The sequence below is a fragment of the Chroicocephalus ridibundus genome, chromosome 2 (genome assembly GCF_963924245.1).
Source record: "Chroicocephalus ridibundus chromosome 2, bChrRid1.1, whole genome shotgun sequence".
NCBI lineage: Eukaryota > Metazoa > Chordata > Aves > Charadriiformes > Laridae > Chroicocephalus > Chroicocephalus ridibundus.
This window is the reverse complement of record NC_086285.1, coordinates 118247104-118535461: the sequence shown is the minus strand read 5'-3', so window position 1 is coordinate 118535461 and position 288358 is coordinate 118247104. Positions and strand designations below refer to the sequence as shown.

The 288358-nt window shown below is 41.7% G+C and overlaps 6 protein-coding genes and 1 long non-coding RNA gene across 21 annotated transcripts in view; 4 read left to right on the top strand and 3 right to left on the bottom strand.

Annotated features, from left to right (window-relative positions):
- Positions 1–94123, bottom strand: part of LAMA3 (laminin subunit alpha 3) — a 128098-nt gene extending 33975 nt beyond the window's left edge. Inside the window, exons 1-44 of one of the 4 annotated variants that reach the window (XM_063326721.1) lie at positions 93851–94123; positions 87348–87500; positions 75136–75253; positions 74400–74518; positions 72679–72849; positions 69509–69606; positions 67921–68036; positions 63895–64013; positions 59787–59877; positions 58442–58573; positions 56549–56611; positions 55175–55216; positions 54906–55043; positions 53950–54084; positions 51194–51328; positions 49666–49803; positions 49100–49146; positions 48085–48184; positions 46793–46845; positions 46275–46380; positions 44157–44256; positions 43513–43669; positions 40403–40541; positions 38685–38827; positions 37138–37238; positions 36870–37023; positions 35336–35496; positions 33016–33124; positions 30450–30547; positions 28108–28273; positions 27579–27705; positions 27349–27488; positions 26854–26969; positions 26129–26340; positions 25110–25314; positions 22412–22556; positions 21481–21621; positions 16489–16653; positions 13473–13574; positions 12465–12548; positions 11272–11502; positions 7245–7358; positions 3032–3141; positions 1064–1144 (exon numbers count right to left, since the gene is read on the bottom strand). In XM_063326721.1, the coding sequence (XP_063182791.1) occupies positions 1064–1144; positions 3032–3141; positions 7245–7358; positions 11272–11502; positions 12465–12548; positions 13473–13574; positions 16489–16653; positions 21481–21621; positions 22412–22556; positions 25110–25314; positions 26129–26340; positions 26854–26969; positions 27349–27488; positions 27579–27705; positions 28108–28273; positions 30450–30547; positions 33016–33124; positions 35336–35496; positions 36870–37023; positions 37138–37238; positions 38685–38827; positions 40403–40541; positions 43513–43669; positions 44157–44256; positions 46275–46380; positions 46793–46845; positions 48085–48184; positions 49100–49146; positions 49666–49803; positions 51194–51328; positions 53950–54084; positions 54906–55043; positions 55175–55216; positions 56549–56611; positions 58442–58573; positions 59787–59877; positions 63895–64013; positions 67921–68036; positions 69509–69606; positions 72679–72849; positions 74400–74518; positions 75136–75253; positions 87348–87500; positions 93851–94108 (5633 nt within the window). In that variant the 5' untranslated portion in view covers positions 94109–94123. Of the gene's footprint in view, positions 1–1063; positions 1145–3031; positions 3142–7244; positions 7359–11271; positions 11503–12464; positions 12549–13472; positions 13575–16488; positions 16654–21480; positions 21622–22411; positions 22557–25109; positions 25315–26128; positions 26341–26853; positions 26970–27348; positions 27489–27578; positions 27706–28107; positions 28274–30449; positions 30548–33015; positions 33125–35335; positions 35497–36869; positions 37024–37137; positions 37239–38684; positions 38828–40077; positions 40211–40402; positions 40542–43512; positions 43670–44156; positions 44257–46274; positions 46381–46792; positions 46846–48084; positions 48185–49099; positions 49147–49665; positions 49804–51193; positions 51329–53949; positions 54085–54905; positions 55044–55174; positions 55217–56548; positions 56612–58441; positions 58574–59786; positions 59878–63894; positions 64014–67920; positions 68037–69508; positions 69607–72678; positions 72850–74399; positions 74519–75135; positions 75254–87347; positions 87501–93850 lie in introns of all 4 variants that reach the window. The other 3 variants (XM_063326723.1, XM_063326724.1, XM_063326725.1) reach the window with 3 other exon arrangements.
- Positions 94124–106999: 12876 nt separating this feature from the next.
- Positions 107000–138698, top strand: ANKRD29 (ankyrin repeat domain 29). 8 transcript variants are annotated; one of them, XM_063326713.1, is made up of 11 exons: positions 107055–107118; positions 111900–112023; positions 112460–112542; positions 114559–114657; positions 117022–117120; positions 122097–122195; positions 125136–125234; positions 130105–130203; positions 130666–130761; positions 131839–131937; positions 133816–138698. In XM_063326713.1, the coding sequence occupies exons 1-11, from the start codon at positions 107098–107100 to the stop codon at positions 133897–133899; spliced, it is 1002 nt and encodes a 333-aa protein (XP_063182783.1). In that variant the 5' UTR covers positions 107055–107097; the 3' UTR covers positions 133900–138698. The 8 variants fall into 8 exon arrangements, with proteins under 8 accessions (XP_063182785.1, XP_063182787.1, XP_063182783.1 ...); XM_063326720.1 differs by having other exon boundaries at positions 107068–107118; positions 112460–113175; XM_063326719.1 differs by having other exon boundaries at positions 107068–107118; positions 112460–113628.
- A 6337-nt stretch (positions 138699–145035) lies between these two features.
- On the top strand, positions 145036–173031 carry NPC1 (NPC intracellular cholesterol transporter 1). Its single transcript, XM_063326710.1, has 25 exons — positions 145036–145220; positions 152286–152408; positions 153597–153703; positions 154294–154469; positions 155382–155549; positions 156180–156429; positions 158340–158416; positions 159088–159458; positions 159840–160066; positions 160597–160697; positions 161700–161802; positions 162770–162959; positions 163364–163546; positions 164267–164381; positions 165097–165224; positions 165313–165453; positions 166044–166133; positions 166247–166437; positions 167220–167335; positions 167783–167912; positions 168305–168505; positions 169311–169542; positions 170669–170782; positions 171578–171740; positions 172391–173031. The coding sequence occupies exons 1-25, from the start codon at positions 145140–145142 to the stop codon at positions 172471–172473; spliced, it is 3861 nt and encodes a 1286-aa protein (XP_063182780.1). The 5' UTR covers positions 145036–145139; the 3' UTR covers positions 172474–173031.
- Positions 172949–195627, bottom strand: RMC1 (regulator of MON1-CCZ1). The gene is made up of 20 exons (XM_063326711.1): positions 195347–195627; positions 193014–193090; positions 188056–188140; positions 187618–187674; positions 186454–186540; positions 185112–185252; positions 183313–183416; positions 182762–182851; positions 182545–182650; positions 178164–178275; positions 177072–177116; positions 176581–176634; positions 176149–176277; positions 175719–175825; positions 174854–174973; positions 174665–174742; positions 174401–174505; positions 174247–174315; positions 173880–174105; positions 172949–173124 (listed from the first exon to the last, which is right to left on the bottom strand). The coding sequence occupies exons 1-20, from the start codon at positions 195536–195538 to the stop codon at positions 173045–173047; spliced, it is 2064 nt and encodes a 687-aa protein (XP_063182781.1). The 5' UTR covers positions 195539–195627; the 3' UTR covers positions 172949–173044.
- A 2156-nt stretch (positions 195628–197783) lies between these two features.
- On the bottom strand, positions 197784–209301 carry RIOK3 (RIO kinase 3). 2 transcript variants are annotated; one of them, XM_063326708.1, is made up of 13 exons: positions 209045–209301; positions 208038–208159; positions 207046–207191; positions 206825–206929; positions 206197–206306; positions 205391–205534; positions 204364–204491; positions 203021–203209; positions 202381–202540; positions 201293–201373; positions 201115–201204; positions 200631–200738; positions 197784–199114 (listed from the first exon to the last, which is right to left on the bottom strand). In XM_063326708.1, exons 1-13 carry the CDS (start codon positions 209108–209110, stop codon positions 199013–199015), a joined length of 1551 nt encoding a protein of 516 aa, XP_063182778.1. In that variant the 5' UTR covers positions 209111–209301; the 3' UTR covers positions 197784–199012. The 2 variants fall into 2 exon arrangements, with proteins under 2 accessions (XP_063182778.1, XP_063182779.1); XM_063326709.1 differs by having other exon boundaries at positions 203021–203206; positions 209045–209297.
- A 6057-nt stretch (positions 209302–215358) lies between these two features.
- TMEM241 (transmembrane protein 241) lies at positions 215359–273407 on the top strand. Of its 2 annotated transcripts, none has more exons than XM_063326707.1 (15): positions 215359–215502; positions 217864–217910; positions 220440–220517; positions 224899–224980; positions 228142–228219; positions 229634–229656; positions 231091–231142; positions 232319–232367; positions 234394–234439; positions 235438–235473; positions 242682–242716; positions 243982–244051; positions 246816–246909; positions 269169–269233; positions 272721–273407. In XM_063326707.1, the coding sequence occupies exons 1-15, from the start codon at positions 215431–215433 to the stop codon at positions 272779–272781; spliced, it is 888 nt and encodes a 295-aa protein (XP_063182777.1). In that variant the 5' UTR covers positions 215359–215430; the 3' UTR covers positions 272782–273407. The 2 variants fall into 2 exon arrangements, with proteins under 2 accessions (XP_063182777.1, XP_063182776.1); XM_063326706.1 differs by having other exon boundaries at positions 229631–229656.
- An 838-nt stretch (positions 273408–274245) lies between these two features.
- LOC134510751 (uncharacterized) lies at positions 274246–276973 on the top strand. 3 transcript variants are annotated; one of them, XR_010069717.1, is made up of 4 exons: positions 274272–275077; positions 275235–275354; positions 275514–275802; positions 276302–276973. It is a non-coding gene; the product is annotated as an uncharacterized LOC134510751 (long non-coding RNA). The 3 variants fall into 3 exon arrangements; XR_010069718.1 differs by having other exon boundaries at positions 274246–275077; positions 275182–275802; XR_010069716.1 differs by having other exon boundaries at positions 274254–275077; positions 275235–275802.
- Positions 276974–288358: the final 11385 nt, after the last annotated feature.

Below are 288358 nucleotides of genomic sequence, written 5' to 3'. Positions count from 1 at the left end.
ACCACACCATTCTGGTCTGTGATCCCACCAGAAAACATATTAAGGAGGATCATACTGTAAGCACATGTCGAGATTTCAAACAATGACGGCACTGAATGACATTATCACCCTTCTGCTCGGTGGTGCCTTCTCTTGCCATGTGTCAGCAAAGCAGTCTCTGTGAGTGACCTCTAAATATTTTATAGGTAAAATATATTGTCCAGACTGGCTACCTAATATTCCTAGAAGTCACTCTGTTGTAAGATCTATAGGGGTGGTAATGCGTGATCAAAGGGCCATGATGAGCAGCTGAGGTATGGCCAGGTCTGGAAGAGAAAATCTGCCTATAACCCACAGTTTAGATGTAACAGTCTTGAAGCATAAGACAATATGCTCCTGGAGGCACTGTCTTCAGGTGAGATATCATGACTTATGGGCCTCACGTTTCCAAACCAGAAAACACCACTCCATTACGCTTAAATCCTCCCTGGATTTGAAACTCAGTGAAATCGCTTCCTCTGCCTGCCTGAACATGCCATGATGTTCCTTTTGCACTTTGACAAACTGCTGCTATGTTCCAGCAAAAGAGATGGCTTCAGCCTTGCATTTGTACGCTGGAGCACATCAGAATGATTTGGGATGAAGGGAATGGTGTTAAACCTTACCTGGTTGCTGTTGGGTAACTAAGAACACTGAAGCAATATCAGGTACATTGTAGGAAACAGGAAAATGTTTTAAACTCAAAAAGGGACGAAGGAAGTGGGAGTCATTGTTACCAGAAAGAGTGTGGGACAAGGCAAGGCACAGGGCGCACAGGCAAAGAGGCTGACACTTCTCTTTTTGGTAAAAACTGTGTAGTCACTGAATAGTCTGTGGAGAACTGTTTACATTTCTTTAGGGAGTGCTGGGTTTAAGTCTAGAATTCCACTCTAGCACCACACCATAGCAGCTGTTCATATAAATAGATTCTCTTAAAGCATGTGCATACGATGCATATGCATACGTCCATATATTACCCAATACAGACATACCTCCTTTTATGGTGTCTCTCAAAACCCTTGGTCTTGAGAAACAAGTCACTTACCGTTCACAACGAAGTCCGGTATAGCCTTCTTTGCAGAGACACTGAATTTCTTCACCATTTGCCACACAGCCAGTTGCAAATCTTTGGGAAGAAGCAAAAATATTATTGTGAGCACATCATCAAATAGGTTTTACACTCTAGAGGCTAAGCTCAATTAAATGAATTTCAGATTAAAAAGCTTTTATACCACCAAATTACTTCTCAGCTAATTTAATTGCCTCTAGATAAATTGCTGTGACTAATTCTTTGAAGTTTCATGTTTTTCATCTAAATTCTTTCCTTAGACTAAAAAAATAATCATTTCCTGACCCTCTGGACTGAGTATAATTGTTCACTACCCAAAGGAATGCCTAAAATAAACCTTAATAATGATGATGTAAAATAAACCAAGTCTGGGTAGCTATTTTATCTTACTAGGCAAGAATCAATAGCCTGTGCTAGACAACATTTCCTCCTGTTTGGATAGCTTTTTTTTTTTTCATTTCTATAGATGGAAACATAAGAGAATATTTTTATGTAACTAATATTGTTTGGTTGGGGTTTTTTTAAGCAAGGCAGAATAGAGTTGTGCACCATTTGGGGGAGCTCTAGAGCGTATCTGGTTAACACAATGAACATTTTCATCTGCTCTTTCTAGCAGACTCATCTAGATTCAAATTTGTCTGGGAGAAAAAAACATATTTTGGCTGATGTTTGAGAAGGAGAAGGCAGGAGGTGAAGCAGGAGTAGGCGATGTTTGTTATTTCCATTTTTTAATCTATGAACAGTGGGATAAAGCAAGTCTGTGTATCAAAGACAGATGTCTGCACTAAGAATTAACGTATAATTTGACTGGGTGGAAAATTGTCAACTCCAATAATGCCAGGTGGGGTGAATTTCCTATGTCAGGAATGGTATTTACCACCCTAATGTGCAACTATGAAACTGCACAGGTTTATGGTCTCCCGAAGTATTTCAGCACTCTTAAAGCAAAAGATGACTAAAAATATGTTCAGACAGCCTCAGGCAAGCACCTGCAGAAGAGGCCAACGCTGTCAAAAACAGATCTATCAGAGAGTTCTCTGATAAATGAAAAACCTGTCTATAGTCTGCAAGTGTGAACCTCTTAAGGCTACTTGGTATTTGCTAATGCACCTGGCAAATACTGTGTGGTGCCTTTAGCAATTTATAGCTTAGTTTTTCTTAAAAAATATTTGTTTTTATTTAACGCATTTCACCTTTCAGAACTGACCAATGATGACAATGTGGCTAAACATACTATGCATTTAAAATGCAATATATGCCCAATTTTAAAAGCCTGGCAACCTTATTAAATCCAAGGAAATTTAATTTTTTCTAGCTCAGTATATTTGCACTTCAAATGAAGCTTCCACCTGATGAGCAACCATACTCTTTCAGAAATCTTGATACGTGCTTAAGAGCTTTAATGGTTTTATATTATTTTTGTATCATAATAAACTTTCTGAATTCATATAAAAGCCTTGTTTCGTTGTTCTCACTTATCTCCTAGCCAGAGTAATGGTGTTAAATGTCAGACTAAAGGTAATGTACACCTTGCATTTCAGTAAACAAGAAAGATTCTGGATATGCCCAGTAAAGGAAAAGACCTCCATCCTATATTTCTCACTACAAAGGAGTTACTGGTGGTTTTGTACGTAAACCCATTACAGCTGCCTGGGGCTCCCCCCCAGGTGATGAGCAGCGAGCCTTTGTGGTTCAGGAACTGAGTGAGAATTGGAATACTCAGATTATTAAAAAAGGCAATGCCGCGAGACAAAGCAACAAGTTACTGCTGGTCTAATGTGCATCAAATGGGTTTGATGCCCCACTATGGTGGGCAATATAAGAATACAAAAAAAAGATCATTATCTTCCTATGCTAGCAGGGTTTGGGGTTTGGGGTTTTTGTCTCTTTTTTTTTTTCCTTTTTCTCCACCCTTGCTTGACTTCTTACGGTCTTCTACTGTACCTGTTGGTATAGGGGCAAGGACACAGCCGGCAGGAACCTTTAGTGGCATCTCCAAAATAACCATCTTTACAGCGCTCACATTTCTCCCCCGCAGTATTATACTGACAGTTCTTCAAAAGGAAACAAGCAAGACAGTTAACAGTGCTTTGCCACTCAATATGGCTTTACAAAACAAATATAGCTAATTTACTCAGAGGACACGTTCTTTCCCTTCCACTTCATCAAGTATTTATTGCCAAACTACCCTAACAACCAGGATAGGTCGATTCCAGTCATTCTCTAATTGTAGAAAGTACAATTTGCTCACTATTGTGGAAAAGCAACGGGTAAATAGGCAGCATTAAACATATTTTTAAAGTCATTCAATCAGATGCATAGTTTGTTAAGGAACATTCTATTAATGCACTCTCTCTGTCTTGATATTTCAATTAAAAACCACTATGTTTAAATGGAACTTTAGATTTTGCATTTTAACACTAATTAGAAGGCAGATATCATTTAAAAGCATGCAATTAAATGAGCCCAAGTACATTCTTTAAAAAATCCCATGAAATTAATATAAAAAGTATTTCTCTTAGTAGATTCAGATCAGAATTTAATTTCATGTACTTTCTTGAGTGTATGTGTAATTTGCATTTACCTAGGGTAACTGGAATAAATAATGAAAAGCAAAGGCTAGGAAAACAATTGAAACTGATACAAATGAGACACTTTTTCCATGATAAAATTGTCGGGAACTAGATCTTATTTTAAAAACATATTCCTGGTGCTGTCTAACTGGCACACACATTTGGTTGGACTTGATGATCTGAAAGGCTTTTTCTAAGCCAAGTGATTCTTTGATTCTACACTTATACATTATGGGGAGAGGAAGAGCAAGTTGCTTTTGCGTTGCCTAAAGAGATGCTACATTAAAATAGAAGTTGTTCAAATACATTTTTGAGCAGCCATAAAAATTCCAAGTGACCAACACTCAAGAGGCATTAAAGCTCCCAAGTTCTAAAACTGTTCTCTTCAATGTGCAACAGACTGATCCCGTGTCCCACAGGGCTGAGGGTGTACTAAATAATAAAGTGAAAGATGGAAAAAGAAAGTGGGAAATTGGCTGCAAGCAGTCACTGAGCAGATTGTGCTCCCATTTCATGGACTTTGATGGCTTAGGGCTATGTTTGAAGGCCCTACTACCAAGTCTGGCAGCAGAGGGGCATTTTTCCCTACAAATGAGAAACAGTTCTGTCTCTCCCATCCCTACAAATGAGGAACTCCCACCTCCTCTTACATTCCATTCTCCTCCACATTTCTTCCCACACAGATTCCCTCAATCACATCGACAGCCCTTCCCTCAGCCTCTGCATGTAGTAACCCCTACTTTGTTTTCATTTTGGTTAAAGAACCAAATTTGCAGCTCACTTGAGAAAGCTTCTGGGAAAGAACAGGAAAAACTCCAGTTCACTTCATGGCCATTTAACTAGAAGAAGCTAAAGTAATATGAAGACACTATGTTTGTAAAAGGAAGCATTTTAAAAAGCAGCCTCTATAAAAGCTGGTGCATATACTCCTGCAAAAAGCTCATAGAAAATTCAGACTGTTTCTGAATAATTATTGTAAATTTTAAGAGTCCTGAAGAATAAATTGAACTGCAAAAAGTGTAAGAGAGAGGTATTTAAAAATATTTGTATTGGTTTCATCTTGGACCAACCTCTCCCCTCTCTCCCAAGGTTTATCTCCTGGCTTTTATTTTGCTCATTCTGTCTATAGAAAATGAAGCAATTCCGTAATTGCTGAAGCAAGTTTAAGATATTTTACATATGAATGTGCCATGCTGTTCCTCTAGCTACATGGCATAGAAGGACTAGAGAACGTAATCCTCTCAAGGCATGGTGGGATGAAGCCAGAGCAGCAAGTCCTTCATGGGTCTTCCTTCAAGTTTCACAGGGCCAGAGACACCCCTGGAGTCACAGCATCTCCAAACCACCAAGGTCTGGATGATGCAAACTCTGAAAGGAAAACTCGCACCCACATGGTACAAGGAAGCCAGAATAGAATGTGTCACGGCCTCAACAGAAACACCCAGGTATGTGGGGTTATGTGATGTGAAACAACATGTCATGGGATGAGCAACTCTCGGCACCATGCTGCTGCTGAGGGTACGTGCCTTTCAGGAGGAAGGGCAGGGACCGTGACGACACAAAGTCTGATTAGTGGCAGAGGGACGGCTTTTCCCTACACATGAGAACCAGTTCTTGTGTCTTCTCCATCTCCTCCTGCACTCCATTCTTCTCCAGTTTCAGCAGCACAGCACTGCACTCCTCTCCTTCCACCAGCAGGCAGCAGGATAGCTACTGCCTGAGCTGGGGAGGATTGCACTGCTGCCACAGAGGAGAGAGACAGCCTGGGATCATCCTCACAAAGCCTTCTCTGGAGGCTATCACTGGTCTCTTCTCCCAAGTAACATGTGATAGGACAAGAGGAAATGGATTCAAGTTGTACCAGGAGAGGTTTAGGGTGGATATTAGAAAAAAATTCTTCACCAAAAGGGTTATCAAGCATTGGAATAGGCTGCCCAGGGAAGTGGTTGAATCACCATCCCTAGAGGTATTTAAAAGACGGGTAGACGTGGTGCTTAAGGACATGGTTTTGGCAGCGTTAGGTTGATGGTTGGACTCAATGATCTTAAAGGTCTCTTCCAACCTAGACAATACTATGATGTTAGGTGAAGGCACTGGGGTCCAGTGCTCCAGGTGAGGAGCAGGAAGAAGGAGGCCAAGTGCACTTGCATCTAATCTTTGCACTTTGGATATGAAACTTGACGGCTCCACACTGGGAAGCCTCCTTGCCTTCTCTGCACCTCTGCAGGTCTTTGTCCCACGGCTCCTCTACAGAGAGACAAACTCACTCCTTATTAGGTGGAGGCTCATGATGGAAATACAGGCCCTCTGGGCTTCCATTTTTCACTGCATTATCCTGGATGACTTCGCTTGCCCTAAATTTTGTCCCAGGGCCAAGTGTTGATTTAGCTCTATCTATCTGAAAGTTAATCCATCTGTGAGAAGGAGGGGACAAAGAGAAACCTAATCACATACCTTCATGAGGTAAAAGTGAATTTTGCATAATTTTTTTTCCTTTATAATTTTCATCCAAAGTAAAACTTCCTCGTCTTTATAGCTCTGCTGCAGCGCTTTCCTGTCATGGCCTGCCCTGCCTCTCCAAAGCAGCAGCCTGTAAGTCATCCCCCAGAATATGCCGAATTGGTTTATAGTTTCCATTAAAGCAGGAGGGTTGGTTGAGACGAAGTCGGGGTTGCGGGGGGGGGGAATGACATAACACGCAGGAATGCACCGCAGGCAGAACGGATGCAGCACGAACAAGGAAGAAATAGCAGAGAAGACAGACCGTGAAAGAGGTTGGCAAGGTTCTTGTTTACACAGTAAGTGAAAAATTAGTGAAAAGTTCTTAAGCGGGAATATTTCAGAACGAACTGTTCAAAGAAGCGTCAGGGATATAAGCTGGAGAAGTGCAGTCGGCCAAATGTCACGCTTGCGTTGCTACGAGGGCTGATCCACCCCTGGGAGGCTGCTTTGGGTCTATTGTGGTGTGCCAGGGAGCAGAATCTGCCCCACTCTATCTGCTGTAGCAGCTGAAATTTTCTATTTTTTCTGATTTTCTAACTTTCTAATTTTCCTAACTTCTACCCCCTTTATCTCATCTTCTTTACTGCGGTATTTTTTAATCCATCTAGTTGTAAATTAAGTTTAGTGGACATTTACTGATGCTGATTAAACAAGCGATTCTGCAAAGGCTGTGCTATGCCTGAATGCGCTGCTTGTCAGCACTGGCAAACCCCAGTATATATGTAAAAAACTAAGGACTCCACATACCAAGATAAGACCCCATATTTATTATAGACAACTGCAAACACTTACATATGCACTAATTTGGTGACTTTTTGTACCATGTGCTAACAAAAATTACAGGGGAAAGAAGAAAACAAAACCAAGGACACAAATTATTCTTTATCACCCAGGGTTATGTTAAATGTACGTGTAAGTGTCTGCAATTTACGCTCATTAACAGATATGCAAGATATAAAGAATGAGGCAGGCAAGGATTATTTCTAGTTGTTTGGAATTTAACAATACTGTATATTCCATACTGCAGTAAGGTAAATGTTTTTTTTTTCCAATTCATTTCTTGAACATTAGTATTTACTTACGATACATTTTCCATCACCATCTTGACACCTATTGGAATTGCCATTGCAATTGCAGGGGACACAGCGTCCACTAAATAATCCTTTATGCTCACGATAAAATCCAAGGCCACATTCCTAGACAGTAAGCACAGAGAAAAAAAAAAAAAAAGTGAATTCTGGTGGAAATAAAGTTCTACAGGTCATGAGAAGGGTATTTTGAAATTGTTTGCCATTTTGTAGCAGAGGTGTACATTTCCTGGCAAGCTCTTCTAAGCCCATATGATTGTTTAAATAATAAGTGTTTTGATGCAGTGAATGGCACTGAAGAATGGAGATGAAGAAGTTTCATTCTAAGCATCTGAACCCTGTGCTCTACACTTTGTGGTAGTGGGGATTTCATCATTTTGACTCTAACCTCTGAGCAAAACGCATTTCCTGTGGCTATGTACAGAGGTGTACAATATGACTTTTAAACCACAGAAAAAGATTTCAATACAGATTCATACTACAGTCTCCTCAAAGAACAACATATGAAAATCTCACATATTAACTAGTGGTTATATGAAATCTTGATATTAATTTAACTACGGTGTATTCCTTGGAAGTACTTCTAATGAGATATCTTTTACATTAATTCATCATGACTTCCAAGTCTACCAGGAGCTATACGAAGCCACGCTTAGAGCGAGGTGATCTTACAAAACACACAGCACTCTTATTTCTAAGCACAGGCTTGTCCCAGAGACCCGGGAAGCATGAGAAGAATGTTCCACTATGGAGGGCACAGGACTGAAGCACGGCCTGTCAGATCAAAGTCAGGTTTAAATAGGGAGCTGAACCAGAGGAAGATTATGAACGAAGCAAGAGACATGAGGTTTGTTAGCCTACACCAAGAAGGTAGTAAACTAGTATGTTAAAACCAGGTTCTTGCTCAGCGTAGGAAGGGAAAGGACACAGGTAGGGAAAGTACAAGGAATTCTTCCTGGGGATGGAGCCTTTCTGTATACAGACCAATTCAAATATTCACGCCCACATTCTCTGCTTAGCAACCTCCTGGCACACCACCCACACCAAAAATGACCGGACATAAGTCTATCCCTTCTATTCCCTAGCTCCTTTTCACAAGTAACTAAGCTACTGTGGTGCAAGGAAGACCAGAGGCTGGATGGAAGTGTGGAGAAAGCTGTGCTCCCCACGAAACCAACACCTCCCAGGTTCCTGCCTCCAGCAATGTACTTCTGCACTGTGCCTATACCTCACCTGTACCTCACAGTTAGAAGCTGACCCCAATGACACTCAGAAAACAAGCGACAGTTGAACTTTAAAGCCATAAATCTTTTCTCATGGCAGTTGCGCCACTAAGACTGATGGGACTAATCTGAAGAGCAAAGGGTTTGCAGGATGATGTCTCAAATCATGTTCCAGTGCTTTGAGGCATAAGTATTTATGCAAGGGCAGGATTAACCATCGTTTATCAACGATGTAACTACCAGAGAAAAAAAATATTCACCTCTCCCAAAGCAGATCCCAGAAGGCATATTGAGTTATTGCTGTTTAAACAACAGTTGCTAGTGGCACCTTTGCCTTCTTTACATGTTGGATAAATGTAAAAAAAAAATACAAAAGGTACTCGGAATACTAATATCACCAACAGCTTTTAATACTGACTTCAGTGTGAGCAAGGACTGAATTTAGAATAGGCACTTGAAACCTTTCAGATACATTTTTAAAAGGGTAAATATGTTCCCTGAACAACAGGGAGCCAATATACACAGCTTCTGAATAAACCAGGGCCTGAAATACACTAAACAGCATGACTAAGTAAAATATAGGCTTTAATGCATATAAATTTTATTTACTGAGAGTCTCTTTTCGAAGAGCAAAATGAATCACTCATTTCAAAAATACATCCAAAAGCATTCAGCAAAAATCTATGGAGCTTTTTGTTTTTCTATTTATCCGGTCTTTAAAACAGCACATTTGGAGTATGTGAGAACTTTGTTTTCAAAGCAGCGTTCGTGATACTGAGAAACTGATTTCATGAGAAGATAAAGCTCCAGGCACTTCCAAGTGCTCAGGAGTTCAGGCTGATTGTTTTCAAGTAAACAGCAATTTAAAAAAAACTTCTTGTGTACGCTTTTGTTAGCAAAGTACTTTGAGACGTAAGATTAGCCACCTTATTACTTTCCTATTAAGTAATGTAGAATTCGTTATCAAATTAGTTCATATGGAAACAAAGAGAAAGAAGGAAGCAAGCGAGGAAGGGAAAACGAACAAATTACCTGTCTCTGGTAAAAATCCCTTTGAACTTGCTGCTGCTGCTGACTCCCCCCATGAAGGCGAGGATATGATAGCCTCTGTTGCATGTCTTGCGCTAAACAACGCCCCAGGGCTACTAACGTGACAACCAGCCATCCTACATTCCTCGGCCTCTGCGCTTGGGCCATCATTTCACTTCAGCTCCACCGCCAACATACGCTGCTATCCTTTTGGCGCTCGCCCGCTCTCTTATACTCTTCCCTTCTTCTCCGGCTTCTGACTCAGATTAATGAGGCTCTGTGCTGTGATGGGCCCCACCTTTAAACTTTATACGTGAGTCAAGTTGTACAGCACACATTACCGCTCCTGAGGTTAACAAGTAACCCCGTGGTTCCTGTAGCTCAATATATACCTAAGTTGGGGTGTGGCAGGCATCACCTCCTCCCCACCTAAGGCAGCCAGACAGGGCTAGGTGATTAGCGCAGTAAATCACTGCCTGAGTAATGCTGCATAAACATACAGGGCTTACGAATTACCCAGGCGAGTGTCTTGATCACTTCCTCTGGCTATGTATTTCCACCAGGTTATATGAGAAAAAGCAAAAAACCCAGCACCTTAGTTTATAAAGGCTGTACAGTGAAAAGCAACGGGATGGCGGTAGGAATTTCCGTCAACACTCATCAATCTGCCTGTGGCACAGAACATCAAATGTGTGAAAAAATACGTTTCTAGAAATATTTCTAAAATGGCATTTGACAGATGATGAAGAGCTGCCCTTAGCAGTCGATGTGCACATGAGACATAAGCCAACCGAAAGTGTTGTTTTATTCAGTTTCTCTGCAGCTGCTCTGGTCTAGATATTATTCTTTCATTCTCATTTCAAAAACATTTGCAAGGTTAGTACAGCAGTTGCTGCTTTATGGTAGTCCTTGACCTTTTCCTGAGAGAATAATTCCTCATATTTTGTGCACTTTGCACACCACTTACCTCTCCAGTACTTTATTTATATATATACTCCAGTATATATATATATACTCCAGTACCACACCACTTTATACTCCAGTACTCCAGCACCTTACTGCTGCCTTGGGTGCATACACATGGGAACGGTCAAGCTCTAAGCTAAGCAAAGTGACAACCAAAAGTAGTACAGCCACAGGAACAGCAGCAGGGACAGGATACACAGCCCTGGCTAGGATTTTGCCATTCTTCAGGTAAGAGTAATACTTTGCAATGCTTCTATTATCTTTCATAATAATACCTCCAAGCATTTTTTTTCAAATATTTTAACTTCGGCTTTCAAATATTTTCCTATAAAAACAGGAAAAGTGTTAGTCACTCCACGAAGATAGGAAAGTAACCAGAATTATCTAGGTTCAGGTTACTTCTCTTGGACCTTATCACACATTTCCCTGATAAAATAAGGAAACTAGTCCACGTGTAGGGTCTCACAGACTGTGATCAAGTCAACTCTGACCTTCTCTCCATTAAAGTAAGTATCAACCGAGATCATTCAGCCTCTCATAGGGCATCACAGAAGAATCCCTGACTATAGTGCCATACAAATGTAAAATGACATTTACAGTTCCGACAAAGCAATCATGAGTCGAATAACCCTACGTTGCTTCTTAGACAGTGAAAGCATTTGAGGCACTGAAAGCGCACATGCTTACAAGAAGCACGTTTAATTACTTTAATAACCAGCCTCTGTTCCTCTGACTAAACTAGTATGTATCGCTGTAGGCAAGACAGAAGATAATGGCACAGCATGGAGGCAAACGCTTCCTACCTGACATGAGTCACCCGCATACTCCGGAGGGCAGGAGCAGGTCTCCACACTGTGTGCAACGCTGCCGCTGCCTGCACTGGTGGCTTCCTCCAGCCCAACCTCTCCAAGGGTTAATCGCTGAGTCTCCGTGAAGTAGAGGCCTCTGATGTGTAAACCCTCCAGTCTAGACAGGATCATCATCAGTTCTTCCCTGGATACAGGGTCGTTGCTGCTGGCATGCCTGAAGTTTCCCTGCACGTGGAGGGTACAAAATGAGCGCAGCCCTCCAGCTTCTTAAGAAAGAGTGTCTGCAAAGAAGACAGGATGACAGAAAAGGGAGGAAAAACCCCATGGAACAGACTCCTCTGGTGCCAATTGCTGTGGGGCAAAATAGAGGTCAGGAAAATAAATATAATGAATGGAAACACAGGATAGGTGGAAAAAGGAATAATAAGCATAAAAAGGGACGTACCCTTTACTTTGCAAGGTACATACAGCTTTGAGGTATCGAAAAGTGATGAAGCATATAGATTCTTCTTCAGTCATCCAAGTTGCTTTGAGTATATCACCCACCAAACCACAAGAGGGTGGAGGAAAATGCTTTTATGTTTAAGAGTAAGTGAAGTCCTAGAAATCCAACCTTTGAGGGCTGCACTCACATGCTTTCTTACTGCTAATAGACACAGCATTACTGAAAATGGAATCTGACTTGAAGAAACATCTTTTTTGCCTATATATGAGAAAAAAGTAATTTACCTAGTTTGACCTTCTGAGGACAGATTTAAGGTAGGAATAATCCCTGCTAAATTCACCTGCCTGAATGTTGGACAACCATTCTCAACTAGGTAGCTAGACACCAAGGAAAACAGATAACAGTTCGTTCCATCCCTATTAAGTAGAGTCTGGGCCTGTGATGAATCGTTTTCCATTGATGCCTGATTCAGTATTACTCCACCAGCCCTGGAGGGAGTGCTAAGGGCTAAATTGGACAAGATGCCTAACTTAAAGGTTGCTAAAATTAGGTGTCATGTACGAGAACCTAGCTTCAATGTGGCAGTAAAGAGAGAAAAAGTAGTTTATATTTGAAGCCTACAGTATTTAAGCTTATATTCATTAACATTATCAAGTATTTGGTATTTCTGCAGATATTACCTGTGTAATTTTTGCGTGCCATGGGGAAGAAAAGGGAAGGCCATTCCATCTTCATTTCTTACCTCAACAAGCTGCACGCGGCCATAATATTGACGGTCAGGCAGTGGGTTGTTGGGATCCATATAAACAACTTTCATTTGCTGACCCTAGGTAAGAATGAGGATATAACATTGCCATTCCATTACTTTTGATGGTAAAGTGTTCAGATGCAGTAAAATTTGGTGAAGCACATCAGTCCTGTTCTTTGGGGGATAAAAACTAAGTAATACTAGGAAAAATACACAGCATGCACTGTGTTCTAGTGTCAGCAGGATTTTCACTGCTTTTGCCTATTAAAAACCTTGCTGTCAAATAAAACACCAGGAAAATTTAATTAATCCTGACCAATTTCCACAGGAATTAGTTATTACTTTTGAGTAAAAATGTGTTTGCGTTTTCAAACACTCTCCTTTGCATCCTGGTGCACAAATAACTCTAGATACTTTATGAGGCATGTTTCCCAGTAAGAATCCTAGAATCCTGAATTAGTATTTCTGATGGTCTGAAGAAACAAAACCACCCCCTCGGGAATTTCAACAAACAGTAAAAGATTTCAATTTTGGCCCTAAAGTGCTTAAATTAAAAACTGTTAACCTAAAATGCATTTTTACTTCAGTCCCTTGAAGCCTTACAATTACACTTAATTTTATGGTGAAGAAAATTCTCACAGAAAATGAGATTAATTACGCATGGCATCCAGGGCATATTTTACAGAGTCGAGGCCATACTTGTTGACAAGTGTGCAAGGCATTCATTAATATTTTTTCCACAGGTGCCTTTTACAGAGAAAATCACGTTTTATCTTTTTATTTGCTCTCAAGTCAGTTATGCTTAATAATATGTTACTTTGGCAACAGAGATAGGCATGTTGATGGCTTTGAGCAAAATGCAGTAAAATCACATAGAAATGTAGCAAGTTGCTATAAAAGTTAAGCACATTATAGGAGCAAAATTTGCCATAGCTGTCAGGTAACAGAAAAAGTCATGGTATTGGTATTGCTTGAAAGTAAAAATAATATTTTAGAACTTACTGTTAGCTGTATATCAGGTCTCTTATCCAGAAGAACCATGCCCTCGCTAGGTAAGCCAAAAGATTTCACTTGGTAACTTAGGAAGCCACCATACGAAGAAAGCTGTAACGAAATGCACAAGCCCAGAGATACTTTACCGCACTATTCCCTGATATTAATATAACTTTGTATTCAAGTCTGCCCCATCTCCCAGCACTGTGAATAATATATTTACTCTTTGTTCTCTAGACAAAATATGAAAATATGTGTTGCTTGGAAGAAATTACTTTCTATTTTGTTTACTTTGTGTATCTGGCATCACTTTTTGAGCAGTTACTGTGCTCTGGAAGGTTTCCTGCATTGGGATGGGTTTTTTCATACCCAGGGTCATGCTATCTGTGTCATGGAGAAATCACATGTTCACATGAAAATGTTCTTCCCCTGGCCCTACAAAACAGATTTGGCTCATCAAGAGCAGATGTCAGGGTGACAACGAAAGTGGTAATGAACCCCGTGAACAGCCATGGATAAAAAGGAGAAGTCAGGCTAAGCATCTTTAAAGGTGGCTTTCATAGGCCAGCCTTTTCTAAACTTACTACAAACACGAATCTAATCAGGAAATCTTTGCTCCGCTTTCTGGAGGACAGGACTTCTGCTGGTATCAGCTCTGTTTTCAGCAGACTGTTGCTGTAGGCTGAGCTGAAACCACACTTCTTCTGGCTCAGCTACGGGTGACCACAGGCCGCCTCAAACCCAACCAAATACATACGCTGCTGCCCAGAACAAAGACTTGGGCAAGTAAGTTTGAATCATCTGACAAACAGCTTCCCTGCTGACTCAGTTCAAAACATATTGAGCGTAAAGGAAGCTCCAGGCACAGCCTAGACAGTTTTTGTTCCAAGAAGAGCCTACAAGGAAGGTTTGTGGGTACTAGGTGAAATCAGGTGTTTTGCCACAGATGTACTACTTTCTTTTGCACCCTTTTCTGTTTGCCCTAATAGTTTATGCTTGGTTTTAACATAAGAGGAAAAACTGCTTTGTCAGGTTTTGGTGTTCTGCAGGAAAGCACCCGCCTTCGATCTACCCCTTGATGAATTACAAACAAAACACAGACATCTCAGTACTAAATTTGCTCCTTGGATCACAGGGCTGTAATTCATGCTATTATCTTTAGCCAACTGCATTTTCAAAAGCATCGTTTGGAATATTGGCTATATTTTGCCAACACAATCAAAACATCCCTGTATAAATAATTTATTTTTTTCAAAAAGATAAGAAAATTCAAATTAGAGCTTATTTCCTGTTTAACACACATTTTAGGACTGCACCATATGACAGGCTGTTATGTTACTGCTTTTTAAATGGATTTTTTTTAAAATGGAAAAATATTGGTGTTATAAACTACCCTCTATTCTATATGTACAACATTTATTTTCTAACATTGAGTGGTCTATTAAATAGAATGTTAACGTACAAAAGAGCAGAAAAAGGGGATGATGTGATCTGAATTTCTCAATGACTGTTAGTTTCTGCACTGCTACAGATTTTACACTTGATTCCCTTTCAATTTTGTACACAAAAGGGAGAGAGGAAAGAAAATATACTCTGCTAAATATTAATGTTCCAGTGAAACTACTTAAAAGGTTTAAGATAATGGAAAACGGTATCTATACCCTCATCATACTGAAAAATGTCTGGAGTGATCTTGTCCACATTTGCTGAAACAGGTGCTATCACTGGAAGTAGACCAAAACCTGACATTTTCAGATTACAATAACGTGAATAACTGGTAAATTTAGGAGCTTTTAAAACTGGCAGCAAGATAGCATTTTGGGGGGGAACTTTCACTACTGCAGTATTGCCTGTGCTAAAATATACACTTTGCACACAGTGTACAGTAAAAGCAGGTCCAAAAATAGAACTATTTTATTTACAGTGTTGTCACTGTAAATAAAAGCAAGTCCTGGCATGCCTCGTTAGATACTGTGACATGCAACATAAAGCTCATAGCACTGTTCTTAATAGCTGTGTTTAAAAAGGGTTATTTTGTTATGGCAACAACAAAAGTCCTTTTGGTTTAACACTATAGTAGACAACGTACGCTTTAACATGATTTTCTTTGGAAAATAATTTGTAGACATTGAAACAAGAACGTCTATAACATTAACAAAAAGCACCATAACTAAGCATGCTGTTCAACTGAAAGGTATTTACCTCTGAGCACAGGAGAGCAGGATGAAAAATACTGCTCTAGTCTTTAAAATGAGGATTAAGAGGAACTTGAAAAATTGTACCATCTTTAATGTGTCTAGCCCATTTGTCTTCCACTTGGGTGACAGGAGGATTGTGTCTAAAAAGCCTGTGTGTCCTACAACGGGCTAGCAACTACCGATACCTATGGAGTTCCAAACAGGGAGAACCTGGGGCTCCGGGCCTGCAAGCCATCACTAGCCAAGTCCCCCTGCTCTGAAATGCTGATAGGTACCAACTGCGAGCAAAAGACTGCTCCCCGTGCATCAGTAGAACGAGCAGCAAGCAGTTCAAAGAACACAATGGTTAGAAAAGCAGGTGCTGCTCTTCCCAAGCAACATACCGAAAGCAAAAGCTTGGGGTTTTTTTGCGTGCCACTAAGCACGTAATCACCTTTTATTCTTTTGGAAATCTGCCCAGGAGATACTCTAGGGAGTCTAAAGGATACTTGGGCACAAGTACTAAAGGATACTTGGGCTCTACATGTTCTGGGTGACAGAAAAGCATCTGAAGGTAGCAGCTACCTGAACCATAGCTCCTGACCATGCTGCTCACATAAAGACCTCCCTGTCACCAAGCAAGGTGATTAATTCTGTGTTATTGGTTATAATTTTAGCACTGTACTCAGAAGTAGAATGTTGTGATTCCTGGCATGACAGTCAAGAGAGATAAGAATCTTGTGAGGGAAGAAGAGAAACGTATCTAAAAGAACCAATAAGACTCTCTAGCAACGATGCTGTCAAAAAATGAATACGTCATTAAAACAGATGAGTTAGATGTCATTTACCTTCTCTCCCAGGTAAGATGGTGGTGCTTTCCAGTACAAACTATGCACTGAAGCAGGCAATTCTTGAACATCAGCCACTACGCTATTACTGACTGGATTGAAAGTGACTGGAATGTCAATATTTTCATCCACTGCCTCCAAGCGCCAGTTCCTCATGTCCACAAACTAATGAAAATACATAAAGGAAATAAAAGCTTGTCCTTTATTAAACTACCAGCACCAAGTAATGAGGATAAATTGTTCAGCCTCTATAATTCCCTTAGCATGAAATTCAACCCCTCCAGAGTCAGCCTAAAGTCTTTGTGCCATGGATGTTGCAAGGACCTCAAAAGAGAGTGTAAGCGAGACTTGGGATGCAGGCATTTGGTTTGTCACCCGCAAACTAAATTCTATTTTCAGTCACGTGAAGACATCATCCTTCTGGAGGTGACTAGGAATTGGTACACAAACCCAAGGATATAATTTGGAGGTTCTTTTTTAAGTCCATTTTCTAAGTCCATTGCAAAATCAAACCAAGGACACAAACCTAAAAGACAGTGGGGACCTGCTGTGGTAGGTTAACTGGGAGGGAGGGGAAACAGCACAACATTTTGCAGAGGCAGACAATGTAGCCTAATATTTTGGCTCTTTAATGCACATTTTATGTTCATGGCTGTTGTTTCCTGAAAGACCGTACATCCTGTTATTTGTTATTATGCTGGGGAAAATAAATCATAATGTGTATGTACCAAAATGGTACCCGTGCCCCTGGGGCACGGGTCAGGGATGTGTTGGACAAACTTCCGGCCCTAGTAAACTCCACTGACTATTACCCTCTCTTAGTATTTCAGGTGGGTAGTGATGAAGTGCGTAGAAGGAGCCCAAAATCGATTAAAAGAGATTTTAGAGCCTTGGGGCGGCGGCTTAAGGGATCAGGAACACAAGTTGTATTCTCCTCTATCCCTTCAGTGGCAATCATGAATGAGGAAATTAACAGGAAGAGGCAACAGGTCAACTCGTGGCTCCGGGACTGGTGTTATCGGCAGGGCTTTGGGTTTTTTGATCACAGGCTGCTATATGAGTCACCTGACCTGCCGGTGGCAGGTGGGACGCACCTGTCCCAGAAGGGGAAAAGAATTTGGGGGCAGGAGTTAGCAAGGCTCATTGACAGGGCTTTAAACTAGATATGAGGGGGGAAGGGGAGATAACTGGGCCTGTCAGGAATAAACCCAAGGGAGGCATGCCAGGGCTTGAAGGATGGTTGACTAGCGAGGACTCTCACTCTGCCATTTCATTTGAGAGAAGGGACAGACGTTTAGAAATCACGGAAGCACCTGAGAGGGGTCTGGTGGGAAATGGGGCCCACACTCACAAAAAGGTGCTGGAGTCACTGGCACATCTGAAGTGCATCTATACCAATGCATGCAGTATGTGCAACAAACAGGGGGAGCTTGTAGCCATGATGCACCAGGGAAACTATGGCATAATGGCTATCACAGAAACGTGGTGGGATGCCTCACATGACTGGAGTGCCACAATCGATGGCTACAAGCTCTTCAGGAGGGACAGACAGGAAAGGAGAGGCGGAGGAGTGGCCCTGTATATTAGAGAATGCTATGAGAGCTCGGAAATCAAGTATACTGATGATGGGGTGGAGAGTGTTTGGATTAGGTTAAGGGCCGATAAAGCCGATATCGCTGTGAGAGTCTGCTATAGACCTCCCAACCAAAGCAGTGAGGCGGATGAAGCTTTCTATAAGCAGCTGGGGGAAATCTCACGGTCACTTGCCATTGTTCTTGTGGGGAACTTTAACCTCCTGGGTATCTGCTGGGAATACAACACAGCAGAGAGGGAACAATCCAGGAGGTTCCTGGAATGTGTGGAAGATAACTTCCTCACACAGCTGGTAAGTGAGCTGACCAGGGTAGGTGCCCTCCTGGACCTCCTTCTTGTGAAGAGGGAAGAACTTGTCGGGGAAGTAAAGGTTGGAGGCCGTCTAGGGCACAGTGATCATGAGATGATTGATTGAATTTCTGATTCTTGGGGAAACAAGGAGAGGGGTTAGTAAAACTGTCACCTTAGACTTCCGGAGGGCAAATTTTGACCTGTTCAGAAGACTGCTTGACAAAATCCCTTGGGAGGCTGCCCTGAAGGATATAGGAGCCCAGGAAGGCTGGACATACTTCAAGAGAGAAGTCTTAAAGGCACAGGAGGAGGCTGTCCCCATGTGCCGAAAAACAAGTAGACGGGGAAGGAGACCGGCCTGGCTAAATAGGGACCTTTGGCTGGACCTCAAGAACAAAAGGAGAGTCTATGACCTCTGGAAGAGGGGGCAGGTCTCTCATGAAGAGTATAAGGATATAGTGAAGCTATGTAGGGCCGGCCTGGCTAAATAGGGACCTTTGGCTGGACCTCAAGAACAAAAGGAGAGTCTATGACCTCTGGAAGAGGGGGCAGGTCTCTCATGAAGAGTATAAGGATATAGTGAAGCTATGTAGGGAGAAAATTAGGAGAGCCAAAGCACAGCTAGAGCTCGACCTAGCTACAGCTGTTAAGGATAACAAAAAATGTTTCTATAAATTCATTAACAACAAAAGGAGGATTAGGGAAAATCTCCCTCCCTTATTGGATGCAGAGGGAAACATAGTCACAAAGGATGAGGAAAAGGTTGAGGCGCTCAACGCCTACTTTGCCTCAGTCTTTAGCAGTGGAACTAGCTGTTCCCTGGGCACCCAGCCTCATGAGCTAGGAGACAGGGAGGGGAAGCTGAATGAGGTCATCACAATTAAAGAGGAAGTGACCAGTGACCTGCTACGCCGCTTGGATGCACACAAGTCTATGGGACTGGATGGGTTACATCCAGGAGTACTGAAAGAGTTGGCAGACGTGCTTGCCAAGCCACTTTCCGTTATCTATCTGAAGTCATGGCTAACTGGGGAGGTCCCAATGGACTGGAGGGTAGCAAATGTAGTGCCCATCTACAAAAAAGGCAGAAAGGAGGATCTGGGAAACTATAGGCCTGTCAGTCTGACCTCGGTAGCAGGGAAGGTCATGGAGCAGATCATCTTGAGTGCCATTACAAGCCATATAATGGACAAGCAGGGGATCAGGCCTAGTCAGCATGGGTTTATGAAAGGCAGATCCTGCCTGACGAACCTGATCTCCTCCTATGACAAGATGACCCGATTCTTGGATGAGGGAAAGGCTGTGAACATTGTCTACCTAGACTTTCGAAAAGCATTTGACACTGTCCCCCATAGAATTCTCATGGAAAAACTGGCGGCTCATGGCGTGAATGAGCATACTATCTGCTGGATCAAGCACTGGCTGGATGGGCGGTCCCAAAGAGTGGTGGTCAATGGAGTTAAATCCAGGTGGTGGCCGGTCACAAGTGGTGTTCTGCAGGGCTCAGTGTTGGGACCATTTCTGTTTAACATCTCTATTGATGACCTTGATAAGGACATAGAGTGTATCATCAGCAAGTTCGCAGATGACACGAAGCTAAGCGGGAGTGTTGATCTACATGAGGATAGGAAGGCTCTACAGAGAGACTTGGACAGATTGGACCGATGGGCCAATGCTAATGGAATGTGCTTCAACAAGGCCAAGTGCCGGGTCCTGCACTTGGGCCACAACAACCCCATGCAGCGCTACAGGCTTGGGGAAGTGTGGCTGGAGAGCTGCCTGGCAGAAAAGGACCTGGGGGTTCTAATTGACAAGCGGCTGAACATGAGCCAGCAGTGTGCCCAGGGGGCCAAGAGGGCCAATGGCATCCTGGCTTGTATTAGAAATAGTGTGACCAGCAGAGGTAGGGAGGTGATTGTCCCCCTGTACTCAGCACTGGTGAGGCCACACCTTGAGTATTGTGTCCAGTTCTGGGCACCTCAATACAAGAGAGATATCGAGGTGCTGGAGCGAGTGCAGAGGAGGGCAACGAAGCTGGTGAAGGGCCTGGAGAATAAATCTTATGAGGAGCGACTGAAGGAGCTGGGACTGTTTAGTTTGAGGAAGAGGAGGCTGAGGGGAGACCTCATCACTCTCTACAACTACTTGAAAGGCCATTGTAGAGAGGTTGGTGCTGGTCTCTTCTCACAGGTAATTAGCGATAGAACAAGAGGGAATGGGTTCAGGCTGCTGCAGGGTAGGTTTAGGCTGGACATTAGGAAAAAATTCTTCACAGAAAGAGTGGTTAGACACTGGAATAGGCTGCCCAGGGAGGTGGTGGAGTCACCATCCCTGGATGTGTTTAAGAGTCGTTTAGATGTGGTGTTAAGGGATATGGTGTAAGGGAGAACTTTGTACAGTGGAGTTGATGGTTGGACTCGATGATCCCAAGGGTCTTTTCCAACCTAAATGATTCTATGATTCTATTCTATGAAAACAGTTCTGTGGTGGGTTGCCCTTGGCTGGCCAGACCAATAAAACTAAAAGATAGACATGTTTTCAAAAACAGTCTTTGGTGAGGACAAGTAATCACTAGAGGAAATTTTCCTAAAGCAAATATAAGTTTGCTACTGACTTCACTGAAGCCAGATTTTCACCCTTTGCTGGTAAACAGTAAAGTGCCACAATCTGGATTGCCTAAACCTAAACTTAGCTCTTCATCCATCATTCTAGGATGCTGCTTCTCTCTTTTCTTTCTCTTGCGTTGTTTCAGGCAGTTGTTGCTTTTTTTCAGTCTTTAGTCATCTTACCACTCGTTTATGCTACTAAAAGTCTGTCTTCTTTTTTCTCACACTTTGTGTCATGTCCTTTTTACAGGGAGGGAAGAAAGACAATTTTTACAATCTCTGTAGAACCTGTTGCACATTTCTGCTGAAAGGCACTTTCAGACTACACCTAAGTCTTAACAAGGCTGCACTAAATCTGCACTATTGCTTACGGAATACTTCTCATCTTTAGAAACTAATAAAATATATTTTCAATTTTGGAAGAAATATGGCATTTCCTTAATGGAATAAACGTAGGTTCACGATGGCAAAGAAAAAAAAACCAACAAACTATTGGATACACCTTGGTTCTACGACGATTTGTGCTGCGACAGTTGCTGGTTGCCCCAAAACAAAAGCAAGAGGTGCATCCCTTGGGATTAGAAGGGTCCAGATAAAAGGATCCTGGTCGGCAAGTATCACATTCTGCACCTTCAACATTCTCCTGTTAAGGCATAGTTGAAAGAAATCTCAGTGCTTTCCTTTTGGTCTTGGTGAGGCCCCCAAAACCTCCTGCACATAAAACAAATCTTCTGAAAGAATATTTATTTAAAAGTACGGAAACATGAATGAAAATGTGTGAATGTCTGGATACACCATATTCCACATGCAAATAAAACTGACTTCTTGGAGACTATCTTAGTTACAAGCTGCCTTTACAGTTTACAAAGTGAACCACTGAGTAATAAATATTAGTCAGAGACAGCTGGTAACTTCCCTGCCAAAACCCTCCCGCTGGCTTTTCCAAACCTACAATATAAAAGGTCACTTGTGAAAGTTCACATTTACCACATTTAATTATGCAGATCAGAACAAAAGAAGATTTCCTGGGTATAATGCTGTTGGTGTAACGTCAACTGACATAATATGGCTAAAAAAGGCATGGGACCTGGTTAACATCCAAAAGTCGAGATGCAGATGCATAAAGTGGACCCGTGCAGGGTACAGACTGCTCCAGTGAATCAACAGACGTCTACTCTGCAGCTCTGTAACATCCTGCAAAGCCTAAAACCACCTGTAAAACTGACAGATATTGAACTCAGTAAAAAATGACATTTAACTGCTACCGTGACCATCTGTGCACATACTGCAAGGTGTGGTGGTTTTGTACAGCTGCGTTTAATTCTTACTGAAAACCTAATGATAAACTCATTTCATTCACCCCATTAAATATGAAATAGGCAGTGATGTGCAAATGATGCTTGTGAATGCAGAAGTAATTTGATTTATCTGACCTTGCAGAGACAAATTCCTGTCTGGGGATCACACACATCTGGTTCTGTTCCATCTCTGTTACAGTTACACGGCACGCAGTTCGGGAAACCGTAAGTTCCGGGAGCACACCGATCACACTGCCGTCCTTTTATTCCTGGTTTGCATCTTTATCAACAAACAAACACAGAGGAGGGGGTCAACCGGGGAGGCAGGAATGGAGCGAGGAAGGGAAGATCAAAACAAAAGGCAGGTGGATCTTTGAAGTGATTGCATGGCAATGACACGACATTATGACTTCCACAGAGAAACAGCAGCAGGTTGGTATTGTTCTCACATTTGGATGGTGAGATGTTTTACATGGTCACGGAACTGATTAGGAATGGATTTGATTTTGAAGGATATAAATGCTTATGGTAGAATTAGACTTCTGCAGCTATTGAGTGCTTGCAGTGCAGAACTACTCTCTCTGTACACCAAGGTGTGAAACATGGATGTTGCACTCAGGTAAGAGGAGCTGGAAGAAGTTTTACAGCTGGAGGATGTGACTGGGCATTACTCAAGGCACTCACTAACAAAAAGGTGGAGAATCCCAGGCATTTGAATAATTATGGGGACTTGAGCCTGCCATAAGGCTTGGGTTAGTTTACAACTGCTCCCAAAGGATAAAATCCACTTTGCTCACAGTGAAGGCTTGAATGCCTTGAATTTGTTTAGGTGAAGTACAGCAAATGCAAAAACCAACATCAAACTATGAACAAGGCTTGAGATAAGAACATCCTTCTGTGGCAGCAGCTACTTCATCCTACCTTCACAACAAACTTGCACAGTCTGATAAAACTAGTGAAAATGTAGGTCCGATGATCCCTCTTCCTCCTGTCTATCCTGGTAAACTGCCCGTACCAGCCCAAAGCAGGTTTCAAGACAGTAAGGATCCACTGGTAAAGAACGTCTGCCATCACCACCAACCACATCTTTACATTTCAGTTGTGATAAGATAATTTTTAAAAGTCTCAGCAAGTTGGTGGAGTCTCCTGTGGCTCTCAGCAACAAAGTAATATGTGAACTATCACTATAAATTTAATGGAAATAAACAGTTAAAGTGTGCGGACAAGGCAGACTGCACTTTATGTAATGTATGAAAGCAATTACTCAATTCACCAAACAATGGGCGAGGTCTCTCAGAGTCTCTCTAAACACATCACCCCCACACAGAGATAACTGGAGCTGGATGGGGACTTTGAACTTCATGTAATCCACAGAAGGAAAAGTATTAACCCAAATGTAGTAGTTAGTTTGCTATATACTTCAGTGGTCAGTCCAAAAGCATTTGCTAAATGTCAAATTTTGATCATAACTTTTTACCAATAATCTGTCATTTCCTTGATATCTCCAATTAGGCTTCACATGAAAAATATCACCATTATAATCAGGCAACACAGCTTTTCACTGAAACAGAAAAACGTGGCTATTTCTGCAAAAATTATCCTCAATTTTACTTGAGTAGAAATGTGTTAAGCCCTTTCTTTGAAGCATTAGATTCTATTTGACTGAATTATTTACTTTATTTATTTTTGCATAGTATTTATTTTTATTTTATTTTGTATTGTATTGGGAAAAAGCAGCGACTACTCAGACTGAGAATGCACCAGGAGATACAGAACATGCTACATTTTAACCTCGAACCCCAACTTCTAAACACAAAAACAGGTTCCTGTTTTGATTTTGGGATAAGACAATTATTCACTTCATATGAAAAGGACAAACTTAGGAAAATAATTTAAATTTGGGAAATAATATGAGTATTCTCTGAAAATTAGCATTCTTTATCATATTTACAGACTTAATGGCAGAGCAGGAAGGACACATTTCTCTTTGTTAGGACTCCAACATAGCCAAACTAATCAAACTGGACCAATCCTGGCCTTACACAATCTACTGGTTATCAAGTGTTTGAACTTGCTATTTAAGGACTCGATCTCCCCAAGGAAATAACAGAAATGTTCAACTATACTAATATGACAGCATCTGAATTTAAGATCGTTCCCTACGGTTGTGGCTGTATGCTACACCTATTTTAGAGGATGTAAATAACAGAATAAACCTAAAGCATTTATTCTCATCTCAGCATGCTGAGTTACAGAAAAATAAGCATATGTCACCCAGAAGGCATAATTTTAAGGTCAATTATCACCTATGACTCTAACTGAACCATGTTTTCCATACACACAGCACCTATCATCGAAGTCTCTCAAAATTCATTGCAGAAATTCAAGCTTTACAGAACTTAAAAACATCGTTAGACTTAAAACCAGACAACAGACTGTGGAAGGTCAATTGCAAAGTTTTAAGAGTTTGGGAAATAACATACGCCATTACAAATGACGTACGCGTCCAGAAGTCAGGAGCTCCAATCTGAGGTCTGCTGCTGACATTGGATATGTCATATGAGCTGGACATAGATTTGGTGACTTACCATGAGTGGCCATGGCACACCACTGGCAAACAATGCAAACCCAGGAATCCCAAAACCCACGATTACTTACCTGCACTAAAACATTGCAGGTGTCCCTGAAACAGCTGAGTCCTCACCATCGCCAAGCGCTGCTTAAATCCCTACTCACCATCATCAAAGTTTCCCACATCCCCTCCAAATACCTGAAAAGAATGGTGAAGCGAACCACTCGCGCATTGCTTGTAACGCATGTAACCCAAACTTACTTGCATTGCCCGTTGTTTTTTTCACATTCTGGGCTTGCCACATTAATGACTCCTCTTTCTGAACAGTTGCAGCTCTCGCAGCCGGCAAGAGGGTGGTAGCTGAAGTGATGTTTCTCGCACACTTCACACTTCGGCTTCACAGTTCGCGGAGGGCAAATGCATTTACCGCTCATGTCATCACAAAGCCGCTGCCCGCAGTTGCATACTAGGTCAAAGAAAATGTTCTATGAATCAGTCACATCTCAACTTACCGTGACCAACTCCTATTGAAGTTGCGTATGAAACAAACACACACAACCTTTATATATAAAGGACATGAAAATTTTCTCTCTTTCACTAGTTTTAAGCCCAGGGTCATGGAAACCAACTATGTGACTGTAATAATAGCTTCAAAGAGTAGTTTTGGTGCCTTCTCTTTTCCACAGTTTGGCTGCTTAACTTCACCATGGGCATTATTAACCACTTCCCAAAACTACCAAGAATTAAACGATGAATAGTTTTGGTATTAAGGGCACTACTTTTACGAAGCAAATTTATAAACATCAGGTACAATATCTGGGAGGCAGCTGAGGACTGTTGGTGTAATCTATAAATCTGTTGATGTTATTAAAGATAACTCAGAATATGAGGAATTAAGAATGCCATGTCTCCAATTATCTATGGAAAATCTTGAGGGTGTAAACTGGGATACAACAATAAGCACTTGGAAACAATTTAGCAGGCAGTGCAGAAAAATCCATTTGACTGAAAGTGCGGCAATATGGATTTTAACCAGTTTAACTGTAAGCCTACTACACCTGATCAGACAACACATGCGTCAGCACACTTCACCATGAACTAAGTATGCTTTAAGGGAATGGAGTTACTTCTGCCTTAAACCAAATCTAAGATGGGTCAACCAGCCTCTCACAGGATCAAGCCCTGTAAAAAAAAGCGAGGCTGCGGTACCTGTGCAGTACAATCAGAGAACTAAACAAAAGGTTGGGTCAGGCGCTGAGTAAGTCCGAGCATGTACTTACACTTGCAGAATGGGAATCCATAGTAGCCAGTTTGGCATCGACTGCACTGACGACCGATGACATGGGGTCTGCAAACACACTGTCCTCCCAGGGGGCTGCAAGTAGGGCTCGTGGCACCAGTGCTATGGCAATTACATGGCAGGGCTCCGTTGTTGTAGAAAGCCACTAGTGACCTTACAGAGTCCTTACAGAAGGCCGGTGATGCTTCTGGGCTATTTAAATTGAAATATAAATGATGTAAGTGCTGGCACTTGGGAATTGCTACAAGCGTGCTTTTTGCTTCAGTCAATTAGGGTCCTGTCTTTCCAACTGTTCTCTGACGTAAGGATGGCATCAGTACACATGCAATTAAATTAGTGGTGAACAGCTTTGAACATGCAGGTAAGAGATTTTTTTCAAGAAAAGTGCGCATATTAGTCATATCAGTTCAGACATGCCAAGCAAAATACCAAATACCAAAGATGGAAATACCAAAGACAGAAAGATGACATAGATTTCCCTCTTTTGTACTGTGAGCAATAAAGCTCTACCTTTACATTTAATTTACAAAAGAAAGTCATGGGAAAATGACTCATGGAAATTTAATGGGCCAGACTAAGCCATGAAAAGCGTTTTAATGTAGCACAATGATGGGGATTTTATACATATGCCTTTAATATGGAGTAAAAGTAATATTAATTCCCAGCTTGCTGTCAACATTCAGTTTTTTAGAAAGCGATGCTTACTCAATATAAAAACTGTTTCCTCCACATTGGCTGATAAAATCAAATGACTTGTCCACTGTCTTTTTGTCAAGAATTTTGTAACTGTAGGTGTCTGCTGGAACAGCTAAGACATTTTCCTTAAAACAACAAGAAAGCTAAATTGTATATTTCAGAGAAAGGCAAAAAACACAAGCTAAGGCATTTATATACTTAAATGTTGCTTCATTATGCATTCTGGATTTTCTCAAAACCCGTAACATTTTAACTGACAAAAATAGAAAAATTTACTTATCTTCCCCCCAGAGTTGTGATGCTACAAGCAGTGTACAATAAAAACAGTGGATAGTATTTTAAAGATTTAAAATAAAACAGAAGCAGGGCACAAAATCCTAACCATCTGAAACACAAAATTAAAAGACAAATTCTTTCTTTTTGGCTTTTGTCTTTGCATCTATCTCTAAATGAATGGTGAAAGTGAGACTAGCATTTCCAAGTACATTTATGTAATAAACATACCAGAACCAGCATTCTTCCATCAGGTATCACCACTGTAACAGAGACCTCAGGTTCAGAAACGTCAAGCTCAATTTGGTTTTCTGCAATCACCTGATCCCGACAGCCAGAGGTATGAGGGCAGAATGAAGCATTGAAGGAACCTAGAATTAAAAACATAATTGTGCCAAAAAGTGCTCTGTGTGCCAAAACACTGAGAAAGAAAAGGGGGTAGATCAAATTCAGACGCTTACCTGACCAGACACGTCCCGCATCCACACGCACTTGGACGGTGAACACTGGGTGTGCTGGCTGATAAAAATGTACCACAAATACGTATCTGCCCAAGCGGGGCACTCTGCCACTCAAGGTAATCTGGTTCTGCAGAAACAAGAACAGCTCTGATACTACATTTGTTTCGTGAGATATTCTTGGGTTTATGAGCTGTGCTCTGTGCCACCTACCTGCAAGGGGCTTAGCATCTCTTGGGAAGTTAGCAATCTCTTCAAAGAGTATGGCATCACAAGGGCATGCTCCTGGCTGTTTGCATGCCAAGCATATCTAATGCTCTTCTGCAGGCTGTGAGACTATTGCCTAGTTTATTAAGACGCTGGCATTTTTGTTTCTCTTTCTGTCTATTATCTGGGTGGCTTACTCAGTCTGCAACATTTTTGATCATATCACATCATTCAGTTTTGATTCTCTTAAAGTGCTTCATCTACTCAACTTTACTAAGAACATACTTTGTGACTAAGGAAACAATATTTTCAAAATATGAGATACCTGTAATGGTGTCAAGGTGACTCCATGAACTGAGTCAGAAGGTAAAGGGGCACTGATTGGATCATAAAGTACGTTTCTCCGTACTTCAGAAATTTTCCCATCCTTGAACGCATCCAAAACCAAAGCCGCCGGTGGAGTCTCATACACTGAGGGAATGCATGTTGCACTAAACACAGAATTATATTAATTACCCTTGGGGCCAGGAGAATCCCTTAGGCATCATCAAAGAAAAAGCAAACATCTCACAAAAGTTAATATATTAGAATGTACTACAATTAATAATACAATGGTAACCACTGTTACTCTTTGTATTCTATGTAAATGATCAGAAAGTAAATGAAAACAAGAGGTGCGGATTTAACTTACAAAGGGGGAAAATGTACATTAACTGATTTTATTCACTCAAAATTTCAATAACATAATGAGTGTCAACAGAAAGAGTTTACTAAAGAAGATGAAACCTAAGGGAACCAAAAGTGTTCAAAAAAAACCCAGTTAAATAGATTTTAGTGAATCCAGTTAGTTACATTCACCAGAATCTGTACTAATATTGAATTCTCAGTTCTACAAATATTTATATAGGTGTATCCTTTACACATGCAAGTTTTCCCACTGAAGTCAAGGGGACTACTTAAGTACTTAGAAGTTAAGTATATACTCAAATATTTGTAGAATTGGAGTCAAAATAAATAACAGTGCTCCTTGAAAGCATCCTGATTCATTTACTGCTGTGTTTAATTATTTCTTCCTTGGTATATTTAATTCTGAAGAGCTCGATTGAGAGAAGTATTTTCCAAGACTGCAGAAGAAAATGTTTTGGGGGGTTTCCTGCTAGCATTTGTTCACTTCTTGTATGTACTCAACGGACAATGATTAATCCTTGCTCTAGACAGGCCCAGAACTGGAATGGCAAGTGTGTTTCAGGGCCGGGATTGAGACCCATTTGCCCGGTCTGTGTGGGAAGTCACATGCAGCATCCTGCATAATACCGTTAAACTGAGCCAAGACTCTGTATCTTTAAACTTGGTGAACACTAAGCACTTTCAGCAAAGCACAAAACCAAAGTGAAAGGTACAAATTTCTACATTAACTTTATTTTAAATCATGCCTTTCACCCAGCCTCTTTCCCTCATTTTACTCAGAATATAAATGTGCAGTAATGCAAAATACCTTTGATGCGAGGACAAGTATCTTCAGTCTTAGAAAGCTACTCTCAATTGTAATACTCTGAGCAGGAGAATTAAAGCTGTGATTCAATGCTATGCATGCTTGGAAGCCAAGTACAGTCACATGACTTTATCCAATTTATCATCCAGGTTTTTCTGCTTGCTATTTCAATTCAACCATTATATTAGAAGCTACTGTCTGGAAACCTATTAGACCTAATTACCAACACTTTCTGCCTCTGAAGTCTTGCAAATGACATTCACGTTTACTTTGAGGCCCTTCCCATCACCAGATCAGTAGGAAGAAAGCTTTAGGAGTAGCATCACGAGCGACATCCTGGGGAGTGCAGTGAACTGTGGGGCTCCCTAATTTGGAAGCTGCAGTGATAGTTCCTCTCTGTCCCAAAGAATAAAACATATGGAGAGGGAAAGACCTTCAACAGGATGGAGAAATTCCTCTGCAGAACCCCAAACTGACCACTTGGGAAGTCAAAGTTCAGGTTCAGATCTTTGCAGCAAGAGAAGAGCCATCAGCCTGGGTCAACCAAACTGTATATGAGTGCTCTAATTACTCGTCCTATACAAGTGCAATGGAGGAGAAGGATCACCTGGTGTTGCTGTGTGGGGTGAATGCTGAGGGCACACCTACCATACAGGCCCCAGCATGAGATGGACAAGGGAATGGCGTGTTTGTGAAGCTGGGGTTTACATGTTGAGTAGTTTGAGGCTGCCAAGCTGAGCTGGTGGCCTGAAAAGGCAGTCACATCCCCTACCTAATGACAAGTTGAAGACATTTTGGAACAGCTGAAGCAGTAATGCGCAGAATGAAACTCCAGAGGGAGTGGTAAGCATTTCAGGCCAACAAAGTAGTAATGTTTCTCCAGCTTTGACACCTATCATACTGGAGGATGTGTGAAAGATGCGTGTTGTCTAATGCATCAGCAGTCAGTAGTTGAGACAAGCCAGGAAGAGGCTAATATTAACAAAATCCTGTGCAAAAACTGGCTAGATTAACATTAATACTTCAGGTTTTTTTTACAAATACTACTTTGCAGAAGTGACCTACAAATCACCTGTGAGTCACTGAGCAAAGATTTATTCAAAAGAATTAAAATGCCACTTAGTCTGCCTTTCAAGGTCTTCAGAAAATACGAAGGATAAACCCAAGAAAGTTACCTTCCATCATGGGTACTCCTGTAAGCAGCTATGCACTGTACTTTAGGATCCACATATTCTGGAGAAAATTCTTCAGCTGATATAATACAAACCTTGTGCTGAAAAATAAGCACAAGGCACAATTAACAATTAATATCGTAAATAACAGGGCCAGGCCTGAACGGGAAGGATGAAGTCTAATTTTAGCACGAAGAAACCTGAACCCCAAGCATGTTCTGTTGTGGACTTCCCACAAGACTTTGGATCTCTTTACCTGCTTGCACCTGAATGCCTGAGTGTTGAATAGCATTTTTCTGTCCTTCTCAGGGGAATGTTGGCTGTTGAGAAGTTAAAATAAATTAAAACGTTAAGTATATGTATGGCCATGGGAATGACAGAAGACCAGCTCATGGGGTCAGAAGCTAGGCAAGGAGCGTACAGAGGTGGAGGGAAAAGCTCTCATCTGTGGTGTTAGAGACTTTTGGACCCTGGGAAACCTTCTGAAATGCAGGCACAAACACTTGCTCGCGCAAAGTCCATAGGAGTGAGTTTCAGTGACACCAGGATTTCTCCCAATAGATTAAGAACTCATTTTAACAGCCAACGAGACCTCATATGTTTGGTTTTTTTAAGTAAAACTAGACATGAGCAAATGAAGCTGTAGTTGTTCTTCTGTAGCCATGGTGGTAAGGACATAAGGGAAAGCTTGTGGGTAGGCACAAGTTTGCACTAATAAAGTACATTACCTGCACTTACAAAATACATAAGTGCAGGTTACAGAACTTGTGCGTGAACTGCTTGAAAAGGAGGTAAAAATGCCTGATAAGCATAAGCTAACTAGGATCATGTATTAACATAAATAAAAATTCCATAGGGAGAATTCATCAATGTACAAAGTGATTCAGTTTAGAAGCAGGCCCTAAGGCTTGTGGTTCAGCAGTAGTGAGCAGGGACTAGAAACCCTTTATAAGCTAGGAAGCAGAGTGCTACAAGTCTCTTTTCCTGGGCAAGCAAACATTGTGCCTGTCCCGCATGTAAGGACCTACAGGGCTCCAGCCCATTGTGGCAGAACAAGGGTAGACTCTGAAGCTTTGAACTGCACTTTATCAGCAGCTCAAATGTCAGTGCAGAACATGGTCTGGGTTTAGACAGCTCGTGTGCCTCAACGTGAGATAAAGACTATCAAGTTCTAAGAGCCGCTCTTGAAAGTCAACCTCAAGGACCCCAATTCCCCTTTATTTAGATGAGATTTCTGAACTCCAGCATTGGGGGCAGTTCCCCTTTGTCCCTCTGGTCTACATGACAGGGGGTCATACAAGGATTTTTAACGCCAGAGCTGCTGCCATACACCAGAAGCTCTTCTTTTCCCCCTTCTTCCTATCTTTTGCTAAGTGCAGTCTTTACATTTAACACAGGGAAATACTTCCTGTATCTCAGGAGAACATTGAAATTTATCTTGCAGCAAGCTGTTCAGGGAATGAAAACTAGAATTCCGAAATAAAAATACAGAGATTCTTAACACAAGAGACTTCCATGCATGGAGATACAGACTAATGGCAATGGTTTTAAACTAGAGCAGGGGAGGTTTAGATTAGACATTAGGAAGAAGTTCTTTACAATGAGGGTGGTGAGACACTGGAACAGGTTGCCCAGAGAGGTGGTGGAGGCCCCATCCCCGGAGACATTCAAGGCCAGGCTTGATGAGGCTCTGAGCAACCTGATCTAGTTGAAGATGTCCCCGCTTACTGCAGGGGGGTTGGACTAGATGACCTTTAAAGGTCCCTTCCAACCCAACACATTCTATGATTCTATGATTAATAATGTCAACGTCTTTTGGATATGGATCTTGTTAGCACAGCAATTGCTGCAGGGAGCTAACAGACAATTTAAAAGGTATTTGTTCACACTGAACACTGCATCATGAAATGAAGAAAGCATGTAGCAGTTGTTAATCCTAGTAGTTCCATGAAACTAAGCTATGTTTATAGCTGTGTTTCAACTCCACATTTTAACCATGTAACTCACCTTGTGCTTCTGAAACGGAAAACAGAAACGACACAAGAAAATTCAGTGTCCAGAAAAATGTATTCCTGGTGTGGCCAAAAGAGGGCAGTGAAGGCTTTTTATTCAAAGTATTTAAAAGTTATATGATTAATGAATGCATTTATTATCTGAAATGAATGCATTTATTACCTGAATTTTGTAAGAGACCCAGGAAACTCCCACATGGGTTTTGAGGATTTAAACAAAGTGAAAGATAAGGGGGGAAAAAAAAAAGAAAGACTGAGTATAAAAGCTACCAGAAGATTTTTCATGTTTGCATGTAGAGGAGAGAGAGGAACTGAAATAAAGCACAAGAGAGTTGGAAAATACAACTTGCCAAGAAAGGCAAATTTCTGTTTATCTTTGAAACTGATCAAGTTTGCTTCAGTATTCTCTGAGTATCTATAAAGAAACTTCCTCAAGCATCTAATATACATCTTTTCACATTATGACCATACAGCATGTGAACATAGGGAGAAAAGTATCTCTCTTTACCCACTCAGAGAACAAGTATTACAAAAGGGAAAAGAAAATGGAAACTTACCAGAAGAAAATTAATGGGTGATGCCTTAAGATGTATCTTCGTGTCTGCTAGAAGGTCATAGGCTGCAATGCGATTCCTGTCGTCAACTACAACGCTGCGACAAAGGAAACTGAGACAGAAAGCGGGATTAAAATTGAGCCTGGCATTGCCATGTTGTTTAGGCTATGGCCTAGCTCAGCTGCCTAGCTTTTGGCTAGCCTCACCACTGGTGCCTAGCCGTTGGGCTGGCTCATAAGTAACAGCTACCTTTGGCCACTGGTGAACATGCAGTACCCTCTCCAGTGAGGCAAAGGATGTACCAGGTACACAATACTGCTCGTCCTTTCTGGGTTGACCAACCCAGAGGCCAAACCTCCAGACTTCAGCTCAGATCTCCATTTGAGGTACTGATTTAAGTAGGATGTGGACAGCCAGATACGCGTACATGCTACCTGCAGAGGTTTCCAAGCTGTATAACATGGTGTGTAACTAATACTGGGTGCCTGGGCCATGGTCCTTGAGGTGCCAGCATGCACCAGCTGCTGCTTTGCACTACTGATACGCGCCACTGATGGCGTGGATCAGCAGCTCTCACCCACACGGTGGCAGCTGGGCAAGTCTTGATTTGAGGAAGCTATTCTGTCCTCAAAACAAGTGAAAAAATGCAGGTTTGCCTCTTACTGACTACCTTCAATTGGCTGCACATCTTTGGTAAAGACAAATACACACTAAGCAGAAGAGCCTTGCTAAAGCCGTTGAACTCTGCCTCATTCAGGTAGCATGACCTCTGCAACTTGCCAAAAGTCGCAGCAGTTCCCTTTTGCTAAAGAGAAGTCATTTAAGGCTCTAATTTCTTTTCTTTCTTCCGCACTTCTGCTCAGCTAGGCCGGTCAGTGTGTTGTGGGTGAGGAGCTGTGACCACCATACAACTGCTTCTCTATTTCTCCTCTACAAACCAGAGAATGTGGAAGTTTCACTCTTGTTTAGAGCACAGCTCAGAAATAAGGTCAGCTCAGGGCTAAGGACACTTAAGACTGGAGAAATATAGGTCCCTTATTTGTGATTCACTGTAAGCTTGCAATGTGTTTATTCTCTTACAATGTTTTATTGGGAATAATCAAGCTCACAGAGCTGTAAGAAGGCCTGGCACTATATATTCCCGATTCTACAAGTTACTCTTATTTGCATGTACCTCATTATGCCATTTCTTGATTTATTTTTTAACAGAAGAGACTTGCAGCTTCCCGCTTAGGCAAGATGACACAGCAACTTACTTGCTACGTGACCATTAGCTTCATGCAGAATGGCCGCAGAAGGGACTTACTGCATTGTTACATTAAAGTAGCAAAGGCTTTCTTTGTATTTTCACTAGCAAGTTCTCAGTGTATAATATGAACAAATAAGTATGTTCAAAATTAGCCTATAAAATGTGTTTGGGGAAAAAAAGCAATAAAATGGAAGATTTATAGCAAGTAGTTTGGGGGTTAAAGCGTTAGGTAACAGGCTAAAATAAGAGCTTTCCCCAGCAATAACCTGACAAGGTCACTGCTCCATAAAGCTCTGCTCTGTATCACAAACATGCTGATGAAAATGATTTGTCTTACTGGGCAATTTCGTCCCAAATATCTCTAAGCCTCCAATCTGCCAAACACTTGGTTCATGGGAAAAACGGATGCATGTCTGTAGTCCCCTGGCACCAGGTAAGCTCTCTCAAGGGTGCAAATATCTGCAGGACCACAATCCCAGTTTGAGTCATAAGCTGAAATGCTCAAGTGTTAAAGACAATCTCGCTCAGGACAGACAAAAATCTCTTGCGCAGAAACATCTGCAGTAACCTCAGCAGTCAACAAGGATAAAGAAGCATTCGGCTGAAGATCTTGCCTACAGCCTCACAGCCAGAGGGTGGCTACACTTCATGTTTCTGCTTCAGCAGCTCTTGTTAGGATCGCTCGGAATACTCTTGTAAAACTGGCCGCTACATTTTTTATAGCCAAAACCCTTGGACATAAAAGCTTTTAACTAAATAAAAACAGTACAGGCATCTGCAGCCAACAGTGATGCTCTGCCACTGGACATGGAGGTTAACAGTTTATAAGGATTTATGAACGCATACAAAAAAGTAACCCTTTGTATAGGAAAACAGTACACTGAAGCAGTAGCAATATGTAATGAGCTGACTGCACAGAGAGAATTAAAAAACTGTACAATACCCACAGAATCATGTACTTGCTTTTAAATCACCCTAAAATTCGAACAATCTACATGGTAAATTATGTATTAAAAAATAATTAATCCCAAATGCTTATTTAAACATGTAGTGATTACTTTTAGAATTTCTTACCTGTATTTACAACTGTATATTCTCACTCTGCCTTCAGTGACAGGTCCAGGGCTATGTATTATTACCTCGGCTGTGTATAACCGATCCTCTTCATTGGCATATTCAAAAATCAGAACATAGCGACCAACTTGGGGAACATTTATGGTCATCTGCAAATTGACCTAGGTCAAGTTCATTGAAAAAGAAAAAAGCCATTAGATTTTTCACTCCCTTTCTTGCAGGAAACTCCCTTTCCTGCCCTGTAAGACAACTGGTCTGCATTAGTCCAGGGCCAGTCCTGTACTGTCTCAGCAAGAGACATTCAGCAGAATAGAAGCAATGCTTATAAATATCACTTTGTCCACTCATAAGAGTCAACCGAGTTCAATAAGCAGCTGCCATTATAATAGTTCTAGGAAGGCTGTAAGATATGCCTGCAAAATTAGTATATTATTATTATTATTATCATCATCATCCCCAGTAGAAAGTATCAGTGAGGAAACTTTAATGATACTAAAACATTGTCACCTTCATCTCTATGCTATCTTTAATAACAAATAAAAATGTACTCTATTGCTCCACTGAAAAAGTCATTTCCAGGAACACAATTCCTACCATAGCAGTGCTGTATATTGATTCCCTACAAAAAGTTAATCTTCTCCAGCAAATAGGCAATGCCACTCTCTGAAGCATCAAGTTTTTCTTTTAGTTTTCCTGCATGAGTTGGTTAAAATAATATTTGATGGAAAATACTCTGAAGCAGTTGCATGGACAGTACTGTGGTTACAGAGGTTTTTGCTACAGTTAGCTATATCATTCTTTTCAAATTTAAACTAATTTTCTCAAGATTTCCTGAGGCTACGAACACTTAAACATGTAAATAATTCTGTCGACGGCCCTCTTGACTTCACTGCAATTACTCATACCAGTAAGTTTTGCACATGCATCAGGGCCTGTGGCATGTAAGTATTCTTGTTGCACTTGGTACTTTTCAAAGCAATAACCAAACACGGAAACAGAGGGCATAGTCATTTTAAATGTAATTATCATATGCTTGATAAAATACTTTATTTTTACCAAACACTCTTCTAGTATAATTTTTAATTTCACAAAGCGTGTTCCTCTTTCAATGGACCTACAGCAGTGGCATAATTGCTTCTGCTTGTATTTTAGTAAAGCAAATATTTTACATAAGTATAGCTATTTAAGAAACAAACAAACAAACAAAAGATAGAATGACATTATGTACACCACTTCTGCTGACAAGCCATTATGCCATTTCTGCTGTAATTAAACACTGTGCTGAACAAGCCAGAAGGCCGAAAGCAGAGGGATTTTTATTTACTAAAATACTTTTGTCAGATTTAAAGGTCCACTCTTGTCACAGTTATAAACCTGCCTACATTGATCCATTTACACAGTTCTGTATAAAATGTAGAACTTAACACAGAGTCTGTTTTAGGGATCCTGAGCTATAAATCTGCAACCGTTTTAGTCCGGTAGGTTTAGAGCCAACAGTGCAGATGGGAGTGCAATTAGCAGGCAGGAATCTGACCTCTCTTCCACTGATGTGGGACATCACTGGTTGATCAGGAGTTGGCTGTCGCACAGGTATTCTTCTGTATTCGCCCCCATGGCTGAAATACGTTGCCTCTGAACCAAGGACACAGGAAAATCTGCCCAGTGGCAGATGCTGATAGAGCAAGCAGCTTACACACACAAAAAAACCCCAAACAAAACACAGGATTATTATTGTTTTCAAGTGCAGCAGGATAATAATAAAATAATCCAAGGCTGGTTTATTCTGTATCTTATATACTGACTGCTCTGTTGAAGCGCGTCCCGAATAGGTGCAAGGCTCCGTAACTTGTATCTGCAAGATGGATGCTTCGTAGTAATCACTAGGTAACAGCACCATATAATCCTATGAGCAAAAATATAACAAATGCAAGGCCATGCAGAAAATTACAAAAGGAACATCTCTAGGCTTTCACAATGTAGCAACGAACAAAACCAACCACATAAACAAGTTTTATAGAAGGCATCTGCAAGACGTGGATTTTTTTTGTTGGTACATGGGCCAATAACATCAGAACGTGTCTCCCTAACTCTATTTATACCTTCATAGAGATGGGATGAAGGCAGCTGCCCTGTGAGCAGGGAAAGTGTCAAGCCACTCTCCTATCATGTGTTGTACAAGATGGTGCTCATGAAGGAGCCTCCCTACGGCTTAATATTGTTTCCAAGTGCAGCAGGAGAATAATAAAATCATTCAAGGCTGGTTCATTCCGTGGCATATATACTGACTGCTCTGTTGAAGCACTGAATAGGTGCAAGGCTCTGTAACCACACAGCCAGCTGGGTGCAGGTTTCACCCATGGGTGCAACCCACACGCACACAACTCAACTATGCGTGACTCCACGAGGCAGATTCACGTATCCCAGGTGACTTTATAAAAATATCCCACGTAATCCATTAAGCTGTGCTTCAAAATCTGGTATATTTTCTGCTCTGCCTTGCCTACTTAACATATTAGAGCTTACTTAGAATTGTGAGAACATGCTGGGCTAAGGTCACTAATAAATTCCTTTTCAAAGTTATTAGCAAAAAAAAACCTAAGCACAATAAGTACTGTCACTTTCAGCAAGAAATATGTTTGCAAGCTCTTTAGTACCAGTTTTTGTGGTATTCCATAAATTTAACTGAGCCCCGGGCTTAATGAATAAAGACACTGGCTACTCGTTAACCCTCTACAATATACATATGAATTTCAGTATGCTGTCTTTGGGATCATACAAGTTCAAGGTTTTTCATAAATGATCACCTCAAACAATTTGACTTTTTATAGCAATTTCTCAGAACTGCTGTCAGAAATTCTTTCAGTTTTTCAGTGAGTGAAAGAAGAGTAATGATGGGAGGATAAAAACATTTAGAAAATGAGCTGCTAGTCATGCAGCCCATCTCACAATACTTGTCTGAAGAATCTTTGTCAAGAAACTAAAGCCATGGCCATCTGTGGCTGAGCCAAGCTTTAGATACAACATCTGATATGTAAGAATTATGAATTTCTGTGAGCATTTATGCTCAACCAATTGCGCTGTATGTTAATATTAATTTATCCTTTGAAAGTACAGATTCCAGATAGACTTAAAGTCTGTAAGCACAAGAAAAATTAGAGCAAGTGAAAGTCAGAGAAGAAAAATTAAATAAGAGGCAGAACTGTAAATTTTCATAATGATATTCTGCTGCGGTACTCTTCTCACTAGTGCTGTATTTCAATTGCTTGCGGGGTTCTTCCCTGCAAACAACTCCAGAGCAATACAATCATGACAGCCTTCAAGCACTTGTTTTCCTCAATTGTTTTCTTACCAAGAGGACTTCCTCTGCCATTATACTGACAGTCCACGTGCCTGGAACCAGAGAGAAAGGCTCTGTGGCGCTTTTTCCTGGGATTGTGACAAAAGCTGGCTCCTTGCTGGGTGGGAAGACAAACTCTATGCTCTGAGCAGCCCCTGCCAGCAAAAAAAAAAAGAAAAAAAAATCAAGTAAAAAAATAAGGGACTGTGTAAAACGTCTGTACTTGCTTAGTGCACTGGACTGGTGATCTCATCAATGCTTTTCTGTCAATATGTATTAACAGTGTATTCAACCACGCGCAGGCAGCTACAGAGCTCTGCAGTGGTTGTTGTCTTTGTTCTTATTAGTCTTGAGCAAATTGGTTCAGAAAAGCAGAGCTCTGCCCCTGTAATGGCCAGTTTTGGGATTTGCTCACGTCTTCACTTTCCTCTTCTGTTATTTTCCATTCCACCTGTCTCGGCAATGACTCGCAGTATGTTCAGCTGACACAAGGCCTGTTCTCATGTGACTTTCAGCCAAGTATTTCAGATACTGGAGGGTCTCAGTAGCATCTAAAATGTTTCGCTACGGATAGTAACTGAAGGTAACTTCTGGGCAGAGGTGATATACAACAGAAACATAGCTGCAGTATGCTTTATCCAAAAGAAGTCGTGAGGATCAACTGTTATGAATATTAAAGGTTTCCTCTTTGAAGCCCCTCGACACAGACAAAAGCTGGCTCCCTGCCTCCCAGGTGATACAAGCCAGACCCGACCACAAACTGCTGCCACTGCTGAGTGGTATCTGCCAAGTCTTCAGTTTTGTTTCTTCCAAATTACTGAAAGGATCTATGACTAAACTCCATTAGCTCCCATCAATATGCTCAGGTTAGGCATAATAAGAGATAATTCTGTGTATAGGCTTGGTATGCCTCTACCATTCAGAGGACACGGAGTACTTATCTTTTATCAGGGCCCAAAAGGCATCACATGCTGTTGAGGTCTGTAATCAGAGCTAACTTGGTAGATTGGATTCATCATTAAATAAATGTTATTCATGGAATGAAGGCAGAAGTCACCTTTAAACTGAAATATTTAAGGCAACTAAACCAAAAAAAGTGCCGTTATCCCTTCTTTAAAAGCTTCATAGAACACACAGTTCACAGCTTCCAAGTGAAGAACTGAAAGCACTGAGGTTGGCAAACATTTCCAAAAACAAATGTTGATTACTACTGTAAGCAGGGGTTTCATGCAAACACAGCCACATCAATTACATGGCAAAACATATTAGGAAAAGCACAAAAGCACCGACACTGTTAAAAGTGATGCATTTTCAGCGACATTACAAATTTCACTTAGGTGCACCCTGAAAAGGCTCCTCTGATCTAACCTTCATCTGATGGGTTGTGCCGTTGAGTTGCACCTACCTGTTGCAGGCCGAGATTGACAAGCAGATATGCGGCCAGATAATGTTTCACCTCCAGGGTTAATATATCTCAGGATAATGCGAAATAAGGAGAGGTTTGATTTTTCCACATTCAAAGTTATCCTCACTTCGTTCTGAAAAATGGAAGTTAATACAACAAAACCAGCCGTAAAGTGCTGAACAGTGGAACAGTTAGAAGCCATGCAAGCACCGTACTAAAGTCCTACAAGAAAAACACACATGCAGACAAGTATATTCTGGAATGGCAATGCTGGTGTATGACAGAGGAAGACAGGCAAGCCTAGTGAGAAAATTAATTCACTTACAAGTATAATTAGTGCCAAAATGTTTTCCCTCAGCAATTGAGATCTTCCCTTTAGAGCTTTTTGAGCCCAGGCTGACATAGCGGAGGACTAGGTGGAAGAGCTTAGGGGAAGCCACAGTGACAGGCACAACCACCTCTGGCTGGGAAAAATAAAAAGAAAGGGAAAAAGGAGGAAAGGAAAGTATATTATTTGTTACTAGCACCCAGAGAAAGAAAAACCATTTGGCAAAGACAAACTCCATAACAGAAAAGAAAGGCTCGGGCAGCTTACAAAAGAATACGGAACAAAACCTCCTGTGAAATAAAACTCGTGTTGAGGAACAGCTTATTCAGAAAGACACAGAAAGGCTGAACTAACGTGTGTTGACGTTGCGCCTTGAAACATGTACAGTATATTACCATTACTCTCCCCTCCTGTGCCATAAATGAGACATATGTTGTCAAGGGCTGTCCATATCCCTGGCTTCCTGAGGAACATGCCGGAACCATTGATCCTAGTCTGAGATCACCCACAACGCTCTACAGCATGCAAACATCTCGTACCGTCACTGAAACTTCTGCTCCTCCACCAGATCCCGCAGTTTCTTAGAGATGTGATGCCATGGCTCTCTTTGCCCTGGGGCTGAACTGACACCTCCGGAGCCGCTTGTCGGCCCTGGATGGGCAGCGAGCCCGCAGGAGGCTGCATTCACACGGCCCCCACTACTCAGTTTGCAGAGCAACAGAATCGGCAGAGACATGTTCAAGGGTTGGTGGTGGATTAGGAAAAACTAGGATTGGTGCAACCGCAAGGGTGTGGCTTGTTTCTTTCCATCCTAAATCCTAAAGCTCCCCTCGTTATCCAACTCCCAGTTCACCCATCACAGTCCACGCGACGTGCCCTTCCAAGATGCTTGTGGTACGGTGACCTCCCCACCACTATGGTCCATTCTGCTTCCCCCAAAACACACAGGTTTTCTCAGGTCCATACATTTGAGAACAGAGCACCGAATCTCATTTTCTCTTATTGCTAAAAGCTACAATAAATGCAAGATTGGCAGCTCCCATATGCTGCTCTGAATGTATATTCCTCAGTTCTGTTGTCATCATCATCCCAGAGACCTCCACTTCCTTACCAGAAGTGCAAAGCAGAAAGCAAAGATAGACACACAACAGATGGCAGGGCTGAGAGATCTACAGAGACTAGATAGCTAAAATCTAGGTGACTGCAGAAGCACAGTGGACCAGGACTGAAAATACAGACAAGTAGGGGAAGGTTTTACAAGTATTTCCAAGTAACGGAGAAGGATGACTACTGAAGGATACTACATGGATAAGACAGGCACTGAAGGAACACTTGAAAAATAGATATGAACAAAAAATAAAAGGCAAAAGAAACATGCTTCGGGAGATTTATCAAAATGGTTTCTCAGCTTTAATGGAAAATCTAGAAGACACATTGAAGAGTGAGAAAGATGACATGTGAGGAATGAGAGAGGAAGAGACGTCGGTCCCTGGCTTCAAGCAAAGGCAGGGACTGGGGAGAAATTGTTCTTTGAGCTCTGTCACAAACTTGGGCAACTCTGGCCAGTGCTTTAAAATCCGAACCCAGCTGTGAGCTCCTCTATCTGTAATGAAACATCTGTGTTGGCAGCTTGACAGGACACCAGTCACCACCTCCACTGAGGTCACACACAGCTTACTTATTTCACCTCAAAAAATTTTAATTGTATTGAAATACTTTCTTTTCACAAAAAAATTGTTACGTTAGCCTTTTGTGTGGTAGAGATGGTAACACTATTTGTCTTCTACAAAATAAACGTCAGGACAATTATTTCAGGGTCTTGCAAGACACAGAAACACTATGTCAGATTTAGGAAAGTTCCTTAAGATGAAGAACGTGAGCCTATCTCAGCCATGCAAGGATCTAATTAAGGAGGGCCTGGAGCTGACAATTACTCACAGGAGTGAAAAGCTTCATCCAGGTAAGCAAAATAATGCACGATTTTAGCAAGATTAGAGACTAAGCCCTTTCACTACCTCTTTACAAAATGCCACTGGATATGAAATGCAAAAAGCAGCTAGAAAGTAAAGAAATCACTGCTGCTGGAGAGTTGCCTTCATTTGTGAATGTGGAGTAATTCTGAAGATCCAACAATATGAGCTCTGGGTTTAAAAAAACCCAAAAGAACAAAGGTGAAAGAGTGAAAAATGAAGAACAGAAAGGAAATCGCTCTGCTTGTGCAATGGTTACGTGCTTATGTCTCAGTCTACAGTGATCCATTAGTCCTTGGACAACTTACAGAGGCTGGACACAGCTATACCTGGGGACTAAAAATTTCTAATGAGCACCAGAGTACTACAGACAAGAGAGTACTACTTTTAAGAAGAGTGAGCATTTATTGCTCGAATCTACTGTTGTAAAATCCTGGTTCACTTCCTTCTCGCACAATTAAATTGTGGTGACTTTTTTCTTGTGGTTTATTTATTCCCTCTGCTGTTGTTTAGTTTCTTTATAGACTTTCATGAGAATAAAATAAATGCTGCCGATATGCTCCCACTCACGGCTTGTTTCACTGAATCACACATTTTCCTGTTTGCTGTAAATCTGAAGCTATCATTCCTAATGAAGTCGGCACCTTTCTCTTCCTCCCTCAATACAAGTTGCAAGTGTAACAAGGCTTCAGTGACAGCGCTGTGATGGTACCTGAAAATCTTATGGACACAGACTGCTGCTGAATTCCGTAATTCGAATTATTATTTAGCCAAGTATCAGTCTTCTTCTGTTTTTGCTGTCCTTGGCCTGACAAGAATTTCTGCACTTAGTATTATAGACTTTAAATCTGTTAGTTCTTTTCTTTAAACCTATTGCAAAACACATATTTCTCGACAAAAAAAAACCTCAAAGAACATCTCCGAAGAACACATATTTGCAGTAGCAACGACCAGCTTACAATAATATCAACACTCGCTAACCCAAACAGTAATACAGTGCCAAAGTTTGGATCAGTGAGATCCTGTCCTTTCTTCTGGTTTCTCCATGACCTTGCACACGCACAGCAGTACTGTAGAGACACACATACCATACACCTATGTTTTCACCCAAAAGCCTTGAGCGAAATACCGGCTTACTTGTATAGAGGACATCCGGGCATATCCTCTCCAACTGAAGCTAGGAAATTCCTGAGGATCATAGCCAAACCGAACTTCCCTTCCCTTGACAGTAGTACCGTCTTCAATCTCAAACTTCATGTGGTGCAGATCAGGGAAAAAATAGTTTTTTTCAGGCCTTTCAAGGAGAAAAAAAAAAGGCAAACCAAAGAATTATCAGTTGCTGTATGGCCTACATCTAAGAGCATAAAGCCGCGAAGAAGAGCATAAAGCAGTGGATGGGAGGTGACCTACTGATGACTGAGGAATCCTGGTAGCAGCTAATAAATTACAAGACAGCTGCTAAGATGGATGTAATGAGAATTCTCCTTCCAGAAGCTTTTACAGCTGTATGTTTTCCTATATAACTCTTGATAGATATATAGATACTTATGCAATACTATTGCAAAAAAGGTATTGGTTATTTAAGGAAACAAGTTAAAAAATCTTATTGAAATAACAGAAGAAAACTGCCCAGCAAAATGAATACCAGTACCTAATACATTTTACCAGCTTATTTATCAACAAATCCAGAACCGCCTGTGAAAGGATAGGAAGGGATTGATGGGCAGTTTTGAAAGAACTACGCTGAAGCACGAGCTACCAGTAGCTCCAGGCAGACTCACTCCCGACAGGTCGTCCCCACGACGTGCGCCCTGCACTGGCAGCCACCCGAGGGCTCGGCACACATCGGGCTGCGGGATCCTCCAACATCACACTGGCAGCCTGGCAGGCAAAGAGCAGAAGCCAAATATCCCATCAGGAAAAAAAAAAAAAAAAAAGTGATAAAAGTTATCAGAAAACACACCTCGCTTCCGCTAATTAAACACCATTAATGACTCGTTTCCTCCTTCCGGAGGCCGTCAGACTCCCCACCCCTCAGGCTCTTTCAAACACATGTTAACACACATGCATAAGCTGCAACTATTTCTGGCTTCCCGCGTTTGTGGTTGTTTTCTTTATTTCTCCTTGGAATGTGACAAAAGCCACTTTATAAAAAAAATCAAAAGTAATAAGCCATGCCACTTTACTAAATGCTGGACTACAGTTTTGCAGAACAGCCATTCAAGTGTTTTCAAATCCAAAGTCAGAATTTCTACAGCAATATCAGGATGAGTAATTACTTTTTTAGAAACAAACAAAAAAAGAAGACCTAACTTAAAAAAGTGTAAGATGTTAATTTTTCAGCATCTGGTACCACGACACTTAATTTATCTTATAAAAATTGCACACAGCAAGAAGACGTGTTTATGCAATAGCATATGCATATTTTTAACCAATATTGGATGACAATATTGAATGACTTTCTACAGGAGATAGGACTTGTGGCACAAACTAAATGACACTTCTAGTAATAAGGTGTAATATATCATACTAAGAACAAGTATGTCTAGGCTAAAAATTTCAAGCTGACTTGAAAGGTTGAAAGTTCCTAAACATGTATTTACATCATAGTGTAAAAGTGTCCTGTTTTCTGAGGCATGTTAAGCACCTGTAATCTCAAAATCAAGGATAATTAAAGTATTTGACAGCTTTGTGAAAACAGATCGCTTTCCTAAACATATTCCACCTAAACATGAGGAGGAACTTCTTTACTTGGAGGGTGGCAGAGCACTGGCACAGGCTGCCCAGAGAGGTGGTGGAGTCTCCAACTCCAGAGACATTCAAAACCCACCTGGACGCGTTCCTGTGCAACCTGCTCTGGGTGACCCTGCTCTGGCAGGGGGCTTGGACGAGATGATCTCCAGAGGTCCCCTCCAACCCCTGCCATTCTGTGATTCTATGATTCATTAGCTCCTTGGTTTGCACATTAGGCATGAAAGCTTTGTTTGATACTGTAGCCATTTTTTTTAACTTTGCACACATTAAATGATTGTAAGAAGAACTTCGATGCTTTAAAAATGAATCTCTCGCATCAACCCTGGACAGGTGTAAAGCACACTGAAGTCTGTGAAAGTGCTTTCAGTAATTTTAACAAACCTAAATCTACAGCGGGGGGACTGGGAGGGAAGGGAACTGTTGAAGTAGCCCTACACCCCTCAAAGTACGGGGCAAAGCAAGTCTCCTTCAGAAGAAGGACCACTTTCTCCACATCACAGATACATCTGGCTCTGCCTCAAAACACATCGAGCCCTGGGCTAAAGCAATGCATGCATATACCTGCAAAAAAAAAATAAAAAATCAAGATAGTATCTGTTGTAGTATTTTAAGTTCCCGTTGCAGCAGCAGACCTTAGAAAACTGCTAAGTGGAACAGAGAGCTACCACTCTTACAGGTAGTGCTTGCAGGAAAACCAACCATCCCTCGCCCCACAACTTGTGAGAAGGAGCGAGAGGAGGAATGATTCTCGGTTATCTTATTTGGTAAGATAACAGCTTTAGCATCCCCTCGTGCAACCTCACCGTGGGCTTTGACAGAGAAGCCTCAAGCAAATGGTGGTAAATGGGGCACCAGGGAAGACAAGGTGAAGCACAAGGAACTCCAAGAGGAACACCTTTCCTCAAGTGAGGGAGCCACAAACAGCTGGGAACCACAGTAATAACATCTGCCTTGCTCTTTCTCCCTTTGGAAGGCAGAGGAGGATTTACTTGGGTTAAAGGCAATTACAAGCAGTAGGGCAAAATGCTGTGCACATGAGTGATTCAACAAATACATCCACATTTTCAAAATACAACCTAGGGAATTCTAAAGACTTGCATGCGATGTGCAAATGTGCTCCTAGTGATGTCCTTTAATCATTTTACCTCGGCAGCCAAAATAATTCTTGTTTTCGAGAGCATAATAACCAGCTTCACAAGTGTCACAGGAATCTCCACAAACATTAGATTTGCAGTAACAATGCCCATTTTCCTGTGAAGAAAACAATTTCATCAAAAATGTTTCAGCATTTTTTTCAGAACTTAAATCTTTTGGTACTTTGAATTCCTCCTAATTCTAAAGAGGAAAAACATCCTAATCAATAAAAAATATTTTCTGGACATAACTTCTGTCACATATCATTGTCAATGAGCAGACTAGAAAATACATAAACTCAAGACAATGAAAAATTTGCAGTTTTATGCATCCCTAGGATGTACAAAATATACACATCCCTAGGATGTATAAATCTTCGGTATAAAATTGCTTCTTTGCTATATAAAACCAGCCCCTTTATGTGCAAAAGCATTAATCAGTACTAAGATGCCTACCTTACCAAGTGTTACAACAATCTGCCTTTATAAAAATCAATGTAATTAATGTCATTCTTTTAACTTCACTTTACCTGCTGACATTCTCCGACTCCACTTAGTGTTCCACTCACATCACACTGGCATGCTGCACAGATGAAAAAAAGACAATCTGCATTTTGTCTTTCCAAGATACTTTGCAGGCAAAAAACAACCCACCACCCTGAATCTGCAATTTTGAGTGATAGTGCCACAAGGTGAATATTACTCAGGAAGGTGCAGAATAGCAGACAGATACTGACACAAGGTGAGAAGAAAAAGCAAAGGAGAAAGAATGAGAACGTCCGTGTACGTGGGTTTACTTGTGTTTTAAAGGGTTCTAACTTGTGTTTAACAACAAGTCTTCAATCTGGATTTACAATTGTTTTCTTTCTTAGAAACATTCAGACAATTGATGCAAAACAGCCAGTTTTGCAGCCTGTGTCAGACAGTGTCTTCCAGCCTGACTGTCCCCTTCTATTCTGCAGTGCCACTTCGGGACCGGTTCAACTCTCCGTATGAAATATAAATGAAGCAAATATTGCAGGAAGGAGCTACGCTGACCTAGAGGTTTGGTGAAACCCAGTATTGACTCTGTGACTGAAGGCAGAGAAGATGAATTACGTGAAAGGTGCAGTAATTAATCATTGAGGAGATGTTTAGACTGCATAGTACTTAGAGATTTAGAGTCAAAGATGTAACGATATTGGTATCAGCTCTAAGGCTACTCATTCTATGTAGGTGGCTGTTGTGGTGGAACCTATTGGAAAGGAAATAGTTGGGGAAAAAATAAATTTAAAGATTTTTTATCTTTACCCTTTTTCATCTTTAAAATTATTATTCTTTGCCTGAAAAACACACACTTGCTGTTAGCAAAGATTGAAAATTGCAAATGTATTAAATAGACATAAACCATAACAGATTTGTCATGCCCTGAGGCCACAAGAAGGCTTCTCACTCCTTTACAAGCTAGGAGACGATAATAAATGAAAAAGCACCTTTTTCTCAAAACAATGAGACAAATTCTGGTTTCAGCGTTGAGGCAGGAATCCTGTCTCACTCCAGTAAAACTGCCATAGGGCTGTATGGAGTACACATCATTTTAAGTCAGAGCACATCTTGCTCCAGCACTAGCAACCACTCATGAAACTATGCTCTAATTTCTAAAAGTAACTGCTGGTATCACTGGTAATTTGATGTTAAAATTAAGTAGCATGAAAAAACAGGCTGCTAACAAGAGCTGTGAAAGTCACCGAGCACCAAAGATGGAGACAGCGAATAAAGATGACTTTCAGAAGAATTTAACACATTCCATAAGCCAAAGGAATATGCCATGAAGCCACCATACCTGTACATCCCTCAGGGTTTTCTTTGGCCAAGTTCCAGTACAATGGTTTGCATTTACTACAGGTGGGACCTTCAACGTGCTGAAGACATTGACAATAGCCCTAATGGCAGAAAGGAGCTAATATGGGTTCATCTGCTTCATAAAAAACATACTGGTCTTTAGTATTAAGAAAAACCTAATGTTATTAACAGCTAAGGCAGTTTATTGACATTTATAGATGCATGGAAACTGTGGCTGATTCAGACTTCTTACGTTTTTCTGTCTCATACTATCAGCATGGGATTGTTCCACCCTGTGTACTTTTTCCTTATCTAATTTATTCTAAATGTCCCAACAAATGTACTTTCCAGTTCTTTTATAGCCTTATTAGAACTGCTCTAAAGTACTAACCATTTTGCAAAAAGTTTAAAAACAAAATTACCTTTAAAAAAAACATTGATTTTTCATATTTACTCCTTCCTTTATTCATGGAAGACACACATAATTGTATACATGAGCCTACGTAGATACTTCTTTCATCTGTCAGACTTATCCTCTAGGTCTTCTTTGCTACACATTTAGCAATGACTGTGATTTCTGGTAATATGCTACTAATAATAACCGTCAGTGTATTAATAACAATAATAGTGGAATAGCAACAGTTACAAAGAGGTAATAATTTTTTCAAGAACAATTTGATGCTGAAATAGCCAGTTGCAACCCAGCACCGGACATGCATAGGTACATATGCACATCTGCATGTATATATTCGTGTTCTAGCATACCAAGATGACATAACAGTATACATATTCCATATATAAAAGATTTTTAAAAGAATACTTAACAGGTAACCGCACTGGTATGATCAAAGAACAAAACACAAAGTTTATTTCCACTCTTACTCTGCAAATAAACTCGTGCAATTCTTTCACAGTCTAAGAGCAGGCTTCAGGGCTTGAGCAATGAAGGGAATGTGTTCAGCAAGGGCACATGAATTATTAACAGGTATTGTTAGCTATGATGGTAGAATACTTACAGAATGAGAATCAACGCTACCCGAAGGGTCGCATTCACTGTTGACACCTTTATGAAATTAAAAAACAAACACATTGAAAGATCTTTTGAAAAAAGAGCTGTGGAATGTAGTAGTGCAGAAGTACAATGTAGCAGGTGTGAGGTTGAAAGGGCTTTTTAATATGGTCACCTTGTAGGAACTCAAACACTTTAAACTTCAAGACCAGCAGAAGCCTTTAATAATGATTTTTCAAATGTGTATTTAGCCTGGATTAGACTATTTGGTTTGGTATGCAATGTAAGTCACCTGGAAAAAATATAGCACTAACCTAGAGAACTGAGAGACGTTTTCTTAAAGTTCCTGTGCCACCATTTCAAAAAGGTTTTAATGTTATAGTTCACTTCGCGAAATAACCTACAGAATGACAAATAAGCTCATCTAATATGTGCTCCTGGCACATCCCTCCCTCCCTACGCTTCAGGGGGTTTCTATAAAACTTCGCAGGCAGCAGACTGCCCTGGAGAACCCTGCAATAAAAACGGGGGCAACCCCAATGAGCACGGAGGGTTTTCCCTCGGAAGTGTTACCTTCGCAGTAGGGGAAACTGTCGGCTGCAGAAAGGCATCTGTCGCACCGTCGCCCCGTGACGCCCGTTTGACACTGGCACTGCCCCGACACGGGCTCACAGGTGCCGTGCCGGGAACCGTCAGGAGAGCACCGACAAGCTACATAACAACAAACACAGACAGGGGCTGGGAGGGTTCACTCTGTAGGGATCAAGCAACAACTTCCCAAAACTTTAATACTGTAGAGGTTTTGAATACTATTTGTCTAGAGTGTTCTTCATTTTTCTTTCCAATAAATAGCTCCTATAACTCACAGGTTTCTCACCCCTACTTGGAACCTATGAGTTTGAGGTGACCTTTGCTGTCTTGACATTTCTCTGGTCTTGACAGAAACAAGTAGGATTATCTGGAACCGCAATAAATCCCTCTTCCTCAGCCTTTTTGTCCCATCCTCAGAGCAGGCTTTGTTTTGGCTTTCCACTTTCTTGATCTTCTAATGGCACAGAATGCACAGTGCAAATTCTGTAATTAGACCTGCACTTAAAAATATGATGGTGAAATATAGACTATAAAATTGTATGCCCATTACACCTCTAGATCTGAGGGCAGAGGAGGCCAGAAGCTTTGAAATATGACCATGCAACAGTCTTATTGTTTCAGATTCCCACGTAAGGTCTCAGCTGTGCAATGATTTACACACACAGGACAAATAAGAATAATGCCACTAAAAAGAACAATGCTGCTACAGCCCAGGGGACTAATTTTTGCTCAGATAGAGTCTCAGGGTGAAATGGCTAATGACAATTATCTTACTAAAGTAGTAGCCAGTCTCCTAAAGAGAGAGAACAAACCTGTAAGATTTTTTTTTGCTGTGGCTGTCGTGATTAGTAATAGCAGTATTCTGAGGATACATTCCTTCTTTAGCACTAATAATCTTTTGATTTCTAGGAAGGAGCAGTCTTGTTCACGATGATCAAGTAGCTTGCTGATTTTAATGAGAGCGCCTGCAGGTTTCCCTCTGCTTGATGTGAAAAACCTATACACACATTCTGGGCCCGATCAACTGATCCAACATGGGCAGGAAAAATTGTTGATACGATGGAAGATCTGCAGAGTCAAGCTGTTCTAGACTAGGATTTAGGGTGCAATGTTGGCACAGGTCAATAGCACACACCAATGCACGCACTTAAAAATTTACAGGACAGTGTGTCAAATATTAGAATCCCAAACCAGTTGAAACACAGATTATTTTCTTTAAGTTGAGCCAGAACTCATAAAGGTACATACCCACTGCCCAGCCTAAACTTTAGATTATGTATTTTAAAAGAGAGATACAACTGTGCCAAGGCCAAACACTGCCGTGGTCACATTAATCCCACCAGCACAGGATCAGTGACGATGTGCCAGGGAGGGCTACCAGAGTGAGTGCCTGCCAGGACGCCTGGCCACCGGCTGGATCTTCAGTGGTGTTGCTGCCAGCTTTGGATGGAACAAAACTATCATAGTGACACAGCTAACTCCAGGAAAAGGAAGAAAGGCTTTTACTCACGCAAACAGTTGGGATAGCTGTAATAACCCGGAGCGCACTGGTCACATCTATGTCCAGCATAGTTACTATGGCACAGACACTGACCCCGAGGACCACATGTGTTCTCCACTGAGCCAACAGCATCACAGTTACATTCTGCACCGAGAAAAAAAAAACAAAAAAACCACTATCCTGACAGATTCATGTCTAAACCAGCAGTTATTTGAACCAGAATTTGCCAAAAAAGTTACCTTTGAATGTAAAGCAATCATCAGGAAACCAGACTAACCATAATTTTGCCACCAACAATAAATGTCCTGAAATAGATGCTTATACTGTAATTGCCTCCTCAACCATTGATAATCAGGTTCTTACTGCAATTCTATAATGTGCACTTTAGAGATTTAGTTCGATGCCTTGCAAAATACATGTGTAAGGGACAGAAATCCATCTTACAATGGAAAGAACGTCACATGACAGAAGTACTTAACTTTAAATCTTTAAAAAATAACCTCCGAGGAAGAGCATCCACAAAGCTAGCCTAGGTCTAAGGGCTAACAAGAAGCTTATGAGTAATGATGCAGAAGCAAAAGTTCATGATGCACAAATAAATGATGCACAAGGTAAAAACTGCTGACATCTTCAATCCTACAAACTGGCAAGCGGTGCGTTGCAGGAATCTGCATGTAATACACAAGGCACAATGTCAGACTATAACAAAAACTATGGTCAGACTATACCAACAGACTTCTTTTGGAGTTACCACTATTTTAGGCTAACAGCTCTATCACAGATAAGATGTGCCATTTTACTGAAACAATGCTGGATGTTACACAGGGTACATGAATGGGAGCCCACCAGGGAATCCCAGGTGCCCCAGGTACAAGCCAAAGTGTTGCAGTTAATCACTTGCATTTTATGACTGACAGAAATGGCTGACTGACAGAAATATAAAACAAACACTGTATTTCTGTTCCAGGTTCGTGTTCCTGGTTCCCCCTTTCAGTTCCTCTTTCTGCTGCAGCCAAGGACATCTGACTTTGCTGTGTTTACTTCAAAGATGCCTGGAAAGGCGCAGGGCTTGGTAGGAAGTCAGTATAAGTGAAATACAAATACTGAAACTTCCAAAAACATCACTTACACTAGACTCCAGCCCCAGCTAAACATTATATTACATTCTCTTCTCATTTTAAAAACACTGATTTGTTTAAAGGCTTTATTTTGATATCACTCCTATCGAATAGAGCTTCTGTTGAGTTCAACAAGGCAAGACCAGAGAGATCAGTTCTACCTGCAGCAGCCAAAAAGTTGTAGATCTACGTCCTTTCTGAAGATGACAGCTCCAAACAGGAGTAGCAGGCTGGGCTGCTCACTTTCCACCACAGTTTGCAGTATGCTGCATTAGTTCGAGGTTAAACCCATGGCAGCTTATTTTATCAGAACAAGCTGTGAACTGCAGCAGTTCTGAGTAATCCCACTGACGGGGTTTTCAACTATTTTTATCCGTCTTTTACAACTTGTTTTTGCATGCTCTTCTAAGCTTTTATGTCTCTTTTCAGCTTTTGGTGTTAAAAGTTCAAACTTACTCAGTACGGGCTTGATTTGCTTTAAGATTGATACCTGATTCAGTTCGAAGAAAAATAAAATGGTTAGAGTTTTTTGAAACCACTGAACAGCGTGTACCAACGCAGAATCCTGATTTTATGTTTTTCATTAAAAAATGTTAATCTACTCCAGACCATAAAACACAGTCATGTGGTATTTCTCTATTCCACCCATTGTGTTTGGTAACACAACATAATATAACTTTGCAAGGGCATAAAGGATTCTGCTGTCTATTTATAGGACATAAACAAGTACGTAAGCCCAAAAGGAAGAGGACTGCTATTGCAAACAACCAAAAATAATGAGAGAAGAAAGTGAATCGTAACGTTCTACATAAATCTTGTTAAGCTGTATAGGAAAGTACATATCAGAATTCATCAATATCCTATATTCTTTCTCACTGTAAAATTCAGTCAGGGTTAAGGGTCTCTCCTTCACTCATTGCAAAGGCAGACGAAACCTAGGGGCCAGGTAGGACTTGATGGATTCCTCATACACACACAAAACCATAATGATATTCACGGTTACACTTCATCAGCGTTGATCAGTTTTCCTCTCTTGTAAAAGGCAGGCTAGTCCTTGGTGGCAGGTACACTGGTGAAACCCGATGGACCTCATTCATGTTTCATGATTACATGAACAGAGGTTGGCTCTGTGCCCATCGTGTGAACTTAAAACGAGTGAGAAATCCCTGTGAAGGGCAAAATGGGAGCTTCCCATTTTGAGATTTACAGAACACACATTTCACAAGGTACCAAACGAAGACCCTCTGCTGAAGTAGATTCGTGCTTCACAGCTCTGCTACACCAGTTCCTTAGCAATCAAGCATACTCTGGTGCTGCAGGTCTCCATGTGAAAACAGCTTTCAGGTCCTTTGGTTATTAGCAAGACAGCTGTGCTGACTGAGGCTGTATCAAACCATCTGACCGTGCCAAAAAAAAATGCCTGTGAGAAAACAGACTATATAATTCTTCCCTACTATGGAAACACGCCTGGAATTAGTGCTTGGAGAATGAGAACGTACGAGGATTTCACTGCAGAGAGCAAGAGTCCCTTGCCCATTTACTGCTCTGAACATTGCTTCTGCCACTGCAGAAACACTACCCGAAAAGCCCTCCAGTCTGCCTCTTTGGGGGCCTCTTCGATGCTGTGCATGTGAATGGCAGCCTTACCTTGACAGGCAGGGAACGAGTGGTGGCCAGGCTGGCAGCTGTCACACTGACGTCCAGCTACGCCGGAGCGACAAAGACACCTCCCGAGAAAATCGCAGACTTGGGGCTGGGTACCCGCCAAATTACATTCGCACACTGCAAACCACAAAAGACATTTCAGAGGCAGCCTCTGCACAGGCTCTATTCTTTTATCTGTCTTTAACTTAAAAAAAGAGCAACTCCCTGGTGCTCAACAGGACCAAAATCTTCCCATCAGAGTTATTTTGATTCATAATAGCTTTTATTCATTGCCCACATCTGTAATAAATCAGCATAGAGGGAGAAAGAGTAAAAGAATCTGGCTCAAAGTAACTACTGGGTTCAGTACCAGGGTTGCAGCACTACACGCAGCTTGTCCCCACTCAGAGTGGGATTTATCGATGCCAAGTGGTATGCCAACTACTGAAAGTAGTTCCATCCTTTTTTAAGACTAAAATGAAACAATTTATGGTTTTGATTTACGATCTCGGGTAGGAGGGGTTAATAAAATGCCTAAAAAGACAGTATGGTTAATGAAGTTTAAAAACAGTCAGTTTTCTAGTATTGATTAGAAAGGGCAGCTTGGTCCATAAAAGTGAGGTTGCAAATTCAAATTAAACATATTTTTTTTTAAAAAAACCAACAAGGATAAGTAACAGAAATGTTCCCAAAGGTATTCTAAGTTTCATCAACGTTACTAAATCCAACCCCAAGCTGGAGTCTGACAGCTGCATCACACAGTAGGCAGCAACCAAGGAAATAAGGGCATTTTTAGATAGAAATCTCTCCTCATCACATTTTTTTTTCTTCTTTGACTTCTATGAGTTTTGGGAGAGCCCCATATGAACACATTTCAGTGGCAAACAAACTTCATCCTTCAGTATAAAACTTGGGTCTGTATTTTGGATACGCTTGCCGAAAGGGAATGTTTGTCTCACCCTGGCAGAAGGGGTAGTGAAAATACCCAGCTGCACAGGTGTCACAGGAAAACCCCTGAAATCCAGTTCGACATCTGCACTGTCCGGTGTTTCCATCGCAGTCACCGCCCAGCACTCCTGCGCCGTGGCACTGGCACGCTGAAGAGCACATTTGTAAAGAAAACATTTGCGGTGTTACGGCCTTAAAGTTCCTATTTCGCTTGGAAGCCGAACGCTGGCATTTACACCGGAGCGCAGGCTCCAGGCATCAAAGAAACTATGGCACTTACGCAGACACTGGGGGCCAAAATACCCTGGTTTGCAGCCACCGTCTAGTTACAGGAGGAAAGGAAAAGAAAGAAAGGAACAAAGTTAGTGCATAAAATCACGCAGCTCCTCATACTTTTGCAGAGAAAAACAGAGCAGTGCTTAGCATTTATTACTCTTGAACCGAAAAAACTATTCGCATGACGCTTACACACAAATATCATTTTAAAAAAAATAAAATTCAATCGCGCTTAGTCTGCCAGCACAAATTTAAAACTTCTACAGACACAGAAGCTTCCACTTAGAGGCAGTTGCCTTTCGTATGCCTTCAGAGTCAGATGCTACTCATTGAAAATGTAAACAGCTCAAGATCTGTTTTCCTCTGTTTATAATTTTTCATTTTATCTTTGGAGTTTTCTTTCTTCTTCCTTTTAAAAATATGGAAGGGAAGGGGATATGCAACACAGCATACCCAGACGCCCACCAGGGCGATTATTTTGGATGCTGTACAAAGGAGATAAATGATACAGGAGACTGAGGCTTTGTGGGCTGTGATGGCAACTGCAGACATTTTCAAGAAAACAATTGGGACTTTTAAATACATATATGGATTTGTACTGTCTGCTTACATCTAAATGCCTGTTACATTCACAGAAGAAAACACTTTTTCATTTGCCAACATAAACTCCAGTTCTATTAAAGCTGATAGAAATAAAGGGGAAGAATGTTGATTATAGGATATGAAGAAGGTTTTGAGTTTTTTTAAAGCTATTCATCTCAAAGTGCATTACATATATGTATGTGATTAAGCACTAGTTGTGATGATGTCTCCCTTCTGCAGTATGATAATATATACTATAAAACATAAGGCCACTGAGGGAATCATTGTATGGATTTCAGGCAGCCTTGCAGTGGGCTAAACAAGAAATATGTAGCTCTCTTCAAAATCAAAGTCCTTCACTGCCGAGGGCGATGTACAATTTGCCAGGTGCAAGAGGACAGTCGAGAAGCAGAGGCCAGTTAGCGCAAAGAGATTTACAGCGCAAAGCAGCTGACAAGTTGTACATGTCAGAAAGTCTTGATGGATCTGTTCATAAGAGCACCAGACAAGATGGTCACCCTCTTCTGCAGATGTTTGCCGGAGGGTGGTCAAACTTATTTCGATCCATAACTCTTTCTGAAACTAGCCTACTAAACTGTTCAATACGAACATGACAATATGATGAACTTCTGCCAAGAACAAAGGCTCTCCAAAAGATAAATACCAACGGTGGCAAAATTACTACATAAATCTCCATGAAAGAGCAGGCACCACCGAAACAGTGAAAAACAGACACAGGGAGAAACAGTGAAATGGGGGCAGGGGGGTTTGGGGAGAAGAACCACCAATAACTTGCCAATTATGTCACCAGCCATTTCATCTCTTGGATTTGGAGAAGTAAAAGGATGTACAGGCATACCTTTAAAACAAAAGAAACAACGAAGCGTATTTGAAACAGACACACAGTTATTTCACTAAAAACCACGACAAACCATGAAGTCATCTCCTGTCAACACAGGGACCGCGATATTGACATGACTCTAGCAAGTGACCAACTTCAGCTCAGTTTCCTTTCAGTTAGGAACAGGAAAAGAAACATTTTAGTTTTGTTCTCCAATTCAGGTACAAATACCCCTTCTCAAAAGAACAAGCAGGAAAGGCCAGACACCATTTGGAAATGCTACCAGGTTGCTCCCCCGCTCCCCACCCTTTCATACAGAAAGCTTTCCCATGCTAGACGGTGTTATGAGAGCTACCCAGGGAGCTCCATATTTATTTCACATTCCCTGCTTCCAGCTGAAGGTCCATCTCCTGCCATGTGCCATCACCACTCGCTACCTGAACGGCCAGAATCCATGACACGTACATTACATCTTGGGAGCTTTTTATTTGAGAATCCTCCAGTTTAGGAATGGGAAAGACAACCCAACAAACTTTCCTCCAGTAAGATGGAACCCAAAGTTGACGTGCTACAAACATCAGTGTGACTTAGATCAAGGCCCACCTGAGCTGAACTTACTTAAAAATGTTGGATTACAAACAAGAAGATAAATGAGATATGATAATCTAGACTGCACTGTACAGAGAGGATTTATTCTATTCCAGCCATTGAATACAAAAAACATGCAATTTGTTTACAGCCTTTTTTTCCTTTGTTTTGTATTGATTTCCCTCTTTTTCCATTTTTATCATGGTACCTCTGTTTTAGTCAGACTTCACACCTTGCCCCAGGACAAAACCTATTTTATCAGCTGTCAGAAACACTTCTCCTGAGGGCACAACCTCTCGCAGGGATGCGTTTTTACAATCTGATCATGGAATCACAAGCTTTTATGAAGCGAACACAACCCTCATGTTATTTTTTTTCTCTGTTATTTTATATTTAATCTGTTTATGGGAAAAGCATTTAAGTGGCTGAATTCCCAACACCTAATTTTAATCTCTTTATTTTAATGTAAAAACCTAATTTCCAATTAATCAATAGCATTAGATAGCATTCTGTTACCATTTTCAATAATGCGAAGCACTCAGCATTTGTGCCAGGTAATTTTTTCTAATATGTTTATTTTCTCTGGATTTACAAACACTTTTCCTTCAACCACTTCTTCAAAAATCTGAAACAAACTGGAACATACTCCTTCGCCCACATATCTGCATCTACCCACAGTCCAGCAAAAATAAGAGAGCACGGCTAAGAGTCTTCTGCTCTGCCAGGAGGATCTTTCCAGCATTACCCAGGTGCTATTTTAGAATCATTTTTAATTATTTTTTAATCCACTGACAGCCCACACGCTTTGTTTATCAGGGATACAAGTTCCAAGTCCTAGGGGATGTCAAGGAGAGCACATAACCATTGTCTCCCCTCTCCCTCACTAAAGTTGTGTTCCACTTCCCAGTCCAAGGCATCTTTATACCTATAGAGCCTGAGACATGTTTAGACAATTTCTGCAGAGCTTTAGGACTGGAGTTCATGACTTACCGAGAGCCAGGCTGTAGCCTTGATGAAGATGTTTTAAATGAACTCAGAATTGTGAGAATGCAGCACAATCTCTTTGATTGTCAAGTAGCCATAGTTTTGTAAAATAAACCAGACTCTCTTCAGTATTACGACAATTGATTTATCAGAACGTGTGAACATGCGAAGCTGAAATGCCAGATGTTTTAACCAAGTCAAGTGTCATAAAAACGGCTAATTCTTTAATGCACTTTTAAAATACTGGAAAAGAGGCATTATTATTTGTATACTTACGGACACAAAATGGATAATCATAGAATCCATCAGCACAGTGTTCGCAGTTTTCTCCCTGGAAATTCCGCTTGCAGAAGCAGCGGCCAGACCCTTCCTCACAGCCCTCTGCATGCTCCGAGTTACAGCTGCAGACTAAGTAAATACCAGCAATTAGCAGCTTTTTGGAAAAGAATTAATTTGCCTTTTACAGCAGAGCACAATGGCATTAGAATAGTGTTTCATTTGAAGTTGTGAGTGACTCATTATTTAAAGAATTAACATTTGCATACACTTACATATTTTCCAAGTATTCTGCATCTCCAATTAATATTTATGCTGTCCCTTAGAGGTAAGACTTATATTATTTTCTTAGAGCATTTAATTTATTTTTTTTTAATTCAGAGAGCTGCGTGTTACTCCACAGCACTGTAGCAGCTGTCTTTTCCTTGGCTTCTGTTCATCTCTCTCCATGATCCAGAGTAAGCACCATGCTCCATCCACCTTCCCTTACGCACCACGTGCAACATTCTGGCAGCACCCCACGGCTCTGTTGACTTCCCATTCATTTCAATACCCAAATACAACAAACCGTAGCTTCTGCCTGCCTGTCACAACGCTCCTTCAGCCTGTTTGTAATTCAGCTCTTACCTATACTCAGTTCTTTTTAAAATGTTATATTAGTAATTATCCTATTGCATTATTTATTAGATGTTAGGTTCAGCATTGCATAAAGTAGGAGTAGAGATCCTCGTGACCTCTTGAGCTATAGAATAAAACTTTCAAGTGATCAAGAGCCAAGGGATACCTCATATATACATCAGAGAGCTAAGAGAAGCAAGGTCATGAGGGTAGGAGATGAGAGTGGCTTCCTAGAGGTCTTGGAACAGGCTGCCCAGGGAAGTGGTGGAATCATCATCCCTGGAGATATTTAAAAGACGAACAGACGTAGTACTTAGCGATACGCTTTAGTGATGGTTTTTGTCAGAGTTAGGTTGATGGTTGGATGAGATGATCTGGAAGGTCCCTTCCAATCTAGGCAATTCTATGATTCTATGGCACCTCACTGTGGGGTGTGTAGCAGCACCCCTGGCTTACATGATCCTGTCTCCTCAGCAGCCTTTTTTGACGTACTTCCTCCTATTATCCTACTGATGGACTGAAAGTTTAGGCTCCTATGACACATAAGTTGAGAAGAAAGGGTCTAAAAGGGTCTAAAGCAAAACAGAAAGACATTTGCAATTGTTCTCCAACATCTTTTGGCCACTCTTTGATTTTTCCTCCCCAAAAGATGCATCCCATGACCTCATTATAGCAAAAAAACCCCAAGCCACTACCATGAGAAGATACTTAATAGAAAAGGACTCACGTATACAGCCATCAGGAGCTCTCACTGGGATGCCATAAGGACGATAGTAACCTTTTGCACACTTCTCACAGTTAATACCAGCTGTGTTATGCTATACAAAATAGAACACAAGAAGAATATGAGAAAAAAGGGGAACTTGGAAGAATTAAGAAACAATAACATCCTTTACACTGTTTCTATGTACAACTGAAAAAGGATCAGCACAGGAAAAGAAGGGAATATGACTGCAATAAAGATTGCATTCATCATTTGCTGTTCTTTAACCACCTGTTCTCTACAGATTTCTGAATCACTGTATTCTCCATAAAGCAGCTGAATTTTATCTTTAAAGCATGATAAAAAAGAGCTATTTTAACCAAAAAGAAGTAAATCTAGGAAAAAAATTTCTGTTTTAACTATCACATGATATTTATCTCTTTTTATACTACTTTCTTATCATAACGTATACATTGTTCAGGCAACTGCATCGTTAATTTTTCTTCATACTATACATTACTTTTTTTAATACCCTATATAACAGCAACATCAGCAACATCAAAATAAACCAAAACCTGATCAGTCAGGTCATCACGAAACAGATCTTCCATCAGAAAAGCATACTTCTCTATAAACATGTGGCTTAGGCACACAGAAAAAAATCTGTAAGTAACTTGAACTGCAGGAAAAATATATAAAACTCCTGTGAATAGAGTCCTGAATGTATTTCAACTCGTGCAGCAAAGCACCCCTCTGGTGGGGGCGACATTCACCAGTTGAGTAAATCACAATGATGAGGTGTTCTGGTGGGTCTTGTGAATGGGGAACTGGAGATGGGAGAAAAGCTTTGCCTTGGAGCAATCAAAGCAGGAGCCTCCAGCTCCCGCTCACTGTTTAGTTCCTCCTTAGGGAGTGTTGCAATTCAGGGCTGAGCAGAGACCCAGCATTTAACAGAGGGACTGGTGGGGTGGTTCATGAGCAGGGCACCCAGGACACTGCTGGGGCTGCTGCTCGCCATTGGCGCTCTCAGTTTGCACAGTAGTTTTGGGTTCTGCTTCCAACTCTTGACAGGAGCCTCCTCTAGCACCTTCACATCTGAGCTACTGCTGGGAAAGGCTGGTGCTAGATCAGGGAGTGCGATGTTCACGTCATACAGCAGATGGAGACGCAGTGGTCCGTTGCAGCACTTAGCATGGCAGGACCACAGAGGAGCCCAGCATCTCAAAAATGTGTAGGGCTACTTGGAGATTGTGCAGTGATGGTCTTAACACATCACACGGCACATTCTTTGGAGACTACTGGTGCTAACGCCTGTGGCACATCAGAGGTCTCACCCCAGACAGAGCTCCTGGAGATGGATGCCACTGTCCAGCTCTGGGGCTGCAGAGCGTGCCGGGGCTTCTCCATGGGGCTGGGGCAGGCGATGAACCTGTGCAGGGCTTGTGGGTAAGAGGACAGAGCAGCACCGCTGATATTGTAGTAGGTGTCTGTTACAAACCACCTGAACAAGAAGGCAGATGACGCCTTCTTCAGGCAGCTAGAGAAAGCCTTGGTACTTGTGGATGACTTTAACCACCTCGATATCTGCCGAAAGACAACGCAGCTGGACACAAATAATCCAGAAGTTATTTCAAATGTACCAAAGAATTTCTGGAGGTAGAGGTTTATGAACCAGTTAGAGGAGATGCTCGGTTCAAACTGACACCCTCTAACAAGGAAGAACATGTGAAGGTTGAGGGCAGCTTTGGCTACAGTGACCCTGAGACTGTGGATTTTAAGATCCTGAAACAAGTAAGCAAGACAAATAGCAGGATTACAGTCCTGGGCTTCAGAAAAGCAGATTTTGGCTTGTTCAAGTATCTGCTTGGCAAGGTTCTGTGTGAAGCTGCCCTGGAGGGGAAAGTGGACCAGGAGAGCTAGTTGATTATGCAGATGTGCAGAAAGTCGAGTAAGTATGGCAGAAGGCCATACACAGATAAGTACAGAGCTCCTGATTGATCTCAAACTCAAAAGGTGAGTACACGGAAGGCCGAACCAGGAACAGCCTACTTGGTGGCAATACAAAGACATTGCCCGCACATGTAGGAGTGGAGTTAGGAAAGCCAAAACTTAGCTGGAGTTAAAACTAGCAAGGGAGGTGAAGTGCAAAAAGAAAGGTTTCTAGGAGTATATCAGCAGCAAAAGAAAAGCTAATGGGAGTATGGGCCCATTGCTCAGTGAGGAAGGAGATCCAGTGAATCATCTTAGAAGCCATTTCTAAACATATGAAGGGCAGGAAGGCGACTGGATGCATTCAACATAAATTTATTTAGGGCAAAGTATGCCTGATCAGCCTCACTGCTCTCTGTGCTAAGATGACTGATGCTGTCAGAGCCACCAAGACGGTGAGGGACAGCTGGGTCTCTTCATCATGAAGAAGAGAAGGGACAACTTACTGCTATCTACAACCACCTGATCAGAGGATACAAAGAGAATGGAGCCAGACTCTTCTCAGAGGTGCGCGGCAACAGGATGAGAGGCAACAGGCACAGATTGGAATGTGGAAAATTCCAATTAGATATTAGAAAAAAAAAAAATTATCATGAAGATGGTCAAACACTGAAACAGGTTGCCATGAGTGGTTGTGGCATCGCCATCCTCGGAGGTGTTCAAGGTTCGACTGAACAAGTCCCTGAGCAACCTGATCTAATTAGACCTGCTCTGAGCAGAGGGTTAGACTATATGATTTCCAGAGCTCCCTCATTATCAGACTCTAAAGAAACGGAATCTATCTTTGTATGCAACATTTCAATTCCGTCACTTCAGGCATCCATTCCTAATACTTTTTTCCCTGACACAAACAGAAAAAGTATATTAAAATCCATGTGTTTTGTCCATGAAAAAAAAAAAAAAGAAAAAAGCTATAATTAGATTTATGGTAAACTCATTTAATCCACCATAACTTCCCAAAATCAGATTACAAACAATTAATATCAGTCATATAACCAGGACTCATACATTTAGAATAATTTTGTTCTTTCTTTGTTCAATCCCGCTCAAAGCAGAGATAAGTCCAAGACTAGATCAAGTTGATCAGAGCCTTGTATGATCTTTCCTGATTAGCCAGAGCAGAACAAAAGTTACTCAGGATGAGAGACATTCTTTGTCTTTCCAAGAATGTATTATTCATTAATGACAGATACAGTGTAAAGTCTCTGACCTCCAAGTTTACATTTGTTGACTGAATCCAACCAAGCCTCTAAGACGGTTAAGGGGCTGGAGCACGTGGCATGTAAGGAGAAACTGAGGGAATGGCTTTGGTCGGCTTGGAGAAGAGATATTCAAGGTCGGTAAGGGTATCTAATAGCAGTTTTCCACTGCCTAAGAGGGGTTTACACTGAAGACAGAGCCAACTCTTCTCAGACATGCACAGTAAAAGGAGAAAAGCCAACTGTCACAAGTTGCAATTGGGGAAATTCCTACTGAACAGTAACAAAAATCTCTTTACTATGACAGTGATGAAGTGCCGTAAAAGATGACCCAGAGTCTGTGCAATCTCCATCCTCAGAAATTTTCAGAACTCAACTGGACGTTTCTCGGTGCAACCTGATGTAACTTCGCATCCAGCCTTGGTTTGAGTGGAGCATCAGTCTAGATGACTTCCAGAGGTCCCTTCTACGATTCTGTGCTTTTTTCAATACCTACAAGCTTCTTTCTTGTTAAAGCCTATGCCCTCCTTTACTCCTGCTGATGAGGGAAAGCCCTCTGTGTTTTGCTGCAGTAAGGAACCAGCTGGCCTGAGCTCGAATTTTATTTGGTTAATTTTACTTCCTTCTGCTAAGCAGGGAAATGTCAGTTTGTAATAACAGGAAAGGGAATTTTTTGCAGTTGATTTAATTGTTACATTGTGTGGCTGCATCACACAGGACCGAGCATAAATAACAATTTATGTATGTCTTTTATACAAGCAATGTTGTACAATGTAAATTATTTTCAGATACCTTTTTCCCTGCTTTGAGTACAAGTAACACCACCAGAGAAATGGAGCTATCTAGACTGCTCAGCCTCCAAACTATTGGTGTGGATACAGTCCCACTTCAGTAGCCCTTCTTCAAATGTCGTTTCTTTAAACTGACCAAAAGGACCTTTTTACCTGGCAGTTAATGCAGACTCCTCCACCTTCGTAACGCCCATGGATGTTCAAGCTTTCTTGACGCTGATCAACATCAGCATCATAGTAGCAATCAGTGGCATGTCCATGGCAATTGCAGGCTGAAAAAGTAATATTCCAAATCAGCTTGCTTTATCATGCTGGAATTCAGTAATGTAGCAGAGGTGAAAAGGAAGCTCAGAATTTTTTATGTACACATACAGTCAGGTATGTTGAAGTATGCTCAAATACATGTATTTACCTATCAACAACTGGATTTTCATACGAGAAGCATGATAAGATCATCTAGCTGTGAGGAAAACATGGAACTGTTAGGCTTATCAGAGGAGGCAACAGTTGTACTATCTCAAAACAATATATTTATGCACAAATTGCAGAACTAGGAAGCTCCAGAATAATGGTCTCAGCAGTTTTTAAAAATTACCAAGAACATGTCCAAATGTTTTTTGTATTTTTCCATGTCTAAAAATACATCTGGGCTGAAGCTGTGTACACTAAATCTTTATTTAAAACAAACAATTATAGATAAGATATACACATCAAAATAAAAAGACCTACACCAAGGAACTCTCATACTCAGCCATAGGTACAGATATACCAACAAATTTAGCTGTACCTTTACTCAGCTGCTGTCTTCTGAATGGATGTTTTAAGTAGAGGTTCATTCTAGAGAATTCTAGAAGTTAATTCTAGAGAATCACAATCCTGAGAATTGTGGATTCAAAAAGAAGTACGGTTTGAAGAAATATGGTATGGAGAACAATACTAACAACAATAATAATAATGTATTATTATCTAGAAAAGGATAGAATTAGGTGACTGAGATAACTCATTTCCCCGGTTTATGGTTGTTTACAGTCTCAGCTGTGCTAAGCTTTACTTTGGGTGGTGTGTGGTTAGCCCTTTTCCTTTATTTTCCCCTTCTGTTAAGCCAAAGAAAGGTAACAGCCAAACCCACAGTGGCTCTGAATCCATGTAGAAAAAAATCTACATACATGTTCTGCTATACTTTTAACTCCATCTAACAGATGTTAATAATGCAGTGATCAGAAGAGACTGAGAGAGAGATACCTGCAGGGTTTTGCTTGCAGGCACAAAAGCCTCACACATGCCTCCGTCTAGGGAGTTCACCTATTGATAATATCTGAGATACATCCACCGATATACCCCCTTGTGGCCTTGTACACACACCAGCTGGCTTCACTGATCTCCTTACATCAAGGTGGGAGACCTAAATCCTGAAAAGCCTTTGCTGGTTTACCTTTAGCAAAAAGGCCTAGCAACATAAATCCCAGAATCAGCCCAATGTTTGTGCCTTGCTTGCAGAAGAGAATTAACCTGAAAAAAATAGCTCCACACTTTGAATAGTTACTGCGAATAAAGTTTGAGTAAAGGGTGATGGATTTACCCAGAAAATAATTTATCTAATTTCCTAGAGATCAGTTATGCGTATCTCGTAATCTTTCCATCTAAGTTAAAATAAATCTCTTCCTGTTGATCATGTAAAGCTCTGACTGCCTCCACTGACATCTTCCAGAACTATAATATAAATCTGAGTAGGAACCAACCATAGTAGCAAGCAAACAGCATAAATCAAAAAGTAGGACCATGGTTTTGCCATAAACTCATCTTATGTCCTTTTTTTCCTGATCTGATCTTCTTTCCTTGCTGAAGCGGAACAACAGGAATTTTTTGAAGGAATGCAGGAAACAAAAAGGGGTTCCCTAAGCATCTGGGTGCTAGGTGAGCTTCTCATTACAGATGTTCCAGCAATTAAGGGAAGCCTTCCCAGGAAATTCCTGAAATTTAGACTTTATAAAGCTATGACTTCATGTTTAGGGAAATTCTCCCTTCATCTGGACCAGGGGATAAGATACTCTGGAAGGTAATGGGTTCCTGAAAGCACCTCAAAACAGAAGTTAAAGGCCCTGGACCTACTTTCTTCACGATGAGTAATCCTTCCAAACTCTATTCCAAGTAGCTGGCACAACTGGGAGCACAACTCAGAGACAACTGATTCTCCATGTCTTGTTGCATGATCATACAGACAAGACTGTGTCTTGATATCTCTGCTGTGTCTTTAGATCTGAAGAGCTTTGGACCAGGAAGCCTCTTCCTAGAAACTACCAACAACACAGCTGAGGTGGCGGCCTACCATCAAGTTCCCTTACGGTCTGCTGACAGGAACCAGACAGGCTGAGACAGGGTTCCCTGGCCAGGTTGTGATAGCCTGTGAAGGTCTTTGAGGATTTTATTTATATAATTCTTCCAGAAAATAAAACATTGCACAAATGAGATGCTGGTTCAAGATACTAAGTCAGAAAAGGAAAGAAGAGAACATGCAAAAAAAAATTTAAAAATTTACAAAGTAAGTAAAAGCTCCTTCCCTCTAGGGCCAAACGGTCTGCAAGCTACAGCTCACAAGTATGTCTTCTAATAGCAATGGGAAATTATTTGCTCTGATTATATTAATAGCATTTTCTCTCACGGGGGAGTAGAAACCCGTTGTACCTCACCAAGCATCTTCTTACCACTTTGGGCCATTTGCTGACCCACACGCTACTGGGAAACTCATAGCAAAAGGTTAGGCTTATCCCTACAAGCTCCCACCAACCTCTTTCAGTCAGTTTCTCTCCAGAGACCTCAGGCTTCTGGGAAGCTTAACGAGGTTGCTTTAATTCCTTCACTACTTGCTGCCAGGAAAAGAGGTCTGCACCTGGCAAATGCTCTCAACAAATCACCTCAAACTGCTAGGAGCAATCCATACTAAAAAGGGTATTTTTTTCAGAGGTAGTTAGAGACAAAGTTGTTTTGGCTCGGAATCTTGTAGATGATCTTCTATAAAGTCATTCTTTAAAAAAGCATGACATTATTTATGCTCTTTGTCTACCTCTGTCCTGGCAGAATACGTTTTCCTTTCAAAGAGGGGAATTTAAATGAGGTTTCAAATATTGTCCAAAAATTGTGTCCCAACATGCCTATCTCCTATCAAACACTTTAATCTTCTTCCCCCCGACCCAACGTTCAGTCTTAGTACTGCAGTTTTGATTAAACAAGCCATCTCTTTATTCCTCAAACTAATTATATAGGTAAATCTCTTTGGCTTTCAAAGATGGTTCCCCTGTTAACGGTTTGTACCCACTGGCTATGCTACACTCAGGAATGGCAGACAAGGAAAATAAATTAGGCCAAACACAAAGGAAACTCCAGGGTGCCAACACATTTGCTCAGAATAGGATGTGCACAGAGATGGGAACCCTGCCTGGGCCACACTCACTGGTTTCTGGCCGGAAGGATGCAAAACACCCCCATGTGACAGTACGTACCTCTCCACCAAAAGGGGGTCTTGTCTGTGTGGTTGTTTTCTTTAACAAAAGAATGAAACACAGGGGAGGTGGGAGAAAAGTCAATGGGCTTCTCCAGCTTGACTACGCAGTCTGTGGGGCTAACGCACTCCAAACAGGCATGGGATGAGGTGCAAGTGTGGAACTGGCAGGACTCCCCACCAGGAATGCCTTTGTGCCCACTTATGTACCGTCAGGGAGGGGGGACCATCAGCAGGAGAACGCAGGGCAGCTCAAGTGCCTGTAAGCAGTGGCAGCCTTGAGCAACCTCTCTACAATCTGAACACTAAAAGGCTGGATGACAGGGAGGCAAATTTTGGAGTTGTACAAGATGCCCATAGTCTCTGCTGTGCTAGTGGGGATCCGCAATCTGTCAGCAGACAGTTTGACCAGGGAGAGATGCTGTCTCAATCTACTACAAGAAGGCTTCCACTTTTCTCATGTAATATTCTCACACAAATGACAATTTTCATTGTTTAATAAGAGAGAAGAACATAAATAATATTCACTGCATCATCTGTTGCTTCTTACTGTATGGAAAGAATTTTCTCAGTGAAGAAAAAAGGTGTGTGTGCTAGTTATGCTTCACAAACACGTGTGCTATGGCTAATTCCCACCCACTTGTCAATGTCCCTTTTAACCTAGCATCTTCTAGGCTACTCACGTTCACATGGATTTGTGCTCCCAGCTGTTGCAGGTTGCCACTCTTTCTGATTATATCCAGGGCAGCAGCGATCACAGGTTTCCCCACAGGTGTTATGCTGACATTCACACTGAAACCTACAGAAAGGAAAGCCTCTTATTCTACTGAAGCTGGATTTAAATTCTTTTTTCTTAATTTTATTGCAGTCCAAGACTTAGGCATAGCCTGAAAAGGACAGGACATAAGCTTACATGTAAAGAGGTCAAACAGTAATACTAGAACATTTTGGAACTTTCCTGAAACTCTTCCTGATTGATTATTTTAATCATGGGATTATGAGTTTATTAGCATAAATTACTTATAGAGAACATTTATAATTGGATTCAACAGACTGGATTATGAAACTTTATTCTAGAATATTAAACCAAGATGATATATAACAGTTTAGGATGTATGCTATTTTAGCTTCATTCCAAGGCTCAAGCTTGTTGACCTACAGTAAATCAAAATATTTATCACCTTTATATGCACGCCTTCATCATTTTTTCATTATGTTTTGTTTACAATAATTTTATCGGTGTTTTTAATAAACCAAGATCATAACTTCATCTTGCTATTTTTAAAATAGTGCACACTATTCATCAAGAAATGTAGTTCATATTTATTTTGATTTAGCTGAGTAGTCTACTTAAAGGGCAGGGTCTCATTATGGGCTAGGTCTTACTATCATGCATAGTAAGTGAATCCCAGGATGAACAAAGAGACTTGAGACTGGAGAGGTCTTTTCCAATGTTCATCTTTTATCTGTGTACTATAATAACCAAGGGGCAAAGTAGTTTTCGAATATAACCATCTTATTCCTGTAAATTTCACATCTTCCAGATTTCACACCTTCTGTACTTAAATTTCTCCAGCACAGACATCTGGAAAAGAGGCACCCACCCGCCCACTTACTCTTTATTAAAACACAACTGAAAACATTGCATTGTCCTGATAAAAATTTGTTTCAATACCATTACGGGTAAGAGCGTGGTTTAAACCAAGCTTTTAAAATATTTTTTAGATAGCCTGATTATTCAGTTATTTCCCAACAGAAGATGAGATGAGGAGCCTGGTCTAATTCCTTGTAAAATCAAGATGGAGAATGTAAACTTCACAGGGAAAGGGAACAGTTCATTCAGTTTCTGGTTTTATTTTTTTCTAGTAATGACCGAAAGCCATTGGATCTTGGCTGAGCTCAGTTATAATGTTCAGTATTTCCAGGAAGTTCACTAACTTTGTTCTCGAGTTGGCTTTCTAATTCCTGCTATTGGAAGGCAACATCAACCTATGTTTTCCAGAAAGGACTAAGGACTTCTAAAAAATGCTTCAATCTGCCAAACTCTCATTTCAATTAATAAGCAAAATCTAAGTGAAGAATTTTTATTATTGTATTTCACATACAATAGCTCTTGATATGTTTTCCTGACAATCATTAGCAGATTCTAGGTTTTTTAATATAATGAAAAATCCCTGTAAGACTATATCCTTCTATAATAAAAAAGGTCATTTGATAACATTCATATTTGTTTTTCTCATATTAAATTAATGCTATGCTCAGTTTACTTACTGGTATTGGTTTTCAGCGCTCTTTGCATTACACACTTCAGCATGGCCATGGCAAACACATCGACCACCAATACTGATGTCCTTTATACTGTAGTAATACTAGGGAATAAGCACAAGAAGTACATATAGATCTTTCCTTACTTGTATTATGTCAGAAATATCAACATCAGATTGTTAAATCTTATCAGAATTGTAAAGCCATGCCTTTACAAAAGGCGAAAGTCAGGCAGCCGACGGTTAAACCTCTGTTGATGTCTATGTCTCAGTACAAGTACCAGCAAACCAAAGTCAATACCCATGGGGTGCCTGATAGCAACAGGCTTCTGCAGCTGACACCAAATGGATATTGCTGTAGCTCTCCGTTCCCCAGCAGCTAGACAGCTACCAGTACCCAAGCCCAAAGCCTGTTCAAAGCCAGCTTGAGGATGGAGATGTAATGTACTGTCAAAGCATTAATTTGTGAGACCTTGGTCTGGTCAACAAAGCAGACACGCTGGTGCGGGCAATGCGGTTTCCCCATTCAGTCAGACACGATCACTAAACATGAGATTGAAACAGACTGAAACCACCAGCTTGGTCAAAATCACTCATGACTCAAGCTGGATTTGAAATTGTGATCTGAAGTTGAAACACTTTATATCTCATCCTCATGCCTTGCAGGTATCAGGCAATAGAAGATAAAAATTTAATTGGTTCAACTCAGTGAAAATATCATTACTGCATACAGATCAATAGCAACTTCTGCATACATTTTTGTAGCTCAGAAATTGTTTCCTTGTCTCCTTAGAGCACCAGGCAGATCAGAGAGCTGGTTGTAAATCTTGGTCTCTATGTACCCCCAGAAAAAGTTAACGGGGCAGATTTAAAGCCACTGGAGGATGAAGAGAAAAAGGGTCAGAGCATTACACAGCTATGCCTCCTGTGGTCACTCTATTCACAATACAGCCCCGGTAAGTGGTGTATATAGCCTCTCTCAGTGGTGATCCTTTCCCTTTGCTCAGCACTGGTGAGGCCACATCTGGAGTGCTGTGTCCAGTTCTGAGCTCCCCAGTACAACAGAGAAATGGACATGCTGGAGAGAGTCCAACGAAGGGCACCGAAGATGATGAGGGACTGGAGCATCTCTCCTATGAGGAAAGGCTGTGAGAGCTGGGACTGCTCAACCTGGAGAAGAAAGGGCTCAGCAGGGAACTTAGGAATGTATGTAAATACCTGAAGAGAGCGCACGAGGAAGACAGAGCCAGGCTCTTGTCAGTGGTGCCCAGCAACACAACCAGTGACAGTGGGCACAAACTGAAACACAAGAGGTTCCCTCTGAACACCAGGAAACTCTTTTTCACTGTGAGGGTGACCGAGCACTGGCACACATTGCCCAGAGAGGTTGTGGAGTCTCCATCCTTGGAAATACTCAAAAGCTGACTGGACACAGTCCTGGCCAACTGGCTCTAGGCGGCCCTGCTTCAGCAGGAAGGGTTGGAGCAGATGACCTCCAGAGATCACTTCCAGCCTCAACCATTGTGTGATTCTGTGATTCATTTTGGTTGATATACACTCTCTGCTTTTATGTAGGGGGAGTTGGCTGGGCACAGACAAGATGCTTCCCCAAGGCAGAGGGCTTTTCCAACTAGCTCTCTTTGCTCTAGGCAAGTGAGGAACAGTAGGTGGGATATACAGACTAGGAAATACTTTTTGCCTTCTGAACCACCTCTATTGAAATATACACATTCATTTCTAATTGTGCATACCATTTTCATACTGTAAGTAAAACTTTCTAGTAAAAACTTCCAAGTAAAACTTTCAGTTTTTTCAGCACAGCTAGAAATGATCACTGTGACTTGCCAACATATTTGGTAGTGTTTTTTGATATAAGAGTCTTGACAACCCAGTCTATAGTTTCATACAGCTTTGCAGAGCTACACTTTACTACTAACAGTAATTGTACTGTCACTAGTTAGTAATAAATCAAATTAGTAATAGGCCAACACAATTAATAGGTCAAACTGCCACGCTTTAGACACAAAACATACTCTATATCATTCAACGTGTCATGAACTCAAACCACTAACCGGGGAAGCCAGGCAGTTACTTGGACAGGAGAACAGAACTGGTCTGGTTTTCATCTGTTTCTACAATAAGTTTAACACAAAGATTTTCCTTAATAATATTAACTCTTTTCTAGACTTGGAAGGTCCCTGCAATGAAAACTTGTGCTCTCTTTTAACAATTTAATAAAACACTCGATATTTTATTCATCTGTTTTACATCCCATGGCTATGATAACATCAGAAGTTTCTTACGCTAAAGCTGTGCTGCTTGCCAAGTAAACTAAATATTGCGTTTACATCTGCCTGTAAGCAACATCTTAAAATTTACTTAAGACAATAAAAGTACTTAACGGGAGTGCTATCAAGTAACTGGAATAGTTTTATATTTTTCAGTGCAGAAACCCTCACACACATTTGTGCAGTGCCTCACCCCAGGGTTTCCTCCAATTGTTACCGAATCTTCATTTTAAATTAAAAGGTTAAAAATAACAATAGAATATGAAGTTTGCAATCTCTCTAAGTATATGAATTTCTATGCAGTGTTCCCTTGAGGGAGCTGCATTTCCTCACATCTCCCCACTGAATGGGAGTGGAACTTCAGCTTTCCAGCTCTTGGACAGCCCGAAATCCACTGAAAACACCTAGGTATCTATCTCAAACAATTCGTGGAAAGATAGTAACTTTTGAGCACGTCCTTCAATTCCTGCTCCTTCCGAAACTCAGGTACTGTTTCCTGAAAATCTTTCTATGAATCAATAAGGGAAAGTAGTGTCAAATAAAGCTGAAGTTATTTAGTTCCTCAGCTCTGTGTAAGACAGTTTAGAAGACTTGTGCTTTGGCTCCTTATAGCTCCCTTGATGCACCCAACTTCCTTCCGTATTCACAAACAGGGAAAGAAGACAGTCTGTTACAAAATCATTAATTATTACTTCTCCTCCATAAATCTGTGCTGACCCAGTTACCTTTTTGTCTCAAACAAACCTGGAGAAAATACGAGGATTTAAAGGTGGGTCACAATAAATTTAGATTGTTGGGGTGTTGCAAACTTATAACATTCAGATCATTTTTTGATCTCTAACATGCTAAATACAATTGTTGAGTATATCTCGGTGAAAACAGTACTTACTCTACGGGTTACAGTGGGGTCTCGTTGAGCTTTCGATATCAAGTGTCCAAGCAGCGTATTAGTTCTAAGAAAATGAAGGCGGATGTTTGTTGCTTTTGTGAATTCTCGAAGACTAGGGGAATAAGTGAAGTTTTTTGCTCCTGGGCGGCCATTTACCAAAGATACTACGATCTAACAAAGAAGTAAGCGCATTTTTGTTAAAACATATCAACTGCAAGTGTCAGTAGCAGCATACAGCAAACTTAATAAAAGAATCCAAAAACTTGCTAATGTTTCTGAGCATATTTGCAGTAGCAACTACACATTTCGTACTGAAGCCAGGACACTGGGGAAAATAGTGTTAGTCTTGGACCCTCCTGAATTCTCATTACCTATGCGGCACATTGAAAAACAAGAAAGTGCCTCTATCCGTTTTGAAAACAGTGGGTACAACACACAAAAAGTACACGTCTTAACAGGAAAAAATACTAGGAATAGTTGCAAATAGTTACGTTAACGGTTGATAGTGTCAATGGGAGTTTTGCCTGAGTAAAAACCATCAGGTTTTGGCTCTTTCCCAAAGCACATTTATTTTTGGGTTAAGGCACAAACGTTCCTGGAAAATATTATTGTTACCAGGTCCAGTGCCTGGGAGCATATTAATGGTCTTTTGGAAGAAAGTACACAGTGTTGCTTTAGAAAATCCCCTCACATGAAAGGAGGTTTATCTGACTTTCAAAACAAGGGCTCCGGTACATTTTTATTTTTTAAAGAAACAGATGCCAGCAGCCTAGCAATCTCAAATCTCTGTTAAATTAACAATCCGATGTGCACGTACACAACCAAGTAAGAGAATTTCATTTATTTATAACTGACCAGCTAACAGATTTCTATTTTCAAACGGCTCCTATACTCCAAAGTATCTAACAAGGGAATGGGGACAGTTCTGATTGCAGCACAATTCCTTTAGGAAAAGTCACACAGCATGTAACAGGGGATGGCACCAGCAGTGTTCTTCTATGGAAATTATTCTCTACAATATTTTATCACGGAAATTTTGCAGATATGTTAATAAACAAATTCTAGTTTAATATGAAACTACAACCCCAGATCCATATGCTCAAAACTCTGGAGGAGTTCAGATCTGGATTCTAACCACACCAGGCGTAAAAGGAGAATGTCAGCAGGAGCCATCAGCACAGCCAGGAGTTTTAACACTCACTCAAATAACACAAGCCACAGTTCTGCCTAATGAGGAACAATGGCTAAAATCAGAGCAACACTTTTCCAAACGCATGTATTATATTATAAACATGTAGCATTTTATATATTTTTCACTTATTCTTGAATGGTAAATACCTGTTTCTACAGCCTTTACTCCCCTGAGCAATTCTGAGGCAGTAAGTTCTGCTACGTGCATTGGAACTATTCAGAAAATGCGGTCAACATCTTCTTTAGCATGTGGCTAAAGTGAGGCATCTAAATCATAATAAAAATCAACAGAAGTGGCTCTGAGCAGCCCCTACCCCCACAGGTGCCAGTGAAAGTTAGGAGGACCCAGCTCACCTTCCAAAAAATCTCACCAGTATTTAAGTGCTTGGTTATGGGCTTATTAATGTAGATTCAAGCAGTCATAGCTGAAAAATTACTTCCAGCTCTAGGTTTTATTGGAACAGCAAACTTCCGAAACCGATGCTGTTTGCTTTCAGTGCCACACACATTACTCTTCGAAAAGCACTTACCTCTCCGTTTTCAAGAGGCAGAATGCGAGAGTACTCCGTGGTGCAAAGGACATCGCTGTCCCTCCTCAGGGGAAGATTAGCTTCCTTTCCGAACCGCTCCAAGCAATCTGCTTTGGAGTCTAGTCAAGTGAAAACAAAGTTATTTTTATACGTGAAAATAAACGCTGTTGTTCTAATTTGAATTAACGAAGAAGTATCCCCTGTGCTTTCAGGTAAATTCTCCCCTGTAATTGAATAACGGTGATTGCTTTGCTCAGCACAGAAAAATGGAAATTCCTAAAAAAAATAATTTCTCGTCCTAAGCAGTTCAGCTGTGCCTTACAAGATATGGCACAATATTTCTCATATCATCACAAAAAGAGCTATATATACACTACAAGATTTTGCATTTGTATTTCACTTTGGTTTTTGCAAGGGACACCATGGTCCCATGATGGACACTTTAGTTCTGATGTACCAAAAAACCAAGACAAACAAAACCAAACAAAAATTCCCAACAGACTGAAAACTGTTGATGTACTGAGCTACACTTTCAAAATATCAGGCTCATTTTTAATTACGGTCTTGTCACTAATTTATTGTGGCTAACTAAGACAAGAGAAATGTATTTGACGTTCACGGTCTTCACTGCAGCTGAAATCTTCAGTGAGCCCCATGGTCTGATTTTCCTGCTACTGGGCGAATGATTAAAGAAACCTGTCCACAAAAGAGCAGTAACACAAGGATTGATACTCACGAGCAAAATATTGCCAGGGGGTGTAAGTTCTTCCAAAGTCCACTGATCTTTCTAAGATCCAGAGATCTGGACGAGGAGAATTTGCAAACTTGATAAGGATATAGGCAACATGGAAGAGCTGGTAACAGAATATAGATTATATCATGAGCTTTTTGAACTCAGTACCACAATACTAACACTAATGCCAATAAACAAACACCTTTTCTTTAGTGTACAGTGAGAAGGTTATCCTCTGCAGTTTCATTCCCATTAAAATAATAGGCCAGATTCTCAGCTGCTACCTCACCTGGCAACGTGCTCCAACACATTAAGAAAGCTGCCATAGGACTGTGTTAAATGCCACCACTTACATTTTGGAACAGGTCTGTTTTGTACATGGCTGATTGCTTGGGTGTGTTAAGGGTATAATACTTAATCTTGAAAAGTTAGCATCTCAACACATCATCGAACTAAGACACTTTTGCAGCATCTTGGTACATCTGCGTTGCATTCCAATCGTGTAATTGTGCTTGTAGTCAGGAAAAATCACAATGACGTAAGAGAAATTGCACACATCCTTTACACCGGGCCTCCTTTGGTTGCATTTGATAGTAATCTAAGCCACCTGTTCCCTCACTTTAAGAATATTTCTAGATAATTTTGCCACTTGACAGTTTTTCCAAGTAATAGAAGCAAGCCACCCCAGAGTTTTGTGAGTATCAAATAACACAGGAGAGATTCTTATGACTGGCAGCTCATTCATTGTCTGAAACAGCTCAAAGAGCCTCATCAGCTCAAGGTTCCCAAAGCCAAGAGTCACATCTGGCTTCTTTAGGTGGTCATTGTGTAGCACAGCAATAGACCAGAGACAGAAAGCTCCCAAACACTAGAGCAAAAATGGATTTGACAAGAAAGGAGATCTTACTGTAAGCTTCTTGAGATAGCCCACAGTCAAAAAAATCAGAACATCAGTAAAATTACCTCTACATAAAAGGCTGAAGATAGATTGATTCCGAGGGTCATTTAGAATTTAAACAACCACAACATGGATATGAGCTGTCAATAAAAGTGATCCAATACTGAGGTACAGTCAATATTCAAGTGAAGCTGCACGGGCATTTCCCACTCAACAACCTCAACTCCGAATCATCTGCTTGCAGGAGATTCTTACTTCATTGGGGGAGGCAGGGAGTTACAGTCAGCGGTCTGTCAAGTAACTGCTGCCAGAGCCCTCACATCAAGTACACCCATGCAGTTTATCTTTGCTCGGTCACCACACATGTCACAACCCTGAAGCTAGTACTCTGCACAGGTTATTAGACTCCAAGCCCCAAGCGCATAAAAGCTCCCAACCACAAACTGGCAACAGCATCTGTTGCCCTGCCTGGCCCATTCAGCTAGGACCAGCCAGGACCGATGCGATAGCTGTCATACCAGCTGGGGCCACCGACAGCCAGATGCAAATGGTGAGCAACGTAATGGAGCAGATACCTGGACATATTTGTCCCTAACCAGTACTGCGCATGCCGACCCCGTGGCTACACACACATTGCAGTCACATGGCGACGTGCAGCCTCAATCTTCACACATCTGTTTCAGACATCAGCTTCTGAACATCAAAAGCATTCACGGGAGAAAGTAAAACCTTCACTTGGGGAAATGGGAGGAATTCAGGGACTTCATGGAGCATGTTCTCATGGTAATACCTCACATGGCGGAAGAAAAAACTGAAGCTTTTTTGCTGTGCATTCATTTAATGCAGCATGTACAACAACCATCCAGGGAAACTGCCTGTTCTACACACACACCAAGGCATCGCTGCAGCAGGTGTCGTACCTTGAAACCTATTTCAGAAACTGTTGATTTGCTGAATGTTGCTGACCTAGGTCAGGGGAGAGATAACTGCGGGAAAAAAACCCACCATCTTTCATGTTAGTGTTGGAATTTAGCCTGCCTACTTAACACAGCCTGACAAGCACCAACTTCACCTTCTGTGATACTGAACTGGGTACCAGACAGTATCTACATATGGAAAATTACTTCCTAGACAGCAATATTGAGCAAAGTGGCAGCCATTCTGTTGACAGAACCATGACAGACCCCAGAACTATGCAGAGCGACTGCACAGGTGGCGTGATGCCCTCAACTTACCGATGGACAGCCTTTACACCGATTGTCACAAATAAGTGAATATTTTGGGGACTGTGGCAAGATTTGCTTTTAGTGAGTTTCTGATACTCTTTGCCTAAGTAACTTCCACTGCTTGACTGGCAAGTTTCAGAGTAGGGATATTGGCCATACGGATGCTACATGTCATCCAGTATGGTCATTCAGCACCAAGACTGGTATCCTCCCAGGAAAGCATAATAGCTCTGAAATTAAAAAGAAAAAGAAAAAAAAATGCTTCATGTGCTTTCTTTTGGCCAGCTGAATCTCTCAAGGGGCATTGCCCTGTTCAAACCAGTTTTGCACTGGGCAAGCAACTGCCTATCCATTAAAATTCTTGCTTCCGCTATATTTTAAGGTCTTTGGGAGTCCCATCCTTACGTGCATGTTAAAATATGTGGATAACACTCTGTGTGTTCATCAATACAGATTTAACTCAGACAAATGGTTTAGAAAGCACAAGAGGAAATGAAAGAAGTATATGGAAAAGGTCCCTGCCTTCTCCAGGACCCCATGGCTTGTAGTCACGTTGTGGAATCATTACAACAATGACCTTCTACCTACTCTCCAAGAAAGCAGATGACATCTGCTTCAGCTTGTCATACAGTTATTATATTCTTTTACTCAGATCCGGCTCAAAGTGCTGCCACAGCCAGTCTCGTCTCATCGCTCGTAACAGGTCATACCTTCTCATAAGTGTGAGCAAAATAGTAGCAGTGAATTCCATTTCCACAGTGCTTCCACTCTGCTGAAGAAATATGAGACATGCTCACTTATACATCAGTATATGGGCTATAAGGATCTGCTTTCATAAGCATCTAAAGGATAAAGTGGCCAAAATGAAGGCACACAGCTGAATCAGCATGTGGCACCTGTCAAATGCCTGTATGCCACATTCGATATGCAGCTGTGGAATTAGCTTAAGCCTATGACTACTCAATACATGTGAAGTTGAAGTACTGTCCAATATGTGTACTATATCAGGAATCACGCAGCAGGCTCCTCTACCAAGTCTGCCATTGCAAGAACTGCCTCCCAGCACCTCATTTTGCAAACTTCCATGCAAACCACAAAATGGAAGAAAAAATGTATGGCAACTTCCACCTACTGTTGCATATATCATAGAATCATAGAATTGTCAGGGTTGGAAGGGACCTTAAAGATCATCTAGTTCCAACCCCGCTGCCATGGGCAAGGACATCTCCCACTAGATCAGGTTGCTCAGAGCCCCATCCAGCCTGGCCTTAAAAACTTCCAGGGATGGGGCTTCCACCACCTCTCTGGGCAACCTGTTCCAGTGTCTCACCACCCTCATGGTGAAGAACTTCTTCCTAACGTCCAATCTGAATCTACCCACCTCTAGTTTTAATCCATTCCCTCTAGTCCTACCATTACCCGACATCCTAAAAAGTCCCTCACCAGCTTTCTTGTAGGCCCCCTTAAGATACTGGTAGGCCACTATAAGGTCTCCTCGGAGCCTTCTTTTCTCCAGACTGAACAATCCCAACTCCCTCATATGAAGACCTTCAATTCGCATGCAGTTCACCTTCCATCTCATAGTCTGAAATACTGCTTGGGTTTGTACAGTCACATTTGGAAAGAGGAAGGGGATAGGTCTTGATAAAAATTAGAGTTGGTTATTTCACGACAACGTATCACCAAAACTTAGCCACCAACCCTATCATCTGTCCTGCTTATGGCTTCATACATGTGCCAACGATTTGGTCCTGATCTGGATCAAGGATGAAGAATAGCACCTGAAAGTCTGAATTGCCACTACAGTTGAATACTGACCAAGTTCATAAATGGTCTCTCTCCTGATCTGATGAAGCAACAACGGAAGAAAAATATTCCTTGGCTTAGCAAATAAATCCTAGCTAAAGATAGAGGAGTAACCTTGCTGACAAAAGACATAGAAAAGCAACCATTAAAAACAATTTCAATCACATATTCTAAACTGGCATTTCAGTAATTTAAATCTTGATCCCATTGCACAGACAGAAATAAGACCTACCCTGAAATAAAGGCATAATAAACTCAAAGCAGTGCTTGTCTTCAGTCGTTCAGTTTTGGGAAAAAAAGGAAGTGAGTTTCTTCACTTCTGAAAAAATGTTTATTTGCTTGCTTTAAAGTGAATTTTCTTTCTTTAAAAAAAACAACCATTTTTCAAAAGGAGTGTTAAAAATGTAAATAAGCATTAAAAATAACTGCTCTTTCGGGGCAATTATATAATAGTAAAAAAAAAAAAAATTCCCCCAAAATCTGAAATACAGTTTAATCAAAATTCTGACAGTTTTCCTATATGAATAGGAATTGAGTTTAAAAGTATTTTGTTTCCAGTAATGGAAACCATCCACTCTGGAAATGCATGCTCGAAAGAGGATGTATTCCTGTAAATGTCCCAACACCACATCCTGCTGTAATCTAGCAGCACGGGTCAAACATGATGGATTGTCAACAGCTGGAATTGAACCAGTTCCATATTGATGTGACCTTTTCCTGTTCACTCAAGTTTGTTCAGATTTGAAATGTTCTTGGAGGCGGTGGCCTCGGAGATTTATAGAAACACAGACAGAATTTTAAAAAATCACCCAGTAGAATGATCAAAATGTCTTGCTCATCCAAGAACGGAAATTATAATTCAATGTTAGGAATTACCAATATTACATTATAAAGACAGAAACAATTCTATAGAAAGCCTTACAGTTGAATTTAAGACTGTCTTAAAAGAGCTCATTTAAATTGAATGAGAATCACACTGTACCATTATTGCTGATGATAAAATATTATGATCTCTAAAAGCATGCATACTACTTATTTTAACCCAACAGAAAGAAAACTTCCTACAACCCATTGCATTCTCATGAGAATTCTAAAAATTACAAAAATAGTCATTAAAAATCTTTTCTCTATTTTCTCTTTAAAAGTTTAAGCAACTCTTTAAATAGAGGAATTTCCAAGATTTGTTTGAATCCTGAAATACATACGCAAATGGAAGAAAGATGTGCATATACAAAAGTATAGTATATTTGCCTCCATTCCTACCACCATAGACTCAGTACAGAATATTAAAATACTGGAATGACTTGTTAGTTAAATGATGGACATAAAGTAGTACAAAAGAAAAAAAAACTATGTTCTGAACAAATGCGCACCTGTGTGCTCCACGTGTAGCAAAGGATTGTCCTGCCTTTTTGGCTCATGAAGAATAAAAATTCCTGGAGTGCGGTAATAACAAGAACACAACTAGAGCCAGGTAGATCATCTATCTGAGGCATTCTACGTACCTTGAGATGTGTTCAAAGAGATACCAACAACAATCTCTCTTCATGTAATCTGAATTGTAGAAGTACGGAGAACAGCTGTTTCCAGCACGATAGCATTTCCTCAGACTGTATTAGCTGCTATATCTACACCACCAAAACTTCCCTGGACATAATATGACTGTTCTTCTAGGCTTCAGGCATTACCTCGAATAAAGTCACTGGGGCTGACATTGCAGATTACGCAGAAGATAGTGAGGTCCCTGCACTGAAGGACCTCTGCGAAAGGTGCCCTACATTAGCAGACACGCAACCTTTCTCTAATTGCTGGATATTTTAATAAAGAAAGTGAGAAAGAGGCAGAAATCTGCTGATTGTTCATTACCTAAACTAAACTGCTCAGACACAGACCAATGCAGGAGTGGGATCTAAGGAAGTGTGGGCTGTGCTTAGCACCTGCTCCAGAACACACCTTAGTGCCACTGATTTCACACGGTCGGTGTGTGCATGTCCGTTAGTTTATTAATGTAATGAAGCCTTAAGGTCTTGAGCATTGATTTTTCTCAAAGATCAAGACATAAAAACAACAACCTATTTAAAGAAATAAAAATCCCATGTACTTTGATTTCTTGTGGTTTCTTTGTGGTTGCAAAGAGGTCAGCGCCCCCTTTCTTCATTAACCTCTCAGTAGGAAATGAGGCACCTTTGCAAGTCCAGACACTTAATAAAACACTCCTGACAGTCAGTATTTGGTAATCCCCAACAACATATTTTGCAGATGAAACTGTAATATTAAAAAAGGCCAAATAGAGAGAGTTGACCCAGCCCTTCTGGCAGTTGCCAGCTACTCTTTTGGGTATCTGGAAAAGTAGCTATAGCAGAGGTGCAGAGAAAATCCCGTGTGGGTAATATCCAAGAGGCATTAGATCCACTGAATGTGTTCCATCCAGTTCAACTGCATACACATATATACAGCAATGCTAACCGTGTGTAAACAGTGACAGCGACTGGAGAGGCCCTCATTGTAGCCGAAGTCACTCCTTGCACACCAGCTTCACAGTCTTGGGTGCAGAAGCCAGGAATAAGTGCAGGACTTCCAACACGGTTCAGTTAGCGCTGTCCATGTTGTATTCATATCACTTTTTCATTTAACTAGTCACATAAAGCATATTTAGTTACGTAAGTCAGTGCCTGTGCATATGCCCCACGAACATGTCTGGAGATGCTAAGTCTTTTCTCTCTCACAGTCGATGGGCAGGGCCAGAATGGAGAAGCTCTCCATGCTCCACAGGCACTACTCTGGAAGGAAGGAACGCTTCCAGAAATGAACGGGTAGTCCATTGTCCAGGTTCAATCAGTCCTTGGTCTTTTTGCCAAGGCTGCAGGCAAATACATCAATGATTGTCAGTTATTATCCTGAAATTTCTCATGCAGCCACTTTTCCATTGGGATTTGGACAAAGACCAACTCAATGTTCGTAATTATTTCTTATATATGGCCTGTTTCTTCACAGAACACTGAAGCTATTCATATGGGAAAGGATTTGAACGATTCAGACTTCACTTGTCCAGGAGATAAACATCCCCTTATGAGGGCTGCAGTCCAAAGTAAAAGGAACACAGTAATACTGTCAGTGCTGGAAGGAAACACAGGGAAGTGTGGAGGGCTGGAGGCTATCAGCAGAGGTTCTACTTTTACTATATTGAGTTGAAAGTGAGGTATTTAGGACAGCGCATCACAAAATGGAAGTAGCGTGTAAGAATGGGCATAGGAAGGGAGGTGGGAGAAGCGGAAGTACAGGCATCGAGGAGTCAGATCAGAGTGGGAACAGAAACCTTCCTAAAGGGATGGTGAAGAAGAACTGGAAGAAGACAGTGTCAGGAAAGTTAAGGAGAGGAAGACTTGAAAAGCTTTTTCTCTATGGTTTAAGAATAATACCAAATTAATACCAAATCACATTTTAAAGCCAATGACACAGATCTATTACTGCAAACATAAGAAAAAAATTACTGGGCCATTCAAAAGGTCTTTAATTAAAGCTTTATGAAAACACAACACACTGACTAGATCTTAAAGGATAACATATGAGCAAGAAAGGATGTAGTTAGGGTATTTCCCTGATGAGGGCTGGCAGCTCAGGTCAGAATGAGCTGCCTGTAGCTTGACTGAGGAATAAATGGAGCTTCCATTACCTGATACAACTTTCAGAAACTTTTATCAGACAGCTGCTACTTGACCAGCTGAAGTTGTGTTAATCTAGAGTTCACAAGTAGATTCACCTTACTGTGCTATGAGCCCAAACCAACTAACTTCAAAGCATAGTCTTTTGTGGCAGGATCCCAAATCGGCTTCCTGCATGAACTGAAAAACTCAGAACCATAGCTCTCTAACACAAAGTAATGCAGGATTCTCTGTGACAATAGCATCCCCATTTTTTGATATTGCAGGGACAATATTGTACCTACCCCAGACCTAAAAGCCCCCTTTCTCCCCAGCGTGACGTAAACCAGCAGAGCAGGGGTCAGTGGTGCTGTGGAGGCAGAGCTCTGCAGGGCTTCCAGGGGAAAGGCTTTGTCTCACTGGGGCAGCTCTCTAGGACGGCAGAAGCTTTATGCAGGGGTTCTCGTGCCTCAATTTGTACGACTTCTCAGTGTTATTATAGAGGTCACACAGTTCCACACCAGAGCTCGGTCTAATTTCAGGATCAGCGGTAATATAAAGTCTTCAACAGTCAAGCACAATGAATGCAATGACTATTTTTGGAAGCCCAGTTCAATTCAGCTTATGATAAATCTCCCACCACCTTGACAGTTTCTCCCTACAGGAGAAAGGCCTACAGGACACTACATTTTACAGAATGACAGTTAAATTAACTGTTAACTTCAGACACAGTATAAGAAATTATGTCAATCTTTCGTAAGTTAACAACAACGGGTTTTAATCACAATAATTAGCCAGAGCTGATTAATATATTCAACAACAAATATTGTTTATAAAGCTATGGACATAAATGATTGCTATCAAACATAAAAATTAAACCCATGAGAAATACCTACCATATAAAAGCAACTCGGAAGACTTGCCAAACTGCGAGGCTCTTTCACAAAATGTTTACATGTCTTCATTGGCAGATAACGTAAAAGTAGAGAGTCCTCCACAGGCCATACCACTTATCTTAAATTTATGGTTGAGTTTCCCTCCCTCCCTAATAAAAGTACTAATTTGGACATTACATTCCACTGTGTGCCTTTAATTTACAACAGCGACTAATAATATCACTACACAAAAACTACTCAACATAATAGTGCACAAGCCTGAGTCTTTCAACACTGTATTATTGCCACAAAAGTACGGTGAAGAAATGACACATAACTAAAAGCAACAATAAAATTTGTGGACTGGACTTTTTGAAGTGTAACATTTATTTTTCACCACATGTGATCATGTTATCCCGAACCTTCATCTTCTACTTCTGAAGACAGAGTTCAGAAAAATACCTGGGGGACTATTACTGTAATACCTGCCGAGCACTAAGAAAGCCAAGGATGAGGGCACACCTGCTAAAATTAGGCAATCCAAAGAGTCAGGGGAAGGGCAATGAACTTCAGTCAGACGTGCTGGATTCAGAAGTTTAAAATACGTTGAAAACTTACATTGGGAAAATCAGGACCGATTAAAGGAATAAATGAGATTTCATTTGATCCAAATATTTTAAACAAGTCAGGAATAGCCACCGTATAAGCAGGTATGGTAACGAGATGCAGAGACTGCCTCAGGGATCAACATTATAATTATTATTCAGAAGGACCGTGATTGATTAGAAATGTAACTGTAGTACAGAAAGTCAGAAAGGGAAGTAAAGCAGGGCTTTTGCTTTAAGGTTTTTGCTTTTTCTCATATTACAAAGTGCAGCAAAAAGAGCATTTTACTAGCAGAAAGATTTAAGATCCCGAAGGGATTTTGACTTTCAAAATTACCCCCAGCCCTTGTGCAACAGAAACAGCAGCAGGTGGGTGTTCTGTTCCAACTCCACGGTAGTGAGCGCTCAAACTTCTCCCATGGTGCAATTATTCAACCAAATATTGCCATCAGACCATGGCAAAAGCCTCCACTGGGACTCTGCTCTCAGTCTTAAAGATATAATAGCAGGAATGCAGCAAATTAAAAGCTTTTGACATTGTGCTAAGTTCTGCTTCCTCTAATTGTGAATATTTTACGACCAACTTACAGCTCAGCCATTGCGGCCCTGCACGCGTATGTACCTTACTGTTTGTCACGTTCTGCACATGCAAAAACCTTTCCATACTTTGTTTGCAGAAAAAGGTGCCTCGTGTCAAAATAAAGAACAGAGCAACCACTCAGTGAGGAAAACTACATCCCTATCTTTTCATTATTAAAGCCTGTGGTTTTGCAAGTATTTAGGCACACATCTAACTTTAAGAACACTTTTTTTCCTTAAAAACTAAAACATTAATTTCAGCTCACTTGAGGGGGAATTGCACTCCGAAAATTTCCGTCTCTCTCAACTACTGAGAAAGCCTGCATGACTCACATACACTAAGCTCTTAATTTTTAGGACCCTGAAATAAGGTAAGGTGAATTGCGGTCCCAGTGTTTACCTGTTTGGTTAAGTAGACTTACTCTGTCACGGCATTTAATTTTCTTCTTCGTTATTAGTATTGTGCACTAGCATAAGAATTTGGGGGGTGAGAACACTAGGCAAAATGTCAAAAGTGAATCTCAAGTTCAAACAAATCCTGAGATTAAGGTTTAACTGACTGAACGCAGATATGAGATAATGGCCGTGAAGTGAAGAAAAAAAAAATAAAAAAGATCACATGAATCCTACTAAACCCCCATCCATCCACCGACTAAAATTATCCCTTCCTGATCACAAGACCTGAAGTCATTCTGACCTTTGTCTTGGGTTTCCCTGGTTTCCAAGTCAGGCCAGTTCAGGGTCACCTTTCCAAGCGGTACCAGAGTAAAGAGAAACAAGCAGCCTCCCACTGAAAAATCCTTTAATAACTACCAGAATTTTAGCATATAGAGGTTGGTCTCCAAGGAGTCCCATAAGAAGAGGGCACACAGTCCACATCCTTCCTCTGAAGGAAGGGGGTTTCTCAAAAGTTTACTCAACACATAAAAGATAAGGTGTCTGCCAGTAGGTCCTCCAAGGAAGCTAACAAATGCACAGTGGGAATGGAAGTTTTGGATGGAGCAATGTGCTACGGAAGTAGATGATGATGATGCACAAGCGTTGGCCACAAATATGCTGAACTACACCGCATGACAAATTACAGCCTGCAACCTAATCCTGCCTCTTGCAGAGACCACAGCGGATGCAAGCAGCTCAGAAGGTAAGGTCTGCTTTAACTGGGAGGCGACTACCTTCCCATGACTATTCCCAACACCCTGCTCTGCATTCAGGGCCCCTGCTCTGTATGCCCAGCCTGAAAGACACCCTTCCCTACAGTTTGCTGGGAAAGAATGACTGAGCAACTCCCTTCACAGGAGAGCAAGCCACCAGGGGATGCAACACCCCTCACGTGTGAAGTGTAACAGAAAGAGCAACACAACTCAGAGGCAGGTCCGACCACTGTGTGCTAGGCTAATGTGGATGCTGTGGCCTAAAAATTCATCAGCTTCTACATAGCTCTCCCTTTTTTCATGGTACAGTAGAGAAAAGCAACAGAAAACAGGCATGTTATTAATTTAAGTAATAGACATGCAAATTCAAAAATCACAGTAGTTTACTTCAGCTATTGATATGCTCCATTTTAAGTTGTCTAGCATTTCTGCACTGCTGGCATACTGGATCCAAAACCACTGAATTAAGATACCCTCAAAATGAGAACCATTCTGGTCATGTGAAGGACAGGACCATTAAAATGCCACGTAACAGAAAAGGTAAAATAGTTTGCACCTGGATCCCCAACACGATGGCAGTTCCTTAGTTATTTCTCCTCTTGCTGTTAACTAAACTGGAAGACTATTAAAAAAATCCTGTCCTATATAATCAGTCAATAAACAGTTACTACTGTCCAAAATATATATGCATATCTGTATTTTGCAGCCTCCAACGTGGATTGTTAGCCATATATTTTCAGCTGGTGTGAACTTGCAGAGCGTAACTAACTTCACTGGATCAGTGCCCAATTATGGCAGCTGAGAATCCATCCCTGTAACTTAAAATACAGATAGAGAGGCTTTACTGTTAGCTACTTGCCTATCGCCTGCAGAGGAAATACAGGTGTTCATGTTACTGTCATATTACTAATTCATATTACACTGGTTTTGCTGTCCCTTCCCTTTTAGACCATGTTATCATTATTTTTCTGTTCTAAGAAACTGCCTATCTTGAAGATCTTGCTGGATGACAGAGAAACCAGAAGGAGCCCCGAGGCAAAAGCAGACTCCAAACATTATTCTCAGAATGTGCATATGGTAAGAGAGCACGAAATATCTCTCTCTGTAGGCCCATGGAAAAGGGGAATATGAAATGGAAGGCAGAGCCCCAGTTGCAACTGACCAATACGCCTCGTAACCTCAAGTTAGCAAGTTACAGTACCTGTGCAAGAAAACAAAAAGTCATTCAATCTCTGTGATGCTGGTGGAAAAAAACATTATTAAAATTCCTGAGGAGGATAATCACTTTCATAAAAGTTAACTTGGTAAAAAAAATACAGAACATAAGCCAGACAAAAAAAGGTATGGTGCTGGAAGGTGAAATCCTCCCAATTGCAAAGCTCATATATAAATGCAAGAAATGATCAAACCTCACCCAATGGCTCATCCACTTACCTGTCCCAGATCTAAAGTAACATTGACTTCGTTGTACTTCAAGCCCATGGAAAGAGGAGGACTTTGCCACCAGCGCTCCGTGCCATCAATGGCATTGGTGATCGGGTGAGCTTTACTGGGATCAGCAGCATTGCAATAATCACAAAACTGTCCCTGAAACACAATAAATGAAAAAGATGGTCTCAGTTGAAGCCTTATGCACTGCAGACACATGCTGTTGTTAACTGAGACTCTGAACTAAAGTGTTGACTAAAGATGGGGTTGAATTTTGTTTATATAGTGTAATTTTTAATGTATAAGGGATGCCCCTGGTGATTAAATTACACATTTATACCCTGAAACACACTAAATTCTATGTTGCAAACTAAACATTCAGAAATATCTTTAAGGAAACTACAATAAGTCTTTCTTTATTAATTAATTTATTGATACTTTGGTGAAGTTACCTATATTACATCTGCAGGACATTAATGACACAAAGATTCTGAAAACTGGATTAAGACCAACACACAAATTATCCTCAATTCTCCTAAAAGACCGTGAATTATCCACATATGTACATAGCCTGGTATTAATAAATCCATAAAAAATACTCTGTTACTTGCCTATAAGTTTGGTGTTACAATTTTATAATACTGCTTTCATTTTTTTCATGCCATTATAACACATTCTGAATCAGAGACTTCTCAATGATACATACTCATGGAAAATGCAATGGATCCTATGGACTGTTCCTTTTAAGCTTCCCTTTAAAGAATACCATTGTATCTTCATTTGCAGAAGTTACCGCCCAATTTCCAGTCCACAATTAAAGCCACAATTAAAGCCACACTCCGTAGATGCCCTGATAATCTGTCTTTGATAGTCTCTAAAGCTCTTTGTATTCTTCTGTACAATAACGATGAAAAAACTTCAGGAAACATACTTGGTTTTTAATTTGGCATCTTGGCTTGCCCCACCAGCAGTATTTTTATCTTCAAGAAGCTTCGTTTTATAGTCTACTAAGATCAGTGCTGAAGCACTGTAATTAGTTATTTAAGGGATCTTTTTAGTGTCTTGTGCCAGACACAGATCTTTGTAGAACCCCAAAAGAAAAATGACATTTTCATTGAATGGCAGCACTTAATGGTTATTTCAGTCAGACAGTTGCTTAATCCATTCAGCCGGTGAGGTCCTGACACTGTGCTGGACCCATGTTTTAAATAAGGTAATACGTGCACCATTCTCTTTATCAACTAAGCCTATTTTCATCAAAAAGATGTGACAAACCTTTTGTTGTTTCCACAACCCATGTTGCCTGGCACAAAGTGTATTCCTACCTTTTAATTATTAACAGAATCCCATATAACTGCCATTATTTTGTTCGTCGCTGCTGTCAGACTGTAAAGTAACTGGAGCCATCATACTTATCCACTTTTAATAGAGGAATAACATTAGGGCTCTCACATTCTTGCTGGGTACAGTCTTGCAAGCTTGGTGATTTTAAGATGTTTATCTCTAGCAGAATTTGTTTAACATCTGCCATAGTTACTAATGGATTGGAAACTACTACATCATTCTCATGTGATAGAAATACACCATCTTGTGTCTTTCAAATACAAGACACAGACTTGTACTCCACTCCACTGAGTATTTCTGCATCAGTAGTAATAATTTCAGCCTCTCCTCCCAGGTGAATAATGACAGGACCAGAGGAAGTGGTCTGAAGTTGTGGCAGGAGAGGTTTAGATTAGATATTGGGAAGAATTACTTTACTGAAAGAGTGGTCAGGCACTGGAACAGCCTGCCCAGGGAGGTGGTTGAGTCACCATCCCTAAAGGTATTTAAGAAACGTCTAGATCTGGCACTTCAGGGCATGCTCTAGTGACAGAGATTGTAGGGGGTTTTTTTGTGTGTGTATGGTTGGACTCGATGATCTCAAAGGTCCTTTCCAACCATGAAGATGCTATGAGTCTATGATCTGCATCTAGTAATGGTTCCATCCTCATCCTTCTCTTCCAGAAAGCCCAGAATATGATGTTGTTTACAGAAGACATGGCTACTCTTAGCTGTTCTGATTCATCACTGCAGGTATCGACCTGGATGAGGGTTAACTCTCGAGAATTCAAAGAGTTATTGAGACTTACTAAATCCTCACATACACAGGATGGTTAACTACGTCTGGGGTCATGTTATAACACGATTCTCCTCCAGCTCTTTTAGAGAAGGTGATTTGGCTGATTTTTCATACAAACTACAATATGCCAGGACACGGCTGGATTCAGTGACAGTTTGCTGGAGCAGACACCACATCAGCCCATGCTGGCTACAGACAACGTTGCCAGTTTCCGCAGTGATGACAAAGAACATCGTGTCACTATCTGCAAAATCAATACACTGAGAAATCAATCTGTGCCCCGACGACTGCAGTTACCACCACATCAGAGCATCTTCCCGGTTAAGATTTTTCCTGACAAATGCATACTTGGAGTTCTGACATACACATTATAACAGTACAAGCTTCCCTAAATAGTTTTACAACGTGCATGAAACACTGTCGTTAGATCTAAATACACGTTCACAATGATCAGGCTGGAAATACACAGGAAACAGTTGCCGCTACAGCAGTTTCATCTCTGATCTGGAACCAGCCTCGAAGAAAAGCTGAATGAACAGAAAACAATGAGGAGTATGAAATGCAAGCGTTACATTTGTACACACCTATGTGATTTCAGTATACCAGAGCACTTGATCTGAACTCAAGATACCATCTTTTCTTCTTTTGGGGCACGTAATTCAAAGAATTTCATTGCAACAGCTGGAGTTTCAGTTATTTAAAGTACATTCCAGCAGCCCTGCCAACAAGGCAGCAAAACAAAAAAAAAAAAAAGAAAGAAAGAAAATAAATGATTGGACAGAACAGCGTTCCCTGCTTCCCACTGGCAGTGTCTCAGGCACGCCGCGCTCAGCCTGTCTGCCACAGGACTTGTCTCCATTCCAGGAGTCTGGGCCTCAAGACTTTGTTCAATTTTGGCTGCCGTTCACCAGGCAGGCAGGTGTGCATTTGCTGGTGACCTTGGTACCCTCCTTTCCCCTGGCTCCCCCAAGTGAAGGGGGAAACTGGAACTGCATGAGGGAGTTTGCTGAAATACGCCAGCGTGGAGCAGAGAGACACCCAGGGATGAAAATGTCTTGCCTGTAAGCTATAGAAAGCGACAACAACGAAGGATTTGTTCGCTATTTCATGCCTAGCAGTTCTGCACCCAGTGCCAGGGCAGGACAGGTATGCAGTTAAACTTTAATTCACACCCGCACACCACTGCGAACAGACTGGCAGACAAAGCCAGGCATGCCATTTATCCATCAGTCACTGAAATATATTACACCGCAGTGCATCTCTTCACTCAACACTGTTCTTATTAAGTCATTGTCCCGCTTGCCAATGTGCTAACTAAGGGAAACATACTGCTTTCCACAGTGTATGTCCAGTGCTGCCTTACAAGCCTCAGTTGAGCTGCCCATGAAGGGACCGTCCACCCCATCGATCAGCTCTCCAAAGGGATTTAAATGATCTCCAGATGCTCTTTCTGGATTTCCTGAGTCCTACAGGCTTCATTAAAAGACACATCACCAAATGACATGCTGAACAAGAGAGGCCAATGGAAGAGCAGAGGAAATGAAGCTGGGGTTATTCTTCTCTTCGCCTTATTTTCAGTGCTTGGGATAGCACTGCCAACAGAGCTGCCTGCTCCCTTCGTCTGAACGAAGGTCATAGAATCATAGAATGGTTAGAGTTGGAAGGGACCCTTCACACCTTCGTTCCAATTTCCCTATTCTCATAGAGGAACAGCTGCGATCCAGCCTTGCAGAGACCCCAGAAGTGAGTGACTCAAGCATACGGCGCTGCTTTAACTTGAACTGACCTGACACGGTGGCTATTACACCTATCACTTTATGTAAAAGCCACATGACCTTCCCTCAGAATCTTAAGAAACAACACGTGAATGCTTACGCTGATTTAAAATCCTTCTATGTAAGCTCAGCTTCTGTAAGTTCTCCATGAAAGAAGAGATTCTCTCATTTACAGTGTCTCTGAACTTGCGAGGTGGAGTGGCTTGATAATACGTACATTGTGCTGTTATCGCGCTCTCCGTGGCTGGATTTCCCTGGCCTTTTGAAAGACTTTCCAACCCTTCTTGAACCACAACAGCTACTGGTAAACCACAGAAGCATTCATGTTATGTATCTCAATGGGGCTTTGTTAAAACTGGAGAGAGATGCTGCTGTATCCGTGCTTACACAAACGCCGTAAGAGGCACAGCATGCTTCCTTGTGCCAGGGCTGAGCTAGCAGTAGTCCTTCTGGGAACTTGCATCAGGCGTGAACCATAACTGCCCTCTAACCTAGGACCTGTAAGGCAAACATTTAACAAGAGGAACTCCCCCATTTCTAACCTCTTCCTACGCGCAGCAAACCCTCATTTCCAGTTGGGTGTTAGTATATAAAGGGAACAATTACAAAAACCATCAGTGACAATGTGCATCACACAACAGGCTGCGTTCCACTTGCTTGATGTGTTTATCTGATGTTTGCCTTGGCTGATTTTTGTTATACTGTGATTTCCTATATTCCAAGGCATGTTAGCATGAGATTTCACTGCAGCAGCAGGCTATAGCATGTTGCTGAGAGATTATTGGTCTTGCTATTCACCTGGTGGCTTGGTGGTTTCAGGCAACTTTAAACGTGGGTGTTGCGTCCAGTATGGAGGGATGGATGCCTAAACTTCAGAGCTACATTAGAAACGGAGGACCAAGCAGTTTCCTGATCATGACAACCTGTTTTTGTAACCTTAGTTTAAGCATGTTACACCCGTGATCCGGTTTTCCTATTAGTAAAACTGTGTATTACTCAGCCTGTGATCTCCAAAGCAGTTTGAGCTTTTTGTGACAGAAGGCACGACACAGATGTAAGGTAAACTGAGGTTCCATGGTGAGGCAGCTAAGGCAGAGAGAAGTTCAGGGCAAAGCACACTGCTGGCTCGTGGCTGCTCAATGAACTGTGAGGGCAGGCTGCGTGATGGTGCATGCTCCCTTCTGACACACGACAGAGAGTGCATACACTGCACCCTCTTATTCCTCTCCCCCTCTCTTGAGCATCTGTCCCCATCAAAAAAATGAGAAGAAAAATTCTCTTAGCCATTGCAACCTCCTATGAAACCAGATATTAAGAGTTATTTCACTATTCAAACACACAAACACCTCATAAGACTTCAAAACACCAGCCCTTCTTCCAAGATGCTAAAAATTGACTCGCATTCTTTCTCTATTGCCTGGAGTCAGAAAGTGGACCTTAAAGCTTTCGAAATCCCTTTCAAATTGCAGTTTCATTCTGGCTCTCTTCTCCTCCCACCAAGCCAGAATACAAATAAAATAAGTTTGGAAGGTCTGAGGCTTTAGGAAAGTCCCCCCTCAAACAAAGTTCTGATCAAACCGATACTGAACATCCATCACAGGACATCATAGAGTTCGGTGCATCGGTTACTCCTTCCTTACTCTCGAACAGACATGTTCATACAAGTTTCCACCAAAGGAAAAATACATTTCCATTAACCCTTTGCCAGGAGCCTTACCGTTTATTGTTGTATTTCTTGTGACTGGCACAAAATGTGTGTAATAACCTCATGCTATGCTAGGAGAGAACATCATCCTCCTCACTGCCCTGTGTGCTTATGCTCCCTGTCAGGGCCTCAAGGAATCTCTGGTTTCCCCCCACAAGCCATGCAAGGCACAGACGATAACCCTCACATTCAGCGCTTGTAAAATGCCACAAAGCCACACAACTAAAACCAGACCTCTTGTCCCACCGCCCCTGGAAAGATGCCCGCTCTCCAGTGAGGAGGTTACCAGCACAGTACGACCCCATCCACCCCCCTCAAGCTCACTTGCTTTACTCCCAGAAGCATCAGGCTGCTCTCCGCGGACCACGGGGCCAAGCGCCGAGGCCACAAAACCACGGGGTGGGTACCGCTCCCAAAGCCACCTCCCGGCGCCCGGCGGCACCAGCGGGTCTCGCATCCCCGGCAGCGGCCGCAGCACCGTGGGCACCGGGAGCGACTGGGGACGGCGGGGACGGAGGTGGAAGGGGGTGACCGGGGACGGAGTAGGGGGGGAGGACAGCTCAGGGGACCCCCTCCAGAGGGTGCCGAGACACCTGTGGGCAGAAGCCCCGCTGCCCACCTCCACCTCTCCCAGCGCTTCCCTGCGTGGGGTCCCGCTGGTCCACGCGCTGCCGTACACGCAGCCCAGCCAGGAGAGACCCCTCAATGTAATGAGACCACGCACCCCAGGGTAACGCCAGCACCCCCGGAGGGGCCAGGACGCCCCAAAAAGACACACACACAGACACACACCACCCCGCCGCTCCGCAGCGCCGGGAGACGGCGCGGGACGGGGAGCGGGCTGCCAGGGGAAGGGGGTCCCGGCGCCGCCCGACCCCTCTGCGACCCCACCGGGCGCCCCGGTTACCTGGATGGCGCGGCCCAAGGGGGCGGCGGCCGGCCCCCCCACCAGCTTGCAGTACAGCTCCGGCCGCCCGCCGCCGCCGCTCGCCACCGCCTCCCCGCAGGTGGCCGTGGCCGAGATGCTGGCTGCCGCGGCCAGGTTGAAGTAGGGCGGGTGGAGGCTGAGCCCCATCCCCCGGGAGCCGGGGGGCTGCGCCGGGCAGAGGGTGAGGAGCGGCGGGAGAAGCGCCCAGAGGAGCGGGGAGCCCGGCGCCGCCGCCATCCTGCGCCGGGCTCTACCCTCGCCGCCCCCCCCGCCGGGGCGGCCCTATAGCTGCGGTGGGCGGGCGGGCCGGGCTGGGGGGGGCGGTGGCAAGAGGCAAGGGGGCGGCAGGGGGGGCTGCCCGCGTCCTGCCCGCACCTCCCTGCTCGCCCTGCGCCGGCTGGGGCGGGGCGAGGCGAGAGGCAGCCCCGGTGCGGGGCGGCGGGCGGAGCGGGACGGGGACGGGGATGGGGATGGGGACGGGGATGGGGATGGGGAAGGGTCTCCGGGCCGGTGGGGGTTGCCCCAGGTGTGTGCCCTGACGCCCAGCTCCGCGGGCGTGCCGAGAGGTGACACACACACACACACGGCCACCCGCCGGCTCAGCTGGAGCTGTCTGATCCTCCCCCCTTGCGTAGCGTGCGGGTTAATATTTTTAACGGACCGTGAAGAAATCTCAGAGCATCCATCCTCGAAAGCTGTGACCTGTCATGTCACATACAGGCAGGAAAATCAAGGTTTCGCAGCTTTTTCCTCACTCAGGGCTATCTCCACACGAGGTATAGAATCATAGAATGATAGAATGCTTTAGGTCAGAAGGGACCTTAAAGATCATCTAGTTCCAACCCTCCTGCCATGGGCAGGGACACCTCCCACTAGACCTGGTTGCTCTGCAGGTCCTTGGGAAGGCACCCTCCACAGTTGTGCTGCAGAAATCACAACTCCTTTTGCTATTTTCAGTGCTCTGAAGCCGCTTGAAACCGTGCAGCCCAGGCCACCCCACTGCAACGCACAGCTCGTGCTCTCAGCTCCTTGTGAAGTAGGTGTTCAAGCTCATCCAGGGCAGACAATGAATCTCCTGTCTTTTTTAAGGTATTTGGCACAGGCTTTGGATAACACAGAAGCTGGCGGTGGGGAGAGGTTGGGGAGGGAGGAGGAGGCCTAAGGACCGTGTCGTCTGTATCAGGCATTGCACTGCTTAATGGTATTGCTATCTTAAGTTTCATACTCATTCACATTTTCAACCCCACACGCACCCACACATCCAGCGCTCAGTTCTCTTAGCAAAATTTGCCTGATTCAGGCACAAAGATATGGCTAGATACACATACCTCTAATATTTTAATAGTGATTCATGTGAGTAGCAAAGTATTTCACAACTTCATGAGGGCTTTGCTAAATGCCACACAGCACTAGCAAGGGAGATCCCTGGTATACTGTTTCAAGAAGCACCAGCCGCAAGCTATTGATTTTGTCTGCAAGAAAATATCACCACCCTTGTTTTTGTGCCACTAGGGCTTTAGCACACCATAGAGGCATATCTGTAGGAGACAATTTCTGTGTCCTCCATAGTAAAAGCTGGCTTTCATGAGTGTAGCCTGCTGCCAATTCAAATATATCAGATTTGGCTTTTCTACCCGTAAATGCTTTCAATTTCTAGAGCAACTTAAAAATATTCTCCTTTTCCCACCGTGACATTGTGAAAGGAAAATACCTTATTGCATGCGTCCATCATGTCACTTCCTACAATAGTTTGTACTTCATAAAAACTATGAGAGGTTTGAATACAAACAAGCAACACCATCTTCAAACATTCCATTAAAGAAAATACCCCTTATCAGGTAAGATATCCACTGGTCTCTTCCACATATTTCTTGAAAACCTGTTAAATCCTAAAACACTCGGAGTATATCAGTTTTTACAAGTGGAGATCTGGAAGTATCTGATGCAAGTGGCCTTTAAGGCCAGAGTAAGCAAGCTCTTACAAGGGCCTGCCATCCATTAACTTGCTGAGCATCCTTGTCCTCTTTGTTGTTAGAGGAATTAAATAAAATTGAATAAAAGCTGAGCAGAGCATGTGCCTGGTAGAGAAGAAACATTTGGGTACTTTAAGAGAAATGCATTATAAAGTACAATACTAAGAGGAAACAATGAAGATTACAATTATGAAGATTACAAAATCATCTCAATCTCTTCCTGAATAGTCAGATTATCTCCAGGCTGGGCATTCAGTTTGCAGTCTCTGACAGATGTTGCTTCTATATATACCCAACAAGCTGTGAAAGATTTTCTCCTCCCCAACCAAAAAGAAACTTCTTGTCTTGCACAACACTTGCGGAAATTATTTTACTCCAATAACCCTGTGCATTTCTACAGATTGGACTCCAGTGGTGGGATTGCTGATTTTAATGACAAGGCATGTTTTGCTATGAGTGCTCCAAATTCACATACCTGCAAAAGAAATACCCTTTAGTTAGTTTGAACACGCTTCTTGCACAGAGCCCGGCCTGTGCATGTGTACGCAGCACTTCTGCTTTTTGAGGTTTGAACTCTTCTTCTGCACTTCTGTCCCTGGTCTCCACAATAAACACTTGGGAAAGGTTTTCTGAAAAGCACAAGTCTAGAATAAGATTAAGCAGAACATAAATCAGGTGATTGAAATACCTTTGATGAAGCTTCAAAAAAATCACAGAATGTACTGTGGAAGCATAGAAAATAAGTGTCTAAAGTAAGAACTTGAGATGGAGAGCTAAATCCTGTGTCTACTAGAATCCGCTCTGAATTTTCTTTGACTGCACTTGTACCTAACACATTTTTCTGGCACAGTTTTACAGATAGTTCAGGTAAGGAATCCTTCAGGAGATCCTTTAAAATCTCACTTTGAGGAGAAGATTCTTGTGAGTTGTCTGGTAGGTTGCACAGCACAAAAGGCAGCCCTTGCTCACAAGAGCCGTCCTTTCTCAAACAGGGAGTATCGGTGAATTTATTGGGAAGCATCACATGAGAAAACACAGCTTACGTGAGCAAGAACCTAATACTTCAGTAAAATAATGACATGGTCTTGGATCTGGTTTCCTAAAAGTTAAAAACAGGGATGAAACTTTGCAAACACTCAGAAAATTAGCATATCAGGTAGAAAAAGAGAAGAAGAAAGCCTCCTGTTCCCTCCCTCATAAAATTATATGCATTTTGCTTAATGTATAGCTAGATGTAAAAAGATTTTGTTGGCCTTCTGGGTGATTTTTCTGTCCTGTTGTTAAACACTTGTGCCAAACAAGCTTTCTTTATTCAGTGTGTTTTCTAGAAATGGAGACTAAAATGCCACCTTTTAAGTTTTCTTGAAAAATCTCTAGAGATACCTGGAGAGGATTTTAGGAAAAATCTTATGACAACTTTGGCTTTGACTTAAAGCAGTTTGAAGAAGAATGTTTTTAGCAGCATTCCCAAAACGAGTACTCAACATCTTGATTCCTATAAAAAGTCTAAGTGACCACAAATTTTATGCAGAGACCCTGGATCTATGCAAAGCTGAAGTGAATCGTATGTGTGAGGAAGGAGACAGGAGCGTGACTGTGGGTGTAGATGTGGAGATGACAGGGTGGCCTGTCACTGACAGATGGAAATTGTCCAGCAGGTTGGTCCTCCTGTTCCAACAGCATTGTGCAGGCTGCAGTATGATCGCGTGCGCGTTCAAGTCTAGCCTGGCTCCTGCAGGGCTTTAGGGCCACAGGAAGGAAGGGTAGAGTAAGGAGAATAGAGGAGTGAGAAATTTTATTTTTTTTAATGCAACTCTCCAAATTTATAAACTTTGTATCTCTTTTTTTTAAATCTCTTCGAAGCCAGCAGAAACCCACAGGAAACCACTTACTGACTTCGTTGAGCTTCAGCCCATCCTATCTAACGTAGAACTTCATCCTGTAAAAAAGGTCAGTATCAATAATTCATTGTATGATCCTTTATCTTCCCCTCTTGTCATCTTTTGTTGTAATTACAGGTTCTGGAAACACAGATAAGAATTTATTAGCTGGCAGGTCTCAGGAATCAGCATTTATAAGACAGTGGGCCTCTGCAGAAAAGAGTCTTCTCTAACTACCTGCCCTTTCTTCCTCCCAGTAAAGTAAGAGTCCTTTCCTCCTTTTTCCTTCAGCTTTTATAAGGTTTGCTTTCCTTGTTTCTTCCTGTCTGCAAGCAGTAGACTTTGTTACTTGACAGATGTCAAGTCTAAGTAAACTACACTTGACCATTCTCCACTATGTTGACTACAGATCCTGATATTTCTTCTTTTTTTTTTTTTTACCTGAAGAAACTTCCTAATGGACAACAGTGAAAACCATCCACTTTATTGTTTTGCTTCTTAATGGATTTCTTTTTTATTCTTAGCTTTCTGTACTTTTTTGTAGAGTTGCTCAGGGACTTAAAGTTCAAAAATAAGAAAACGAGTGTCGGTCATATAATGCCTGATTCTTTGTGCAGAAGCATGTGCTCCTTTTGGTCAGTACATGATGACTTGTCAGTCAAACGTATGGGGAAAAATGAAATATCTTTTCTCATATTTTTCACATCGTATTTTTTTATTTCCTGACATCAGTGCTATTATTGCTGCTTTTGCCACCGTAATTGAGGAAAACATCTATGCACAGCCCCCCTGCTGCAATACGCTGAGCAGCTCCTCAGGGAAACCACTTCTTCGTAAATTGCTCTTGTTAACAGACTTTCAAACCATTGGTTAGGTTAGATTGGAATCTAAATTTCATAGTTTTCTCTGCAAGAATTTTCTATGATCTGATCTCTATCAATAAGGCAGTGCTTTTCCTGGGATCTGTTTCCAGCAAGGGTTTTGTATTTTTAGGTATTTAGACGTTGCCTCAGGTTTACTTGAACCTCAGCTCCAGCCTGACCACAGCCTCATCAAGTTCTTAAGTTTTAAATAGACCCTTATGTTTAAATGTGGTAGGAAGCCACACCTTCAGCAGCATAAATTGAGGGGACTCCAGTGTTACATCGGTTTATTCCAGCTGGGGATCAGGCGACAAATGTAACCAAGAATTCAAACAGATGCGGTTCAAGAACATTAAGATTTACCTATTTTTATTTTTGGAACTTGGAAAAGACAGCAAATTTAGAACAAATCCCTTGTGAAAGTCAGAAAATGCAATAGAGAATACCTTTGCTGTGTTTTTCTTAAGCACAATTATAGATTTCCATAACACAGATGTAATACACTATCAAAATTCTCTATGGAAGAGAGATTTATATTTTTAAGAGTTATAACTCTTACAAATTTCTATTTTTTTAAAATAACAATTAGTTTCACCCATGTTAATTATCAGATGCTTCATTAGGAGATATGATAGTTCTAGCTTCTCAGCACTGCTGCAACATTATTTGTCGTTTGGGAATTTTATCATACAATTGTACCCTCCGTTTCTTACCCAAGTTCTTTCTTTTCAGTTAGTTGACTGATTTTTTGACCAGCAGAGCATAAGAAGACAGAGAAATTGAACGGACTGAGCTGTAGCCAGTAACTCAAATAAATTTTGTTTACGTAAGGAGTTTCCGTCTCACGTGTATAGAGATGACTCCTATCAAACTTGCTTACGTCCCGTCACCCTTACCCTCAGCCCAAGGTCCTCAACCCCTTCCTTTGAGGGCTTCCACTCTCCAAGGGAGGATAAAACCAACCCACCAGGTGAGTTTTACTGAGTCAGGTAAACTCCTAGGGAGCCATCTCAGAGTGTCTGGACCTTCATCGTTGTGCCCTGCCACGGCTTCTGTTGTCCTCAAGCAGGGCCTTTGGGACAGAGAAGAAATACCCAAACCCATATGGTTCTGCCATTCAGAATGTCTCACGTGAACAAGACGGCGAGAATCTTACACTTCTGTGCTAAATATAGAGTAGTTTTGTGGGTTTTGTGCAGCGCTGATGAGGTGTGTCCCCCTGTAACAAGTCTGTTTACCTAGGCTTAGGAGGATAACTAGAATTTGGCCCAGTTTCTTATATTGAGGGTTTTTTCTGTATTTGTTAGCGAACATACGCAAAACTTCCACTTACAAGAATAGTAGTCAATTCTGTTCTGTGGAAAAAAAATAGCAAACCCTAGATAATCTGTTGTTTTCCCTACCCATCGTAGCATATGGGATACATCATGCGTTGTTCTCACACTCAAGCAACACGTATGTTCTCAGTCCCACATCACCTCCTACAGTGGAGTTATATACTATAACATACAAGCAATGCCTGGGGAAAATGACCGCAATGTGATTTTGTCTGAATATGCCTGTATATTTTGAGAGCTTCACCGCCCACCAAGTTTAGATTCTCCGTGGACCCAGACAGCAGTTTTCATTGTCTGCAGCAGTACCAGTCTGTAGTTCAGTGCCATGCGTGGGATGTACCTGAAGGCAGGCTCACCGGCTTCTCCCTGGCTGAGCAGATGGAAAACAGGTAAACAGCTAACTTCAGACTGAGTCATAAAAATCAACATATGCGGAGGATAAGCAGGGAAAGGAAAAGGAAATGATAGACAAAGAAAACATACAGTCACAATCTGTACACGCTGCCTTAAAGCAATAAAGCTTCAGGAGAGCAAAATTCCAAGACTGGAAGGGGAAGGATAGAAAATTTTAAAGCATGATGTACCTGTACAGATGCAAACATACAGGTGTTTAAGTTCATCTGTTTGAAAGCTGAAAGACATTTGCACTTAAGTGAAGATGCTATGCTGGTGTTTATACTGGACTGGAAATCGGTCTTAGATGGCCATTGTAGTCCTTTCGATGACTTTCCTGACGTGTCACTTAATCTCTGTGGCTAAAAGCATTAATTTGCTGGGAACAAATGGAAAAGAGGAAACAAAAGAGCAAATTTCTTGAAACACTAAAATGACAATCTGTGGACATTATTCTGTACATCTTACTCAAGTACAAGGCTAACTTCTCTCTGATTCCGAGGTCACAAGACCCGGCATCAGTTTGAAGGCCCACGGGAATGAAGGTAGTAACACTCGTGTGGTCTCTCGCAGCTCAGTGTCCTTACACCAACTTATACCAGCAAATTTGATGTGAAATTTAGTATCATAGGAGGCCTCAGCAAAAGGACCATGTAGTGAAAAGAAAGATTCAAGGTAACAGCTCCCTAGAAGGATGAATGCATACAGTTATGGATGTGTTGGGTAAACTATTTCTATTATTAGATAAACTTTTCCTTTTTCAGGTCCGGTTTTGTAAATTCTCCGTTCTATTTTTTCAAAGGTTTATGGGATACGTAAATATTTGGTACAGTTTTCCCGAGAAGTCTGCAGGATTTGTTTCTAAAGTAATTTTTATTATTTCTCTTATTATCACTATTCATTCCTAAGAGTATCTCCCGAAATAAAGAGCAACTCGAAGTACAGTCTTTATACACTAGTTTTAGTAAAATAGGCCTGTCTTTCTGTAAATATTGTAGAAACCAGCAACAACCCATGTAGCTGGTTATGCTACAGTTTAGCAAGGGAAAGATTAATGTAAATAATAGGCCAGATGGAAAATGCTTTGATTTATAGACTGCTTTGTCAAAGTTATTGCTGATGATTCAAATACCTTTTTGTTGAACAAGAAAAATTTAAATTAACTAACAGTGCATAGTTGTAAGAAAATTTATTTGCAGGACATTTATGATTTCTGTCCTTTTTTGTCATTGTATGGTAGGACTTTCTGATTTCAGTATCTCAAGTATGAGATCTTCCTGAAGTTATGTTCTTGAAGTCTTTGTCCATCGAGCGCTAGCAAGAATAACATTTTGGCTTGAAATGAACAGCATCTTTTTTCTTCATAAATAGATGAAGTCAGGGGATTACGTACCACCTCAGTAACAGGACTGTGAGGCACCCAGTATGTGTGTGTGTGCGCCTGTGCATTTTCACAGGGACACACTGATGGATGCGTAATGGTGGTTTTATGATTTAAGGCTCCTTGCACACAAAAGTGAATGCTGGAAGAAAAATATCAGTTCCTTGAAGTAATTTAGAAACCTGTCTCATATCTGTCACTATTTTAAGAGTAGTTGTCTAAAAATATATTGAAAGACAGTTGTAATAGCAATAATATATTGCACTCAAATTAACATTCACCTTATAATGTCCCAGCATTTTGCAAACAAAAGTTAGCTAATTACCTAAGCAATAATCCATTTGGGACACGAAGCTGGTTTTATCTGTGGTTGTTCAAGTCTTTCACACGAGATGAGCAGCGCTATTCTCATTTAAAGAAGGAAGCACTCTAAGTGCTTGTGAAGGAGCCAAAGGGCATTGAAAACTGCAACCGAGAAGCAGCTGAGGATTCCCTTTGGGCAGAAGAATGCTCCCAGGTGGTAGAGCGTGCTGGTTTAGGAATGATGAATACTCCCAGGCAGAGGATGGGCATGCCCAGGCACTCCAGGGTGTATCGCTCTTGTTGCACAGGTACGAGCTGGTGACATGAGCTGTGCTTAGCAGATACAGCATGCTTGGAAAGCATCACGTTTATTGTGCATGCTCTGTACCATGAATTTGGATGGGGCTTTGAGCAACCTGGTCTAGTGGGAGATGTCCCTGCCCAGGGCAGGGGGGTTGGAACTAGATGGTCTTTAAGGTCTCTTCCAACTCTAACCATTCTGTGATTCTATAATTTGCCTATGCATAGTGCACACTGAAAAGGTGGACTTTGCTGTGTCCATGTAGAGGATTGATGGAGCACACATACATGAGGTCTACAGTAAATCACAGTGGGCAGGCTTAGCATTTCCAGATGGTTTGTGTCCCATTTGTAGGTACTGCAGGACATCTATAAGTCCTGAGCAAATAATGAGACTTCCCAAATTCTCACTGGATGAAAGAACACACACAGGGTAAGGGGAAGGACCAGCGGCACAAGGCTTTGGCTACTTTTCAGGCAGGAGAGTGGGCCAACATGGCTGTAAACAGCCATCTTATTGTAAGGTATTTTTTCCTACACCAAAGACTGCATTTTAGTGTAGAGATATCTACGCTACTTATGGTAGCAGTAGCAAGCTACTGTGGACAACTCAGGCTGTCTGCATTTGCAGGTAGTACAGACTAGCAAGAGTGGATCTGAAGAGCAAACAGTTGGTGCTGAGGACCAGAATTCTACATTGTACCCATTTCATGTTGGGTTTGTGTGGGTTTTTTTCATTCAAACTGGCTGTGGTTCAGTCCCAGGACATGAACACCCATTTGCAGCTGCGGTGCGCTAAGTCTGCTCCTGGAGAAATTCTTCAAGTTTAGTTCAAAAATTGGTCCAGTTTGCATAGCGCAAGATTCCTCCACAGTGAGAACAGCACAGCACAGGGAGACAACCGGGAGATTTGCTTTGGATCAGCTTTTAAAGGCAATAGTTTCAGTTGTTCCAGCCATTCATTTTAGATAGCCAGACTGGAACATTAATATAGGCATCCCTAGAGAGATCAGCACGAACTGATTTAGCTAACCCAGCAGTTGGATTTGTTGGTCTACTCAGGCGTCCGTGCTGGCCCAGCAGAACTGCTGGTGGTGTCCAAGCTGGCCAACTCAGTTCATTCCCCAGCTCAGGGCAGGCTTGAGCCAACAACAAGGGTGATTTTAGAAACATAGAGAGTCCAAAGATCAGGGAAAGAGAAAGAAGTTTTAGAGCTGCTGTCTTATTACGTGCTGATAGCGAATCTTGCTGACAAAAACTGACGTGCAAAAACCTTAGGTTGATGCTCTCAAAAGTAGGCTTTGTCCTGGGTGTCTGCGTTTTGAGTTACAAAGCAAGAGAATGTAAGCAAGCCAAAGTGAGAGGCCATTTTTGGAGACTTTGGCACAAAAGGCTTCTCCAAGTCCACACAGGAGGTCACAGGCAGAAACACACAACAGTCCTCTAAGAGGCAATAATCCAGGATTTTGAAATTACGCAGAGAGAACTAGAGTCGTAAAGAGGATTTATACCTTCAGTAAAATAGAAATACAATTTGTTCTTCACAGAAGCCAGGGATATTACTATTGTTGTCTGGGTAAAATTAGGCTTCAAATTTTTTAACTGAAACTGCTGAAGATTGTTCCAATTTACGTTTTAAATTACCTTTTCTTTTTAATCTCTGGATAAAGTAGTTTGTTTCTGGAAAAGAATACAAACCTGTTTACATTTTTTGAATATTTAAATACTTAAATGTTTATGGAAGAAAGTGACCCAGGAAAGCAGACAATGCAGATACAGCTGAAATCAACAACATTCTAGTAAGATCTCCACCTTCTGTAAAATTTTAGAAAAAATACGTTACAGTCAGGGAATAAATGTCACAGGCTCCCATCGGTGGTCTTTATACAGGTGATATTGGAAGCAAATGCATCCATACTATGGACATACAGCCATGTGGGGAATGAGAAAAGTTACCGCAGAAACAGCCCCGCAGTAAAGGGCTCTGGAGTCTAGAAGATGGCAGCCAAATTTGGCCATAGGTTCTCGAGATGGGGGCAGAATTCCCTGTCAGAGCTCAGTGAAGTTACAAATCGTACACTGACCATCGTACTTTGCTGAAAGACATTTGTCCATTTACAGACACAGCAAGCAAGCTTATATCGCTCTTCACTGACATTTCTAAACGTGTATTTGCTCGTTGACCCCTATTTTTTAAAGCAAATAGAAATGAATGCGTGCGTTTGCATAAAAACGTGAAGATCTCCAAATGAATGTTTTGGCTAACCCAGAATTTGTGCCGCTTCTTTTAATTCTCCATATGTAACTGTGCCTGAACTGTTCTGCCTTAAGTGAGGCTTGTCTGTGACTTAGACAGAATGGTTGGATCAGCTTTTAAAGGCAATAGTTTCATTTGTTCCAGCCATTCATTTTAGATAGCCTTCAGATTTGTACAAAACAACATGACTAAGGATATTTGAAATAATCACGGTGATGAAATACGAGGTGGTGGGAATGCAGCCTGCTGCCCTGCAGGTGAATCGTGCCAACCAGGTAACAAATCCCAACCAGTTCAAACATCTCGCAATCTTAAGTATCCTGCCAAGAATCAAGAATGGGGGAGATGTGTAACCATGGAGCCCTAAAATACCGTATTCCCACTGCCAGTAGCAGGCACTGAGTTTGCAAGGCCTCAGGACTGAGCTTGTCAGACTTGCTCGTTTTAAACTTTTCTTGACCTCCCCCTCAACCTGGTTTTACATGGCTTATCTGCAACAGCAGCTTTTCTAATTGACCAAGTGTCTGCAAGTAATCGTGCGACTTTTGTTTACCTTTGTGTGCTACCACTGTGGCTTTATGACTCTAAAATAACGACATGGTGTAGACAAATGCAGACCTGGTGTGACTGAGAAGTGTCGCAGGGTACCTGAGCGTGGGCACGGGATGATAAGAGGTGGGACACAAGCTTGCCCATAAACAGGATTTTGAGTGTAACAATTGACGGAGATATACATCAAAAAAAGATAGCTTCTAAATGCTTTCCGGGATAAACCTTCAAAGGGTCGCCAAAAAAGGACACACCTTATATATTCATTTCTGTATTCACCAGTTCCGACAAACTATTGCACCTGAATACAAAAACAGCAAAATCACAGGAGACCATGTAAAATTGAAAATAGGTGCAGTTTCAGATTTTGTGGGCAAATTAAGAAAGGCACTTCAAAATTTGTGCCTTGACACCTAACATAAATACAAACCAAAAAAAACCCTGTACTTCGTTAGTCTCTTTTTTTGTTGTTCGTCCAGGGAATTCTTTGTTTTTTCTTTGTCAGAAAATTTGACATTTTGGCTGATGAATGTGAACAGGTTGGCATGTTATTCATAAAAGATTGAAAAAATACAGGGATTTGCCAGGGGTGAGGCAGGGAGTGTGTACAGATTAGTAATATTTTCCTCTATCAGTGGGCAAGCATCACTGTGCAACTGGATCAGAGCAAGGATGACTCTTAACTATGCAATCTACTGAGTTTATTCAGGATATTTAAGTTTAAGAAAAAATTGGAATGATCATTCATGTTCGTATGATCCTCTCAGTAATTATGGCGAGGTTCACACCAGGCCGTACATTCTGAGATGAGCTTCTGCTATTAGCAGCTTTCATCTGCTTGCCTACAGTTTGTTTTACTGTATGCACAGATGAATATTGCCTCGGGAAAAAAATCTGCAGAAAATCTTCCACTTGCAGATTTGTAGAATAAACTATTTGGATCTCAGTGCAAGTATTTTCTCTCAATGCACACGCGTAATTTTCTCGTGAACGGGATTTATGTGTGCACATCAAAAGAAGAAAATCCCTAAGGGCTCGGCTTAAACCAACAATAGCAAAGAAATTCAGGAATCTCTCACCAGAGCATGCCCTGTTTTGCCTACTTTATATCACGCAGACTTTGAATGAAATCTGCGGCAGCCAGGCAAAACAGGACATGCAGTGGCTTTATGGCTGCTCATTTTTAAAGGCTTAAAATTAAGCCCTGAAGAACTTACTGTCTTCCTAAAGAGAGGGCATCACCCATGGGAGATAGTGTTGGTGATAGATGGATACATGCAAGATGAGGGACGCTCACCCCCACGTGCTTGTGGGGCTGCAGCATGGGTGTACTCACGACGACACCTTTTGACATTTTTTTTCCTGGATATGAAAGGAAAAGGCAGTGAAACGCAAAAGAAGTGCCATGGAGGTGGCATTATCTCCATGAGGACACCAGGGCTGGGGTGGGGGTGCCTGGCTTTCAGACCACTTCAGTGCTATTTTTGAGCAGCAGAGGTCTGATCTATAGGTTGGGACCACCATCCCGAGCGATGTGGCTCCCCCCGTGGGGTCTTGCTTCACTGTGGGGATGCTACTGCTGGAGCTGGGGGATGTGGGTGGCTGCGGGGCAGCCGTGCCCAATGATTAATAACAGTAATAACAACAACAATAATAATGATAATAATGATAAACAACAATAATAACAATAATAAGAATAAGAATAGCAAGAATAATAACAAGAATAATAACAAGAATAATAGCAAGAATACTAGCAAGAATAATTTAATAATAAAGTGTTATTAATTTAAAAAACAAAAAATCCCTCCCCTCCCCCCCCCCCGCTTTCTCGCCCTACAAGCCTTTAAAGGGCAATAATAGCCAGAAACTCATGAGCATAAAGCCACGGGGGAGGGAGGCGCCGGCCCCGCGCCCCGCCCCGGCCCCGCGCAGCCCCGGGGCGCGGATCGGCGCGGTTCGGCGCGGAGCGGCGCGGAGGCGGAGCGCTGCGATGTGCAGGATGTCGTTCAAGGTGAGCCCGGGCGCCGGGGAGAGGGGGGCGGGGGGGGGGGTTGGAAATGCCCGTTTGGTGCTCGCCCTGCCGGCATCCCGCGAAATGCTCCGTCATATTCTTGGATTCGGGGATTGATTTATTTTATTTACATGTTTTTTCTTAATGGAAAAACGGGGGTGGTTTAGGGGGGAAGGAAAGAAAACAGCAGCGTCTTTCCCGGGCTACGGGGTGCCCCGGGAGTGCCGCGGTGGCAGCTGATGGAGAGGATGCTTCTCCCGCAGCCGACATCCCCAAAAGGCTGCGTGGTTGGCGTTACATAAACCGCGAGCCTCCATGAAGCTTTTTAGGGTGGCCGGGCTCCGCGCTGTGGGATTTGGTGCAGTCAGGAGCCTCCTCTCCACTTTTCCGACCATCTCTGCTAGTGCTGCGCGTGATGTGATTAGTTCGGAGGCAGCATCCATCCCTGCTTTTCTTTTCAGGCTGTGGTGGCCGCTGAAGCCAGGCTGGTTCCTTCCCTTTTCTGTCCATGATTCCTGTCACTTTTTGTCCTTCCTCCGTCTAAAACTATGCAAGAGCAGTAATTTTCAAAAGACCACCTAAAATATTTTTTTTAGGCTGAGGACAGGATTAGTAAAGTCAACTGCCAAAGAGGGAAGCAAGTAGCAATTTGCTGATGCTAACAGATAATATTTATGCTAGATGTACATCTTAGCTGTGCACTTTCTGGATGCTGTGCTTGCCCTCCTCTTATTGATCACCAGCTCTGTGCCAGTCCTTTGCCATGTTGCTCGTGTTGCATTGCTTTATCTGATGGATTATTCCCCGTACTTGCCTCTCACTCCTGTCAAGGCGTTCCCCCCGCCCCAGGGGGTGCTGGTGCTGCGGTGGCACCGGGTCGGTTGGATGGTGGTGGTGCAGCAGGTGATTTCCACCTGCAGTTAAAGCCTTGGTGTGGGAGGGAGCAGAGTACCTTTGCCCCTTCTTCTTGCCGCCTTCTGCATTTTTGGCCTCCTTGGTTTTTCACCTTGTCCTTCAGGTCTTCTTTTCTGTTCCGTCCCTCTCCGCTCCTTTTCTGTGCCCTATTTCTCACTTGCTCTTCCCACGAGTACTCCTGTTCAAGGTAGCTCACTGCCTGCTCCCTCTCCCTCTGGAGAATTGCAGCCCCTGCCTCCCTCTGCTTTCTCTCTCTTTTCTGTGTCGTTTTACTTGGCATTTTCTCTTCCTCTCAGAAGACTCTGTACTTACTTTGGATTCCTGCTGTCTCTGTTTGCTGCTCTCTGCTCGTGTTTCCCATCATACCAGCCTACTTATCCATGAGGTAGCATTTCTCTTTCTTTCTCACTGTATGTACACGTGAATATCCTCTCTTCTTATACCAGCTTTTGCCTGTCTAAACTTACATTTGTATCTTGTTTCTTCTTTATCAGGATCCTTGATGTCCCTGGCCATGGCAGGGGGGTTGATCTTTAAGGCCCCCCTAAGATGATCTTTAAGGCCCCTTCCAACCTAAACCATTCTATGATTCTATGTAGGATGTATTGCTATCTAATGAAGTCCTCTCTCTTTCCTCCTAAGTCCTACTAACATTTTTCAATGCATCATGCTTGATCCTGATTTCCAGTTCTTCTTCTTAAAACATTTTACTCAGTTCCTGCTTTCCATTAGGACTGGTTTGGAAACCGAGAAAGAAAAGGGAATTTTCTTGTTTTTTGACAGTACAAGGCACAAGCTGCTGGGCTGGTGTTCTCTTTCTCCTGTCTTTTTTTTTTTTCTCTTTGCCTATTGCCTCTTTTCTTTCATCTTCAAGATCACAGTTCAAGAACTGCACTTTTCCTCCTCAGCTGTTACCCCACTGTGAGTTGCCTCTTCTCTGCAAACACCAAGTCAAAGGTAGGGCAGGGAGCAGGAGCTGCTCATCGCAGCATTTACATGATAGTTTTCCCCTTAATATTCCTAAGGTGACACATACAGATACATTATCGCATTTAATTTTTTCCATATTCCTGCACAGAAGTGGTCTTGTCAGATGTATAACATATATTTTCCTCTAGGCCATTTTTGAATAAGCATTTTTGCTTGATGCCAATACAGCGTGAATATAATGCCAGCTTTTCATCTTCGGGCTCTTGTAAAAGCATATAAACAACCGAAATGAATAGCACAGCCAGAGTTTGAAATAATGCTTTAGAGATCTTGATTAAGTGGAGGAAATTGTATCCCAAAAGTTGCTGATGCTGCAGCAAGTGGCATAATGAAACATGTAATTTTCACCAAAGCTATTAGCTAATCACATTTTCAAGTGTTTATTACATTCTGTTCCCAGACTGTCAATGCTGAGGGTCAGTTGTTTGCTTTAAGGAGTTTTTAGGACCAGACTAGCTTTGTAATAAGAATTACATGAAAATTGCATCCAGGTAAGCTCTTGAAATTCCACATTACCTCTCCCTAAGAATTATCAGATGAGACAGAATTGAATTCATAACTGAACAGCAACGGTCAAGGTTTATGTCATATCCTGCAGTTTAAAACCCATTTATTGCCCAAAAATCGTTCAATTAATCAGATTATTAATCCCGAAGTAGCATTTTACATTTTGCCTGCTAGTGATGTCACTATTGCTGATACCACATGAAAATGAAGAGCACAGGTGTATAAATCCTTGGTTTGAAAGCAGAAGAGAAATTGCCAGATGGTAGTCCTTGAGGCTGTCCTTGTAGGGTGCCCAGATCATCTGAATGATTTTGCAAATTTCCATTCATTTTAGCAGGTAAAATAGCTCAGATCTGTGTTTGCTTTTTTTTATCTAACCACTCCATGGTTGATGGTGTGACTGTTCTGTCTGCTATTATACAAGGAACCCCCAGCAAGGTGGGGGCACAAGGGGAGGCGCGAGTACTGACAGCAGTCATTCCTAACTGGGTCAAAAAACACCACTGGGAAAAACCTCATTTTGTGTCCTGGAGCACTGGAGAATTCTTCCATTCCTTGGGTCTGATCCAAAATACGAGGACAACTTTTCTGGAGAGCTAGTGTAGGAATTACAGGGGGAAAAAAAAAGAGGTAGGAATTTATGACTCATAAGGCTAAAGACTTTGGACTTTTACTTGCAGATGAGGGTAACGCTGGCAACTTAGTCCTCTTCTCTCCTCATGTAAACTGATGAAAGCAAGTAAAGAGTTCCTGAGTATTGATTCCGGATCCTGCCTACCTGATCGATAAAGGCGTTGTCGTACGGTAGGCACCATAAAATGCAGTCACATTGCTACTGTGCCCTCGTAGTGAAAACTGGGCTGGGGGAAATAAATCTTGGATATATGGATATATTGCCATATATATACAGATATATTGCCATACCCCAAAGCTTTCTAAAACTTTAAGGAATAGAGCGAGACAATAAAAGGTAAGGAATTTGATTTCCCATTCTGTGAGGTCCGAATATCATTCTTTTGCAGTAGCTTTCCACTGAATATCATAATAATAAAGACAATCAGACAATATTCGTACCTACGAGCTCTATAAATAAATAAATATCTGCCTAATAAATCAGAGCAAAAAGGGCATCATGGGCTACTGAATGTTTAGGTCAATTGTTTGCTTTTACGTAACATTTTGAGTGGTTGTAAGGGTAAAGATAGGAAGATGCTACTGCGTTGCCAGCAAGGAGGGTATAAACTGCCAGCTCTACTTTGATCGACATTATCTACAGATTCACCAGGAGAAATGTATTAGCTGTAAAAGGAAGATCAGAAATTAGCCTAATGTGCTTGCTAAATGTTCCAGACTCCTGCCCCTGTGTGTGCTGGTACAAGAAATATCACTATCAGTTTATAGGAAGTGTCTTATAATTTATTGAATGGTTGAAACTCCTCTCGACTCAAACAGCTGCCAATTTTCCAACCTATGAATATTAAAAATGCAACCCATGGAAAGTGCTCAGGGCGACGGATCTGGGATAGATTCACACAGGATTGGTCTTGTGTCTGCTGGTTTCTGGGAGGTTTATTACCTGCGTGTCAGTGAAAGAAGCAGTTTAAACTCTGCTCTATATGTGCATTTTAAATATCAACCATAAAACCATTCAATCCTGATTCTCTACCACATTACACGCGCCCATTGACATTTAGAGACGGAGAAGTGCGTATCAGATCTTCTGAAGCAGAATGATTGACTTTTACATCCACTCTGCACTCTCTTGGAGTTGCCCTGAAGGCAGGATTCACCGGAAAGCAAGGCCCCCCGGGTAATTTTGACGCGGTTTCGGTCTAAGATGACCATCAGTGAAACAATGTTTTACTGAACTGTTGGTGGGTTTGGGCCTTATTAAAAAACCAGCGGCGTGAGCCTGCTCTAGGGTACGTAGCGTTGCCATCACAGTGGTGTTTCCCCTCCGCACTTCACCCGTCACAGCGCTTACCGGTTCTGCTGTCCTCCTCCTATGCTGGGGCAGCGATAATTTGCTCCTACGCAGGAAAAGTCACACCGTGGTCCTTGTTTCTAGGACTAAGAAAGCCTCAAAAGAGTATTATATTACTACCAATTTGTTTAACAGTGGCCTGTGTTATCTAGATTTCAGAGTTTCCTAATTTTGCCTTATGTATCGCCTTGCATACTTAGTAAATGGATCCATAAGCCTATAGACAGTAAGATTTTAGCCTTTTCTTTTTTTTTTTTCCTAGCATCACCCAGGAGATATCTCATGTGCCCACAGTTACAGGGTGTTAATTGCAGGGAGGAGGCAGACCAAACAGTATGGGAGGTGCATGAACAATATTTTTCCTGTATTGGGACTTTATGTGCAGAAAAGAAGGCGATGCCAGAGAGCTAACCTGAAACCCAGGAAGATGTCCTGTAGCAGGACATGCCAGCAGGATGATTCAGCCTCTCTGACTGTGCCCAGCCCCACCACAGAAGCAGACAATACAGGTACCAGTTAGCACCTTGTTTTGTGTGACGTTTCCCTGTGGATCTGGACTAGCACCGTTGTCTCTCGTTACAGAGCAAGCTAAGAGTCATAGGCTGCCATGGACACAGGGAGGACCTGAAACAACACGAGGTAGCACAGGGAGACTGATGTCTTTAATCGCACAAAGAAATTAAATTAGCTTTTCCTTCCATGCTCTGGTTTTGACAGAACAGCACGCTAGGCTGAAAGTTGCCTGGCTTGAATGCAGAATTTGCATGTGTGTGTTAGTCCAATGCATCTTTGCATCTTCCAAAGTGTCTTATTTCTGCTTTTTTCTTTTTTTTTCTTTTTTCTTCTTTTTTCTTCTTTTTTTCCCTTTTTTCTTTTTTCTTTTTTTTTTCCTTTTTCTTTCTTTTTTCCTTTTTCTTTCTTTTTTTTTCTTTTTTTTTCCACCAGAAAGAAACACCACTCGCCAATGCTGCGTTTTGGGCTGCAAGAAAAGGAAACCTGGCTCTCCTCCAGCTGCTGCTCAACAGTGGGCGAGTAGATGTGGACTGCAAAGACAGCGTATGCGCACAGTGCCCCTACAGCCACGGCACTGATTTTACATCGCTTCCCATAGCCCCCTGCACCCAGGGCGCGGCAGGGATCTAACACGAGACATTTGAGAGTCTTATGGCACTTAGGGATGATTTAAAACCTTCCCTTGTCAGGAAGCAAGTTTGAAACTCAAGATAAAATAAGGGTGATGATTTACATCAGTGGCAAGGGGTTAGGAATTTGCCAGCGCTCAAAAATGTGTCTTACACAGTTATTTGTGGCGCTGACATTAAAAACACAGATCCTAGCACCTCGGGCTTCTCTTTGCAAGGAAATGTCATTGTAGTGATAGATCACAGTGAAGAGTCGACTCAACCGAGCCCAAGCAGCAATGATTCTGTCAGCTAGCAGAGCTCCTCATAATTAGTTTTCAAAAAAAAAAAACCCAACCCTGGACCACAGTTTTCATTTAGACAATGTAAAAGTTTGCATTTGATGTGCAGCCGTTCCCACCCTGTGTGGCACGCAGCGTCCTACAGCCGGCGGTGCCGTCAGAAGAACTGCTGGCCTCCTGACTTCTTCCTCCCCCCAGCCCCAGTATCTCCTGGACTTGGCACCAACATGAAGGCACGGTACAATTTCCAAGCAAAGAGGAGCCCAGACACGTGACAGAAAGATTTCAGGGGGATTTCCTTACTGTAATTGGCATGGGTTGAAATAAGTTTTGAGATTAGAAATGGGCTGAAAATGCAGATGGTGGGCAAGTCTTGCTATTCTGCCTACAACATATGGAGAGATACTTGATTGTACTAAGCTATGGCAAAGAGCAGGGGAAAACCAAGGCTGAGAAGTTCCCAGGTTTCTTTGGCGCTGGGACTGATTTACCGAGAGTCATTCCTGTGTGGTACAGGATTAGTGCCACTTCCAGCCTGAAACATGAACCTGCTGCAGCTCCTCTCACTTTGAATACCTTCAAAGTGCAAGAGATTTTCCAAGCCCACTGACTTTAACGTAACTTTTCATTTTCATATCATTTTTGCCCTCTGGGCAACTATTTGTCCTGCAGTACTTCTGGACCTGATGGTGTGAGTGTCTGACGGGGAGGGAAGGGTGTTCAGATGAGGGCATGAAGTAAGCAGGATACAGATCAGTGTAAAGAATAAGGTCCGCTAATGCTCATTTTTCCTCAAAATAAGGCTAACCTTGATCAAGAATTTTTACAATATGTTGTAAAATACCCTGACTTATTAATTAAATCAGGCATACACATTTTCTAGACTAAAACATTTTTCTATGATTAAGGCTGCATGCGACTTTTTTGTAAAGTCACACATTCCTGCTTTAGATTAAAGTAGTGTGTGCGAATGTTTTAGAAGGATGAATTTTATCCTTATGCATGTGGTTCATGTATATTGTCCGTATACCACGTAAATATAACCTAAATCTTATTTGGGCCACTGGAGCGGTGACCTTGTGGGGTACTGAGAGAACCCGAAAACACAGCTCTGGTATGGAAAGTTCTCTCATGTAATGTGAAGAGTCACAGGGTGAGTTTGCTGTCATTGTTTGGAGAGGGAAATAAATCACCCGGACCTTACTCCTGACTATGACTCACAATTAAGTGACTCAGCTAAGTCACTCGGCTCCTGAGTCTAAGGTTGCCTAAGGTTATTAAGATCTTTGAGGTTCTCCGATAAAATGCTGTGCATAAATCAAAAATATTGTTGCTATTTTCTTGTTGCACTTATTTTGGGACAACAAGGAGAAGTCATTGCACACAAATGTTGCATGGTTTCGAATGGTCAGGCCCTAACACTGCAGGCAAGCCTGTAATGTTTTTGCTTTAACACCTGCTAATTGCTTATTTCCAAAGTGTTCTTGATAGTAAATTTTAAACCTGGTAGCAGGTTTTGCAATGATCATAAGCTTCCTTCAGCTTTCAGAAGAGGTGCTGTCTCTTCCAGACAGCTGGAGGTGTCTGTTAAAGGTATTGACTTGTTTTTCCTTACTCCCAGCTTGGCACAACAGCTCTGATGGTAGCATCTTACTACGGACACATAGATTGCGTGCGGGAATTGGTGTTGCAAGGAGCAGATATCAATCTGCAGAGAGAGGTAGGAGAAGTTCTGCGTTCAAACAGGGATTGATTAAGTGACTGTTGGTTTATTAGAAATAATAAAAGTGTTGTCTGTTGCTTCTTGCCAACTGCTTATTTGTCGCTTGCATGTATAAATAGGGTCTGTTCTACTGAGAACATCAAGGAATAAGGTGTCTGGAGTTCATAATGGAAAATGAGATGCCGGGGATACATTTATAAATAATTCATCAAACATTTCCAGCACGTCTGGTTGGTGAGGGTCAGTTACATCTGAGATGTAACCCCTCCAGGATTACACCATAAATGCATCTGCAATTTTACTTATTGGCACAGTAGTTTACAGCTTTCTGGATGAGATAACTGATAAGGACAAGTCCTTTACCTTTTGATTTTTAAACTCTGGTCATTAAAATAGAGTGGATGCTGTTGCTAGCCCGGGGATTACTTTGACTCTGTATGATTTGGAGCTTCTGCCTCTTAGTCTGAGCCAACTCATCTCTAACAATCACAGAGCTTAATCACCCATACCCATCCCTGCGTCTCTGCTTTGCATTCAAGGCACCTCTCACACCATGACACGCTTGCTTGTGGAAGGGACGTCAGCAGCTAGTTTTGGGAAAGTGTCTTCCCCTCATACTCCACGCAAGTGGTTGTAAGGGGTACCTGCAGCCCCTCTGGTCTGTGCGCTGTACACAGAGAGCAGAATTGTTCTGGGACAACAACAGTTTTACTGGTCCTAAGAGAAAAACAATTTAGGGAGGGCATGCAGTAACATGGGATGATGGCAGGCAGTGCAGGACAGCAGAGTGCTCGTTGCTTTAACAATACAAGCCAATGTTTCTCACTTTCCTTGGTTACTTGGAACTAGAGCATTAATCTCATGCTGACATCTGCAAGTTACTGAGTCAGTTAATGCTGTATTCAATGATATAAGTGTTGTTGCACTTACTGGCCTAAACTTGCTCTAACCATGATTGTCAGTGTCTTTCACTGGGGTCCTGTTCCAGCAAAACATGTATTTAACATGTCCCTTCCCTTAGGTAAACATTGCTTGAAAAGCAGCAACAAAAGGAAAAGTTGAGAACAGTTTTATGGAGCTGCTCTTGAGCATCGCTCAGGCCATACTGATTCAGCAAGCCAACAAAAAGAGAAACACCGAAATCTTCCAAAATCACTCTGTTGCAGAGAGGAAGCAAAATAGATGGCGTTTAAGCCCTAAAGACCAACAGCAGTGTTCTGAAACTAAATCCACGTACTCAAATCAGTGCCCTTGTATTTCTGAAGTTGTTGTGAAGCTTGGGGAAGTGAGAGCCCCATAAATGCATCTGGAGGAGGGGGCTCTCCAATGGTCTCAAGGGGTCACGTGCCACTGTAAAGGCTTTGGGCACTGGAGTGAATTTCATGTGCAGCTCCCCTTTCCTGCACCTTCTACATGGGATGAGAGAGGCCCAAGTCAGGAAAGCCTGCTTGTCTTTTCCTCCCTTCCTCCCTTCCTCCCTTCCTCCCTTCCTCCCTTCCTCCCTCCCTTCCTTCCTCCCTTCCTTCCTCCCTTCCTCCCTTCCTTTCTCCCTCCCTCTCTTTCCCTTTCCCTCTTTTTCTCTCTTTCTCTACCTTTCTCCCTTCCTTCTCTTCCTCTTTCCTTCTCTTCCTCTTTCTTTCTGTCCACTGACTGAAATCTTACATCTTCATTTTTTGGTCCTGATTTACTCACATGTTAATGACAGTATTTTATACAACTAGTGTAAAATATGGGGGTTCGGTTCTTCAGTGAGGTTAAGGGAAAGCAGGAGTTGCAGGGCTGGTGATAGTTGCTTGAAGGCTGCTTGGCTGGATGGGGAGCTATTGCTGCAAGAGACAAGGGTGACTTATACCAAGAGCAGTCCCATTTTGTCGGTGGAGAGTCGAGGCAGGTGGAGCTCTGCTTTACCAAATAACTGCCTCCCTGGTCTTTCCACACAATGATCCAAATCCATTCCATGCTCCTATTTGTCTCGGGTTGTAGCGGCAGGTGGAATAGGAGCTGGTTTCAAATTGGCTGTTCCTCTGTTGTGCAAGACTGTTCTTTCCTCACTCTGGGATTGCTTTCCCTATATGGTGACTTGGTAGAAGTGAGCAAATCCGAGGTCTATATTAGAAACTCTGTGAAGAAGGCCCTTGTGAAACTCAGAATTGACTCAAATGTGTGATGCTGATTTCTCAGTGCAATGGGAAGAAAACTGACCTAAGATACCTGGTGTCCTCTGGAGTCCTCAAAATCAACATGTCTTTTCAGCTGATATCCAACTGATTGTGCTCAATACTTTTCAATTTGAAATGTATATACTTCAGTCAAGTGTGTTACGTGTTTGGGGTTTTTTTAATCCATTTTGTTTCCTTACAGTCAGGTGCAACTTCCCTGTTCTTTGCTGCACAGCAAGGCCACAATGATGTAGTGAAGTTTCTCTTTGAATTTGGTGCCTCCACTGAATTTAAGAATAAAGTAAGATGATGGGTCTATTTTTGCATGCTGATACATTCTGAAAATCAAGGCTGGTTTTTCCTGCTCACATGACACGGCAGCAGGAAGATGATAAAAGGATTTCCTCACTTGAATGTTTTCTGACTAATACGGGTAATGCAACATATTGTGAAAATATTAGCTTGTTACTAGCTTTTACTGTCTAGACTAGCTGGTTACTAGCTTTTACTGTCTAGACTAGCTGGTTACTAGCTTTTACTGTCTAGACTTAATGGCATAAGTTGATCACAGATCAGTCCCTTGATAGCGATATCAGTCTTTCCTTAAGTCATCCTCTAATACAAGAACAGAGGGTCTTTTGGTAAATGTTAGGTAGAATCCATTTTTAGGTGTATATGTCCTTCACTTGCATAGACCGAAATTTTGTCTACATTGGGATGTCTCTGCATCCACCATAGGATATGTAAGAATATATCAGCCGCAGTCCTCCCTAAATTCCCATTTACTCATCTGTGACAAGAAGATGAAATGCATCTCAGAGCTTCTATTTCTTTGTTCAGGCAGATCCTTTTTCCAAATCTTCTTGGAATAGCCAAAAGCCCAGACGGCGGAGCCTGAGTCTGGTGCAGGGATCCAAATGCTTACAGCTTTGAGACTGGGCTTTGGTAACCCACTTTTAGACTGAGTCTGGATGGGAAACCACCTTGTACTTTGTGCAGCAGTGTGTACCTAAGCAGAAGGCACCATTGAGAGCGCACTGCATTGACAGTATGCATCTTCCATTGGCCTTCCAGTGTGTTTTTGTATCTGCTCCATTCTCTCATTTAATAATATAGCTTCTATAGCTTGGAATTTTTCCATCAAACCATCGTTCCGTTAGCAGGCGACTAAGATAACAGGCTCCTCCATCCCTCCCAAGCCCCAGAAACGATGGCGGCACTGGAAAAGATATGGCTGATCCTGGCTTTTTTTAAAGGGCACTGCAAAATTAATCAATTTACAAAGAACTTTCTAGTATAAATGAAGACGTGGGATTGAAATAAAAAAAACAAATTGAATGTATCCTAGGAAACAGGGACTTTAAAGCAAGGAAATGCAAAGCCCAACACGTTCTTTTTCATGTCCCTCTCTGTAAATTGTAATTACTGCATTTGTTACTCATATATGTGAGTGTACATTTGTTACTCATAGATGTGAGTGATGGAGAACTATGTTAATATAGGCATTCGATTCTTGTCACACCTGGTATCATTAGAGTTGATATTCTCTGCAGCAAGCAAAGCAAACATGTTCCAAAACAGAGTAATGAAGTAATTAGCAATAATTTCTGCTGTTGTAAAGAGAACAAATAGTACTATTGAAGGTTATTTTATATATATACTATAAAATACATATTATTCAATAATATTATTCTGCATTGTCTGACATCCCTAGAAGCATGCATCATAAATTGAAACATGTTCTCTTTTCTTACTCTGAGACATGTTATAAGCATATGGGTTCTTAAAAGGCTTTTCATGGGGGCATGTTTTCTGAGCAATACTGCAGGTCGAACCGTGTGTCACAGGCTATTTTTCAGCAAGTAGTGACTGCGGAAGATCACTTCTACCTTGTAGCATTATTTCAGAGATCATAAAACACCATATAATTCTAAGCTACTTTCTGGTCATGATGGCAGAGGTGCAGGAACAGGTAGGTGAATAGACAGGGAAGTCTACACCAGATAGCGTCGTCTTATTGGATGCTGCTGATCCAAGTGCTTCCATGGGGGATTGGAGCTATTGTATGTACCGCCAGTAGGGAGGACAGACTGTATGGGGGTAAGAAAAATGGTTTCAGAGGAAGAATTGTAGAGGTAGCTGAGAGAACTGGCTCCTATCTGATCTGGAAGGGTTTGCATTCAAGGATTAATAGGAGCTACATTATGTCAGGAAAACAGGATATGAGCAAGAAATCAACCCAAGGCAGCGTGCCTCTCTAGGCTGTACTGCCATGGCCCTGGAAGGGCCTCTGTGGTTGCTCACGCGTCCCTGCTCCCACTTGCTGCCCTCCTCAGAGTTTCCAAGAGGTTTGCCAGTACCAAAGATGCTGCTTCAACTTTTCACTCATCTCACCTGACGCCAAAAAGGAAAGAGGGAATCACATGGCTGAAAGGGATTTTAAAACTCTGTCATTTACTTTTTTCTTTATTTTTTTTTTTAATAACTCACCTGCCTTCTCAATGGCCTGTAAAACACTGGGGGCTTCAGCTAAAGCATGCTGGAGGAAAGGCTCTTGGGCTGGCAAAAAGGGAAGAAAGTGTAAGAGAAAGCAAAATGGAAGCTCAATGGCTGAGTTTTTCTCTTCCTAAGAAAACATGGACCTTCACACTGTTTGACAATTCCTCAGTTTAATTGAGTGCTGTCTTACCGCATGGCCTTTTCAGTTAAAAAGATTTCTGGTCCCAACTCCCCTTTTCTTACAGCAAGACCTGTCTCCATCAGAGCATTCAAATGAATCTCAGTGTCTTCTTTTGAATATATTCAACTTCATAGGAGACACAGTAGAGCAGGTCTTAGAGCCCAGTTGTCTTCCTGATCAGGGTCCAAATCTCCAGTTCTCTCTGGCCCAGTAAATATTTGATTTAGGGTGGGCAGCTGGAACTGGGGAACACCAAATGTTTTTTTTTCTGACCCCTAGACTTGGACCAGGGTGATCTAGGAAACTTGGTCACTCTGGTCTGAAAGATTTAAATCACGTATTTTGGAAATGTGCTATTAATTCCAAAAACATATCTGTCTAAACTTGTTCGTTGGATTCAACCAAACACTTGATCAGGATCCCCATTTTGAGACACTTGGAGATAACCCATGAGAAGTGTCTCCCTTCTTAAACTCAAGCTGTGACATCTCCCAAGGTGGGATCACACAGCTGTACTCCAAACGTTGAGCATCAGTTCCACTGTGCTAACTGCAGGTAGCTTTGAGGCCCTGACTTTGCTCTGGGACCTGTCATTTGGTTCCCTCCAGAACTTACGTTAATAACCAAACAATCTTCTTAAAATAGCCAGAGTTTGTTAAGAACACGAGAATTTTAGAAAACAAAAAACAGACCATAAAGCAATAAATAAACTATTCTCATATACAGCTGAGTACGTCTATTACCCACCATACAGGGAACCTCAATAGTTTTAAGCTTCCTAAAACTCATCCTTCGCTGCCTCTCCACAGAGGAACTCCAATCTGGATAGCACAGTTTCTCTTCTTAACTCACTAATTTTTCTCTCCCCATTTCCTTCGGGGAAAGAGTCTTTAAAAATGTCTCTGTTTTTTGTTTGTAGCCCTTTGATCTGGTAACTCAGTAATCGAGCAAAATGGCTTTCAGCTGGTTGGAGACAGGAAATAGGTTTCACGGAGCTATTAGCTTTTGCCATTGTCTTTTAAGTGTGTATAAGGTATTTTTTAATCTTGGAAGCATTGTGGTTGCTTTTGTGTTTTGTTACAGCAGTTCCTATTACATTTGGGTAGCTTAATTTGACAGGAAAGTCTAATGACTCATTGTAGCTATAGAGTAACTTAGTTCCACTGACCTGATTACAGAATATATTTACTCAAATAATCCAGAATTAATATGCAATTCTTAGATTGTCACGTAACAGCTCCACATCTGTGACTTTGCAGACACTCAAACCTTGTTTGCTTTTCAGTGTCGTAGGGAGGAAGAGTCAATATGAGGTTTTGAGAGTAGTTATAGACAGTCCCTGTGGGTTAGTTCGGTCATGTCAGAGCTTGAGTTTTCATGAGGTTATTATAGGCATGAAATAGCACCACAGATTAATAAATTTGATTGGCACTTCCCATTGTAAAACATCCATTTGGCTATTTGAGCTGTAACTTCTCCTGTGGGTATCTGCCTGTGGAAAATTTCAGACAAAACTTTGGAGCTGTTTCAGAGGACAAGGCTGAGGGAAAACACAATCTTCTGCCCGCATTAATAACAGTTCTAGAAACCACTTATTTGAAATACTTTAGATAGCTTATCTTGTGGAGGAGGGGCTTGAGACTGGGAGAAGGCAGGGAAGGAGAGAGAAGACCTCTGGTGTGGGTGACTTGGGGTATGTCTCATCCTTGCACGATGGCATGGTGCCGTCCCAGAGAGAAGATAAAAACTTCCTCTCTGTATCCGTGTCAGAAATAATGGTAATTTTTGAGTGAGGCACAGTGCATTTACCAAGCTGGCAAGACCCGCATTTGCTATCTTAGTTGTTTCAGCTGGTGTGGAGTCGATTGCCAGTGACACAGAGGTTTTTACTTTCTCAGACAGCTTCCAAGGGAGTGTCTCCACACGCAGGACTTGATGCATGTGCCTAGGTCTCCCTTTAGTGGTGATATGCAGTCACTATAACCACCTGGGATTGCTACTACCTGCAGGGATCACTTCTTCAGCAGAAGTACTGGTGGTCTTGGTTTTGGTCTGATGCACGCTTCCGCAGTTCGCTAGCATGCTTTAAAATGCATCCTCCCTGCTCTACTTCAGGCCAACAATCAACAGGTGAGAGGCAAGACGTGACAGGGCATGAGGTTCTGGCCAAAGAAGAGTAAATGATAGGACGCTTTAGGGCAGGGGAAAGGTGTGCTGTCCTTCGGTAGGTGTAAGGACTTCGCAGGGGTGGTGGATTTGGTTGTAAAGGGAAGAGACTTGGAGGAGCTTGGAGTTGTGAAGTGAGCAAAGCTTCTAGTGGGAAGGCAGAAGATGAGGAACAAAAAGCAGAATTTTCTTCGTTCCTGTCCCTCGCTAAAAATGTCACAGGAGAAAATGCTTATAGTGACAGATCCAAGTTTAAAGATTTGTGGGGCAAGACTCAGTACTAAAATTATGAAAGATTCAGTAGCTATTCACTACAGAACTGCTGTGAGCCAAAGCCTGAAGAGCCTTAAAATTTGCTTATGTTTTATGGCGATGTTCAGTCCAGCACCTGCCCTCTCACCTGACTGTACCCATTCTTTGCTTTTTCACAGGATGGAGGTACTGCTCTTCTAGCTGCTTGTCAGTACGGGCATGCAAAAGTAGTGGACACTCTGTTAAAGCACGGCGCCAACATTCACGATCAACTTTATGTGAGTTATTTGACGTAGATTATATTGACAGCACTGGTGGTGGAACAAATGTGCTGTTGGTTGGACAACAGCAGATACTTTGGCTCCAGCACACAGAAGTATTTGCCAAACGTTGTGGTTTTATAGTACTCTACTCTTCTAAGATGTGAATTTTGTTACCTGTCTGCTCTTCATGATCCTGGAAGAAGTAACACAAAAGCAGAAAAGATGATTTGGCTGCCTTTTGGTCTTTTACCTGCATGAAGGATATGTACCAAACCTGGATCAGATTTGTGCTATCCATTACCTTTGAAGAAGGTAATGAAATCACATTCTACCATGATTCGCGTTGCAGACAGACAGGTGAACAGCTATAAAGCCACTGATGTACTAGAGAATCAGTTCATCAGTTTTCTGCCAGAAAGAGTAGTAAAAGTTGTGTTGTCTTTTTAAAAATATCAGTTAAAATGATGTCATCTGGTATTTGCGCATCTCTACCTTGTCAGCACTTTGGGCAAAGAATGGTGAAAATGACTAAACTGAATTGACTTTTCAGAAAGCTGGATCGAGACAGTGAAGCACTGGATTTAATTTACTTCAACAGAGACACAAATAAGTTGAGCTTTTCAGAATTCAACAGAAATAACTGGCAGGTTTTCCCTCCAATTCCCATCACTCTTTCCTACCCCAGGGCACACAAGACTGACAAAAAGGAAGTTGTTCCCCAGGGATATGCGATTGTTTTTTTTCAGCCATTTCCATGGGGTTTGGATCTGCAGGATGCTGTCACACTCAGCTCCTGTAAGCGTGGGTGGGAACCAAGGGCTGGTGACTACAGAAGCCACCAGCCTGCTTAGGGGGCTGTGCATGGGTCACACAGGGGCTCCCTCACCCCGCATTTATAAAGAAGGGCGTCCCACCCTCCCTGCTGCGCAAATAGCCATTGCCTTTCTAATCTGAGGGCAGTGATTCACGCCTCTGCACGGTAATCCCAGGGGTTACCACTGGGTTTAAAAATAGCCATGCTGCCACACCTGCAGGCACATACCTACAAGTGAAGGCAGTAAAATCACTTCCTTCTTGTCTCTCCTGGGAATGAGCAATATTTGCAATTGGATTTAGAAGTGTATTTTTATTGCTCACAGCCATTGGGCAAAACCAGTCAGAAATAGCTGCTTAATAAAATAAGAACACTACCTCTTGAAAAAGAGCATTAGACTGGCTCCTTTTGTGGGACACTGCCAAGCGGCGTTTGCAAAGGGGTAACCGGCTGGCAGCCAAATGAGAGGGATTTCAAGCGTGCATTTAGGTAGTCCTCCCGAAACCAACAAAAGGTGTTTTAATCTTAAATTGACTCCCACGAGGGAAAGAGGAGAAGACAAGAGAACACCCTGCCTAAACAGTATTTCTTGCAGAAATACTTTATAGCCTTAAAACAGTTTTCTCATTATAGCATCAATTCAAATCAAGTACAAAAAACTAATAGTTAATTTTTAAAATGGTTGGATGACAGGGAAACCAAGATTCTCTGTCTTGATTGATGTTACAATAAAGAGCTCTTTTACTATTACACAACCTTGTTTACTTTCTAAATGGAAGTGTTGTCACTATACCTGTCTCTGGAGGAAGCCCGCAAAGGAGCTGATACCATTGCCCTATTTCATGTACTCGCATAGCAACCAAAGAAAACCGGCCCTCAGAGGGCCCAGAGGTGTGCATTTTGTAGTGCCAGCAGACACCTCTCTTGTTTACCAGGACATTTGTCTTGAAATCAAGGTCAAACATTTTGAATTCAGGTCCCTGGGGCACTATATTCAGCTCATGCTTCACTAGGCCGGTGCTGAGTTTTGCGGGAAGAGGAGTAGCTAACCAGTTATCTCTTTGCAGACAACAGCATTCCATCCCAACATAGTGATATGCCAGCAAGGTCAACAACAGGCTTCAACTAAAATGCGCTGTATTTTGTGATAAGCATACGCATGAATTGGTTAGATGTGTACTTGTACATCTGGGATGTAGTGGGGGGGTTCATTCATGTCTCTATTTAAACTAAAAGACTTTTACCTCCTAGGAGAACTTGCCCTAGCATGTCCTGTGCTGAGTGCTGGGGATGTAGGATGGGTAAACACCTTTCCCACCCTCAGTGCAGATTTCCACTTGCAGCTGTCTGGCTGGATTCTGATGCTGTTTGAAAATTTTTCATCAAATAAAAATTAATGAAATATGACTTCTAAATTCTTTTCCTAAGGAAAAGCTTCTATAAAGCCAAACACTGAAAAACATCTGCACAGGAAAGACATGTTGAGGAAAAAAAAAAATCACATATTTGTTTATTTCTTTCACAAGCTTTTTGCAGGAAAATGCTGGATTCTGCTAGGGCTATGAGACACTCTGTCTTGCATGGGCTACTTTACATGACTCTATTACAGGTCAAGTCTTTTCTGCGAGATGTGCCAGAGTAGTGCCACGGTTGTTGGTGGGGTGGTGCAGTAGTATGGCACTGTACTTATTCCTTCAGCCTAAAGGGCAGACTTCAGTGCTGGGGCCTCCAGTTCTGCAAAGTACTTGAACATGTTTTCACCGTGTGTTTCCACATAGCAGAACGCTTCTGCATGAACATACAAAAGCTAAATGAATCTAAATAAATATAATTTGCTGTATAGGAATGGTTTTCCTGTTATGTGGTTCAATGCTTTGAACTTAGTATTCCAGACCTGGGATTTAATGCTCAGTTTGGTATATGGTGGGAACCAGTACTTGTGCATACTGAATGAAAAATGTTAGCATAGTTTGTCATGAACTAGACTTTGGATTTTGGTAATTATTTCTTGAGCTTGGCTACATAGATGCTCTTACACTGCATAATGGCTTAAGAAGAACTTGATTCAGTTTGGTTTGGTTTTGTATGGAAAAAAGTGGCATAATCTCAACACGGTGTAAGCTGCATGCGTTTGTTCTTAGGATGGAGCTTCTGCAATTTTCCTGGCAGCACAAGGAGGCTATCTGGATGTCATCCGACTGCTGCTTTCTTCAGGAGCAAAGGTTAACCAGCCACGGCAGGTAAGCTCGACACTTCAAGGAAGAGCTGGGGTCTAATTACTAGATTTTACAGTTACGAAAAATTAACACTGGGTTAGAGAGATTTCCTAGGTGTTAAACTAACTAAGGGATACGTAAGAATACATGATGCACACAGATGTATATAAAAGCTCTCTTGGTTTCCTAAAAAGGATTTCTTTATTGCATAGCTGTTTCTTGGTTCTCAGATCAGGGCTTAAACAGCACATTTAGATGCTGCTTTGAGTAGCCAGATATGGGAGTTGCGAAGCTAGCTTTACTCCCGGCCCTTAGGAATGCCTGCTTGGAGACAGGGCTTCCCAAGAATCTTTGAGATCCCTGCTTTGAGAGAGCCTCCCCTGTGGTCTGCTGAAACCCTGCAGGCACGGTATCTGTCCTGGGTTTTCACGTAAATTGATGGGATAAGGTCTCGTCCTTGCAATCAGTCATGTATGGCTGCCAGGTGGCTGTGATCACTGACTGCAGCAAGTTAAAAAAGTCAGCAGGCAGGAGCAAATGAACGTGAAAACTCTAATAACAGTGGACAACGTAGCATGTGACAAGCTTTGCCAGGCATTTTGTGTATTTCCTTTCATCTACATCAAAAAGTCGTAGCCCGGCAGCACAGATTGATGTATATGACTTCTGCTGCTGCATCTGTAGGTCTGCATAGCCTCCCTGCTACTCCTGTAGTGTAAGGAAACTGGATTAGCATTTTATGTGCTGAAACTAAAGTAATTTCCCTGCTGCCTCTTCCTCCACCTCCCCAGCACCAGAGCTGTGCTGGCAGCTACTGCATGGACTGATTCTTTAGTTGCTCCAAGGCTACATCCATGCTGTGTCTCAAGGTCAAGATTAAGAAATGTTGTTAAAAGCTGTTAGTTAAGGCAGACTAAAAGATCAGTGTAGAAGGATAGACCAAGGTATGCATTAATGCCTTTTGAGTGGGCCAAAATAAAGTTGAGGAGCCTTAGATTTAGCTCCACCATCTTGCCATAAAAGCTGCATTCTGCTAACCGTAATTATAATGCCCCAGCTAATTCTTTCTGACAATATTTTTTTAGCTCTCTAATCCAATTTCTACAACACAATGTTTCGTGAGGCATTTTTAAATCTTAGTTGAGGCAAAGACTTGACTCTGTGTGAATGTTCCTCCTGGCTCTGTCTCATCTCCGGCAGGACAGGCTTTGCTTCAGGGTACCTCCGATCCCTGCAAAGATTATGCCTGGATAAATCCGTGGCATTTGTATTTGGGCCCACTGTAATCTGAAACATTTCCTTAACAAATGGAACATTTTTACTGTTTAATTAGTAAAGTAATGGTTGGATGGACTTCAGTCTCTTTCTTACTAACAAACAAATTTGTACTTTGTTCGAAGGTGGCATGTTGGTCATGAGGAATGTAGCTCTAGATGGGGCAGTTGCGATGTCAGATGACTCCAGCTGTCAGTCACAAAGTACATGTTGCTCACTGCCATAGGAAACTTTTCTAAGCAATGTAATATTGAATACAGAGCTGCAGAGTGCCGGGTGTGAGTTCATGCTTCTTTCTCATGGTGTCTAGGTTTTCCTCTCTACCTTGTGAATTTGGGTGCTTAATTCATGAGGCTGAGCGTGTGCCTCATATGTCTCTTCCTGCTGCTGTAGTGGATACCAGTTCCCCTTTGGTCTCATGCCCCATCTCCCAGTCCCACGGGGATGCTCCTAACACCGTAGAGAATCTCGGATGGTGCTGCCTGTCCATGGGCAGGCCTTCCAGCTCAGCTCTCGCAAGACCGAATAGTGAAGATTCCTGGCGAGTTTCTTCCCTGGCAATGACATTTCTCTTGGATTTTAGCCGCCTTCTTTTCTTTCTGATATTTCTGAGCTGGGCAGGAATTCTTTTGTCATCTTTTTGTCTAGACAGAGCTGGGGGCAGTGTCTGAAGCCTGGTGTGGGAGGTGTTTCTTTTCTTCTCCAACTCAAGAACAAAAAGAGAAGATTATTTGCCAATGAATTTTACAGTCTGTTTTGGCAGCCTGTGTCCCAGCAGGCTTTAGTCTGACTGGCTAAGCAGATTCAAAATACGTTGAAAATTAATGTTTTTTTCTTAACACATGATATGCAATTACACGTACATGTACGCCAGTAAAGCTATATAGAGTGTAGACTTCAGACAAGCAAGCAATTTGTTATTAGCAAGAATTCAGCTGGTGTAGTGGTGTGAGTGGACTGATGGGCAGAACAGCGAAGATGACACCGAGTAGCCTGAGAGCAGGCGCTCTCTCTCCCTGGAAGTCCTTACTGGGAATTTGAGGGGTATTTCACCTCCCACCCTAATCTGTCCCTTTCTAAAACTCCAAGCCACCAGCAAACACTGAAATTCAAAGCTGCAAAGCAAAGTCATTAGTTAATGGGTAAGAGAAAGAGCACCAGAAATTTCAGTCAGAATATGATTGCAACTGCTGGCTAAAACGAGAGGTAGCCTGTATGTACTTGTAATCAAATATACCGTATATATTTGTAATCAAATACGGAAATAAGCACAGCTTAAAAACATGGTGTATTTAATATTGTTCTAGGAATCTAATGGTCTCCAGTCTGCTGAGACAAGGAAGGGAAAGTAGCTTTTGAACTGCATCCATTCCTTTTCTCACTCATCCTGCCACACCTCCAAGCCTTAATATCTGTTAACATGGGAATTCTTATGTGGCCCGTTAGTATGATGTAATATCTCTTTTGCACCATACACCAACAAGAAAATGGACAGAAATCTCATCTACTCCATATAAATATTATATGGGTTTGCATAAACCTGCATGTTAGATGCTGTTTGCTTAAGAGAGAGAAGTTGATAATAGTTAATGTGAGCCCACCATCAACTTCATCACCTTTCTTCTCTTCAGGCTAAGTCCTCCAGGGCAATCGCACTTTCTCACCATGTATTTTTGCCTCTAGCCTGTAACTGAGATACTGAGTCTAACAGCAATACTATTAAGGACAGTTAACGGTAACAGCGGTGTTACCCAACACTTCTATTTCTTTCTGCTCCTTTGCATTTATACCTGAAAATAAGAGTTGTTCTTACAAACTTCACTGTGAAAAAAAGAAAGCTGCTGTATTCCCTGTGTGGTGATAGTGCTTGCATTTCTTGTGTAAATAGAAGCGTGGATTTGTATAGCATTGGTACTTCATGCAGATTAAATTGTGTAGGTTGCTCTCAGGTATTTTCCAAGTTTTATAGACTTTTTCAGTGCCCCTATTGCTATTTTCTAGAGCCCTCTGGTGGGGGGAGATTAGAAAAAAAAAAAAAAAAGAAGTGTCAGTTTACTGGTAGGGAAAACACTAGAAATTGGAGAGGAACAGTTTTTGCCATCACGCTAAGATTACATAGGCTGTATACGAGACAGCCTTTGTTATTTTTGAATCACAAAGAACACTCATTGTATTAACAGGATATATGAGTTCAGTCACTGAATGAGGTCAGTCACTAATGTCAATGAGTTAATTTATAGAGAAATGGTACAAGAGTGAGTAAAGCTCTTGTTCCTCACCATTTGAGAAGACTGAAGATTTCACGATGTGTATGTGCTCTTTCTCAGAATCAGAAAAAAGGGAAGCCCAGAATATTATATCAAAGGAAGAAATAACTTTTCTGTTTCTTCCAAAGGATTAAGTCACTAGCCCATAGAAAGCAGAGAACTGGTTCAACAATAGGTGTTTGGATTGCATGAGCAAGTCATATGAATCTTCAGTTGGCACGGAGCAGAGAGATTGCTTCTTTGATCAAGGTGGAAACATCTTATTTAAAGTAAAAAGTTGTTTTCTTCTGAAACTTCTCATTAAGGCTCTTTTGGAAGCCCCAGTATATTTTGTCTTCTTTTTTCCTGCCAAGTCTTCAGGCTGCTGAGGGTGGCGAGGGGAACTGGCAAGCACTGAAGGCGAAGCAGACACCCTGCTATGTAAGGGCTCACTTTTACGTTAAAGTCCATACAGGCAAAGCCTTTTGTGAAAGGCCCACGAGAATCAGTTTGGCACCACATAACCGCTGGAGTCCTCCTGTAGTCTGGAGAATCAGGCCATTTAGAAGCAAAAGGAGGAAAAGACACAAAACTAAATTCTCATTGCGGCGAGAAATACTTCTAGTGCTTCAATTCACCTTTGCCTTTGGGATGGAAATTATAGTTTAGATTATACTGAATTATAGTGCATTTTATTTTCTGAGGTTTTCTGCTCAAATAATGATTGGATAGGAGAATTTTTACCAAATCAGATTGTTTCATGCTGAATTCCTTGATAATTGCCTTGTTTTCTAGCTGAGTTCTTGATGATAAAATTTGTGGAATACTTACCATCACTGTAAGGCAAGATGTTTTTACCAGATTCCCTGAGGGTGGATAACGTAACTTAACATTGGAAGTTGGGGATCATCTTGCATTGCTCCTCAGCTTCTCTAAACAACATCCACTCTGTATGTGCAGAGACCCAGGTGTGGAATCTGTCCACGCGTGCTGAGATTTACCTGTATCTTCTGTCACGTCACCTAGAGTTCAAAGCACACATGATACCTTTGGCCTTTACACTTCAAACTTCCCGATGTATTTTAGGCACGACTGGTAAGCCAAAGAGGGCTTTAACTGTTAGCACAGCAAAGCACGTTTCAGGCCATCTATGCAAGAGAAAGCAGCTAAGGGTGGCTCTACTCCATAACCGGAATGGTTCTAACCAAGCTCCCATGTGCCTTCGGGAGCGACTCTGCATATGTCTATCTGTGATGCAGGATTTAATTGAGAAGTTTAAGTACATCCAGTCCAGTAGGCAGCCTTGGGCAGTAAAATACCAGGGAGCACAGAATCTCGAAGTGAAACCTTTAGCAGTCTGATTTTGTTTGCAGGATGGGACGGCTCCCTTGTGGATTGCATCGCAGATGGGTCATAGCGAAGTGGTGCGAGTAATGCTGCTCCGGGGAGCTGAGCGAGACGCCGCACGGGACGTGAGTAGCACTTCTTCCTGCACTCTGTCTGCGGCTTAACGCCTCTGAGCTTTTTTTGAGGCTGCAAGGCTGTCTGAATGGAGGCCCGGCGTCCCCAGAAGCTGTCTTGTTTGCCAGGTTGTAAAGTCCCACTGTGGGCTCCCTTTTTCCCGTTGTGTCTGGGACAGCTTCCTGGAGGGACCTTCTAGAATAAGGGAATGGAAATGTCCATACAAATGAGAGACACAGACGATATATGGTGTCATGAATTCATTTTACACTGAAGTTTTCACCTGCCAGAAGACAATCCTCCAGCTGTCCTAAAACCAGCAGCACATGTGGGGGTGCCTCCTCAAAGATGATGAGCGGAAGAGACCCTCCTCTCAGAGGTGTCGAGGAGAGATGGCGTTTCCCTCCAGACGAGGGGAATGCAGGTAAAGCATCATTGGTGACAACTGAACTGACCTTCCTCTCTCTTTACAGGATGGTACGACTGCTTTACTGAAGGCTGCCATTAAAGGGTACAACAATGTGATTGAAGAGTTGCTGAAATTCTCTCCCACGCTTGGCCTGCTGAAGGTTAGTAGTGAAACACATAGATTTTTAGGCAGAAACTCAAGAAGGCAAAGGGTCTGATGAAAGACCTGATGTTTATGGCTTGCCAGTGGAAGACGATATGGAGCTTAAACCCAAAAAAGTCAAGAGAAAAATGAAATTATCTTATCTTATTTAGCCTCTAACGCTAAACACAAATGAATCTTTTCAAATTAAATTGTGACTTTGATTTTTGGAATGAGGAAGCACATTGTGTCATAGATAGAATTCTCCCGCTTTTTGTCATCTGATTTTATTTCTACTATAAATGGATTGCTCTCGACGGTGCAGTTTGTAGCATTATCCCCTGCCTTCTATTGCATTTAGTCGGCAAAATATTATCCTAAGAGACCTGTTGTGACCAGATTCTCTACTTCATTTTGTTTTCCTCTGAATTCAAAAAACGCCTTGAAAAATAACAGATATTTGGAAACTGCTTTTTAATAGCTTATCTAATTTTGTGCCTCTAAATCACATACTTTGATAGCCTCTGTGCACGCAACTAATTGGCAATATTGATGTACTTGAAAATCCAGGTCACATTAACTGTGTTGTTAATTACAAGTATGAAATAGCTTCCACGCTTATTTGAACTGTCAGTTTCCAGCCACAAACGAAAAGCCAGCCATAAAAAAAATCATCATTCAGCTGTTTGACATTGAGACCATTAATCACGAGAGAAAGAAGATAAAATGCACAGATGGTTTCCGTTACTTCTTGTGCTTCTGTTTCACTTGCTAATGGCTGATTTTTGCCAGGCAGAAGCGAGTGCTATGTTCCTTTCACCTCTAATCTAATGACAAGAACACTTTTTAAAAGGAAATACTGCTGTGGTAAAGTGAACTTGACTCCCATTTTTATTAAAGCATTTAAAATCACCTCCTTCATAGCCCACTAGCCTGCCAGTGCTCTGTCTAAATCAGACCCATACCTTTGATGACCCAACCTCTTCCATGTTATTTCTTTCTTGTTCATAGGCTTGTTCTTTGCAAACATTTGTGTTTCACTGCCTTTTGATTTCTTCCCACGCACAGTACAAACATTTCCATTGGTATTTTCTAGAATGGGACCTCTGCTCTCCACGCGGCTGTCCTGAGTGGCAACGCGAGGACAGTGGCGCTGCTCCTCGAAGCTGGAGCGGACCCATGCTTGAGGAACAAGGTACGTCCTGCCATGCTGTCCTTGGTGAAGAGCAGGTGGGGAGCACCAAGCAGTGGAGCCGTGCATGCCCCCGTGGGTGGTGACAGTCCACGTTTCTCTGTTGGTCCGTGGTTGCCTCTCGATCCTCTCCTGAAGCACCACCGTTCAGTCCATTTGTTTCTGTATATAAGCATCAATCAGGGTGCTAGGCAGTACCACTGGTGGTGCTGGTAGTTGTGAAGTTACATCAATCTGAGAATAACCAAACCACGCAGCACAGGTTAAATTAACTATAGCTAGTCATGGGCTAGCTAGGTTGCATTTTAGGGAAACATTAGTCTGTTACTGCTTTTGATAAGTTGTAAGTTATATTCATGTCTTGTGAGAAATATGCAAGAAAGATATTTCAGTAGCAAGAGAAATATATATCTGTGTGCTTTGGGTAAGAAAACTTCGTTAGGATTCAGCACATTGCTAATGCAAAAAATATCCCACGCCTCTTTTCCTTATCTTACTATAAATCTGTTAGTTTATTGAAATAGTTTCATATTAATTTCACGGCAGCAACTTTTCTGCAGAAAACTTGTCTTGTTTTCATTCTGTAAAGTGTTTTAACATTACATGTTTGATAATTTCCATGAAAATGTCTTCTGCAGAGCTGTTTATGAACTATTTGCTGCTTGTAGTTGATATCTCGCTGGGTTTGTTAAGCTCTGAATGGGTGGTCTGGTATTTGCCTCTGGTTTATGGTTGGGCGAATGAAAGTTTGTAATACAAGTAATCTACCATGTACCTTCAAAATGTTTGTCATGTACTATAAAATCTGTGCCTGTTATTTCTGTATCATTCCACTTGATGGCAGCAGAGTTAATGCCTCACATACTGTAGTTTGTGTTAATAAGCATTTTGTTTTGATGCTATCATCCAAATAATGTGCAAGATTTTTCTGCTACTCATGGTCATTTGCAGCAGAAGGGTGTGCAGTATAAAAAAGTCTGTGGCTGTAACCTCTCCTACCGATTATTTTTCTTTTTCTTAAACAACGTGCAATTTGGCACAAGAGAGCACATTATACAGGACAGAAGTACAGATTTTCACAAGTAGCTTCATTATAAATACTTTATGTTACCAAAATTCATAGAATCAGAGACTCATAGAATAGTTTGGGTTGGAAGGGACCTTTACAGGTCATCTAGTCCAAACACCACCTGCAATGAGCAGGGACATCTTCAACTAGATCAGGTTGCTCAGAGACCCATCCAGCCTGACCTTGAATGTTTCCAGGGATGAGGCATCTACCACCTCTCAGGGCAACCTGTTCCACTGTTTCACCACCCTCAGTGTAAAAAATTCCTTCCTTATATCTAGTCTAAATCTTCCCTCTTTTAGTTTAAAGACACTACCCCTTCTCCTATCACAACAGGCCCTGCAATTGTATACAGTAAATACAGAACACCAAACTCTGATGTTCTATTATCAATCCTACAGAAAAGCACTGACTATTTCATAGCAATTAAAGTCTTTCCTTGGACTTTTATGGATTTTGGTACTTAAAGACCTGCCTCATATCCCCCAAAAAATCAGCAGCTATGTTCTCTTTTAATGGTGTGGCAGTAGCATAGGGAGGGGATCCCAAGGGATACCATTCAGCTTGGAAATCAGCACAAAATGAGCTGGCCGCTCAAATTCCATGCTAGGATTATTTTGAAGACTTAAGTGAGATTTGCACACTGTGTGGAAAGGTGACTTCTTCAGATATTTCCAACAGTGGTGGAGACAACACTCTAATAAGCATGTCATTATAATGCCTAGTACCATCTTCTGTAGAGCATAACGCTTTTAAGCCATAGTTTGGAAACACTCATTCATTTTTGCTAACCTGAAGGTTTTTTGTTCCAGGCAAACGAACTGCCGTCAGAACTAACAAAAAATGAACGCATTCTCCGACTCCTCCGCACGAAGGAAAAGCAAAGGAAAAGCTAATGCAGCCCTGCAGTAAATGCGGGTTTGACAGAGATGCGCCCTGACCACAGTAGCATGACAGTAACCCTAGGTTGCCCGAGAAGGGCTTGTTGGAACAGTCTGCAGAACTGAATAGCCTCTCCGGTACACGCTCCCTGAACGCATGAGGCCCTTGACACGGGATCGCCATGGGCTGGGGCCTCTGCCTGCCATTGCTGAGCGCAGAAGGACTGTGACGAGAGCAGGATTTGGCCTGGGAGCTGCGTTTGCACTGCAGCCCTGCCTGCACTCCAGGATCCCACCGGTCCAGCACCAGTGTTTGCTCCTCTGTGCCTGCAGCGTACGCATCCCCACACAAGCAAGTGCTCCCGCCGTTTCAGACACGCGTTCCCATACTGGCATGGCCGCAGAGCTGTAACGGGTGCCTCGGAGCAGCCAGCCCTCGTGCCAAAAGGACGCTCGGATCTTCTAGCTGTTTGGATGCAGTCAGTCCTGGAGCAGCTCCATGGTGCTGCTGCTCTCCCTTTGCTGGCAGAGCTAGCTCAGACCATTCCTCTCTACCTTCAAGTGCCGCATGGGGCTAGAGGTGAGATCCCACCTGCAACATCCCAACATCTCCTGCCAGCCCAGGGCTTTGGTAACATTTTTTCTGCTACATGAAGCTCCATAAAAATGATCCAGAGCATTACAAATTATGCCAAAAGCTACCGACCAAACAATAAGCAAGGATATGTCCTCCTCAGTTGTAGCATCTTCATCTGACAATCCATCCAGCAGCAGAAACACAGCAGAGCATTTTGTGATGTGTATGCAGTGCTATGGGGATCCATTCCCAACCCTACAGCCTACGTACGTGCATTTTTGTGGGTAGGGGAGGACCGGTTACTGAGCAAACCAAGCAGGGCATGTCATTCACTGGCACAAGTTCATGAGAAATTTAGCTGCCGGGCGCAACGGCACAGATGCTATACAAGTGATACATGTATGTCCTGCACACGCATATATGTGACACTATGGTTTCGTACCCACAGCTACTATGCAATGCACCCGTTCCCCAGGTCTGTGATGGGAGTTAAGGGAGAAGGGCACATGTCCAGGTGTTTCAACAGCTGGCAAGAGGGTTACACATAGGCACACTCAAACAGGTCCACTAATTAATGCAGGCATGGAAAAGGAATGCTCAGCAGCAGTTTTGACCTTTGTTGTGGTTGAGATGCTTAGACACGCTACTAGTGCCTATGTGGGGAGGGCAGTGCAGATTGTAGATGATTTGTGAAGAGCTATGCTTTAGCCATGTTGCTGGAAGACACCCCATTAAAACCCAGTCATTTTTGCTGTATAAACACTATATATTAAGTCCTGCTAGCCACAAAAACTTTAGAAATTATTTTATAGCAAGTTGAGGTATAGCGTTAATTCAGTACATAAATCCAGGCACTTCACTTGCCTTCAAACTTTGATGAATTACTGTAAAATTGCATAAAAAGTTGAGGACAGAGAAGATTGTAAGGAAACAAAATGTTCCCTGCTTAAAAAATGTCTGCCCAGGATTCAACTGAATTGTTGCACTTTTGCTTCAGTGAGTTAAAAAAATATCTTTTAGCGAGCTAGCACAAATGAATGTAGTTTACGTAGTGCAAATTAGACATATATATTACCAAATTGTTAGGTTATTCTTTTTATGAGTAAGTTAGGTAAGATGTCAGGGTTCTGGTGAAGAGAACAGAAGTGGGCATACCTTTGCTTGCGAGCTGGAATTGTTATTCATTTTCTATTCAGCATTAGAAAGGAAAGCTTTAAGCTTGCCAACAATATAAGAAGACACCAGGAAAATATTTGTTTAGGTAATTCATGCTGCTGTATTTTTAAATGAAAATAATGTTGTGCCTAATAGAAACTTGCAGACAAACTGGTACAGAACCAAAGAATTATGCAAGATGCTTTGAGGATGATTGTATCCAGGGTTAAGTTCTGCAAAAGACTAAAAAATACTGAGCATGCAGAAATCTCAAGAGCCTTACTGGGAACTTAAGTTGCATAGCATTGCATGGGACTGGACTCTAACTTCTTTAACAAGCAGCACTGGAGAGGATAGGTTTATTTGGAGCCCCCAGTGGGTTGAAGATTAACATATTGTATTGGAGAATGCTAAAGGGACTCTTGGCAGCCTGGCCTCAATATTGATCTTTCTCCCTAAAGTTTCTTCAGGTCAACAGCTGGGAACAGCCACACTCTTAAGATGAAAAGCCCTTTCACAGTTGTAAAGGAAGGGGATAATCATTAGAAGGTCTTCAGTAGTCATGCTGGGTGAGCAATAAATACTCTTGAAATCAGACAGGCTGTAGTGATCAAGCAGTCTTCCTAAAAAATGTGGACCCTCACCAGCAGTGGTGAGGGTCTCCTATTTTTTTCCTGATAGCAGAGCATAGGAGAAAGGACAGAGCAAGTCGACAGTGGTCCCGTGACAGCTGAAGTAAGCAAGCTGAGGCAACATGCAGGTGTCCAGTATCTGCAGGTGGCCTCTCCTTTCTGCCAGGTGTATTTTCTTGTGAGAGTGGTCTCACCCCAAAGTGGGCAGCTACTCAGCAAAGAGCTTCTTCTTGAACTATGCCTGCCCATGGGAAGACGCATGTCTGCCCACCACCATTTAGAGTTTCCAAGTCGTGTGTCCAGCTGCCTCCGTTCCTGGCCACCACAGCCCGGGCTCTCATGCAACAAGCAAAGAACACCTGGGATGCTGCATCCCGTACACAACATCTGCTGACCACCTTCTGAGAGGATGCAGTTACCAGGTCCTCTTTTTCTGAGCGATATTGGGCTATAACTGGCTTTTCTTATTTCTAAACAAAATCTGAAATGTGGGGCTAGGACAGGTTGAAGGAAGAGGCTTGTGGCTCCCTCCTCGCTCTCATTAGGGCTGGCTGATAGAGCACACAGGCTCTGTGTGTGCAGCTCCATGGTGGAGAACGGGCAGCGACGTCTTTCTCTGCCCTGTTCAGGCAGGGTTGAACCTAGCTTCAGCAAAGACACTTCAGCCAACACAGGACATTTAGGCATGGAAGCCTTCCTGTTAGGAGCATGTTTCATCTTGGAGCCTTTGGAGAGAGCGCTGGTTTTAGTTTTTCGTTCCCTGTAAACAAAAGGTGCTTATTCTGCCTGTAGATGGGCTCTGAAGTTGCAATACTGTTTCTCACCATGCAATTAACCTTTTCACAAAGAAACCTTAATAATTCTTAGTATTTATGTAGCTACTGTTATCTTTAAAGTGCTCAGTAAATACTGCTGTGGTTTGTTTGTTGTTCTAAAAGGGAAACCTGCTTTCCCTTCCTGGCTGAAGTGATTCACTAATATTGACAGTAGTTCTTTGCATAGTTGTTGTGCCTTTTGTGCAAGGCTTTCAAAGTGCTCTGTGGATGCTATTACCTTTGTAAGTTCCAAAATGCATTGCTGGGGGAGGCAGGACAATAGATGATTTCATGTAGCAGCTGTTCATCAGTTCATGTCAACAGACATGGGTAAATTTAGACTAGAAATTAAGGGGCACCAAATCCATTTCATAGACGGCCCGATGAAGGTAGGTACCATACAATGACATGAAATAGAACTGGGACAGGATAACAGGCCAAATTGCTTTTTGGGTTGAGTTTTGGGGATTCTTGTCCCCCAAGAATGCCATATATATATATCCATCTTACACCCCCCAAAAAAATAGCTGCAGTAGTACACTGCTTTTAGCTTTGCCTCTGCACATTCATATCCAGGGGCCCAGCTTGCTGTTGTCTCCACCTGGGATTTATGGAGGTGCTGCAGCCTGGTGACTTCCCATCAGCTGCAAGTGAGTACAAAGGATGTGCAACCGAGAACAGGCTACACTAATGAGTCAAGAAAAAGTATACGACATCTTTCTTTTATTTCACTAGTATCAAGCCAGTGTAAGATGGGCATGGCTTAAGGAAAGGCCTGCAGGGCAGAGAGAGAAGCGGCATCCCATCAGTGACATGATAGCGGTTGTAGCCTCAGATGTCCCAATTACATGGAGCAATTCATTTAAGATGATCACTGCCGTGCAGTGTGCAGGGACATCTGTTCAGTAATGATACAAGAGGCAATGTTGTACCTCCTGACTTGCACATGCTGTTCTTCCCTTGGAGCAAAACCATCTCACGATTGATCCACTCACCTTTGTTTAGTTTAGAAGAGCTGAGAGGATAAGAGCACCAGATCAAACACCTGCAGGTCATATTTAATGCACTTTTACAATGATGGTTATTTGCCTCAGAGTCAGAGCCTAATTGCAAGAATAATTCACACTCTTTATTCAGCCAGTCATGGTGACCATTGGGAAATCCATAAGTAAACCAAATCTCGTGTTGTCTCAGAAATTTCAGAATTGTACAGAAAATGAGGTAGCACAAAGCCCAGCCCATTTGTGCTTCGCTTAATATGAACACTGAACAGACACAAAATACTGCCTTTGTCTGGAACCCTTGAGTCAGCAGCGTTAAAATGTTAACGTTTGCTATGAGTCCAAACAAAGTTTATACACGAGGCTCTTTTTTCCAGCAACAGAATATTGTACTGCACACACGGGACTAAATGGAGCTGTGCCTTCTCACAGCAGCTCTGCATTTGGTCCTTGGGAATGTCACAATAGTTTCATACTTTTCTGAATTCCACAGTTTGGTTTGACCCGCCCTTTTAGGCATTTGATAAAACCTATATAAATTTATATAACTCCGTGTAAGACTAGTAGTCTGCAACAGGAATGTTGCTTTGCCAGAACACATTTTTCCATACCATCATTTCAATAAAAATTAATATACTACTGGGATTATCTTGTCTGTGTGCTTCAGTATTTCTTTCCTTGCTTCTGTATTCTACTCTTTCTCTTTGTAGAATATCAGAATTAATTTCCTATTTATGTAAAGACCACTTTGTTCTATTCCACTTGATTGATTAGACTTTTATTATTTTCCAGGTCTTTTCAGATGAGATAGCATTCACAAAACAAATAAAGCCAATGCCCTGGCTTGAGAAACAGGAAAACTTAATTTAGCTTGACATAACAAGGTTTGTTTCAAAGATCCAGACATCACTGACAGACTCCTCTTGACATTAACATCCATTAGATCAGATCTGAAGGGAAGATTATAAAAAGCAATTTAGGAACCAAAGGAATAAGACTATGCTTTTATTCAGTTAGTCAAACATGTCTTGGTTGTTCTTTTACTATTCCTAAATGTAAAACTGGTCCTTACACTGATCTGACCTACCTTAAAAAGAAGTCTACACCCTCCTGATATGCTTGTTATGGTATGCAGTGGATTATGAACATTATAAGAGAGGAAAAGAGTCTACACTGAAAACCATGGTTTTGACCTTGTGTTTGACATCCCAGGCTTTTTTGCCTCATTCCTACATTTTCCTATTGTAGTGAGCTACATTTTAAATCATCATAAAAAATTCCTACAGCCACAACTCAGTAAAGCACCTCCATCTATTCAGAGAATATCAAGAGAAAGTGCTGTGACTTATTCATGGCCTAAATCAGTACAAAGGATGATTTCTGGTAATGGAAGGCTCCTTAATTTTGCACATGAAAGCATAACAAAACAGTGTCAAGAGGCTGAAACTAGAAAAATTCGAACTTTAAGCTGTGGATTTTCAAAAGTGAGGATAATTATCTATTGAAAAAAAAATTGCTGAGATGATTCCTTCATCATTTGAGTAAAATTAAAAAAAAACAGAACAAAACAGTTACTTTTCATTCTGAAAGGTATGTTTCACCTGAAACATTTTGGTTTTGATTCAGGAATTACTGGATGAAATTATGTGATATGCAGGAACGAACATTATGTGATCATAATAGTCTCCTTGATCTTAAAATATATGAATCAATACAATTTTTGGTTTATCTCCTCACTGATTTAAAGAGATGCTAACTCTCATGAGATCAATAACTAGACCATATGCCTAGCAACTGTAGCTGTAGCCACATGGCAAAATGAAATATGAGACACATACCTAAGATGTCTCTAAATAACCCATTTCGCTCTCACAATGTTGACAAGGAATTTTAACAGGACTAATGCTTTAATGTTCTGGTTTTAACGTCGAGTCAGTTCGTTCAGAGCTGGCACAAGGGCTGTGTAGTGCTGCATCCTGCCAGGGAGCAGGGATCAGCAGGGTAATCTGGGATGTACCGGTGGGAAACACAGCTAAGTCAGGAAGGAACAAGGGATTTTTGCTGTGGCTAACGTTTTGCTGGCTGGGATGCACAGATGGAGCATGACACTAACCTACAACACAGACCTGAAGCAGACTGCAATTTTATATATACTGCACAGATGTGTTCTTGCATAGTATACACACATACATGTATGCATACAGACTTTGTATTCAGCATATGGGTATAGGTTCCTATAATCACCTTGGAAAAGGGATACCAGAACCTTGTGGTCTGCTTGTCCCGATTACGTTGCATGAAGAGGCAGAAGAACTATTCCACTTTCTGAAGACTCCAAGAACGGTCTCTGCAGGCGCTCCCTTGGCCACGCTACTGCATAGGACCCTACCCACTGGGACAAACTGTTATCAAATTTGACAAAATGTCTTCTGGTCCAGCCATAAACAGCCTGTTCCTCACATGAATTGTGGCTCATAAACCTGTCTCCCGCTCCTCCTGCCGAGCCTGATTTGGGTATTGCCCTCAGGGACTCCCCTCTGACAATTCTGCCCATATTCTCCACTTCAACAGCAAATCCTGAGTAACACAGCAAGTGGCAGCATGGTGCTCACAGGGACTCAGTAAACCAATGTTAATGCAAACCAGGAGCCATACGCAGCCATTAATAGGTCAAATCTTGAATTTGTTATCAAATAAGTGCTTATGCACAGTATCTGGCATTAAGTACACACCGCACCTATTTGCTCACAGCAACAAGCGCAGCATGTCTCCAGACTCCGCTGCAATAATAGGCTGCATTTCTACAGTATTTTCCTGTAGCTCACTGGCTGACACCTGCTTTTGGAGTTCTTAGACCACATGTTACCATACCATTGGCACCACTTTACAGAAGAGGAAATTGCACTGGAGAGGTTGGGACCTGCCCAGATCATACAGGAAGTTTGTCGCAAAAATTGAACAAACTTTGAATGGTTTGAATTCAAGTGCCAAGCTTTTTGCTACTAGGCAATAAATAACTTCGCCTAATTGTAATAAAAATGAACAAGTTTCAATGGCTTCAATGATAAATGCAGAAAGGATGGGATCTTAAAGGGTAACTATAGGACTTTCTAAGGTTAGAGAGGGACACATTGGCACAGGTTGGTAGAGCAGCCATCAAAATACAGTAGGGCAGATACAAAGATGAAAAGATAAAAAGACTTGATTAAGCATCACCTGACATACTACACGTATATTTAAGCGAACACTGGCAGCATCAGGCAGATTGCTGTCAGCTCCCTCAGTCTGATTTGATCCCACATGGGAAGTCTGAAGCCAAGAGCATCTGACCAAAGTAACAGGTGAATTGAGGCAGGTATAATTAAAAGGAGAGCAGGCTGCCACGGGTAAGGAAGGCTGACAAATGACAGCTGATGAAAAGAACATGATTTGCTTACAACACCAAATAGGAAACACCAGCTTTGTTTAGTACATGTATTATTCTGGTTTAGCTGGAAAAACAGGCTTGGAACAAGCTATAGTGGTTTGAGCTGGCTCTACCAAAAAAAGGGAGGCGTGAGAAACTGGGAGAAACTCCACACCCAGCTGTTGCAGCTTGTCTTCACACAGATTGCAAGATGTCCAAGCAAAATATCCCGCTTTCCCATGTGCTTGTGCAGGGTGTTGCTTAACGTAGCTCCCACTTCTTGCAAGTGCCTCTGGGTGCTATCGCAATAGAAATAAGAAAGGCTCATAATAAATTATAGAGAATAAACAGCGATGGACATTTTAATTGATTTTGCTGCAAAGCCATCACGTACTGTGTTTCCATTTGTACGGCAAGTAATTCTTCAGACAGATTGCCATCTAGAAATTGCAAGGCACTAGGCGCTTGAGTTTCTAGTGAAAGCTGCAACACAGGTTTCATTTCTGCATTGAGCAAAGCAATGGAAACAGAGTGAGGCCCACACCTCTGAAAGCAACGCTCAGGGCTTTCCGTCAAAGACGCAGAACAGAACAAAGCAGGCAGATATTTTACACGAGCTTCCCGGCAGGCACCTTTACACCATTCAGGGTATCCAGTGAGGGAAAGAGCTTATTTGATCCTAATGAACGATTAAAGGACTTCTTTGATATGATGTAGGCATCAAGTGACACCTTACACTGTGAATTAACACTAGCCTCCTCTTCCAGGCAGCAAAATTTAGTTTTGTATATGCTGCCGAGAACCAGAATAAGTATTCCGCATTAGCCTTCCAAGCAGGCAGTCCCTAACAGGTATGCATAATCCTGGGTTTAAAAGGGAACCTTGTAAGACATAACTTGATAAATATCCTTCAACGAGAGCAGCTGGGAGTGGGGATGGTCTCTTTTGGGCCATGTGTACCACAGACAAAGCAATGAGCTGCTGGCAGCATTGATCTGGGTTAACTATTCAGGGCTACTTTTTTCCCTGCCCGGAAGGAAAGAGGTAACTTTAAGATGACACAGTCAACGGTGCCAACTTTATAATTGATAACACTCATGCAACTACCCTTAAATGCCCGGGAGCTGCTAGGGATAGCTCAGCATCCTCACCCCTCAAATATGTCACGCAGCCACGATGAAGAATGAAGGCTGCAGAAGGACTGAAGGAATAATATCCTGCTCTGGTCTGCTGGCTGCCAGTGTACAGAGGTGACATAAAAACAGATACACGTTTGGGTTTCCGCATCTGCCATTTATGCAAGATTTCAAAAGATTCTATCACCAAAGATAGGCTTAGTCTGATTAGTGTTTGTTGGTCAGTCTGCACCCCTATATCACTTCAGCTTGTGAGTGCAAAAAAGGCAGCACTCTCTGAGGGACTGCAGCGTGCAATTCCAGCAGCATGCTGGAGTAACAGCATGAATTTAGACAGCCATCTCAATACAGACATCCATCAGAGATTTAGATAAATATTAAAACACTACCTCATCTCTCTGTTTATACTGTACGTGGTAGACAAGTGTGATGTTATGGACTTAATTAGTTTATGGTGGAAGTTGTCGCTGCAATAGATTCCCTTTTGCTTGTTTTGCAACATGATAAATTGGTTCTCTCTCACCTGTGATTCCTAAATCACTTCTCCATGTAATTCATTCAGAAAGCAAAAGCCATTTCTGTTTAGTCAGTTTCGCTATCCTTCACCTTTTCCACAAGCCCTGAAACAAGGTTCTTGCATTTTTTTAACTTGTAGCTATGCAAGCTATGCCCACCGCATCCTCTGCTTATGTAGAATGCCTAGAAAATGTGGCAATTTGGTCCCCTGCTTTTAGCATCACACTGTATAGTGCTGAATAACTTTATTTATTTATGACCTCAAAAATTAAAACCCAATATAACTTCAGCTACTCTAGCTTTATTTAGCACTTGCCAAATGCCTGGGATGGGATAGCTCCATGGAAAAGTACAAGGTGGGAAGTGACTGGATGGAAGCAATTTTGCAGACAAGAACAGGGTGTTTGGGCTGGGCGAGATGCTGAGTATGAGTCAGCGGGCTGTATCAGCAAGGGAGTAGACAGTAGGTCAAGCGTTAAGGTTATTCCTCTGTCTTTGAGACTTGTAAGACCGCATCTGGAGTACTGTGTCCAGGTTTGGGCTCCCCAGAATAAATAAAATAATAAAAAAAAAAGACACTGACATACTGGCACAAGTCCAGTTTACTGCCACCACGACAGCTGGGGCTGCTGGAGCGTGTGAGATGTGTTTGTTTAGCAGAAAGCTGGCTCTGGGGACACCTTACTGCTGTTGGCAGCTAACAAATGGGAGGATGCAGAGAAGGGGGAGCCACGCTCTTCTCAGGCAGGCACACTGACAGCACAAGAGGCGGCGGACTCAAGCTGGAACATGGGAAAATTTAGATACAGGAAAAAAAACATGTTACTGTAAATGTGGTCAAAGAGTGGAACAGTTTGTCCAAAGAGCCTGTGAAATCCATTCAAAACACAACCAGACAATTCCCTGTGCCACCTTATCTAACTGGATCGGAAAGTTGGACTGCCTGACCCTCCAGAGGTCCCGGGCCAACACTTTAGCCCGTAAAGCTATGGCATCTCGACTAGTCTGCATCTTTGTCAGCAGATGGCAATATCAGCTAAATTACATATTTTATTCTGGCGGCGCAATGTTCCTGGGCACGAAGGCAATAAAGTGGTGGTGAAATCACAGAGCGGCCGCGTGGGAATGCCTCGCACCCTGGCTTTCAGTGGGAATGCCTCGCACCCCGGGTTTCGGTGTGCCTCCTGCCAGACACATCCCAAGCCAGTCCCAAACGAACTGGTCCCAAACAAACAAGCAGATCCCAAACAAGAAAACAGGTCCCAAACAAACAGAGGGGCAGAGTGCAAACAGTGTCCCAAACCTGCTGATTGCAACACCGGACAGGCCAGCCGGGTGCCAGCTGCATCCACCGGCACCCAAAGGCCCGGGACAGCCATTTTCTAGCCGGCGGCCGGTGCCGGGCCCTCATATTTAGGGCAGCCACACGGCACTGTGAGACCAACGCTTGGAAGTCATGAATTAGTAACTCCGAAGCAAAATTAAGCCGCTTTCGCCAAAACCGGGATTTTTAACGCGACTTCGGCATTTTTAAACTACGGGATCAACACTCCCGCGCCCGCACCCAGCCGCTGACCGGGAGAGGCACAGCTTCGCTCTGACACCGGGCCGGACCCCCGCGCCCACGGCCGGGCAACCCCCTGCTGCGGCTGCGGCTCCCGCCGCCACCGCCCCCTGAGGGGCGTCCCGCCCGCGGCGTGAGGCGCGGCCCCGCCCGCCGCCGGTGGGAGGTGGCGCCCGGCGGCGGTTGGCTGCGGTTGGCGGTTGGGGGCGGTGCGTGGGCGCGGCTCCCCCCGCTGCTCCCGCCCCGCCGCTTCTCCAAGGGGCCGGCCGTGGCGGGGCCGCCAGCACCGCTGGGCGTGGAGAGAGCAGCCCTTCCGGACCTGCGCGGCCGCGGCCGCCCGCCCGCCTCCTTCTCCTCTGCCTCCGCCCCCTCCTCCTCCCGGCTCATCTTCACCGCCTCTCGGTGTTGCGGCCGAGAGCCCCGCCGGCCCCCCGCGCCTCTGACCGCGCCGCCATGGGGAGCCCGCAAGGCAGCCTCGGGCGGGGCGGCCTCGGCCTGCTTGTCCTCTTCTTTCTGCTTCTGTCGCCTGTGCGGGTGAGTCCCTCCCGGGGGAGGCCGGGCCTCCTGGCACTGTCGGAGGAGAGGGAGCGACGGCATCCCCCACCCCCGGGTGTTGCTTCGTGGGGAGGGGGGGAGCTGCGGTGGGTGCCTGAAGCCGGAGGGTCTCCCGGGCGGGGAAGCGGGCTGAGGGAGGCGGCTGTCCCGGGTTAAGCCGGTGGGCTCGGGGCGGCACGCAGCTGAAGGGTGGTACCGGGCTGTCCGTCCCCTCCTCGTCCCCGGTGCGGCTCTCCCTTTCCTTCTCCCCCGCTCCGTGAGCGGGTGCCGGGCGGGACAGCGCGGTGACACAGCAGGCCCGCCTGCCAGCACCTGAGGCGCCCCAGCGGGCGTGCTCGGGCTTTAGCAAACTTCAGCTTGTGCCCAGTGCCTGTCCCCGGCTATTACGGCGCACGGCGGCTGGCCGGGGTGCCGCGTTCCTGTGGCGTGCCCTGGTTATGCAATGGCCCGGGCATGTGAGTAGCCATCCAGTCACATGCTCGTGCGGAGGCTTGCATGTGTCCTCACGGTCTGGTTCGGTTTGCTCCGAGCGTTTCTTGTGCTAGGTGACAGCTTTCTGGGAGTAATAGGCTGTGTGTAGCAAGATCTGCTGTTTGTCGATGTGCCAATACTAAGACTATGTGTTTCCATAAAATTAAGGACTAGAGTAAGTTGGACTTATACTTTAGGAAAAAAAAATAGTGCAAAACCTTCACTCCTCTTTTCTCAGTCACCTTTTGTTTATACTGTAGTCCAAGATAAGTGTGAGATACTCTACGTTCCTCCGGTGGAACAGGGAGTGTCTTGTAAGCCTTTGTGGCTTGTGTTTTGGTTTTGTTGTTGGTTTTTTTTTCCCTCCTCTCTAACCCATTTGGAAACACACATTCTAGGTCCAGTTTTAAACTCACAAGTTTGTCATTCTGTGTGTGTGCTGAGGTTATCCTGTCCTCTTTAAACAATCTCTAAAGAACACTAGGAACTTATTCTTCTATTACCACTGGAGAAGCTGATTGTTTAGTAATGACTCATGATCTCCAGGTGGGTAGGTAATGGACTTCACACCTTATCAATACTCCTTTATGTAATGTTCTTGGAGGGAGGTACGATTGTGTAGCAATGAGGTGTGTCCTAGGCTGGTAAGAAAATGACAAAATGTTTTCCTTTAGGTGACATAAGGATACTGGGCTAGAGGAGCTTGAAACAAGTTCCCCTAAGATTTAGGGGATCCTTGCAGAGGATGTGGCTTTGTGGTCCATAAAAAGTAAACGCTGTGAAATGACTTTAACCGTACAGGCTTCAGTTTTGTAAGAAGGCAAAATTCAATTTTTTTGCCATTAATTCTTACTTATAGCCTAACACTCCACAAAGTGGACCTGGATATCTTTCAAAGAGAAGCTGGTCCTTCAGTTAAACTGAGCTTATATAGTGTTAGATGGTTGCAGAAGAGAAGCATTGTGAAGGTGAACCTGTTCTCTCTCTCAAGTATACTTGTGTGACGTTCTCATGCTTTTGGTTGTAGTGTGTATAAACCAAAGTGTCATGTTTCTTCTTTTTAAAGAAGTCGGTGGACTAGAGTGGCATTTCAGTTTGCAATCCTTCCGTTACATACAATTTCACAATGAACTTGAAGTGTTCAGCCTGTATAGGATGCATCTTTCACTCTGAACAGTGCATGATACATGACTTTTGCCAGCTAACCTGTTACTAGTTGATAGTGAACTACCCATTAATACAACCTGAGAACTACATTGAAAATCTTGGCTCCTTTAGTTCCGTTTCTGAATGTGAACTTAGAGGAGGATGAAGTCTTGAAATTGTTCTTTTATGAGCATCCCAATGTACTGGGTGGCATCTTGTGTGCTTAATGGCAGCTGTTTCAGTTTATCCTTATATAATTATACTAAAACACAGGCTGTCAAATTAGTGGCTAAGCAAGGTTAGACACAGGTTTCCTAGTAGCAGCTGGGATCCCGAGCTGTAGGATATATTTGAGTTTCTGAAATCCTATGGGAAGATGTCAATGGCAGATGCTGCTCTGTTTCAGACTTGCCAAGTGGCCTGCAATGCAATGTTACCTGACCTTGGGCATGAAGTTCTGAAAAGCCTGTGTGGAGCAACTTGCTTGGCAGGGATGACAATATGGCTTCAGAAAAAGACAGGAACCACTTTACTTAAGTTACTTCCTGGAAAATCAGGAGTGACTTGTTCATAGTCTTTCTGGGTGGAAAGTGAGGGTGCCTTCTTAGAAGGGGAGAGGTGACTGAAGGGAATGGCTGGTAGAACTGAATAGTATTTTGCTGGATAGTAGACAAAACAATCTAAGTGTTTTGCAGTATTATTGCTATTCCCCTGCAGGGTGTCAGAGGTATTTTGGTGCAGATGGCCTTAGTTGCAGACAGCTGCTAGTTTGGGGCCCTGTGGTTTCTGATCATGTGTGCAGTAAGTGTGTATTTTCCCAATTAATCATTGTCAGCTAACACCAGCTTGTTCCCACAGATACTGATGGCTATTATCATTATTGCAACTTTCTCCTCCTACTTGACCCAGGCTTCCCTGTGACTTGTGAAGTGTGCTTGGATAGCTCCAGAACCAGGGCTTGCTTTGCCTGATCAGGAGTAGCCAATGATTTTTCTGTCTGAAAGGGAACAGTCCCTTACCTATGAGCAAAGAAGCAAGAGGAGCTTGGCAGACAAAGGTTGTCTCTGAATTTGGCTGTCTCTGAACAAGTTACTGAAAGAGACAAAGTAAGACTAGGAATTAAGCCTGTAAAGTTTCCTTTAGTCCTTGGACCTCCCCCTCTCATAGGGAGGGCAGTGAGGTTATGTGCAACTTCTGGGGCAGATCTGCAAACTCAACCTATTTCCATAAACCAGTCTTGCTATTTATTAGGGGTAAAATGGTATTGTTTTTCCCTAGAACTCAGTTTCTTGACCTAGTGGGCAATATCAGCTGTTCAGTGTGATGTGGACTAGATATTATGGTGGAGGCAGGGGGAAGAGTATGCTGTTTCCTGGAATCTTTCTTCTTGCCCTGCAAGATCCCAGATGTACCATCCTAGATGAAGGAAGGGGAAACAGCTGTGTCTGATGCTATTGCCTTTTCCATACATTAGTAATCTTAATTTGGAGAGCCAAACAATGTTCACTTGTCATCTGGTATTTGCAAGACTACAAATAGTTGCTGTTTCTGTGTACAATATCATCATTGTTCTTTGCTTAACAGCTACATATTCATTGTTGGTGATGGCTAATGTTGCTGGAAGCATTGAAGGTTATTGATCTGTTTCAACATGCAGTTGAAGGAACTTCAGCTGAAGTAAATGTGTTTATGATCTGTTGGAACATTAATTTTATTGCAAATAAACAATGATGCCTGGGAACCAGAGAACTGTAACAGAACCTTTGTAGAATGCAAATAGTCATGAAATGTCCATACTTGCTTGTGTGCAAGTTCTTTATTAGGGTTCCTGGAGCTCTGACCTGAGGTGAGATTTCTCTTCAAATAGAACATGTCTATGAGAAGTCAGAATACACTCTTCTGAACTCGGGGGACATACTGAAGGCTAATGTTTGTATACTGCTAGATGGTTTCTATGCTGTGCTGGCGGCAGGAGGGAACAGCCTTAATCTAAGGTTATGTTGCTATTGCTTTGTAAAGCACTTGGGAAAGTCCCATTTTAAAATACAGAACACTTAGCAATGTGATTTTAAAAAAGCCCCAACAATCAACAAAAACAAACAAACAAAACCAAAGCCCAACCCTGTGTTAGTCTTATGGAGTATCTCACCTTTTTAGAAGGCAGTTGGGTTCAATACAGCATTTCTCTGTTAATTTTGGGACTTGGAGGGCTTTCACCCATTTAAGAAAGATGATTGTTTGCCCAAATCTTAAGTGACTTGAAAGTCTGACTCTGCAAGCAGTAGCTTTGTTAACTGTGACTTATTTACAACCACACTGACTCATCCCTATCTCTTCCTACCAGTGTAGGAATGTTCTTCTGAAAGAATGGAAAGAGCAAAGTACTTGTCTTTTTTTGCAACTTACTCTAGCTTTTACTAGAGAAGAACTAGGGGGAAGAACTTCAACCTAGATCTTATCAGTGGTTATAGAGTAGTTACTTAGTTACTAGTAGTATCCCTGAGTACTGTCTGAACCCTAGGACACAAGCCCTCTCACATATTTTGTGGCTGACTCTGCGATGAGCATGCTACTGACTTGTTAATGTCTGAGAGCTGTGTTGGTGACTTTAGGTCACTGACTTCAAGTGATTTGGTGATCCTTGATTTACAGGGGTTGAACAAAGGTTCAATCATTGTGAATCAAGGATCACCAAAGCTTACTGATTCAGGAAACAAATTCAGACTCTTATTAGTGAGATCCTGCTAAGTCATGGCATAAATATTTAATCTTAGATTGCCTCTGAAATCGAATTCTTGGTGTTAATATTGAAATAGAGTATTCAAACTCTCAGCTGTAGGTCTAAGTGCTCTTTCAGTAGTTAAAAGTAATTGATTGGTTCAGCTCTTCTAAACAGGCTGAAAGTTTGAGTAATAAACATGTTGGTTTTTCCATTGTAGCTTTTATTGATGTGGAACTTAAGCAATATGTTTCTAAATTCTTTATTCAAATTACAAGTGTAAACTAACACTAGTCTGAAACACCTCATCTTGCTTTTTCTTGTGTGTTTAGCTGAATAATTTTTGGTGCATGACCAAGTGTCATGTGCAAGTAAGTTGCTTTATTTTCTGTCTCAAAAACAATGTCAAAAAGCCTTGTAGGTAAACTTATAGACATAATACAGCCTGTATTTTATTTTGTATTTGTGTAGTTATAAGCAAGGAAGTGTTACCTTGAAATACAGATAGCATTTTTAAAACAATAGAACTATCAGTCAGCCTGATGTAACTGAAATTTACTTTAAGATTTTCTATGTGAGAAGTACCCTGATAAGTGGTGGGATTTTTCATAACTAGTAACTGCATTACTAGTTTTACCACACTTTCCACTCTGGAAGAAACTGTGTCTTTCTGAAAATAGTAGGTTGATAATTTTGTAGGGTTTAAAAATTAAGAAGTGTTAGATAGCAAGACTCAATGAAGCATAGGAAATGTTTTCTTAGAAAGCATTCATAGAAAGTATGATTACAAACCGTTGTAGACTAAACATGGAAGCCAGCCTGATACTGAAGAAATACCTGATCCTGTTCTCATGGGCTGTAGTAAGCAGCTTAAAATTCTTTGCCCTTTTGCAAGAATAGCAATGTATCTGTGCCTCTTCATGAAAAGATGATTAATTCACTTCTAATGCTGGTACATACAAACACTAAACCATCTTCTTTCCTCACTAGTAGATTGTTTGCTATTAAAACTGGGGTATACAGGTGTGAGAAAGCAGAGGTGAAGATAGTGACTTATAAATTCACACCAAAGAAGCATCGACTTCTCAGATTAATTTGTTGCATTGAACAAATTTACAATGTAGTTTCTGTAAACAGTCTCCAAGTTATAGGATTTTAACTTTCTGGCTTATGCTGGTGATAAACATCCAATGTTCACATGTGCAATCTTAAGGGATGCTTTCCAACTTGGATGTAAGAATATGGTGATACTTAGTGAACTAGGTAAGTGGTATTTACAGTGACTTTTGGACCTGGCTTATAGTGAGTAACTTTGAATTGGGCTATGTTGCCTAAGTTAAAGGAAAAACAATTTTAACAGGGTCAGATACATTGGTGATGATTATTGTCCCTGATTTAAAAAAACAAACAAAAAAAACCCCAAAAAACCCCAAACCAATTACTGATATACTTTGAGAAGTACTGTCAATGTTGTTCAGCACAAAAATGGATGTTGCAGAGGCATTGTAATTCTGGATAGCTGTTGGGTAGTATGAATACAGCCTTTCAGGGGCCTCTCTGGTCAGTAAACAATGTTGTTCATGGTCAAGCACAAAGCACAGCAGTCTGACCTTGCAGTGTAAGCATTTGGTGTTCCTAAAAATGCTAGGTCAAGGCTGTTCAGGAGATGAAAATAGGTCAGTTATCTCTCAAAATGTACCATGCAAACTTCTGATCAGAGCTGGTAGAAGTGTACAAAATGTTTATGCAGTCTGCTTTGCACTTGCAGCCCAGGTGCATGGGAAAGCCTTGGAGCTGTCTTAAAGCTTTTGCTGAAAATAACTTTTGCTATTGCAAGTCTTAATTTTCAGAATAAATATTCTGTTTTAGTGCTTCAGATGTCTTGGTGTCAATATCACCGAACAAAAGTACAAGGCTGGCAAAGTGCCATTGTCCTCTTTCAACTTCCTTTCTTTATTTTATGCATGTAATAAAGAACTGATTTCTGAATTTTTCAATAGTCCCTTAAGTCAAAACCTCTTTAAAATGAGACTTGAAGCTTTTTTCTTTTTACTTAGCACTGTAAGTCTATTTGAATGTTGCATGCTTAGGCCCGAAAGTGGTGATGGAGAGAATCCTTTGATATTGACAATACATGGTATTCTATGGCGAGTGCAGAGCTGTGATGTTCTTCAGAATCCTGTTTATGCTGCCACTTCCTCAGTCTGCCACTGTAGGTGACTGAGTTTGCAAGAAGGATTAAAAAGTGGCAGGAGGAACTGAAATATTGCATATAAGCAATACACTTCTTTCCATGTACACTGACTCATGTGCTCTAAAGTGACAGTTTAACCCACTAATCATATGCTTTGTCTTGCATGAACAAATTGTTTTGTACACTGCCTTATATTTGGAGATGCTTTTCAAGTATTTAGATTTTTCTTAAGTAACACTTATACTTGGCCTTAACTATAGTCAGTGCACTTCCTGTTTCTAGACTAGGCAAGGAAGGGTGGGGAACTGAACTGGAGATCAGTGGTGATGTGCAGTGTGTCAAAAACACGTGCTTTTGTTAATGGGAGTTTTATGCGGTATGTGCTGATGTTTAAATTAGCAGGAAGTTATCTGGATTGTAAATGACTTTTGGAATGGTAGCACATAAACTCGACAATAGCTGAGGAATTTGGCACCTCTTCCTTTCAGTTAATCAATTATCTCGTGTTGGTTAGGTACTTCCACAATTGTGTGTCTGGTATGGGGAATGTGGAATTGCTTCTGGAGACAAGAGATACAACTGTGCATATGATGGACCACCACTACCACTACCAGAGGATGGCTATGACTTAATGCAGGTGAGCTTCTTTTGGAAGTCTGCTGCTAAAATATAATTCTCCTACACTTTAGAAATCTGTCCTGAGTTCTGTGGGACCTGCACTATGATCTTAAGCTTTCTCAATGAGAAAGTGAACAGACTATCTCTGATGTTTGAGGTATAGCTTGTAGCCCCGTCTCCAACAGATGTGATTACAGGCTTTCACAAACATAACCTTAAATATAAGATTGGTTCACTTTCCTGCGTATTTCCCTCACTGGTTTAACCACTCTTTAGTCAGACTTTTTTTGGACTATTCCAAACCATGATACATTCTGCAGTTATGCACTTCTGATTTCTAAAGGTCAAGACTAAACTATGTTTTCCATCAACTGATCATTCCTGATATCTTCCTTAAATAGGAAGGCAGTAACTGACACTCATTCAAGTGGAGCAAATTTGCACAAAGTTCTCTCCTTAACTGTGCCTGGTGTGAGGCCTTATTTCCATATCTGGGCTTTAGCTGTCAAAGTGAACAAAACAACAAATAGAGTTTGTGAAATTGATGCACCATATAGGATGATATTGCCAGACTTGCCTTCTTGCAGATGATAGTTCAAAGCTTTAGAGTGTGAAATAGCTATAAACAATGGTTGTCTGGTGGCAGGAGTGACTTAAATATGTAGCAGAGCTATGTACTGTGTTGTACTGTTTCTGAAGACTTAATGTACAGTTCTTGTATGTTACTATCAGTTATACTTGTATTAAATGCATTTGTCTTTTCTGTAAACTGATCATGAAATAGCTCATCCAGGTAATTGATGATTTTGTGGTTAGTGTCTTGCTTTCTGAGACTTTAGGATCTGATACTAAAGGTATAGTAGAGGATAAGCTGCAGGAATACTTTAAACTTGGATAAACATGTGTTGTCCTTTTACTAGTAGACTCTTGAATACTGTTATCATTCTATATATAGACCCTGGTGACTAAAGATCATCTGAAGGAGCTTTTTAAAAGGAAGTGATGCCTTGAATAAAAGAAGTGATTCTTCTTCCCATTCTCTAAAGAATCATATTGGCTAGACTGATTATTTTTTTTCTATGCATCTCCCACATCAACAGCCACTGTCTTCTGAAATATGCTGAAGCAGAACCTATGATATGAGTTCTGAAGTCTTAAACATGCTTTTCCTTCCTCCCCCCTGATCTCAATACTGTGTTTATTTAAGGAACTCTGTCCAGGTTTATTCTTCGGCAATGTTAGCACTTGCTGTGATGTTCATCAGCTTCAGACTTTGAAAAACAACTTGCAGCTGCCTCTGCAGTTTCTCTCCAGGTATGCTAATGAATGGCAAAACAACTAGAGCTTTGTAACGTAATAGGAAAGCACATTAAGACTCTGCTGTTCAAGTAGACTGTAGAAAAGGTGTTAATTTTATTTAAAAGCTTATTGATGCAAGCTCTCGGAGACTTCCTCATCCATATCAGGAGGCTGTAATTTCATGAAACAATACTTGTCGTCTAGACTGAGTTAGTTGGTAGAATAAACATTACCTTTATTTGTCTCAAGCTACTGTAATTTGTAATGAAGCCTTCAGAAGAGAGTGACATATAGTTCAGTCATCTTGTTCTAACAGAAGTCTTCCTGCTGACAGCAGTTAAGTTTTCCTTCAAATTCTGGTAAAACTGTTTGTATCTGCTATTTGAGGTAGGCAATTTTGCTAGTGAATTATGTTGATGCTACTGATGAATATTAAGCAATTTTAAGCACCAACTAATGTTGTATTGCTAATTGAAAACTTGCAGAATTTAAATATTTTGTTCTGTAACTCTGAGCAGAATGTTTATGCTTGCTGTGTAGGTCAGATAAAATATGCCTTGCATCTTTACCTCTTAATCTGATTGTTGTTGACTTTCCTATTCCAGATGTCCATCGTGTTTTTACAACTTGATAAACCTTTTCTGTGAACTGACTTGCAGTCCCTATCAGTCTGACTTTTTGAATGTTACAAGCACCATACCGTATTCTGATCCAGTTTTAAAAGAGAACAAAAGTAGCATTACAGAGCTGCAGTACTTTATTGGAGAACGCTTTGCAAATGGTGAGTGAACAGTGTGTTAATTTGCCTGGGATTTTGTCAAGGTAACAAGACTAATGCTTTTGCAGGAAGAATTGGGAGCCGGAAACATCTCTCTGACTGTCTTTTGAAGTTTGAGGCATTGAATAGCTACCATAGGTCCCCTGGAAACTGCTGGAATACTAACTTCTGCCTGGGTGGGAGATGTTGCACCGACACCGTTACTAACAAGTGTTTTTTGAAGACTCAGCTGAGACTGGACATCTATACAAGTGGTTAATAGCTGATACCTCTGACTTGAACTTCAGAAAAATTAAGTTGTTACCAAATACTGAATGTCTAAAACCTACCCAATATTGAAACTGTCTGGCAAGTGTGGTAGTAAAGTTTGTACACGGTGCACTAGAGTGGCTTTCTAAGAGGCACTTGCTTCTCTTGAAATGGACTGTTCTAGTCCTTTGCCAAATTCAAAGTTTTTTTGAAGAACAAACAAATTTGGGTTGTATTTTGGTTATATAGCAAGCTTGAAGCATTAATTCAATCTTTGTACACTTTGTGTGGCAACCGTTAATCAAATTGAGACACTTGAAAGTCATATGTGGCCTACAGGTCACAAGTACCTTAAATATTTGTCATAACTTTCCCTGAAAGGAGCTTTATATTAAGTATTTTTCCCTCTCAAACAGTAAAGTAGTTTTTGCATAATGCAGATAAAGGTGGCCTATGCAGAATAAGATAGCTGTAACAAAGCATTGCAACCTTGAATACTGTAAATACAACTGAAAGCATTATTTCACTATCTTAGTGTTTCTTCTTGAAAGCTATAAGCACGTTCCTTGAACTTGGTGAGTCTTTAATTATTGGAAATACTTGGAATGCTTACTCAAATAATAACATTGATTTAATGACTCTTCTGTCTTCATGGACTCTCCCTAGCAATGTATAATGCCTGTAAAGATGTGGAGGCTCCATCAAGTAATGTTAAAGCGCTGGGGCTGCTGTGTGGGAAGGATGTCAAGGACTGCAATGCGACCAACTGGATTGAGTACATGTTTAGTAAAGACAATGGACAAACTCCTTTCAGCATTATTCCTATCTTTTCAGGTAAGAAACTGTGTAGTCCTTGCCTCTGAAGCCTCTGTCGAAGGCTGTGTACTATAGCTAGTATACTGAGTTGTTAAACAGCTGCCTAGCAAGGAATGTCTGCATCCAGAGGCTTTCAAAGCAATGTAGGATAAACTGATGATCTCTTTGGATTTCTGCTTGGAAGTCATACTTTGCACTTGCTTTGTATGCAGCTTCTTGCTATATAGATATCTAAAACTCCTTAAGGCATGGACTGAGCTTAGGCAACTGGTTACCTTATATTCCTTGGCAGTACTCTGATCCTTGAGGATTTCTTTGTAAGGAAATTGTTACATGTTTCACAATCTGAACAGATGAGGGGGGTGACACATCATTGCTGGGATGACAGAAGTATGTGCTTATTAGTTTTACAGACTGAAGTGTTCTGAAATATGACCAGTCATTTAGTTAGTAGACAACTATAAGTAGTTGTTACCCGCTGTAGAAAAGGCAGTAGCTTCTTCAGCTGTAAGACCAAGCAAAGTTACTCCATAGAGGCTAGGGGCTTCCATAGAAAGGGTAAACCCATTTAAATGGAAAACTTGTGTTGTCAAGGTCCTGAATTTTTACCAGTAGTAAACTGGCTCTGCAACTTGTGATTTGTCATAGATGTTCCTGTCCATGGAATGAATCCTATGAACAATGCTACCAAAGGCTGTAATGAGTCTATGGATGATTCGACAGGACCATGCAGCTGTCAGGACTGTTCAATTGTTTGTGGTCCAAAACCTCAACCCCCACCATCACCTGCTCCTTGGCTTTTGTTTGGTTTGGATGCTGTGTATGTCATCATGTGGATCTCCTACATGGGATTTCTACTCATATTTTTTGCACTAGTTTTTGGAGTCTGGTGTTACAGGTAAAGCATTCAAAAATGCTCAGCTCTGAAAGTCAGTTGTCTTTTCTGTGAAAACTTGTTTTCCCAGGGCAGAATGCTTATGTCTCTACTCTTTCACACAACCAAAAGTCATATTCTGGGCAGATGCTTATACTTACAGGGAGTGTTCTAACACTTAAAACCGTATGGTACAAAGTTGAGTGCAGAAGTTGGTTTAGTTGATGCGCAACTCTAATATTGTCTGTAGCTACAGGATCAAATACGCAAATCTACAACTTTCATAAGCAAGGACTTGAAAGTACACAAAAGTCTGGGGAAATGCATATATCTGCTTCATCTGATTGACATTAAGCCTCTGTGGTAAAGAGTAAAGTCTCAGTTTAGCTGTGTCTGTTCCTGGATGGTATATATGAAGATACCAGAGCACTGTCTTCCAGGACCAGTGAACTACCTTCATGTTCAAATGTCAGTCTTCTCTGGAAGCTGTGGCATCTTACAATGCTTAAGACTAGGTCAGTACACTAACAAACTAGTATCTTGGAGAACCCATATGACTAAGTAAAAATGCAGTCCTATTTTCTTCCTCAAATCACTTGTTCCTTAAGTTGTAACTGGAATGCGCTGGAAAATTCCAGTGATGGAGAGGCCTGTTTACTGCAGGCAGTGTTTCGTCAAAGTCTCCGTTACTTCTGTTGTTAAACACTGCTGCATGGATAGCACACCATACTTACGTTAGGAGATGTGGCTGAGGGGGAAAGAATCAGTAAAAGTTTGACTTAAAGGTGGTGGGATTGTAGGAACTCAATTCAGCATCAGTGGGAGAGAGCAAGATCTAGTATTGGCAGCAATGTAGAATTGTAACATAGCTTTTCTGCAGACTAATACTTCTAACAAAACAATCACTGCCCTATTGCAAATTAAATCATGAATACTTTCCGTAGTCTCTGATTTTGAAAGAAATAAACAGAGGCTGAGCTTCTAGTAATTATAGCATTTTGTAAAGCAAGGGGCAGCCAGTGCTATGTGATACATCTATACTATGTGTAAAGTGCAGAAGTAGCTGTAAATGCTTTGGTGTGGGTGTGCTAGCAATCTGGAGCAGTGGAAACCTATTAGTAATTCTTAATAACATTTTCCAGAGGCTTCCACTATCTAATATCCTTAAGCATGGTGGTACCTTTCAGTGCAACTTTAATATTGTTCAATTATGACCAGGAATCTGAAATTGCTGTATAATAAGAATTAAATCTGTGTTCAAAAGGGTAGTGGGTACAACAAACTTACAATGTGCTCAGCAGCCTTATTTTGCTGGGCAATGTTTATAGTAAACTACATGAACTGGTGAGGTTGTTTGATCTGTCTGGTTCATAGCCCAAAACATCCTGCCATAATTGGAGGTCTGATTAGATTACCATGAGGAGGCTACTGAATTTATCTTCTGCTCCAGGTATCAGAAATGAGTATAAGCAATATAAGTCTGTCATAAGTGTTCTGTGCTGTAACTTCCTTGTCTTCAGGACGGGAACAAAGTACCTTACGTTCCTTATTCTGGCTTCACCCTTTCTTCAGGCTGAGTAGGTGTAACTTAAGCAGTTTGACTAGAGAAGTATTTCTAATATAGAAATCTCTTGCAAATGTTTGTTACTTAAGTTATGACCAATTTAAAGAGTTTCTCTGTGCTCTTAATGCTACTGATCTTCTAAATATGTGTAAAGAATGTTTGCTTGATCCAAGCTGGAAAAGTTTATTAAGACAGCCAACAAGACTGTAAGTTGTTCCAAAGAATCATAAAGCTGGAGATTGCTGTTCTTGAGTGGATAGGTGTAGGGGGATATCAAATTTATTGCTAGCATTGGACTGTATTCTTACTGAACAAACCCCAAAAGATATCTTTTTAGGGGAGCAGGGTAACATATCTTTTTGTCTTGCAGGAGGCGGCACTTTGTCTCAGAGTACACACCAATTGACAGCAATGTAGCCTTTTCTGTGAATTCCCATCGTGACAATGGTATGTCTTGGCTAAGAGTAATAGATTTATTAGAAACTCAGCTTAAGTGCATCTCCTTCCTGTGGATGGGCTCTGGAATTTTAGCTTTGTTAGGCCACGTAATCCATTTTTACAGGGCTTTATTTCAGTTTTTTTGGCTGGTATCTCTCTTCTCTTAGAGCAGTACTTAACCATATTCTGCTGGATGCTGAAAGCCCTGGTTGCGCAGTCTGTGGGGCCTATCTATGCTAATAGGAAGTTCTGAAGTGCTTTGTAGCTGGGGATGAAGGTGGCAACATGATGCTAAAATCAATTTGATCACTTACTGAGCCATCCACATATCCATTCAAAGCATGCTCTGAAAGAACTGTAGTTTAATTTGTGTAGCAGCTGAGGTAGCTCATTATAATGCTTATGTATCTTTTAGCTGCTTCCTGCCTTTATTTGCTGTGCCCACTGCTGTCAACGATAATTTTGCATTAGAAGGGGCAGGGTTAGGTACAAGCTGGTTTCTGCCCCCTTGATCTCAATCAGGGATTGTGTCCCTGGGTCTCACTTGTCAGTGTAGACGTTGTTTCTGGTGCTTACTACAAACACAGCTAGAATAAAATTTAATCTTTCCTAATGGACTTCAGGAGAATGCTGCTTAACTGACTTCTCAAACACTTACTGTTTACTTCTTGCTGTTACAGGAAAAGTTACCTGTGGTGAAAGGCTTGGTGAAAGGTTTGAGAATGGCCTAAGGATGACATTCACATCATGGGGAGCTTTCTGTGTCAGAAATCCACGTCCTGTTATCCTTTTCTCCGTGGTCTTCATTGCAATGTGCTGCTCAGGCTTCGTGTACATTAAAGCAACTACAAACCCTGTAGATCTCTGGTCAGCCCCAAGCAGCCAAGCTCGTAAGGAGAAGGAGTACTTTGACACACACTTCGGGCCTTTCTTTCGTACTGAACAACTTATTATTCAAGCGCCAAACAGTCATCCAGACACCTATTCACCCTATCCATCTGGAGCAGATGTACCTTTTGGGCCTCCACTTAGGAAAGACATTCTCCATCAGGTAATTGGGACTTCCCAAGAGGAAAGACCTAAACATACCTAACAGGTATAACCATATGGAGTTGGCTTCCATCTGTAATGCCATGTGTCCATCAAAACAATTGCTAGATATTCACATATTAAAAATACTAGTCTTACTATAAAAGCTTTTTGCTGAAAACTTTTAACCTCTTCTATTAGAGGTAGACTTGCAAGATAAGTCCCACTTAAGTATTCTTAGTGTGAAGACAGAAATAATGAGATTTAGTCATGTGCTTCTATTGATATGTGCCACTGCTGTTGGAAATTTACGGGAATATAGCATGCACTTAAGTTGTGTCTTGTAAGGGAAATGCTTTCTTGTGCTGCTCTTAAACTATGATTTATTTATGTTTTTTTCAAGGTTCTGGATTTGCAGGATGCTATTGTCAACATAACCGCCTCTTTTGACAATGAGACTGTAATGCTGAAAGACATCTGCCTGGCTCCTCTTGCTCCCTACAACAACAACTGCACTATACTAAGTGTACTGAACTACTTCCAGAACAGTCATTCTGTACTAGATCACACTATTGGGGATGAGTTCTTTGTCTATGCTGACTACCACACTCACTTCTTATACTGTGTTCGGTAAGCAGTATGATTACATGTTTCTCTAGGCCAGCTAGGTCTTTGTCTTGCTGGCAAACAAAACTAGCTAGTTCTGGCTGCCCCCTTGAACCTTTTCTTACTCCTTTTTATAGTCTCAATACTGTGTGGAACCACAGATTGCTGTGGAATTGCAGAACAGCAGGAGTTGCATCTTAATCAGTTTTCAGGTTAAGCATGGTTTGGTGCAGACACTGGTTCTGTTTACCTTAACCATGTTTCAGATGCTTCTGAGAATTCTGAAACAGAAGACAGTTTCTAAGCTTTCACTTCAGTTTATAGTTCAGTTGGGTAGAAGCCACTCCTTGTCTTGGAAGCTATAAGGAAGACACCTTTAAAACTGTATTTAAATTCAAAGCAAACATAGCACAAGGGCAATGTCTGGCTGGCAGTCTTATCTCATTTCTCTCTTGATAGTCAGTTATAACATAACAGCTTTACTTTTCTGTCCGGTGGTGCTGTCCCTTAGTTGTCAAGCAGAAGCTAACAATAATTGCTGGTGATCTCTTCAGGGCTCCAGCATCACTGAATGACACAAGCTTGCTTCATGATCCCTGCTTAGGAACATTTGGTGGACCTGTATTTCCATGGCTGGTGTTGGGAGGATATGATGGTAGGTGGCAAAACAGTGTTGCGGTTTGAGTCTTGAAAGTATGTACTTGTGTACTGTCTTAGGCACCAAAGGTGCATTCTCATTCAACACATATTTAAATGCATTTCAGAGAAACTGGAGTTTTGTTAAACTTTTTTAGTAAGTAAGGGTATTTTAAAGACTTCAGTGGATCAGTGCTGAGATTGGAGGTAGACTGCTTGTATTTGATGCTTCCAGAGTAGTCTGTTACTGGAACATACTCGTCTTACTGACAAGTATGCACGTGTTCAGTCTACTTAAGGCCTGCTAAAGGATCTTTAGCTTTTGGACACTAGGCAAAGATATGAAGTATCTCAAGTTGACATGTTGGGATATGTATATGTTTTGCTTTTGAGTTAGAATTAAGTTTTGTTACTGATCTGACAAAGCAGTTAAGAGTAGATTAAAATGTTGACAAGGGAAACCATTTCATAATTCTGATGACAGAATTTTGTTGAAGCAATTTATCACATTAAACATAATTTGATAGATACAACAAACATAAATGTACTAAAACAGGCTTTGAAGGCAAGCACTTGATTAAACTGTAGATTTTAGTACTGGCTTTGAATGCAAGCACTTGATTAAACTGTAGATTTTTATACTCGCTTTGAGTAAAACCGAAGTATGCAAAAAGCACCGTGTTTAAGAAACCACATCCTGTTATCTCACTAAATGGAAAGTCATAAGCACTGGTTATATAATAGCTTGTTGTCTAACTGTGCAACAGTTTAATGTTGGGGTGCCACAAACGTGTTAAATAATGAATGTTTACTTTTGAATGCAATCTGGAATGCTTATCAACTTCCATTCTTATTTCAGTAGTGTCTACTATTTCAGTAGGTTTTTTTGAGGACTCAGTGTTCTTAAACAGAATGCATTTTATGGAGTTGTGGGGATGGGTTTGCTTTGGACAATGCTAATTTTAAACTTAATTGTACCTGTCTATACTGGAATGTTAATAATTTTTTTCCTACTCTATAGATGATAACTATAATAATGCTACAGCTCTTGTTATTACTTTTCCTGTCAACAACTACTACAATGACTCAAGAAAGCTAATGAAAGCCTTGGCATGGGAAAAAGAGTAAGTAGGATTCCCGTGTTTTGAAATGCATATGTTACTTAGAGCAACCTTTGAATGTAGATACATGAAAAACGCCTGTGCTGCACTGACAGTTTCTCAGTGTAACTGCAGGGATGTTTTGAGAAGCAGCAAAACTTGTTAATGGTAGACTATGCTGGTCATAAGACTTTCACTTTGTCTGACATACTTCATTTGCTTTGAGGAGATAGGTCCTAGTCGTCTTCGTGGCCATCTAGTCCAGTAGCACTTGCTGATAAGTAACGTTGGAAAGGATTTTATATATTTCACTTTGGCTAGAATTACACAAGTAGACTGTCCAATCCACTGGACCATTACCACCAGTGGAAAGGTCTAGCACTTACATGTAATTCTTAAACTGTAATTTTTACAAAAGCCTTCAAGATGAGGATCTAAAGCTTTCAGTCCCTTCACCATATTGAAGAGCTGACGTTGGCTTACACAGGCCAACTGCTCTGGCTAACAGTTCAGATAAAAACTACTAGAAAGTCTGAAACTAAGTACAAGTATAACTAGTGTCTACTTGTGTCACAAGTACCTCCCTTCAGTTAGGGGAACTGAAATAAGGGCTAATAAATTGTTCAAGCACTGTAAGCAAGCTGCAGTCGTATTTCATGTGTGTACTTTGAGGCTTAACTTTGAGGGAAAACTGCACTTGGGCTTTGAAATAGTTTATGCTTATGCAAGATATCTTGCTGTCCTCAAACTCTGGAGAGAACATGGAAGGTATTTCAGCACAGTGTATTTCTAGTGCTTGGAGTAGAGTTCTAGGGATGCGTAGTCAGCGTCCTGCTTTTAAAAATGAGGAATGTCCCTCAAACTACTGCTTGGCCACATTGCACTCTTGTACCACACAGATGATTTAAATTTACCTTCAGTTGACTTCCAAGTATTGCTAATACAAGATGTTTTATCCTTTAAAGTGTGATGGGATTTTTTTTTCTTTTAGGTTTATTAACTTTTTGAAGAACTACAACAATTCAAACTTAACTATATCATTTTCTGCGGAACGGAGTATTGAAGACGAAATCAATCGTGAAAGCGACAGTGATATTGGCACTGTGTTGATAAGCTATATTGTAATGTTTGTATACATCTCCATGGCTTTGGGACATATCCAGAGCTGTAGAAGACTGCTGGTATGTGTATAGTTCTCATTGCTACAGGTTGCTGAGTAGTTTTTCTTAGCTTTAAGTGACTGAAGTATTTTTTGCAGACTGCTTACATTCAATCTTGTCTTAAAGCATTGAGCCCTCATCCTAGCAGGAGCTAGGACAAGCATTGTCCTTCTTGTTGTACTTGAGAATTTGTGTGCTTCGTAGCGTCAACTAAGTCTATTTTCACTTAACGTGCTGTTAACTTAAGCTTTAAGACTTGTAGACTTAAGTTGTTTTTTTTTTTCAATATCTGGATCTTCAAAAGAACTGGAAAAGTAAGCTTTCTACTAGCTTTGCTAAATGTAAGGGTGTTTTTTTTACCTTTGCTATAAGCTGTCCTGGGTGGTGATGCTGGTTTGGTTGACAGTCATTACAACTTTTTTTAGGTGGATTCAAAGATCTCCCTGGGCATTGCAGGAATCCTGATTGTACTGAGCTCGGTAGCATGTTCTATAGGCATTTTCAGCTACTTTGGAATCCCACTGACACTAATTGTGATAGAAGTAATTCCCTTCTTGGTGCTGGCTATTGGGGTGGACAACATTTTCATTATAGTCCAGACACTTCAGGTATGTATTCTTTCATACAGACTCTCCTAAATGTGCCTGTTATCTTTGAAGGCTGTTAACTTGAAGCAGAAGGTTTTCTGCATTCCAGTACTCAGCCCAGTCTGAGCAGCTCTGGACTCTCTCACAAGATATGTAGTGACCTTGAAGACAGACAAGATCATATGTACATTGATCCCCCACAAAAAAAAATAAAAACAGCTGCTTTTTCTTACTGCTGGCTGATATCAGGCTCATTTAACATAGTTTCTAGTCCGCATACTAGTGAATAATACTTTGAACATCCTTCTCTGGTAGTTGTAGAACTTCAGTATTTTGATCACTTGTAATCTTAGTGTATTGTGAGCAGTAATCATGGCATAAACTACATGCTTCAGACCATGGACTTCTGACATTAAGTTTTAGTTGGTAATCGTCTCTTTAATTTGACAGGTTCAATAACCCACTGAAACTGGCACTGCCTCTGGCAAGTGTGTGGTTTTGTCTGAAGCACTGAACTTATTACTGTATTTTAAGTTACGTTTTAAGCAAGGCAACAGGGGATGCTTATGTTGCTCTTGTATTAGAGAATCTCTGCTTTTTTTATCTAACTCATGTTAAGGCAGTGAAACGCTAAAAGATAGGTTTAAATTCTTAAAATTCAGTGGTTTCTTTAAGCCATACGTGAAAGCACTTTTTAAAGTGCATGATTCCTAATTATAATAAATTATTACCTTAAAACAGAGAGATGAGCGCCTCCAGGGTGAAACTCTGGATAAACAGATTGGCAGAGTCTTGGGAGATGTGGCACCCAGTATGTTTCTCTCATCTCTTTCGGAGACTGTGGCATTTTTTCTTGGTAAGACTTTTTAATATTTGAAGATAAGGGCCTTATCATATCTGCATGTTGCAAGAATAAATGCAAAACTAAAATATAAACTGGCATGCTTAAAAAGATGTAACTCTTCAGCTTGAAAGGCTGGGCTTTTTTACTGATTTGTCGTGACTAACAAGACTAAATTTGACCTTAGTAAGTATCCAGTGTCAGGTATACTAACTCCTGTATTGCATTCAGTCATCTTCCTGCTACTTGGAAAAATGCCCCTATGACAGATTGTTTGAGGTTCACTCTTATGTGTGAAGAACAAGTATGTGTTGGAGGCATATCTTATGTTGTTACCCTTAAAGTATAAATTGGCCTTCTTTCATAATGAACTTATTTGCTCAGAGTGTAATTTGCCGTTGGCTCAACTGGCATTGAGTGGCTTAATATTGAAGAACGGTCTTGCTTGACAGCACTCCTTAACTACCCTCTTACGCAGCCTGCACAAGACTGGTAACTTTGGAATTAAGAAATGTCTTGAATCTTGTGGCTTTGCACAGCCTTAATGCTGTCAAACAGGTCAAAGACATCAGTCATAGCCAGGCTTATATCAGCTGTTTTCTTTACTCTGAAGAGAGATACTCTTTGTCATGCTACAAGGCTAGCACTTAAATTGGGTATCTGTCTAGAAAATGCTCGTGCGTTTCGAAGAGAAGGGAGCTTGCTTAACAAACTGGGTCACTTCCTTCAGGGACACTGTCTACGATGCCAGCGGTTCGCACATTCTCCCTTTTTGCTGGAATGGCTGTGCTCATAGACTTTATTCTTCAAGTCACTTGCTTTGTAAGTCTCCTGGGCTTGGATATTAAGCGTCAAGAGGTGAGTGTAAATGCATGTGTAACTGCAGTGTAATAGGGATGGCATCTTCTGCAGAACCATACTAAATCTGCATTTAATCCATTTTCAGAGGAATAGACTGGATATTCTGTGTTGCATCAAAAGCAATGAAGAAACGAGTGGAGTACAGCGTTCGGAGAGTATCTTATTTCTGTTCTTCAAAAATCTGTATTCTCCGTATCTGCTTAAGGACTGGATGAGACCAATAGTAGTATGTATACTCTGTTTAAAGTAAGCAGTCATCTAAACTTGAGCAAAAGTATAGTGAGCCTGAAGGTCTAAATACTGAAGAAAAATCTTCACCACAGTGAAACAAATTAAGCTTCTGGTATTTTTGCTTTCAGCATTAGTGTTGGAATACTTTTGTAACTGCAAGAGTATTTCTAGTAAATAGAGGCTTGACCTTGGATTGTCCAAAGCCCAGATTTAAGAGTTGCATTACTGACAATCAAATCACTTTAGGTGTATGTCAGAAATCATCACACGTTGGCTCCCATGCTGCATTAATCTAGACTGTTGTTGCTGAATCTGTGATTTGGTTTGAGGCTACTGTGTGTATTTACCCAAGGTGTTTGGCATATCTTTCACTGCTGCCTTCTAAGTATAAATTTTCCCTTATGACTCCAAAGGGAGCTTTGTGTAAGTAGGCCTTAGGTTTGTACTAAGCCTGGGTAGCATATTTAAACTAGAGCCTCTTTGCGTGGTTCCTATTAACTTAGTAAGTTACTTCTATTGTTTGTTGTTTCTGCCCAGTCCTCACTTCCATGACTTTGGTGGTTGTTTTTGATTTTTTTTTTTCAGATAGCAGTGTTTGTGGGTCTCTTGTCATTCAGTACAGCAGTTATGCACAATGTAGAGATCGGACTGGATCAGTCTCTCTCAATGCCAGATGTAAGTCTTAAGAGTGTGTCGCTCTTCAGCAATTTGTGGCTGAATTGAAACCTCGATACCTTGTTGTGCTACCTCAATGTTATGTAATAGTAACTCAAAACTTTGCCTTTAAGGACTCCTATGTAATGGATTACTTCATCCAGCTCAGCAAGTACCTGCATGTAGGTCCTCCTGTCTACTTTGTCCTAGAGGAAGGGCACAACTACACCTCTTTGGAAGGGCAGAACATGGTGTGTGGTGGAATGGGATGTAATAATGATTCACTTGTCCAGCAAGTCTTCAATGCTGCAGAAATTGGTAGCTAGTAAGTCTTTCATGCTTTTCTCTGCATAATCACATGGTCACATGGAAGAGATGTAGCTGATGGGTATGTCCTTTTAATTTAGTTCAGGCTTAGCTGTTGATGGTACAACTGACACTCTAGTACTGGCTTTATATTGTGTTGGGGGTGGGAGGGGAAGGGAAAAAGCTGTGGGAATCTCCTAGAATGAGGATAAAACCTGTCTGGACTGGTGGGATATATTGATTTTTCTTGGGTTTGGAAAAGGGGCTTGATCCTTCAAGGCATCTGGGAAGAAAAACTCACGAAAATCTCTCAGTATGGTTAAGCTCTCCTAGAAAAGACTTGCTTGCTCAGCTTCTAAACTTGTGTAGCCTAGCAAGCCTAAGCAAGAATTATAACTGGAGTTCAGTAGTAAACATCTGAAGAAAGTCTCTTCCTGATGCTTTCCACTGTAGTTGAGTGGTTTTACTTCAGCCTAACTGAAGGAGGAGCCTTGCTTGAAAACTGAGGAAACAATATCTGGAATAAGATGGGGCATGGAGTGGACAGGGGAATGGAAAGATGAGCTTGGCAGTGGAACTTGAATGCAGGGAAGAAGCTCCTGCTTGCTGTTTGCTAGCTGCGGTGTTACAAGCAAGACTGGCTCCTCGATGGGGTACTGGGGCACAGGTAGGACTATATGAAGAGCTCAGTAGCTTGGACCAGAATGAGTTGACATGGTGTAAGTCAGCACTGGAGAGACCAAGGGATGTGCTGTGGAATGACACGTTACTGATGATGGATATGTTACATTGTTTTATTAGCACAAGGATAGGCTATGCCCCATCATCCTGGATTGATGACTACTTTGACTGGGTGAAGCCACAGTCATCCTGTTGCAGAGTCTACAATACCACTGGACAGTTTTGCAATGCTTCAGGTATTAGCATCCATCTTGTTGCTAGGGGATTAGCTTGGTTTATAAGTTTCACAGCCAAAACATTTTATCATGGTATGAGTCAGGCGAATAGCTCTTACTGTGAGCAGGCACCTCTTGAGTTGCCCTCTTAATTTGTTTGAACTGCTGCCTGAGAGAACTTCAGTATTCTGCTGGAATGCTGGAGGCTGAAGACAGCCTACCTAGACAGCCAATGCTAGAATATTAAAAAAAAAAAAAACTTGCTATAAAATTTTTGATCCTTCTGCTAGTTTCACTAGTGTGCACAAACTTTAGTGCTCTATTTTTGTTTGGATCCTTCAGTTTAATATAATTCTTATTGGGCCTAATGTAGATAGCTTATGGAATTGTATTGCAAGTCAGAAGTTATTAGTGTTACAACAAAGAATACTTGAACTTGTAGCTGACCTTCTTCCTGTATTTCTTCAGTCACTGATCCATCCTGCACTCGTTGTCGACCACTGACTCAAGAAGGCAAGCAGAGGCCACAGGGCAAAGACTTCATGACATTTTTGCCGATGTTCCTATCGGATAACCCTAATCCTAAATGTGGCAAAGGGTAAGAGCTATATTCTGTATATCTTGCTTTTAGACCAGTGTGTAAAAGATACTTGCTGTGGAAGTGTTACTTATGTCTACAAGGTCCGATATCTAATGTCCTTCTAAAAGGCATACAAACATTGACATCTCACCTGTTCTATAGTATTTTCTGAAACAAAACTGGAAAAAAATGCATCGTCAACTAAGTGGAACGGCAACTTTCCTCTGTACAAAGAGGAACAATTTCTATAGTCAGTCTGTTCTAGTATATCCAGTGTAATCTTGAAATGTATTGTGCTCTGAAGCTTTTGTCAGTTTTGGGAAACTGTTAGAAACAGGATTATAAGTTATAAAAGCTAATAATTTTGAGTGGTGCACACTGACATCTAAAACATTACTATGTTTATATAGAGGACATGCTGCATATAACTCTGCTGTCAACTTTATAAACAACAAATCTGATGTTGGAGCTACCTATTTTATGACTTACCATACTGTACTGAAAACATCATCTGATTTTATTGATGCTATGAAGAAAGCTCGGATTATAGCAGATAACATTACTGAAACCATGGGCATCAAAGAGAAGAACTACCGGGTGTTTCCTTACAGGTATGCTTAGATCTTTCTTGCCTTAGTGACAAATATTCAACTTGAGGAACTGAGAAAAGGTGCTGGTTAATAAGATGTTAGAGACTTGAGTTTTGTCTAACAGGAGGTAATATAGGGACTCTGGAATGTCTAGTAAAACTACAAAACCACAACTTAACTCAAGAAATCTGTCCTTCACTACAAAGGTAGCTCTGGCTTCAGCTTGGGCACTTCCTGGCTTTCATAGCAGGGTTTAATAGTTCTAACTGAAGCAGATATGTCAACTTGGGTCATTGCAAGCTGTAATGTGAAGGTATTGACTTCAAACTTAAGTTATTTAAACTTAAAGCAAAGGCAGCAGTGATGTCAAGTACTACATGTCTAATCCTTGTATGATTAACTAAAGACTCTGTATAAGAGTACCGCAATGAAGTTGAGTTGGAATTGGTATCTGTACAGCAGAAATACTAATCTCTGCTGCAAAGAATCCTGGCCATCCTTATGGTCTCACTGCATGATGAATCAGTTCAGACCCTCTGTGATAGTTCCTGCAGATACCACAGCCTTCTGGCAATTACTGCAGCTGCTTATATTGAAGTGTGGGAATTGCCCTGACCTCCAGATACAACCTTTATTTGAAGCGTTAGTGGAGAATTGTCATACAACAGCCAGTGCTCCATAGGAGTCATTCCACTGATGGTGGGAATCCAGGTCCTGTTGCTGACTTCTATTAGGAGGGAACTACTTTATCCTTAGCACAGAAGCTAATCTAATATTAGTATATAACAAGGAAGATGGGTAACTGCAACTTCTCTTCTTTCTGCAGTGTGTTTTATGTCTTCTACGAACAATACTTGACAATTGTGCACGATGCTATCTTTAACCTCTGTATCTCCTTGGGATCAATATTTTTGGTGACAACTGTGCTGCTTGGGTTTGAAGTATGGGCTGCTGTTGTAGTTTCAATAACTATTGCTATGATAATCATCAACATGTTCGGAGTGATGTGGCTCTGGGGCATCAGCTTGAATGCGGTTTCATTAGTAAATCTTGTCATGGTAAGTTAACAAGCTATCCCTCTGCTGCTGTTTCCAAGTCTTGAACAGTTCTGCATGTCTTACGTGTATATTCATGATGCCAAATAGTATTTTCTACTAAACTTTGACAGGCATTTGAACAGTAGTGGAACTATCTTAATATGTCTAGATGGTGTGTAGAAAATAGGTCTGACAAGTAGTGCTAGAACTGATAAGATACAGCTTACAGTTCAATTGCTGTATTGCATCTGGTGCTGGTACACTCTTCTGCAGCAACAGTTGTATTGCTACGGTATAGGCCAGGTGCTGTTGCACATCAACGGAGGATGTTCAGGCCCAAGGTAAGGACACATAGGTTAGTGCTAAGGCTTCTGCTGTACTTATGTTCTGCAAAGTAGATCTGTGATGTGCTGGCACCAGTGTTGTTCCTGCATAAATGGATGAAACCGCTTGAGCAGAGAGTGCCTTGGTGAAACACTCCAGAACTTAGTAACTAATAGCTGAGCGCTAGAGCTCTGCCTTACCTTGTTCTCTAGAGATTTATTGCAGATCTGAGAAAGTTGTGAGAGAATAAGTGGCTGCCCCAGTTAGGCTTATCTAGCAGGTAGACTTGCATGAACATGTGCCTAGTTATAAGATTTGCCAACTGTTCAGTCAGTGTTATAAATGACTATTTAAACAGCTTGGTTTTAAGATTAAACTGAAGCGTTAACCCCAACTGAATCTTTATGGTATCAGGTAAGCACATATATTCAGTGTTACTCTAAAGCAATGTTATTGCAGCTAATATCCTTGAACTGATTTTAGTGTTCAGTGTTCACTACATGCATTGTACTGAAGCCAGCTTTCTTCAACATGAAGAAACTTTTGTCATCCAAAACAATCTAATATTCTGATTCCTATTTAATCAGATTAATTGTCCATTAGTCATGTCTGGTGTTAAAATGCCGCACAGTGCCTGCAACAGTCTCTAGTAACCAAGTCATGCTGAGCTTCTAATTTCCAGGGATGCTTTAGCCCTGGGAACCAAACACAATGCTAGAACTTCTAGCCTGTCTAGAGCTCTGACTAGACACTTTACCATCAAAGCAGTATTTTGCTTTGATGGTAATGGTATTTTCCTGTGTGTTTCTTTTTCTCTCTCTAGAGTTGTGGTATTGCTGTGGAATTCTGCAGTCATGTGACAAGAGCGTTCACTATTAGTACTAAGGGCAGCAGAGTAGAGCGTGCAGAAGAAGCTCTGTCTCACATGGGCAGTTCAGTAAGTCCTGTCTGTACGGGGGGGTGGAATGAGTAGCCAACTTACAACTTCACAGACTATGCCAATTTCCTTGAGCCATAAGGACGGCCTTGCCATTTTTTTTTTTTGAATACTTGATTAAAACTCTTAGAGGTCAACCTAGGCTTCTATAGTAATAGGGGTGATCAGTTTTTAGTCTGATGTTCCTACTACCTAATAGTAGAGAACAGAGCTAAGAGCCTCTGCTGAACTAGTACTTTGGATTAACCTTGAATTGTCCCATTAAAGTTTAAGTGCTTCTTTTTTCCAAATACTCAGAGGTGTGTAGGAAAGGTTGTTCTGAATATGGGATGCAATTGAAACTTTGGGAATACAAGTAGGGCTCAGCATTTAGGCAGTACTGTAGTGTCATTTAGACTAAGATAAGCAAGCTGGGTGGGGTTGGAATACACAGTTCTGGTGATACATGTCCTGGACCCAGGTAAGGAACTTCACTGGAATGTGAGCTACTTCAGTAACAGCTTTCATCTGTGTCTGCCTGAAGTAAAAATAAAACTAGGTGGCTGTGAGATAAGAGTGGATTTTTAATCATGGTGAGCGTGGCCTGTGGTGTCAGGTTCTAGTGTGACCAAGAAGTTGGAACTCTTCTCCTGAGTAGGTCTTGGATTTTGGTTCTAAGGACTAACCTAAGATATGCAGTATACCTTTTTATAAGAGCCTCAAATTACATAAGAATTTTAGCAAATGTTAAATACTTGAAGCAAATGAGTTACATAAAGCCCTACTTGTCACTTAAACCCACTTTTTTATTGACAGGTTTTCAGTGGTATCACACTGACCAAATTTGGAGGAATTGTAGTACTGGCTTTTTCCAAATCTCAAATCTTCAAGATATTCTACTTCAGGATGTATCTAGCTATGGTTCTGCTGGGAGCAACACATGGACTAATATTTCTTCCGGTACTGCTTAGTTACATAGGTAAGATGTGATGGTCTGCTCTAAAATGCACTTCAAACAAAAATAGTTAGCTGTCTGTGGACACTCTCTCTCCATTAAATAGGAAGGGTTGCAAGGATAAAAAACAGTACCTGAGTGTGCCTCTGTCATTCAATTAGCTGGTCTGTTGGAAAGCAAGGACTGACTGGTGGCAGTGCAAGCTCACCGTTGCGGGCATGCTGAGCTGAAGCAACTGTGGCCTGCCCTGTGTGGTTGCACTGTGCTGCTCTTCATGGAGGGGGCTGCCTAGGCCTGTGTGGCTCAGCATGATTAATGTCTCTAAACTTGGGGAGAGGATGGTGGGTGAAAGCATTAAATCTGTTGTGGGACGGTGTTCCTGCATTTTTTTGCAGTAAGGATGATCCAAACGCTGTCCTCTCGAATCTGGAAATTGATGCCTGTGGTGTAGTTCTTAGGCTCAGTTAAAGTCTGCTTTTTACTTACAAGGGTTAAGACTGATGGTGATTCACCTACTGCTGAATTCAGCTATTAACAGCTGAGCCAGAAGCATGTTTCTGAAGTCTCGTCAATGTTAAGCTGGACCTAGACAACTAAGATCGTGCTTCTCTATGACTGAATGATCTGCTGTAATGTTGAGACTTCTGAATAACTGTGTTTTTTCTCTCATGCAGGGCCATCGGTAAATAAAGCTAAAACTCGTGCTGCACAAGAGAGGACCAGAGGTACAGAACGGGAGAGACTCCTCTACTTCTAGTTTTTAACAGTGTTCAGTGGACTCCATGAACTGTGGCTTAGGCCCAGCTCTTCTTAAGAACTGAAGCGCAGCAACATTCTATGACTATCACACTGTAACCACCACTGACTTGACTCCTGCACAGGTTCAACTAGAAGATATCAGCTGCAGCTTTGGACGTAGCTTTAAACTCAGGAAATGCTCTGTGTGGCTCATGTAACAGTATTACTAAAACTAGGTGTGTTAACAAGATTACTGGAACACTTCTGTTTTCAAGAGGTTGCATCTTTTTCTTCTAGAAACCTAAACCAGCTGTATCATGAGTTGAATAGTGTTGTTTTTTTTTTTGTCAATGAAACTGAGGTGACATGGGTATGAGAATGGACTGCTAAACCACTGACACTTATTTTAAATGCAGGTCAATGCAACTTTTGTCTCTATTTTTAGGGGGAAGCCATCACAAGTTGTAATATTTTTAGTACTATTTGCCAAAATGTCTTGTATATACTTTATTATAAAATAGCCATTTTGTAGTTCAAAAATCTACTTAAATGCAATAAATTAAGTTTATACATTTCAGTGGAAGTGTCTTTCAGAATGTTGTGGGCTTCATGAGAGCTTGTTCTCCAAAAACTTGTTTGAAGAAGGTGACGTGTTCTTCACAGTGCTCACCTAAGGGGGGGCAAAATAAAAGTTCGTGTTAACTTTAAAACTTGGAAACTGAGAAGCAAGGTTGTGTAGTTTCACTTAACCCCAATTAAATACTAATTCTTATCTTTAATGCCTTTGAGTAAAAGAGTTTAATGATTTTAAAGCAATGGGATAGTGAGGTATCGTCAGTCCTGTGACAAGTATTCTTGTGGTGAAGCAGACGTCTGATCTAGTTCCTCTATCTAACCAGCAGATTTGTATCCATGAGAGTTCTTCACTGTCAAGATGTAAGATCTTGGAGTGATAGTCTCTGCCTGTAGACTATTTGGTGATAAGAACATGTTGCTAGAGCAAGCAGTTCAGCATGGTTTTTAAAGTGAGAGTAAGTGTAGTATAGAACAGGCCTTGAATCTTTAAAATCTGTGGAAACAGGCAACTGAACTCAAAGGTTTCTTGACCCAGTTCCTGGCTTCAGGAGAAAGCACTAATTGGAGACAATGGCTTTACTAAAATAAGCAGTGCAAGCAACTGCAAGCCAAACAGGTTACCTTAATGGGCAAGTTCCTGTTTGGTTCAGTCTGTTTACTCGTGGGTGCAGTATACAAAGGAGCAAGGCAAGTTAACTTTGGAACTATGACTAAAGGTAAGTCTAAAATACAGGCTAGAATGAACTGAGAGTTTTATCTTGTAATATAGACTTAGCTGGAGTGGAAGCAAAACAAGTCTTAGTTCTGTTTGCACAGCTGGGTATCTTGGTCTAACTCCTTATTGCTTACCTGGTGTGAAACTAGGGTTTCCTCGTAACCGCTGATTTCTTTGTTCAAAGAATCTGAATATAGTATAGAAAAGCATATCATCTTCTGCTTGTTTTGCTGCGTCAAGGAATTTGCGGGCCGAAATGCTGTCATGTCCTCCAATACCCCTGATGAATCTCAAGGCAGCCAAAACTTGGTGTTTGGACAACAGAACTTCCACTATTTCATCATTTGCTGTGGAAAGTCTCTGTGAAGTCAATCACAGCTGTAAGACTATGCTTCTAACAAATGACTGAGATGCTAGCTAGTCACTTCAACCTTGGTCAGGTAAGCTGTTTGACAAGTCTAACTCGTGTGACATGGAGTTACTATAGTCTGAAATGCTTACTTTTAACATGTCCAGAGAGAGCTGATGTGCGGGAGGGTAAATGCTTTCCAGGGACAGTAACAGACAAGCCTAGGGCAAAAGTAGAAATAACCTTAAAATTCTGAAGACCTCCCACCTCCATCGCTTGCTTATTGAAGCGACTTGTCTTACATACCAAAGGCTTTGAATCACTGAGCACATGGTACTGCAGAAACTGATGGAGCATGTAGAACAAGTTGTGTTGAACAAGGGTTTTGATGACCAGCTCATACAAGTAGTGCTGTGAATGCAGGAAAAACATCAAAGGTACGTCTCAGTACCAGTTTTTACAAACTAGAAGGCAGTATTGTAGAGGACTTAGACACATGACCAAGGCTGGTCTGAAACTCCATGTAATTTCATGGAATGAGGTAATATACTTGGCATGCAAGTACTTCACCTGAACTGCAATCTGGAACTGGTTGAGAGAGCGAATGTATTCCATCAAGACCGCTATAGTGAACTTATGAGGTGCTTCCTGGACGACAAAAAAGTTAATGGCAACCCTGTAAGAATGGGCAGGCTCCTTCAAGCAGTCAAGTTTGCTGCTCTGAGACTGCTGCCAAACTAGCACTTAGAATTAACTTACCTTCTTCTCTGTAAACACAGATAAAACATGTGTGTACATGTCAGACTGGTCAATAACTGCTTGAGTGCGGACCGGACGTTTCAGGAGTGGATTACTTCTACTCAGGCCTGCTTCTACCACCTACAAGAAGAAAGCCTTTTAAAAAGAGAACTGTAGTGTTGTGGTACAGTTCTAGTCAGTCTCATCTGTACAGAGACTGTTTTCCACTGGGAACATAATTATAAATGTGTTTTGTTACTGAGCAAATTAACATTTGTAGTCATATTATACTAGATGTATTCTGTTCAGTGTGAGCTTTAGTATTAAATTTAAAACTGCTTTTATAGTTATATATTTATATAAAGTTAAATAAATATAGATGCTACTATATGCCTCAAAGTCAGGAGATGAATCAAACTTACTATGATGATACAGGCACTCAGCTTTAGAAGGGTTTTTCATATTTGGCTGTAATATGTGAGTTAGTGCTTGAACTGGGTATTTTAACAGATGCATCAGGGCTGCATATAGTGTGCAGTAGTAATGTGTGCCATAAAATCAGTGGCTTGGAAACTCTCTTGATAGTTATGGATTCCAAGTTGCTTTTTGAGCTTCTGCCCTCTTTCTGCTTTCAAGCACTGGGTTATGTTACTTGTCATGCTGGAGAATGAGCCATGCAGCATCTGCCACAACAGTGTTAAGTGGGGGTCCTAGAGCAGCTTGCCCAGTAGACCTTCTACTGTGAGCCTGAGACAGCCAGGACCTTGGGCTAGGCCTGAATTTCTTAGGCAGAAGAGAGCAAGTATTCTGCCTCCATCATGATGCAACCTGAAATGCAAACAGCATCATCCTGTCTTTTTAAGCTGCTGTAGCTAAGGTGGTTTACCAGAGTATAGCTTTGCTCAGCTTCCAAGTACTTCTTATATTCATGATTCAGTTTGTCAAAAACAGTTGCAATCACAGATAGTGATCCCCTTTCTGGCTCACTGAGCACTGAAAAGATAAGAAGAAAAAAGAACTGTGAGGAGGAATAACCAGGGGCTTAATGTTGCCTTTTTTTTAAAGGTTATCTCTACTCTAAACTTCAAAGAAGCACTTTCAGTTATGTCAGACGTATTTTAACTACATGGGGGGAAGCTGGATTCTTTCATGTTGTTAAGTCATTCCTGAGGGTAGTCTAGGCAAATGACATTTCACGGGACTAAGCTAGCTTCAGAAGTGGTCTCAAGTTTAAGAACAGTCCAGTTGACTTGTGTGAGCATTTATAAATAAGCAGTATTGTACTTTCAAGATACAGACAAAGCACATGAACTTACTTTGAGAGCACACAGACAGAATAACCATTTTGCATTCTTTCCTTTGGAGAAGGAAATCCATTAGTTTTCCTTTATCTAGCAAGAGGTTAACTACAGGTTCAAGTTTCACTTGAAGACTCCAGAGGTAACCTTGATTTGAAGGAGTAAAATAAAAAGTGAATTGCCTTATATAGTACAGCCTAGACATCCCACTTTTCCACCTTAAATGAGAACACATCTCAATTGTTTGAGTATAGATTACATCATATTTTAGAGCAGCATTACCCCTGAAACGTTGTAGTAAAGATATGGTCATCCTCAGTTATCACTACCAAGAGTAGTCATCTTAGTACGTACATCTGCTTAGTCACTTTAAGTTGCTTTGTGCACTGAAGGTATAAACTAGCCCCCTTTGACCCCACGTATAGTAGAGTCAAACAGCTCAGCACTTACCTTCACTTGCACTGATGATAATATCAGGTTGAAAGACAATCCAAGATGAAGAATCTAAATGTTAAAGTTCTAACATCCATATTATCATTGATTCTAAACTGTTGCTACTAAATTCATGCTACTGTACTGAAGCAGATCCCATTAACATACTTTCATTTACTGTCATCCCTTCTTGTAAGGTCTTGAACCACATTCTTGGAATTTTATCTTCAATTTCATAGTGTACTATTCAGTAGTTTCATCCATGTATCTCAAATGACCACAAAATGTGGTATTGTGATTTCTAGAGATTGACAGATTTCTGTATTTACAACTATGAAAGCATTACAGTCTCTTACGAAGCATACTATTTTCTCTTGAAGTAAGTACGTATAATCTGCTAAAGCTGGACTTAATGGGTCGATGTAACAAATGCAAGCTTCTTCCATGCTTTGTACATAGAATGAGGCTTTAGTAATACTCTTTGCACTTTTACAGTATTTAAAGGATACAGAGTTTACATGGAACAGGAGACTGACTCGTCACAGAGGCTGGACCTGCAGAAAAATTAAAATAAGGTGAAAAATAGTAGTACTCTGGCAGCTCTCCTACACCAACAAGATACAAACTATAATCTTACACTGAAAAGGCAAGTATGGATTGTAACATGACACAGGCAAAAAAATATACCCTTTGTGTAGCCAGATCAAAGAAAATCTGACACTGTGAGAAGGCAAACAGACTCTTCAAAGCATGATTTCACTTGGCTGAAAAACCAAAACAATCATGCACACAGAAGTATTCCATCTCTAAGACTACAATTCTAAATACATAGACTCCATTGGCTGTATTTATGTGTGATCACTTCCGTTTCTTAAAAAGCAAGACTGGTTTCTGATCCTAACCTTTGTTTAATACAAACCTCCACCTTCAGATTCATCAGTTGTACTTGCTATTAGTGACCTCAAAATTCAGATGTTAAAGAGGTTTTAAGGTGCAATCATTCCTATAGAAGCATCTTTCTCTTCTATAAAGAGAACGATGCTGCTTCACCATATGCTCAGGCTATTTCTAGCTACTTCCAGCTTGAGGGTAATCATCTGCTACACTTCTAGGACAGGAGAACAGAAAGATAATCCAAAACGACAACTTTTGTTGAAGTCCTAACACTGATCTTAGCGTTGCTTCTAAACTGGTCTGAAACTTAATTCTAAGCTTGGATTGTCTTTCACCTCTTTATGTATCTTACTTACAAAGTTAAATAGTCATCACTTAAGCCAGAAAAACATGAAGTGCTTTTGCATACACACATAAGCTTTTATAGCTGCAGCCAGAAAAATAAAGATAACCACAACTTTAGAGTGTAAAACCAAAGGACTATGGGAAATATGTACCTTAAACAATAACTCTTACTTTTCTCTAGTAGGCACAAGTTTGGAACACAATTTTATGCTCAATTCCTTCTTACCTTCTTTCCTCCCTCACCTCTCCTAAGTATGTATAACAACAGTGTTAGTAACTAGCATCCTAAAAACTGAAACACTCTTGTACGTTTAGATAATCTTGGTAACAGTGATAGGACATTTATTATAGAGTAGTTTTACCTGCTACAGGTATCTGGTAGGGTTGTATTGATCGAGGTGGAAGTACAAATTGATGGATGGTAGTAGACCCGTCAAATTCTGCTTTTAGCTTGATGTCAAATATAACAGAAGTCTGCAATTGAGAAGAGGACGTTAGTATTCATGAAATGTAATTTACCACCCATTTACATGTACTCAGGCTGCTTTTCACATTTCCATCTTGTGTTCTCCGTTAGAATCATAGAATGATTTGGGTTGGAAGGGATGTGCTGGGGGCAGGGACACCTCCCACTAGACCAGGCTGCTCAAAGCCCCGTCCAACCTGACCTTGAACACATCCACTGATGGGGCATCCACAACTTCTCTGGGCAACCTGTTCCAGGGTCTCACCACCCTCACTGTAAAAAAATTTCTCTTATATGCAATCTAAATGTACCCATGCCAGTGGCATGCTGGCCCTAGACTTGGAAAAGATAGGGGGCATAACCAGGCTCCTTAGGAATAAGTCTGGGGGTGGCAGAATTTCGGCTCCTGCCAGTAAAAAGGAGAAAGGACCTATAGCCCAGCTGAAGTGCTTATACACTAATGCACGTAGCATGGGCAACAAACAGGAGGAGCTGGAAGCCATTGTGCAGCAGGATAATTATGATGTAGTCACCATCACAGAAACGTGGTGGCATGACTCACATAGCTATAGTGCTGCCATGGATGCCTATAGGCTCTTCAGGAAGGACAGGCAAGCAAGGAGAGGCGGGGGTGTGGCCCTGTATGTTAAGGAGCGTTATGAATGCTTTGAACTTAATGATGGTGATAATGAGACTGAGTGTTTATGGGTAAGAATCAGGGGCAGGGCTAACAAGGCAGATATCGTAGTAGGAGTCTGTTACAGACCGCCCAATCAGGATGAGGAGGCAGATGAAATATTCTATAAACGGCTGGGAGAAGTCTCAAGATCGCGAGCTCTTGTCCTCGTGGGGGACTTCAATTTGCCGGACATCTGCTGGGAATACAATACAGCAGGGAGGGAACAGTCTAGAAGGTTCCTGGAATGTGCTGGGGATAACTTCCTGACACAGCTAGTGAGAGAGCCAACTAGGGAAGGTGCCCTGCTGGATCTGTTGTTTGTAAATAGGGAAGGTCTTGTGGGGGATGTGAAGGTTGGAGGCTGTCTTGGGAACAGTGACCATGAAATGATAGAGTTTTCAATTCTGCGAGAAGCAAGGAGAGGGGTCAGCAGAACTGCTACCTTGGACTTCCGGAGGGCGGACTTTGGGCTTTTCAGGAGCCTCGTTGACAAAGTCCCCTGGGAGGCGGTCCTCCAGGGCAAAGGAGCCCAGGAAGCCTGGATGATTTTCAAGAAGGAAGTCTTAAAGGCGCAGGAGCAGGCTGTCCCCATGCACCAGAGGACAAGCCATCGGGGAAAAAGGCCGGCCTGGCTAAACAGGGAGCTAGTGTTGCAACTTAGGGAAAAAAAGAGGATCTATGGCCTCTGGAAGGAAGGGCAGGCCACTCAGGACGACTACAAAGAGGTAGTGAAGCTATGTAGGGAAAAAATCAGGAGGGCCAAAGCCCAGCTAGAGCTAAACCTGGCTTCTGTTGTCAAGGACAACAAAAAAAGTTTCTATAAACATATTAGCAATAAGAAGAGGACTAAGGATTATCTCTGTCCTCTAGTAGATAGGGCCGGCAACATAGTGACCAAGGATGAGGAAAAGGCTGAGGTACTTAATGAAGTCTTTGCCTCAGTCTTCAGCAGTAGGACCAGTTGTTCCCTGAGCACCCAGACCCCTGAACTAGAAGACAGGGATGGGGAGCAGAATGAAGCCCCTCTAATCCAAAGGGAAACGGTGAGGGACCTGCTTCAGCACCTGGAGGTGCACAAATCTATGGGGCCGGATGGGATCCACCCAAGGGTATTGAAAGAGCTGGCGGAGGTGCTCGCCAGGCCACTTGGTATCATTTATGAGCAGTCCTGGACAACCGGGGAGGTCCCAGCTGACTGGAGGTTAGCAAATGTGACACCCATCCACAAGAAGGGCCGGAAGGAGGATCCGGGGAACTACAGGCCAGTCAGTCTGACCTCGGTGCCTGGGAAGGTCATGGAACAGATCCTCCTCAGTGCCATTACACGGCACATGCAGGAGAACAGGGTGATCAGGCCCAGTCAGCATGGGTTTGTGAAGGGCAGGTCATGCCTATCAAACCTAATATCCTTCTATGATAAGGTGACCCACTTAGTGGATGAGGGAAAAGCTGTGGATGTTATCTACTTGGATTTTTGCAAAGCTTTTGACACTGTTTCCCACAGCATTCTCCTGGAGAAACTGGCTGCTCATGGCCTGGACAGGTGTACTCTTCGCTGGGTAAAAAACTGGCTGGATGGCCGTGCCCAGAGAGTGGTGGTAAATGGAGTTAAATCCAGTTGGTGTCCAGTCACAAGTGGTGTCCCCCAGGGTTCGGTGCTGGGGCCGGTTCTCTTTAATATCTTTATCAATGATCTGGATGAAGAGGTCGAATGCACCCTCAGTAAATTCGCAGATGACACTAAACTGGGCGGGCGTGTTGATCTGCTTGAGGGTAGGTTGGCTCTGCAGAGGGATCTGGACAGGCTGGACCGATGGGCTGAGACCAATGGTATGAGGTTCAACAAGGCCAAGTGCCGGGTCCTGCACTTGGGACACAACAACCCCATGCAGCGCTACAGGATTGGGGCAGAGTGGCGCGAAAGCAGCCCGACAGAAAAGGACTTGGGAGTGTTGGCTGATAGCCGGCTGAATATGAGCCAGCAGTGTGCCCAGGTGGCCAAGAAGGCCAACAGCATCCTAGCCTGTATCAGGAATAGTGTGGTGAGCCGGACTAGGGAAGTGATCATCCCCCTGTACTCGGCACTGGTGAGGCCCCACCTCGAGTACTGCGTTCAGTTTTGGGCCCCTCGCTACAAGAGGGACATTGAGGTGTTGGAGCGTGTCCAGAGAAGGGCTACAAAGCTGGTGAGGGGTCTGGAGGACAAACCTTATGAAGAACGACTGAGGGAGCTGGGGTTGTTTAGCTTGGAGAAGAGGAGGCTGAGGGGAGACCTTATCACCCTCTACAACTACCTGAAAGGAGGTTGTAGAGAGATGGGGGCTGACCTCTTCTCCCTGGTGACAAGTGATAGGACGAGGGGAAACGGGTTCAAGTTACGTCAGGGGAGGTTTAGATTAGATATTAGGAAACATTTTTTCACTGAAAGGGTTATTAAACATTGGAATAGGCTGCCCAGGGAGGTGGTGGATTCACCATCCCTGGAGGTGTTTAAAAAAAGGGTAGGTGGGACACTTAGGGACATGGTTTAGAAGTGGCTCTTGTCAGGGTAGGCTAAAGGTTGGACTCGATGACCTTAAAGGTCCCTTCCAACCTCAACAATTCTATGATTCTATGATTCTCTTTCAGTTTAAAACCACTGCCCTTTTAACTGTTGCTACAGCGCCTGGTAAAAAGTCCCTCTCAGTCTGTCTTATACACCCCCTTATAAGAGTCTTATGTCAAATTCACTGCTTAATTATGGATGCTAGAAACTGTGAGGAAAATTCTGCATCTTCCTATGATATCCTCATAGTTCTGTCAACTCAGGTCACTAATGCTTCTACCCACTATGGACAACAGTGGAAATTAGCTTTGCTTTCAGTGCTAATGAAACATGACTTCAATTATTGATATCTACTCTATTCAGTCTGGTTTTGTTTTCTGTGTTTATATAGTCATGTTTATAGCTTGACCAAAATGCTGGAGAGTAAGTGCTCTGGGTTAAATGCTAGTGTGTAGAATTAACATGAATTATAACTGAAAGATCAACTAATCATCCTAATGAGATAACATGCTCCAGTTCTTGAAGCTGCTCAAGAGAAGATAACACAAGCAGCTAAAGCCTTTCCACAAGTTAAGAGCAAAGTACCACTTTAGCTTTACCACCGATCAAGCCTTGCTACTGAGACTACAGACAAGCAAGTTTTACCTATGCTACCATACACATAAGATCATTTATGTTCACAGGTATCATTCAAATGTATGCAATATGAGAAGTCCCCAGGATTCATAATTTAGTACCCAATTTAACTCTGCCTCTTGTATAATGCCTTAAAAGCCTATACAGTGCAGCAGCAAAGTATCATAGGAAACTAACAAGAAGAAGAAAAAAAAAAGTATGAAAAACAGGTATTAACAACAGCCCTGATTAAATGTTAGCACAACAAGGTGAAAGGATAATTTTGAATCTCTTATACCCTTATGGTTTTGTGTTTGCACACTCTGGCTTTTGGAAAAGCTAAGCACATGCAAAAATATTTGCCAGAGCTAATAGGCATCATTATTAAAATCTGCCCATAACTTTTAAAAGGCACGACATAATATAAATAAATTGCACCTCAGTATCCTGATGATGTACTACCACCAAGTTATCCACAACATTCAGTGCAAACTTTCCAGTTCTGTTCAGCTTTAAAATGTGCGTCTTCTTACAGGAGCCCTCTCTACAGAAACAGGGATGAGAAGAGCTGGTCAATAAGCCTGTTGAAACTAGAAAAGCAGATGTCTCTCACACACATGTTAATTGCCACTAACGTTCTTCATTCTGCTCTTACCTTGGTAAGTGATAGAGGACTACCTCTGCTCCTGTACTATTGGAAGTCCTTGAGTGATGCCTCAAATAGAGAACATAAAGCTGCCCATATCTAACGAGACAACAGGATTAAAGCATTACTTTCAAATAAGAGGTCTACCAGTCTGTTAAAGCCATGCATTTTATCCTAGAAGAACAGATGTGAGATTACCTACATTAAGCGATCAATTAATTAAAAGACTAAAACAGCACTTGATAAATCACAATGCACAGCCTATATTCATGCAAGTTAGGCATCTAAGAACAACTCCACCAACACATCAGTTCAAAAAGTGAAGCATTCTCAACATTTCTGTACCAATCAAGAGTAATTTCATGCAAGACTTTGCAGTTGCTTCCCCTTCCTGCCTTGCCCCAAGAGAGTTGTTTAGATGCTTTTTTCAAGGCAGTAACTGAAGCACTTTAAAGCAGTAGCACTGCTAAAACAAGTGCAACCACGTTAACGTTGTCTTTTCTCAGCATCCCCAAACTATCACACTTTCCCAGGAAAGGCTTGATTAGTTAGATACATACATTGTAGCCATAGCAATATCTCTTTCAGAAAGGCTGAGCTTGGAGGACTTGGGTGCTGCAGGTAACTCGATTTCAAATTTTGATAGTTTTGACATTGTTCCACTCTGTTAAACAGAAAAAAAACCCAAAGAAATCCGTTGTTAAAGACTTGAAACGGAAAGGTCATAAGTAACCTTTAATCAAACGCTGCACCAATAGCACCCCCATGAGGTGAAGAATGGTGATAGCCAAAAAGGAAAAAGGTTTGACGCTTTTTTTTTTCCCCCTACTGTGTTCCTAAACACTTCTGGTGAGATATAAATATATATATATATATATATATATAAATATATAAAATACTTCTGGTATTATAATTTTTGCAGCTTTATCATGTTGATTTTATAACATTAGCTTCAGCTAGCAAAACGTTTCAATTTTAATTAATACAAATTTGTATGCAGATCCCATTTACAATTGGTCTGGAGATCTCAAACAGCAGTTCTCTTAACCTTTTCTCTCTTCCAGCAAGTCGCACGCTCCGACTTTTAAATACTGGGAAGGGGAAAATATCAGTACCTCCTACCAGTCACTGTCTCCTTTTGTTCCTGCTAACTCCAGAATCTGCCTTATGATGAGAGCATACTCCTGCTCCTGCCCACGGTTTCCTCTCTCCTCTTCCTCTTTTCCTAACTAATTTATATTTAAGCAAGTTTTCAGAGTTTCCAAAGCTTCTACTGAAATTCACTTCCCATTCTCATTAACTCATTCCTGAGTGTGAAGTGTGAACACGACAGAAATATATCCTTTGCTAGAGCTCTATTTTCAAAGACTATTTTAGTACAGTACCTTTCTCAGGAAATCTTTAAAGATTACCTTCTGAAGACAAAATAAAAAATATTTAGCTTCAAGCTACAACTTGACACAAAATGTTAAGGAGGGGGAAGCATGACCTAAGTCCTTAAAAAGAAAGCTGTGAGAGGCTAGTAAGTTCTGCCTAGCCACCTAAGAGAATGTAATGTCAGGACCCAGTACAGATCCTACACCAGATCAAACCAGGAAACCCATCTGAATAAGCTTCTTTTTAATCTCTTCCCTTAGACTATCAGAGAAATCCTCCTAATCCTTTGAAAGAAGCAAAATGAACTCTTCAGTTCTTTTCCTCATTTTTTAAATCGTCTTACTGCATGATTAACTTAAAACAGGTTCTAGTTTTTGCTACACACTTTTTCCAAGCTCAAAGGAAAAATATTTTCCCATTAACCTTAAGTGTTGTCCGCAGGGAAGAACACTAAAAGAAAGAAATACTGTAAACAAAACTCTCATGCTTGGGACAATAGTTGTTTCTTAAGCACTACCTTTTTTATTTATTTTTCAAATTCATCCACTCACCTTTGGAAGGTTGTAGTTATAATTACAAGTGAAAGGCCCTTAATTTTTCTTTATTACTGTGCTACAGAGTGCAAATGCCCATAGTAAAATTAAATACTACCTACACTTACTTAAGTGAAAAAAAAGTTCTTGAAAGATTGTTGTCAAATATTGGGTCACTGATTTTTTACCACCTACCCCCCCCCTTTCTCAAGGTCAACTGTCTAACATTAGCAGGATACACCCTTTCCAAAGAGGACATAATAAAGAGCGAATTAGTTAATTTTAAGCCATCACCTAAGAACTACCTTACAGATTTTTGCTTTGCCCTTTGCTTATTGTCATATAAGGATGCGAACACATGTGCCTCTTGGAAGAAATCCAGGAAAAGCAGCCTAAAAAAAAAAAACGGAAGCACACAAAAATGAAAAGTTTGGAACATATTCCTTTACCTTGAAATAGAATGGCTGCAGGACATTGCCAAGGACAGTAGTTGACAGAAGAATAACAGAGCTCTCTGGACAATACATGTACCAGTTGACATTAATACTCTGATTCTTCAGAAGTTTTAAACTTCGTTTCTCTGGTAATACCTGGAAACACAGGATATTAGTATTATATTACCATCAGGATTCCAAAAGCATAGGTGGTACTACACAGTAGCTAGAAACATTAAGTGAGAAGCATTTAAGTGTTAAGTGCTAGAATTTAAAAAAAAAAAAAATCAGAAACCTGACAATTACAGCTTAGGCCCCAATTTACTGTAGCTAAGGAAATGCACATCAAATACTCATCAAATTCTAATGAGCTGAAAGGTGCTGGCTCTTCCCCTCATCCAAGTCTAGGTATAAGTTCTGTCCATAATGGAGAAAACATTGACGTAACTAGTGAAGCTTTATTAAGAAGTTATTACAATATCTTTGCTGCTTTCATTCCCCAGCTTCCTTAGTCTTTAAGAACTAAGACAGTATATAAATTGATTCTCTTTATTTTAAGGGCTTAAATAACTTCTCTTCAAAAAACACACTTCATTTGGTCCTTTTACCTGCAGGGTTGACATTCATAATCCTTTTAGGTGCCAAATATTTTTTTCTCCCTGAATCAGCAGGAAATAATGCTGCTTTTTCAGTTACTTTCTTTAGTACTAGCTTAGTACCAATTACTAGTACTAGTAATTATGTGAAACACCGTCTCTTAGCTCCAGGACTGGAACTATTGGGAAGTGCACAACTTCAGAGAAAGTTTATAATATTCCTTGTGATGGATGTCACAAAGGGCTATTTATTCATTAGATTTCTCCAAAAACATATGCAAAGGTAATTATACCTAAACACAGAAGAACTCAGACAATGAGATCAACATAGGAGGAAGCTGCCAATTTGCAGAAAGATATCACTGTCTTAGTCAATTATTTGTTCTGTGCTGCATTTTAAGCATGCACATATCTTCCCAAATGCTGATTATTTTCTTTTTGCACGAAGTAGTATTTCACATTAGATTTAGATACTCATTTATATAAAAGCCAAGAGCATTAATCTAGAGTTCTCTAAGCATTAATTCAGTCCTCCTTTATACAGAGTCTTTGTTAGCTGTGCTAAATAACCTGTTAGTGTTAAGTTCCCCCTGCCCCAAAAAGTATTCCCCTCAAAGAAAAATACTCATAGTCTGCAAACCAAACAGCAGAATTTCTTTTTTGAGCAGTGCTTTCTCACAGAACTAAAAGAAAGGAATTCAAAGATACAGACACAAATTTACATTTTCAAACCTCTATCCTACAGGAGTTATTTGTATTACCTGATAGAATTCAATTCCTTGATCTGTGATGAACACGATTTCTGTAGAACTTGTCCAGCAGAATCCTAGAATATTGGCATTCTTTGTCTTTTAACAAACAAGCAAACAAACACTCTTTTACTTGGAAAAATTAACTATTCAGATAAGCTAATATTACTAAATGAAGAACTCAAAACCAAAGGCAATTTAGTTATCCAGTCACTGGAGTTAATACTTTTTGCCAACTAGACACCCAGCACACATCAGCTACTTCTGTAAAGACTTCCAAAACTATGTACAAACACAACTACTGTACGACCTGAATTTTTGGTAGAATGTAAGATTTACAAGTTTATTACACAGTCAAATTTTCTTTTTGCCCTAAATACAACCAAGTTGTTCTAGTTCAAATCATACTGCCAATCCAAACAATTCCTGACATGAAAAGCAGGTTCTTCTGCTGACAGGAATTGAGAACTACGTGGAAGTATTTGCCATGACTTCACTCAGAACACTATCATAGATGGTTTGCTAGAATGGTTTACTCAAATACATAATCCTAAATAATAAAGCAGAAAAGTGCTTCAGCTTTAAAGTCTACAGGAATAAAGAGATCCGCGCAAATCAGATGTTTAAAAATTTACTTCAGCATTCTATTACCCCAAAATTTAATTTATCTTAGTTAAAAAGTTGGAAAGTACCAAATAATGACAATGGTACTTTTTTTCTGGTAAAATAATAATTAAAAAATAATTAGAAGGGTTGTTTAAAAATACCAAACATAGTATGCAAACTAGTAATAGCTAACTATCACTCATCAGTGAAATTAGGGTAAAACATCCACATTAACATATCTGACATTAGCATAATTACCATCTACTGCTTCTGTATGATCAGCACTTTGTCTCTTGTGCTTCCCAAACCCTGACATTTGTTGCCTCAACAGCATTTCCAGTCCTTTCTAGGAAAGAATTAAGGTGACTGGACCAGGAAGTTCTTTATGGTATTGTTAACACCTGCTCATTTACCTCAATTCAGGCAGGCAGTAGTGACTACATACCTTATTTACTTCACGTTAGTGTTTTGGAAGGTATCCCAATTAGTTCTCTTGTAGAGTAGAGGCCACCAGCGTCAGCTAACATTAGAGTTTCACTTAAGCATATAAGCTTGGGAGATTTAACTTACCTTACATTCCTGCGTATATTCTAGCTGAGGACTATCTGGAATAAAATTCAAAAAATCCTGCAAAAACGCCCATGAAGTGTATTAGCAATTATGAAGAACAGACAAGATAAATATCTAGATACAAGAGAAGAGATATTAGTTTATCAAATTATTTTGGATGAGATATAAAGAAGAAAAGCTGACTTACTATATTCCACTTCACCCCTGCCAGGGAATTCTTTATAGAAGTTGGCTCCCCCCACACTTTTTCTTAAATGATGACACTAGCAGGACAACCACGTTGCCTGTTCAGCCTCTCAGGATGATAGAGAAATTTTCACTACAGCTGTTGTTAGCCACCAAATGCTCTTGAACATTTGTCTCAGGGGCTTCTACTCTGGTACTGTAAGTAGAAGATTTCCAGATACAATTCCTATCTGCAGGGTGTAGGTTTCTTACCACACTCTTCAAAGTTCTCTGCACAGCCAGTATCTTGTTGCCCAAGGAAAACTTGATGCACTTCACTTCTCCTTTGTCTTCCATCCTATACAGAAAGAAAAAAGTTATGGAAATATCTAAAAGTTTCTTACAGAACTCTGTAATATACCCTCAAAAAGACAATTAAATAAGAAAAAAAAAAGTGTAATGCAAATGCTTCTGAATACAACTTATGAATGTTGCCTAACAAGTATAGGATTCAAAATTCAGACTGGAAGATAATGGCAGTTCACTCTTCAGACGTCCAGAACACATCTGTTAGAGAAACATGGCTAAGGTCAGACAAATTAGCACATGAAGTTACTCCAAATATTCAGCTCTGTTGGCCTATGATGTGGAATTGGAAGACGGTGGGAGTATCCAAACCTGCATTCTCAGTTATGCCCCAGTGAGTCTGGAGTTCTGTGACACCCAACAACATCCTGCAATCAGCTCCTTTACCACAACTACTGCTACTTGACACAAGCTGACTCGCTTCCCCATTAGGACACATCCTCTAGAAGAATTTCTGATGTTAAAGGGAGAGTGAGGCTGTTTTCATACCATTTAAAAAAAACCCAAAACAACAAAACTGTATTCTTAATAAAGAAGCATCAGTACAACTGGCATGAATAAGGTAGTTCTACTTCCAGTATGCGTTATTAACTCCAGAAAAACAGAGCACTAGATAGATAGTCAAGCAGGAAAATTGTGGAACCTCCTGAAGTTCACTGTGTATTTTCAGCTCCCTCAGGATTTGTGACAAAGGTAGTCAAATAAAAAAGTCAAATGAAAATAGCAACTTCCAGGACAGGCAATACCTGACAGGTCACAGTAAACACAACTTGACTACAAACTGGTTCATCCATAGATGGATCAAAGCAAACTCCAAGTAAAAGAATACTTCTTACATACAGACAGCAGAATTCAAAGAGCCATCACTCTTAACAGAGGCATATATAAAATAATTTTTTAAAGACAAAGTAGTTTAATTGAAAGTACCGTTCTCTGATTCTGAAAAAAATATTTCCACAAGAAATAGAAGCCATAGAAGAAGCTAATTTAGACTAAACAAGAAACAGAATGCAAGAAATCTACATGTAGGAAACACTGTTTGAATCACAGGCATGAAATTCAGAAATTATGGTTCTCTACTAATTTATGTTTATTTCATTTTGTTTAACTTGCTAAACTGCATCCTAGAATAAGTCACTGCTGCTGTAGCAATCACAAGTTTGAATCCCCACACTCTCTCACATACAGAATCACAGAATCGCTTCAGTTAGACATTTAATATCATCAAGTCCAATCGTTAACCTAGCACTGCCAAGTCCACCACTAAAACACGTCCATAAGCACCACATCTGCGTATCTTTTAAACACCTCCAGGGATGGCAACTCAAACACTTCCCTGGGCAGTCTGTTCCAATGCTTCACAACCCTTTCAATGAAGAAATTTTTGCTAACAGCCAGTCTAAACCTCCCCTGGTGCAACTTGAGGCCATTTCCTCTTGTCCTATTCCCTCTTACTTGGGAAAAGAGACTGACCCCCACCTCTCTACAACCTCCTTTCAGGTAGTTGTAGAGAGCGATAAGGTCTCCCCTCAGCCTCCTTTTCTCCAGGATAAACAACCCCAGCTCCCTCAGCCGCTCCTCATAAGACTTGTTCTCCAGACCCTTCACCAGCTTCGTTGCCCTTCTCTGGACACACTCCAGCACCTCAATGTCTTTCTTGTACTGAGGGGCCCAAAACTGAACACCGTTCAAGGTGTGGCTTCACCAGTGCTGAGTACAGGGGGATGATCACTGCTGTCCACACTATTCCTGATACAGGCCAGGATGCTGTTGGCCACCTGGGCACACTGCTGGCTCATATTCAGCCGGCTGTCAACCAACACCCCCAGGTCCTTTTCTGCCAGGCAGCTCTCCAGCCACTCTTCCCCAAGCCTGTAGCACTGCATGGGGTTGTTGTGACCCAAGTGCAGGACCCGGCACTTGGCCTTGTTGAACCTCATACCATTGACCTCAGCCCATCAATCCAGCATGTCCAGATCCCTCTGTAAAGCCTTCCTACCTTCAAACAGATCAACACTCCCACCCAACTTGGCATCATCTGTAAACATACTGAGGGTGCACTTGATACCCTCATCCAGATCACTGATAAAGATATTAAAGAGAACTGGTCTTAATACTGAGCCCTGGGGAACACCACTTGTGACCGGACACCAACTGGATTTAACTCCATTCACCACCACTCTTTGGGCCCGGCCATCCAGACAGTTTTTCCCCTTAGCGAACAGTACGCCCATCCAAGCCATAAGCTGCCAGTTTCTCCAGGAGAATGCTGTAGGAAATGGCATCAAAGACTTTATTAAAGTCTAGGCAGACAACATCCATAGCCTTTCCCTCATCCACTAGGCAGGTCACCTTGTCATAGAAGGAGATCAGGTTAGTCAAGCAGGACCTGCCATTCATAAACCCATGCTGACTGTGCCTGATCACCTGGTTGTCCTGTACAAGCCATGTGATGGCACTCAAAATGATCTGCTCCATAACCTTCCCTGGCACCAAGGTCAGACTGACAGGCCTGTAGTTCCCCAGACGCTTCTTCCAGCAGTTCTTGTAGATGGGCGCCACATTTACTAACTTCCAGTCAAGTGTGACCTCTCCCGTTTTCCAGAACAGCTGATAAATGATGGAAAGTGGCTTGGTGAGCACTACCACCAGCTCCCTCAGTAGTGTTGGGTGGATCCTATCCTAATAGACTTGTGTGTGTCAGAGTGGTATAGCAGGTCTCTAAGAATTTCCTCTTGGGTTATGGGAGCTTCATTTTGCTCCCTGTCTTCCGGCTCAGGGGGCTGGGTACCCTGAGAACAACTGGCCTTAATATTAAAGACTGAGGCAAAGAAGGCATTAAGTACCTCAGCCTTTTCCTCATCCTTTGTCAACACATTTCCTCTCGCATTCAATAAAGGATGGAGATTCTCCTTAGCCCTCCTTTTGTTGCTAATGTATTTACAGAAACATTTTTTATTGTCTTTTATGGCAGTAGCCAGATTAATTTCTAGTTGGGCTTTGGCCCTTCTAGTTTCCTCCCTGCATAACCTCACCACATCTTTATAGCCTTCCTGATTTGCCTGCGCCTTCTTCCAAAAGTCACAAACTCGAGTTTCAGCCAAAGCTCGCTGTTTAGCCAGGCCGGTGTTCTTTCCTGCTGGCTCGTCTTTCGGCTTACAGGGACAGGCTGGTCCTGTGCCTTTAAGATTTCCTTCCTAAAAAATGTCCGGCCTTCCTGAACTACTTCGCCCTTCAGGACTGCCTCCCAAGGGACTCTCTCAACCAGTCTCCTAAACAGGCCAAAGTCTGCCCTCCAGAAGTCCAAGGTAGCAGTTCTGCTGACTCCCCTCCTTACTTCTCTGAGAACTGAAAACTCGTATCATTTTGTGACTGCTATGCCCAAGACAGCCTCCAACCATCACATCACCCACCCGTCCCTCTCTGTTCACAAACAACAGGTCCAGCGGGGTGCCTTCCCTAGGTGGCTCCCTCACCAGCTGTGTCAGGAAGTTATCTTCCACACACTCCAGGAACTTCCTAGACTGTTTCCTCCCTGCTGTATTGCATTTCCAGCAGACATCTAGTAAGTTGAAGTCCCCCAAGAGAACAAGGGCTAGCTATCGTGACACTTCTCACAGTTGCTTATAGAATACATATGATACATAAAGATATATATATTCCTAGAAGCTATGCTAATAAGCTAAGGCACATGAAGGACAGGGAGGCGATTCAAAACAGCCAGCATGGCTTCACCAAGGGCAAGTCCTGCCTGACTGACCTAGTGGCCTTCTATGATGGAGTGACTACATCAGTGGACAAGGTAAGAAATACAGATGTTGTCTATCCGGACTTCTGTAAGGCTTTTGACATGATGCCCCCACAACCCCTTTCTCTCTAAACTGGGGAAATATGGATTTGGTGGGTAGACTGTTTGGTAGATAAGGAATTGGTTGGATGGTTACATACAGAGGGTAGTGATCAACAGCTCAACGTCCAAATGGAGATCAGTGATCTGTGGCGTCCCTCAGCAGTCTGTATTGGGACCAGTCTGCCCCCCTGCTCCACTCTGATGAGACCTCACCTGGAGAGCTCTGGAGCCCTCAGCAAGAGAAAGACATAGACCTACTGGAGCAAGCCCAGAGGAGGGATACAAAAATGACTAGAGGGATGGAACATCTCTCCTATGAGGACAGGCTGAGAGAGCTGGGATTGTTCAGCATGGAGAAGAGAAGGCTTCGGGGAGACCTTAGAGCAGCCTTCCAGTACCTGAAGGGGGCCTACAGGAAAGATGGGGACAGACTTTTTAGCAGGGCCTGTTGTGATAGGACAAGGGGCAATGGCTTTAAACTAAAAGAGGGTAGATTCAGACTAGATAGAAGGAAGAATATTTTTTTTTTTTTTTTTTTTTTTTTTTTTTTTTTTACAATGAAGGTGGTGAAACCCTGGCTCAGGTTGCCCAGAGAAGTGGCAGATGCCCCATCCCTGGAAACATTCAAGGTCAGGTTGGACAGGGCTCTGAGCAACCTGATCTAGTTGAAGATGTCCCTGCTCACTGCAGGGGATTTTGGACTAGATGAACTTTAAAGGTGCCCTCCAACCCAAACCATTCTATGATTCCACATATTCCTTATAAAATGCTTTCATTAAAAAAGAAAAAAAAAAGCCACCGACTAATACCTTTTTTTGCCCCCCAGAAAACTATAAATTCATGAGGTCAAAGCATACCATCTTAATTGCAAGATTATACATAAGAACAAAATTAAAAGATGATCATAACTATTTCTAAGTCTTATGCCTGAACTACAGTAGATCAGGGCTAAATACCACATAATTTTAAGTATGCAGAATTCTACCCCAAGACAATAAAGATGAAGGTGCCTTACCTGAAGGAAATGGGATTTCTGTCCTCTAAACCTTTAACAACAACTCCTGTAGCTCCACCAGATCGAACAGCAAAAACCTATTAAAAAAGTTTTGAAAAATATTTGTAGCTTATTCAAAATCATAAGATTAACATGCTGCCTTTTCTATAAGCCATACTTTTAATTTTTTTTACTAGACGCAATTTTTGTTCTTACACAGATCTGCCAGTTCACACTGAGATTCAGTAAATAATTAATTCTTTCCTCTGGAGTTCCAATGGTACTGTACAGGTTTCCAGTGGTACTGTAACAGTCTTGTAGGCATACGCTGAACTACTGAGCAAGTTAAAACAGTAAAACTCTGTGTAAGGTTTTCTCTCTCTTTTTTTTTTTTTTTTTTTTTTTTAATATTCATATTTTCCTAAGCCAGGTACTAGTAGAAGTATCTGAGACATCAGGGCATTGTTTAAAACAAAAAAAAAAAAACCTTGGGGATCACGAAGAGATACAACACAATGACCTAGAAGCTTGATCTTGTCCGAACATGTTATTAGATAGGAATAGTTTAATAGTAATCTGCTGTTTTGCATGTACCTGAGAAGCTTCAGCCAACTTGAACTAAGAACTTAAAGAATTCCTTTAGCACAACTGCACATATATACGTATGAAACCTGCTACAGCTATACCACTTATTGAGCTGGAATAAGAGAACATTAAAAAAAGTCATGCCATTAAAAATTTTAACTGGCGTAGAAAAAGAAAATCAGGCAGATGCCTTATTTGTACTTGTTTTATGTGCAGAAGCACTAGACAAACAGATCAGGTCTCCGAATAACAGATATATTGTTTTGTGAAACTAGCCATGCTACTGGTGTAGTATGCTCATGCAGAAATACAGGTGTCAAGACGATAAACTGCAAGCAAGCCTTACTATAATGACAAATAATTAGTTTAACTACTTTTAATATTGATGTAATAGAAAATGAAGACAATACTCTCTTAATCTTTATGAGATCAAAAGATAGCAAGGAAAGATCTCTCGGAAGGCCATTCACATGGGAAACTGTCATTGAAATGCTGGTTATAAATGATTTGGAGACACTCTGGAAATTAAACAATTTTAGAATAGCAAGAAAACACAGAGAATTAAATTTACAGTTGAAAATAAGTTTCTTTCAAGTGAGCTCTTAACAACCAGTTTCTGTGCAGTTATATCACATCCACACTATGATATAGTGTCTCACAACAGGCCTGTTTAAGTAATCTTATTTCAATTGGCCCTCAAAATGTGAGTAAAGGATTATGACTTAGAAAGGACACCAATAATTCTGAGCAGAGTGTAGCTGCAAGAAGCACATCCCAGAAATGCTCCTCCCTCTCCAAACATGCCACCGATCATGTCCACACCGCACACGGCAAACCATGCCATTTATATGGAGAAGAAAGCTTGAACGTTTCAATTCTGTGAATGCTGAGGTCACAGAACAGTTACAGGAATTAGACAGCAGACTGTATCCATATCTATATAAGTCTCACGACAGACTGTGGAACTTTTAGCTATACTGAATTGAATACTCAGAAGCTCATAGGGATATTAAGGAAAACACGCTTAAAAGAACCAAAGCCAAGAAATTAAAAGCAAAGTGTCAAGTCAGGTCCGAGCCACAAGTAAAGCTACAAATTAATTTTTACGAATATACTGAACTTTACCAATTGAAAAGGTGGGGGGGGGAAATCAGAGAAATGCAGTTAGCAGTGAAGTGACAAAGTTTGGCGGTAATGTTGGGAGGTCTGGAACAGAAAGGAAAAAGTGCTGACTCTGAAGAATCCCAGAAGGGCCTTCGGGCAGTGAGAGTAAAGGCAGGTGAAATTCAACCTAATAAATTTACGTTGGTACATTTGAAAAAACAAATTTCTACCGCCTCTAGCAAGATGACAGGTTCCGAGCCAGCCGCCCAGCAGCGAGACCTCGCACCGCAGCGGTTCCACAGAAGGGGATGGGGAGGAGACCAAAGCCGGGCGTGAGAGCCTCCAGACCCCTCTTCTCGGGGAGCCGGCGGGGGAGGCTGAGGTAACAGGCCCGAAGCCGCCACCACCCCACCCGTGTGAGGCACGGTGGGGGTGCCCAGCACCCGCCGGCCGCTCCATCTGCCCGCCGCGGCAGGCTGGGAGCTGGGCACCGACGCAAGGCGGCGGCTCTCCCTCCCGCAGCCGGCGAGCGGGCCCAGCTCCTGAGGCGACCATCCGACAGACCCCGCCCGGCGGCCTGTCAGGACGGACGGGGTGGCAAGGAGCCGGGGGGAACGCGTCTCCCCGCCGCCCCCGCGAGGAGGGCCCCTCGCCGCCACCCCCACCTGCTTGTTGGCCTCGTCGAAGAAGACGCAGTTGACGGGGTTGGCCTTCTCGAAGTGCACGGGCCGCGCGCACAGCGCCAGGTAGCAGCCGCCATCCCCGGCTCCCGCTCTCCCTTCTTCTTCTCCTCCTTCTTCTCCTCCTCCTCCTCCCGGCGCCTCTTCCTCCCCCGGCGGCGGCGGCTCGCGGCTCATGGCGGCGGCGGCTCGCGAAGTCACCCGCCGCAAAAACGGTCCCTTCAACGAACTCCCCCTCCCGGCCGGCCGGGCGCTTCCTGTTTACACTCCCCTCACACGTGACGCGGGACCGGCCCGCCTTAAAGGCGCAGGACGCACAGGTGGGAACGGCCAGAGCCGGCACGTGTCGCGCAGCAGGTAAAAACACTTCGCCCAACCTTTTATAGAGCTTTTTCAAAAAAAAAAAAAAAACCACCAAAACTTTTAGGTGGGAGGAAGAAGGAACCAAGTGCTTCAGTATTTGCCCACGCTTTGCTGCATTGTCGCGATTTATACTGGTTTTGGGCATGAAACTGCTCTTCGGTGGCTAGGTGTAAAATAGATGAGAAAGGGAAATTATCCTCTGAAAACAGTCCCTATTTCAGGAACAATATTAATAAAGCATTATCGAAGTTAAAGTCCAGATTGTTTCTCAGCATTTACGCTTGTTTGTATTTTAGTTTGGACAATAAACCAGCAGTGGGTTTTTCTGCTTGATGCACCTTAGTTCCCCAGTTGCAAACCCTACAGTATAATTTAGAAATGGTGTGAGAACATCAATTACATATTTGCTTATTGGTGTAGTAAGAGAAATAAAAAACAGAGGGGGAGGAAAGAAAAAAAAAAAAACAAAAAACTGAGATCACACCAATTTAAAAGTTTCCAGATTAGACGAGAGTGGCGCAACTTAGTACAGGAGAAATACGAATTTAAGCACGGGATATTAACACGGTATCATGCAAACAGCTGCTCGCTGACTTGTGACCCCCTTAGTCCGATTGTGACAATTTCACATCGGACTCAAGAAACTGAAGTCACGGCTAGGAATGACAGCAAGTTTATTCGTTCTGCAGAACCCTCCTGCCTCATCAAGCAATTCCACGTTGACTAGAGAGGGCGCACAAGTATTTCCAGAGCGTTTAAACTACCTTAAAGTTTATCTTTTTTTACAAAATAAAAAATTTATTGCACGTTAGCCAAAAGTTTGGTTAATCCTAGGTCAAAACTTAAGAAACCTTCTACTTCCCTACAGGAGAGCAAGCACTTTTCTACAGTTGCAATAGGAATATTAAGATAGTGGAAACCAAGGGGGGGAATCAGCAGACAAGTACGTAACACAACTTGAAACTATTGTGATAGTTTTAGAAACAGCCATTAGAATAGCCATAATGTCAGGAAAGTTAGTGGCTTAATAGCAGTGGCTTAATTAACAATGAAAGGTCTAGATTTACTTCTAAGATTCTGTTTGCTTAATAATAATCCTAGAACCTTTAATTTCAAAGGAGTCCAGAAAAATGCTTATTTTAGCAACTTCTTATTTTCAACTACTTGACAACACGCCCAGACGTCAAAAATCTCAAAGCAAATTCCTGAACCAATTTCACTGCTGTAAAGAAAAAGATGTTCAGCCAATATAATTGGGGCTAGTAGCTTTAAATCACAGACTTGATGACCACTGCTTCATTTCCTTGTTTGTGGGGTTTTTTTAATCTGTGCTAGATATATTTTTAGAAAGGTATTAAAAATGACAGTAACTGAGGCCTCCATTCAAGCACGATACAAGCAGGTAACTCTGTTTCCAATGACAGCTCAAAAAACACCCTCCCCTCACTTCCCCTTTTTTCTGCTCTCTCTTCCCCTCACTTGATGCAAATATCCACAACAATCAACATGTTTCCTAGACGAGCACCTTGTAAGGCGTTAGCAACTGCCTTAATTTTTTCTCTAAGAAATGAGTACTGAAACTTCTAATAAGCCTAGAACAGGACTATGCTTTTATTTTAAAAGCCTTCTCTGAATGCTTTGAGGAAGATTCAGTTGTATTTGACAACAGAAGCTTTCAGTCTTCCTGAAGGGGTTAGGTAACCGTAGCGCCTCCCTCTCAGTACCTCTGTTCTTTCCCCGATATCATTATTGGGGAACTATTTCACTGAGCAATTAGGAATAGACTTAAGTCTCCCAAATACCTAAGTTCCTTTATTTCAAAAGTAAGGGGTAAATGCAAGACAACTGTCTAATTTAGAAAAGGGAAGAGGATCCAAGTACTGGGATGAAACTGGCAAAAACATTGAGGTTGTTTACTGTTTATGTAGTACCCACCAAAATTGTAATTTTTCTATTGTTTTAGTGAATTAGCGTAGTCCTACCGTAGCACTGCTTTAGTGCAGCACTGAGGATCAATGAAGGCTTGTATGATGCGAAGAACCACGCAAAAGCACCACAACAAGATCTTGAGTTTTTACTTTACCACCGGTTTTCCAACAACAACAACAAAAAAATAATAAAAAAAGCACTTTCACAGCACACTGTGAGAATGTCATGTGTAGCAACACTATATTCTGCTTGATAAAGAGCAGCATCAGAAACAGCAATCCATTAAAAAGAAGTTGATCAGAATTTCTTAATTCTGAACCATCCCAATACATCAGTTCATTTTTAAATGCCTAGATTTTTAGAACTTGCTAAAATAAAGAGACTGAGATTAAGAATAAAAGCATGAGAAAAAGACCAATTTGAGTATTCTTTTTGCACTTGTATGCAAAAAGGTTCATTGAAAAATAACGATGACCAATATTTAGCTTTCATAGTCTATAAGCATCTTCGGGGTCAGTAAGAATGTTTGATGTTTTACCCAGAATTTCCAGTTAGAGACAGGATTATTATAGAGATTTTTTTTTCCACTGAGTTCTTGGAACAATTTATGTATTAAAAGTGAAACTAACTGAACTTACTCTTTGTTACACAACTCGGATGCAGCTCTCAGATGTTCCTGGCCCATCACCAAAGACGGCCTCTGCTGGTTGGATTCAAATCTGTTTCTCATGTAAAACCCAATTGTATTTACAGAGGTAGAGCCACATTCTGTGTACTTCAAACGAAAAGGTCCAGACTTTTGCATATATAAAGACATTGGTTTGTTAAATTAACATTTTCATGTTATGGCAGCACATAGTTTGGCTTTCCATTTTGCACGTGGTGGAGAAGGATTAAAGGTTTGCTGACATCACGTCCATATACAATTTTTAATTAGTTTTTCAAGCAGCAATAGGAGAAAGAGAGGGATTCCCCTTGTTTGCTTTCCCACTAAATACTTTAGATGATCTAAATGATTTTTAAATAATTTTTTAAAAAAAACTAAAACAAGTAAGCTCTGAATCATGCAAAATATGACCACCTCAGCTACATTAGTCTAACGTAACTGGGCAATTGGTGAAGTTGCCAGACTATCTGAAGAGGTAGTGACAGTCCATTCTCACAGTGCCAGCCTGAAGTGTGGGCTAAGTTAAAAAATAAAACCACCGAGGCATCACCGTATGCTCACTGTGTTTTCCATTTTGGTATTCCCAGTCAACCACTCTCCCTTGACATTGGTAGCTGACATTTACCACTGCACCAACATAGTCAGAAGCAGTACATTTGTGTTTCGTTTCGTTAGCAGCTATGCACTCAGTGCTATTCATCATATATAGGTGGGTCTCCATCGCTTGAAAACATTGAGAGTTTCTTTCCATGATTCTGCACGTGATCTTCATTCATCTTCTCCAAAGCTTCAATCTAGAAAGCCAAAAATAAATCCATGCTGAAATCATAAAACCATGACTACACCAGAATGTTTCTGAACAGTGTTAAAAGGTAACTTCAGATGACCGATCATTTCTATTTCAATGATTCAGTCACATGTATGGGGCAATATACTTTGGAAATATAGTTTGAAACCTCTGTTCTCAGAAAATTAGTAAAAGGAGTAGCACTCCTTTATAGTTTCATGCTGTGTAACTGAAATGCATGAGTTGCCAGGAGGACTGGATGATTCTTATGACTCCAGCCGTATTCCCCGAAGTACAAAAGCACCGGTTTCTTCAACTCTGAACACCTCTACTGTAACTCAGCAAATCCATCAGCATTGGAGAAATTCCAAGTAATATTACAGTTACAAATCCACTGCAATTGCTTTTAATGGTATACGCTGAAGACAGTTATACTTAAATGTTTTGTGCAATCAACGTAACAACTAAGGTAGCTTATTATCTTCAGATTGTTATATTTGGATTACTTCCTATTGTACTCCAGAGGAGACAGGTTTAGTTACCAGTGACTAAAGTCAAAATCTGAAGTTTAGGGATAGGCTGCTCAAATTCACCTAGATGTAAACAGCAACATAAGTCTTTCCCATAAAACTTCTAAGCAAGAAAGATGATGTAAACCAACAACAAAACTGACCCCCCACACCAATACTAACAACACAGCCAGTGAGGGAATTAGTTTTTGCTTCACTGATACAGAAGGATCTTGGAACAGTGACACTGTGTTCCCTTTATGCCTCTCCCTCTGTTTGAGCAGCTGTCCCAGGAGTTAACTAATTTCAAGCTCCCACCTACTACATGCTGGGCTAACATAAGCCTATGCTGTCATTAGGAATTGATTAGAACTGACATGTAGACCTTACTTTAATTAGTGAATATGGGAAATATGGGACATTTGACAACTTATTTTTATAAATGTCTGGTATCAGGATGCACACTTTGAGGAGTTACAGCTAAAATTTGAAAATTAAAAGCCAAAGGTGATCGAAGATTCCTAGTCCATATTTCTATTAGCATTATTTTAGGCTTGAAAATTGATAATGTTAGACTAAACTTTAAATTCAAGTTAAGTTAAAATCTAAAAAATTATAAATAAGCAGTAGAACAATTATTATTTTTAACCCAGCCTTCCTTCCTCTGCACAACCTTTAATACATGTAAGCAAAGAAAACAAAGCTAGCTTTTAAACTAGAACAGATAACTATATTTTCCTTAACACTGAAAGAAGCAATCATATGCAACATGAAGCCTTTTATACTTGAAAGCAGGGAGATCAGGAAAAGTGGTGGAGAGGTCTGTCAATCTGAGTTTCAGAAAACATTTTTACTATGTTGAAATTATCGAGCATAAAGAAAAGAAAAAAAGATGCAGAATGATTGCTGAAATTGCACTCACGCACTAGTCATACAAACTAAAGTTGGAAAATTAAGGTATTAGAATAGCTCCTAGCTAACAAATTCAAATGTTAGACACAGATAAAGCTGTACCTCTTCTTGGAAGTCTACTTCATTGTCAGCTGTAATATTAAAACCTGAGACAGCATTGAAGAGTTCACGCTCATTAAGTGCTTCTGCCACACCTCCTTTCTGGAAGAACTAGTCAATAAAAAAAAAAAAGCACACATTAAACACTTTTCTACACAAAACAAAACACTCCTTTTCCTTCCCCAAGTTACAATTACAATATTTAGTCAAAATGACATTTTTGCTTTTGTTGACCTACCAATGAAAATAACTGAAAGAAGTTTTAAGTTCTAGCAGTACCATTTTATTCTTCAAGACTTTTTTCCCTTTCAGAGAAGAACACCATCAGTACGGACAATATACAAGAGTAATCTTATATGTAGGTGGTGGTGATTTTTTTTTTTTTTAAAAAACAGTTGCATTCGTTGATTTTTAGTTACTTCTGAATTTATTTTTATCTTGGAAAACATTCAGCATAACAGAGGATTGTCAGATGAAGAGGACCTACCTGTGACACATTCCTACAGTCTCTGAACAAAAATTCAAGTCCATGAGGATGGGTTGGCTCCACAGACTGACTGACATCAATAAGCCAGACCTGTATCCACAGGGAGATAGCAATTCACTTTGCAATAACATTTCACATCAGATGAAACCTTTTCTCCCCACATGAATAAGCAGCTCACCTTCCCATCATGCCAAAGCATGTTGTATTCACTCAGATCTGCATGCACCAGGTTGCACTCCTTATACAACTGTTGCATCATCTGCAAGGAACCAAATTAATGAATGAAGTATGCTGTACTCCAAATAAATATCGTTTTCACGACTATAACACCAAAAAAAGCCTCTCCCCAGTCACCCACCCAATTTACATCATTTTTTCCAAGTCATCAACCAAGTTTCACACAGGGAATTGCAGTTTTGGTAAACTGCCATCAAGCTAAGCTTTTATTACTGAGCTTAGCTTTGGCAAGTCAGAAGAATCAGTCTGGTAAACTCATGTCAGCCCTGCCAACCAGTCCAAGTGCACGAGACTATCTGTAAACACGTTCTCTAAATATACCTGTCATTCCTATCACACAGGAAAGAAGTCTCACAGTTTTAGGTACTGAATCCTAACTGGTATGCATATTCACTTAAAACATGGTTGTGTTGCTCTACTGGTCTCAAAATTTCAGGCCCAGACCATTCATATTATCAAGCTGCTGGGTTGGTTGGTTGTTTTTTTTTTTAATGTCTACAGGAAGCTAATAGCAAGTGGACAGTTAGCAGGTACATGTTTGAACCAATTACAGCTGATAATACGGAAGTAAAGTATCCACCATGCAATCTTCTAATTCATTCTCCGATTTCTAGATTTATTAAAAAGGGGGGTGGAGAGGGGTTTATCATTGGAGAGTGCTTAAGCATCGTAAATTAAGTTGTTTGGTAAGCCCAGAAAGACTTCAGAGAACTTCCTAAACCACATACTACTTCTCTAAAAAGAGGACTACTTGCTCATAATTCCTCTGCTGCCAAGTATCTGTTTGTCACCAAGTTTCAGCACATTTTCTACTCAGACTAAGATTAAATTTATTAATTTTTTTTAGTGCATAATTTCTTATTTATTTTAAGTCACACATTAAACAGCAGCAAAATAAGCCTTTGGACTCTGTATCTTGAAAGTGATGCAAGCACCCTGAAAAGTAAATAAATGCTGATTTCTCCTTTAAGTTATTCCCCTAAAAGAAAACACAACCCAGAATTAGAGGAGAAATCAACATTGTCTTACATTAAGAACCTGATAGTAGGCCTTTTTCATATCTTCACTACTAAGCGTTACATCCTTTAGTTTAGGAGCTGGGACTTGGTCCTGGCCAATGAAAGACATAACCAAGACGTGTTTCTTAAGGATAACCACTTGAGGACAAGGAATTCCTGCATTTTGCATTCTGTGGATCAGAAAACAGATACTGATTAAGAAAAACAAAATAAAACCCCCAAAACCCTGCAGCTCCAGTTCCTGCTTGCTCATTTCCAGTCTTAGAGAGCTGTGCGAGAAACTTGATCTAGAGTCAAAAAGTCTTTGAAATAGACTAAATTGAAAACTGAATGAAAATATATATTTCACATAGGAAAATTCAGATCTTAAAGTCATAAGTAGGTCTGAAAACGCTCACTGAAAACCAATTACTTTTACAGGTAGACCCTGTTAACTTTATGGGCTTGTAAATTCGGCTGCCAAATCCCTGAAGATGCTGACAATTCATTAAACTGTACGAAACCAGATGCTTACTCAACCTGTGCCAGGTTATATATTATTTAGCCTAAAAAATCAAATCTAAACTTCTACCCAGACACAGTGTATCTTTCTTAAACAGAGAATAAGAAACCGAGAGACATTTGGCAACTACCCTTTTTTTTCCCTTTACCTTGTTAAGTTATGCATTTCCTTCTCAGCCCACATACGAATAATCTTTCGTGGATTCAATTTACTGAAGCGGTCTTTAAATCTGTAGTCATCCTTAATATATTTGTCACGGTTCTTGAATTCATTAAGAGTTGTTTTAAACACTTTGATGGCACATTCTGGAGGTATAACTTTATCTTCAGTTGCACTTCTCGTGGAAAAAGTCAAATATATAACAAAGTTAACTATTCACATTTTTACAAGCAAATGCATGGTTTTAGTTGGGGAGGGGTTAACATTGCAAGAGACAGCAATTTTTAATATAAGAGAGGAAAAGATCTGATTTTCTATCAAATTTGGAAGCCAATTCAAGTTAAATTTATAAGAGTTCTATGATTAAGCTTATATATGAAAGTTCAGGTTTTAGCATTTTGATTATATGTTGCTTACCGAATAGGTTCCATGTCCCAATTTGTTACTATTTTACTTAAATATCATAGCTAATAAGAGCCCTATTAATGGATGTACTTGCGTCAAGAAATTACAAGTGAGAAGAGTCTTGCAGTAGAACAATAATGGTAGTATCACAATGTTTTGTTAAGCACCACAAAGATATTGCCTACTGAGTAATACTAAGCAAAAGAACACTCCTGAACATCATTCAAGCAAAGATAAATTAAAAAAAAAACAAACAAAAGCATCTTTTCTCCCCACCCCCAAATTACCTCTCTCTTGACATCTCTAAATGGGCTACCTGTATTTGGGCTTTATTAGTTCTTTCTTACCTCACTTTAAGCTAGTGGTGTTTCAGTGCACTACAATCGCTACTAATGTACTACAGTCATTCCACAGCGCAGTAGTCTTTAAAACTGGACTCTTGCACGACTTGCAAAGTAAACAGCATCCCAACACTATTCTCAAAGTAAACCAAAAGTAATAAACAGCACCTCCACCGAACTGCACAGATGGAACTGATAATATAGCAATCCATATGGAAAGACAATCTTCAGGTAGCCTAAGCTCATCATGACAGCTCTGTAGTCCGCAGCAGGTCAGTGGAAAGAGTTCCTCCGAATCTCAAGACTTTTTTTATAAAAGGAGTATACGTTTTTCCACAGAAAGCTATAGTGGATTTCCCCCCATTCATTAAATGCTCTCCAAGGAGGAAACTGGGGATTTTTTTGTTACTTTACAATTGGTACCATCTGGTTTTCAGAATTTATTATTATCTCCATGTGTATGAATACAAACTTTAAGTCTTGGGAATTAAAAAAGTGCAGATGGTTTTAAAAAGCAGAAACCACAAAAATATTTAAACAGTCTCTGGTACTTAAAGCTACTGTCAGTAACAAACAATATACTTACTTTCCTCCATACGCATGAAAAACAACAGATTCTTTTCCTGTGCTGATACAGCCTGTAATGGTCTCCAGCATTCCAGAATTGACCATCTTGTACAGAAGTAAACGCGTTTTAGGATCCACTGCTTTCTCCTACAGGCAAGAAATGAATCATTAAAATAATTCTTTGCTTTACAGTGAGCTTAGAGTATTTATATACCACAAGTATTCATTCAGCTAGATGGAAAGAATAATGTATTAAGAGCATTCTCTCAACTGGTAGAGAGAAAAAAAAATGCAACACAAACCAAACAAACACATGAATCAAAACAAAACTGCTCCAGCACTGTCATACTAAGATTTAATACTCTCAGGTACTTTGTCAGCTGCGTAGCATACACAGTATTTTATCAATTACACATAAAGTACAGACTGTGTCCCGAGAGCACTTTCTATAGTGTTTTCAAGAAGTCTTTACAAACCGTAAATCACAATGTCCCAAATATTATGCTCCTTTTATATCAGTAACAATAAAGCAAAACACACAAAGCTGAAGAAGTCCACAGTAAGATTTACCAGATTTACCAGGATTTTCCTGCTCTAAACTCACCCATAAAACACATGAACTGACTTCCTAAATTATTAAGTCAGATTTTACTTGGTCACATTGTCTTCCTGACACTTGATCAGACAACAGATATTTGGAGCCACATGGTTCAACTGCAGAGGATTAGTCCTCTGGATTGTTTCTATAAATAATCAGCTACAATGAATAAACTGCCTAGAAATTAAGAGACAAGTTTAGAAAGACAAAGAGGAAAAAAATGGAAGCTGCTTGCTCTTATTTTGATATGGCTCTCACAGTAATGCAGCTCAAATAAAGACAGGCTTTTTTCTAGTAGGAGCTGGCTGATACCATCTCCTTCAGCAATGTTAACACAATATTGCTTAACTGTTTTACTAAAAACAGAATGTTTCAAGGCATTACCAAAACAGTGTTCAGCTGTTACACAAGATAAAAAGTATACAGAGAGATTTTATTAAAAACATACAGCAGTGGAGTGCTCCTTCTTTTCATGGAGCCTTGCACTTCGACGTTCCTCAGAGTACGCGTGTTGCTTTAAGGCATTGAAGACTTGATTTGACAGCTTTAAGTCCATCCCGATTCCATCCCCAACTTGGAATTCAGGTGCAAACTGCAAGTAGAAATAACTGAAGTTTAAGCATTGTTACTAGCAGACACCAAGAGTTGGCACAAGCAGGAATTTCTCTGATCTGCAAAAAACCTAGGGTAGATTATGACCTATGTGAAACCCACTTTGCATAATGTTGTCACTATGTTAAAAAACATATTGCTCTAAACTCAGAACTCAAAGTTCTGCCCAAATTGATATGAAATTACCTAACATCCTGTCAAAATAACACTTGCAGCATTTCCTTATTTGCAGAAGTTGTACCAGCTATATTAAAGAAAACAGAAGGTATCTACTATGGATAAACAGACGGAAAAGCTGTAAATCAAAAAACTGACTGAAAATGAGTTACTTGGATCAACAGCCAAAATTAGTTAAAAAAAAAAAAAAAGAAGTAGGTTACACGACAGCTGTGCTTTTCAAAAACAGCCTTGGTGTTTTATTTGCCTGTGTATGAAACTTGCTGATAGAACTGTTTTGGCAGAACAAAACTATGTAAATTCTTGAATCGTGATCTTTAACAAGCTATTATTAAACAAGAAACCTGCACAACTCAGACTACCAATTTGAATAACTAATCCAGACACTGCATTGCACAGATGGACAAGCATTAGTTCTTTGGTTGAATTACAGCATTCCAGTTTCATAAGTAAGTTTTCACTTACATTTTCCATGCGAGCAGTGTTCTTTCTTCCACATACCACTTCATCATGTTTAGTAGTAATATCTTTTCCTTTTCCTATAAAGCCCTTTCTTGGTGTTGTAGTAGGTTTATCTGCCAGTAGTGAGAAAAATAAATCTAACTTTACACCTACGCAGACATAACTAATGCTTATAAAGACTCCACAATGCCCACAAGACTAACATAATTTTATTTATTAAACAGAATAAAATATTTTCATTGTATGATCTCACCCTAAACATGACAGCTTCTTTTGCTGTGTTATGACTTACTTCTCTGGGGTGTCAGACACACTTTGGTGTGTTAAAGACAGGGATATTCAATATTATGTGCAGATGCCCCTAACCAAATGTAGATGACAGATATGCATATCCCACAATACTTTCCATGTACAATAGTTATTTTACTAGATTCAGCCACCAAAGCCAACATACTGGCAGACAGAAGCCTGAAGTTACCCACCCAACTTCCTGCATAACACCTCCCGTTTAGGTGACCTGATTTTGCATACAACTGGTATGTCTCCTGACATTCAAAAAACCTGATTTAACTATGTCATGTTCTTAGGTCTATTAACTTAAGAAATTGCATTGTTTAAAACTGCCACGTACCTGCTCTATAAGGATCATGACGGGTATCTTGCCAATCAACCTCATCCTCTGAGCTGTCACTGTCATAGGGATGCACCTTCCGATAATTTTCAAAGGATATAGAGACTTAAGAAACAAAACAAATAAGCAGGTCTGTGATTATCAGGAATTTCCTACTTCCTCACAGCTCTGTCAACTTAAGCAGAGCGCCAAGAATATCTCCATATTTCTTCTGAGTGTACCTTTGCTATCTCCATTGATCTTCTTCTCTTCACGCCGAAGCTGTGCATCGTACTCCCTGTCAAATTCCATCTGCAGCATCTGAGCTAGCATTAGGTCACTAGAAGTGTCAACATTTTCTCCTGTAATAAACGGTCCTTCAGCAACACTAGGTAAAATGAAAACAGAAATTTAAAAAATTAAACACAGTAATTGAAACAGATTTATACCATTTCATCACTCTGTACAAAAAACTCACGTACACCTGCATAGAAACTAGTGGATCTCAACTGTCTGCCCCCCACCTCCAAGACAACACTAAATATTAATAGAGCATGACTTAATTTCTCTTTTCTACTCCTTTACAATGCAAACATTATTAAAACTTTTACTTGTTTACCATTCTGCAAGAAGCATTAGACTCTATTTTTAAGATGCCCTTCATGAAAGTGAAAAGAAGATATACAGGTGTATGTGTGTGTATATACATATTTATAAATAAATAAAAACCATTTTAAAACCCCAGAAACCAACAAAACAGCATTGCTTTGCTCTGCTTCACAGGAAAGACCACAGGCAAAGTTTGTATAAGCTTAGCACTAGTAAGCTCTTGGCCTACGTTTAGAGCTCCCACGTATTAGGAGGATACAGGTGATACACCTGACAGTTCCAGAAATAACATTGTACATTGTTAGTAACAGTTTCCAAAAGGGAAGAAAAAAAAAAATTCTGACAACGCTTCTCAAAACACAGCTTACAGACTGCCTTAAGCACCCAAAACAATGTGAAGAAAATATCAAGAAAGAGGGAAAGGTGACTGAGAAGAAAGTCTAAGGAAGAGTTTTAATTGGGGAAGCCATCTTCATGGAAAAAGACCTGAAGAAGCAAAAGTTAAGAGGCAATAGGCAAAGCACTTCCTACACCACTACACCTTAAGCGCGCAGTAAGAAAATGCACAAGAGATAAAAGATGGCTTCACAACTACGAAGGTCACTAATCCAGGATTTAAACTTACGCAACAACTTCAGGAAAAGCAGCATTTTCTTCTTCCAATTGCAGCTCTTTTGCCAGCTGTTCACTCATTACATCAGCAAGGGAACATGATATTGATGTTGTATTAGGGGCTCCCCACGGACACTGTAAATAAGCATTTTATTCATGTCAACGAGAAATGCAGTGGCAACATAATAATCAGGATAATTAGCAATCACTATCTCTAAAATAAGCTCATGTAATCTTATAAGAGCATGTCTTCTACGGATACTTAGAGAAGTATAATGAACTAAAGCACAGAAGATACCTCAAGGAGCAGTTCCATAAACTCAGTAGGGAGAACTGTGATTGAAAGGATGTTGATGGTTACTTACTAATGGGAGGGGGGAAGAGTCAGTTTGTCAGTACCTCCTGAAGACAGAGACAAAGCCTTCCCAGTAAGTTTGCTTACAAGCGTACACAGAGACCATGTAAAACTTCTCTTGGAATAACACAATATTAATGGCTTAGGCACAGCTTCCTCCCCGGTTTCTAGAGCCCCGAGGGGACAGCCATCATAAATACCACTTCAAAAATGCAGAAGCAGGCACAAAACTTTGGCTGGGGGGGCGGAGGTTGGGGAACGATGAATCCCAACCAAGTCGTGACCCACTCTCCCAATAACCAAACTCACTGAGATCCAACTCCTTGCTCACCAACAAACAGAGCGTGGAGCGAAGCCACTCATTTATCAGGCTCCAACAGCAGCTCTCTCTACCACGAAGATAACCTCCGGGAGCTGGGAACCACGCCAATGCCCCGTTCCAGCTCTTGGCAGCGGAGCCAAAAGCGCTCCGTTCGCCAAATAACCGTGACCCTGGTTTTGCTGGCACCGCTCGACGGCCTCAGCACCCACCCCCCGCCTCAGAAGGAGGGAAGAAGGGCAGCAAGGCCCAGCCGCCGCCGTTAAGGCCCGGTGCGGCGGGCCCGCCGGGCCGGGCCTTAACGGCGGCGGCTGGGCCCAACGCCCCTCGCCCAGCCCGCGCTCACCTTGCTCCGCCAGGCGGGGCCCGGCCCGGCCTCGGGGGGGGCGGCGGCAACTCCTACAGGGTCCATCTGCGCATGTAAGGGCGGGCGACAGCGGCGGCGACGGAGGGCTCTCCCTCAGGGCAGCGACGCTCCGAATGCCGAGTCTTCCGGGTTCTCCTTCCGCCGTCCTCTCTCTCACCGTCACCTGCCGGCAGGCTCCCCCATTGGCTGGCGGCCGGGGGAATCGCCCGCCTTTTCCGGTGATGTCAGTAGGGCGGAGGATGAAGCGGAAGATGAAGCGTCGCTGGGGGAGGAGGCGCAGCCGCAGCCATGGCTAATGGCTAGCGCCTGGTGGGAGGGCGATGGCAGCCCGCCCGCGGAGCTGTGTTGATAGCAAACCAAAGAGGATGACGTCGGATAGGTGACGTTTGCTTTTATCTAAGGACGTAACCAAGAGAAGGCAGGGGGCGGGGAGGAGGAGTAACCCACCCCATAAGTGAACAAATGAATTTGATCCCCATCCCATAACTCACTGTAAATACAAAATTAAATACTTCGTATGTGATCATCTTGTCCCTAAATGAGGGTTCTTCACCCCGTGTGCGGGAGCCAATCAACATACGGAGTCGAAATACGTATTTTTCTTTCAGTTCTGTGGAATCAGGTCCCGGGCATTTAACAACAGGTAGCACACCTCACCTTTCAAACCACCCAATATTGATGACAAAATATAGCTGATGGGTCAATAATGATTCATTCATTAACTACACATGCTATACTCCTAACTATACATATGGGCCAAGGCCAATGGCATGAGATTCAACAAGGGCAAGTGCCGGGTCCTGCACTTGGGTCACAACAACCCCATGCAGCGCTACAGGCTTGGGGAAGAGTGGCTGGAGAGCTGGCCGGCAGGAAAGGACCTGGGGGTGTTGGTTGACAGCCGGCTGAATATGAGCCAGCAGTGTGCCCAGGTGGCCAAGAAGGCCAATAGCATTCTGGCTTGTATCAGGAATAGTGTGGCCAGCAAGGCCAGGGAAATGATCGTCCCCCTGTACTCGTCACTGGTGAGGCCCCACCTCAAGTACTATGTACAGTTTTGGGCCCCTCAGTACAAAAAAGACATTGAGGTGCTGGAGCATGTCCAGAGAAGGGCAATGAAGCTGGTGAGGGGTCTGGAGAACAAAGTCTTATGAGGAGCGGCTGAGGGAGCTGGGGTTGTTTAGCCTGGAGAAAAGGAGGCTGAGGGGAGACCTTATCGCTCTTTACAGCTACCTGAAAGGAGGCTGTAGAGAGGTGGGGGTCGGTCTCTTCTCCCAAGTAACAGGCCGTAGGACAAGAGGAAACGGCCTCAAGTTGCACCAGGGGAGGTTTAGGTTGGATATTAGGAAAATTTTCTTCATTGAAAGGGTTGTGAAGCATTGGAACAGGCTGCCCAGGGAAGTGTTTGAGTCACCATCCCTGGAGCTGTTTAAAAGATACGCAGATGTGGTGCTCAGGGACATGTTTTAGTGGTGGACTTGGCAGTGCTAGTTTAACAGTTGGACTGAATGATCTTAAAGGTCCCTTCCAACCTTGACGATTCTATGATTCTACACAGATCTAAGCTCATGTTTAAAACATTTAGGGAGGCTACCTGATTAGCATGCTCATTATTCACAAAGGAGTGTGTATTTTAGCATTACAGTTATCCAAGGTTAGTTTGGGATACACTCTTGGCTTGAATTTGGTCCAGAAGTTATATTTTTTGCTATCTTATGTCTAAGTTGGTAACTGCAAAAGAATACATAAGACACACTGTTTCATTTCACATCCTATTCAAGGTTAGGTATACGTCTTGATGCCTCAACCATATCCCAACGAAAACTTCTTGATAAACTTTTAACTTTGTTCTTTAGACAGCAATCTGACACCTGTTACACCTCAATTTTACATGTAATGTTTATCTGGAAAATAGTATTGTGATTAAAATGCCCTTTTTCCAGGACAGGGGCAACTGGATGGTGTTTTGCTACAATACAGTCGTTATCTAACATCTGCTCAAGCAAGTTTCCCAACAGGAAGGAAGCCTAGAAACCTCCTCAGGTGGTTGCCATCTAATGCTTGGGAAAACTGCACTTTTAGAAGACTCTGGTGTAGAAATTTGTGAAAGTATTTACTTCATAGCCAGCTATGGTATGTGGGTTTCAAGGTCTCAGTGTTTTTGAGCCTTGACAGGTGCAGTGATGAGGAAGAGCAAGACTCGGGCACTTGACCCAAGCTGGCCAACAGGATTATTTCATACCATGAATGTCACATTCAATATAAACTAGAAAGTTTGCTGTATAGTGCTTTCTCTCCATTGATGGCTGCAATCCTGCGAACTTCTTGCCCTGGTGCCGGACCCCTGAGCCCTTCCCTTCCCCCTGCAGCCACAGCGCTCACAGTGGCATTTGCTGTCCACTGCTGGGAGTGCAGAGCTTCCTACTGATAGAATTGGATGAGTATAATCCTTGTATATTTTATGTTGGTATCAGTATCCATATTGGTTCTTTAGTATTATTAATGTTAATTATTTAGTCTTATTCTATTAAATCTGTTTATATTTCAACCCCCAGGTTTCCTTTATTTTTCCTGATTCCCCTTCCTGGATGGGGAGGGGGTCATCAGATGATAGAATAATTGTCTAAACGACAATAAATTGTTGTGGGTTCCTCAAACCATAACAGTTACACATCTAGCAAAGCCCACGCTGCCAAGGTAGGCCCAGCAAAAGCAGCTTTCATCGACTCTCAGGCATGAAAGAATCAGCTTTGTCAGCCAAATTTCATGTAATTTGTCCTTAACAACCTGCAATGACGTAAGACATTACAATCTCCCAAGACAATCTGTTCCAGCATTCATAACTGCAGAAAGTCCCCAGCTAAAGGGCAGATGTTTGGAGGAAGGTGGGGACCCAGGTCCTAACACACAACCTGTGTTGTGCACAACGTAGCACAGGCACAACACAGGCCTGTGCCATGGAGTCATTAGGGTAGCCGAATCTGGTGATGCGGTACCAGTGTGGTTCTTATCTTTAGCCCTCGCAGAAAGAGATTATTTCTTTCCCTTTACAGACACCTTTTGGGGCATGAAGATTGCTGCCATGCCCGCTTCAATCTTCTTTGTATAAATTTATCAGTTTTATAAACGAGCAGAATGTCAAAGCAATGTCCTGCTGCCCCAAGAAAACCATTACTTTAGCACAACTGTAGAAGCACTGACTAAGAAAACTGGTTTTGGTAGTTTTTGATTCAAAAAGACATTAACAATGACTTAATATTCCTATGTCTTTTTATTCCATTTTTAATTTTCAGAAATAAGTCTTTTGTATTAGTCTCTTAAATATTACCTGGTTGGGCCTTGACCCCACGACCTCTTATATGAATGGATCAAGCTTTGAACTGAATTATATTAAGAAGAAATGTTCTATAAAATTACATGTAAACAAAATAATTTGCCACACATTCACATCTCCTAATAAAAATAGTTAAAAATATAGATAGAGCAGAAACTTCCCTTCATATAACTCAAAATAATTCCAAAGCTGCATAGCAGTTACTTAATATGTAATTCAAGTTATTCATGATAAACAACACTGTCAGAAATGTATATCTTCATTCTTAATCCCTCACTGTAAGTAACTTATAAGAATTCAAATTTGCTTCTGCATTTTGCTGTAGGAGGATATATCATCTTTGCCTGAGTCTTCCCCTTTACTGAGAAATACTGCAAGAAACACAGAGATCTATCACTGTAATGTTTTGCGTGAAAATGATACTGCACTAAAGTAAAAAGTAAAAAGTATTCGTATTACATGCTTACATTGCTCTTTGGTAAATTTTTTCTTACACTATTTCAAAGCTTTACATGCTGAATTTGTGGTGTAATGTAAAGTATACTTTTGTCTGCAAAGGACACATTTGACATGCATACAGATTTTCAGAGCTTTTTAACACATGGTCTGCAAAACGGTAATGCTGTTATCACCTACCCTGCCACTTCCATCATGTCCGTTATTGTGGCATGGCAGAGGTCTCTGTAGGCCTGGATGGACCAAACCTTTCAGCACTGGAAATTCAATGTCTGTTTTGGGCCACCTCCTTACAAACCAGATAGGATGCTTGAATTTGTCTTGGTGCCATGGAGACCATTCAGCTGTTGCACTCTGTCTGCTGACTTTGTCTTTTGAGGATAAATGTAGCAGGTTAGACAGGCTCATACTGTGGGCTGGATTTGGCCTCTGGTCTACCAGTTAGTGCCCCCCTCTCCCGCCAGTTTAGGCCACACTCAGTTCCTTATTTATGCTGTTTTGCTCTGTCCTCTAAAAACAGGGTGTTTGTGTGCAGAGACAGCCCTGTACTTTGCATTACCCAAGCAAAGTCAAGGTGAGAATTGCAGAGGTAGGGCCTTGCTAATACCAGATCTGGGAAGAACAAGGCTTACCTAGGCCATAATAAAAGAATGCCCAGTAATCGTGACTAGGTGGGGCATGTCTTCCACTGCTTCTCTACCTCCCTGGGATATTTATAGTTTACACATCACTGATCATAGAATCATAGAATTGTTGAGGTTGGAAGGGACCTTTAAGGTCATCGAGTCCAACCTTTAGCCTACCCTGACAAGAGCCACTTCTAAACCATGTCCCTAAGTGCCCCATCTACCCTTTTTTTAAACACCTCCAGGGATGGTGAATCCACCACCTCCCTGGGCAGCCTATTCCAATGTTTAATAACCCTTTCAGTGAAAAAATGTTTCCTAATATCTAATCTAAACCTCCCCTGACGTAACTTGAACCCGTTTCCTCTCGTCCTATCACTTGTCACCAGGGAGAAGAGGTCAGCCCCCATCTCTCTACAACCTCCTTTCAGGTAGTTGTAGAGGGTGATAAGGTCTCCCCTCAGCCTCCTCTTCTCCAGGCTAAACAACCCCAGCTCCCTCAGTCGTTCTTCATAAGGTTTGTCCTCCAGACCCCTCACCAGCTTTGTAGCCCTTCTCTGGACACGCTCCAACACCTCAATGTCCCTCTTGTAGCGAGGGGCCCAAAACTGAACGCAGTACTCGAGGTGGGGCCTCACCAGTGCCGAGTACAGGGGGATGATCACTTCCCTAGTCCGGCTCACCACACTATTCCTGATACAGGCTAGGATGCTGTTGGCCTTCTTGGCCACCTGGGCACACTGCTGGCTCATATTCAGCCGGCTGTCAACCAACACTCTCAAGTCCTTTTCTGTCGGGCTGCTTTCGCGCCACTCTTCCCCAAGCCTGTAGCGCTGCATGGGGTTGTTGTGTCCCAAGTGCAGGACCCGGCACTTGGCCTTGTTGAACCTCATACCATTGGTCTCAGCCCATCGGTCCAGCCTGTCCAGATCCCTCTGCAGAGCCAACCTACCCTCAAGCAGATCAACACGCCCGCCCAGTTTAGTGTCATCTGCGAACTTACTGAGGGTGCATTCGATCCCTTCATCCAGATCATTGATAAAGATATTAAAGAGAACTGGCCCCAGCACCGAACCCTGGGGGACACCACTTGTGACTGGACACCAACTGGATTTAACTCCAACTCTGATGAATCACAGAATCACAGAATCATAGAATGGTTTGGGTTGGAAGGGACCTTTAAAGGTCATCTAGTCCAAAATCCCCTGCAGTGAGCAGGGACATCTTCAACTAGATCAGGTTGCTCAGAGCCCTGTCCAACCTGACCTTGAATGTTTCCAGGGATGGGGCATCTGCCACCGCCCTGGGCAACCTGTTCCAGTGTTTCACCACCCTCAGTGTAAAAAATTTCTTCCTCCTATCTAGTCTGAATCTACCCTCTTTTAGTTTAAAGCCATTACCCCTTGTCCTGTCGCAACAGGCCCTGCTAAAAAGTCTGTCCCCATCCTTCCTGTAGGCCCCCTTCAGGTACTGGAAGGCTGCTCTAAGGTCTCCCTGGAGCCTTCTCTTCTCCAGGCTGAACAACCCCAACTCTCTCAGCTTTTCCTCATAGGAGCGGGGCTCCAGCCCTCTGATCATTTTTGTGTCCCTCCTCTGGACCCGCTCCAACAGGTCCATGTCCTTCCTGTGCTGAGGGCTCCACAGCTGGATGCAGCACTCCAGGTGGGGTCTCACCAGACCGGAGCAGAGGGGCAGAATCACCTCCCTCGACCCGCTGGCCACGCTTCTTCTGATGCAGCCCAGGACGCGGTTGCCTTTCTGGGCTGCGAGCCCACGTTGCCGGCTCCATTCCCGGCTTGTCGCCCCCCGGTGACGGCCCTGTCACGGCCCTTTAAGGAGGCGGCGCCCGGCGGCGGGGCCCGGTGCCCATTGGCGCGGCCGCGGCGCCACGTCTCGCTGCCATGGCGGCGGCCGGCCGGGCCCGCGCAGGCGGGAGGCGGCGGTGACAGATGTATCTGAAGAGGCCGGCGGGCGGCCTCGCCTTCTGCCTCTTCTACCTGGCCTCCTGCTTCACCAACAAGGTGAGGGCGGCCGCGGGGCCACCCCAGCCCCGCAGTGGGAGAGGCGGAGGAGGCGGGGGGGGGGGGGGGGGGGCGGTTGATCCGCCGTAGCAGGAGCCGGGGGGGGGGGACGCGCCTGAGGGGGCGAGGTGCGTGCAGGCACCCAGCAGGAGGAGGAGGAGGAGGAGGAGGAGGAGGAGGGACGGTGGCCTCCCCTTGCCCTGGCCTGCTCAGGGATAGCCGGTGGGTCAGCCCCTCCCGGGCTACCCCACCAGTGGAAAAAAAACGCAAGTATTTCAGCCCAAAATCACGCCGGTGCCCGTCCCCCTGTGCCCTCCTCACTGAGGAGATCGCTGTCTTCTCCCGCCGGTCTGGCGTCTCTCAGTGTGCCATGTCTTCGCCTTCCCATGACGTGTGTGTTTCAATAATGGCATATTTAAGACATTAAAGGGGTGACATCATTATTATTCAAACGAATAAAATGTTAGTTGTAGAGCCAGAAATTACGCCACTTTGAAAGCATCAGAGATGCTGAATGTATTTGATTATTGAGTATCTAGCAACCACTGAACGCACAGACATTTCCAAAAGATCTGTGAACTGGAGCAATAATACCAAGTATCGAAGGGAAAAATCTGAAATATTCAAAGCACTGGTGAAACAAAATATTATCTTCCACAGACCCTTTGGCAGTTTGATTAACCGGCAAATTAAGGACGAGAAGTCTGTTTTCCACTGTGCAGCTTAATTGCCTGTTGATAATGCTGAAATATCTATGCAGAAGGATAAGCAGGCTGAAAATGTCTATGTTGTGAATAAAATTGTATAGTTTAAACACAGTTTGAAGTAGCTTGTTCACCCTTGAGGAGGAACTAGAGTAACTACTCGGTGTCCTATTTATTAGAGAGTGTGTCTGTGTTTCTGGTGCAGATTTCTGAAAGAAAAGATGTTTTTGAAGCAACTAGGGCAGTAGGGATTTCCAGAGGGAGAGTAAGAGAAAAGCAGCATTTTGGAGGTGAAAATGGAATCTCTTCTAGCATTGGCCACTGGCTCCAAGGTACAGTTGCCGTTAAGAATGCTCAGAAGTAGACTGAAGTCGAGATGTGAAGCAAAGTTTGTAGGGAGAGATAATACACTTTATTTGACAGGCTGCTGGGAGTGGTGATTAGTTAAACAGAAAGGGGCTAGGAGAGCTGCCAGATTGCGTCAAGTATTGCAAAAAGTGCTTAACTATACTGGAGAGGAAGTTGGAAGGACTTTGACATAGGGCCTCCATTTGCAAACCTGAATGTAGTTTTTAGTGTATAAATAACCAGAGTATAGACCTTTTAGTTGTTGCAGGTGGTATGTAAATGCAAGTTGGGGGTATGGACACCTGCAGGTATATTGTCCTGATTTAAAACCCATGTGGTGGTTCAGACAAATGTATGTATGACACGACCCTTTGTGAATCAACATGCTTTGTCATGATGCCAGCTTCTTTTTGTCTCTGTGTATTGATGCTTCTTAGCAACACCCCCCCACACCTAAATCTGGACCTTGCAATGTGCTCAGCACAGTTTCCTCTCTCGTGAAAGCTTTCAGTTTCTCCTTTTGCCATTGACAACTTGGAAGGAATGGCAGGTACCTTTCCTTGCCTCTGAGGAAGCTTCAGTCATTCTTCTCCTTTGCAGAAATAGTATTTATATGCTTCATTAGGGGACGTTGTTAGATCCTGATATACACATCAAAAAAAGCATATGTATTTCTGGCTCATATTTGCTTATATACGTATATAGTGTGAAAAGACACGAGCATCCATACACGCAGACCCTGACAAAGCATACTAAAGCAACGACACAGAGGCTTTCCTCTTATCTCCCATGTATTAAACCTACAAAAGGCTTTACGGACTGCTTAATATTTTACCCAAAACAGTGTGTGAACAGAATGTTAGGTCTGTAAGACGAATTAATCATCAGGAGACAATTAGGTTGAGATTATTGGTCTTGACTCTGCTAAAGATTGCCTCTGTGATATGATATGATTTTAATTGACAAGTGCTTATGTCTTTTAGTTCCTGTTAATCCTTTTCCCATTTAGTGTGATGCATGGAGTGTGCTCAGAAAGTGAAAGAGCAATTGAGAAGGTAGCCTTCTCTCCATTGTTCAGTGTGTCCACTCCACACCTCATGTACTTTAGTGTCTGCTACCTTCCACAGTGACTGGGGCAGCATCCATCAGTTCTGACTTGGGAAGAGAAATTACTGAAAACTTTTTTTTGTCTTTTTATTTTTCTTTACTTTGGTAGAAACTTTTTGTGTTTTGTTTCTCTCACGATTGCTTGTTAATGTTGGAATGCTGTAGGTGTTTGATGTCCATTAATTTGGTATTTGTTTTCCAGTATGTCCTGTCTGTCCTGAAATTTACCTACCCTACCCTTTTTCAAGGGTAAGTACTGTTTTAAGAATACAACTGTTTGAAAAATTACTTAAATCAGTAAATGTCTTGCAGTTCCATGCTGAAGCTAACTTTAGTACCTCTTGTCATTACTGGCTTTTGCTGTCTAGAGAACATACTTCATGAAGCCTTAGTAAAGCATTCATTAATGTGTCTTGGTTAATTTTTAAACATCATGATGATGATGTAATTAAGATATACAGACTCCATCATTTCTCATTTTCCTGAAAGTCTTATGCTTCATCATAGAAAAGTAGCAATTATAGTACAGTCTGTCTTCTTTGGAAATGGCACTCATGGATAATGTGCAGTTGTGGTGTATTCTTTTGCTATGCTAATGAAAACCAACCTTAAACCCATGTTTAGGCATACCATGTTGCTTATTTTCACGCTTAGCCATTGTTGTAACTCTGCATCACAAGTCACTATAATATCTTAATGATTGTAATGAGAAACAATGTTTTGTCAAATTTCCATATATACCATCAGTGCTGTTAATAATTTGTGAGACATTTAGTGAAAATCTGGCCTCTTAAAGTCAAGATTTCCCCCATTTGTTCTTTTGAGAGAATAGTAAAGTCTGCAGACACTGGATATCTTTAACTGCTTTACTGCTGCACATCAGACAAAAATATAAGCCATGCTGTGCAGCCCCAGGCCTGCAATCAACTAATTGCCTTGGGAATCTCTATTTTCTTTGAGTGTACTCAGCTCTATTAAATATGCAACAAATGCTTTCTTCGGTTCTGACTCACACACACACACAGATTGTCTCTTGGACAAGAATTTTATCATATGGGGAAAGGGTTTTGGGTAATGTATGTAAAAGTGTGGTAAATCAATAGTAAAAAAGCATATCTCAGTGTCAAGCAACTGCCTTATGGTATCTGTGTTATCACAGTTATTTCCTTTTTCTATGATTTGGAAATGCATCTCGGCATCTTAATATTTTTCCATAAGTTCTGTCTTTTAAAGGTGACCTTTTCTTGAAAATTCCGAAGTGGTTCAGATGCACTTTCATTTAGAGCTATGATGGATGAGCAAAGGAGGAAAAGAGTGTTATTCTCAGTTGGTGCTGTTATCGTTTGTTGGGAACTGTTAACTAACTTCAACTTCTGTCCTTAAAACCTGAGACAAGAGGAAATTCTTCACAATAAAGTTGATGGCAATTCATCACTGGCTTGGAACACAGCACGGTCAAGCCTGCAGCAAACATCATGGATACCTGGCTTTTAATCTCTCATACGCTCCTCACTTAAAAAAAGTGAAATGAGCTGTGATAGTGGCATTGAGTATTCATCATACCCATGTAGACAGTGAACTTGCTCTTTTCTGACACTGTCCAACTGTATTTAATACTACATAAAGTGAATACTTGTTTACTTGTGTATGTGTGGGAGAGATTTTAAATAACTGCTTAAATGCATTGCAATGAATGGGAATAATAAATAAAATCACCTCTATACCTGTTACAGATGTTAATGTGATTTACCACTGTAGTACAGTTTCTCTCTCTGAATTCTGCTAGATGTTCAAGGATTTTCATCCAAACATGTCTCTGAAAACCACTAGCTTAAGGAAGAAGGAAGCTAGTAACTTATTTTAAAGCTTAAAAAAATCAGTGTGCATCACTACTAATTTTAAGTTATCTGCAAGCATTTCTATGGTCTTGCATACTATTTCCATAATAGACTAAGAAAGACCTTTGTAGTAGGGTAAGTCATTAGATAGATAAGTCAATGCAGAATATATGTAATTGTTATATATCTTTTCAATGAGAAAACCGCAGTATTGTGCTTTATATGCGAGGTTATCTGGCTGTAAAGATGTTTTCTCTAGAGGCTCTGAATCAGAGGCTCATGCAGCATAACGATGTTATTGTTGATGGCACTTAACTTGGTGCTTGCTACACAAGATGTGGGAAGGGTGGGGGGGGGTAAAGGAGTCTGAATTCGAGGGAGTTTGTAATCTAAGCCCAGCATGAATAACCACGGGAAGTCATAGAGCTAATGTCTGAAACAACTAGGACTACACACATCATCCTGGGGGCTTATTACTTCAGCTGAGGTGAGTTTTTAAATCCAGAAATCACGTTTATTTGTTCTAAAAATAACAGTTTATGTATGAAGAGATATTCACCCCTTGTCACAAACCTTGCCTCACTTGTGTCTTCAGATCATCACAGCTGTAACATCTCTATTATTATTGTAAACCTTGTGTGGGAAGAGATAATACAATGGGGATTAAGTAACATGACTAAGGTAATTGTAGTAGACGGTAATTTACAAAACATTTGAAACAGGAGCTGGAAGAACTAGAGTATTAGAAAATTTGGAGGAAATGAAGACTCACAAAAATGCTATATTCAAAGGGGAATAGTGGCATCCTTGGTAACCTGGAGAAACAGTAGATAACTAGAGTCATGGGTAAGCTGTGAGAAATTCTGTGGATTCTAAGGTCATGGTCCACATGGTTAAAAAGGACAAACAATTCAGAGGTGCTGTTTTGTTTCTATTTTAGGTGGCAGACATTAGTGGGTGGACTTCTGCTTCATGTCTCCTGGAAGCTGGGCTGGGTGGAGATAAACTTGTGTTCAAGGTACTGCGGCTTTTTCAGTATCTGATGAATACTTACTTTCTGTAGCTGGGTTACAACATTGTTGGTTGTGGAAGTTACTAACTTGCTAAAATAGAAGTCAGTGTGTATGTCTGTGTATTTGTTCTGCTTCACAGTTGTAGGGCAGATCTTGTGGTTTAGGCTAATGAATGTTCAATGACACACACTTCAACTGGTTACTAATACGAAGTGGATTCAATTCAACCTTGGTAAGACAATCAAAAAAGCATAGCCATTAGTGAAAACTATAAGGATAACTTATCCTTAAATTAAAACCCATCTGTTCACATCTCTTCCCTGGATTATTTTATAGTATTATAAGAAAAACCTTGGTAATGTTAGTTAAGATCATTGACACGTGCTTTCCCAAAACCTCAGTGCAGCGAAGCCCACAAATGTGATCTGCCTTTTTCTCTAAGTGTGTCCCATAAATGGGAATCACTCACCCCCCTCAGCAAAAGCAGCCATTGCAGTACAGGATTGATATAATAATCAAACTCCAAATTAAAAGGTCCTGTGTAGACAAAAATCATCTGCTTGAACTGAGCATGATGGCGACTCAGTAGAGTTATCCAGCATACTGTACTCTGCTTAGGTGGATCCATTCTGTGGTATGGAATGTGCCATATCTTTTTTTATTTTGCAAGATGTTATGATTTAGAAGATGTGTGTCCACAGCAACCGGCGAATCTCCATCTCTGGAGATATTCAGAACTTTACTGAACGATGACCTGAATAATGTGACTTGACTCTGAAGCTGGGGGAGATTGGACTAGATGATTGCCAGAGTTCCTTTCTAATGTACTTTTTTTTCAGTCATTCTGTATTAGCAAGTGACAACTGATGAATTTTCTGACTGGATTTCAAACAGCTGGCTTGCAAAACTGAATCTCCTAATTTGGAATGAAATCCTGCGTGTATGTCAGAAGAACTATCTAAATTCTGTTTTCATGTCTATGCAAGTGACTACATCACCACTGAAACTTAAGTGAAGTTGTGAATGGAAATAGAATTTAACTTCCTATCTTTTATCTGCAGCATAGGCAAAACAGGGATATTGGTGTAAAAGCTGTCAGTGATAGAGGTAGAGGCAGGACTAAGGTCCGAACCTTGCTTTAGTGGCAGTTACTGATCCATATATTATTATAAAATGTATATTGCTTATGCACATTTTTCCTTCACAGAACAGTCTAAAGGACAAAGGAATACAGCTGTCAGTCCTTTTTAGTTCAACTTCTTGTGACTAGATGGTTACTTTTGCTTTAAATTGTGAAATTAAAGAAATTGAATCTTTTTTCTAGCTTGGAAAAGGTATTTTCATTTTTTCAAAACTTGGAAGACATTAAAGAAAATACTGGACAAAAAACATTTTCTACTGTTGAAGAGGTTGTTTTTATCGAAGAAAAGTTTTGGTGAAAACTTGGTTCGTGTTTTGACGATGGAGAGTTGAGGCCACTAGATGTCAGCACACTGTAGGAAAAGTGATTAAAATACCTGTTGAGGAGAAACCTCTTCATTAGTTTAGCTAATACAGCAGAATGCCTGTTCTAGAATAGACCCAATGAAATTACCAGAATTAAGTGAAATGTTTTGGCTATAATTCAGCCAACTACTTCAGCATGAGTTTAATTCTGTCTTTCTTCAGAAGGATTATGCACATGCTTTAATGTTTTGCTTGACTGGACCTGTAGCATATATCTCCTGTATATAAAAAACCCAACCAAACAACAACAAACAAAACAAACAAACAAAACCCAAAAAAACCCCAAAAAACCCCAAAACCCCCCAAAATTCACCCAAAACCAAACATAATGTCTCAAAGCTTCTACCACTTCCTCTTAAGCTCCTTCCCCCTCCAAAGGTGAGGTCATTTCCCCCTTGTCTTACAGTATATAGGTCTCTGAATCTACCTGGTTTTTATTTTTTTAGTGCACGTGTAGGATACTTAAGAAAACCATATCCAGTCCCCAGTCTTGTCACACTTCAAATAATAAACTGCTACCTATTTGTTTGTTTAGTTCCACAAAGTCTCGGTATTTCTGTCATGTGGACTGATCTCATATGCTTTCTGAGACAGTTCAGGTTATCCCAAAGTGTCTCGGCGGAATTATTTTATTGCATAGAGATCATCACCCTTTGTCTTAAGTCAGGAACGCTAGCTTCACAATAAAGACCAAATAAAAACATATTACTTAGAGTAATTTCTCTTAGGTTTTGGGAATGTCCTGCTTTTCATCTGCTTCTCCCCCCCCGCCCCAGTACTCCCAGCTGTAAGGGACTTTGTCACCATCATTGTTGCTTCTAAAGGGTGAATGGTGTCTGTCTGCAAAACTTGTAGCCAAAGCGAGGGCTCTGTGGAGCGCACAGGAATATGTGTAGCATCTGCATAATGCTTCCAGCACTGTGATCTGCCACCCAGCACCTGCCTAACCCTTGTAGGCTCAGAAATCCTATGTGTTCGGGTTGGCATTTCTTGTAGGGCTGAATTTTCCCCACAGCTAAGCAGCAGCTCAGAGCCTTGCTTAAGCCAAAGCTTCTAAGTGTGGTTTAGGGGAAGCTACCCACTGACTTTAGTGGGCTTTGGAATTAACCCTACAACCACAAGCTCACCACTGAGCTTTCCTGTTCTGCGTGTACATCACTGTATTGACAACATAAGAAGCTACTAATTGGTTTACATACAAGACAGATTGTTGGTGCTGACACATTACATCAAACATCCATGCATTCTTTTTCAGTCCTGAAATTCCCACTTGGCAGCATAAAATTTTACCCTTACATCATGGAAAAAGCATCTGAAGCCCTTTTCCATTGCACTTCACAGTATTGCTGTGGACATGAAGATATATTTGGGATTCCTGGAATTTAGTGGTGGGGAACATGAAAGAGTGTTATGTTCTAAATGAACATTCAGTTTTCATTGTGTCTTCCTTTCATCTTCCCAGCCCTCCTTTCTTTCTTCCCTCCCCCTTTCTTCTATTTGTTGCAGTTCCAATAGGGTGGGGGTATTTTTGTTCTTGTCTGATGTGAACTCGATGGTAATGAGGTATGACAGTTTTAGATTCTGGTCTTGGTGAAATTCCGGTTGAAGTCAATAACCTTAAAAAGAACAGTGTTTTTATACAAAATGATAGTGAATACTCCCAAAACCAGAGCAAATATTTATGCCAGTGAAAGGATCTAATGATTACTCTGTTTTTGTTACCCTGGGGTTTTGGTCAAGTATTTTAGAAAATTATGTATTAAAAAAAAAAAAGGGAACATGATGTTTAGGTTTTTTTCCTTGTCTGTGTTTACATGAATCTTCAGGCATGTTTTATCTTCATTCAGACTGTTCTGATGTCAATGTTTAGTGGTCTCTTTTCTTGTGATCCATGAAGTATGGTAGTGTAGCGGTAGCTATAATTAGGTTTTGATTCTTACATGCTAGTGGGTAGTGTAATCCAAAATAAGGAACTACAAGCAATTTGGTTTCCTTTTGAGAACCATCATTATTCACTAACATTTTCTTGACTTCAGTTCAAAGCTTGGGAAGAGTGAATGGAGGCAGCAGTGTCTTCAGTCCTGAGAAGCATTTGGATCAGGCCTTTAGATCACTTTAGGTCTTTTCCTCCCTTGCTGAAAATCTTACATTATTCTCTCTGAAATTTACCAGCTACCTGATCCCTTTCCCCTTAAGTACCAAGATCAAAAAAGGAAAAGTGCAAATTCTGAAGCCCCTTCTCAGAACTGAAACCTAACCCTACTGCAATAACCACGGCTAAAAAAAATATCAGCTCAATCTGTGATGACTTCATTCCTCCATTAGTTGTCAGAGTGCCTCTAGGAGTTTGGCTTAGTCAAAGGAGTATCATTAGGAAATCTCAAGAGACAGGCTCCCACAGAGACAATCTGATCTTTAGGAAGAATCTCTTTATAAATCTGGCTGAGAAATGAATGTGTGGGTGGGCAAGTGTATTTGTACATAGTGAAAATGTGTGCTGTCGGTGCAAGTACACCATTTTATGCCTTCATTTGTCAGTTTTTCTTCCTTTTACAACGCATCAAGGAAATTAGTTGAAATTTCTCTCCCTTAAAAGCAATAGGAGTAATTGCCATGAAACAAACACTTTTGCAGGGAGAGGAGCCAGGGAAAGAGTAAAAGAAAGAAAATGTATCTGGAGATAGCTTCTATCTGTGATTAGATGAAGTCATTAATTTCTGTCTCAGACTCCTTTATTGAACAATCGGACAATGAATTTAATATGCACACCTTTGAAAATACGTACATATATACGTATTATTATATTCCTTGCAAGCAATTGTTGTGGATTGTATGTAAACAGAATGTGGTGAAGTAATGGGATTTTAATTGTTTTCACAGGTCTGAAATCCTGTCATGGCTTCCTGCTTCGGTACTGTTTGTTGGCATTATTTATGCTGGCTCTAGGGCACTGTCTAGATTGGTAAGAAACACACAAGTAGAAGTCAGTTCTTTATTACCTCTACAAGCAAAGAACATTCTCTTCATACAAGGTGCTTAACGCTGTTCCTGGGTCTGGGAGAAAGAAGGGAGGAGGGGTTCAGATAATACATACATTGTTGATGGTGCTAGAGCAGCAATCCAAACCTACAAACTGCAGAGCAGCATCAAAAAGCACTTCTATGACAGTGCAAAGCACTCAGCATCTCTCCAGAGTACTCGGTATTTTGCCGAACAGATCCTCAGTGGTCTGAATTGTGCAAGTAGGGAAGAAGCTGAAGAAGTTACTAGCTGTAACTTTGCAAAAGGGGGAACGGGGCTGTGGGATCTGTGTGAAATCCTTCCAGGAAAAGGCTGGAGACCATTTCAGTGAGAGGCTTTTGATGCTGTGCAGGATTTGAAAAAAATAAATTGAAAGTTGGAAAGAGATTATGGGAAGGGTTAGATTAATCAGTTTTGTGATCCATTTGAATCACAATAACCTATTTAGAGGATCTCAAATCTGCTTTCATTAAAGTTGAATGCTTTTTACTTAAATGATATAGTCTTTCTTAACAAAAAAAAAGGAAGGCAATAACATGATTTTTTTAAAAATAGCAATGTTTTACTGCTGTTATGCAGTCTGCAAGGCCAGATTCTGCACTAGTTCCCTTCTGCATTCTGTCAATGCATCTTTATCTAACTGCAAAGCCAGCTTGCTCCTGCCATCTCCTAAACCCCAAGAAGACTCAAAAGGGATTTTTTGACAAGATTCTGCTTGTAGTGATCCCTTGAATGTCCTGGTGGAGAGGTAGGGCAGAAAAGGACAGGAGGTCTCTGTCCTCACCACAAGGCTGGGGGCCTCATCTCGCGCCCAAGTGATCTTTGTAAAGCACAGGCATGTGCTCTGAAGCCCCATGCCTCCAGATTAGCTCTGTCTCGGGGTAATTGCATTTATTTCCTCTTGGTTCCTTGTCAAAGCAAGTTCCATCGGGCTTCCCTGGTGTAAACTGAGCAAAGATCCCCAAGGAGAGCCCTGTCTGGAAATAGCAATAAAGCCTTGTCAGCATCATCTTTTCTGTCTGCTCACCTGGAAGGTGGAGGAGGTATGAGTCACATCCTCGTTGCTATTTCTTCTTACTTCCTAGTCATCACGTAAATTACCTTGTTTCCCTCCTGTCCCGGCTCTGGTCATTCAAGAGTGAGATGCACTGGAGTGGCAGGGGGGCTGTGAATGGTTTTGATTTGTATCCCAAACCTTTCTTAAGAAGCATCTCCCATTTCTGAATGGCTTTTTGTTGTACTTGGATGGGGATTTAGAAGCCTAATTCTGTGGCTAAATTCAGTCCTTCATAGAAGCTTTACTTAAAATAACTTTGCATACAACAATTTTATGACACAGTGAGAGGGAAAATGGACTATCCCAAACTCATACCTGAATTGGCTCACCTCAGCAGCGTATTTGAATGGAGTGGGTTTATTCCTAAAGCAGAAATTACATGCACTTTTTTGATCAAAGCCAAGGAGACCCATTTTCAAACACTCCTGTGCACTGGCAGGGCTACAATCTTAATCTCTGTTTGTGCCTCTCCCTAGAGGTGCTGTCAGTCCCCCCTGCCCAGGAGTTCAGGGCTGGAACTGGAGGAGGGCTGCTTAGCTCTGGACTGTGGTGCACTAACAGAAGTATGCAGAGCTGCGAGGGGAGGTTTGTACAGAGTCTATTCACCCTGCCTGCCCAACCAGTAAACCTTTCTTTTCATAAGCATTAGGCCCACTCACAAATTTAAGAAATACTCACATCAAAGACAGCAGACATATGGAGAAGGTTAACTGGGCTAGGCAAACTGGAGCCATTGTTGGCTCCAAAACATATTTGGAAGAGCCAAAAACAGGGGGGGAGGAAAGAAAAACCCAATAAATTGGCTTCCCAAAAGCAAGAATGTGAATTCTGCTGTCAACTTTCCTTGTGTATGGTTATTCCTTGTATTTCCTATTACTGTGTCAGGCTCAGGATGCTTGTGTTAGATACTTCTGGTTTTTTGTTCTCAGTTGTCCAGCAACAAGGTTGAGAATTGGTTTTCAAAATTGGTGAAGCTGAGGCTGACAACTTCATGCCAGCTGTGTTTGTGTGTTTTTCATTCCTTGCTAATTTAGAGGTGTTAAAAGTTACCATGGTGTCACTGTTGTGTTTATGAATCTACCCTAGTTATCATTATGACTTAAAATGTTTAATTAGCGATGTTTATCTAGCTTTATGGGAATGAAAAGAAAAATCCATAAAATACAGAGTTCTGAATACAAAGTCAAATTTGAGAGATATTTGCTGCTTATATCACCTGATACTTAAAAGGCATGGACATCACTGAGAAATTAACTCAATCTCTACTTGTGTGATTTAAATACTATACACAAGTGGGGAAATACTGCTTCCTAACATTGCCTTAGTCTTTAGATTATCTTAATTGGAGCAGAGAATTGCTTCTGTTTCAGCTGTTGGAGAGACCATGGATCTGATTTGGAGGAAGTATTATGAACCACTAATTCTGGTTGGGTTTGCCTGCGGCAATGAGTTTGATTCATTATTGTTATCATTTGTTTCTTAATGATTTCATGCTGGGATGGTGTCCAGATACCTCAGTGGGTATAATTTCAACATCACTTGTGTATGAACTATTACATTTCTACCCTAATTTTGGGCAGCTCTTCCTAGCAGTAACTGAACGCAATCACCTAAAATCATCTTGCCCATAATTCTGTTGCTAGGAGTCACACTTTATTCTTAGTACCAGTAGACAGAGATGGGAAAACTAATGAGAACTGTTTACTGTGGAGCTGCAGATACTTGAACAGAGAGGCAAAGCTAGAGACATAAACCTGGACCAAATCTTACTGAGGTAGTTGTGTACAAACAAATCGACTGAGCACTTGAAAGTGGGAGAAGCAGCAAGCAGGGTCTGCATTTAAAGATGGCCCGTGCCATGTAATAGCGATTGGAATAGGTCTAAATCCCTTTTAGGAGATGTGGCGTGGGTTTACAGTTTAAAAAACAGAACAAACCCCAATACCACAAACATGTGGTACAGCTGTCCCTAAGAGGAGTACCCCTTTCTATGTGTGTGACTGTTGTGGGTTGATTTGGGCATTTTTGTTCTCTCCCAATGGCAGCCAATCCCGGTGTTCCTCACTGTGCAGAACGCGGCAGAAGTTATAACCTGTGGGTTCCAGAAGTTTGTGCAGAAAGAGGTAATCCGTCTAATAATTGATCCATGCAATGTACCTCCTGTGATATAATCGCTCTATAAAAAGACACCTAATTTCTTTTAATACAGGCATTAGTGCCATGTGCTTTTCTCATCTCTCTGTGATAGCTAGTCATTAATGAGACCTGGAGAGAGCTTTGCTGTTGACAAGTACCTATATTGATGTTTTCTTTTCCCCTTTAGTTGACGAAACACTGCAAATGTGTATTGACAGTTTGATCTGCATTTTTAAGACCGGCTTGGTCCTGCTTGCTTTTTCCTTTTGAAAATTAATATCGCCTCTCTCTCATGTCCCACATAAGAATCTCATCGTTTGAGCTGAGAGGGAGGAGGACTGGGTCCTTAGACCTAAACAGTATAATATATTAGTATTTGATGTTTTGTATGATTATAGATGGATTACATCGCCACATGAAATGCAGGAAAAACAGTGCATTCTTGGATTTGTTTTGAATGCTTGAGAATCTCTCCCAAGACCTACTGAAGTCAGGAGAGTAATTCCTGTTCCCTTTAGTAAGACCTGGGTTTGTTTCTCACAAACTGCATTGGGGATCTTTCTTTTTAGGCCATGAAATGCTTTTCTAATTGACCAGAGAGCTCCTGTGGGAGGTAACAGTGGGAAACCATTCATCACAGAGTCGTTTCTATGGTGGCCTCTGGCTAGCTGTGGAAGGGATCTTCCATTCATTACCTCTGTTGTGTATATAGAAGACAAATAAACGGCCCATGTTTGCCACTCCTAACAAACTGAAGAGGTCACTACAGTTATGATTAAGGGGCAACACAGCAGTGCGTACCATGGCATGTCCCTGTGACATTGTCCTCTGATTAGTGTCCCTGTCGAAGTGTTTTGTATTTTCCTTCTAGCTCACATGTTTGTGTCTCCTCTCTTGGAGGACAAAAGCACTATGGACAAGGATAATGCAAACACGGGTCTTGCTGGGAAGCTTCTGGAGAGTTATTTTGGACTAAAGGATTGGGAAACTCTTATGAGTTTAGGCCAAGACTGATTTGGCTGGGGTAGTACCTCATTAGTTAAGAATACTCAATATTTGAGTACATACAATACATAGTTTTGGTATAGTTCAATTTAAGTTTGAGGACCAGGTATAAAGTTCATGTGTGGTTTTAGATTTAACTGCTGGTAAGTAATGTGAAAATATAAATCAAGTTGAAATAGGCTAATCTGTAGTCCTAATTCTTTTTTACAAATTAAATTTGCTAAGCAGAGCTCAAACATAATGGGCTGTTGAATGTTGCTTACTGGATTTTTAATGTGTTTGGTGCAGTAAGACCAGCTGTCATCACTTTCCTGTTTTTGGAAGGAGAAAGAACTATTTCACCATTTTTATTTTTAAATTTTAATTCTTTTAATCATACTTTCTTTTTCACAGCAGACCTCTCATCTGAAAGTCTGTAGGTAAGCTTTTCAAACTGCTCAGATTCAGATTTGGACTTGTTTTGGCTCCAGCTTCTGTATTTGCTTCAGATAATGGCACACCAAAACAATGAAGAATGTAAGGCACATTCCCGTGGGCGGTGAGCCTGAATTGCAACACAGGAGTAATTAAATATTTTTTAAATGTTGGGGTTTTTTTTAACGATTGCCTAAATAGATACATTTTTCTCCTTGTAAAAATAAAAAAAGCTAGAAGGCCAGTCTTCCTGAACAACAAAACAGTGCTTGTAAGTATGTTTTCTGGAAAGGAGACAGAAATCAGGTTTGAAGTTCCAGTGGGTAATCTTAAGTGGTAAGAGAAAGATAATTAATGTGATAGAAAATAGCTAAAAATGCCTTTCCTAAGAAAGAAGAGGTGAGTGATACCCAGTTCTGCTAGAATCATTCCTATTAAACTGCACAACCCACCAACCCTCATTGGCCCGCGTTGTTGAGGCTTCAAAAAGCAGACAGAAAGGGACAAACAGAAGTCAGCCAGTCACGAGTTAAAAGTTTTATTTTTCCCCCCATCTCCTTGAAGAACACATATTTGCTGTTCTCCACATTCTGTAATCTTGTAGCTGTACTTAGAGTGGATAATGTTGGGTTATTATTTAGTGTATTTATAGGCACCATCTTCCTTATTTCTTCCTGTTGTTTCCATTATCATCTGACTTACTGTGGCCTTGTATTCACCACTGAATTATTGTCAGGGATACCAGCTTTTTTATCATCTTTATTCTGTCTTTTCCTATGCCCCTAGAGAGCAGGAAAATAAGCTGCAAAAGCAAATGTTTGTTATTATTAATAGCAACAATCCACAGAAATTACACATCAGTGTATTCAGTGTAGCCTGTATAAATACTGATTTAGCCACAGGTTAAAAATTTATTTAGTTCTAATCAGTGGACTAGGGTATGACTTGTGCTGTCCTTAAGCCATTTCTGCTGTAATACCACTCACTCACACTTTTGCTCTGTGCTCTGGAGTTACACCATAACTTTTAATGGTCTCCTCTCTGCTGGAATTGTTGTAATAGGCCATTCACTTTAATGAAGGAACTTTTTGGGAGGCATTCACATCCAGAAACTGGTTGATTTCGGCTTTCTGAAGCAGCCTAGGGAAGCCACGTGGCAAGTGAAGAATAATATTCCCTATCAAAAAGCTTGTTTTCACCACTGCTGAGATGTTTTGTGCTACTTCTCTTCTCGTACAACTTTGCTGTGTAAGAGTTATGAAGGATGCATGATGTTAAGCTTAATTTTGGTGGCAGAAATGACTTCTTAAATATGGAATAAAAATTAAACAAATGAAATGTCAGTGTGAAATTGAGTGGAATTGCTTATACTTCACTGAGAGTACAAATCCAGGTTACAAGCTTTTGGTCTTGCTTGTATTTTCTTCTCTTCTCCACAGTGTGCTGTTCCTCCTGGTAGCAGCCGTGTGCCTTCCTTTATGTGACGCACAGGTGAGCTCTGCTTTGTAAAGCAGTTTTAGTTAGACCTTGATGTTTGACATCTTGTTACCTATATGAGGGATGCAGCTTTTACTTGTAAGCTAGGGTGGGATTCCTGCGAAGGAATTGTAAAATGGTGCCTATTGCTATGTTGTAGTCTTGCTGGTTTTAATGTGTTTGCATTGTGGTAAAACCTCTGCGCAATGTGGACGGGCAACGCTTCGGTGAAGGTGATGGCTGAGGAAACCACTGTTTAACTTCTCGTAGGGCTTAGGGCAAATCACTTAGGTTTGTGTTAATTGCACATACTTTCAGGAGGTTCCTGAATTAGCTTTGTAATCCCTCTACACGCTTTCTGTAGCTACTGGAGAAAGAAATGAGGTACCTCCAGAGAGTGCTCAGTCCAGCAAAGATCTGTTTCTTTGAAGGTGCTTTTCTCTTTTGGAGACTTAGGAAGGCTGCTTCCTTGTTTTAGATACCTTAGTTAACATCTGAAGTCAGGGGAGATGAATCTGGGAACTTGACCGGATGCATCTGAGCAAATGTAGCCATCAGAAGCTACAGTTAGCACTTGCGCTAGCTCCCTTCATAGCCCGTGGTGCCCAGCTGGAACTTCTGGTGTATGACTGATCTCCCTGGAAAGCAGACATCTAAAATATTCCAGGTGAATTCCTCTCAAAAATGCTTATTTTTGCGCATTGATTGTGAAGAGAGCCTACCTTGCCAAAAGACAGATGTTTGTTTAAAGCACTCTCTTGGATACTCTCTGGTTAATTGGAGCCTTGGGGAAAGAGACTGCTTAGCTGCTGCAGTGGCTGAGAGGGGAAAGGAGACAAGACAGAAACCCTAGTGATGTTCCTCTGATCCTCTTGCCCTCCCTGACTGCCAATACAAGACTAAACAGACTGGCATCCATATGCTCAGATTGTTTCAAATGGTGTGTATATCTGAAAGAAACAGAACTATTCTCGCCAAGACTAGCCGAGAGCCTGGGAAACTGGCATATGCCAGGTCTCTAAGCAGGACAGGAAAAACTTTAGTCTTCCTAGTCTTCTTTAGTCATCTTCTCTTTCTTTGTAGCATAGCTCCCACTCACTGTACTTGCTTTGTGAAGCTAACTGCAAGGAAATAACAGTACCTATGTTTACATGAATGTGCCTTTATTTATGTAAATGTGCTTTATTGCAGTTTGATCCAAATGGTTATTTATGGGCTGTAATTCACTTGATCTGTGTTGGTAAGTAATTTTCTTTTGGAAAAAAATAATTGGGAAGAGCAAATATGGTGGAGAAATCAGCTTTGTTATGAAATTACAGATATTTAACATTCTTGATGTAAGAAACACTTGGAAAGAATGAAGCAGCTCAGTAAATATAAGAAAGTGCATTCCTTTTCCAGCTTCTACATTGAAAACAACAGAATAAACTGGGTATTGCAGTCTGTTAACAGTGGATGAGAAAATGCACATACAGTTTTAATCAGCACTAAGCTTTTCTGGGAGTTTTTGATGGTTGCCTACTAAGAGACACTTCTTTCTGAGGGGAGAAGAAACATGAAAAAAACAAGCAATAACTTGTAGTTGGAGTTTTATTGCACACAGTGATTTTACTTAAAAAACTGACAAAAGTATTCTAAAATATCATGGAATATGCTCCCAAAGGAAGGATGTTGAAATGTTGCGGGTTTTTATGCAATCGTATGCATTTAAAAGAAAAAAAAAAATTAACAATGAGTTGCATAACCTGTCAGGTTTTCTTTTGTCTTTTTCAAACTAAACAATGATTTGGATAGATCATAAATCTTCCTTGAAAAGTTAGAAACAGTCAGACCCAGAAAACCTGAAGAAAAGAAGAGTAGTAATTTTTAACTAGGAGATTTGTGTCTTTTGGTGCATTAGGCTGGATAATAAGGGACTTGTATTTATTTCTTAGCTGTCCTATAGACTTAGTGCGTGACTCATTCATATGTTAAGTCTTGACTGCAAATTAGGGATGATTCCTTCTTTATTTTGTCTATTCATACTGTAAAAGTTTCAGGGCAGAGGTAATGTGTTTATATGTATTTGTGTCTAGGGAGATCTAGAGATCCCATTCTAAAATGTTGTTAACATACAAATAAGAAATAGTATATTTTTTTTTCCATTAGGAAATGTTATATGGTAAACATATGCTCATTTAGATAAAACAAAAAGCTAAGGATTTTTCACTTCAAATACTTGTTTGCTGTAACTGATGTTACTGCTTTCTCAAAGCCAAGAGGTCTTATTTGTAAAGCAGTGCTTTGCCACGGAGGTGGAAAACTGCTTAGAGAGTCTTTAGGAGCCTCTTCTGTGTGCTCGAAACGTGTAGGAATTGCCAACATAATGTTTATGCTCAGAATATAGCTTCTTTCCATTTCTCTTGTTTTTGAGAGGAAGTTGTTGATATGACTGTTGCGGTCTTTTTGTGTAATAAGATTTCCTATCAACTGACACAGAATAAAGATGCTACGAGGAAGAGCAAACAGATGAACTAACTTATCGCACAGTTAATCAAGACAGAGCATTAAAGAAAGGACATGTGTTCTACCCTTCAGCTTGTCTAACGGAGGCAGAATTGAGGACATCTATTACATAGTGTTCTACTGGATTTGCTTTTAATGTTCTGGTTTTCTTTGTGAATCAAAAAAACCCAAACAACAAAGCCTTGAAGAAAGGGTCTGAAACAACAGAGCCTGAAGCTGTATTTTTCGTTCCTTCAGTGCTTAAAGCTTTTCCGAGAATAGAAATGAGAGCTAACCAAGAGGTGGGCAGGTCAAGAACGTAAAGAACCTGGAGACCCTACAGCTGAGAGAATTCTAAACAGGAAAGATGGCTCGGAGCCAACAGCTGTAGGGGTCTACATAGATGAACACATCATAGAAGTTACTCAAAAAATGGGGTGGACTGAAGAACCCATTCTGCGACACTTTTCTGTATGTATTTACACACGCATGTGCACACACACACACACTCCTTTGTAGTTGCGGTGAGCTTGGCATTGTCTCTTCTTCAGAAGGACTAGCAGAAACACATAGCTTGATAGTACTCTGAGATGACACCACTTTGAAAAGCATTAATTTGAAGCGAAAGGTTCATTTTATTCATGGTGTAGGCATCCTTTGTGCTGTGTTGCTAAACTGTAATTCAGAGGGGTTCTGCGTCTGCCGGTAGCACAGCCAAACAAGCCGTCGTTTGTCAGAATGATTGCACGTTATGGCGATTACACATGTCATTTCAATTACAGGGGCTTACAAAGTATTTCACAAGTTATGGAAACCTAGCTCTTTAAGGTAATGTGTTTTCATACTCTTTTAAAAAGAAAGAGATTGCTATCAAAGAGGGTTAGAGACACGTCTGTGTAGCAGTCAGGTAAACTGTAGGGAGCTCTGCATTATCAGTGTGAGCGGGGCCACTTGGTTAATCATTAATGGCTTCTCTTGCAAGAGGAGCCTTATTTACTGTTGATAACAACAGCATGGAGTTATTGATAGTTATACTGTGAACTCGAACACTGAAGTAGTTTTAAATAGTGTGTTATGAAAGGATGATGACTCAGTCCTGGAAAAAGAACCCCTAATTAATGGCACAGGTATTAAGAGGAAATGTTAGTTTGTGTTAGCCTTGAAAGCTGCATGGTTTGAATCTATCAGTATCTCCTTTTGCGACACAGTCTCCTAAGTGTTTAGCAGCTGGTGACTTGCCATAGGACTGGAATGGCTGAGGACCTTAAAAACCTTGAAACCTTGCACTAATCCCATGTGCATTTTAGAACTTCAGCCAGACAATAGTTGTTTTGAAAGCAGGTGGCATGACATGTTCACAGTGTCTATAATCTGCAGTTGTCTGTATGGATGGAGATGGATATGTTGCCACTGCATATTATGTATTTAATTATATATACATGCCTGTGTAGAATATGCATAAGCTTATTTACTTCAAAACCTTTTTCCATCTCGGTTTAAAGGGTTTTAGTCAGTCTCACTTTATTATCACTTTAAATGAGGCTCCCGCTGACATAGTAACAACAGAAATAATGTGCAAATGATGTGTAAATTAGTATGCTGGTTAATATATTGATAATATTATAATATTAATAGATTATGGTTATAAAGTATATAATTGTAATAGAATGTTAGTGTTACCTAGTTATAACATTGTGTCCTATATTATATAATATTAATATAATGTAATATTACAGTGTTATAACACTACTTAATACACTGATCTGTTATACCAAATTAACTCCATTACTAAAAGAACACCTTTTTTTCTTTCCCTCCTCTCCCAGTGATCTGGAGCAACAGTACATCAACTATGCATTCAGGTAAAATAAATAAGCCTTTGATACACCGTAGCTGGTTTTATGTGGTATATGTTTTCATTTTCAACCGTGGCTTGTTTAGGAAGTTTATAGCTACCACTACTTAAATGTATATTTCTTTAGCAGGACGTTCACTGAAAGAACAGTGCTAATCTGAATTGCTTAGCAGCTGAATTTTTTTGGCTCTGGCTATAGATGGACATGCCAATATACATCTGGGGAGGTAACGAGGTGTTAATTATGAATTTTTTAATCACCATGTGCACAAGTGATCTGTCATTTCCAGAAATAATATTTACAGAGTAACTCCTTGGCAATACCCCACTTCAGAAAATAAAAATTGTACAAAATTGCCAGAAGGGGAGGTAGTGATTACAAAAGTACAATGTGCAAAGAACATGAGCAGTAACTGATTGTTCAGAGTGCTGTTAGTGGGTTTGAGTAATTCAAACTTTCAATTGTCTGTCTGATTTGGAGATATAAAAGTGGCTTGTTATTTTGTAGTTAGTGAAAGAGCCTAAGTCACTGATCAGGCTCCCCTGCATTTTTTTATTAAAAAAAAAAAAAAAAAGTCAATCCTTTCCTCAAAGAAAGTGAGAACATTCGGTGTGCATGGCTTCCACTAGATTTTTGTGAGGCTTTATTTGAAGTCATATAGAGACTTTACTAGATTCTCCTCCATCCATAATCACATCTTGTATATGTTGACCTCTTTTCTTGGAATGGTACCTAATGTTGTATGGGAACACTACGGAGTACGAATACAAAGTTCTAAGAAAGGATGGTTAAAAGGAATGAAAGAGAGAGCAGAAGTTAGGAATAAGCATAACAAAAATGAAGTTGTGCTTCTCCATTTGATTAGATGGATGTGTACTCTTGTCTGACCACGTTAAAGATCCTTGGTAGGAACACATCAGGGACGCCACTGTAGCACAGATTCCCATTTATCTTGTGAGCATCATCAATATGGTAATACTGTGTATCTCCTTCTATCTTAGTTCAATCAAATCTCCTATTTCCATAAATAAGTAATGCAGGCCTCTGGTTTTGCGTTTGTATGATTGTAGTGTCTACTCACCAGGGTCCCATGCGTTGACAATATCTGAATATCAGTTTGCTTGAAGTAGGCTCTTGTTTAAGTCAGTTGCTGTTTTCCATCTACTGTGAAGTGCAAAGCAAATCAGTTTTACTCAAAGAAGGTAGTTGTGTTTATTGAAAGTGTTTTGAATTAGTTGTGGAACTTGCAAATGTGCTGCTGTGTGCAGAAATAACCCATGAAGTCTTAAGCTGTAGCTATTTGTCTGTGTTGAAGGGAGTAACAAGCAGTAAAATCAATTGATTTTTCATTTGGCACCTGCCTCGCTATGACTCTCAGTTGTCATTTTAGTTGAAATCTGCATCTGGGCCTGAGCCTTTAAATTCAGATTTTGGCTGAAGGTCTTAATTTTGCAGCTTTGATTGAAAAGTCAGGGCTGGCTTCCTGCTGCATTAGTTGATGATACCCTTTGAAGTCTGTGAAGCTGTGTCCAGCAGAGAGCAGGAGTTCCACATTACATGGAAAGTATGATTATTGATTTATAGGCTTTTGAAAGGAAGAAACTCTCGCTAAGAAACTGTGAGGTACAGTGGTATATATTTTAAAACTGTTCTTTTTTCTTAAAAAAAACCAACAAAACAACAATGGAATTGTGCAAATTGGAAGATGGCCATTTTAGCATCTGCTTAAAAGCAAAAATGGGTTATCAAAGCTTGTGAGGATTTTCACCATTAAGGGGCTTAAAGGTCAGCGTAGCTTGTGAGATGATGGTGCAAAGCAATTGCTGGAAAACAGGTGGCTTAGAGGAGGTAGAAGCCTGCATGCTTATTTGTTGGCTTGGGTCTGTGGATATCTATATGTCTGTTTATCTATATATGTATGTATGTATATTTATCTATATATGTATGTTTTATGTGTTAGAGAAGCTTGCAGTCCATAGCATTTGGACCTCATCTTGTTTAGGGAAAACAAACAGTGCCATAGGCAATGGGATAAGTGGCATCTGATTTTTGTTTTCTCATAATAGTGCATGGTGTTTGAAAGGGTGTGAAATTTGGCAGAAGCTCTCTCCTTGCTTGTGACCTCCATGACGTGCCACTGCCATGAAAGTCCTCCAGTGCCTAATGGGGCTGAAATCGTTCTGCTGCAGAAGGCGCTGGTGAGGTCTGTCTCTTTGTGAGACCTCTGCGCATGTAGTTATCTTGGAGATGACTGCCACTTCCCGAATTTCGATGAAGCGGGTCAGCGTGTTTGAGAGCTATGTATAGCTATGTATGTATATGTACACACAGCTTTATTGCACAAGCTTAATTCCTGTAGAAAACCATCAAAAGTATTCTAAAATTGCACTGAGTAGAGGGCATTTTACTCTGCACATTCTCTGAATGGACTCTTAGCTCCTCACAGGCAGTTCTGGGTCAGAATTACTGTAAACCTGTGCTTATCTCTGTCAGAGAGTGCCCAGCACTAAAGTTTGTGATTTGGCAGGCATTAATGTATATGCTGCTTCCTCTACTCTGGGCTTCTTGAGGACTGTGTCAGCCATGACAGGATCCCATTTCCACCTCCAGAGCAGGACAGTATAACATGTACTGGTGGTCTTGTCTCTACAAGCATGATTCTATGCTTTATGAAGGAACTCGCTAGTGTGGTATGAGTGCAACTTTCTCCTCTTAGCACTATTATCAATAGGCCTTTATAGCTTCTTATTATTAACCTAGATCAGACAGCTGGCATGCGGCTGTGCAGGGAAAAGAAAGCAGCTATGTGGGCACAGCTAGATAGTGTTTAGAATCATAGAATCATTTAGGTTGGAAAAGACCCTTAAGATCATCGAGTCTGACTGTAAACCTAACACTGCCAAGTCCACCACTGAACCATGTCCCTAAGTACCATGTTTACATGTTTTTTAAATACCTCCTGGGATGGTAAGTCAACCACTTCCCTGGGCAGCCTGTTCCGGTGCTTGATGAGTTTTTGGTGAAGAAATTTTTCCTAATATATAGGAAAATACAGGAAAATATGTAGGTTTGTTACAACAGAGGCTGTTCAAAGTGTTTCTGTTTGGTATGAAAGCACAGTTGTACTGAGTGTAGAGACTGCCTGGATAGAGATTAAAAGTTTAAAACAGATTAAAAGTTCTGCCCCAAGCTACTGGATGTTAGAATGTACCAATATGTTAGATTAAAAAAATATATATTTAGATTATAAAGAAACATTAACTGTATTGGCTCTGTTGGACACTTCCAGAGATGCAGCTGAAATTTGCAAAGTCTTCTAACGTATGCTGTCCCTCCATGCCATGCACTGTTTCTTGTTTTAAAATCTGGAACAGTTTGGGAGGGAAGAACGTCTTAAGAAAATGTACATGAACAGGAACTTTCCAGAACCAAACAGATCTGAAGAAATATTTGCTGATGTTGAAAGTGTGGTGTTCTTCTCACTTCATCACTTACAGCATGATTATTCAATGGCTTTTAAAAAAGGAGCCAGAGCAGGAACAAGTGTAGGAGGGAAAGCAGGGCTGTGCTATGCAGAGCAGGGAGGGGTGATGTTGCTTCTCAGTGCCCAACCCCATCCTGTTCATCCATCTCCCTTGTGTTTAAGCATGTGGGGCAGGGAGGGGGAGGAAGAGAAGAGGGGAAATGTACTTCCAAGAACCTCCCTCTAGTCCTCCAGTCTTTTTCCCACTGCCCTTTTTTACTGCAGTCTTGTGTTTCCCTGCACTCTGACTTTGGCGTTAGTGTTCTATTTCATAGTGGTTTTTCCAGTAATCTTACTTTTTTTTTTTTATTCCTTTCCAGTCCCCCACTTTTTATCAAGGAGGGAGCCAGATTTCTCCCCCTACAGCTAGCTGGCAAGGGGGGTGGTGGTAGTAGTGTCTAACCGGCATGTTGAGGGATAATACATAATGTGTCTTACACATAATGGGTCACGGCTCATCTTGGGTTTTCTCCTGTGTTGAGGCAGGTAGACATATGTTACTTCTTGTGGAGAGCCTGGAAGAAAGTTTCAGCACATCCCAATATCTGTTATGGTCTGATATTCATTCACAAAGGCATGCCAGATAGCCTAGCAGTCACTGGTGAGGAGAAAACAAAGACTTGTAGTGGGAGAGTTTCAAACGGTGAATGAATGGCACTGACAAAGGTGTGAGGTAAAGGCTCTAGTCTATGCAGCTACATCCGGCTTCAGGAAGAGCTGCTAATCCGTCACTTCTGTGAATTAAAAAAGCTGCAGTAGATTTTCCACAGTAGGGCAGCTTTGCAGGCATAAATTGCTGTTCTTGCTGAAAAAAACTCTTTTTAGCCAGAAAGAAAACCATGGGCGACCCAGCTCTCAGTATTGAGTACAGGAGAAAAAGAGAGGAGCACAGAAAACCGGCACAGGGATTTTGGTTTTGCTGCAGCCTGATGTCCAGGCTGTCCTGCTGGAAACCCCTGAATCCCTAATCTGGTTTTATAGCATCACCGCGTCTTTTCTGCTGATGTTCTGTTCAGAGCAGAGTTACGGTACAGCTTTAATGCCATCTAACCCATGTGCCTTAACCTGCCTCACACTTCACAAACAAGGTTTTGTTTTCCTTCTGTGTTTTCTTTGGATTGAGGCCTGGGATGTCTGGTAGGGTTATCAATTCCTCTTGGTTGCAGAAGGAAGTTTCTTTCTGAGCATTTCCCAATCTCACTGTTTTTTTGTTTAAAAATTAATAATGCAAAATCAAAAGTGGGGGAACATGGCTTAGTCATAATTCTCATCACTGTTGATACAGTTTCACTTGCCCTGCCAGTCTCCTGTTTTCTCTGTTATTCAGTCAAAAGCAATAGGCCTTCACTTCCTTTTCTCTCTTTACCAGGAAACTGAGGAATTGGGCCTGTTTATTGTCAATTCCTCTTGGCGTCCCATGCGGGGAGAGCACGCGTGTGTGGGGAGGAGGGGTGGGGGTGGGAATTGCCTACCGTAAGTGATCTGCTTTGCCTTGTTTAATATCTTTGTGACAACCACATCTTTAAAAAACATGTATAAATGTTGACAATGTGAACATACTGTACCAGCTGATGCCTTTCAAAGGCATTGTATAAAATGTTAAGCCTAAAATACCCAACTGCCTGTCACTCATGGATCCTCCTTCAGCCCATTGTCTTCCACGGCCGATTTCAGTGATAAGCTTCCCCCCGAGGCTTCCCTGGCCACAGGATTTCCATGCTCTTTGCAGTTCCTTTCGCTACCGGTGTCTCCACATACCAGTGAATACCAGTGAATGACACTGGGATTCACCAAAGCATGCTGCAGGCAGGCCACCGAGTACAGTAGCCTGGTGGCTGACATAGAGAACTGGGACCAGCTGAGAGCAAGCAGGCTTTGACACGATAGCTGTGTTAACCCTGGAAATGGGAGTTGGCCTGATATAAGCACCACGCTGATGACACTGTACTGCTACAGGTACTGGAGGTAGCTCATGTACAGCGCGTTCAGTTTTCTAGCCATAACCTTGTGTGTTGGGAACCACCTCCAGTTCTTTCTCTACCATAACTTTTCATTGTGTAGGCTTCCATTCCTCCGCTGGCTGGGTTGGCGCTTTGCTGCTGTTACTGGGCCTAGTGAACTGTAAGAATTGCTGGTAATTAGCCAGGGAAAATAGCCTACCTTTAGCATTCATAACATTAATGAATGTCTTTTTAACTTGTGTAAGTGCAGCGCTTGCTGCTTATCAAGAAGCAACCTCTCCAGATGCTCTTTTCTCCTTCTCCGTCTTGTCCTTTGTCATGGACGTACGTTGGTGATAACTGGAGGAAGCTGTAGCTCTGCCTTGGAGATATGCATGCTTCTCCCATCTTACAGTGCCCCAGAGTATGTTTCTGTAGCCTTCTAACCTTTGGAAACAACATGGAATGAAAAAATTTGGAAAAAAATCAGAAATTTACCAGAAGACTCAATAGCACTGAAAAAGGTATACTGTACAGCCCATACTGCAAACTCAGAGGAAGAAGCCTTTGTAGGACCTCAGAAATCTTAAGTGATGCTTCAGGGAAAAAACTGGTCATAGCTGATTTTCTTGTTCACCTTGTATCTTTCTGAAAAGCATGCATCATTCGGGCTGGTACTTGGTTTTATTTTCATGCATTTTTTTTGAACTTGTTTAACTGCAGCATATGTCCTTTCTCTGATTCACAATTTGGGCATGAGTGTGCAGTGCATGTACAATCACGTGCATAAGACGCTATATTTGACTCTTATATGCAATATATGCATATCCCTATAAAGCAGACAATGGTACGCACACAGCTTAAATTAGTCCTCGTGCAGAGAGACACTCAAGTCTAGAGACAAGTACAGTTCTCTATAAATTCAGTCTCAGTGGTGTCACCGGCCGGCTCAACACCGGGTCTGTTGAAAAGGACTTGGGGGTAAGAGTGAATTCTGAGATCTATATGGGGCAGCAGTGCGTGCTCATGGCAAATTAAGGCAAACCATGTATTGGGCTACATTAGAAGGATTGTGGGTGTCAGATTGAGAGAAGTTATTATGAGCATTGCTGAGGCAGCAGCTGGAATATTTATGCAGTTTTGGGCCTTTCAGTTCAAGGAAGATACTGAGAATCTGAAGATCTAGCAGAGGGCTACAGACATTGGAGAGTTTGAAGGAGCTAATCTTGTTGAGATTGGCAAAATGGAGACCAAGGTGCAGCCTAACAACTGCCTACACCTTCTTGAAAGGGAGTTGCAGAGGTGACAGAGCCAAACTCTTCTGAGGAGTGGCAGATGGTATAATGCTGAACAACGACCGTAAATTGCAGCTTTGGTGGTTTAAAGACAGGACATCAGGAAAATCTTCACTTGGAGGGTAGGGTGGCCGTGGGACAAGTTACTCTGAGAGGTGTGGAATCTCCATGCCGGGAGGTTTTTGGGACTCGGCTTTTTGAGACAGACCCACAGAGGACATGTTCAAATATTGGTGATAGTCCTGCTTCAGGTAAGAGCTTGTATGAGGTGACCCTGGAGATTCCTTCCCAACCAACTTTTTTTTTTTTTTTAAATTGATAGTTATGTCTCAGTTATTCTACTTAACTGGAATAAGTTTAATCATGAAAAAACAAAGACAAAGCTGTCAATTTATAATGTTCAGGCCATGTGATAAATTCTGTAGTATACAATTAATCTTTTTTTTTATATTTTAGTGTGGTGCTGTTGGCCTCTGCATCCCATCCAGCAGGTAAAGTGGATTGAGTTGTTCCTTTTTTAGGTTTCCATATTGCCTTTCCTTTCCATGCGTGTTTTTAGAGGCCAAACCCTGTAGGATTTTAGCCCTGGAATTCAACAGGAATATGACCAATAATATGATATCACGTAGGAAGAAGAGAGGAGGGTATATAACGCTGTGTAATTTGCATGATATTTACTAATACCTTTCTTACCTGCCCTTTGCAAAGAAGCAGCATAGGACAGACAACAGAGAACAGCTTTTGAGGTGGTGCATAGTAAAGAATAAGGATTCCCTAGGAGAATATCCCCTTCAGAGCAGTGTCCCAGCAATCCATATAGAACTGTTTCATTCTCTGCATTGCCCTCAATGCTATGCAGAGATTTCATTTTGTTACTTTCATAAGATGTATCCCATCACTTGAGATGATGGCAGGATTTGAAGTAGCAAAAATTCAAAGGCTAAAAATAGAGAAATTTAATATTTGATGGTGGTTAATATTCCTATCACACTGGTGTTTAAATAGTTAGAAGGATAAAAATGATCGTCTGTTGCTTTCACTAGACATTTGCTCAGTCACAAGAAGAAAGGAAGAAGCATTTAAATAAACATAAATTCCCCCTTTTGCCTGGTGGTGCATATTGTCTATATAGCATTCCCCTACCAGGATAGAGAGACATGTTAAGCAAAATAGTCCTGCATTTCAAAAAGTGAAAGATGGAGCTTCCTCCAAATCTGTAGAGCCTGAAGGCCAGAGAACTCCTGGGAATTGTTGCTACCAAGAACAACCAGGGACCAGGTTCCTGGAAATGCAAGTACTCGAGAGCTCTGCTTGGATTTGGGAGAACTTTGTTAAACCTCTCAACTTACTCTGTGTGACAGAGTTCAAATGCCAGAGGGGGAAGCAGCCAACATATGTCTGTGTTTCCTGTTGCTTCAGTAGGAACTATCACGAGCTCTGTAATAAAAGAAGTGGATACGTGCATGTCTATCCACTGGCAACTGTTGCTTAAGCAGGATCTTCTGTATACTAGTAAAGAATACTCTTGCGTATCCCCTTTTCAACGAAAGGCAGGAACTGGCTAGAAGCAAGGTCAGAGAGAAATCATTAAACACACTAAAAATGTGGAAAGCGTCATAAATGAAAAGTCAGCCAGCTGTAAAGGCTCAAAGGGATGTTAAACTAGTAATGTTCATATAATTGCTGTTCCCCTGCTTGTAACAGTGGGTAATTTTCTTCCCCTGTGTTCCACTGAGTATATTGCTTTGTCCCTCAGGTGATCTCTTCAGTGCCTTGGACTTTCCATTTCTGTACTTCTACAGGTTTCATAGCAGCTGCTGCGCCAGGTAACCTCTCTATAATAGGACATGTGAATGTTTTCAAAATAAGAGATCCCGTTGACTTCCAACCTTGACTCTCAGTTAAAAATTTTGGACCATGCAGAACCTTAGTTATACTAGTTTCTGCTGCCATAAGCCAGCAAAACTGCACAGAATACGTATCTGTGGATATGCATTTGAAGGCCTGAGATTCAAATACACTGGAAGTGCATGTGTTTATTTGAGTGAGTGTGTTCTGATCAGGAGAGTTCCCAGTCACCAGTAAAATAATTTTTACCTAATGTAGCAAAGCTTTGATAAATAGCATCTCTCAAATGCTTCTCAAGTCGGATTAGCCCTTGTAAAACTTGCTGTTTGCAGTGATTACAAAGTATTAGTCTTCAGCAGTATATGGATGTACATGGATTTATTTGCCTGTACATCCTGTTATTTGGCAGAATGCTTTTTTTGGGTAAAAGGGAAAAGCTTTAACAAGCATTCCTTTATTTTGAGTAGCAAAAGTTCACTGCCCAATACTGTAATGCTCACAGGACAATGTAAGTATGTTTTCTATAGGTCTTAATTATCTCAAAAAATTTTATTCCTGTCTTTCTCCTCCAGTCTTTTGCCAAATGGAAGTATTTTCATTTTAGAGGGTAAAAAATGTTTTCATGCTAACTGATGGCAAAAATATTTCCTGATTGTTATGGATTTTCTTAATTGTATCCATAATTTCCATTAAAAGGGGATATTAAAAATGATTGTTAAATTATTTCCCTAGGTATATAGCTTTTTGGTACAAAAGTGGCTTTTTTCAAGGGTAGACTATCCACACTACAAGTAACTTGCAATTAGGTATTAATGAATAAGTTGTTTCACAGTAGGTAGGTGCAATCTATTTCTTCTTGAAGGTGAGGTCTGTCTGCAGGCACTAGTGGATATCTGTGTAGCCCAGATATTCTTCTCTTTCACTTCATTCGAATTTTACCACTGTCGTAGCCTCCCACTTCTGTTTCCATTGCCCCAGCTTCGGTACACGTATAGTAGATAGCACTGTACACTACAGCAAGTGGAAAGGAATAGTTTAGATGGAGAAACAAGCATCTCGGTTGCTCTCCTACATCTTGTGATCTAGTGTCTTTGTAGACATGAAGGATTTGGAAAACCTATACAATGTAAAGTAAGGGTAATTGATGCAGCTAAATCTACCACCTGTGCAGAATGTCTGAAGCATTGGTAGTAAGGTGCAAAGTGCTCCATTTATTTAGTGAAATAAATCGGTGTTAGTTGTGACATCGATATTTCAGGTATTAGAATTAGCTGTTTCAGTTTTTGTCTCTGAATTATACTAAACAGCTTCAAATCACTTTGATTAAAAGCCCTTCGCAGCAGGGCAGAAGATGTGGAACAAACTTAAGCCAGCTGCTGGACTTTCAAAAGTTTGGGCAATGCTGCTTCATGAACTCACTGATTTCTGAGAGCGGAATGCTCTACTGTTCAGCGCTTCATCCTCTGCAACGGGGAGCTGAGCTTGGGCCTATCTTTTATCATCAAAGCAGCATCTGCTTTCTTGGCTTCAGGCACAGCAAATAGTCCTTTGGGGCTCTCGTGTTATGGCTCAGTGTAAGAAACCCTCCTGGGCAGTTATCTTACCCTACTGTTCGGTGTGTCAAAACCACCTGTACTGACATGTGGCTGAGATGCAACTTTGCCACATGTACTGAGCAGGGAACAGCACTTAGCTGAGGTGCTGGAGCCCAGCATGGAACTCCTGACCTGGGGAGCCACAATCTTCCATGCTTCCTGCTATTGCAGAGAGGGCACCAACTGCGTTGCATCAGTATCCAGAAGGGCATACCTTCTTTGAACACCAAGGCACTTTTTGCCTCACCGCCTGCGTGCTGTGTTGGTCCTGTCTCCTTTCCCATGCAGCTTCCCACAATACTTCGTAATCTCTCATGCTTCTCAACCATCCACACAGTAATTTTTTGCCTTATATATTTTGAAGTCCTTTTCTATTCCCTGGTTGCTGGTTTACACTATTTCACTGGTTCACAACCAGTTGGTTGTAATTATGTCACAAGTGCAACAAAATCCAGAACCAAATCTTATAAGCTCTTTGAGGTCCAGTGAGATGGGGAACAGAGTTTCCTTATGAGTAGTCTTGGCTACAGGAGCACTGGGGACTACTGTCCTATATGACTTGAGAATCAAAATTCACTTAATTGTCAGCGGAGAGCTTTGGAGTATTCTGTTCCCAGCACTACTGAGTCATCTGTCTATTTGTTATACAGTAGAGATGTATTTGACTTCCTAATTGGAATTTAGGCTTCGTGAAGTTTAAACAGCTTGAAAGCTTCAGGCAGAAACTTTCCAGTGGTTATTTTTTCAGTTCAAGGCTCTGTGGAGGTTGAAGTGAGTTAGTTGCCAAACATGTGTGGCTCCTGTTGAAATTAGCATTGCCTTTAGTTGGAGCCATTTCAATGCCTGAAGTTAATATTTCACCTCATGTTTCCAATAATCTCTACTTTTCCAATTATGCAAGTGCATTAGAGACCAGGCATAAGAGTAAGTAAGTCTTACTCAGACTCTAGTCACTGACTGAACAAAACCCAAGATGTACTGGACATAATGTAGGCTCTTTGTCCACAGCTTGCTTTCTCCAAATGGGATTAACGCTGCTTGAAGGGTGACTGTTCAGTTCTGCCGTTAGGAAAACCAAGATGCCTGTAAGAGATTGCTTAGTTGAAATTAAGAGACTTTATTAACAAACTTTCCCCATCCCTTGCAGTGGACTGTTGGGGTTCTTTCTGATGTTGCACACAGTGAAGCTAAAAAGCAGCACAACCTCAGGGCAATATGCAGCATGGAGTTTCCTTGCAAAGGTAAGAGAAATACTGTCACAGGAACACAGGACTGTCCCAGGAGAACTGAGGAATTTCTGCATCTCTCTGGTTTCCCTAACTGACGCTTCTAGGGCCTGTCTGTGCAACCTCCATGTAGAGTTGAGGCAACAAATACCAGGTGTATAATATGCCAGGATTGTTAGCAGAGATTAATTACCGTATATAGACTGAGTTTATTGGAGCTGGGCTGATTATTGCAGCTAAGAATTTGGCCTGCTAAATCCCAGTAATACAAATCTATGCTTTCCAAAGGTGTTTTGGAGAATACTCCTTCTGAGAGTCTGTGCACCAGACATTGTTTCCAGTGTGTCTTTCCAGAGCCAAGAGTTAAAACTAGCTCCCTGAGGTTCAGTACCAGAACTCCCACTGCTATCTGCAGGGGAGAGTGGTGGATGTCATTTGCCTTGACATTAACAAGGCTTTTGACAGTATCTCCAACAGTGTTCTTAAACCCAAATTAGACTATTACAGTCTAGATGGGCAGACAATTAGATGGGTAGAAAAATGATGGGACGATCAAGCTCAGAAGGTAGAGGTTAGTGATTCCTACTCTAACTGGAGGCTTGGGACAACTGGAGTAGCACAGGGGTCTGTCCTGGGACCCACCCTGTTTAACATCCTTATTGAAGATCCTTATTGAAGAATCAGAGGTGATGGAGCGCACTCACATAACGCTAAAGGACAGGGTTGCCTTCCAGAGGGACCTGGACAGGCTGCAGGAATGGGCTGATAGAAATCTTAGAAAATTCAGCAAGGAGAGATGTGATGCCCTGCAGGTGGGAAGGAAGAGCCCCTCACAATAATACAGGGGGGACTGGATGGCTTAGAAGCAGCTCTGCATAAAAAGGATCTGAGGATATTGGTAGGCGGCAAGGTGAACATGAGCCAGCAGTGTGCCCTGGCAGATAGGAAGGCCAAAAGTATCCTGGGTTGTACTAACAGTAGCACAGGCAGTAAATTCGTGGAAGTGATCATGCCCCTCTACTCAGCACTTGGTGGACCTCAGCTGGAATAGGGAGCCTTGTTTTAGGCACCTCAATACAAGGAAGACGTTGGATAAAATGGAGTGAGTTCAGCAGAGGGCTGCCAAGAAAGTCGGGGGGCTGGAGCACTTGCCTTGTGAGGAACGGCTGCTGGACCAGGCTTCTTCAGCCTGTAAGAGCGACAGCTTTGGGAGCACCTAACAAACAGCAGCCACCCAGTAGCTATGGAGAAATTCTCAAGACAGATCCAGCCTCTTCACACTGGTGCATGGGGAGGGATGGGGTGTGTGCGTGAAAGATAACAAGCGTAAGATGAAACAAGAGGTTCAGATTGGGTATAAGGAAAAACTTTTTCACTCTGAGGGCAAGTCAGGCAGGGGCACAGGTTGCCCAGGGAGGCTGTGCGGTCTCTGTCTTCCAAGGTTTTCAAGACTCAACTGGACAAAGCGCTAAACAACCTAGTCTGACCTCCCGAGGTCCATTTCTACTGGAATTATCCTACAATCTGGAGATCTAGGATCTGGCTGTACTTGATTTAAATTACTAACAGCTCATTTGTTAAATTATCAGTGGTAAATGCAGTCAGAAGAGCGTGTCAGACTCTTTTTTTACCCTGGTTAGATTTTACTTTGTTTCATCACACTCAGCTAGGTCATCTGAAAACCACAACCTTTCTATGTGGTTTGTGATCACAGCTTTCCTACTACAGTGAATGAAGCTGTTACCTTAAAAAAAAAAAAAGGTAAACTTGCATAACATGCTTGTTTAGAAACTGTAGTCAAATGAGTCTTTGGTTTTTCTGGGGATAACAAGAAGAGAGTGATATGGCTTGTTTTGTGCTTTGCAAGCTGTTCCACACTGTACAAGTCACGTAGAGTTTCTCACCAGTTTGAATTTCTTCCAAACATTCTGACTGTGCAGATTTCAGTACCTTAGCTTTCTTCCTGCTCCTTGGTAGCAAGTCAACTGATCTAAAGCTTGCTCTTGCGTCCCTTTTTTTTCCTTCTTTTTTAACATTCTGGGTTGGAGATGGGAATAGCTGGCTCTGCTAGTAGGTATTGCGAATAAGGAGAAATGGTTCTACATGTGGTATGTATGACCTATCTGAAAAAAATGCAGGCAAAGATGTGTTGTGAAATATATTTTAAGCGGATTTGGGTCCTTCCCAGCTGAAGTGGATCAGAGCCACAAAGTCTGGACCGGATCAAAGCTTTCCTGAAGTTCAAGAATTTCTAGATTTGTGGGGTTTTGGCCAACTCTACACATAAATTAGACAAAATTTATTCTAGCCACTGTTGTCAATGAAATTATGTGCCTTTGTAGCAACTAAAGATTTGTCCCTGTGTAACTATGATAATTTAATCCATTCCTCAGCCTTAAAAGTCTGTTTGTTAATATGCATGTTTTAACTAACTTGCTTAGGAAGGTTTTTGTAACAGAGCAAATTAGTCCTTTTCCTGTTGTAGCTTCTAATCCAGTGCTCAAATTATATGTCTTTTCTTGAGTTCAAAGAGGGCAATAGGTATATAAGGACATGAGATCCGTCTGTAGCACTAATAATTTTATCAAAACTAGCAGCTTCCCTAATTTCTTTCACTGGTGTTTTAATATAAGAATGCTTTTAGGGCTCTGTAATACCCATCTGAGGCAGCATGAGAAGCATGGAGGAACTGCTGCTCCAAGTGGTAAAATGCAGCTGATTTGGGGTTAAAAGTCAGTGAATGCTTGAAAAATTTGGAAACATTATACATCAGTTTTAGAATAGGGATCAAAAGAGACCGCAGAGACAGACACGGATAGGAAGAAAGCAAGGATGTGAACTGGAGCTTGCCTACAAGGGTAGGGGCTGATCTACCAGCTCTTACAAATATTTCACAAGGTATCTTGTAGCTATAAATTTAGGAACCATAAATTCACATATGGGGTAATTAAGAAGAGTGTTATCTATCTGATCACTAATGCTGCTTCCTGCAGGTGTTTGGAAGCGTTAAAACTGCATACTGATCCCTACCGATCCAGCCCAATATTTCCTGGTATGAGAACTGTCTCAATCGCATCTCAAGTCATCAGAGGTGCAGAAAAGCACTATTTAACTAAGTTAAGTACTGTAAAAATCTGTTTAAATCCAAATGTGTGACTCCCTTTAAAAAAAAAGAAAAGGAAGGAAGTTAATGTGGATAAAGAATAAAGATAGAAACTGTTTGAATCTGGACTTGCAGAATGAGATACAGTGGAAAAAAAACAACAGCGGCTTTGCGTTCCCACATGAGCATTTTTCTTGGATGGAGTAGTGCCCTAGATCATCCTCTTAATCTCTCAGACTGACTGGAGTTTTCACCAGCAGTTGGAAAGGAGCAGCATTTGAGGCCAGAGTATGTTTATCTTGCAAATGAGCCAAGAAAGGAGAATGCTGTAGTCCTCAGACAGCAGCGCCGGCCTCTAGGGAGGTGCAGAGAATCAGAAAATCTGTTTTCCGTTTGGATGCTTTGTACCTATGTGACTGATGAGCTGGGGCTGAGATTGTTGCCACCACTTCATTTCTTGTTAAGTGCCGATAGACCAATAAACTAACCGTGAGATCTGATCGGGCCTGCTTTGCAGATTCAAAGAGACATTCTTTGTGAAGCCCGCATATTTGGCCTCCCTGGCCTCTAATTTTTCATTCACTTAAAAACTGGCGCTGTGTTATAACTTGTTTTTATGATACTTACTTTGGCTATGGCGACTTAATCATTGTATGAGGTTTTTAAATTCTTCCCTGTAATGATTTCTGACAGCTTTCGTGTCAAAGCGTCGCTTTGTGCTGAGACAGACGAAGCACAGGTTTCATCTGTATATATAGCCCTGTGTGATATTTATAGTGACAAATGCTCTCTGCACTTTTGCTGTGAAAACAAATGGTGTGTGTGTTAGTCATATCTGTGTAGATTTGTGAGAAATGCCAAAAAATTGCTAAAGTGATCTGTAAAACAACTAAAAATGCTTTTAAGAAGCCTAAGAAATATGCAGTGCTTTTTCATAGCCTTGCACAGATTTGATCCCCAGAAGAGCAAGGATTTGAAGCTATACTGAGATTTCTTGTTTTAATTTGAAAGCTGTGCTAGTATCACGGGTCATGTACTGGAAAGAAAAACTGGAGATGCTCATATATACAGACAGAAGCATCTGGTGAGAACGCTAATGAACTCTAACAGTGCTGTCAGTGAGTTTGTTTAGATTAAGGCTGCCAATCTATATCTGGTGATGAAACCTGGTATTGTCTCTAAAAGCTAAGCAGCAGAAATAATTCAAATCATGAATAGAAGGGGAAAATGGTATTTCAGAACATGTCTTCAGCAAGATACTGGTTACTCATGAATTCATACTCCTGTGTCATGTTTAGTGTTATCCCAATAAACTTGTAGTAGGGAATTCAGCTTGTTTCTGACAGGAACCTATTGAGGCAGCTTGTAATAAAGAGGAAGAATAAATGGGAAGGTCAGTGGAAAGTGGATTTGGGATTCTCTGTTTCTTCCTCCCCCCTCTGAAGAAATGAAGTTGGATAACTGAAATCAAGTTGCATTGAGTTTTACGCTGGTTTTCTTATGCATTGATTCGAAGAAAATTTAGATTAATCTGATCAGGAGCATGCGGCTCTTTTCTATGTGGCCATCCCATGCGCCATTATGTAGTCTCTAGGATATCTGAATAGCATTGAAGGCTCCCTGATACAGAAAAGCATCCCCTGACAGCTGCTTTGGTTCCTTGTTTGTTAACTTCAGAAGGGTTTGCCCGAGGTCACCCTATGTTTAATGCTGGCTGCCAGACGTTGTGAAAGTACTTTTTGCAGGGACGTCTGAAAGAGTATCTTACCCGTAGGTCTTATTTACCTAACTGTAGCCCACTGTACTTATACCCCAGCAGTTTTAATCCTCACCCAAAATATATAACAGCTATTCAGAATGCCTCCTGTAGTCTTTGGTTTTGTATTTTGTGTCTGTGTATCTGCTGCTTTGGTCCCCATGGTGTCGTGAAGAGAATGGATAGACTAGATCCATCTTCATGTCAGTGCGACAAAATGGATGATATCCCTCTTAAAGACTGGAAAAGTACTGAAGTTTTTTATTAAAGCAGAAATTCTCTTTTTCCTCCTTCTCATAAAATGGAGAGGCCACAACTGCAAGTCTTCTGGGGCTCCTAGCCTGGTTATGCTCACTGCACCTCTCTTCACAGATAGTGTTTCACATGAGAATTTGATCTGCTTTAATTCCAGGGGCAAACTAACCAGGAGAAATAAAATAAATTCATGTTTTTTCCACATTTTTGCAGTCTTAAAGCCTTTGCTAAAGCATGTGCTTCTATTTGTATAACTCTTAATTCCTCTCTCACTGCTGCTTAGCATGCAAGTGCTATAAAATATTCTGGTCCAGAATGTCAGTTCCTTGCTTCTGCTGAGGGCTGTTTACTGGCAGAAATAGGTGCCACTTAAAGAGAGTCCTGCCACTTGCACCTTCTGAAGCAAATAGCTCTCCTTGTTCATCTCTGCCCTAATGGGAGAGAGTTCTGGATTAAAAAATCTGTTTAAAAAATTTGTATGTATATCATAACTAGAACAAGAATGTTTCTGGTTTTCCGGCACTTGCCCACTTGGTTATATTGTAGACTGAACTAGTCTCTTCTTTGCATGCTGCAGTGCTCAGGCAAAAGTGACAGTGAGATTCTTGGCTGAAAATCACATTGCTTTCTTGGCTTGGACTTCATAAAGCTTTATGCAAAAATGTCATAAACTCCCACTAGAGTTCCATAAACGCGGTGCATTTTCATTCGGCAAAGATCCTGCACTGCTTGCAAGGCTGTCTCAAGATCTGCCCAACCTGGAAAAACTGTGCAGCTGCAAGCCAAAGCCCTGGGAGAGAGGGAGAACTGTGTGCTAGACCGGGCCAGACTCTGCTGGTATGTTCTTCATGGCACCAGTGTGGTTTGAAGTGCATCTCTAAGAGAGGGAGTTTCCATGATCCTGAAGCTTTCAAGTATGCCAAGAAGGAGTTCATAAAAGTAGAAGTCAGCTTCTTCCATCTATGCACCTTGTGTACTCTTATGCACGTGGATTTGCATGCACATGTGCATAAAGATAATTAAAAATGGTGAAAATCCTTATTGATTTGTGGTTGGTCCTCACTGTATGAAATATGTATATTTATTCTTGACACATCTATTTGATTCCTGTGAGTCACTACAGGGACCAAGCAAATACCTTGGAAAAGAAAATGTGTTTCTTTGTTGAGCTTAACAAGCAGATAAGGCAATCAGTGTGCTCTTAACTGCATTTTAAGGGTCTATAAAAAAGTCCAGTTGCTGAAACCTTAAAAGTATAGGTTTTTGGGTAGTTTCCATGGAGACAGCTTGATAGTTACGTTGTAGCATCCAACACTAATTACACCATATAATTGTTGGGAAGACATCAGTCTCCATAACAGCTCCTTTGTGTGCTACATGACCACTAAGCAAAGTGTCACAGGCTCCCAGGAGCACTAATGCAATTTAAGGAAGCTGTCTCGTAAGAATAGCTGAGACTTGTTGGAGGTTTTGAATCTCCAGGTAATGGAAAATTTTCATATGTACATTAAGAGGCGTTGTATCCACTGAAAATGGCAGCTACACAGCGTTTGGGCAGAACATGGTCAAACAAATAAGTACATAAAGTTATGTGTTGCAACTTGGGGGTAGTATCGCAGCACAATTTTCATCTGTGCTCGATATAATAAATCCAGTCTCAGCAGACATTAATTGATAGATTGAACCCTAAGAGATGCTCTGAATCAGTTTGTTTCCTTTTATCCATCATGATGCGCATCACTTACATTTGATATTGTCATTCTCTTGAACGTCAAGCTAACTGCAGAACCGCTGGCTTGGATTGTGTCTTTGGAAGGTACTTTGACAAACCGTCTCTATATACTTGACAGTAGAAAATGACAATTTAAAAGTAGATTGTGTCAAATCTAACAGAATGTTGAATTGCAGAGGATGCAGCTTCATTGGTTCCTCTGCATAACAGATATGCAGTCTTCCATGTTTTTATTTGGTCTCCCAGAGTTACTTACATTTGTAGAGCTCAGGCTGGGAGATGAATCATAAGTGTGACAGAGAGAAAACAAAAGAATGAGGACTGTTCTGGAAATTGTTTCCGTTGCTAATGTGCTGATGTAAATGCCAAAATTATATGGGAGAACCATGCGCTATATAACATACAAACATGGAAGGTTTCAAAGTTAGCTAATGCTAGGCTTCCAAAAATGAGCAAATGTAGCCACATTCTCCTCCCTTGCTGCTTCCCTGTTCTTTTGAGGATTGTTATCTGCTTTTTTGATCCTTAAAAACTTCCACGTCACCCATGACTGCCTCACAAATCTTGAGCCTGATCATTGACCTCTCTGATAGGCACTTGGTGTCGCACTCCAGGTTGCTTTCTTCAGAAACTGCCCATGTTAGTGAGCTGCTGCTGTCTGAAATGGGGCTCCCTGTCTTTCTCTTCCTCTCCCTTCCCAACTTAGAACCAATCTTTGCAAAGTCTTAAGTGCATTTATTTCTCAATCCCATCTGTACACCTGTTTAAGGATTAGATTTTGACTTTTGACAAAAGTCAGCAAACAACCACAGGGCTCTGGGGGAGGCAGACTGAATGGCTTATGTCCTGTCCCTGAAGTGTGTGGTGCTCAGGGAAGTCGCATAGCCTTCAAACAATTTTAGGAGATGACAGTGAGCTGTTCTCATCATATCCACGGCTAGCATGGAGAGGAAGAGTCCAGCTCTCTCCATGCATGTTGTTACGGATGGTTGTCCTAAGGGGGCAGAGGGGAATGGGTCTTCTTGCAGAGTCTTCCCCACCCTTTCTGACGGAATGGGAGGCCAAAGGCTATAGTCACTTCTGTCACTGTCTTCCCATGCATGGGACACACATGGACCGCTGGAGCCCACAGGGCTAAGTGTGTAACTTTGTGACATTGCTCATAAAAGGCGTTGCTCAAAGTGGATTAGCTGTGTTGATGTTTTAAAAAACATTTTTTCATGTATCACGTTTCTTAAGGTTTCTGATGGAATATTTTGAGCTTTTGTGACAGTGAATGGTTAGAAAGCCCTGGAAAGACTTTTGTTTTTGAATGGAAAAATAAAACCTTAAAGAATACCAATTCTTCCTTGCAGTCCTTAGCATAATAATAATAATAATAATAGCATGTTGATTTCTTTCCATTACATCATTACTAAAACAGCATAAACACACCAGAGAATGGCAATGCAGAGACTGTGTCTCTGTTGTTATTGTTGGGTTGTACAGAAAGGGGTCAGCAGGGAGATTTAGCTATCTGGTCTGGGAATTATTTGTTTATGAATTAGGTTTTCCCAAAGGAGTTGTGAGATGGGAAATACAATAGGAAATGGACTTTATACATGCACAGAAATACCAAAACTGTAAGTGTCATGCGGGAGAGAGATTGATGGAAACTTGCTATTTCTGCTAATGGATTTTTAAAAAATACTCAATTACGCATCCCGAAGTTTCCTATGCTATTTTTGATACTAGTGATATCTGAGTTCTGAGTTAGTCATGACAGAAAAATGTTTTACATCTGATAATGTTGACAAGGAATATAAGCACTTCCGGTGTTTCTATAGATTTTAACAGTTGAAAAATACATTATGTTACTTTTCACTAAAATATTGCCCTTAAGCTAGTTGTCCTCATTGGTTCTGACAATATCCTTGAATGCTTTCAGCAGCATTTGTGCTTTCAATGTATAAGTAAAGCAGCATGCATAGGATCTGTTCTTTTGTAGCAGATATACTGTGGGCAAGAAGAGGTTTGAAGAAGCACAAAACCACACAGGTCTTGAACTGACAATGGCCTCAGCCTGCAGCGTTCAGCCTGAGACCTTCGGGCAATCTAGCATGGAAAGAGCAGTCGCTGAGAATGCGTGAAGCACCCTACCCAGCACCCCCCTCTACAGTAAGGTACTTCAGATATGATCAGTCTTGGCACAATGGGCCAGTCCCCATCTGGGTCATTTGAGCCAGTTGTGGAAGTGGCGTCGGAGTGCACAGCTGGGTAGGTGTTCGCCTAACTGATGTCTATGTGGAAAAGTTCGCTGTTGGCTTCCCAGGTTGCTCAAGGGATATTTTCTTCTGTCAGTCTTCTGGTCTGCTTTGTGAAGGTATTATCTGGTATAGGGCAACAGCCAAGCACATGGCTTTGGACTGAGTGTCCAGCTGACTTTGGAAAAGACATTCAGTTCTTGTATTGCATGGAAACACATTGATGTAGCCCATAACATATCTGCCTTTGGCCCCATTTTTTTTGCCTTACTCTCCTCACTGTTGAAGTTCTCTTCCAGAAGTCATGGTCCCTTGAACCATATTCTCTTGCACTTTGAGAGAGAAAAAACTGACAGGGGCTAAAAATATCAGCCTGGTTAATTTGGACTTTGAGAATTATGAAATGGTGCACATAAAGTAGCTAAATGGTCCAGAATTATCACAGCCACTAAGCGGTCTATGCTTAAAAATATTGTCTTCCACCACAGTGCCAGTGTATTCTGCCTCCAGGAAACTCAAGTCAATTTTCCTTTTCTTCATGGACCCCAACTGCCAGGAACTTTACACTCTGCCTGCTGGAACCAGCTTTTTTTTCCTCCTTGATGCCAGCTGAGCCAGCACGGAGCCACTGCTGTGGGAGGTCATGGTCCACCGTGTGGAGTTTGGAATTGCCTCCTCTCCCACCTTTCGTCAGAAGTCCTGATACTGCAAGGCAGTTATAGTATCGGTCCCTGCCTGACCTGGCTGCTGGCCCACCCACTGGCATCTAGCCCTCTGGAGGAAGATAGACATAGGCAGATGCTGAGCTCAGTCCTTCCCAAGGAGCCAGCTCCTTTTGTGCCAGATATATGTAGCAAACTGTCAGTTTGCCTGTTAAATTCACCGCTTAAGTGTGACGATGAAAAGCATCGTCATCCTGTCCGGGTTATCAGCCTTCTGTGTCTCTTTATGGTAATCTCTATTTCATGATCTCATAAGGGCTAGCTGAGGTGAAGAATAACTTGGAATGCCAAAAGGCTAGCTCTTGCTGAACGTAACATAAGATGAAGTGCATTTTATTGTGGTATTTTACAGCAGCAGAGTGTTAAAACAGCTGGCTGCTCCCCAAATTGAAAAGCAATGCTTTTCAAATGAAATAGAAAAAATAATTCTTTAACACAGTGTACCATATTACTGACCAGTAAAATTCAGGGCATCAAACAGAAGATAATACTGAGAGAACTGACTGAGTAAAAGCATAGAGAGGTGTAGATTTTTTACAGGTTCACATCTGCTCAAAAGGTTTCAGTGACTGGTGCCCATGATCATAATAGGTTGAACACTGCTGTTGTTGCTGTTCCAATACTTAACTCCATTACACGAATATTTAACAATTCATAAAATAAGAACAAGATGATGACTCACATTGCCCTGTCAGCTTCTGAGCTCAGAGGTTCCAGGGGAGAGACTAAATGGCAGGAGCAGCTTAAGGCCTTTGCAGTATTGGGACAGCACATCAGGAAAAGAGACTCCTCGACAGGCTGAAATGACAGAGGAAAAGTACAGTTAAGCATTATAATGCATGAAGCATTTACAGGGAACAGGGGGCATTTGGTATAACCTGGAAATACAAATATAATTCAGCTTTTGGTCAGTTATATGTGCCTCAACAGTCAATCTTGTAACAGCAAGAATGGACAAAGCACTTTTTGCCAGAGTCAAATAAAGTCAAAGTTATTTGGCCTAAAGAAGCCTTCTCATATCCCTCATTAAATGACTTTTGCTGTTCTTGCTTGACAAAGCTTTAGCTGCCTGGATTGTGCCTCTCATTTGCAGAACTGACCTGAACAGATGCTATGAGTGTGGTGCATGTATGCACACCTGTTTGAATCATGATTGATAGTGTTTCCATATCAGCAAAGCATGCTTCAGGGAGAATGTACATGAATTGTGCAGGGTTTTCCCTTTGCGTCCTTAAAACGGAACTGGAACACTGAGAGTAATTATGGTATCTGGATTACATTTTCAGTGGCCATGTTTAAGAGAAATATTTAAATATGAACAGAGGCACTGTTAAAATTGAGCTCTGTACTGTAACCACTCTACACTTTATAGGCTGAAGATTGGTAGCACTTTACCTCTCATTCATCATAAGAAGGGGAAACGTATGTTTTGTCCGTTATCTCCAGTAGTGGAGGGCAAATGCTTCATGTTTTTGCTTTCTCTTTATTACGACAGAAAATCTGATGTTTGTGTTTGAGTGAAGGCAGGGTGGAGTGGCTACCTGATGTTCAAAAAGAAATAGCTAGTGTAATTTTCAAGCCAACCTAGTATTTTACAAGGGGCAAAGAGTTGTGATTTTCTTTAAAAGTCTCAGAATATCTTTCACTTTTTGTAGGAAAGCAAAATGAGTTATGATGTGCTTGTAATAGGTCAGTCCTATCTCGTCAGTGATGTATGTTTATATATTTCTATGCTATATACAGTATGTGTTTATATATATGAATGCATATGTAGATATATGTGTTTACATTGATAGATGTAGACCTTTCTGAAAGGAAAGATCTTGTCTTGTTCATGTCTGATCGTTGTAAATATGACCATGATTTTCTTACATGAATTCTATTAATTACGCTCAGTAACCCACATATCCTTCTTTACTTTCCGTACTTAACTATTGTAAGGTGTCTCTGCAACATAGAAGAATTGCTGTGTCTTTCTCTGAGGTGGTTCTTGTAAGGCTTAAAAGAAAGAAACAGACAGTGCAGAACCAAGGAAATTAAGGTATTGCCAAGAATCAGAAAGACTACCCAGTAGCTATACATTAAATCTTTGTATGGCTGAGAGCCGTGAGACAGGTACCGTGTACCCTAAAGAGGTGAAGGCATATGGTTCTCTAGAAGTGTTTCAGAGGCAGGAGCCAGAAGGGCTTTTTTGAACCCTTTCTGCATTGTAGGACAGGGCTGGGCATACAGCTGGTTCCAGAATGACCTAGTAACCGCAGCTTCAGTATCCCCTAATGGCTCATTTTCTTCTGCAGCCAAACTGCTAATGAGACGCATACGGTGCAAGAACAATAGTTTGGTCACCCCTTTGTCTTATGAGGAATAAGAGAATAATGAAGTTAGACAACAATTCAGCAGTTCTTTTTGGCATTCACATGATGCTCAGTATTAAAAGATAGTTACTGTAGCACATTAATCTGAAAGGATTATACATTAGTCCTTGACAATGTATTAATCTGGTAAACCAGGGTGCTGAATGACTTCAAGGAAGCTGATACAACCACCTATTGCTTCAATCTTGCACTTGCAGGATCAGTGTCTTGGTTGCATTGGTCATCACATCCTGGAAACAAAAAGAATGTACAAACAACAGCACTGAGAAGAATCTTCCTAAATGCAATAGAAAGTAGAGGATGGATACCTAACTCTCTAAATACTGGAACTGTATATTATTGTCTAGGCATAGAAATGCAGAGGATTGTCTGCCCTTTAAAAGCATACTAGGGATAATTAAGAAGTCTGCTTTCTTATAGCAACTGAAAAGCTGATACATAGAAATACTCCTCTGTGATGCAGAGATTATAGTTTGGGTTATTGTTAAGGTAAAAAAACAAAAACAAAACCAAAAAATTTAAAAAACCTGATGATTTTGGTAGAGGTAAACATTTATACTGCATCTGTTCTGAAAACATTTTAGAGGGCAGATTGTTGACTGTGTGTGTCATTTGGTCTACCCTCCCCCTCTTTTTAAGTATGTTTTATGTTTTAAATCCAGTGAGTAGCTGATTTTAAGCTGGCTCAGAAGTTAATTGCTATGAAAACCAGATAGATTCATTTGAACTAGAACTAAGTTTTACCGTCATCATTAGCCATTTGACTGTCAGGGCAAGTTTAAGCACTGGCTGCTATTGAGTCACAATACACAGAACTAAATGTGTTCTTAAAGAACCCCCTGGAATTTACCATTATTGTTTTAATAATTGTCAAAAAAGTAAAGAGAAATAAAACATAAGGGAAGGGCAGAAGAAAGTGACCCAAACCTCCTTCAAGAAAAATGTGCTTTAGCGAAGCTGGAGATCTGTGCAGGCATTTAGGCAAATAGAAATAAAGGATCTCAAAGAATTTTACAACAGCTGGTAAAAACTTCTGTGTGGCTGGATCAAAGCTGTGTGGGTCATGAAGTTACTGACTGTCACCGTTGCCATGGTGCCACTGTTGCCATGGTGCCAGCATCACTTACTGTTTAAGCATCAATGCTGCCCAGGCCCATGCACCTCTTGATCAAGGGTGTGTGTCGGGGAGGATTAAAGGGTTTTCTTCCTTCAGGAGAGCTGAGCAGAGTCCACCTGAGAGCAGTGCGCACCTAAGTATGCTGTAAAGCACAAACTCATTGCGCTGTCTACTGAATTCATAGCCTGACAGTCTCCAGTTAAGTCTGTCAGGAAACAAAAACCCTTAGGGCACGTCTGCACTTTGGTCAGGCTGTAAGGGTGATGGCAGTGGACATGCTCAAGTTAGCTTTAAACTGATGAGCGGAATTGAGAGCAAACCCTGTTTTGCTTTACCCCTTTCTCCAATGTATTTCACTTTTGGATTGTTTCTTTCCCTTGTTTGGGCTGCTCAGCTTTTCAGGCAGGATCACAGCATTGCTGTTTCCATTGGGAGTAGCCATTATTTTGTTGGTTTAAGCCTAAAGCTTCCTTATTTTTCTTCGGAAAAAGCTGTGTCTCTGCTTAAAATCCTTCTCTGTCTGCTCCTTCAGGGGCCTGCGTTATCACCTGGAGCTGTTAGGTTAAGCAGTATGTTTTGCATTTCCTTTTAATTGGTAACAACAGACCCTCAGAACAAAGTTGAAAACTCTCACAGGTCCTTTTAATGTATTGATTAATACGTCTGAATCAATATCTAGGGGAAGGAGGCTCTACAGGAGGGTTAGTTGGAGGATTTTTGCGCCCATTTGCTCTACCTCTTTTAACCAGAGATTGGCTTTGACGCTTTAAAGTTGGTTTAAATGAGCCTTCAAACTTCTAGAAATGATCCAGATTGCATGGAAAGCCTTTTCATTGCAATAGGCAATATGTTTGTAAGCTTCCAGGGAAGTTTTTATTTCCGTGATAGATCATCCCCAAAGCTGACCTGAAATTAAACAGTTAATGCTTGTTTGATTTTGGTCTGGTTCTGCACGCAGTATTAATTCAGGTACTGTGCAGGACTGGGAATATCTTCTGTACACAGTGTCTGCAGCTGTTAATGGTGCTTTATTTTGACTGATGACCGTGGAAAGAAAGCAGTATATTCATTTTTTTCCATGTTTTCTCGAGTAGGGCATTTTCTCCTGCCCTATTCACAAGCAGTCCGGTTGTACTTGACTTTAGTTCGAAGTCCTCTTTCTTGCGAGGAAGGATGGTGTACCATGTTTGCCATCTTCAGCTGGGATTTTTGCTGCCCACTTGTGGCAGGTTTCCAGTGCCTGTACCAGCCTTCCACAATTGGTGTGCGTACTGGTGGTCATTGGTGCTTCTCCTTGCTCATTGCTGACTTTGTGAAACTTCACAGTCAGCACCTGCTGTAGGAAGATCTCAAGTCTGGGTTATTTCAAAAAGGCTTGTCAGTACACGCTGCACCACTTCAGTCAAGGTTTAGACAGGGGCGATCCAGATCCCTCGGTGTTCTTCTGTGTATTTGGCTGTCCCAGTCAATGCCTTGTTCATCTGTTTCAGTAGCTGCTGGATCTCTCTGAATCAAAGTATTCTTGCGAAGGTGCAGAGAAGTTGCCCATCTGGCAGTGTTTGGTTGCCTTAACTTTGGATGCAGCAAAGCAGAGGAAAGCTAGATGGAAATGGCTTGTAGTCCAACTGAGATGAAAAGCGTATGTAAACAAGGAGGGAGAGTGTTAACAGCTCAGCAAATTCATGTGAATTAATGAACACAGAAGATGGCATTAAAATATTAACTGTTCCTTTTAACCTGTTCTTAAGCTTTTTTGTTTCATTTTTGCTAGATCTCTATACCTGACATAGCATTTTATATTTGTGTGCACACATGTACATACACTTACTGTCAAATAGATGTACATACAAACGAGATGTAACTCTGAAATTTGGGAAGGTATTTCAGTGGCTCTCCCTCAAGAAACAGAAGAGTGTATGTTGTTACTGATGTTTGCCTGATGTAATTTTTGCCTTTTTGGTAGTACTGGATTTCAGCTTTTGGTGGCACCAACAGTGATCCATTTCCCTGACGATTTTTGATTATTATCTTAGCAGCTGGTTAAAACATGCAGAAGAGGGACAAAACAAATATTATGTCTATAAAAAGCTTGACATTGCTTTAATTCCACCAGCAGAATGAAAACAAAGGTTATGTATATCAGAAGCTTTTTCCTGATGTTTTGAGAAGATGACCTGATGATATGTTGAATGATTTATTTTGCACAGTGAGTGAACTTGATGAGCCATTTCAAAACACTGTCTTTGGAAAAAATACGCGTTTTTGTAAGGACAGAGGTTTCGGCAGTTTGGGGAAGTGAGTTTACAAGGATTGGCTCTGTGTACACAAACGAAGGAAAACTTTTGTAAAGTATTCTGTGTTCACTTACAGCAAGAACTATGACATTTAACTTTCTAGCAGTTTAACAGTGAATCGGAGGAAACATACTTTTTATATGGTATGTACAAGTATAATTGTAATATTAACAAATCATGGTCATGTCTGGACTAAATCCCCCATATCTTTCCATTCCAGATAGGAAGATTAAACTGGAATCTAAATTTTGAAAATGTCCTCATCCTTGTTCTTGGCTGTATAAACAACATGTTCCTGAACACCTCAGAAATGCTTGATACTTAAAATATACAGCTGGCTCTTGCAGCTTGAAAATCTTTCTCTAAAGTAATTGCAAAGTCAGAGGTGGAAGGGACCAGTGATAGCTTGGTCAAGAATGACACATTTATCCAGCCAGTGCTGGCTGGTTTGAAGTGATCGAGAACTGGCACAGCAGAGGCTATGGCATAACCACAGCTGGTCAGGGGAGAAGGCAAGGCAGCAAAGAATGCAGAGTCCCACATTTCTGTATCTCCCAGGATCCAAGTTTCTGCTTTGTCAAGGACCGGGAACCCTTAGGAATGCCACTGCCATCTCCTGTCTTCACGCCACATGTCAGACTTCCTAGAATTTTCTGATGTTATGTGGTCAAGAAATAGATCTAATAGGGAAGCAGGCTCAGCAGTGATCTTGCCTGTTCTTAAGGTCCTCCAGCAAAGAATTCTCCAGTCTTTATTTTTTACTTCATTATCTATAAAACTAATTTCTAATTCTAAATTAATTTCTATTTTTTGTCTGATTTTTTAAAAACAACTTTTATGAAACAAATTTTGCCTTCTCTTCTGAGCATTTTTTCTTGTCTGACCATAATGTGATTAGGAGAAAGGAGGGGATCATTCATGTCATGAGTTGTGTAACGGTCTGTCTACCTAAGGTCCTTGGGAACTCTTTAAAACTAGTGGTAATGGTGCCTCCCTCCACTCGTGAATCACTAAAGCAGATTTACAAATGCAGATGCATGAGAGCATGTTCTTTCCTATTCCTCCTTTTTGCCTGTGCAAGGATGATTTTACGTGCTGGATTTGTTCCTACTGTTTTGTTCTTCCGCACATTAGGATATTTCTGCTTTATGAATCTTAGTCTGCTACCAAGCATTTCAATGATGTCATCGTTGATCTTGTTGCTGGTAATTCAGCCTGATAATGAGCAAACTCTGGACCCGTGGAATCAACTCCCTTCTTCTCTTTGGATCCTGAAGCTGGACACTGTGTTGTCCTTCAGAGCAGCTTGTTAAATGTAAATGACGATGTAAGCAGTGTGCAGGATGCTGCATGGCATCCGGGCCTGTCTTTGGTTCCCAGAATAATGGAAATGCCTGAGATTTTCACCCTTTTTTTTTGTGGCGAACCGAATCTGGGAAGCCTCTGACTGTCCCACTTCTTGTGGGTTAATACTCTGGAGCCCTACCCCAAGCTCAGCCTTTCAGACAGGTATTTCACCACTAAGGAGACACAGACCTTTTTCCTCCTAAGTGATTCCTCATGATCCTTCCTTAAAACTTCACCATAGTTGATGATTTACCAACTTCTGATGAGTTATCTTTGATGGCCATGTTTTCTCTGATGCACAAACCCTGGAGCTTTCACATGTCCATGGTCATTAGGTACAATGAGTTCAGCCTCAGCTCTTTGTCTTGCAGTGTTTACAAAGAGCAAGTCTTTCCTATCACTAAATCTTCTTGAAATACGTTACTCCTATTTAGAAACTGGAACAGGGATCTCACAAGCTCTGTTTCCCTCTTTAGGGACCAGGTTGTAAGCTGACAAATGAGTCTGTATTTCTCTGCTGTCCCACGCTTTCTAGGTGGGTCCAACCCCACTTCTGGTACAAACTTGTAAAAGGGCTGCTGTTTTAAGACCCTTCTCTGTGGCACAATCCAGGCACTGGGGCTGGGTTGTCCTCTGTTTTCTTTCCTGGTTCTTGTTCATTCCCTCTACTAGAGTAGCTGTGTAAAGAAGTCCCATTTGTTCTGTTTCATTGTCTGACTATTCAGGCCCAATCTTTGTTCCAGCAATCCTGCAGCATTCTCCCTGTGCTTGAGGTGATGCTGCTTTAATCTTCTTTCTTCTCCTTCCCGGTGGGATCTGCAGTCCTAGCTCTCACAGGCTATCTGCAATACCACACAAGCCATTTCATCGAGGGCAAGTTGGGCCAGGCTGATGAATTTCTGCAAGTTGTGGCCTTGTGGGCATAAGTGGAGGAGGTCAGCTGTCTCTCCTCTTATGCACAGACCTCATCCCAGGTAAGTATCCATCTCAAGGATACACTTATTTCCTTGAATGCTGATACATATTGTGAAGAGCTAGCACCGTTTTTGATTGAGATAACAAACACAGTCTGAAATGCCAAGATTTTTGTTTATTTATAAAAGTACTTGTAAATAACTCAGTGACTGGAACTATAGAAATAGTTGACATCAAGGCAAATAGGTGTTAATAAAGTATTCCTTTAAATGGGTCTTGTTTCCACAGTAAAATGGAGTGACACATTAAATTTAGAGTGATTATTTTAAGAAACAATCTTTTTTCCCCGCCATTTTTTTTTTGTGTGTGCATGGAAGCATTTGAAATAATTTCTCAGGAATGATTTCAGCTCACATGGAAATGTTTTGTTAAACGATGCTACACTTGGATTTTTTTCCTAATCACTGAAAGCTGTGTCAGAATTCTGTAGAAATGTTCACGGTATGAATGTTTTTTAAAATAGCTTTTGCAGTACTGCCTAGTCACGGTTCCTTTAAGCAAGTAAGTAGGCAGAGTCCATGGAGCTATTCCTGTTTCTAAAATTGTTGGGGTTCAACCATCCAGTCTCCATCTTTCGGTGGAATTAGTGATCATGTGTCAGAATCTTGGGGACCTTTGTTCAAAATACACTAGTTATAGCTAATTAAAACTTTCTTTTCCACCTCCTAGTTTTAAAGATTCAGCACCAAAATGTATTTGGAAATAATTTACTTTAGATTGCCCTTTTAATTGCTTTATTTTTTCTTGCAAGCTCATTCTTTTTCGTAAGGCATCTGAATGCCTAGGAGGACAACTGTGACCTTTAAAGAGAAGAAAGAGAGATTACTGCATTTAGTGCATTGTGGTTTTGTTTTTTTAAAGGACATTCAGAACATCAGTGTAGGTGGGTTTTTAAATGCTGAAATATACTTGAAGGAAAATTACCTTCTGAACTATGTCCCTAGACTTTAGATTCTTCCCTTGGAACAAATTATATGGTTAGCTTCGCTGAAAACTTGTTTTTTTCATTTTTGAATGTGTTCCTCTTTTAGATAAACAATCAAAGGTGGACATTTTAGCAATGTGTTTTCCTTTTGTTTTGTTTTGCATTTTTTTTCCTTACACACGCTTACTTCATGTGCTCTTCCAACCCACATTTTGTTTCTGTTTGGCACTGACAGACTCTTACATAATTTTTTCAAAAATACAGCAGTGTTCCGCTGTGATAGTCCAAAAGGCTACGGCCTGCATTTTTGCAGAGGTTTGGGATGATGGCAGTAGAATGGTGTATTGTTTTTGATAAGGCCTGTTTTTGGAGGGTTCTTAAATGCCTTTTTCTCTGCTGTTGGCCTCTTCTCAAGTTTCTAATAAACAGGACTGTACAAGGGACTGGGTGACACAACTTTAACTTGTGTCACTTCTCAAATACAGCACTTCAGTTTCTTTCAGGAGAACAGCTTAAAGAAAAGAATGGTCTGTAGATACCACAGCTACCATCCTTCAGTAGTTCCTGTTTAACATGCCTGGTAATGAATATCGTATATTTTTATGTAAAACTAGTATTAGCCTAAAATAAGCTCAGTGCAGTTAATTCTGCAATCATTCATGCTGATGTGAATCAGAAATAGTTCCTTGTAGGTCAGTGCAGCTGCTGCAAGGTGTGTAAGGGGAGAATCCAGTCTGCTAGAACAAGATATGGATGTATTTCAGAGAGCTGCATTTGAACTGACGGATATCCAGCCCAGGAGCTGCATTTAGGTAAAGTGCATGAAAGATTCAGCTGCTGAATGACTAACTTCCGCTGCTTGGAGTAGGTGTCAGCTCCCTCTGGCAGCAAATGACTATGAGACCTGAACGTGTGACCTGAATGTAGACAGTTGCAATATCATCTTCTTCAGTTTTGAAGAATAACTCTCAGTTTGTGACTTGTCCTTCTCCTCTGTCAGTCTCTTTTGGGTGCATCTGTTTAGTCATATGTTTGCTTGTATGTATACAGACAAGGCTCTAGGGGCAGAGCTATTATGTATCTTTGATTTTCCCCTGGGCTGGGAGCTCATTTTTTATGTTAGCTTCGGGCTTTAGAGTATTGCCCATGTTATACGCCACTGTTGTAGGCAGTGTGCAAATAACTTAAGTCGAATGAATAGTTCGTATCAAGAGGTATATGCTTATAAATACTTAAAGGGTGGGTGTCAGGAGGATGGGGCCAGGCTCTTTTCAGTGGTGCCCAGTGACAGGACAAGAGGTAATGGGCACAAACTTGAACATAGGAAGTTCCATCTCAACATGAGGAGGAACTTCTTTACTTGGAGGGTGGCAGAGCACTGGAACAGGCTGCCCAGAGAGGTGGTGGAGTCTCCAACCCTGGAGACATTCAAAACCCGCCTGGACGCGTTCCTGTGCAACCTGCTCTAGGTGACCCTGCTCTGGCAGGGGGGTTGGACTAGATGATCTCCAGAGGTCCCTTCCAACCCCTGTCTTTCTGTGATTCTGTGGTTCTGTATGTCTGTGGTTGTATGGATACCAGTGATTTGATTACTGTGCAGGAATGGAGTGGATCTGCGGTCTCATGGTATCCTTCATGGATCAAGTCCATCCTCCTGCCTCATTCCCGCTGCAAGGTGCCTATGCTATAGGCAAATAGAGAACAGTCAGGGTGTGATTTATGGTAATGTCTAGGGGAAAAAAAAGCCATCTTCTGCATGCCTGTATCTCCCTGAAGTAGAGAACATCCCCAAATAGTCCAGAGGAGGCACTCACTATACAGTCCCTGTCGAGCATCACTGCTGTGGTGCTCACTGCCATTGTGTGGTCTCACTGCCAGCTTTAGATTAGGGATACAGAATGGAAGGGACCTCTAGAGATCATCTATCATCCCCTCTCCGGCTACCTCTTGGAGTGGGGCTGGAGAAGTGATGTACAACCATCTCATCTCTGCTGCTTGTGATCCTGCACCGATTACGCTCCAGGCAGATTCAGAACCCTGCCTTTTACCATGCAGCCGTAACAAATGTAGTGGGTATTGATTAACAGACTTAGCACAAGGTCTGGTGCACAGAGTCTACTCTAAAACGGCATTTGCTTCCCTACCGCACGTGTAGTAGTGTTTTAACACGTAATAGATCATGGAATGAAGTTTCTGCTGTCTCCCCTGGGAGTCAACTAGACAAACAACTATTAGGAAATCTTAGCTGATAATTGTTTAAATGTTTTGTTTCTTAATTTCATCTTTTTCCTTGGGCAATTTTGTGCTTTCATTCCTCAGTGCTTGTGTTTCCCAAGTATTTGTAAATCACTACCAAGTCTTCCTTTCCCACAGGCATTGCTTATCCTAACTGTTGACTGAAAATCAATCCCTCCATCTAATGACTCTGTCACTGTTCTCTGAACTCTTTCCATTTTACATTATCCATCTGGCAACAAAATGACAAAAACTGCACGCAGGCTGCAGATGTGGTAGCTCCGTAGCTGTTGGGGCAGGGATCCGTTACAAACCATTGTATGTCGGGATCTGGCTGTTTCTGGGATCAGTACCGTGAAAATATAAAGCCATTTGCCCCCAGCTTCTCTGCCCAGGACACCTTGGTGTAATGAGAGATTTGTAATATTAACCTACTGAAGTTGTATTGTTTTTGTTTACACCACACATTAATCCTTCTTTTTTTTTTTTTTGGCTTTTCTACACCCACAAACACATTTCAAGCTCTCATTCTCCTCAGAAATATAAGGCTTTTCAAGGCTGGGACCCGACTGGTCTCCCCAGTCTGCTGTCAGCAAATAAAAGCTAGCAGGTTTCCAGGCCAGGCCAGCTGGGATGTGTGATAAGGGACCCTCTGCTCTGGTTCCCTGCCCTGCCTCTGCTGTGTTCCAGCTTCTGTAGGAGTTAAAATTCAACTGCGATGCATGACCATTGTACTATTTTCTCCATTGGTTTCCCAGCCTAATGAGCAGTGTATTTTGCATGTGCTTTCCCAGGAATACCCCACAATCAGGTTCTTGCTCCAAGCTGCCTGCACAGGTCTTGTGTCCCGGTCTGTTGGGTCTTTTTCTGCTGTTTCTGGCCTGCCTTCCACTGTCCAGAGAGGGAAAAAGGTGTCTGTATTTAGTCTCTGTACTTGCACAGGGGAGGGAGGTTGGGCTGGAGTGGAAGATCCACATTTAGCAATGTCTCACTGTGTAGCATAGACTCATTGGGTTTCTCCTGTCCATTGACTATCTAATTTAGGTACTGCATCTAATGGTTAAGAAAACAAAGAAAAAGAAAAAAAAATGTGACTGCACATGCAGAAATTGAATTTCAGGAAAAGTATTTCAGTTTTCATTTGTTATATCGCAAGTTCACAAAGTGCTTTTTTTTTTTCCTTTCAATTTAACAGGTTATCACTGCTAGCTTATCACCGTTCTTCTTTGTCATGACTGCCAATGTACTAACAATTTCTTGGTAAGTGCCTACACGCGCTTTTTTCTTAACAGTAGAAACGAATTTCCACACAGTGCTTCATGTGGAACATGTGCTTCTACATGTCAAGTTCTGTTAGTGCCAGTAATATTTTGCATGTAAGGAGATCCAGGTGTGCAATGATGGATGCAGTACAGTAATACAAGTAGAAGAGTGTTTTCTGCCTCTGTGGGAGAACATGGACATTTTGGACATTAAGCCTCACCACAATTCACTCAGCATGTTTTACAGCTAGACAAATGGATGCAATAGGCAAATAAATGACCCATTCAAAGTCACACTATAAATTAGTGGTGGAATTGGAAATAAAACACAGGAGTCATGGTTTGGTGACAGCGTCTTTTTAACCAACAGAGTGCATTCACGTTTCCCTAACATGGTGTGTACTATGAATGCATAAAATGAAAACAGTAGAAAAATAATGATAATAAACTTTTTCCAAAGCTGCAACTGGATTTTGTAATGTGTAGACACACATTACGAGTTGCCTAACCTGAACTTTTTAGGTAGAAATATAAAGGATTGGGGTGCAAACTTATTTGGTCAAAGACAATGTTTTCGGTCTGCTTTTGTACAGCACCCAGGGAAAGGAAATCCCAGCCCATGGCTGATGCTCCTAAATGCTTCAGCCAAGCAAATAACAACTAAATGCGGGGTTAGGCATGTGTCTGTGAAGATAGATTTGTTGTTGGAAATAAAAATCTGCTTGCTTTTGAAAAGCTTTAAGTTTCCTTCCCCCCCCCCAGTTTGACTGCCATCTTAAAGATTCAGCTCTGCACTGAATGGAATTAGCATATTCTTTTTTCAGGTGTGATAAAGAAGTTACAGGAAGGAGAATCTCAGTTTAAACTAGCCCCATATACATATGTGTGAATATGCATCCCCATATGTATGTTAGGCATTTGTAATCTCAAATACTAAAATAAGTAACGTGTAATTTATTTTTTTTAGCTCTTGGAATACATTCATGTGGCCTATGTGTGTAAGAGGCTGAACTAATATCAATGCACCTAAACCACTCCTAGTCTAGACCATTAACTTGCCATTCCTCACCATGTTTTACATGTGTTTGTGCAGGTCTATCATGTGCGTGCTAGAGGTAGGCTTTTATAATATGTATGTATTCACTGACATGTCTACTAAAAATTCATGTGTACCTTTGTTAATGTGAGCACATGGGCCCATATAGTTGCACACATACTACGTGTCCTGTATGCACTGAAAGTAATATGAACGATGAGCACATCGGTATCTTTAAAAGAAACTTTGCTTTAGCCCTAGGGCCACTGTTAGCTTCGTTTATCATAACGCAAAAATATAACAATTGTATTTATTTATTTATTTATCCGAGTTCTGTTATTGCTTGTGCACCAGCAGTGCCTTGGCTATCAGCAAAGCTCTGGAAATAGTTTGTTAGATGATAGCAGCTGCAAAGCACTCGTGAGATCATTAATCACGGAGTTTTTTAATGTTGCTCCAGTGTTGTCATGGACAATATCATATGTTAATTTCTGAGTGATGGGCAAATGCAGTTAGCTGTCACCCCACAATAAACAGAAGTCAGAGGATTTGCCAGATGGTAAATTGAAGGTAAATCAGGCGTTGGCGTTTAGCCATGTTTTTTGCTCTGCTTCATCTTGAAGTTATAATGATGGTTTCTATGGGCCTAGTAATGTGGTGAGTATAGATTGCATGGGCACACGGGTACCTGAGATTTCAAATCCTTCAGAAAGGAATTATTTTTCACTGATGTAGGGCATAAGATATTAAAGAACAGTTTATAGACACAGGCACCTTTTTACAGAACAGGGCTGTACAGTTTGCTAATTCTTGTACTGAATTGCCAGTCTAATTTTTAGAATGCTACAGCAGAGAGAGGTTTCTTTTTGAAAGTCTCCATTTAAAATGTTGTAGAAAACAACGCATCTATAGAATGAAAAAAAACCAAACAAAACCTGAGTAATTTCTAAGACTCTGTTAGAATTAGTTCTTCCTATATTCAGTGCGGTTTTTTTCCTTAGGGTAAAGAGGAAGAATACAGTATCCAACCTTAGCTTCTGAAGGAATTAATGCAGAGGGTATGTTTATAACTGGAGCTGAAATCCAGACAAGACAGGAGGGTTAACCCTCTCCAGAGATAAGTGCTCGGAGGTTGTTAGTGATTACAGTGCAACAGAATCACATGGTTTAGACCTTTCTGAAAGGCTTGTAGCCCTCGCAGCCCTTTGCTCCATGTTGGTAATTCCACACCCAAAGGTATTTTGTCTCCACAGTAGACTGTCCACAGACTGTCTGTAGCACCTACTTTCCAGGGCTGTTTCCTGGGTAATTGTAAGATATTGTCCTGTTGTTATACAATGTTTGTTCCTCTCGGGAAGAAGGGCAATTATGTGATTTTTAAAACAGCTCACCAAAGCTAAGATTTAAACGATTGTAATGCTATTAAAGACCAGAGAGCCTTCAGCTTTACATGCCTTTTTTTTTCTTTCCCCAAGGAAAAAAAAAGCCCTCTTACAAATGAACTTAACAGAAGTTTGTTTTGTTTATAAAGTTCATTAAGGAGCTTTTCTGTTTCATAAGCTAACTAAGCTATGAGGCTAAGATGAAAGGTCAGTACACTTAGCTTTGCACAGTTATAAAAGAGGAGATGAGTTGGTGTCCTACCATTTTGCAGTCAGCTATGATAGATAGCAGAGGAGATTTGGCGATTATTAACTATTACACGGCTTGAGTGGGTTGATAGCTTCTTTCAGTGAATGGTTTTGTTTGTAAAACCGTTCATCCTGATTTGGAACTCAGCTTCTAGCCCGAGACTTGGAGAGAAGCGTTAGTGCCACCACTGTGCTGTGAGCAGCGCAGGAAGGAAGCGCTTGGGCACGTGTGCCATTGCGGCTGGGGCAGGTGCTTTCGCCAGGTTCCTCACAAAGAGGAGCGAATACAGGAATTTCTACCGGCCTCACTACGCCAGTGGGATTTCCTCAGAGCAAAATCATTTTTACTGATTTCCTCAGTCCCCAAAACCTAGGCTTTACATCTCCTCCTGACTTTGTCAAGTGGCAAGTTTTTGTGACAGAACACAAACAGAAATTGCAAAGGGGAATCATTAACCTTAGGAGGTTCAGACTCTCTTGCCTTCCTTTCCTGTTCTTGCTGGTGTATGGGTGTGCAGCTATTCTTGTAACTAAGTGCAACCTTCGTTTATCTAGATTTCTGTCTGCGTATTTTCACGTGAATACCACCAGCCCTAAAATATAGGAAAGGTAGTTTCTGATAAGATCAGTTAAATAAGACATTTCTGGTTTCAGCCTTTTCTCAGCAAGACGAATGAAAAAAATCACCTGGGTTACTGTCTCTAGGTTGAAATGTGTTTAGACAAAATAATACCTTTCTCCTAGTGTTGTGCTGTTTGGCATTGTATCAAGTGGAGGGACTTGCCTGATGCTAAATTTGTGGTATACTTTGTTTGCAGCCTTGTGATCGGTGGAGTTGGAGAAGCTTTGCTTGTTTACACTGAAAGGACAGGCACATAAAGAGGAACCAGATCTCACCAGCTGGAAAAGAGCTGACTTGCAGCCTACAGACCCTATCATGAATAAAATGCAGCAGCAGAAATGAAGAAGTGCAACCAAACACAAGGAAAGAGACCTATTGTTTTTCTATTGAGAAAGAAAAACTATGCTATTAATAGTGCTAGTAAGAGCGCAGCATAGTTGGCAGGGTGGTTCGGAGCCTTTGCCTCAAAGCACAAGACAAACTATTTCTGATTGATGTGGTAAAGGAAAAACTGCACTGTCTCACGCTGGTGGCTCTGTGTGAGAACCTCTCAGTAGCAGCTTCTTGCACAGGGAACTGAACTCAGGAAAAGCAGCATTCCCCACTGGATGCCCCCAGTTCTTTTGTTGGAAGCTGACAGCAGGTTGCGCCAAACAATGGGAGAGCCCAGATTCTGCCATGAACTCAGGATCAGGAAGGATGGATTTTTGTCTCCAACTGTTCAGTGAGCAGCAAGCTGCTGCACACAGGTCTGTAGTCACGTCGACTGAACTGGCACGGTGACCGAGGCCATGGGCCTTCTGGAGATAATTCCCTTCTGGAACTGCGGTGGGTTGACAGCTTTGCAGAATGGGGAAATCAGCAATAAATCTCAATATCTGTAGTGATTGCTCTTTGTGTGTTTTTTTCCTCTCCCATTCTCTGAGATTTCTGTTGAACTCTGCAAATTTTTGGCAGCTGGAGGGGGTGGAGGGACACATACTGTTCCCAGCAGTGGTTTGTCTCTTAAATTACTGCAAGAGGCAACAAAGATTATGAACCTTGAATGAATGTCGTAAAGAGTGTAAGGCAATTCATCTGAAGAGTTCTTAAAATAATTTCATTTCTCGTTGCTTAATGGCTGTTAGAAATTAGTCTTGATGTATTAGTGCCTGGGAAAGTAATCTTTGTGAAAGTAATATTAAATGATGAGTTGATAATATTGTGGGGAAGATCTACGTGGTAAAAGGAGCTTGGTAACAAACCTTCAATGCGGAGAGGGACTTGTCTCACATGACAGTAGATATCTAAAGTGTAGTCCCTTAATCTAAGTTGACAAAGTTTCCTTCATAGTCAACGGAAGGAGAGGGGTGCCCTCAGAGAGATGATTCTTCTTGAGTAGATTGCTGTGCTAATATGGCTGAAAGACCCTCTGGAAGTGTTCGTCTCTTTGTAGATGGAAACTAGGTGACTAGTCTAGACAAGACACATGGCTTTTAGAAGGCTACAGTTAGCGGAGGCATATCTGCTTCAATCTAACAAATTCTAGTAGCTGGGTTTTAAAATATAGCTACATTTTAACTTCAAATAAAACACCATTGTTTAACTAGAAGGTAAATTTTACAAAGGACTGCAGTCAGTTTCTATGGCTGTAGAGTTTTGGTTAAAGATCAGTTAGTTGGCTTTCAGAAAAAAATGCTGTAGTTGAAAAGAAAGAGCATTCAGAGAAGTACTCTGGCCTGTATTGTACCTAAGCTTATCTCAATTAATCGCAGAGGGTCTGTTTGTACTGGCATGTTGTCCATGTATGTTGGGATGTGCTCTGGCTTGAGTTTGGAGTGAGCCGTTTTCTTGCCAGGTGGTAAAAGCTCAGGCTTGGGAAGAAAGGGAGAGGGACAAGCATGAAAGAAACATGTGCTTGAACACGAGCCGTAGTCCTGCAACCAACATGAGCCACATGGCATGGGGCGTTGAGCCCATGCTCATGCCCAATGAGCCAAGGCACAAGCCGGCCATGGACCGTCGTGGCCCTCCCGTCTGTGAATTCAGACAATGCTGGGCGTGATGGCTGCAGCATGCTGGCTTTCCCCAGGCAACTGGCTCTGCCAGCCAGTCGTGGCAAGATGGCGGGATCCTTGCTGTGCCAGCTTTCTGCTGATTTTGAAGTGGCTGGTGACCCTGGGAGACCTCATGAAAGAGTCCCTGTGTGATAGCTGAGGTTTTGCAATCGTAGCTGGAACCTTTGCTGTGGGAAAAGCTCATCGTGTACCTCACTGCTTGCGTAACTTTCAAGGGTAGGCTGCAGTCTGGTTCGTTTTTTTTTTTTTTTTCTTTCCTCTCTGTTGTCTGTGCTGTTCATAGCAATATACCAAAACCCACAGCACCCATTTGCTTTCTTGCCGGTGGTCTCAGGAGAAAGCCAGTGGCCAAATCAGCAGCCGGAGTTGCTGTAGCACTTTGGTTGCAGAGGGCATATTTGGGGCAGCTGTGGGAAGGTTGTTGGGCTGCAACAGGCATTACATTGTCTGGGGGAATTCAGTCTCGGCAGTTGCTGAATTAGTATTTCCCTGCATAGTAAGTCCACTACCTTTTTATATAACTTTGTGCCTGTATCTATATTTTATCTAACTTCATGCAATGCTCAGCTGTTTGCTTCTGCTTTCATTTTTGTGCCTTAGCGCGATGTTCTTGCATTTCTAAGACTCTGCTACATTTAAGTAAAATACTGCAGGTTTAAATTGATTGCCACATCAGCAAATCAATGAAGCAGAGTTAACAGGGAAACTGGGCTCCTCTGTCGAACACGGCTGGGAAGAAAAGGCTCCCTCTGAACCGACTTGACCTGCTTCAGGTGAGGATGACTCCCGTGGACCAGCACAAGGCTCATCAGTGGTGCTGAAGACTCGAAGTTGGGTGGAAGTGAAGCTCCAGGGCCTTCAAAATCCATCTTTCGCATATTCGGTGTTGTCTCAAGGTGCTAAAGGCATGGGTTGGCTTCCTTCTTCTTCAGGCCGTGGCAGAGGTGACAGCAGAGCTGGGGTCCGGTGTGGCAGTGCCTGTGAGCAAAGGGCTGCTCAAGCACTGCCAGCAGCGAGCCGTCGGAGGGTCGGCCCTGCTGGAGGAGGGAAGAGGTTGTGGAGAGAGAGCCCTTTGGAGGCCTTCTGGCTGTTGGAACAAGCGGTGCCTTTGTGGAGGCGTGAGTGCCGGGGTGGGGATGTCCACCTGGAAATGGTGATCTGCAGCCCTAAGATGACATCTCAGCTGGCAGTTCAGAGCAGGCGTGTGATACGGATCTACAGGTGAGCCATGGAAGGGCACGTATGGAAGACCCCGGCTCCTGTCCCACGCTGCTCTTGGGAAGGGGTGCATTCCCACCAGCGGCGCCCAGGGGAGAAGAGACACAGAAAGGTGCCGTTTGGGCTCCCTGGTCCCGGCAGCAAACAGCCCCAGGCAGGGAGGCCCTCACAGCAGAGGGGAAAGGTGGGGAGGACAGGCACGTGCTGGGCGATTGCGGAGGCCGGTGACTGGAGGCGATGGGGCAGAGCAAACCTCGTGATTTCTTGGGGAAGCGGCGTCCTGATCTTTAATTCAGTCCTGCCTGGGAAGAAGGGATACTGCATGGTAAAAAACACACTTCAGGGTTGTTATAATGGTCTTTGAAGCAGGAAGCCTCAGAAGGTCAAGCTTAAGATGGCTCTTGCAAGACTAGTGAACGGTTATGTTCAGTGATTTAGAGAGCAAATATGCAAAGGATTTATTTATTTATATTTATTCATGTCTAATTGACCTTTTTTCCAGTTGGTCAAAGATACAGAGTGACAAACACACGGCTCTGAGGAAGGAGGAGTTCCTTTGCAGTTCGAAGAGGGAAAGACACTAATTAACACGTGAATGCAAAGCAATGGTCTCTAGCTCAGCTGGTGGAAGAACCTCTGGTTTTATCAGTATCCGTCATTTAAGGAACTCACTGTCTGAAGGTTCCCCAATTCTTGGGCCATCAGCATGTGGGACTAGAGAGAGAATTTGGAGTGTGCTGGTCTTTCTGAGGGACAGCAGGTCCCCAGACACTGTCCCATCACCCTGTTTTCACATCTACTGGTTTTGATCAAACCACTCTGAGAGTGGTTTTCCTGAATCGTGTAACACATTCTTGATCTTATTTTGCTTACACTTCTATTTTCCAAATGTCTGTCTTTTTTTTTTTTCTTTCTTGCTGAAGTAATTGGTTTGAGGCAAGGCTTGTATTATCTGCTGCAGAGACGTGACTCACGCGTGTGGCTGGCCTGCATGATAAAGAGCCTCTACTTAAAGCCAAGTGCCACGGAAAGACGGCTGAAATTGTATAAAGCTGATGGATGTTGACTACAAGTGGGTTACTAAAATGCAGGCAGCCGTGATGCTGATTCAAAATAATCTGGATCTGGCGGCTGTGACTTAGCTTTCAGCAGAAAATGTTATTAAAGGAATTAAATGAACCTGATGCTTACCACTGAAGCGATTCTGTTGTTGCTTATTGCCGTGTGGCTGTTGGTGGCTTTGTGTTGGAAGAGAACCTATGCCAATCCTTCAGTACCAGTTTAATACCGAAGCTGAAAATTCGGAGAGCAAATGATCTTAGCAAAAAGCGATAGGAAAAGCTTTTTTTTATTATTATTATTTTTTTAAAATTTATTGTGTCCAGTTCTGGGCTCCCCGGTTCAAGAAGGACAGGGAACTGCTGGAGAGGGTGCAGCAAAGGGCTACCAAGATGATTAGGGGACTGGAACATCTCTCTTATGAAGAAAGGCTGAGGGATTTGGGTCTCTTCAGTCTGGAAAAAAGACGGCTGAGGGGGGACCTTATCAACACTTATAAATACTTAAAGGGTGGGTGTCAGGAGGATGGAGCCAGGCTCTTTTCAGTGGTGCCCGGGGACAGGACAAGAGGTAACGGGCACAAACTTGAGCACAGGAAGTTCCACCTAAACATGAGGAGGAACTTCTTTACTTGGAGGGTGGCAGAGCACTGGAACAGGCTGCCCAGAGAGGTGGTGGAGTCTCCATCTCTGGAGACATTCAAAACCCACCTGGATGCCTTCCTGTGCAGCCTGCTCTGGGTGACCCTGCTCTGGCAGGGGGGTTGGACTAGATGATCTACAGAGGGCCCTTCCAACCCTATGGTTCTATGATTCTATGATTCTATGAAAAGCAATGGACCTATTAAAACGCGCGCTAAGGGATAGAATTCTGATTTACTATTACTCTTTTTAACACCTATGTCGGAGTTGGTGGATGAGAGTATACATATTCATGTTCTTGTTTCTCATCCTCAAACAAGATCCAAAGAATTCAAGAAATGCGATGTCAACATAGGACGTGTTTTGAAAAAGATGCTTTTATTAAGTATTGTGGAAAAGTTAGTTGCTGGGAGCTGTGCTGAGTGCTGAGGAAAGGTTTCTTCCAGCTTTGTTTTACCTCTAAGCTAAAGGAGATGGTGGGTTGAAGAAAAACTCCGTAGTGAGTTTGTCTTGCCCAGAGCAGAAGCTGAAGGAACAGCTTTCAAAGAGATCATCTGCTGCTGTGAACCAGGCAACAGGCTCAGTGTGAAACTTTAATCCAGTTCCAGACAATAGACACAGGGACAGGCTCATTTTGTTTGAAAAGAAGGCGTTGGGTGAGGGGAAGGAGATTGGGGGCAGGACTGAAAAAAATTGAGGCCAAATTACTTTTGTACCAAGAGGTAAAATGGGAAGAGATTTGCTTCTGAAAAAATGTGTTGCTTATTCATAGGGTTTGGGGTTTTTTTTATTATTAGGTTCTATTACAAATACATGTCTGTTTAGTCACAAAAAGGAATTAGAGGAGCCCATGAAGGTTGTGTAACCATTTCCATATTAATTGCCTGGTTTGAGAAGCTTAACCCTTTTTTAACTATGCTTTGACGGTGACATTGTGTCAGCCTTGATTTCTGCTAGGAAATTGACCATTTTTTGAAAGAATGTGGTTAAAAAAATTGTGCTCTCTCTTCTTCATCACCGAGGTGGGGAATGTACCTCCTCCTTACTCTCTGGGATGGGAAGCAATCAGTGTTCTTCTACTTATTAAAAAGTGTCTTGGCTTCCAGAATACATAGAGGTAGCCACTTGGTGTGTTAAGTTCTTGATTTGATGGTACATAAAATCTCTTTGAAAACCAGACTGCGAGCATGCTTAGTATACTTCGTCATTAAGATTTGAAAACATACGGCTCAGAACTTGTTCAGTTGCCAGCTTGTTGCCTGGATAGAGAAGCCTGTATATAGAAGAATATAGTAAAATGGGTGCGAGCCTCCCTGAACGCTCCTGCCTGGCAATGGGTGAAACCCTGTAAGTGCACTTGCAGACCGGACTGTAGGAGACGCTGCGTAACGTCAGGAGCTGAGAATACTTGAGCTTTTCTTCCTGCCGTGGGCCATCAGCGGTCCCGTACCTTTCATGAGTCCCTACAAACGTCATCTCAAGAGGGAGGCAAACTTGCACTTCTACAGATGAGGCTGGTGAAGAGGTGGTGGCTCTACCCTAAGACTTGGTTCAAGTACCTGAGGGTCAGCACACCTTGGGAAGCAGACGAAAGGCCCATTTTCCTGCAGGAGTTTGATCCATGTTTACACTTGAACTTCTGATTTCTGCACCCCTTGCCGATGAGGAAAGCTGGTGCACCAACAAGTTTGTTTATGCTGGCGTTGCAGGTGCCCAGCTGCCTTGCCGTACCTTGTAAGAACAACGCCTGCCTGCGGCAAGCTGGCTGAATAGGACAGGCCTCCAGCACAACCCCTTGGAAACTGATAAGGGGAAGGGTTGATGCTGTTGGGAGGAAATGGATATTCGGATTGAGAAACCGCTAGTTTGGAGTTACGCTCCTTAAACCATTAGGCAACAAAGATGGGAAGGAAAGCTGGAGAGCTGTGAGCGCCATTTGCCATGCCTAAGCGCAGGAGTATCACTAACGCCAGACAGATTAACAAAAGGGTTAAAGTTTCTGCTAAGAGGACTAATGGTTTGGGCATGAAGTTGTTGAGCTGAAATGCTTTGGAGATTTGCGAATGCCCACTGTCAGAACTACGCTGCTGCAATTAGCAGTCACATCGCATGAGCAGAAAGCATTGGTTGACTGGGGTGGGAAACACCACAAGGCAAATATTTCTCAGACCTTCCTTTAAAAGCTGCGGAGGCTAAGCCAGTCTGGCTAATCGTCCCCTCTAGCCCTGGCTGGAGATGGGAACCAAAAAGGATTTTTGCTGTTTATCTGTCAGACACCTTCTGGAACACTGAGAGACGAGCTCTGGCTTCAAACAAGGCACAGAGAACTTCTCTCAAGGAGTCACCTCTCCCTCACTGGAAATCAGTCTGTTCTTTGCCTTCTCAGGGGGAGGGCTCCCTGTGCCTCCGTGCCAGTTACCTGCACAGGTTCACAAGTTCACAAGTGAAGTTCATTCACATTAGAGCAGTCAGAAGAAATTTTTAATTGAGACCCTCACCACGTTGCCCAGGGGTGCTCAGCAGCTCTCAGGGTGATCAGCCTTACAGCCAGTTTCTTCATGTAAGCTGAATGACAGGAGTGCCAACATCATTTCGGTGCCACTGGAGATGAAGCCAGAGGTAAAGTTGTGTGTGGCTCTGCAGGCACAGCCCTGGATCTCACTTGCCAGCAGTGGAATGACCCGGTCTGCTTGTGTAGCAAACTTCAGCAGTTAGTGGAGAACCCCCCAACAGCTGTAGCGTAAGAGACACAATACATTTTAGCAGGCAGAAGAAAACAGCATCCAAGTTCTTCTCTTCGCCGTCCTGCTTCTGGCTGTCCCATGGCCAAAGACGGAGATCTGCAAATCACTCCAGCGATGGCGGCTCAGAAAATGGAGCTGAACTTTCTTTCAGTGGCGAAGTTAATTGTTTTCTCTCATTTAATGTCTCCAGTTATATTCGGAGAATTAGGATGTAGGATCGACACAGAAGCTAAAAATTTCAGCGAGGCAGCTTTTATTTCTTTATTATACTTGTCTGCTCATACTGTCTTCAGCATGGGTGCTCCTTGGGCTTATTATTGATGATGAATAAGAACAGACTGTGTGGAGATTAACACAGATGGTTGTAGCCTCAAGACTTCATGAGCTGTAACCAAAGGAAATAAATCTCTACTTGCAAGGCGAGCCTTACACAACAGAATTTCATGTGGCTCAGCTGTACTCAAAGCGGAATATTAAAATTGCTGAGCAAAGAATTGAATGGCTCCTGTTGTGAATAGCCGTGTTGTGCGGGTAAGTTGCTTACCGCAGCCTCTCAGATGGAAAAAACCCTCAACTATATTGTTTTCTTTTGGTTTAAAACAAACAAACAAACCCATAAAACAAACCCTTTGTCATTCAGAAATCTTTGGAGAAAAGCAGTGTAGTTCACCAGAGCAAATGCTGAATTGTGAAGGCAGCGCCACTGAAAATTTTGACAGAGGAACCCGTAACCTCCTGCTGAAGAAATTGTTGTAAAAGCTAGAAAATAACTTCCCCTTTCCCTTCCAAATCTGTCTCGTGTTTTTTACTCTTCTTGTTTCTGAAAATGTGACCCAAGGGCATCATTCTGGTTCAAACTCCTCTTTGAAACCACGGAAAGTTAGTTTTAAAGGAGTAAATGCAGTGGAAAATAGCCGAGATGATGGTATAAGCTCCGGCTGCCAGCATCTGGGGCTTCGGCAGCTCACGGGAAAAGTTTTCTAGGTTAGTTTTCTAGCAGAAACTTGGGTCTGTTACCGTGTTCTGCACTATGGGTTAATAAACCACACCTTCTTTTAACCTGATGCAAATTAAATCTGCTTATCAATCAATCGCGATACTCTATTCACTTTGTATGGGCTTCAGGCTAGATACAGCTCCCTTGAACAGATGGTTGTGCTGATGGGAATGTCTTAGGCTGTGACTCCCATGTTTTCTACAGGAAAGAAGGGGAGGGACTCTTTGTCAGGGAGTGTAGCAATAGGACAAGGGGTAACGGTTTTAAACTGAAAGAGGGGAGATTTAGGTTAGATATCAGGAAGAAATTCTTTACTGTGAGGGTGGTGAGGCACTGGAACAGGTTGCCCAGGGAAGTTGTGGCTGCCCCATCCCTGGAAGTGCTCAAGGCCAGGCTGGATGGGGCTTGGAGCAGCCTGGTCTAGTGGGAGGTGTCCCTGCCCATGGCAGGGGCTTGGAACTGGATGATCTTTCAGATCCCTTCCAACCCAAACCATTCTATGGTTCTATGACTTGAGCTAGGAGAAAAATAATGGAATATTATGTTGCACCATCTCCTGGTTCACTCAATCATTTCATCCAAAGGTAAAGACTGGAAGGGTTTTGCAAGTGTTTATGTTTTTTAGGGAAAGGAGAGAAGTGACCATACTCTTAAAGAGCTGATGTCTTTCACGTTGGTCTCTCTGAGAGACTCCATGAGCTCACTTCCTGACAAATTCTTCCATGGGCTGGAGATTCAGCTATCTTGCCTTAATAGGAAGGTACAAAGTATTCTGAAATATTTTTGACCACTCCAAAAATATATTCCTGCTATAGAATTATATCATCATTTTCCATGTGATAGTTTAAAAACAAACAATAAAGCAAGCCCATGGCATGAAATTTCAGCTGGAGCATTCTTTAAGGTTTTGGAATTTTGGAAGGGTTTTTTTGATGTAGAATCCATTAAGTTTCCATGTCATCATACTGATTTCATCTCCTCCTACATTCTATAGTAGTTGTATATAAATAACTATAGTTACAGTTATGCTAAAAATAAGTTTTTCTTTTACTTCATTGCTGCACTGTTAACTGCAAAAAAAAAAAAGCATCTGAGAACAATATTGTTATTAAATCAATCAGTATGTTTAAGAGCAGCAATTCTGCTTGTTTTTACAGCTTTTTATTTATCATTTTTTCCCCATAGGAATGCCATTGCTAGAATCTAAGCTCAGTTGCACTTGGAAAAGGCCATTCACTGATTTACTGGCTTCTGCTCTGTAGACAGCAGCAACCCAGGTGTAGATGGGTCTCCATGTGCCCTGATGTGCTTCTCCAATGTCTGTTCAGGTCTTCAGTGAAGGCTTCTACCATGACTTCTTCCCTCTACTCAGCTGCTTATTTTAAGGAAACTACAGAATGATGTCCCTGAGACTCCCAGCACTTTCTCAAGCCTAGTGATGAGTACAAAAGTGAGCAGGGGAGGCCCAAGTGTCATCAGATATGTCTCAGACCTCTAAGAAATTAAGGAGACAATAACTTGGATGGTTGGCAAATTTAATGTCACAGTAATAGATGTCCTCTCCTATACATTCAAAAGATCAATTTTGCCAAGTGTCTGAACTTCCTCCTGGTGAGGAATATTTCAATTTCTCAGCCCTGTGGCCTTGAAGACTTTCATGCTACTCTCCTTTATGTTTCTAACTAACGAACTGCTTTGGGTCACAGACTGACTTTTCTTTAATATTTGTCCGTAATAATTGTGCTGCCACCATCAATTAAATTCACCAGATATTTTTCTTCCTGATCTCCTGCAGCTTTAATCTGAAATTTTCCATTTTCCTGTCCATGGACACTATCACAGCCTGAACAGAGTCCAATTTTCCATTAATGGACACAGCAGGCTTTTAAAATAAATCGGACGGAGGGTGGAGTCTGCAGCTCCGGATGCGCCGTGTGAAAGAGTCAGCCAGACCCAACTCCCAGTCCTGCACCAGCTTCTTTCGGCTCATCTTTGCCTTTATTGAAATAATAAAAGGTGAACCAAAAGCAAAAAAAAAACCCTCAACAGCAAAACACCTGAACAGCAGCAGTTAAGCGAAAAGCACCTAACGAGGAATAAAAGAGGAAAGAGGATCTCACAGTTCTTAATCCATCTATGTGATCCATAATGTAAACTGTGATACCTGAAATGTTCCTTAGAGAGCGCATCTGAATGGAATGCCTTGTGTCTTCCACTGACTGGGAGAGGTCTAACTCAGCCTGGTATTTCTCAGGTTAGAGGAAATGAAAGACCTTATGGCTCTCGACAACTACCTGAAAGGAGGCTGTAGAGAGGTGGGGGTCGGTCTCTTCTCCCAAGTAACAGGCAATAGGACAAGAGGAAATGGCCTCAAGTTGCACCAGGGGAGGTTCAGACTGGATATTAGGAAAAATTTTTACACTGAGAGGGTTATTAATCATTGGAACAGGCTGCCTGGGGAAGGGGTTAAGGCACCATCCCTGGAGGTATTTAAAAGATGGGTAGACACAGTGCCTAGAGATATGGTTTAGTGCTGGTTTTTGTCAGTGTTAGGTCGATGGTTGGACTAGATGATCTGAAAGGTCCCTTCCAACGTAGGCAATTCTATGATTCTATGACTGGGTACTGGACAAAAAAAAGTATTTTTTTTTCTTCTGTGTAGGTCGTTGTCTTAATTCAACTCCAGTCTGCACAGACACAAAATGAAATACAGGGCACCCTGAAAGGCAGATGGCAGCTTGTGGAGTCTTGGATTCAGAAAACAATAATGAACCTCTCGGGCTGTCACGGGAGATGAGCACTTTGCGGTTCTGGTGTTGGCTGCCTGTGTGTTGTAATCTTTGCCCCACGGAAATACCCGAGATACTGACTAGCGTCCAGTCTCTGCTGCTCACTGAAGGATGTTACAAGATAGCTGGGAGGATGTCGCTCTGGAAGAAGGCATTAAATATTGAGCTTTTGGAAGTGCTCAGAGTGCTTTTGAAAGATAGTTAAAGGCCCTGGAATTGCTTATAAGCTTGAGTTGATCTAGTTTTGTCTAGAGAAAGTGCTTACAACTAGAAGAGACTGAGGTTGGAACAACCTAGTGATGTTTGGAAATGTGTTGGACTTTGTCCCTCTGAAATGTCTAAATCCATGCTTAGATGTTTCATTAAAATGCTTGTGCTCCATGAAGAGCTACAGTGCAGTTAGTTCATGGGTTGCATCATGGGAGGTCAGAGCACAGACCTAGTGCTCCTTGAACATCTCACTTTTGGCCTTGAAGGCCGAAAGAAGGTTGCTAATGATTGTGTTTCAGCCATGCTGTTCAGCATCCTTTTAGTCCTCCCACAGCTGGTGGCAGAAGAGGGATCACAGAATCACAGAATGGTAGGGGTTGGAAGGGACCTCTGGAGATCATCTAGTCCAACCCCCCTGCCAGAGCAGGGTCACCTAGAGCAGGTTGCACAGGAACGCGTCCAGGCAGGTTTTGAATGTCTCCAGAGATCTTTTTCTTAAGAGTTGAAGATGAGCGTGTAGTCATTGCTTCAATTCTTTCTTTAGGTGGGCATGTCTTTAACATGCCCGAGGTCTCCCCTTTTCCTCTAGGGATGCTCACGTGGACAAATGTGGCGTTGGCTCCTTGCATCCCTTCTTGCCGGCGCTGTAGGTTTCCTTTCCAAGGAAAGCCGAGTGGGTGGTGGGTGGGTGCACAGCCAGCTCTTACCACAACATGCAACCAAGAGGTAGCCAATGTACCTGGCCCACTGTGTGCTCCTGCCCTGTGCTGAAGACAGAGCTAACAACTTTCCCAATTAAAAAGGACTGCACATAGCAGTTTAATCAACAGGAGCCGGTTGCCTCGCAGGCTGTGCTCCCACCCACAGAAGCGGGAGGACACGAGGAAGGTGTCTGGGGTTCAGGCCTCTGGTTAGGGGTGTTCATACGTGCATCATTCCGCAGGGACATCCAGCTGCCAGCAAGTGGGGAGGGACATGGAAAATAGCATGATCTAGACCATTAATCCAGCTCGGATGGTAACAATTCAGGCATTTTTGCCCTGAGTGGGATGACAGCAGCTTAGAAATAAAAGCCTTTTATCCATCTTTTTAAACTTTTACAGCTACTCTGTTTCTACATTAGGTTTTTATCTTTTTTAACAAAAAAAAAAAGAAATACAGTTGGGCTGCTTCGGTTGCCATCAGAAAATACCACCGGAAATCACAGATTCCCATTGCTTTCGGCATATTTACAACTTTGTGAACGGTTCCCCCCTCCCTCGCGCAGCGTGTCGGGCCGTTCAGCTCTGCAATTCTTCTGAGTCTATTCCCGGTGCGTTACCTCCCCTCCCCATCCAGAGCGGCTGCTTAGTCAAGGCAGTATCAAAACGTGGAAGGGTGGAGGAGGCCATCACGAGTGTGTGGCTTTACCAGGCGGGGACAGCCACCTGAGCTCCTTGCGAGGGGAGAGCAGACCGGCACGTAACGCACCTTTTGTGCTTACCATTTGCTAAACTTGCTTTTCTTTTTTTTACTTTTTCTATAAATATGTTGAGGTTTGCCATCTTACCTGCTTTTCTATTTTAATTTGTGTGTGTGTGATGGCTGGCTGAGTGTGAGAGAAGGAGAAAGAGCTGAGACCTGTGCACTCCCAGGGGTTCCTGATGTGCGAACGGATGGGGCAGAAATTCAGGGACCAGTATGGGGACCCTTTTGTCTTCTGGTGTGAGTGACTGAAAGTGGCTGCTGCCACTGCCATTCTCGTGCTGCGACACGATGCCTGTGTCCTTTGTAAAAACACAGCACAGCGCAGCCATGCGGGCAACGTAAATTATTGGTGTGGCAAAGAGGAGAAGCAGGTGGCTTGAGGTAGTCCAGATGTCTCCAAACCTTTCCTTGCTGTAAGGCTCCAGCCTCTACAGGTGCTGAAGAAAAGATTGTCTAAAGCTTAGTCTCAAAACTGAAAGAAAAAATCCCAATATTCTCTCTTCTAAATCAATGAACAGAATCCATTCCTGGTAAACCAGTCTCTGTTAGTGAACACAGGGGATTTAATACTGGTTTGTAAAAAAACCCTTCTGCCTCTTCATCCTTTTGGTCTCCCAGTCAACGCTTGAAGTAAAAACCCTCCAGCTGTTGGTAGAGGGAAGCAACGGAGAAGAGGGAAACTTGCCCCTTGTGTCTGTATGTGCTGGGAAGGAAAAGAGAGCCAAATATAAAGGCTAGCTCTGGGTGCTGATGAATTAAAAATAAAACCACCAATAAAAAAAAATAGGGAAGTTTAGGCCTCGTGTCAGTGGTTCTGAAAACCTGGCTTACACAGCTCCTTCCTCGATGGACATACCCACTGACGTTAGCCAAGGCAACGCTTCACTGCGCTTGGAAGCTCTTGGAAAAGGATTATTTTCTTGCCTCTCCTTTCTCCTTTTAGTGTCTTGTCTAACTAAATGCTGCTAAAAATATCCACTGCTGCTGAGGATCCCCCGTCCCAGAGTTCCCACAGGGAAAAGATTTCAGTTTCAAGTTAGATGCAATGCTGACACGAGTTCAAAATGTTATAAATTAGTCACCAGTGAAATCTGATGGCAAACTGAGAAACTTCTGCTGGTTTGAGGAATTAAGTCCTGGAGAATCTGTCTAAGCGGCGTAGCCGAGGCAAGAGTCCTAGCTGGTTTGAGATGATGCTCAGCAACATTATGGAAAGGGGTGACAGGCTAGAAGAATGCCTAGAAAGGGCAAATGAACCTATGATGGTAGCCAGTATTTAGCTCTCGCTAAGGGAAGGAAGCGTTTGCTGTTCAAGTCAGCAGCAACTTCAGCAACTTCTTGGTCCCTCCCGCCTTGCTTCGAAGGCATACAGGCCCTTTTCCAGGATCACAGTTCCTGCTCTTTCCCAGCAGCACACGATAACCATTGCTTCTCCTCTCACTGTTGGTCCTGGCATTTGCTGTTGGGGTTCTGGGCAAGGGTTGTTTTTTTTTTTCTTTTTTGTTTATAGAGACTTGAAATCCCTCCTCCGAGCTCATCCCGACCAGGCTGCGGCAGGGAGCCTCTGGCTGTTTGGGCTCACGCTGAAGTTGGTGGGAAGGAACAAGGTTCAGGATTTCAGAAAGGCCTTTTTGCTTGTCTGCAACTTCCTTTGAAGGGATGCACCTGAAGTTTTCCTTTTCCTCTTCCCTCCCCCTCCCCCCCCCACTCTTCACTACAAAGTTTAAAATGGAAGACGAACAAATTAAGCTGCAATCTGCCTCCCACACTCCTTCCCTCCCTTCCCAAAGGTTCAACCTGGGACAGATTTCAGTCTCAGCTTGTGATGTTGGCATTGTTGCTGCGATGGCTCAGTCTCTCACCTCCCTAAACTACTTTTGCCTTTTTTTTTTTTTTGTAAATGTTTAATGTGGGGCCTGGTGCCAAAATCCTTTAGCATCGTGGGAAGGTGTTATCATGTCCTTACAAACTACTCCTCACTGCTCCCAGGGAAGGCTTAATGCTGTGGGCTCCGTATTTTAGGAGGCTGGAGCAATTAGCTGAAGTTGTTATCACTTAAAGATATCGCAGACTATCCCAAAGAAGCCAGAGAGTAGTTCTAGAAAATGATTAGCAAAGCCTATTTCTGTGCATGTGTATGTTCTGGGGTCTGTGTAAATCCAGCTCTGTTTGCGTAAGCCGCAAATATGATCTACAGCCGCAGGTCTCTGGAGAACCCAGACGGTGGTGGGTGGAGGTAGGGAGCCAAACCTTTCGCGTAACTTTAGTAATGTGGAATGAAAATGCACAATAAATGGCTGTTGTTTGGTGAGACCACCTAGATAGGTGTTGGATTTAGGGGTGGGGGGTCATAGGTGGAAAAAAACAGCTTGAATGTCACCAGGTGGTGGATAATTGGGTGTGTGCGTGCATCCATGTCCCAAAGTGAACTTTCAACCTCCCAAGTGGAAGCGGCTTCTTGTGATCTACAGCTGGTCTGGGGGCCAGTTGTAAATTTTACTCCAACCTGGATTAAACCAAAGTGGCGTACCCCAAATTCTCCAGAGCAATGCTGAGGAGCCCGCTAGTGCCTCATCCTTCACACCGACGGCTCGGACTGGGAGAACCAGGGCCTGGCAGCTCCAGGAGGAGATGGTGAAGGGCTTTAAAAAA

Excerpts from the sequence above, each read along its gene's own strand:
- RIOK3 (XM_063326708.1), bottom strand. The coding sequence starts at position 209,110 with ATGGACCCTGTAGGAGTTGCCGCCGCCCCCCCCGAGGCCGGGCCGGGC. Across the intron at positions 200,739-201,114 it reads ACTGTAGGAATGTGTCACAG|TTCTTCCAGAAAGGAGGTGT; the intron begins GTAGGTCCTCTT and ends TTTATTGACTAG. Across the intron at positions 199,115-200,630 it reads AAGTAGACTTCCAAGAAGAG|ATTGAAGCTTTGGAGAAGAT; the intron begins GTACAGCTTTAT and ends TTGGCTTTCTAG.
- RMC1 (XM_063326711.1), bottom strand. The coding sequence starts at position 195,538 with ATGAGCCGCGAGCCGCCGCCGCCGGGGGAGGAAGAGGCGCCGGGAGGA. Across the intron at positions 177,117-178,163 it reads CTACCAGATACCTGTAGCAG|GTCCAGCCTCTGTGACGAGT; the intron begins GTAAAACTACTC and ends ATTTTTCTGCAG. Across the intron at positions 174,316-174,400 it reads TCAGTGATTCAAAGCCTTTG|GCTTGTCTGTTACTGTCCCT; the intron begins GTATGTAAGACA and ends CTTTTGCCCTAG.
- TMEM241 (XM_063326706.1), top strand. The coding sequence starts at position 215,431 with ATGTATCTGAAGAGGCCGGCGGGCGGCCTCGCCTTCTGCCTCTTCTAC. Across the intron at positions 220,518-224,898 it reads GAGATAAACTTGTGTTCAAG|GTCTGAAATCCTGTCATGGC; the intron begins GTACTGCGGCTT and ends TTGTTTTCACAG. Across the intron at positions 231,143-232,318 it reads TTCCTTTATGTGACGCACAG|TTTGATCCAAATGGTTATTT; the intron begins GTGAGCTCTGCT and ends GCTTTATTGCAG.
- NPC1 (XM_063326710.1), top strand. The coding sequence starts at position 145,140 with ATGGGGAGCCCGCAAGGCAGCCTCGGGCGGGGCGGCCTCGGCCTGCTT. Across the intron at positions 145,221-152,285 it reads TGCTTCTGTCGCCTGTGCGG|GTACTTCCACAATTGTGTGT; the intron begins GTGAGTCCCTCC and ends CGTGTTGGTTAG. Across the intron at positions 163,547-164,266 it reads TTATAGTCCAGACACTTCAG|AGAGATGAGCGCCTCCAGGG; the intron begins GTATGTATTCTT and ends ACCTTAAAACAG.
- ANKRD29 (XM_063326713.1), top strand. The coding sequence starts at position 107,098 with ATGTGCAGGATGTCGTTCAAG. Across the intron at positions 117,121-122,096 it reads CCACTGAATTTAAGAATAAA|GATGGAGGTACTGCTCTTCT; the intron begins GTAAGATGATGG and ends GCTTTTTCACAG. Across the intron at positions 131,938-133,815 it reads ACCCATGCTTGAGGAACAAG|GCAAACGAACTGCCGTCAGA; the intron begins GTACGTCCTGCC and ends TTTTTGTTCCAG.